This window comes from Podarcis liolepis, assembly GCF_965112155.1.
Source record: "Podarcis liolepis genome assembly, chromosome: 10".
NCBI classification, from domain to species: domain Eukaryota; kingdom Metazoa; phylum Chordata; class Lepidosauria; order Squamata; family Lacertidae; genus Podarcis; species Podarcis liolepis.
In genome coordinates, this window is record NC_139562.1 from 46,430,198 (window position 1) to 46,643,789 (window position 213,592).

The window sequence follows — 213,592 nt, forward strand, 5'->3', positions numbered from 1 at the left end:
GTGTCCAATTGAAAAGGATGCCCATATTTTTTACATTTGCTCCTGTTTAGAGTTTATTGCCTCCAGCTATCTTGTTTAAGTTGACATTTTCTTGGCTAAATCCAGACACAACAGCACACAAAATGTTATAGGAACAAAGATGTTGCATCAAAATTGTAAAATGACTTAAAAACATTTGTGTAACACAGTGCATAGTACTGATGTTTCAGGAGATATTTATGTTTCACTCCTCCATACTAAAACATGTAAGATATTTAGACCCCCACTTTCAGATATTTTTAACTTACTGCCTTTTTCCAGTCTGAATCTTGATAGATTGTATTTCCTGTGTCAATGTGTCCCAGAAGACAAAGCAAACATTTCCACAGATATTCTTTTGTCTTTGTCTGTTTAAATGTAAGAGACAGATATCCAACAGAAATACTGTTTCCTAGTTTCCACTATATTGCATGGAAGCCAGAAGGCATGTCGGAGCAAAGTATCTCAATGCAACTGGGAAGCCAAGGACCACTGAAAACATAATAAAAGTTAGAGATGTTTTGTATCTCAACAGCTAGATTGTTTACTAAACTCATAAACCTCTTATAATCCTCCCATCATGATTTAAGATACTATGTCCCATAATACCCTGAGAGACACATGTATCCTCATGTGTTGTTTATTCAATTAAGATCTTAATTCTTGGCTAGATCCATTCTCTACACTGTGAAAGCAGGATAACAGACTTGATGGGTCTTTAGTCTTATCTAGAAAAGGTGTCTTCTTATATTTTTAAATTCGTTATCTTAAATTAAAAATGAAATGTACAACTTAAAAAAAAACTTTTTCAGTGATAACTTAAAACACTGGATATCCCTTTGTTTTTTTTGCAGAATATTGGAAACACAAATGACTGGAATTTCTATGATGGAATTGGAGAGTTTAAAAATGTAGGTTGTGGCAACGTTCGTGCAGACTTGTTCCCAAGACTTGTTAAAGACAAATGTTGTCCCAGTCATATTGTAGCTGCGAGACTAAGATAAAGAACGAGTATCAGAAAATGGAATACAATTTGGCTGTTTTCTTTTCTAGGTCACTTCTGTGTTTTCTTCACTCCTTACTTTCCTCTGTGGCCCCCAAGTCTTGTGCCATGCCCCCCCCCATTTAAGTGATTTTCACCTGTGGAATATCCTGGGGTCCCTCAGGGAGCCACATGGTCCTCAGTTGAGGAATGTTGTCCTACCAGATGCATGGTTTTATTATTTGTGGTGACCTAAGCCGGTGGCGCTGTGGGTTAAACCACAGAGCCTAGGGCTTGCCGATCGGAAGGTTGAATCCCTGTGACGGGGCGAGCTCCCGTTGCCTGGTCCCTGCTCCTGCCAATCTAGCAGTTCGAAAGCACGTCAAGGTGCAAGTAGATAAATAGGTTCCGCTCTGGCAGGAAGGTAAACGGCGTTTCCGTGGACTGCTCTGGTTCGCCAGAAGCGGCTTGTCATGCTGGACACGACCCGGAAGCCATACACCGGCTCCCTCGGCCAATAAAGTGAGATGAGCGCTGCAACCCCAGAGTCAGCCACGGCTGGACCTAATGGTCAGGGGTCCCTTTACCTTTAAACCATATTTTAGTGTGGAGCCCTGGTTACATTGAAATTTCTCCCTTCATATTTGACCATTGTTGGTATGCACAGGAATGTCTGACTGGGCCATGCACCCAAAGAAAGCCCTAGACTGAATGGGATCTCATGCAATCCTGTAGAGGACACTCTCCTGAACGCAGGTGCATGATATGTGCTGGCACAAAGCAATATTGGAGTGGGCAACCCCAGTTCCTCCCACCCCCATATTTTGGCTATTGCTGATCTGCATAGTGTTTCATAGTGCCATATGCCAGCTCTAGGCCAGGTGAGATTTCAATGGCATCTTGTAGATAACATTTTCATGGTTGTGTCGGTATATGATTTGTGGTGGAAACAGCTGTATTTTGCAGTGGCCACCTCCAGTTACCTGTTGTTTTTTTAAAAATGGTTGCATGATGTAATCACACATTTATGAGGATTTTCTTAGATAAGGTGATTGATTTATTGCTCAGATTGGCGTCCGGCCCGCTTCGGCTGTGCACCCCCTCGGCTAGGCCTCGGACTTCAAAGGCCACATTCCGATGCTCTGAGCAAAAACGCAGAGTTAAGCAGCAGCAGCGGTTAGAGAAAGCTGTAAGCTTAAGTGCTTTCTTCAGTGTGCTAAATAAAGTCCACGCAGGATCTTGGCAGCTAAAAGCAGTTTTATTTACAGCAGACTAACCATTGTCGAACAGCATCGTGAAAACACGTCCACTCTCCTCAAAAGCGAAAGTAGAGAGAACAAAGACTTGAGAGACTCGGAAATGACGCAGTCTCCCTCCTCCCAACAGTAGGCAGGGCGTACACTCTGAGCTGTTTAACCCTGTAAGCTCAGGTTCTCTTCACACCCCCTCTCGTCCTGCGCTACTGTGGGGAAAGTATGTACAGAACTTACCCCCAACTCCAAACCACCACAAAACTCCCCATGACGCTGGAAGCTTAAAGGTTTGGTAAAGCCATCAGCCAAGTTATTGTGACTGGCACAATACTTCAGCCGTATCAAACCTGACTGAACACTCTGACACACATTTTGGAAACGTATGTCCAGATGCTTGGTTCTGGCCTTAAATTGCGCAGATTCAGCCAATTTCAAACAAGGTTGATTGTCTTCCAAAACCGTGATGGGCAAGCTACAATCCCCAAAGATCTCTTGCACCAAGCATCTATAGAACTCTAGTTCCCGGCACAAATCTGACAGTGCGCTGAATTCAGCCTCAGTAGAAGACAGCGCAATGAGACTTTGCTTCCGGGACTTCCACCCAATTAGTGACTTCCCAAACTTTACCACCAACCCAGACACAGACTTGCGGTCCTGCAAATTCGCCCAGTCACTGTCCGCATAGCATGTGAGCTTTGCCTCACCTTCAGCTGGCAGCTTAAGACAGAAGTCTTTGGTATGCTGCAGGTAGCGCAGTACCCGCTTGATACCGTGCCAAGCACTCACACTGGGCTTTGACGCTTCCCTACTTAGCAGGTTGGTAGCAAAGGCAATATCTGGTCTGCTCCATTGGGATAGATACAACAGACTACCTAGAGCTGACTGAAAGCGCTCAGCATTCTCGAACTCGGCACTATCTGCTTGCTGGCTCTCTTTCACGAAGTTCGTCTCCATGGGTGTCCGAACTCCTGCACAATCGGACATTCTGAACTTCTCAAGCAACTGCTCAATCTTGCCTTTCTGACTGAGCAAGAAGCTACCATCCTCAGTTCTCGCTATCTGGACACCTAGGTAGATCTTTACTGCACCCAGGTTTTTGAGCTGAAACTGTTTCCCAAGCTCTTTGGCAAACTTCTGCACCTGTTTGTCTGCCTTTCCAATGTGGATGATGTCATCAACATAAAACAAAACCAGTTCCTGTGAGTCTCCTGATCCTCTAAGGAACAGGCAACTGTCAGCAAGACTCTTCCTGAAACCTAGCTTCTCCAAAGCTTCATTCAGGCACAAGTTCCAATTCCTGGCCGACTGCTTCAGGCCGTAAATTGACTTGTGAAGTTTCCACACAGTACCTTGCTCATTGCCCTCAAACCCTGGAGGAGGAAGCATGTACAGATCCTCCTGGAGGTCTGAGTTCAAGTAAGCAACATCCACATCAAAGTGATGCACCAGCAACCCTCTTTGTGCAGCGATGGCCAAGAGCAAATGTAGAGATTCACTCCTACAGGTGGGAGCATAAACTTCCGTATAATGCAACCCCCTGCACTGCGTGAATCCTCTCGCCACTAATCTGGCCTTATACTGCGGTTCTCCTGTCGCTGTGGGCTTAAGACGGTAAACCCAGCGGCTACCCACTGCCTTTTTGCCCACCGGCAACTTCGTGAGGGAGAACACACCTAGTGACTCCATTGAGTTCATTTCCTTCTGCATCGCCTCATGCCATTTTCTGGCTTCTTCCTGAGGCAGTTTCTGAACATCCTCAAAACTCTCGGGTTCACACTGTGCCATTCCGACCCACACGCTAGTGACGGCAAACCTATCAGGAGGTTTCCCCTTGGTCGTCCGAGTTGATCGACGCAGCACTACTTCAGGAACCCCCTCTGACCCACTAGGGCCAGCCAGAACGTCCTTGGCATCAGAGAATTCCCCCTCTGACTTACTGCGCCTTCTGGACTTCTCAGCCGAACCTGTGGGGGAAGATGGAGCACTGCGTTGCTCAATCTTCACAGTCTTGGGAGAAGTTCTCCCCTCTGCCTGCACTGGGTCTGGACTCTGAGCCTCAGTAGCAGGTTCAACCTCTACCTCTTCTTCATTAGCAGAGTCAAGCAGACTCTCTGACAGGATGTCAGGATTCCCATGTATCCTTGCCCAGCCACTCTGCTCACAGAATTCAGCACTGTTGCTGAGCAGAATCCTGGACTGATTCCCTGACGGATACGCAAACCTCCACCCCTTGGTCCCTGGCTCATACCCACAAAAAATCATCTTCTGGGACTTGGGTTCACCTTTCTTGCGTTTGGCTTTTGGTATCAAAACCCACGCTTCAGAACCAAATACACGAAAGTAGTGTACTTTGGGTTTCTTTCCATGCAGCAAAAAGTACGGTGTGTCACCTACCACTGAATTGAACGACCTGTTCAAAACAAAGTTGGCCGTTCGCCAAGCCTCACCCCAAAAACGCTGTGGGAGCCCGGCATCAAACAAAAGAGCTGCGGACATCTCCCCTAGAGTCCTGTTCCGTCTTTCTGCAATCCCGTTCTGTTGGGGACTGTGCGGAGAAGTCAACCTGTGTTGAATCCCCTTTTTGCGGAAGAAACTTTGCAGTGCAGACCCGGTGAACTCCCCACCGCGATCGCTCTGAAAGTTTTGCACCCGTGTGGAAAACTGCAGTTCTACAGCCGCAATCCAGTCTTTGATTAGCGGTGCAGCTTCACTTTTGTGTCCGATCGTGAAGGTCCAGGAGTTGCGCGTATGGTCATCAATCAGAACCAGCGCATATTTGGCTCCTCCCATACTGGTCACAGACATCGGCCCACACAAATCTGCATGAATTAATTGAAAAGCCCTAGTGGTCACCCTCTCAGACCTTGGGTATGTGCACGTTTTCACCTTTGCGGACTTGCACGCTCTGCAATCTAGAAACTTAGCACATGATTTCATTTTGCACCCTTGCGTACACTCTGGGATCTTTTTCACTGACCCCCAGGACACGTGTGCCATGCGTCTGTGCCAGAGGTGAGCACACGCATCATGAACTGGAACGTTGGCACACTGTGCTTGAGCTTCCTTCGTGTCACCTGGACCTGCAAAAGAAGCATTCAATACAAACAACCTGTCTTTACATTCAACACTGACTAGGTGCTGTCCATTCTTAGAAATAGAGCACTTATTGTCTTCAAAACACACTCTGTAGTTCTCAGCAAGAAGTGCACTGACAGACAGCAATGCGCAGGACAGTCCTGGAACAACAAAAGCCTGGATTGAACCCTGTAAGAAAGAACAAAACAGTGAGCCAGTCTGCGTGAGTGGGTGTCGAGTCCCATCTGCTAAACAGTCTTCCCAGAAGTTACAGAGGTGCAGTTCTCTAGAAATCCTGCAGATGGCACGAGATGATGGGAAGCTCCACTGTCTATGACAAAAGCCAGCACAGCATCCTGTTGACAACTCTTGACTGTAGCCATAGACGCTGCCAAATGTTTATGTTCAGTGTCTCTGCCAGCTGCCTTCGGCTTGCCTTTCCCACGCTTTGAAGAAGAGCCCTTTATCTGGTTGCTACGGGAGACGGCCTTCGGCTGTTCCTGTGCCTCCACTGGACATTCTCTCACCAGATGGGAGGGGGAGCCACAGCGATAACAGCGACGCGTAGCAAAAGCTCTCACAGCTCCCTCTTCAGCCATTTCTGCGTTCCCAGCACCCCCACCTTTGGGTGCACAGCCTGGGCCTGCACGCTCCCCAACACTCTGGTTGTAGGCCTCAACATCACACGGCCCCTCGGAGACAAAGCAGCTACTCCCAGCTGTAACTTCAGGAACATGGCCAGCAGCCCCCTCTGGGCTCTCAGCTTCCTCCCTGCTCTCGGCTTTCTCCCGGCCCTGGGCTCCTGCTGAGCTTTCACACAGACTCCTCAGCACCTGCCAGGCGGCCTGGGCAGACTCAACGCCCTCCAGGTGGGGCAACAGCATAGCGTCCACGCTTGCTCTCAACATGCAGAGCTCTCTTTGCATTCTCTGCTCTCTATCTTCCAGCAAAGCAGCCTCCAGGTCTGCTGCGCCATCTTCAGCAGCAACAGGCATGGGTGGGGCCGGCTCCTTCTGGGCTATACTCCAGAGCCCTGTGGCCAAAAACCACCCCCTTACTCTTCTAACCCAGATTTCCCAGGACTGGGTTGTGAGTTTTTCAAATGGGACATCGTAAAAGTCCTGGAGCTCAGCCATCTCCTCCCCCAGTGCTCCCATTGGGGCTTTGAAGTACTCACGCGTACCAGCCAGCTTCAGAGGATAGGCCTCCGGCGTCCCTTTGCAGCACACAGCTTGCAGTCAGCCTCCCTGCGTTCTCCCAGGCAGAGCCTCAACGCAGGACGTTTTCCTCCGGCAGCAAAAAACAGCAGCTTCTCAACACACAGCACTTCAAAGCTTTCTCTAATTGCAGTAACTAACGTCCATAACCTCTTAGATAAGGTGATTGATTTATTGCTCAGATTGGCGTCCGGCCCGCTTCGGCTGTGCACCCCCTCGGCTAGGCCTCGGACTTCAAAGGCCACATTCCGATGCTCTGAGCAAAAACGCAGAGTTAAGCAGCAGCAGCGGTTAGAGAAAGCTGTAAGCTTAAGTGCTTTCTTCAGTGTGCTAAATAAAGTCCACGCAGGATCTTGGCAGCTAAAAGCAGTTTTATTTACAGCAGACTAACCATTGTCGAACAGCATCGTGAAAACACGTCCACTCTCCTCAAAAGCGAAAGTAGAGAGAACAAAGACTTGAGAGACTCGGAAATGACGCAGTCTCCCTCCTCCCAACAGTAGGCAGGGCGTACACTCTGAGCTGTTTAACCCTGTAAGCTCAGGTTCTCTTCACAGATTTCACAAGCATGATGTTGACTGAAGAAAATTACTGTTTGGCTCAAAGGAGAGAGTCCTCTGATCATGGAGATATATATCATGTAAAAGGTAAAGGTAAAGGGACCCGTGACTGTTAGGACCAGTCACGGACAACTCTGAGGCTGCGGTGCTCATCTCGCTTTATTGGCCGAGGGAGCCAGAGTACAGCTTCCGGGTCATGTGGCCAGCATGACTAAGCCGCTTCTGGCGAACCAGAGCAGCGCACAGAAATGCTGTTTACCTTCCCACTGGAGCGGTACCTATTTATCTACTTGCACTTTGACGTGCTTTCAAACTGCTAGGTTGGCAGGAGCAGGGACCGAGCAATGGGAGCTCGCCTCGTCGCGGGGATTTGAACCGCTGACCTTCTGATCAGCAAGCCCTGTGGTTTAGACCACAGCGCCACCTGCGTCCCTATATATCATGTAGGGTATCCCAAATATTATTTTGCAATTCAGGGACATACTTACTCGGAGTTCAGAACATATAAACTTTTCTTCTTTTTTCAGTGTTTCAACTTTCAACCAAATAAGGAACTGGGAACTAGCAACCAACTTCAGCATCCTGCTCATACCTTGTTTTTTTAAAAAAATATTTCTTTCAACCCATTATCTTCCACACACTCTTAACAATGTTCTGTAACACTGTGAGTATCCAGTCTTGAAGTCCAATGATGTACATTGCTTACGTACCAAGATCAGCAATTCATCATATCAAGGACAATGAATTAGAAGTGTGAAAAGAGATTTATTTCTCATGCTGCTGCCTAACTCGTGGTACATTGATTTGAAGAGAATTTTCGCAAGACCCACAGCCGGTGCCGATAGAATTACTATACAGACTAAGAATGGTAGAGTTCCCTCTACAAATTAATATGAAAACACAAGGCAAAATATTGAACACTACAAAAAAGCAAGCTGGTATATGTCATATTGTTTACAACTTATCTTAATAATTTACATGGAGGAAGGGGGAACAGGACCTTTTTTCTCTTGAGTGCTGCATACCCTGTAATGTAATCTGTTGGGGGCTGTAAGCAGGGGCAGAGACAAAAGCAATGTAGATTAATCCAGAATAGACTGTACTGCTTCAATTTTCACCATGGCTACCAACGGATTAGAATTCTCAGTCCTATAAAGGTGTTTCTTATTTTAGTGTGTCGTATGCACATAAACATAAATGATAGAAAGCTATCAATTTGTTCTTGGGCAGCTGGGAGGACACCCCCCCAAAAAAAAGCCCAGAAGAAAAGCTTTAAAAAAGTATTTTAATCAAATTAAACACTGCCCCTCCCCGTTATTCTGAAACTTCACAGAAAGATTAGCAAAATCCTTAAAAATAAAATAAAATGAAACTAATAGAAAGGAAGGAACTCTGAAGGGATGGGAGAATGTGGCAGAGGTGCCTTCAACAACATAAAAGGCTGTCATCCATGATTTACACTATTCGTTTAAAACTGGTTTCAGTATATGGAAGAAAAATCGACCCTTCTCCATTTCCTCCCTTCAAAAATTATGCTATAGAGTAAACACGATTATGCAAAATGATGATTCTGTAAAACAGAAAATGATAGCATAAAGTAAACACATTACAGAAATATAATCTCAGCATTTCAGAATAGACATTTACATACAATAAGGCAGCAAAATTTCACATAGATTTACTACCTATGATTTCAGTAGTCCTTCCAACCAGGTTATTGGAAACGTGGTAATGAAAATAAGAGCTGCAACAGTGAAATAATATTTCTTTATCCATTTGAGACTATGTAGAGACGGATGATTTTTATTTCTATTTTGGCATGTCAGAATGGAGGAGACAGAAGGCAGAGTTGATTAGAAATTTGATTAAAAGAAATGAAGTATCCTACGAAGGCCTCAAGCCACAGAAATCTAGAATAGTCTCAGATCAATTGGGTCTCTCCTAGAACTTATCCAGAATACTCTGGCTGAGAACAGCAGCCTTACTTTCTAGACAAGTTGGAAAATAAGTTCCACTAAAGTCAGTAAGACTGGATTAGATTGTTTTTGTATGTGTGCATGTATGTTGAATTAAAAACAAAACAAAACACAGTGTAAGGAAGCTAGCAGAAGCTCACTTCTCTACTACCTCCTCCCCATGATAGCTTATCAAATGCTGAACTAAATTTTGGACCTCTGTGCTGAATGAGGTTGATGAGCTGTAAGGAAGATTCCCCAAAACTGGGCCAAGGCACTTTCAGTGAGTGAGGAAAGTGCCACCTCTTCAGGGATCCCCTTTTCCAAGGCAACTGCATAAACACCTGTGCCAATGTTTTACCTCAGTGTCAAACGCTTCAGAATAGCTTTAATAAAAAAGGAAAGAATTCTCCTACTTTAGTAGAACTGACGAAGATTAGAAAGCAGTATATGGTCCACACCAGACTCAATGTTTAGCATGTAAGAAAGTAAATGCTACTTTTGAAATTGAATGTTGTTTGGTTTTTTTTAAAAAATGCCAGTAAGAATTAATTAACAAGGCTCATTGATTTTGAGACATGTTACAGCTTTTCCGTCACCTGCTGATTTAGCAAATAGAAGATTCAATTTATATGTGCTTTTAAATCTGGCAGATTATATATACTCAAACTGAACATGATTACAAACTCAAAAATATTTCCTTCACCATTAGTTAAGAGAGATACTTTTTCAAGAGGTAATCACACTTTTCCCTGTCTCTTTTTTTTGTACTTTGTAAGAGACATCTGCTCACAATGAAAGACAGCAGGAAACAATTTCAGAGGATCATAAACGAGGTACTGTGCATTCAGGTGACTTAAGGGGAAGCCCAATCTCCTTGACAAAAATGAAGTAGGGTTTTTCCAAGACCAGTTTCTCTAGCAACATTCACAAGTAAACAGGCAAGGACAGCATTTGAAGCAAATGCATTGCGTCAATGTGCTCACCACAATATGCAGCCGTCATTATTTCACACGGGGGAAAGTTCTGATGTTACTCCAAATGTTAAGACCACTTGTAACGTTACCAAAAGAAATATACTTTCTATTATATACATTATGTACATATTTACATGCTTTTATTAAATACTGAGGGGGAATGCCAAGTTCAGAAAACTCTTTCAATGGATATATGCTCTTTCTGTGCAAATTCAGATCCTGTCGTGGTAAATGTCCAGCTAAATACAATCCACATTCCTTGGGCCACCATCCATCGTCAAAGCACCAAACCTAAACAAAAAAACACAATCATAGCATTTAATGCTGTCTCTGGTACACAGTATGGAGTGATCGTGCTGCAGTGAAGTGGAATGAACTCATTCTGTTGGTTTCTATGGGATCAGAGTTCAACTGACTTGGCTGGATCAAGCCCACTGGCTTGAATCAAATGAGTCTTTAAGATGCACCACAAGGAGTGCATCTGGAAGAACACAAGGAGTTTAAAAAAAAAGGTAAAGGACCCCTGGACGGTTAAGTCCAGTCAAAGGCAACTATGGGGTTGTGGCGCTCATCTCACTTTCAGGCCGAGGGAGCCGGTGTTTGTCCACAGACAGCTTTCCAGGTCATGTGGCCAGCATGACTAAACTGCTTCTGGTGCAATGGAACACTGTGACAGAAACCAGAGTGCACGGAAACGCCGTTTACCTTCCTGCCACAGCAGTACCTATTTATCTACTTGCACTGGTGTGCTTTCGAACTGCTAGGTTGGCATGAGCTGGGACCAAGCAACGGGAGCTCACCCTGTCACGGGGATTCGAACCACCGACCTTCTGATTGGCAAACCCAAGAGGCTCAGTGGTTTAGACCACAGCACCACCCACGTGCCTTTCACCACAAGGAGCGCATTTCTGTGAGTACAGTGGAAGGGTCCACTGTGTTGGTCATTCCTAACTCTCTCCTTCCTGGTGGGATGGCAATTACATGGGAAACACTCAAGCGACCAGCATCTCTGCACAGAATTCACACGTGCGCCTCTGCAGGATGGGAAAGCACCATGTAGAAGTGGCTCCTTTGCTTCTAGTTGCACACAAGACGCCACTTTGAAGCATGGGTCTCCTGCAAGCCGTAGGCCAATCCTCTTCACGTGCACAAGAAATTCTCAAAAGAGATGCACAGCTACGTGTTTACCGAATATGCTTCCTGCCAAACAAAGTTCCTTAAAACGCCAACTTACCTTTCCAAAAGGTGATTATTCTCGGCTAATTCTTTAACGACACCTTCCATTTCTTCTTTCAGTTTCTTCATGCTGAAAGTTTAAAAGAAAGAAAGAAAAGGAATGCACTGTAACATGCTTAATTCTCAGTTAAAAATCTTTATAAAACTACTGGCTATTTCTTTAATCTGGAAGTGAAACAGATTTTTCTAAAAGACACCCAAACTGTGTATAATTACTATTTAAAGAGGACGACTATTTAAAGAGCAACTTTCAGCTAGGCTCATTAAATACTAGGCTCTTCCAGGGTTCTAAATCACATGAGGAGCCTACATGCAGGGAGGATAAAAATCAATGATTTTTTAAGTTGTTTTTTTTAAAAAATCTTTTTTTAAAATTTAAATTGGATTTTTAAAATAAATTGCTTTTGGAGGGAAAATCTTTCTAAAGATAGTTTTCTATTTAAGTTACATTATAGTCCAAAGGCTATTCATCAGGAAATAAGGATTTGTTTTAAGTTTTTAATGTGTGCTAAAACTCAGTCTGAGTTTTTTTTAAAATTGTTTAACGACATCAGTTAACAAACATGAATATATATGCTATAATGTTATTGTTATTAAGGAAATAATAATAATAATAATAATAATAATAATAATAATAATAATAATAATAATTTATTATTTATACCCCGCCCACTCTGCGCGGCTTCCAAAAGAATATTAAAATACATCAAACATTAAAAGCTTCCCTAAACAGGGCTGCCTTTCTCCTTCCAATAAAGTACAGCAGAAAAGTTGTCCAAATATAAACAGTTAACTTATTAAACCTCACAATAATTCCATAATTATCTGTCTATATGTATTTCTAATAGTATACCCAAATCAGTAATTTTTGATATAACTGTAAAAACTACTCTGGAAATTTATTATTACAAAATTAAAACCTTCATCTGGTTGTAAATATTAAAATCATACCAGCAAGAACGAGTCTTTCTGTTAAAAAAAAGATTTAAATCAAATGCACCCTGCCTGTTAGTATTTCATGCAACCGATGCTGCAGATGTGACTGATGTGAATCACACGCCTGTCTGAGAAGACTGTGGGAACGGAAGGCAGCCTTATCTCTCTTCCGCTGTATGTACTTTGTAATGTACTTTCATTTTTTCCATTCTCTTGGAACTGGAGAAGACAGATACCACTTGTAGTCTGTATATAGTATGTAAATAAATAGTAGATTAGATCTATGATGTCTCACTCTTCTTACTGTGTTATGCCAGAAGATTAGTGTGCATATATCAAGCTGATATATGTTGCTGGAGCACCCTGGAGAAGAAGGGAGATGCCTTTTCCAGTGCTGTACACATCAGAGGATGCTCTGTTCCGGGGGCTTGCAGGCGGCCCCAGGGAGTTTTCCAACACTGCCTACATGAGTAGAATAGACTCCCCAAGGCAGATGTTTGGAGAAGAGGGAGAGGAAGGAAACAACTGCCCTTGTCCCTACTCTCCTTTATGCGATTCTTACTCCATGAAGGATTTTTGAAAAAACACCAAACAGGGCTAGTGATGGCAGCACCATAAGAACAGCTGATACAAGAATAAGAAACACAAATGTTGCGTGGCTATACTGTTTCTAGAACCATGCCATCTTGGTCCTCCAGATGTTGCTTGGCCACTAGTACCTTCAGCCTCAGCCAGCATGTGCATGTTGAATGGTTTCTTTAAATGTGAAGGTTCATTATTGTTCCACAATAATGTTCCAATAACGAGACCCAGTTTTACAGCTGTGACACAGCATAGCAGGTGCTGCTAAGTTGTGTTAATTAAGCTGTGTCAGCAATTGGGAATAGTATATAAAGAGCAGCACCTAGCTCTCTCAGTACCCCGGGGGATGTGTTGGTGGTTGGGTCATGCTTGTTGATATATTTAATGTAAAAGGAGTTTTTGTTATTAAAACCTTGTTAAATTTATTTTTGAGTTCCTTGTAATGCGTTGTCTCCCCAGCAAGCTTTCTGCAGCGCAGCTAAACTGCAAATAGCCAACAGTGCAATGGTCAGGGATGATGGGAGTTGGACTACAACATCTGGAAGGGCACAGATTAGCCACCCCTGGGTTAAAAAAAACCTAATAAAGCTTGATGTCAACATTCAAATGTGACTATGCCCAGAGTGGCTGGGGAATCCAGTCATATGGGTGGGGTTCAAATAATAAAAAAATAACAACCTTAACAAAAGCTTGGCATTTAAAGTAGTTCTGTGAAAAGCAGGTTAAAAAGCATTGCATTCATCCAGGTGAGAAATTCTTACCCAAGAGTCATTTCTACCAAAGTGTTTGAACTTGGATAAACTGGGTTAATTGTATGTTTGATCCCACCGGAAGCCACAAACATCTTTTGGGGCAAATTTTCTTGTAACTGTAATAAAATACACAAAGCCCATCTTAATAAGAAAAAACAGGAGACGTATTTCTAATAAATACTCACTGGATTCGAGGGATGATATTTGGTACCCAAGAGTTGAAAAGAGCATCTGCTCTTGCTCCAAGAGATTTAAGAAGACCAACCGCGCCTCCCCCTTCACCCCCCCTTGACTAACAGTGCTACCCTGACAGCACTGCAGGACCCTCATCAGTCAATTCCTGAAGTCTGTAGTTGCATAACTCTATTTAGTAAGCTTTCCAGATGTACAGTAAGTCCAATGTTAACAAAACAGAATTTATGGAACTGTGAAGACTGCACTACAAAGGAGTTCTATTAGCTGGCTATCTAAACTGGGAAGGTATTTAGGCACAAATATAACATCTAATAAGGATTACCTATATATACAATGTTAATTTTCCTCTTGTTCTCGAAGCTTTTTTCGAGATCTAAAGAATTGGCAAGTTTTGGGCATTCTGGTTATCAAAGAGAGTGAATTGTTCTGGATTCTGCGGCAAATAAATCCTGTCTAGCTTTTCAATGCTCCTCTGGTGGACTTAATAAAAAGGGGGGGCAATGTTTTTTTTGGAAAGAGATCTTATATGTTAGGGATGGGAGGCCTGTGGCCCTAGGTCAGCCTTTCTCAACCTGTGGGTCCCCAGATGTTGTTGAACTACAACTCCCATCACCCCTAGCTAGCAAGGCCAGAGTTCAGGGATGATGGGAGTTGTAGTCCAACAACATCTGGGGACCCACAGGTTGAGAACCGCTGCCCTAGAGCCTAATTTCAATGAACTCCAAGCAATCTTCCCCCTGTCCACAGATGATCAAAGCTGGCAGCAGAAATTGCTTGGTACATCTGGAATGGAGTCAATGTTTTCTAAATTGAAATGTTTATGATAATTGTTCTCTTCCTTAATACATTTCTCACAGTAAGACAACCACTGAGCTCTAGTAATTTTATATTGCAATCCTAAGCACATTTACCTGGGAGCAAGCTCCACTGTACTCCATAGGGCTTATTTCTGAATAAGCATGCATAGGATTACAGTGTTAATGGAGCAATGTTGGGACAAAAAGGAAAAAAAATATGTGCAGGTTATTATGAATTTCTGCAAAGCACTTATTCCTCTTTTGACTATCCCTCTTTAAAATACTGACAAATTATACAGTCTTATCTTGGAAGTCAAACAGAATCCATTCTGGAAGTCCATTCAACTTCCAAAATGTTTGGAAACCAAAGTGCGGCTTCTGCAGCCAATCAGAAGCCACGTGAGACATTTGGCTTCCAAAAATAGTTTGCAAACAGGAAGTCACTTCTGGGTTTGCGGCGTTCGGGAGCCAAAACATTCGAGAACTAAACTGTTTGAAAACCAAGGTATGACTGTAATTAAGGAGAACACTTACTTCATTTACATAGTCCTGATATTTCGACACCTCTTCCTCAATATCAAAGCAGAGTTTTCTGAGATTCATTAACTGTTTTCTTAAAAGAAGCATCTTCCTGAAAAGGAAAACCAGTTTTAAAATCATGTTTTTGTGTCAATACGAGAGAGTTCAATGATACACGAAACAAAGAATCTTGCCTCATCCAGTCCTCTGCCTTGTCAAAGAAAACTTCGTACTTGGTGACGCATTCTTCCTTGAACAAGGTCATGGCTTTTGTAGCATGTAGAAAAAGCTTCTGCCTGCAGCACAGAAATAAGAACAATACTGTCATATTGCTCCCAAATATTCCATTCCTCTAACAACCCTGGACCTTAAAAACAGTATCTCTGCACACTGAAGAGGGACAACATGGTAGAAAGAGTATGCAGTAGAGCACACAATTCAAAGTGTTGGTGCTGACCTTTAAAGCCCTAAATGGCCTTGGTCCAGTGTACCTGAAGGAGTGTATCCACCCCCATTGTTCTGCCCAGACACTGAGGTCCAGCTCCGAGGGCCTTCTGGTGGTTCCCTCACTGCAAGAAATGAGGTTACAGGGAACCAGGCAGAGGGCCTTCTCGGTAGTGGCGCCCGCCCTGTGGAAAGCCCTCCCATCAGATGTCAAGGAAATAAACAACTATCTGACTTTTAGAAGACATTTGAAGGCAGCCCTGTTTAGGGAAATTTTCAATGTTTGATGTTGTATCGTGTTTTTAATATTCTGTTGGGAGCCGCCCAGAGTGGCTGGTGAAACCCAGCCAGATGGGCGGGAAGGAAGGAAGGAAGGAAGGAAGGAAGGAAGGAAGGAAGATATTGGTTTTTCATTTTGTTATTTTGTGTCCACTGTTGTGATGCTGAACCTCACCCAAAATATTTGTAGAATTTTTAAAAAAGACTTACTTGTCGAATTTGTGGATTTGTTCCTCGTTATATGGAAGTCCTAAGGAAAATAAATGAATAAAATGAAATTGGATAGCAAAAGTAATGCTCAGGGGGTCATGAAGTTTTTTGGGTCCTAGGGCACATGGGCAAACTCGAGAAGCTGTCTGTGTGTGGACACAAGGACCCCAATGAATTCTACTGCCTACAGAAGAATGATTATTTCAAGCCAATCGTCAGTGGGGGGGGGGGGGGGAGAAGACCCAGTGAGAACCAGGGAGGACCTGCATGGGAACAAATGGACCTCTGGGCAGCGCAATGGCAGATCAGAATTGCTTTCTCTACTCGCCGTTTGAAACACAAATTGATTTTATAATCAATGACCCCCCCCCCCATCAAGTCAAATACAGTCGTACCTTGGATTCCGAATGCCACAAATCTGGAAGTGAGTGTTCCGGTTTGCAAACATTCTTTGGAAGTCGAATGTCTGACGAGGCTCCTGCGGCTTCCGATTGGCTGCAGGAGCTTCCTGCAGCCAATTAGAAGCAGCGCTTTTGTTTCTGAACATTTTGGAAGTCAAACAGACTGCTGGGACGGATTCCGTTCGACTTCCAAGGTACGACTGTACAGTGGTACCTCGGGTTAAGTACTTAATTCATTCCAGACGTCCGTTCTTAACCTGAAACGGTTCTTAACCTGAAGCACCACTTTAGCTAATGGGGCCTCCTGCTGCTGCCGCGCCGCCAGAGCACGATTTCTGTTCTCATCCTGAAGCAAAGTTCTTAACCTGAAGCACTATTTCTGGGTTAGCGGAGTCTGTAACCTGAAGCGTATGTAACCTGAGGTACCACTGTACACATATACTTAGCCATGATCATTTTAACTTGGAACATTATTATTACCAGAGCTTTTTTCTAAAAAAATAAATAAATGTTTAAGGGTACTCTCATATTCCTACCCATATTGAAATACTGCCCCTCAATGAGGCCAAACTTAAGATTCACAAAATGTTTAGGGGTATGTGTACCCCGGCAGCCCCCCAGGAAAAAAGCACTGGTTATTACTATTATTTATTATTACTATCATTTTAATTTATTACCCACCCTTCACCCTAAACCTAAACTATGAGAATTGAAAATAAATGAAACATTAAAAACAGTTTACAATCACAACTTACAGTCACAAAAAATATGCACCTCAGGTGGTAAAGAGGCAAATCTGCAGTACCTCTTAACTCAACTAAAAATAAACTAAAATTACTTACGGCGTTCTGCTTTGTCTTTTTTGAACTGATAATAAATTTCTGTAATGGAACTCAGTAGGACTTGCAACCTTTCTGGGCTAGGAGAGAAAAAGTAAAGATATAAATCATTTAACACATGCCAGTATGCATGAACTTGAAAACGGAGCACAGTAAGAACTTTACGTGGAAATGCCACTCACTTTCTGTCTTTTGGGTGCGTGCCTTCCTGGTTGGTCCAGCCATCAGACAGCAGGCCATTCGGACAGAGTTTGCTTTTGATATCCTGAAGACTGCTCTCTATTGTTCCCCGCGAACTTGAAAGCTGAACGAATGCAAGAAATTCAGCTTTACCCAGCAAAAATTTGCTGAAAGCTGAGTTTTGGAACATATATAGAAAGAAACCTTTTTATCTTTTATAAATATAAGACAAAAGATTGTTTATGTATGCAACAACTGTGGCAAGAATTCTTTTAGCCCCAAAATGGAAACAACAAGAAGTACCAATGAAATAAAGAGTGGCAGATGAAGATGATGGACTTTGCAGAACTGGCAAAGCTGACAGGAAAAATCCGAAACCAGCATGATCAAGTATTCCAAAAGGACTGGAGTAAATTTATACGATTATTGCAAGCAATTAACATCACTAGCAGGGTTGTCTGAAGACTTGTAATGATAAATTTTCTACCTTTATTTATTTAAATTTTGAGTCATTTTGTAATGAGTGCAATTAGAACTGGAAAACGTACAAAATGCAATGATATAAAGGTTAATTTTGAAAGCCATGGGGCAGGAGGGAAGGAAGTCAATAGGCTCTAAAGAGCCAGGGCAGTAAAGTGGATGATGATGTGAATGTATATAAATGATGATGTGAATGTATATAATTAAATGGAAAATAAATAAAAATTATAGTGGAACCTTGGGTTGCGAACGTGATCCATGCGGGAGGCACGTTCGCAACCCGCAGCGCCGCGTCTGCACAAGCACATGATGCAATTTGGCGCTTCTGCACATGCGCAAAGAGCGATTTGGCACTTCTGCGCATGTGCAAGCACCAAAACCCGGAAGTTGTCCTGACCCACCCCCACAAGTTTACTATACTCAGTTATCAGAACTGCCAGAACGGCCAGATGTCACGCCCAATCAGATTAAGAGGCTAATCGCAAGCCAACTAGCTAATAAAGCTCCAGGAGAAGACATGATCCCAATGGAGATCTATAAGATAAGACCTGATTTCTGGTCACCCATTTTTGCAAAATTGTTTTCATACATTAACAGCTCAGGTCGCATACTTGAAGGGTGGAAGTTGAGTATAATTGCCCCAATATATAAAAAGGGTGATAAGAAAAACCCTACCAATTATAGACCCATTAGTTTGTTAGATGTAGCCTCCAAACTATATGCCAGGCTCCTTCTTGGGAGACTAGAAGAATGGGCAGATACAAATAAGGTGATATCTGAAGTCCAGGCAGGTTTCCAAAGAGGGAAATCCACATTGGACCAGTGCTTTGTGCTGAACTTTCTGCTATATAAAACCCGGAAGTAACCCGTTCTGGTACTTCTGGGATCGGCGCGTCCGTAACCCGAAAACGTGCAACCCACAGCGATCGCAACCTGAGGTATGACTGTATATATAGAAAGAAAGAAACCCTGGTTACTTTAGAATAGCTGAAAATGTCTCAATGATTGAAAATTGGCCAGAAACCTGCAACACCTCATAATAGCAGCAAGCCAAGCCACATTTCCTAGAATTTACAGACATCCACCTTAACATACTTTAAGCATCCTTGCATTGGAGGAAAGAGAGACTTTCTACTGGCTGCCAAGAATCTGTGCTTACAGGCAACATCCCTACATTGCTGTCACTGTAAATATACACAAAACACCACTGACACAAAAATAGAAAGTCATCTACATTGAAAGAGATCTTTTTATTTTTGCTTTTAGGGTGTGCAATAAACTTTACTGGAATATTTCACCAGCACATTAATGCTCAACACCTGTATTAGTTTGATCTCCCTGCAGTGCTGTTGTGAAACTGCTTCAGCATCACATTTGGGGGACGTGTTTCTTCATGCGAACATCCATGCATGTGAAAAAAGCATGGCTCGCTATTTTCCCCACAAGAATTCTGCCGTATGCCACTTCTACACACACACACACACAAATATCAAGCCACAAATTTGAGCGATTTCCCCACGCCTGTTCACATCTCTCCACATCCAAATTGGAAAGAAATAACACATACACTAAATAGATTCATATGAAGAAAATACCATCAGCTAATGAACATGCTCAACAAACATGCTAAAAAAAAGTGGTTTTCCTTTACAGGAAAACACTAAACATACCAGGAATTTGCAAGAAACACCCTCATTTCAAGTACTGTAATGCTGCAATGTTAATATGCTTACCCGTAACAGCTTGGAGTGTATGTCTGAAATTTCATCCACTTCTGACGGTGCCAGGTTGTTTTGATACATATTTTGATATCTGTTCGCCCAGAAGACAAGACACACAAAGTCAACCTACGTACAACGGCCCACAGATCTGTTTAGCATGATCAAATAATCGTTAACAATAAAAATAAAAAACCCTATTTGGTGATACGCCAAAATAAAATAAAAACAATTATTCTGGATCCAACAGAACAGTACATCCACAAACACCTGAAATAGGGTATACAATTGAGCACTAAATGTGCGTGGAGATATTTCTGCAGACCTTGAAAGCAGTTTTGCCGAAGGCTAGTTAAAAGTAGTTTATGTAGTTAACCTACATTTCAGGGTAACAAAAATTATTTTATTTATGTTTTATATTTATACCCCACCTTTCTTCCAAGGAGCTCAAGCTGGCATACATGCTTTGCCCACCCCCCGTATCCCTCCAACAACCTTGCGAGGTTAGATTAAGTGACTGTCCAAAATCAGCCAGTGAGCAGGGTGGAGGCATTCTGTAGCAAATGCCCATCACTGTTCAACAAGACTAAGACTGGATATTATCCAATGACATGAGAAATGCAGACCTTCACAGCCTGCAGCATTCGTTCTAAAAAAGAGCATTTATATACTCACATTTCCCCAGCTTTTTCTATGTTTCTGTTGCAAAATTCCAGCTTGATAACCACCTCAGTCTTTTTGTGTAACGTTTCATTGTAATCCTCTTTGATTATTTCGCTGGAATGAAGACCAACTGTGTCAGCACAGATATGAAAAATACCGGATATGCTAGCCGTGTGCTACAATAGAAAACGTCTGCTCTATATAAAAACTGACACACTCCCAACCCATGGAAAATAAATATGCATCGTTCAACTTCTTGTTGGTTGTCTTAATTGTTTTTATATGTTATTACAGTGGTACGTTTCGAATGCTGAAAACCGGGAAGTAAATGCTTCCATTTTCGAACGCACCTCGGAAGTCAAACGGCTTCCACTGAGTTTTTTTCAATTTTCTCTATTGAATTTGCAGGCTGCTCTTTGCGCCTCAGTTTTTGAACGTTTCGGAAGTCCAACGGTCTTCCAGAATGGATTACATTTGAAAACTGAGGTACCCCTGTATATTGTAAATCATTTCAGTATGCCTCATAGGAAATGATTCATAAATGAAGTAAGTGATAAGTAATGAACATCAACTTATTCCTGAAAATATACTATATTCTAAGAACAGGTGGTGACCATTTTTGGCACGATTTCCAACCTGCAGGTCCTTTTGGACCCAGGAGAGGGCAGAACGGAGACAGGATGGGGCATAATGGGGCAGGGCGTGGTCTGCTGGTACGCAGGGGAGCCGGGAACGGAACCTCCATGCAAAATGGCAGCTGCATGTAAACAAAGGCCACAATTCTAAGTACTTTTAATCGGGTGATAGTCCTCTTCTGAGTAAACAAGCTTAGAACGCCATCATCCTGCAAACAAGAATTGCGTTTGTAGATGGAATTTGATGATTAACAGAAACTTAAGTTAATAGTTTACTGCAAGGAACAGGAAAGCCTGTCACGCTGTAACTACCTCCTATGAAGCACCAAACGATACACCGTATTTTTCGCTCCATAAGACACACTTTTTTCCTCCTAAAAATAAGGGGAAATGTCTGTGCGTCTTATGGAGCGAATGTGTGGTCGATCGCTGGCTCCCTTTCTGGCCCTGCCCCCTTGCCCAGGACTCCATTGTTGAATGTTCTGTAGACAGAGGCTGTTTGTTTCCCCAGCAACACGTGACTGGCTGATTAGATTATCTGTCTGGAAACTGTAGAAACGGCTCCCTTTCCTTTCCTTGAACCCCATAAAAACAGGATTTTTTCCCATTGCAAAGTAAGCTCAACCACTTGGAGCTGATCCTCAAAAAAGGGGGATTTTCCCCTTTGCATAAGAAGCTGCACAACTGTGAGCTGATCCCCCCGAAAACAGGGCTTTCCCCCTATCCTCCTCTAAAAGCTAGGTGTGTCTTATGGTCAGGTGCATCTTATGCAGCAAAAAATACAGTAATTCTATTACAGCTCAGGTTTGTCTATAGCTGGATGTGCATGGCAGTTGTTGGGCAGAGATCTCTCTGGGGCTTTCCACCTTTGTAACTGGCACTTGGAACACCCGGGGTCAGTAAGTGCCAGAGAAATGATTCAGTCTGCCCGATCAAGCAAATCACAGCGCCACTTACATTAACCATCTGATTCCCTTCCGCATCAGTTCCTGGTACAGCAGTAAAGCATGGGCAACTCTGCAGGCGTAACAAACAACTCCTGTAACCGCCTGGAAGACCAAAGAAAGGTGTGAGCAGCATACACTACAGTTTGTCACAAGCAAACAGACTGTGATAAAACTGTAGGGAGTAAAAGAAGCATATTTTTAGGAAGCTAAATCATGAAAAGGTTGTACGTTGAGGCAAGTGGGAATACTGAGCAACATACTTATCACCAAGACAGAATTAAAGTTTGAGGTTTCTAAACTTTAGTTTTACAGTTTGGACTTCCTAGACATCTGTGAGGTGCAAAAGGAGCACATACTCTTTAGAGATTTTGGGATATTGGGCTGGGACAAAGGGTAACAAAGGCAGCAAGGAACTCAAGATACTACCTGGTAGGCAGGATACTGTATATTAAAGTTGGGGTAGAATATTTGGGCTGAAGGGGAGACTCCATCTAGAACAGGGGCTTATCGGGTGTTCTGCCATATCCAAGTTCAGTACCAATACATGTACCGTATTTTTTGCTCTATAAGACTCACTTTTTCCCTCCTAAAAGGTAAGGGGAAATGTGTGTGCGTCTTATGGAGCGAATGCAGGTGCGCAGCTATCCCAGAAGCCAGAACAGCAAGAGGGATTGCTGCTTTCACTGCGCAGCGATCCCTCTTGCTGTTCTGGCTTCTGAGATTCAGAATATTTTTTTTCTTGTTTTCCTCCTCCAAAAACTAGGTGCGTCTTGTGGTCTGGTGCGTCTTATAGAGTGAAAAATACGGTATTTCCCTTCTAGGAAATGGTTCCATGACACAATTATGAAGAGATACTCACTTTTGCCATGCTTGCATCAGTATCTAAGTCATAACGTTGATGGACCTTTGGAAGCAGAACTAGAACAGAAGTATTTTTTAAAAAATAAGCAAATAGTACTCAAACAAATTCAGAATATAAAAGAAAAATTATGATTAGGATTGCTTTATTTCTTACAATTTCCATTCCACCCTTCCTCACATGATTTTCCAGGACAGCAAACCAATTACTTGCTCACAGTTTTTAAAAAAGTAACTTATCTGGTCACATAGAGGGCTGATGTTCGAAACAGGATCCAACAAAGTAATGTGTTTAAAATAATAATAATAAAATCAAGTAATAACAATTCAGTTCAAATAAGTCGGCCATTAAAAAAGAAAAGAAAAAAAACAAGAGACTCCATCATACTTTCGTCATAGAGTAATCCTGTGATTTTCACAGGCTCCCTGCTCACGACGATTATGGGATTTTCTTCAGTGGTTCTGGGGAAAGATTGTGCCAATCTGCTGGGCTCTAGGACTAAACGCCGGCCTTCATATATCAGTTCTTGATTAACTGAAGCTATTTTTGTCTGTTTGTAGACCAAATCATGAAACATGGCAGCACTGTTTAAAAAGAAGAAAAAATACATTTTAAAAATGGCTCCTAATGCAGTCATAAAGACAGAGTGAAAGGAGAAAGAATTCAGAGTTAATAAGCAAAACTGTTCTATTCAGAGGTAACCTGATCCTATCAGTTTGAAATGTCACGTAAGAATAAAGATATGAAAATGCTGAAATACTTACTTATTATGGATGTGAATATAAATTTTGTGTGCAGTCATTTGTTGCAGAGAGAAAACATGAATAATTATTCGGTGGAGTATATCGCTAGTCTCTGCAAAAAACTGATCAAATCCCCAACACTTCTCTTGATCTGCTTCAAGAATATTTGCAAGAACGGGTGTGAGTAGTACTTGCAGGCCCCTAAAATAGAAAAATAAACACATTTGTTTTTAATTCTGAGTAAGTACGACATTCCTTCTTTTCCTTCTGCCCACTCTTGAATCTGCTGGTTTTTGTGTATGTATAACAGCACTGCCAACAGCATAAAACTCTCTAGGCTGCCTTGCCTAGGATCCGACTGGTCAATGATTACTCATATCCTCTATGAAGCAGGGAAGACATTACTCACTGAGATATTTCCTCAATGCTTGCTAGGTAAAGATCATCTAATTAATCAGTATTTTGTACAGTGCGAAGGGTGTCAACTATTTTCTGTTAGTGGTGGGACAGTTGGTGGCAGCAACAAGAGAGACGTTTGCTGAACACATGCCCATCACACTATATTATACTGCAGGATTCATGCATGAAATGCATTTGCATCTATACTGCAACAGAATATTCTTCACTTGGTTACATCATTTCTGGAATTTCTCATAGTAATTTAATAGGGGGGAGCAATGTATTGCAGAATATGCAGCGACAACCCAAAGGCAGAAAAGAAAAGGAAATCCACCAGCAGATTCTAATGTGAAAACAAACTATAATTCTAAGGCAGCAAACCTTAGGGCACTTATTTGAAAGCAAGTTCTATTGAAATTCATGGGTTTAGCTTCCAAATAAAACTCGACGTGGACCATACATTTTGCTTTCCTGGTTAAGTGTTGCAACTAAATAGCTGAACCATGGATGAGGATGGGCCACAAGCCAGGATGTGAAACTATGGTTTGCAAGCCACAGTTTATGCTGATTTAAGCATTTCATCTGTACCTTACAAGGCACAGATGGTTACAGCTGTTTCCCCAGCTCCTAAGCTAGAAAAAAGAGACTTCAGCTGTACAAACAGAACCTTGGCTTCACTAGTTAGGATCATAACCAGGATTAAAGCAATGAACCATGGTCACTGCCAGACATACTGAGTCTAACCATGCTCCAAGTTGGGGCAGTGATATATCATCAACAACTGAAGCATAATGAACAAAAAGCCCCAAAACCTTGGGTTTCCAAGAAGAAGTTGTTTCTTAGCCTCCTTAGCTGCAACATCAAAGAGAGATATGGTATCAGGATCATGAAGTTGAAAGAGTTATTGGAGGTGACCTAGTCTAAACCCCTTGCTCAGTGCTAGCATCTTCTTTGAAACCCCTTAGGGTAGTGATAAAGCTGGGTATCAAATCCAAACTCCTCTTCTTCTTTACATCTATGTTTCACCTACAACAATTTGTCTGAGCTCTAATGTTGTTGTTGTTTAGTCGTTTAGTCGTGTCCAACTCTTCGTGACCCCATGGACCAGAGCACGCCAGGCACTCCTGTCTTCCACTGCCTCCCACAGTTTGGTCAAGCTCATGTTGGTAGCTTCGAGAACACTATCCAACCATCTCATCCTCTGTCATCCCCTTCTCCTTGTGCCCTCCATCTTTCCCAACATCAGGGTCTTTTCCAGGGAGTCTTCTCTTCTCATGAGGTGGCCAAAGTATTGGAGCCTCAGCTTCAGGATCTGTCCTTCCAGTGAGCACTCAGGGCTGATTTCCTTAAGAATGGATAGGTTTGATCTTCTTGCAGTCCATGGGACTCTCAAGAGTCTCCTCCAGCACCATAATTCAAAAGCATCAGTTCTTTGGCGATCAGCCTTCTTTATGGTCCAGCTCTCATTTCCATACATCACTACTGGGAAAACCATAGCTTTAACTATACGGACCTTTGTTGGCAAGGTGATATCTCTGCTTTTTAAGACGCTGTCTAGGTTTGCCATCGCCTTTCTCCCAAGGAGCAGGCGTCTTTTAATTTCGTGACTGCTGTCACCATCTGTAGTGATCATGGTACCTTTCTAAATAACAACCTTGGGCAATAAAACAGTGGCAATAAAATAGCATGTGTGGGAAAGCAAACGTTATATATGCACAAAAATGGTTTCCAATACCAACACAAATGAAGTGAAATACGTCTGATATCAGCTAAGGAAAGCAGAGGGAGAAAATACACTCAGCATCCAGTTACTTAAGTGAGTCAGCAATTTGATGAACTTACTTTGAAAGACTGCAGGAAACAGGCATGTCACTACTCCATTCAATGGGGCCATTTTCTGCCTTTTGTACTCCAGATATTGCACCAGAAAGCTTTCCAGTTATGATTTTGTACCTTTGGGATATTAAAAGGTAAAGTGCAGTCATTTGAAAACATAAGAATTTCTTTAAAAGCTTAATCATAATCTTAATAGGAATTATCTGTTTGCGACCTTGGACCAGATTACTGCTCAGGGATAGGCCACACTGTGTTAATAGGCAAATTTCCAACACACAAGAGTTTTCCAGAATCCTTTCTCAGGAATGTGAAGTAACTTATGTTGTATAAAGATTTGAGACAAATTCATATTTTTTGGGGGGGATAGAACATGCCTCCAGAACCAGAACTATGAGTTATTAGAAACAGCAATCAGTCATTAGCATTTAAATAATAATAATGATACATGTTTATTGGACTAAGTATCTGTGTAAAACAAAAAGAAATATTTCATTAAAAACTGTGGATGAAGAAAGCTTTCCTGAGAAATTTTTGCAAGGTCCTTCTTCCCCAGGCAGTCCCTAATGACACCTCCCTCACTTTTCCAGAGAGCCCTCTAACCATTTGAAGCAGCTTATTGGGTGGTACATAAGGAAGGAAGACTCAGCAAGAAAAGCATACTCCAACAGGAGCATCCCTGAAGCCGAGTTCCCCGAAGCAGAACTCTGGATCCAATCCATTGGCTTGCTTTCTCTAACTTGCTAAAGCGAGCTGGAACTCAAAGCAGATCAATTCACAGGTATGGCTAATGATTTGCCATATTCTCTCTCATACTAAAAGGCACAATACAGTGGCACCTCGGGTTAAGTACTTAATTTGTTCCGGAGGTCCGTTCTTGACCTGAAACTGTTCTTAGCCTGAAGCACCACTTTAGCTAATGGGGCCTCCTGCTGCTGCTGCGCCGCCAGAGCACGATTTGTGTTCTACTTCTGGGTTAGTGGAGTGTGTAACCTGAAGCGTATGTAACCTGAAGCGTATGTAACCTGAAGCGTATGTAACCCAAGGTACCACTGTAATGTGTAATTCAGTGGCATGACTACTGCATAAATGTCACTCCCAAATTCTGAATGACAGCCACTGCGGATGTGAAAATCCTGCATGAGTTCAGGGCTTTAAATTATATTAAGGTTGCCAAGTGAGTTGCTGCCATGAGTGACACTTTTTGGAAGTTTTCATCTGGAAGCTGAATGTATGGGTTGGATCTAGGGGTGAAGGGAATGCCCAACCCACAAGTTGGTGGAAGATTATTACGGGACAAAAGAGAACTGAAATCCTTGGTGCGCTTATGTTTGCAACAAGGTCTAATATAGCATCTCAGGAGACACACTTGTGGTATGTCCATGTTTTACAAAGTCTCCTGCTGGCTCTTCTGCAACCAAGCCAGGAACTACTTCCACTTGGGATGCTACTAAGTGGATCTGCCCCAAGTTGCCTTCTTTTAATTGATGGCCACAACTTTGGAAACCAGGTAAGAATATAAGGAGAGCTTGCCTGCTGGATCAGGCCAATGGCCTATTCAGTCCAGCATCCTGTTCTCACAGTGGCCAACCAAATGCCTGTGGAAAACCGACAAGCAGGGCTGAAGCACAAGAGCACGCTCTATGTTGCCCATGTGGCTTCTAGCAAGTTATTTCCTGCAGGGTGTTAACACATATATTCCAAACACAGTTCTCATGCTTTGATGAAGATGCCAAATCAAATCTGCTCTCAACACAACTAGAATAAAAAAAAAAAAACCAGTTCTACATGCTTGCAAAAAAGCAAAGTAATTTGACAATAATTTAACAAATTCACTACAGCTGGTAAAGAATGAGGAAGTGGCAGTACATGTAAAACCAGTGTTAGGTATTCAAGAGTTTACCCAAATCACACAAGATTTTTATTCCCTCAATTCTTAGGTCTTCATTTTCTATTTTTATTTGATAGCACAATTTGTGGATAAAGCATTTCCTCTAAATTACCTACATCACTTCCTTGTTTCTACGAGGCCCTTCGAAAGGCCGAAAGGGTAAACTTCCAGTTGCAGCGTGGTAAAATGTCACCCCTATGCTCCACAAATCAACCGTTGCCCCGTATTTTTTCTGATGCTCTTTTCTCAATACTGCTCGTTCGTACATATCAGGATGCTAAAGGAGTAAGGGACAAAGAGAAGCAATATTAGAATAAATTGCTTCATCAGCAAGCGGCACAACGTACTACGTGTCCAAACTTTCCAATTGTTACATTCAATAAAGGCTGAAATTACCCTTGAATGTGCCTTTGAATGTGCGCCATGGACAAAACTGGCCTCTGTCCCTCTTTTGTTCCCTCCCTCCTCCGATGCCCACTCGCATCTCCATCACAATATGTTGCTGATCAATGAATTCACAACTCAGATTCTGCTAGCAGGCCATGCAGGCTGTTGCTAAGATGTTTGCCGCAAGTATCAACAGATTACACAAATAAGGCTAAGAAAAAAATAAAATGTGTGTAGGTTTACCAAGTATTCTTCTGTACCGTAGAGGGAGACAAATTGTTCATCATCATCCAGCTCCCTAGCAGCCCCAAAATCTGTCAGTTTATAAACAGATTGACCATCTTCACCTATAACTCGCATGATATTGCCTGGCTTGATGTCACGGTGCACTATTCCATTCTCACGAAGGTGGTTCATGCCAGCCACTTAAATGCACGGGAAAATGAAGAGAAATATATGTAAATTTTAAAAGACAGTTATATTTTTATTGGATTTATTCCCCTAAATCTGTATTTATAAGCACTGAAAGAAAGCATGCAAATATGACGGCTGAAATTCTAAATGAGTTTCCACTGAAAGGAGTGTTCCACTGAACAGAGTTCCACTTTTGACATTCGCTTCCCAGAAGCAGCAGGGGAGGAGACAGGGATTTCTTCTGATTCTCTTCCCATCTTTGCCCTGCAGTCCATTGGAAATCTGCCCCGTAAGGTTGGGGAAAGCTCGGGAACAGCATGAAGGGTGGCACATGGGGAAAAGAGAAATTAGCAAAAAATACCACCCTACTCCTCCTCTCCAGTGAGAGCTTCTGCTGCATCACAGCATGAATGGAAGGACCAAAAGTCAATGAAACAATTGCACCAATTGAATAGCAGGATCCTGATAGCTGGTTCTATAGTCAATGTTCTAACTGCCCCATTTGGACCAGCTTTAGATTCCAATCATGGATCAAAAGTACGTTTCCGAGCACAATTCAAAGTGTTGGTGCTGACCTTTAAAGCCCTAAACGGCCTTGGTCCAGTATACCTGAAAGAGCGTCTTCACCTTCATCGTTCTGCCCAGACACTGAGGTCCAGTGCCGTGGGCCTTCTGGCAGTTCCCTTGCTGTGAGAAGCCAAGTTACAGGGAACCAGGCAGAGGGCCTTCTCGGTAGTGGCACCCGCCCTGTGGAATGCCCTCCCACCAGATGTCAAAGAGAAAAACTACCAGACTTATAGAAGACATCTGAAGTCAGTGCTGTTTAGGGAAGCTTTTAATGTTTAATAGACTACTGTATTTTAATATTCTGCTGGAAGCCACCCAGAGTGGCTGGGGAAACCCAGCCAGATGGGCAGGGTATAAATAATAAAGTATTATTATTATTATTATTATTATTATTATTATTATTGAAAAAGAAGCTCCATGCAGAGTGCACTGCAGTAGCCCAGTCGTGATGTAACTAAGATATGTGTCACTGTGGTCCAGTCTGTTTTCTCCAAGAAGGATGCGACTGGCACACCAGCCTTCCTTAAGGGAAGGAATTGTGAGCACTCTTGGAGGACCACTGCCTGTTAGCTTATCCACTCCACAGTCTAATAGATGGGAGTGGCATGTGTACATTTAACAGCAAAAGTTACCCCTGTGTAGCTTAGTACACCTGCATGCGTCAAAACCAAACTTAAATGAGATTGCATCCATCCTATGATTCCATATCTGAATGCAAACACGTTCTAACTAGGCTAAACATTCGAAGACGTATTTTTCGCTCTGTAAGATGCACCAGACCAAAAGACGCACCTAGTTTTTGGGAGGAGGAAAACAAGAAAAAAAAATTCTGAATCCCAGAAGCCAGGACAGCAAGAGGGATCTGGCTTCTGGGATAGCCACGTGCAGCCTCTCCCGGGCAGCGGGAGGAAGGCTCCCCCACGAGCCATGCTCCCTTTAAAGAGCGCGCGGAGCGTGTGTGTGGCTCTTGGGGGCTTTTCTTGGGCGGCTCTTTAAAGGGAGTGTTGAGCAGAGCCTCCCGCCTGCATTCACTCCATAAGACGCACACACATTTCCCCTTACTTTTTAGGAGGGAGGAAAGTGTGTCTTATAGAGCGAAAAATACGGTAAGCCCATTATGTGACATTAAAGTACATAAGGAATCAACTTCCACCTACCAACATCTCTCAATACAATTAAGAATTCTGCTTCTGGCAACCCGTAGGCATTAGCTGGCTCTTCTAAAACTGTATATAAACTGCCACATGGGCAAAATTCCATAACAAGGACTTTATGTCTAGATGTTGTCTAGAAAAGAAAAACAAGAAAGGTTTGCAAGTTAACATGCAACAAGTCCAGGGCCAGAAAGAAAGCAAAAAAGCTTCACTGCCAAAAAGTTTAGCCAGACCCCCAGTTAGTCTAGAAGAACGATCTAAGTTCCTTTCCTATGGGTTAAGAAAGAAAAGCAAATAAAATTATCTTGAGCAGAGATAAAATCAATGTAATTTACAACTTATGGTCTTTAAAAATCAAGGTGAGAAGAAATCGAAAACTGCCTACAGTGGTGCCCCGCAAGACGAATGCCTCGCAAGACGGAAAACTTGATAGACGAAAGAGTTTTCCATTTTGGAGGTGCTTCGCAAAACGAATCTCCTATGGGCTTGCTTCGCAAGACGACAATGTCTTGCGAGTTCCTGCGGGGTTTTTTTCCTTTTCCTCCCCTTTTTCTAAGCCGCTAAGCCGCTTATCAGCTGATCCGATAAGCCGATAAGCCGCTAAAAGCCGCTAATAGCGCTAATCCGTCAATGGGCTTGCTTCGCAAGACGAAAAAACCGCTAGACGAAGAGAATCACAGAACGGATTCTTTTCGTCTTGCGAGGCACCACTGTACAAGGATTTTTGTCCATTCTTTTCTCCACCACTCTAAAGTTCAGTCTTTTCGGCTGCCCAGAATATACTTGATACCCCTTAGAAAGCAAATGAGACTATGCACATTTTTTGGAAGTTTTTCTGAAATTGATGTTAGTTATTGCCATCAGATATTAGGAATGACGAGCAATTTTAAGAAGGAAAGCTTCAAGGATGAATTCCTTTATGTGTGTCTGCCACACCATTATGTGGAAGCATTATTTGAAAGCAATTCTATTCTGTACTGAATGCAGTCGTTAAGGGAAGACTTTTAAAAAAGAAGGGCCATTATTAAAAATCAAACAGGTGTTTCATAATTATATACATCATATGCAATAATGCAATGCAACCTGTTCTAAGGCACATTCATCAATGTTCAAAAACATATCAGAAATCATACACTGTCCCCGTGAACCTCAAATCAAAGAAAAGGCATTCTGATCACTGGAACCCAAAATAAAATAACAAGACAATGCTCAGTAGGCTACCAGAGCAATAGAGTTTTTTAAAAATACCTCTTCTTCTATGGCAAATAATTTGACAATGTTCTTGTGATTCAATTTCTTCAACACTTCAAACTCTCTCATCTGAACATCCACGGGACGAAGGAAGCTAAAGTTATTGAACACTTTTACAGCATACAAGTCTCCTGTTTTCTGTAAAACAAATAGAGAGTATTTAAAAAAAGAAAGAAAAAGCATTTCATACAATTGACTAGGGAATAAAAACCTTGTTCCTGCATTCATTACAAAACTATAAAAAATATACTATGCATATGAATAAAATAAAAGAAAAACCCTCAACACAGTGGGATTTACTTCTGAATAAACATGGATGTGAGTTTGCTTTAAAAATAATGTGGGGAGGGGTTTACACTCAAGGCACACATGGAACAATTTCTGTGGCCACAATGGAACTTCTGTTCTCTTTCCTCAGGTAAAGGTAAAGGGACCCCTGACCATTAGGTCCAGTCGTGGCCGACTCTGGGGTTGCGGCGCTCATCTCGCTTTATTGGTCGAGGGAGCTGGCGTACAGCTTCTGGGTCATGTGGCCAGCATGACTAAGCCGCTTCTGGCAAACCAGAGCAGCGCACGGAAACGCCGTTTACCTTCCTGCCGGAGCGATACCTATTTATCTACTTGTACTTGACATGCTTTCGAACTGCTAGGTTGGCAGGAGCAGGGACCCAGCAACGGGAGCTCACCCCGTTGCGGGGATTTGAACCACTGACCTTCTGATTGGCAAGTCCTAGGCTCTGTGGTTTAACCCACAGCACCACCCGCATCCCCTTTCCTCAGGAGGATTGGGCAAAAACCCAGAGAAGATTTGGGGGGGGGGCATGTGGGAAGGGAAAAAGAGAGAGAAGTGGGGAAAGGAAGTTTGGTTGTGCTTGTTTTTAAATACTTGGTAACTATGAAAGATGAGAGAAAACTTCAAAATGCACGTGTTGAATCCAAGGGTGTCCATACATGAGCGAATAAAATTTCCACTTGCGGAATGGGATTTCCCTTCCCTATCCCCCAAAATCTGAAGGATTTGGGGCCCTTCCAGAGCAGACTTGGTAGTGCGGGGGTTTACAGTGGGAAGAAAGAAAATCCATTCATGCCATGTTGGATTAAACGCTGTTACTTCAATACCCAAACAAAAAAAGGAATACATGTCATTTTCTAAAGGTTCCAGTGTGAATAACTTGCTAATTACTAACTAGCACTTTACCTTCAGATTAAGGAGGGATATAATTTCAGTTATCTCCAGTAAGATTTTCTTGTACTCTACGGTATGATAAATCTTTTATATTTCATGAGCCAAGATGTTACATGTGAAAAGGGTATTATAATTAGACCCTCTTAGTCATGCCTCCTGTATTTCCAGTAATTTGCACTGCTCACTGTATATTCATTTCATAAGAGAAAAAAACCCATCCCATTTAATTTTACAATGACAACAGAGACTACTTTAGGATCGTATAAAAGCGTTTCCAGCAGACAGCTAGAACTTCTGTCTCTATACAAACCTTGTGTCGTCCACGAAAAACATTTGCAGTAGCTCCTTGTCCCAGAATGTCCGAGAGAAGCCAGAGATAATTCGAAGTGCTTTGCATTTTTGCTCCTGATTGGGCAATTCTTGTTTGACCTGAATAGGGAAATAGATACTCCGGAGTTAATCGCCACAGTGCATGTGACAGTAGACAAAAGTTTCATGTTTTATTCAAAACCTAAGGGAAGTACCCTAGGAAGATTAGCCTGAATAGTTTCAGAAATTCCTTTTCACTGAAATCCTGGAAACCACAGGATGAAGTAATTCTAGTTCAAACCTATTATTGGAAATGGAGTTTGAAAGGTTTATTTCTGACTTCTGAATATGGATGCAGAATAAAATGGAGGCCATAACAGAACTCTATGCGTTGTTTTCAGTCCCCATAGGATTTTTACCATTTTCTACATTTGTTTTCAAATTTAGTCAACTTTATCATTTTCTACACGTTTTCAAAATTAGTCAAGTTGTTCACATTTAAGTGTAAAGTCTGCAAAAAGATGATACAAGTGACCATGGAAATTATGTTACCAATGAGATCCACAATCCAAAACATTATCACAATATTGCTTCACAATATCAGTATTGATATTGTAACTGCCCATGTAAAATCCAAAGCAAGACTACATTCATATTAACTCCATTCTGATCCTTTCTTACCAGCTTAATTCATTTCCTATGATATATTCACAACTAGCCTTCCATGCTAGGGCTCCTTTTATTTCTATCTCTTTTGATTTTCTTTTCCAGCTTTCTGCCCATTTTGTCTTCTATGCGCCAAGAGCGGCACACCTATAATTATTTGCAAGGTGTCAAGTAGCAGACTGAGATGCTTATAGAGATTTAACACTTGCAGAAACCTATCAAAAGTGAGAATGGGGACAAGGCAATTCCAACATGGATCCTTCTCCCTGAATTAAGAAACACACGAGAGAATTGGCAATGGTTCTCCTTGCTTGCTGAAGCTAGCTAATCGAACAGTCACAGCCCATCCTGCCTCTGAAAGTCTTAAGAATGGTTACCACTGAATCAGCAATTGAGATAAGTCAGGGGTAGGCAACCTAAGGCCCAGGGGCCAGATGCGGCCCAATTGCCTTCTCAATCCGGCCCGTGGATGGTCCGGGAATCAGCGTGTTTTACATGAGTAGAATGTGTGCTTTTATTTAAAATGCATCTCTGGGTTATTTGTGGGGCATAGGAATTCATTCATTCCCCCCCCCCCAAATATAGTTCAGCCCACCACATGGTCTGAGGGGCGGTGGACTGGCCCCCGGCTGATAAAAGGTTGCTGACCCCTGAGATAAGACGTAGGAGAAGAACAGCAAAGCAGAGACTGAAGGAAAACAATCTACCCATGTTTGTGTAGATTGGCTTGCTTCTCCCCACCTGTCCTGTTTAGGTAGCTTAATGGTTCTCCTCCAAGTTTATTTACGTAATTCAAGTCAGTTGAAGTGTGAGCTAACATTTACCCTGAGTAATAAACTTTATGTTTTCTTAATCGCTTCAACCAAAGGTTTTACAAGAAGATTTCTTTCTGCAAGCATCCCGCAATATATTTACTAAACTCCAAGAGGGAAAAGAGGTGCAACAGGTAGAACTTTGATTGACTGCTCTTTCTATTCTCCTGTAAAAGCGGCCACAGACTTTTCGGCCCTTTCTTGATCTATAGCTTTGCATGCAATCTCCTGCTGGAGACAGGCAGGCCTTGTCCTTGCATCCATCTGTCTCTAGCAATGCAGCTTGCAGATTTCTTTTTTAAAAAGCATTTACAGAGATTTATAAATCCAAAAAGGTTTTTTTCCCCCTTCTTATATGGCTTCAATTTGAAATAGCTTAGCAGCAATTGCGGTTCATTATGATACGCCTCTTCCTCCTCCTCCTCCTTTTAAAAATGTATTTGATTGATTTTCAAGATGCACTTCCTTCTTCATCAAAGTTGACATAATAGAAGGGTTAGCATATTGTTACTATAAATAATCACCACTATACTACTGCCCACTTGCAAAGAACTTTACAATCTATATGGTGAAATTCTATGCAGATGTGCTCAGAAGCATGCCCCTTGACATCATAGATCCAGCTTGGTATAGAAGTTAAGAGTATCAGACCATCACTGAATACACCCCATACCTTCAAAGCACACTTTCTCCTTCAAAGAATTTCCAGCTGACAAGTTGCAATCTACCAACCTAGCCTACATCACAAGTGTTGGACAAATCTGTCCCAGGGATCTTTCCCAGAGGGATTCAAATTTCCCTCTGAAAGAAGGAGTCTACACCACGATCAAGCATAAGCAGATTTATTGTAGGCCGACACAGTACTGTGGGCAAAGAACTCCGCCCCCCCCCCAGCAGCTCCTGCTGGAAAGAGGGGATTGCACATTCCAGTTCACATCACAGATAATTTATACCCGAAGACCGTTCCATATCCCTAGTACAATTCCTATTGGTTAAGAAATTGCAGTTTACAGGCTTCCCGATCTGCCTACATCATGTCTGCTCCTAAATTGAACATGTAAAACATGTTCATATATCCCAATAACATATATCCCATTTCCATTCAAATTAGCAGGTTTTTACAATAGGGGTGTGTTTTATAATATTCATGAAGCATTTGAGCATGCGTACTAGTGCTTAAACTATCATCTGCTATTTCTCCTTGTTATCTTGGCTCACCTCTGAACAATAAATCTGTATGACATTTACAACTCAGGTTGTAAAACACGCTGATAAACAGTTCTGCAAAGAGCCCCCCCCCCCCTTGAACCTCTTTGTTCACAGAATCGGTCTTAAGGCAGGCATGGTCATCCTCACCATACCTTCCCTAAGAATAAAACTCATTTTCATTCATTTATCCCACAAGGAAGATAAAATGGGGCTTAGTGAACACACAATGTACATTACCTTGAGCTCCCCGAAGGAAAGATGAGAAAGAAATTTCACATAAACATGCATGCATGTATACATACATACATATGTACATTACTGCAGCCTTATTCTTCCTTCCCCATTCTGTAGCCAGCTGATGAAGCAAAGTCATCATATTTACCTTTTCATGGAACAGAAGCTAATTCTCATGACTACCCAATGAGCCTATCAGCACAATCATATGCATATTTATTTTGAACCTCAGGTGAATTCACATGGGGCTTACTCTCCAGTAAGGAGAAACAGGATTTAAATCTTTGACACCAGCCCCCTGCCATGGGGGGGGGGGACCTGCATCACTCCAGATGTTTTGTGATTTTATATTGCGAATTTACATTGTGAACCACACTGAGACCTGCAAGTATAGGCTGGTATACAAGCTGAATAAACAACAACAACTCTCACCAGTGCCAGACAATAATCTGGAACAATGGGAGTTAAGAGTCCTGCAGCAACACCAGGTTCTAGATTATTTCATTAAGATATACAAAAGAAAAGTTAACATTGAGTGGCCTAAGTCTATTTGTGAGAGGGTGAAAGCTGAATCTAAGGCAACAAACCCGTCATGGAACTATGTAACGCTGGCCACTGATTTGCAAATCACCCAATGCTCCACAGCTGAGCCCATAAATGATCTTTACTGCGAAAATGTTATGATTGCACTCGGGCAACAGGAAACTTCCGCTTCCATGCGCAATCAGAGAAAGCCGCTTCTCTGTACACAAGCTCTCCAATTAGAAATATGCAAATCACATACCTCACAGGTGAGCCCATAGGGGGATCTCCACTGTCAAATATTATGTTTGCATTCCAGAAAACAGAAAACCTTTCTGGTGATTGATCCATGGCGAATGCTGCTGCACACAAGCGATCCTGTTATAAATGTGTATCTGTGTGAATACACCCTAGTAAGTGCTAGGTCACGAGGGGCAGGAGGACAATATCTGGGGTGCTCGGTTAAGAGATGGAGGAAAGAATCACGGAATTGTAGAGTTGGAAGGGGTCCCAAGGGTCATCTAGCCCAACCCCCTGTGATGAAGGAATCATTCTTGCCCAACGTGGGGCTTAAACCCACCACCCTAAGAGTCTGATGCTCTACCGATTGAGCTACAATGTGACACCTGCCATCTAAAGAAAATGTCAGCGGGGTGGCGGGTGGAGGAGAACAAGCGGAAGGTTGCAGCAGTGCCACCAAGTCCCTGAGTAGTCAAGGAGGGCCGGCTCAATGCCCAACAGAGGCTCCTGGATCTTTTATTTATTGATTTATTTTAAATAATTTTTATTACATTTTCCATTTTAACAGTCCAATCCAATCACATTAAACATTGCAAATAAATATCATAGAGTCCGAATATTCTGCCAAATTATAAATTTTGGCTCCTGGATCTTTTAGATATGCACACACTTCGGGCCTCGCTCCTCGGTGGGCACGTCGAGAAGACTGCGCAGCTCAGAGGGCGAAATGTTTAGAAGGCAAAAGGAGCAAAGGCTCCGGGCAGCCTAGGATTCGAACCCGGCTCCCGGGTCGCTCTGCGTGCGGTGCACGGGGGTCGCCTCTGTTTAGAAGCGCCCCTCTCCGGAGGGTTGCACCAGAGCAGGGCAGTGCCGGGAAATCCCCGCTGCCGTCGGGCCTGCAGAAAGGCTGGCCGAAGCCTCGTCACTCGCTCGCCTGGGCGAAAACGAAAGCCAGGCAGCCACGTTCCCCGCCGGCTTCGCCTCTTTCCTGCGCGCGCCCCTCCCCTCCACCCGCGCCGGGCCCGCATCGCCTCACCTGGGTCCCCTCGACAGGCCCCTTCCGACGGCGAGCGCGGGAAGCAGCCCCCGGCCAAAGCAGCCCCGCTCTCCTCGCAATCGGCGCGGCCCGCCGAGCAGCCTCCCTCGTCCGGCTCCCGCTCGCCTGCTTCCGGCTTCCTGACGCTTCGGAGGCGGGGCAGCTCCGTGAGAAAGGACCCGGGCGAGGCGGGAAGGTCCCGGGGCTCACGCGCTTGCCTGCCTGCTTGCTTGCTGCCGGGCCAGGCAGGAAGCAGGTTTACTCGGGAGTAAGGCGCGCCCAGCCCTTGCTGCAGCCTTCGTGGAAATAGGACAGGCCCAAAGGGCTCAATGGGAGGCGGAGACATTTTCGCAACTGTTGTGCTGCTGAAGGCTCTCGGCGGTGCATCCTGGGGTCAGCCAACTTCAATTTAAAAAATGGGGTGGGGGCAGCCCTGCACAATCTTTTTAAAAAAATCTTTATTTATACATTTCACTGATTTTACCATCATTTTGACATTTCCAAACTTGACTTCCTTCCCCCTCTTTCTGTGGTTCCTTACATTTATTTTTAATAATCTTCTCCATATCCAAAATAACTCAATTTTCTCATTTATTCATCTTCTTTAAATATGTACTCTTATGAAGCTGCAGGTTATTACAATGTTCCTGCCAATGTTTTTATCTTGTTTACAATTTATCTGTAAATATTCAATACGTAAACTGTTTCCGTTCTTTTACAAAACGTTTCGTTATCTTGATTTCTTATTCTTCCAGTACGTTTTGCCATTTCTGCATATTTCTTAAGTTTTTGTATCCATTCTTCCTTTGCACAACTGATCGCAAGACATGGTGCACACAAACCATTTGAATGGCTATGCCCAACCACTTGGTGCCCCCCCAGCCCCCTCAAATATTTTTTTTTGGGGGGGGGGAGGAGTGAAGGGACTTCGGCCCCTACGAGTTGGCTCCCATGATCTCAGCCTTACCTACCTCATAGGGTTGTTGTGAGGATAAAGGAGGCCTCACGGACGCCTTGCTGAGTTCCTTGGAGGCTTAAGGGCAGGAGATAACAACTTAGATACACAATGAGGTGCAGGGTTCTTACCAAACAATGTCTCATATGGATAAGCCTGCTAGTTAGGCCTGCTGTTGCCATAGCTTGAACTGCAGGGCGCAGTTCAGAATGGAATTGCGTCTAAGGGAGAAATGGAAGGGGCTGGCCAGGGTGGAAGGACATAAAGTGCAGATGTTGTGAGCAAGTTTTGCAAAGACCAGATATATAGTTGGATGCAAGTGGCAGGCATTCACAAACAATATTTCCGATTGTTTTAACATGAAATAAACTGCCAGTAAATGAGCAGGAACAGAACTATTTACCCTTCTCGAAGAAGGCAATCGTAGATTTCAGCAAATTCACCTGCCTGACAATAACTTAGCAGGCAGCATCTGTGTGCATGTCAAATGAGCTCGCGAACTTGTTTTGTGGAAAGGCAAGCGATATGTAGAATCTATAGAATTGGAAAGGACCATGAGGGTCATCTTGTCCAACTCTCTGGAATGCAGGAATATTTTGCCCAACGTTTTAAATAGTGCTGAAATTAAACCTAGCACTGGAGTGCATTAATGCACTTGTCACTGCTGTTTCAAAGTTCTGAAACACGGGCAGTTACAACACAAAACATTGGAATCTCAGTTCAATGCTAACTACTGATAGGGTCTCAAAAGGGCAGCTCAATGATGAGGATACAAAAAGTGGGGACTTGTACTTTAGAAAGTGTGATGTCCATAACAACTTTATTTTGTAATCACCTATGACAGGGGTCAGCAAACTTTTTCAGCAGGGGACCGGTATATTTTTTGGGGGGAAATGAACAAATTCCTATGCCCCACAAATAACCCAGAGATGCATTTTAAATAAAAGCACACATTCTACTCATGTAAAAACACGCTGATTCCCGGACCATACGCGGGCTGGATTTAGAAGGTGATTGGGCCAGATCTGGCCCCCGGGCCTTAGTTTGCCTACCCATGACCTACTACGACATCACAAAGTGGCTTTTAGGCATGGTGACTATTATGGTACATCTGTTATCAGAGATGGTGTGCCTCTGAAGATCATGGCAACTCAAGGAGGAGAGGACTATTACACTCATATCCTGTGGTTTGTCCTCTAAGAATTACAAGATGGGATTTTATGGAGAGAAGCATGTGGCACATTGCAGTTCACCAGCCATCGCTTGACATTCTTATATACCTATCTCAGGTAGACCACTTCCCCCTAGAAGTTACTGCAGTGCCTATACTTGTGTGGTCAAGGGATTGTCAGGGATAATGGAAGAAAACTCAATTGAGCCCTATGCTGAGACTTCCCCAGGGGTACAAGAAACTTGTAAACAACACCAAAGATCTGCTCAGTTTTTTGGGGGGGGGGTGTAAGACCCCTCAAAAAGACCAGTCTATGTAGTGTGTATAGCACAGACACAGCCTTCCATTATTTAACCACAGATGCCAAGAAAACAACCAATGACTCATGAGAACTTGTGGATTTCATTGAATAAAATTTATTTTTCTGTATAAAAATGTAGAACCAGATCTTCTTGTAAATCTGATCCATTAATAACTGTTTTGTAGCATACACTTCAGCATTAAGACCGCTCCAATGAAACATCTATCTACAAAACCAAGTTTGATTGCTTTATTTTATATCACCGTGCATGAACAAATGAATTTCATTTCTAATATGCAAATATCTTACTCAGTATTTAAAAATGTACACAATTTATAACCATTCCTATGGGCTTGGAAGGAATTTATACATTTTTTAAAAAAATTTCAAAATAAAAAAGGATTTTTGTTTTTGCTGTACTAATTACAGCACACAATTATCAGAGTGTTTTTGAGTAGGCAGGCAGGCAAGACATGTTGCCCACGCGCCGCATGTGCATCAACCAACACAATGTAGGGCATTTCATTTGCACTTTTACACCAAAAGGCTAATACACATACTGATTGAAGCACAGAGCAATGTCTTCCAAAAGAAAAAGTAAGCCTGAATGGCACAGAAGTTTGCATTCATACAAATCAATATCTGGAGATCCTGATTAGGGGGAAACAGTCGAAGGTTTCAGTAGATCTCTTAGGGCTTTGCTCTTTGAAAGAATACCTGTTTTTAAAAGAAAGCAAATATCATTTTAGAGAATAAGAAAGCACAGAAGAACAGTACCACTAAGCTAAGAATAAAAAAAGTATGTTGCCAGTGGCAGAAATCAGGTTTAAATGGCACCATTTGCAGCTACCAAAGAGACTATCAAATCCCTGGGAGGAATTCAGCAAAGCACTACAGAAATGTGAAAGTATTGCAGCTTGCCAGACAGGGCCATCTCCCCCCTCCTTCCCACATGAACTGGGAGTTACCCCCAACCTCCCAGAACCATTTTGGGGGTATGTGGGGGGAGGAAAGCCCCATTGTGCTAGTGGAAGTCCTTGAGCAGGCTTCTGCTTATAGGACTCATTTCTTAGACACCATGAAGAGCAGTAAGTAAGTTGGCAATGGAGTCTCCCACCTGGACAGGAAATAGATACGATGCTTATGTTGTCTGCTATTTGCCTTAAGGGTGGTTTCAACCCTCCAAGATAAGTTGATAAAATGCCTCAGCAACTTCTCACGTGCTATTTTTAAGGCAAGTCATCAACATAGCTATCTTGGCCATAGTTAAATTGGAAAGTCATATAAAATACTGTAAGCTGCATATGAAATTGGTAATTTAACCAAAGCCACCTAAAATGTTATTTAATGAAACTTACATACTGCTTGACTAAGAAAACCTCTAAGCAAAAAGAAACATTAAAACTATCAATTGAAAACACACACCTAAAATATTCAAAAGATGAGTAAAATGGAAAGGGGTGAAAAGCTACAACCTCAGCCCAGATCTGTTCAAGGATGTGGCTCATTTCGCCTTACTCACGTGGATTCCCTTCACATTAACGCATGAAGGTGGTTTCTATGTTGGTATAATAATAGTTTCCTGTAGCAAGCAGTATTGTTCAGAGTTAACACTGGGCTGGAGAATCTATAGCTTCCCAGATGTTGGGACTCCCACCAGCCCCAGCCAGTCAGGTCAGAGAAGATGGGAACGGAAGAACATCTGGAGATCTGGAGGGCTGCAGCCCCCCCCCATTCAGAGTTTATGGTAAATGCAAGCAGATACATGCAAGACCTATTTAATCCATGACAAAATGCCTTCACCCGTGAAAGATGGAATACTGATGCAAATTTAACCTACCTTTAAGTAATTTTTAAAAACTTTAGCATCAGGCTGCTGAAGTGCTTGACAAAATTCCTACAAGAAAGGCACCAGAATAATGAGCAAATAGTTTGCACTGTTGCATTGAAGTAACATGGCTATTTTTTTCAGCAACTACGAATGTGTTCCTTTCAAAATAATAATAATAATGAAAGATCCAACAATAAAAATGCTGTATGTGGAAACTGTTTCCATTTGACCTGGAAATTGTTTCCAATCCTAATGAAAATGTAACCATTTAGAAATGGGATCTATCTATAGATCTGTGTGTGAGGAAGCAGGTGACTATGTGTGTTCCGGCTCCTGCATGCAATGATCTCTCTGTGCCTCAGTTAAAACCTGCTTGTAGCAAATAGCATTAGTCATCTGTTGGGAGGCAGAGAGGAAAGGCACCTGTATTCAGCCATGGTGATTAGGACAATGGCACTGACCCTTTGCTAGGGAATCACCACAAGGATAACTGTGTTATCTCTGTGAAACCTTAAATTCGGGTGGTGGGTTTGTTTCTCCCCGCATAAAACCTTCAACAAGCACAATTCTCATTTAGCAAAACAATGTATGCAGAAGTAACTTCTCTGGTGCATATAAAATACACCTTGCAGATACAAGTTAGTTCTCAGTCATCTTTTAGAAAGTAAATGACACTTACTGTTTAGAATAGACTAATGACAAGAACAGTCATGCGCTTTTACCTCAACTATTAGATGCGCTGTGCGCCTTGAGCACCAGATTAATAATCTGCTCCAGCAAAATCATCATCTAACACTCTTGCTATAACTTGCAATAATACTACAGTATGTTTTGTTTGAAAATAACAAATGTCGTTACACACTGGAAAACCCGAACTGGATTAGCTCCAAGGATTTTTGGGATCCCCACCTTTCACCTCAGCTTAGCATGCTACCCCATTCAACAGGATCCCACCGCCCTCAGGGGAACTGTGGAGCTGCCAGGAAGATGGGATATAATCTTCACTAGTCCTGTTAGATCCAATCTCATGCATCAGCCAAATAATAAGTTTTACCTGTATTATTTCGGGAGCTACCTGCAGCGAAGGTAGATATTCTTGTTGGAGATACTGAATACATTCAAGGCCCTACAAAAATGAACATCCAAGCAGTGTTTTTGCAGTTAGGTATTTTATCATCTGAACTTGTTCCACATTACAGGTTTTTATCCAGTTAATAAGATCATAGATTGGCTTTGGCCAGTGTAGCCAAAAACTGGAAGAGGGGGATCTTAAACCAAGTTGATTTAAGATCCTGACTTGTTCCAAAGCTGGGAACTATAGTTTTCTATTTCAGATTAAGCAGGAAACAATGACTAATTAGAAACTTCCTAGTGTAAACATGGCTTGAGCAAAGGGGCTGCATGTGAGGGCAAAAAGCTTGTTCATATCTCAGCTTATTAAATCAAAATATGATTGTCTGAAGTGGGCCAGTATCACTTCTACATTCAAAAAGGCACCACAAAGGCTAAAGAAAAGAAACATTTAAAAAAAAAATGTAACTCTGTGTAAGTTCCTATGTTAGCTAACACCACACCCCTCCTATCACTTTGCATATACAGACTGTATTAACTCTGACATATGACCATTTTGGAGGGGGGGAAACAGGCTGCAAGAATGGCAAAACATTTTTAACTAATCAGGAGGCTCAGTATTTTTGCAGCCAGAAGGAATGCAAACTCAGCTGAAATGTGCAAGGTCCCTGTTCCTGTGTCTTATTTTTAAAAGCAGCATTCAGGAAGTTTACTTGCAGAATTTTCTTCCTGGATTTCATACAGGAGTATGACCAAGCCAATAGAGACTAAGGGGAAAACTCAACCAAAACAGGAAATCCACCCTGCACAGAGCCTCCCTTCTGCAGCCTGCAAATTGTGAACTGAAACAGTGTTTTTGACAAGGTAAAAAAAGCCTATTAATAAAATAGTCACTATTTCCAAAAGCCTTACCCTTTTGAGATGAATTGTTTTTAGTGTCACTGCACACTCGGATAAAGCCTTATAAAAATGAAACAAAAATACTTCAGCACAAACATTTGAGTATTGGAATTTTGGTAGTTTGAATTACATGCTTCATTTACACTTTCTGGGGCTAATAGTTCATTGTAAAAGTAACCTTTGTTAGCAGCAGAAAGGCTTCAAAATAAAGCCAGGGCTTTGCACATTCTTCAAGAGAGCATTAAGCTTACTAGAGTGGCTAACTATTTCTACCGATGCCAGAATTCTAAGCCAGATGGAATCTGCTGCCAGATTTCAGGATTGCTGAATTTTCTTGTGGAGTTTATCAGGAGCTCTGAACAATCTACATTTGGCAGACTGAACCCAGTGGAGGCCCTGAATTCTACTACTTCTGTATGTCGGCATTCAGGGTACAAGCCATGGAGTCATGATTTACCAAGAAGCCACATGGCTCCAACTGCCTCTTATGTATAGGAGTTCTTTTAAAAAAGCCCCAAAGGTTTCCATATTCTGTGAACAGGCTTTCCAGATTCCCGTGAGCTCCTGCATCTTAGAAGACCCACCGCCCAATTTGGTGTGCCTACAGGACATTTAGCCATTCATTTCCCAATGTTGTCAGGCTTCGGAATACATACCAATACTGTCTGTGCATCTGCTAAGTCAAAGGTTTGCTTTGAAGGTGCTAAGAAACATGCAGGAACAATGTGTTTGTAGATAAAGTCAGCAAAACCCACAGGTCCATCTTTGCCTCCTAAAAAAGCCAAACCAGAATATTCAGACTTTTCTCAGGTTCTCATCACCAAGGGTAAGCACCACACAGTATGAAGAAAAGGACACATCCCCACAGTGACTACTGCAACACTTGAAGGTGGAACACAAAAAAATGAAAATCTTTTTTTTCATGGGTATCAAACTTAAGCCATTATGGTATGAAGGCAACCTTACCCCAGAGTTCCACTAATTTTGAAAGAATAATAAAGCATGTCTTCTGAGAAATAGGATCTGGGTAATCAACTGCTCCTTGGATGATGGTGAACAAGACATGTTCTACATTCTCTGCACCTAGAGGAAGGAAATCTCCATTAAATCTTATTCAAACCAATGAAGTGGCAATAAGTAACAAATTGTTCTGGTCTGTCAAGAGCAAAGTGTGAAGCTGGCCAATTCGTTTTCCATATATAAATCATGTGTTACGAAGCATTTCCCCTCCAAGGAAAACACACATAATAATTGTACAGGGTTATAGCTGACCTAAGGCGTACTCAGAAAAGATCTACTGAAATAAATGGTCTTGGTTAGATACAACCCATATGCATTTTATCTAAGCAACTCACTTTAAGAACCTTCTAGAACTGAACTTCTGAAATACAGAGTTCTTTCACTGCTAAAGAACCACACTTCCATACTAGAAGAATTATACGGATACAAAACCAGTCTCCCATCATGAGCCATGCCTTACCCTGATTGGCTATGACTTCGCTCATTCCACTACCAGTGACGGTTTGCAAAAAGGCAAAGTAACTCCTTCGTAACATCTGCTTTTCTAATGAAGCAGATTGGTCATTTTCTTCAGCTGGGCGGTGCAGGACTTCAAAAATAGCACGCAGCAGAGGCATAAACATTTGTTGGAGAAATGGGGAGACCTGGTTCTATTGGGACAGGGAATATATAAGTTGACAAAATTAAATTTATGGATGAGCAAGAGCAAAACATACCATAAACAAAAAGGCAATCAACTTGTCTTTATTTACAGTGGTGCCCCGCAAGACGAATGCCTCGCAAGACGGAAAACTCGCTAGACGAAAGAGTTTTCCGTTTTGGAGGTGCTTCGCAAAACGAATCTCCTATGGGCTTGCTTCGCAAGACGAAAATGTCTTGCGAGTTCCTGCGGGTTTTTTCCCCTCCCCCCTTTTTCTAAGCCGCTAAGCTGCTTATCAGCTGATCCGATAAGCCGCTAAGCCGCTATTAGCGCTAATCTGTCAATGGGCTTGCTTCGCAAGATGAAAAAACCGCTAGACGAAGAGAATCACAGAACGGATTCTTTTCGTCTTGCGAGGCACCACTGTATTATACTTCCATATTAAAGATGCAAAGTTCTAACGGTAAATCTATATATCTAAATGTACAATGGTTAACATTGCTTACTTCTCTCAACTCTAACTTATTAGATCAATGCAAACTTCCCAAGATAAGTCCAGATTTTGTGATAACAGGGAGCATCTACATTAAGAACTTCCTCTGCCTTTTTAGCAGGGATTCCTGGAGTTGAAATACAAAAACTGCACTATCACACAAAAGACATTCGGGGCTTGAATGGATTTCTGCTGTACACAGAGTGCTATTTTGGATGACACCGTGATGATGGCCAAACGATTCTCAAGTCTTAGTTTTAAGTTAGCTAATTTAGTTATAATTACCCATGTGGAATGGCACTTTCAGCCAGCCAAACAAGCCACACAAGATCATTTATTGCTTTATGTTCACAAGGCATTATATTAAATATAGTGTTGAAAAGCCTATGGAAACTGCTTTACATTCCTTCCCTTTCAACCATGCAACTAATTGGATGATGCAGATCTATTCCTCTTTTACAGAGAATTAACTGCAGCCAACCCATTGGGCTGCTCCGTTGAGAACCCCATCTCTTTCCTTCGATGGTTTGACTAAATTCATAGCTTGCTGTTGAAACCAAACTGGGTAATGTATGGTTTGCCCACAACCTGGGGACTAAAATATGATCTGAAATGGGCTTCAGTCCCCTATTTTGGAGCAAATTACAGTTTGCACAAGCAAGGGAGAGAATCTCATTATAAGAAGGAAGCAAGGTTTTTTAAAAAGTTGAAGGCTCAACTGCACAGCATCATTGACTGTAGCTATTATATTAGAATTCTGCATCTACCACTAACACTTGAATACTCTCACTTGAATACAGTCTCTTTTTCAAATTCCTTTTCCCAAAAAATCCACTTTCTAATAGAGGGATTAAAAATAAAATAAAATTGGGCTTTCCTGCAATTAGACATCCTGCTTTGGAAGGTATCTTTTTAAACGTCTTGTTTCTAAAAGGTAACTGGTGCCTGTCAATACAAAATATTTCCAGGGTAGCTTGCAAATACAACCGACAGGTAAAAAACAAATGACACTAAATGAAGGATAAATTCAGGCGCTAGACCGATAAAATTTGTTAAAGGCCTGGGGGGGGGAAAAGGGTATTTGGCACTGAAAACACGCTGAAGGAGGTGCCAGGCATTCCACAATTGGGGCACCATCACCAAGAAGGCCCTTCTGACTGCCACCATCCACCTAACTTCAAATGGTGAGAACACTCAGGGCAATGCCTCCGGTGATGATCTCACTTTGTAGGCCGGCTCAAGAGACACTTAGTTTAGTTCCTCACCTTTTCCATCAAGGGAGATGCCTACCTTGAACTTAGCTGTGATCTGGTTTATGAGAGGGATGAACTCTTGAAGGTCTTTTGCTTCACAATCCTTGAGCATGTGTTCAGAGGCTGAAGGGATAAACGGAAGAACTTCCTCCTCTAAGCAAATAATCATTCGGTGAAGGAAGGTGCGGACACCGCTTCGGAGAACTTCCTTCTGCAAGGGGCAGCTGAGAGCCGGTAAAAAGGTTTGCAGGCAGTCCAGATACACTTCAGAGCAGCCACATTGTTTTACTGTCTGCTTGTTGCTGAAAGCTTTGCTGGTACGGCTGTGCAAAAGAAGAAGAAGTCAAGGTTTTTGCCATATACCAGCAGGCAGATCCTTAGGATGAGCCATTTAAAAATATTTCAGCTATGCTATTCTCAAATCAGACCAATACTAAAAGCAAATCTGATGCAACAGCTAAAACAATTTTTATCATCATTGCCATGTTTTAGTTAAAACTTAACTGCACTTTGAATTTACAGGGACTGCTCTGAAGAAATTTTGTAAATCTATGCCCAATAGGCTCTTTGGGCTACATCCTACACTACTCAAAGGAACTGATATATAAATATTTATTAACAACATATTTAGTCATAAGTATTTTTTTTCCAGATTTGGAAACAACAGAATTCAGTTTCCACAAGGCCTTTTTATTTTTGTACCTCTCAGTATTTCTAGTCACAGAGGGATGCACTTTTAAGAGACTTCCTTCCACCACCAAATCAGATTCCCAAGCTTTATTCCCATAACAGGGTAGGAAAATATCTGGAGGGGGAACCCCCTCCCCAGCTTAGACTTTAGCAAACATGTGAACCTCTGCTAACATTGGAGTTTGCAAACAGCCGTCCGCACACCTCTTCTTTAAACTTATACCTCTGTATGCATGTTGAATAAACTATATATTGTTCCCACCTTGCAAAGCCAACAGCATGATTCAGACAATCAGCTAATGCCATTTGTCTATCCTCATCTTGTGCCATCATAAGTTTTTCTAACAGCACTTTAAACTTCTCCATTAGAGGAGTCAAAAGATTTCTCATTAATGCCTGCTTCCGTTCTGCAGAGTAGTCACTGTTCACTATTAGTACTCCAGCAGTCTCATAAATGAACAGTTGGTCATCACTGCTTAAAAAAGCCTGGTAGCCATTTTCCTGGAACCAGAAAACAAAGGAGAGCTTTATGTTCAGATATTTCCTATTAAATTCTACTTGCAGAAATTTAGAATAGCTTTTTTTAAAAACAAACAAACACAAAACAACCTATTTGTACAGCAACGCTCCACGCTACCTTACCCCAAACTGCTCAAATCTTTCATGAGGCTGAGTTACCACTATGGATGCTACTTATTTGGAAATAAATCACTTCTGATAGTATATTCCACCTACTTTGCATGCCACAACAATGTGAAGTTGATCTCAAAAGTCTCAAATGCCTATGGGGCTGTCTATGGGTCTGCAATGCAACATTCACTCTGGTCTGCACTGGAAGTTCCCAATGTAAGAGATACTACATGGGTCCAGGAACCAATGGATGATTTACATTCTGAAGGACTTCTTGTTAAATGAAGAAACAATTGTTTAGCTGGTCAAGTTCCATTGATTGCATATAAAATAGTGCTGAGTAATGATTCCCATCAGCGTAAGAATTTCCACTTGCACAATTGGACCCCCCCCCCCCAAAATCTGTTCTAGGGGTTGTCCCAACTTTCTGGAGCAGATATGGGAAAGGCTTGGGGTATGCCTAACGGGAGGGAAGGGGAGGTGTCCCACTGCGCAAGTGGAAATCTCTGCATGTTAGTTGAATAATGCACACTGTATCCTATTTAGGGAATCTGTCTCAAAACAATAAGCAGTTAGACATGTGAAGGCTGGGGGGGGGGGCAAAAAACTGGGGAAATGGAGGTGGGGAAATAGTCTCCATAGGTAAAGGGACCCCTGACCATTAGGTCCGGTCGTGGCCGACTCTGGGGATGTGGCGCTCATCTCGCCTTATTGGCCAAGGGAGCCAGCGTACAGCTTCCGGGTCATGTGGCCAGCATGACTAAGCCGCTTCTGGCGAACCAGAGCAGTGCACGGAAACGCCGTTTGCCTTCCCGCTGGAGTGGTACCTATTTATCTACTTGCACTTTCACGTGCTTTCGAACTGCTAGGTTGGCAGGAGCAGGGACTGAGAAACGGGAGCTCACCCCGTCGCAGGGATTCGAACTGCCGACTTTCTGATCAGCAAGTCCTAGGTTCTGTGGTTTAAGCCACAGCGCCACCCGCTACTCCATAGGTAGTACTATGCTATATGATAAGAAGGGTATTGGTAAACAAAGGATGGCTCAGAAGGTTTAAGCAGCTCCAGGGTTCTAGAAACCCTGGTCATGAACAACCATAACACCCAGTCTATAATCTGACATTGTATCTATGGAGTGCTCCAGGAAGTTTCCGACTTAGGTTTTTATCCTGCCATTTCTCCTCTAAAAAGCTTAGGGCAGTCAACATCATCAATACCACCCTTCCTTTATGTTTACAACCTCTGAAGGCTGGGAAATAACGACAAGCCAGGTTACCTAGTAAGCCTTGTGGTCAAATGGGAATTTGAAGAACGCTTCTGGCCAGTCCAAGACCACTAGCCTACGCTTAAGATGAGATACGGCACTTGCCACATGCCAAGATCATTTAAAGAACAACCCAAACGAGGCATACATTAGTAAGTTGCAGGCTATAAGCAACCTGACTACCTGACAATCATGCAAACAGCATGTGTACATTTGCATCACCTCCTATATTTTGACAGCAATTCAGAATGTATAATGTTTTCCTGCCTTCCTCCCCACTGTTATGGGCCCAGCCTCTTTGCCCTTTTCATTCAAGACAAAAGGAAATACTTACAGGTGGAGAAAGTTCTAGCAGATCTTGTATTCTGTTCAGTACATCTTCAATAAAAGGGTTCATTTGTTTGCTGAAACACAGGAGTGGAAGATGCTTACAACATTTTACAGTAATGGATGTGTTGAATTGTGACAGTCGAACAGTATTTTTAAAAGTATCAATTTAGAAGTTGTAACATCTTGTAATGCAAGAGTACAATGGGGAAAAATAAGTACCCTAATCTTCTCTATTTATTGGAATGAGTTGTTCATCAGTAAATGCAATCTTAAGCCAAAAACGCTTAATTTGTTTATTTAGAATTAAACTTGTAACCTAATAGAAACACATTTATGGAAAACACATAACAAGAATTTTGATGTCCTGGAGTAACAGTGAACTGATTTAGAAGAGGTGGGTTAACTACTGAACTTTTCCATAAGTCTCCAGACTCAAATTTTCAGTCGTGTACAGTATTTCTAACAACACATCAAGAAAACAAGAACCTGAATTCATGGCCTCAGTATTTGAAGATAAAAATCAAAGCTGAAGATCGGTAAACCTCATTTCTATTTTTGTTTAGAAAAGATCCTTCTGCAGTGTCCTCCAGACTCTGCACAAAGTGCCTAGCTTATTATGACTATTTATATTTTGTTGCGCCTTGGCATTGCTAGTGAATTAACTTATGTAAACTTTTTGATATTGTGAGCTGCCTTGAGCACGGCTGGCCATGGAAAAGTGGTTTGCAAATACAGTGGTACCTTGGTTTACGAACTTATTCCGTTCCGGAACTCCGTTCTTAAACCAAAACCGTTCTTAAACCGAGGCACGCTTTCCCTAATGAGGCCTCCCGCCGCCGGTGCCCTTCCACTGTTTGGATTCTATTCTTAGATCGAGGTAAAGTTCTCAAACCAAGACACTATTTCCAGTTTTGCAGAGTTTGGAAACCAAATCGTTCTTAAACCGGACTGTTCTTAAACCGAGGTACCACTGTAAAGAATGATGATGCTTATGCAGCTTCATTTTCCTGGGGGGCGGGAAATAGCTCTTTTATTCCTGAAAATATTCCCATTAAGTCTCTAGGTTTCAAGCAACTTACTTGAGGGATTTGACAAATCTGGAGAAAAGATAAGCTGCTCTGCTTCGCACTTTTGGATTACTATGGCGAAGACCTCTGTGATCCAAGAAGGCCATCTGCAATTAAAGATGGGAAGAGTTCAATCGCTTTAAGCCACACTGCATGATGGAAAAGGGTAATAAATTGGGAAAAGAGGTAAAACCGTTTCCCAAACTCCTTTTACAAAAAACTGCCTGGAGGGGGAGGGGGTGTAGAAGCATTACTGCTAAGCAACACACATTAAAAAAATTAAAGGAAGCAATTACTATGGACTTACTAAAACATTTGGAATGTGCTGAGGTTCAATGGAGAAAAACTTTTCATATCTGACCACAGTCTCAAAGAACTCCAGGGTTACTGATGTATGCTGATAGGTGCTAATACCCGATGTAACCAGCTGCAAGAGGGAGAAAAGGATGATTCATCTTGACTGAAGAAAGGCTTGCTGAAAAGGAAAAGTGTCTGGAGTTTGTTTTGTACTTACAGTCCGCATCATGTCCTGCAGAGCCCCGGCTTTTGTATCACCTGAAAAGTGAGCCCCGTGAGATACTGGAAGAGCTTCAGCCAGCATATACAGCAGCCTGATTGCGACTTCCACTTCCATAAAGGGCTTAGTTTGCCAATTCCTATAAAACAGAATAGAATAGGCCCAAGTAAGGCATATGCATACATATGCATACACACACAGGGGCGCCGACTTATAAAAAATATTGGGGGGGCCCATACCGGGGTCCATACTGGCGGCAGGATGGCAGTGGTGCTTTTGCATGCAAGAACCGGCCTGCCCTCCCCAGGCTTCGTGCCGGGAGGCGGCCACCCCCTCCTACCAACGTCACCTTAGCCGAACCCAGAAAAAAAGCCCCGCTCCGGCGGCGGGAACTCCCGTCCCCTCCATTCTCCCCTCACCCCGGTCCCTCGCCGGCGACGAATACGCCGTTCCTCGGCCCCGCGGCTCCATTCCTTTCTAAAGTCCCGCCGCTGGGGGTCTTCCTCTGATTGACCGACCTGCCCGCCCCTTCTCAGGAGCTCCCGGTCACTTTGGGAGGCGCGCGCCGGAGTCCCCTGCGCGGTTTTTGGCAAGGTGCCTAATAATTTTCTTAAATTATTGGGGGGGCAGAGCCCCCCCAAACAAATTTTTGAGGGGGCTCGGGCCCCCTCAGGCCCCATGGAGTCGGCGCCTATGTACACACACACACACACACACACACACATTTAAAAAGACCCCAAAATAGCCACAATCTTACAGTGAATGACTTATTCGTCCCACGCAGATTGGAACAGACTGATAGAAACACACAATGGCCAAATTAAGCACCAACGAATGAATCCTGACTTACCAGGTGTTAATAAGATTATATTGGATACCAGAGACTAGAAGCTCCAAAGGAGCATACAAAGATTCAAGTATTTTCTCTGTATCATTTAATATGGATAAGACAAGTAATCTCTGGGATTCTTAAATATCAACTTAATTTTTTGATGCTTAAAAAAAAAAAAGCAACAAATGACCACGATGGACTAGAAAAAAAACTTAACAAAGCTAACACAAAACTTACTGCAATGTAGTGTTAAAAACCCTCCGTACGGAAACCAGGAGTAATTCAGGCGAAACCTGTGCAAGTCTGTCCAACAACAGTTTAAGTTGCTTCCGATATTCTACAAACATCGCTTCATCTTCACCCTGTCAACGTGTGTATTGGCATGAACAGGACCAAAAGTGTTATTTTTTAAAATAAGAACAAATAAAACACAAACATACCGTATTTTTCGCTCTATAACACGCACCCGACCATAACACGCACGTAGTTTTTAGAGGAGGAAAATCCGTAGGCATGCCACCCGTAGGCATTTCCTCCATAACACGCACAGACATTTCCCCTTACTTTCTAGGAGGAAAAAAGTGAGTGTTATGGTGCAAAAAATACGGTACGTCTGATCATTTTGACTGCAGGGACGTAAAATTTCTTTGCGTAACAATGAAGTGTTTAGCTAACTAACTTGTGATAATATTCTCTCACACTGGCAAGAGTAATTCGTTCCTAATCATGGACGTTTGCAGATGAGTTAGTACTTTTGTCAGGCTGCACACACCACCGTCAAGTGGTCACATGGAAACTAACCAGAAGTTAAGTCTCTGAACCATTGCCCCGCTGCAAAATTCAAAGAGCCCTTATTTAGTTTCACGCTGCTTTTGGTCTTTGTGAAGACCACCAAGCTGAATGGGCCTTCTCAACATAAAGAAAGGAAAGGGGCAGTAGCTGTTTATCCTCAAGTTTCTTCAGGGGGTTAGCGTAGTATTAGGGGAAAGCATGGCTCCATAAAGGTAGGAGTTTCACTTCAACTGAATTTACTCAAAAAGGCATTTGTACAAAGAAAAGAGCTATGCCTTAGAATGGACAAAGGCCCTTCCTCACTGCTTTGGCTTCTTATGCCTGCCTGACACAAGGAGAAGAAGAACAAAAAGCTCACCCACTCATCATTTCTACCAGGGTTTGATAAAAATAAGATTTCTGCTTCACATGCAGATGAGGACGCATGCAGAGAGCTTCAAACACATGCATTTTAAGAACACACGTCCATGTTTGCTGCTTGGCGCTGTGGTCCCTAGAAACTAAAGTGTCCCCTTCTCCCTGTCCTATATGGAATGTTTATATTGGCACGTATTTGAATACTAAAACAATTCCTCAAGAGTTACCAAGACATTATTGAACCACTTCTCGAAAAGCTAAACCATGAAAAGCTAAAACCTGCCAAATGTGACAGCTAACCTCGTTTTCAAAGTTGTATTCTTCATCATAGGTTAGTTTCTTCATAACAGCCAACATAATTGCCTGTAGCAATGGAAAACAGTTGATCAGATAGCATCAAACTCTCGACTTAAAAAAAGAAGAAGTATGCATTGCACCATCTCTTTTAAAAAGAAAATAAGTCAATTCAAAGGGTTGTGTCCAACGAAGCAATCCCATTAATGCAAGGACTTCTTTCCACCTATGGAACAAAACTTCCTCTCCCTGTCTACTCTCTCCAAAATCTGCTTCACAGGGTATGGGGAATGTCCAGAACAGAAATATAGAGGGATACAAGGAGCCTGGTGGGGAGAGGAGGTGCTGTTGTGCAGGCAGAAGTCCTTGAAGCAACAGGATGACGTCACTGGATTGAGCCCAATACATTTTAGACATAATGAGGTTTTGGGGGATAAAGGACAGAAGAGATCTTTCTTTTCAGTTACAAGCTCTGGAGGGAAAATATTTTACTTACTCTTACCTCTACATTAGCTTTTTGCTGTTCTGAAAGCATAGGAAGCTGCAAAAAGAAAGAACAAACTTTACTTTTGAAGTGTCTCAAGCAATTTATTAATCATAACAACAACAACGGCTTCCAACAAAATATTAAAATACAATAGTCCTTCAGATATTAAAAGCTTCCCTAAACAGGGCTGCCTTCAGATGTCTTCTAAAAATCTGGTAGTTATTTCCTTGACATCTGGTGGGAGGGCGTTCCACAGGGCGGGTGCCACAACCGAGAAGCGCCCATGCCTGGTTCCCTGTAACTTCGCTTCTCGCAGTCAGGGAACCGCCACAAGGCCCTTGGCACTGGACCTCAGTTTCCGGGCTGAACAATGGGGATGGAGACGCTCCTTCAGGTATACTGGACTGAGGCCGTTTCTGCATATTAACACTGGTCATTGGTTTTAGAAACAAAGCATGGAGATCTGTTTGGTTTTTAACAATCAGTATTTCAGAGAACAAGATTTCACGAGGCTACATCTCCTCCAAAATGAAGCTTTACTGTTAGCCTTCATACAAGAAGAGCAATTTACCTGCTTCAGTATATGCAGATAGTCGTAACAAAACCCAATAATATTAGAAGAAATATCATCATCCTCATGAACCAGAAGCTGCAACATTAGGGCCACTTTTGCTTCAATAGCTTGCAGAGTATCCTGGGCATTCTTCATATCTCCAATTTTCACAAGTTTAGTCCAACTAGCTATCAGTGCTTGTCCCATCCCATTCACCAGTTTGGAGAACCTGGCTAGAAAGTCCACATCTTCTTCCTGTCGAGTTGGTTAATAAAATTATTATTAAAATTTTAGTTTACGTCACCAAAGCAACTAATCTACCTGAACCTCTAATGACATCAACCAAAATGGCATACACATGGATACGGTTATGATAGACTTATAATTGCATTTATTATATTTACTTATGCTGCAATCCTAAACACACTTCTAGAGAGCAAGCTCCATTGAGCTTAGTGGGATTTCTGAGCAATTATGTGCAGGGAAGCTATCAGAAAGTGCCAAAAATGTTTCCTGAGGATCAGAGGCAGAATATCCCTACTTGCCGGGGAACGATGGCATGAGACTATTGTCCTCACTTCCTGCTTGTGGACCTACCATAGACATCTTGGTGGCTGCTCTGGGAAACAGGATGCTAGGGAGGCCTTTGGTCTTGTCTAGCAGGGCTTTCCTTATGTTCCCATCAGATGGAAGAATCCTATTCAGCTCTACAACAGCTGGAGGTCAGCTAATGATGCAAGCAACAGTTTGCATGGAAGCCCTGAAACTACCAACCCAGTAGGACTTTCTCTCTCACCCTCTATGCACATTTGCTGACATATTTATATGACTGGCATTAAATATAATTGCCAATCTCTACATGAGTAGGACTAGGTACGATTGGGGTGGTGAGAATCAGTTCGGAAACAAGATAGCATTCAGACAGAAATAAGAGTTTGGGATGGGAGGGAAGAGTAGCAAATTATACTGGCATAAGGGGAAGAACCACCAGCAGCATACTAGATTTCTGATAGCATTGGCAAAGAAATATATGTTACCTATTTCTTACGCACACAGCAGCTGCCGACGCTACCACAACACAGGACTATCAGCACAAGCTTTTTCTCTCTCTTTGCGGAAGGCAACTCACCTGGTCAACACTGAAGAGGCCAGCCGACTGTAACACTTGACACAACGTCTCCACCAGTTTCGTTTTATCAATTGGGTCCATTCCTTTATTTACAATTTCAAACAAGCAGTCACATGCTTCTTCCCGTAGAACCTCTACAGACATGTGACCTAGCAGCATGTTTATAAATCTAAAAGGGATACACAAAAGTTTTACTCGGTAGATGCAAACATCTGAGTTACATTTACCAATTTGCTATTGCTTGTTTTGGACAGGAAATAATATAACCCGGCTATAATGCCCAAGGAACTTCAAGACTGTTGCTTCTGGAATTGTGTTTGGGTTTTTTAAACCAAATTTTATTTAAGAAATTGAGTTTAGTCTGTGCGTTCCTAATTCAAAAGAAACGTTACCTTTCATTGGCGATCAGGCTCAATTCTATCCAAGAGACGTAAGCTCCAACTACTTCAAGGCACTGACATGTCAACTCTGAATTTGTGTACTGGTACGTTTGTAAAATTTGGTACCATGATTCCACCAAACTTGGAATGCATTGCTCCCTCATAGCATCTTTTAATAAGGTATTTCGGCGGGCTTCCTGTAAATGTAATAAGTTTGTCAGTCTTGGAAGGGAAAATGCTGGTGCCAGTCTAGACACTAACATTTAAGATTTTAAAAAGGAATATCAAATGCCAACTTTGAGGGTAACACCCTCACTGCTTTCTTATACACCCAAAAATGGAGGTAGTGGCTGCAAGAATTCCAAAAGGTTGTTTTAAAAAAGTGTTAAGTGGAAAAGCTGGCTGGCAAAGAATCTCTGCTTTGAAATGTCTGTCTAAATAACACGGTTTTTAGAAGGTGTCTAAAAACAAGCAGCCATGACTTCTGCTTGAAAACTCTATTGGCGAGGCATTCCACAAGACCTGCCACACTGAAGGCTTGGCCCCTGGTAAAGGCCAGCTGGCCCTCAGGGGCATGTGGGACCACCAAAAGTGTCTCATCAGAAGGCCTCTGTGTTTGAAGAGGAGCAAAAGGAGTCAGGCCGTAGCTGGGGCTGTCCTATTGAACTCAATAGGACTTAATTCTGACTAGACGTGCGTAAGATTGCGCTGTAAGTTTACTTAAACTGCAGACAGAAACTTCAGAACAGAAAACACCATGAGAGCAGAAATCATTTTTTTTAGAAATGCTTTTCACAGGCAAGGCAAGTGAGGAAAACAGGACTTATAGAACAGTGTACATTTGAATTGCAAGAAGGGAACTTACCTCTGATGTATGAACAACATCCCTATCGACCAGTTCGGCATCGACTGCCATAAGGATTCTAAGGTACAAGTCCACACCTCGAGGATTGAGACCCACCACAGACAGGATATCAAAGAAAAACTTGGGCCATTTTGTGAGATATTCAGTGACAAACAGCAACGCAAACACTTGTGCAGCTTTGTTTCGTATAAATGTTTTCTCCGATTGAGAATTCACCATCTGAAAGGAACCAGCATTTTATAGTAACATTTCAAGATGCAGTAGGTTCAAAATATGCAAGAATATATTGGAAATTTTTGGGGAACAGCTGTAAGCAGATATTTGCATACAATATTAATAACCAAATTGTGTAGAAACCCACCTGGGCCTGTAGCCATGCTATGAGTGTTTCCCTAATTAGCTGATGTTGTACCTCAGTCAACTGGGAATACCTGAAACACAGGACAACACAACATTCAACTTGCATATGTATATTTTAAACCCTGGAACCTGCAGCCCATCAGCATCATCTGTGCCGTAACTTTGTGTGCTGGCTGATGTTCAGTTAGTGGGAGGTACCACGTGCTAAGAAACCACACAAGGGTTAATTTGCACCCTCCAAGAAAATATGCAGGCATCAGGAACCACCCCAATTGTCAGGGAGGAGCCCCAAAGGTTTTTCATCGAACCGTCCAGCACAAAACCTCAGTAGCGCTTTGGGTGGCACAGAGTGAACCTTTGGCCATTTCAGTGCAGCCAAATTAGACAACTGAGAGTGAAATAAATGCATTAAATCGGGGGTTTCAACATTCAAGGAAGAAAATAAATGACACACATGAACTACTAGAAACGTAAGCACTTGTAATTTCTCTACATTCGCTTTCCGTTTGCTGCAATTCTATAAATGTAAAGATCCCGCCTCACTTGTATTTAATTTGATGTTCCAGGACTTGAAAGCAGAAGAACTTGATGTGATCGTCGCTGAAACAAAGAAGAACGGTACCATCAATGCACAATCAAACAATGTACGTAATAGTCACTCAGCGTGAAAGGTGCATTCTGAAAACTGGATACAAGCACCAAGGTTTTGTGGGTAGATTCCATTTGGTATCGTGGCAGAAAACTAAACCCTTGGGGTGGGGACACAGTGATTCCAGTTTCAGTGGGCTGTGTATTCTAGGGCTACATTGAACAAACCTAAAATTCAGTATTTAGCATCCTGAGCACCTGCGCTTTCACTTACAAAATCATTCCTTTTTAGAGAGCTGCAAGTTGTATGAAGTCTAGGGGAGCTGGGCATGTGGAAACTGGAAGCTGCTACCTGATAGTTCTGCAGTTCTGCTGGCAGCTACCGGCTTATTTTGTGGTGGGTCTAGTTCCAGTCATTAAGCTGGAGCAACAAGCCACCCATCAAATTCATCTGGTCTAGTGACCTCCCTGAAATTGCTTGGTTCTTTAAACAGAGACATGTGCATCACCAATAAAATAAAATAAATCTTATGTCAAGGTGATATAACTTCAGAACATTCTCAGATTAAATGTAAAAAAACAAAACTATTTATTATCTACCTGTAGATTCTTTGGGCTAAAGCTTCAGCACACACTTGCCAAGCATCTGGAGAGATCTTCAGCTGTTCAAAATAGGCCAATGCCTAAAATGAATGAATGAATGAATGAATTCCTTTATACTGTAAAGTTTCCAGAAACTGTAAAGAAAGTTGCTAGAGTAGCCACTTGAGGAATCTTCTCCAAAATAATGTAAACATATGGGGTTGACTCAATGAAGTCTTCCCATTAGTGCATGGACTATAAGACACACTCTCTCTCTCTGCATCTTACCCAAATCTGGGATGGGAGAGTCCTCTGGAGCAGATGAAGTGTAATGCGGGGGGCATGTGAGGAGAGGAGAGGGAGAGAAGTCTTGTTGCACAGGTAATTCTGTGCACTAGGCACGGGACAACTTTCCTGGACACAACCCTGAATACAAAGTTCTCTGTAACTTTAAATCAAGCAAGGTGGGGTGTGGGGGAGGATAAAAATGATGTCGACATTATGCCAGTTTTGCAAGTACAGAGTTGCCTATGGAAAGGGAACAACTACTAAGAAAAAGGAATTGGAGGGAAGGATGAGAAGAGGAAGCCACTGAGAAAAATGAATTGGGGTGGGCAAGGCACAGGAGGTAGAGCAGGCACAGGCAAACTCAGCCCTCCAGATGTTTTGAGACTACAATTCCCATCGTCCCTGACCACTGGTCCTGTTAGCTAGGGATGATGGGAGTTGTAGGCCAAAAACATCTGAACAGAAAATAAGACTGGGGTCTACTAGCTGATCACTGGATGAACTGCATAGATTGGCAAGGGATTCTGAGTCCCAACAGCTTAATAACAGCAGCAACAAAAAGGTTACACACACACACAATTCGTCTGTTAGGATCCCTGGTTGGCTGTTAATGTGGATATGTATTTGTTCTTATATATGCAGGTTATCCCAGTGTATGGCTCATGAGGTGCAGCAGGCAGCTGATTCCATCTTCTGAACACCAATCTACATCTGGCTATATATCCCAGGTCACTATTTTGCACCCAAGCCCAGGTGGTGAACCTCAGATGTCTAGAACAAAGTGGATCCTAGACACCTGGAATCTGCCCACACCTGTGATAACATGGACAATGCTTCTCAAAAAAACCTAGGTATCAACAGAGGGTGGAAGCCTCAAAAAACATCTCATACACTTTCAAACCAGTGGAATCTTCGACTGCGGGTCTGGACTATTTACTCTAAGATGAAATCAACATCATGCTCATTTCCAGTGAGCTACCTGTTGTCACATAGATTATGAGAAAACAAGTATAATTCAACTTACTCGTTGCCTGAAGTCTAAGTCAGCATTCGGGTTTAATCCCAGAAGAGCTTGTTCATCCATTTCTGCTATGCTCCAGCTTCCCTATTTTTAACAGGATTATCCCATTCACCCACAGCAGAAGCTGCATACATCTGCAGAGAAAACAAATCAAGAAAACAAGGAGTCTAAATCACTGGTGCCGATCAATACAATTACTTATTTTCTCGTATCAGGTGCTGAAGCCTAACCATGTGAAATGCAACTGCCCTGTTTATTCGAACAGGGGAGAGGGACCTGTGGCTCTCCCGGTGCTGTTGAACACCAACTCTGATTAGTCCTCGCCAGGACGGCCGATGATGCAGGGCGATGGGAATTGAAATCCAGCAACATCCACAGGGTCACAGGATCCCCACTCCTGTTGTAGAACTTCTTGTATATAAACTCAACCACCAAATGAAAGCTTGAACTACAATGGGAGAGATGAAAGCTCTGGGGGCAAGGAGGACAGTTAGAGGTCATAAACACAGCAACTGTGTTCTGTATTAAATAATACAGTCGTACCTTGGAAGTTGAATGGAATCCATTCCGGAAGTCCGTTCAACTTCCAAACGTTTGAAAACCAAAGCGTGGCTTCTGATTGGCTGTCGGGAGTTCGGCTTCCAAAAATAGTTCGCAAACCAGAACAGTCACTTTCAGGAGTCAAAACATTTGGGAACTAAGCTGTTTGACTTCCAAGGTACGACTGTATGCAGTTTAGTCCAGAAAGAATAAAGAATGAAGACTTGCTGCCATAACGTTGCCACAGAAATCTTTAAAGGGTTACCAAACCTCCTTGTACAATTCTCTTCCTGAATAAAATAAAATAAAAATGAAGGTATGGCCTGGCTGCCAGGTTCAGATTTTTACTAAGGCAACAATAGGCTGTGTGGTTTGTCTGTGTAGTACATATAAACTGAAAGGTGCAGAGATGAAGAAAAGGTTTGTGTTATATGGGGAGCAGTTCATTGTTCCACTGCTGCAGGATCTTCAACCAACTCATCAGGTTTCCTAAAGGACACTCTGGTCCCAAGGCAGCAAGCCGAAGAACAATTGTTAGTCACACCCTTGCTTGGTGCTGGTTTACGGGCTTTGGAAAAGTTATATTTAGAGTGGGATGGCCTTTAATGTGCATTTGAAGTGTCACAGAGACGATCATTTAAAACAAGTCCTGCCACTTGCTAGGTCTGTGGCGTCCTGGGGCCAGATTCTTTGAGGCTCAAATGGGGAAGTATGGGAAGTCACCAGAGCTCAGAAGCTCAACTACAAGTGTGGAACTACAAGACTGGAACTGCAACCTGGTCTACATCAAGTGCTGCATGCAGATGAGATACTTCAGGATGCATATCAAAATTTGGGGTTGGGAATGTTTCCAAAAAGCGAAATCATTATATCAACCCATTTCAGCTTACAAAAACATATACTTCAATGTGCCAAAATCTGGATACCCATGTGAGCAAGACATTTTTTGCGCAGTTTTATTTGGAAGGTAACAAAGCAATCTAGTTGTTCACAATTTCATTAGACGTTTATACCACTGCATTAGAAACTACTCGTTGCTCCCCAATATAAAACACACTTGACCTACATCTTTTGGATTTTGTGACGTTGACAACTGTTTTAAATCCTTACATTGTGTGGGCCCCTGTCCATCAAGTACCAGTCAGTATGACCAGTGGTCAGGAATAATTGGACTTGTAATCCAACAGCATCAAAGAATTCCACAGGTTAGCCATCCGGAGATAAAGATTTATCACAAGAAAGCTTTCTGCCCTTCATAGCGATTCCACGAAATGAGCAGTGAGTTCCTCTACATGTTTATCCAGAAGTTTGATTCAGTTCAGCAAGTCAATGGGTATGGAGTTGCATTCCAAGTTGTTTTCATTTTACTTCCAATTTTTTAGAAGATATAGTGACCCAGTATCCTGTACTGGAGTTAGTATTTGATCTGATGGATTTCCACCCTCAAGAGCCGGGCTGGGAAACCTTTAGTCCTTCAGCTGCTAGCTACAATTCCTATCATCCCTATCCATTGGCTGTGCTATCTGGGACCGAAAGGAACCAGCAGTCTGGCATGACTAGTGAAAGAAGACACATTTTCATTTTAGTGCTAGAATGTTCCTTGAGTAAGCACACTGAAGTTGAATGGGGCACAAACTAGGCCTCCCCATGTTATTGTAGGAAAGAAGGAACACTGGTCTCTACCTCCTGGGGCATCTAATGTTTGCAAAAGACAGTATGACACTGTGCTGAAATTCTTGCAGCACACAGGATTTTGTGCAATATGTAATTTTACTCCCTCTACAGACTTAAGGGGAGGAAAGAGACCTACTCCTATACAAGGCCCTGGTAAAGACTACAAGACCTTAAAGGATTGAATAATTTGAACATGCACCTCAGTAGAAGTGTGAATTATCCACTTTATTTATACCAAATAGTTCAAAGATTTCTAGTGAAAAACAAGAAGGTTTTAACTCCTGGACTCATAAGTGACACCCCTTTTAGAAATACAGTACAAAATACATCCATTTTAGACAGACTCATGACACAGTCATTTTAATTCAGGAGCGAATCTGTGCAAACAACATCAAAAATATCTGTTCCCACACAGATAAATGAAGCGGGACACAAGACCTTCCATTAAAAGTGAGGATTGTCAACATGTGCCCACTGAGATCTTCCCAGTCACTTGAATGGTCCACTTCTCTCATTGGAATAAGGCTTGAAAGAAGCATTATACCCTAGCCAATAGAATAGGTTGCAATGTGTGCTTGGTTGGGGCGAGTGTGTGGTGTCTGTGTGGGTTTCTCCTAATTGCAGATGTACTCAAGGGCCCAAAACAGCTGTCACCCCCCTGCACTGAAGCAACTTTAACCGTCATACAGAAAGAGTCCCAAGCAACAAATTTTAATTTCCCCTTTATTTAAACTGACCTAGGGAAAACGAAACAGTGAACCAAAAGCCTAAAGGATTGTTCACAATCAGACTGACAGCACAATCCTGTACTTGTTTCCTTAGAAGTAATTCCAGATGGACGGGGTATAAATAATAAATTGTTATTATTATATTCCTCCTGTAGTCAATGGGGCTTACACAGTAGCAACTGTATTTGGGACTGGAGGGTGGGGGAAAGTGTCAGCCTACATCTGGTTGCTGCTTCCTGCTACATTATTAGTGTCTTTTGGGTCCTGTTTGCTGTTATTATCCAAACAACCAAACTCACAGCCTTTCCCTCTGCATTATTTATTTACAACATCATGGATTAGACTAGAAATGAATGAATCATTTAAAAAGTAAAAATGCTGTCATTCATTACTACAGTATTCAGTTTTCCCAAGGTTAAGGGATGGTGAATTAATGTCACGCATACTCCTATGTAATGTGACATCACTTTCAACACTTGATGGGGGGGTGTAGGTGTGAACTGTCACCACTATAAACTACTGAAGTCAAGGAGATATGGTGCTTCTATCTATGGTGACTTGTAAAGGTAAAGGTACCCCTGCCCGTACGGGCCAGTCTTGCCAGACTCTAGGGTTGTGCGCTCATCTCACTCTAGAGGCCGGGAGCCAGCAATGTCCGCAGACACTTCCGGGTCACGTGGCCAGCGTGACCAGCTGCATCTGGCGAGCCAGCGCAGCACACAGAACGCCGTTTACCTTCCCGCTGGTAAGCAGTCCCTATTTATCTACTTGTACCCGGGGGTGCTTTCGAACTGCTAGGTTGGCAGGCGCTGGGACCGAACGACAGGAGCGCACCCCGCCGCGGGGATTCGAACTGCCGACCATGCGATTGGCAAGTCCTAGGCGCTGAGGTTTTACCCCAGCGCCACCCGCGTCCCACATGGTGACTCTTACACATGCAAATATTACTAATTTAGGGCTATCAGAGAGCAAAGAGGCGTTTTAAGGGTGTGTTCAGAACACTAACAGGCTTATCTTAGGTGTGCTGTTCAGAGTACTGCAGTTTATTAATTTCAATCCGTTGCAGCCCACTTGACTGACTCCTATGCCTACGAGCACATTCACAGCTCAACTGCACCATCACGCAATGACTCGCACGTTATGATGCACAACAAAGGGGGGGAAAGTTTGGCGTCAGCTGAAGTATTGCTTTTGGATGGCTGTAAAGTGATGAAACATCAAGCGACGGATGGGCATGTGTGAACCAATTCTTAATGCAAATTAATTACCCCTTTTTAAAAAACAAAAAAACAAAAAACGATTCCTGCCCTTGATGCTTCTCACTAGCTACCAACCAGTCAATCGGGCTAAGAAACCGGCCCGAGCCCCACTCCGTACCAACCCAGCAGCTGCTGCGAAACGGGTTCATGTGCAAGAGGCCTTCAGGTGCAGAACTGCTTTTATTTCTTATTTAAACCATCCTCTTCCCCTTCACGATAAAAAGAGATTAGCCCACCCCACCCCCCGCAACACGTTCCCTAGTAGGCACGATCATTGGCCAAGTGGGGATTTGAGAGAGCCGGATCCCCCACCCCCACCCCCGAAGGCGAGGAGTGGGACCCACAGGGATCCCTCAAGCGGGGTCCCATCTACTGGGAAGAGCAGCGCAGCCCCCGAACCTGCCCGACGGGTCGACCCCACCACCGCCCCCCGAGGGGCCTGCCGGGGCCAAGCGCACCCCTTTGCTGGCCCGCCCCCCCACCCCAATAGGGCGCCCCCCCAGCCCCGCGCGCCCTGGGGGCCACCAGGTGGGCCACGCGGGAACGAGCACGCGCCCCCTTTCGTTACCTTCCCAGCTATTCCATCAGGGAGGGGTGGCGTCGTCGTCCCGCACTCCCGAGAGGCCGCCACAACCGCAGGGGAGCCGGGCAGAGGAAGAGCAGCCCGCTGCAGAGTGTGCGAGGTCCGCCGCCGCGGGGCCACTTGTGCGCCTTGGCTGGGTTGCGGGGAGACGCCGCGTAGCCCACCTCCCCCTTTCCGCCCGGGAAACTGCCACAAGCCCAGCGAGACTACAGCTCCCAGCCTGCCCCGCGGCAAACCCTTTGAACAGGCACGCGGTGCGCCCTGTAATAACCCAGAGCAAGGGAAAGCCCTGAACCCTGGAACAGGTTTTTCCCGACGCTTGCTTTGGCTCCTACCAATCAGGGCGGTAGGCCGGGGTGGGGCGGGGAATGCTTTCTCCGGGGCGCAGTGCATGCTGGGACTCGTAGTCATCTCGCAGAGATCGAGAGCGCCGCATGTCCTGTAGGTTTTAGGCTGGGTTTTTTTTTTTTTTGTCCGTAAAAGAGACAGTCATCGCCACAAATAACCTGAAGCTCCGACTGGGATCAGTGGCTATTTTGGTTTCATGTGTGAGATCCACAAGTCATTTAAACAGACTACCACCACTTAAGCCTGCCCGGTTGCATTACTTCCTCTCGACCGCATGCGAGCTGACAACCGAGGACGCTCTCGGGGTATGCCAGCGCTGCACACATTTCTGTTTAGCTATCATGGCTTCCCCCAAAGGGACGCTGGGAACTGTAGTTCTGTAAATGAGATTCATTTACTGTAATACATTCTGAAGATCCTCAGCTAAACACTGTGGAAGGAAAAACACAACAGTGCAGCCTATGTTTACGTAAAGAAGACCCACTGATTTCAACGGGGCTTTATTTCCAAACAAGAAGCTGCACTGTTTTAATCTTAAAACTAGTATAAAAGCTGATTCTTCTCTGAACTGTGGTTGGAAAGCAAGTGAATGAAAAGTTGGGGCAAATATTAATGGGGGAGTTCACTGCAGGGTAACCCAGAGGGTTTACTGTTGTTGTTACTGTTTCTGAGTCTCTGGGCTTCTGAAAGACATGCTGTCACATTGCTAATTCCTGTGTTGATCAATTACTTCTAATCCAAACAATGGACTAGGATCTAGTCGCTAGATTCTAGTTACATCATCAGTGGGTGGCAGGTTCCAAACACCCTCAAACTCCTTCCCCCCCCCCAAAATTAGTTGACAATTCTACCCATCCTTCCTAAACCCTCTAAATTGTGTGAGAAGCTGCCTTCTGGATGTGCTCCTTAATCTCTCTGTCTTCTCCAGCTGTGTTTAAAACTTTTACTTACTCAAAATATTTTTACTTACCTTTTACCCACCGCTTTTGGACTCTCTATGTATTTATGATGGCTGTTAATTCTTGGGCAGATTAAGCCTTAAAATGTAGAGAAGCATATTCATGGTAATACTTGCAAGCCATGCAGTTGCATTTTTGATAGCAGTGATTACCCTATGCTACCATCTTCCCAGTCAGTAGTGAAAATTCAGGAAAAGCGCCACAGATTTAAAGTCAAATCCAATTGGGCATATACATTTCAAATGAGGGCAGGTGGGAGGTGCAAAGTGCCTTGCAATGTGGTCTGCGTAGAGATTATAACATCTCTAATCCAGGAAAAGGGGAATTTATGCTTCAGTTGAGTTCTAGGTCAAGCAGAAGTATATTTCTCTGAATTTTGTTGCTGGAGGACTGAGAATGCATTTTCACTAGGCCAATCTCTAACGAGGTGGTGGTTGATTCCTGCTGGGTGCTGGATAATTTTCTGCTCCATCATGTGACGATCCTCAAAAGATCTCTGAGAATACAAGACTTATGGCATCTTCCTCTCCGAAACGTGTGAGAATAACTGTTGCTGGCTGGAGTGGAGGGGAAAGATGATCAGGCATCAGAATTGATGCTTTTCTCATGCCATCACTTACAGATTATGGCATGAGTGGCAGCTGCCCTGCCTTGAACACAGGCAACTGGCGGACTGTAAATTTGCTAAGCATAGCAACGCCATCATTTTATCCTTTCAGGTTGACAGAAGCACCCGAATTTAAACTTTCAGCTGCCTTATTTGCAGCGACGCGCCTTTGAGAGACCTACGCCATTCACGTAGATTTTGTCGCGCCGCGAACCACAAGCTATACCCCCCCTTTGAGGCCGTTCACGTCAATTCCGTTGGAAAACTGACCAATAAGCGACGTGGTCCGTCTCGAGACGGACGTTTCTCGCGCCCATTCAGAATGCCTTCCGCGTGAAACCAATAAGCGGGCGGCAGCTCCCCGGAAAGGCGGGGCGTCGCGTCGGGTTGGTGACGTGCGGGTGTTCGCGCATGCGGGCCTTCCTTTTCTGGGTGGCCGCGAGAGAGGCAGCACCATGAAGGCGTCGGGCACCGTAAGCGAAGCGCCGGTCTCGCGGGCTTGCGGGCGTGTCGGGCAGACGCTTCTAATAAGGCGAAGCGGGCGGGGGTGGGGGGGAAGCGGCAGAGGGTGGCGGCGACGGCGCAGGGAGGAGGCGGCTCTCCATGGGTCTTTCCTCGGCCTTGTCTGGCTCAGGCCACGAGCGAGCGCCCAATATGGCGGCCCTGGCGCCGTCAGCTCCTCGCAGCGTGGAGCCTCCGGGAGACGCGCTTGGCTGAGAAGCCCCGCCTAAGGCGGATGGTTCCCCCCCACTCCAAGGCCGTGGAATGGGGAGGCTTCCCCTTTATATCAGGCCTACTCCTCTCGCCTCCATTCCACCCTCATGGGAACATGCAGTTTCCAGTCGGGGCTGGTCTTCCTGCATCTTTTGAACTGGGGCAAACTACTGATCGTTGAAATATGCTTTTCCTGTATGTCAGGGATGGGCCAATGTGTGTGCGCACAATGTACAGAGCTCAGTATGATTAATGTCAAGATACCGTTGCACAGGTGGCGCTGTGAGTTAAACCACAGAGCCTAGGACTTGCTGATCTGAAGGTTGGCGGTTCGAATCTCCCCAATGGGGTGAGCTCTGGGGTGAGCTACCGTTGCTCGGTCCCTGCTCCTGCCAGCCTAGCAGTTATAAAGCACATCAATGTGCAAGTAGATACATAGGTACCACTCCAGCGGGAAGGTAAACGGTGTTTCCGTGCTGGCCACATGACCCGGAAGCTGTACGCCGGCTCCCTGGGCCAGTAAAGCGAGATGAGCGCTGCAACCCCAGAGTCGGTCACGACTGGAACTAATGGTCAGGGATCTCTTTACCTTTACCATTGCACAAGTAATTCATTTTTTACAATCATCTTGCAGGTAAAAACACCCTGGCTCTAAAAGCAGTATGGATTTTTCATGTTTGTTTTCTCTCTCTCTCTTTCTTTCAGCTGAGGGAGTACAAAGTTGTTGGGAGATGCCTCCCCACTCCTAAGTGCCCAACACCACCTCTCTATCGTATGCGCATCTTTGCTCCTAATCATGTTGTTGCAAAGTCCCGTTTCTGGTACTTTGTCTCTCAGCTGAAGAAGATGAAGAAATCTTCTGGGGAAATTGTGTACTGTGGACAGGTAAGACCATGAACAAACTTAAATCTTAAAGACCTGTTTAATTTTGTGGTTGGAATGCTTGCTTATTTGCTTAACCCAACATTCCCAGGTACCTAGCTTGTATATATCACCTGTGGGAAACTTCTGCCCCTCCAGATGTTGCTGCATTACAACTCTTACCATCCTTGTCAATTGGCCATGCTAGTTCAGCAGCATTTGGAGGGCCAAAGGTTCCACATACATATATTTGACCAATGCTTTATTAATAATTTTCAGAATGTCTGGTCTAGCTTTTTTGGCTTCGTCAAAAGTATTTAAGTGCTGTAGGTTGGCTCAAAAATTTTGCTCAGTATTTCGCTGCTCATTGTCAGTGCAATCCTAATCATGCTTACTCAGAAGTAACTCCTATTGAATGCAGTAGGGCTTCCAGGTAGGTGGGAGTTAGGATTGCAGCTTGAAATGCTTTCCCTCCATTTTGAAAACACTTTAAATTAATGTTACTGTGTTTCTCTGTAGCATGCTACTACTTCTTTGAAGAATCTAATTGGTGTAGCGTGTGGATTTGGCAGGATATTCTGTATTACTGTAATGTTTTGGGCATTTTACAGTTTTTAAAAGGGGTAGACATAGGACAAGGACGTAGAAAAATATTCCTTATAAACCTCCAAAGTAATCTCTTGATTTCAGCATAATTTACATAGGGTAGTCAAATCCCAGGTGGTATGGGATGATGGGAGTTGTTGTCCAACATCATCTGGGAACCCAAGGTTGAGAAAGCCTGGTCTAGAGATTGTTTCTCATTTAAAAGAATCCAAATTGGCCTGGAAGGGTTGAGATTGAAAATATAATATAAAATATATAAGATATAAAATTCTAATTCACATGGAGAGATTTCTTTCTTAAAATACTATAATTTGAGTTCACCCAGTAGAGCTTATTGGCAATAAGCTGGAGTCAAATGAAAGAAAGTGAAATTTAACACTTAATCTGCAGCTAATTTACCACCACAAGATGTGTTGATGGCCGCTAGCATAGTTGCATTAAATGGTTGATTACTAAATGAATCTTTCATGCTACAAGGCAGTATACTTCTGAAAATCAGATACTAACCTTCATATTTATATACTATTTTGAGCTTCTGAAAGCATCTTCTGGCATTCTGTCCACAGTTGTTTTTAGATTAATTCTGCAATCATAAGCACACTTACGATATAAGCCCTTTTGAATACAGTGGGGCTTCTGAAAAAACATGCATAGGATTATACCAGGATCTCTGAAACTGGTGTCATCTGGATTTCAGAACTGCATCTCTCATCAGCATTTGACAATGCTTGATAGGACTGATGAGAGATGGAGTCCATAGCAGTTGACGGGCCACAGATTAGTCTATCCTGCTGCAGATAGACATTGGTTTGCTGTACCAAGGAAATTTTACATTCTTACTAGTTTGTTTTGTGATGCCTGCATATTAGTTCCAGGAATGATCCAAATACAGTACTTAAAGCAGTACTTTGTACTCAGCAGCATTTTGTAGTAATGAAAGCCATATATACCATATAACAGAGATGAGTAATCTGTAGCCCTCCAGATGTTGCTGAAATAAAACTCCCATCATCCCGGTGTTAGAAACACAGATATGAAAACTAGGAGCTAAATGGCACCTTAAACCTTGGTTATGAGTACATCAACGGAATGTCTAGGCATGCTTCTTTAATAACAGTACAGTGCTGAAAATGAATGAACAGCTAAAATGTTATGTTCATTTTTCACATGGTCCTTCCCCTCCCACCACCTAATATTCTTAAGAGGGTCTCTTCTCCAATCTTCAGAGAGTACCTGGAAAATGGGAGTCAGAAAAATGTCCTCCTTTGCTTCCACTCTGCAGTTTTAATCTGAAATCTTAGGCGCCGTACTGCTCCCAGAGCTCAGAAACTGCTCAAACTAATGAAATTTCCTGCCACAAAATGTGCCTAGAACAATGGGATTTTTGAACAGTTTATCATCCTGGAACATTGGCCATGATGGCTGATGGGAGTTGTAGTCTAAAACATCTGGAAGTTAATAGGTTCCCTATTCCTGCCAAATAAATTTAACAGCAATGAAATCTCTCCATTCTGATCCATTTGTTGATTCGTTCACTTGTTATATAAAGCACTGCTAGTCTGTAATGTGATTTTTCTGACAATGTTATTAATGCAATCATAGGTTTTTGAGAAGTCTCCGTTGAAGGTGAAAAATTTCGGTATCTGGCTGCGCTATGATTCTCGTAGTGGAACTCATAACATGTACAGGGAGTACAGGGATTTGACAACTGCTGGAGCTGTTACACAGTGCTGTAAGTAGAGACCCTTTGGAATGTTTGGTTTCCTTTCGATACCACTATTGAAAGATAATGAAAAAGAGGAAATAATTCAAAGTTTTTATTGTGTCATCCATTGCATTTATTTTGATTAGTTATGCAACCTAAATTGACTAAGCATTTTATATGAAGCCAGGTTATAGTTGGCTGCAACCTATATTTCTGTGACTTACGAGTTGTGGTGGTAGTTTTGCTCCACCCATGCAGATTCTTTAACATTAAACGTTGTTTCCAAAAAATGCCCTACCACAGACTTATATGTGTGCAACAGAACTTTATCTGCTGACCCTCCCAGCACCTTCTGTTCCCTCAAAATTATCTCCTGATGGTTGGGGGACCCCCACTCAGAACTGATTTTTTTTTTTTTTTTTTGGGTGTGCACTGGGGGGGGAGAATAAACAAGTCCCGCACAAGTGGAATTTTGTTCATGCAGTGTTGGATACAACTCTTAAGGTTTTTTGAAAAATAAGTTGCAGCTTTGTGTGCTCTAGTCATAAAAAAGTTTGGGACTGATGCACATTCCATTGTTCTTGATGGGTCTTAGATATGGATAATGTGTCTGGCATTCTTTTCATTGACCTAGTTTGGGTCAACAAAAAAGGTTAGCATGGCTCAAAACCAACCTGCTGTTGTCGGACTACAACTCCCATCACCCCTAGCTCCAGGACCAGTGATCAGGGATGATGGGAGTTGTAGTCCAACAACAGCTGGGGACCAAAGTTTGAGAAATACTGTATAAACTGTACTCTGCCACCTAATTCATGTGATTTGTTGTGTGAGAATTACTTTTAACTTTTTTTTTGTCAACTGGGAACTTTGGCTGTCCTTTAGGACTATCCACATGTACAGATTACATGATGGAAGAGCCACAAATTGTTACTGGTGTTGAAATTTAAAACTGCATACAAACCCAAAGAGCATTGTTTATAATAAAATGTTCTTGCCGTGTGTGCAGATATTAAATGTACCTTGTCGCCTTTCAAGAGCTGCTGTGCCTTTGAAAGTGAAATTGAAGGTCCTACAAATAAATACAGAAAGATTGTATATTTGTGTATGTATAGATAGTTACAGGGCTCAACCTTGTTTATGCTATTAGAATAGTTCATAATTGTCTGGCATATTACAGATCGCGATATGGGAGCCCGTCATAGAGCTCGTGCTCACTCAATTCAGATCATGAAAGTTGAAGAGATCGCTGCTAACAAGTGCCGCAGACCAGCTGTCAAGCAGTTCCATGTAAGTAGATTAAATGCGTACTTTTGACATCTCTACAAAGTTGAGAATGGAACAGTCTTCATCAAAGTGATGTCAATAAAAAACTACAGTACTAAACCAAATCAAATTTCAATCATGTAAAATTGCCTATACTGGGTGTGCATGAGCAGATCTTCACTCAAGAGAATCCCCCATCCTCCTAGAGCAATTTCTGGGACAAGAGGGGGTGCAGATTGTAGATGAGGGAGGGAAAACGCATTATACTCATGCATGGACCCATTTTCTTTTACTGTAAAAAATACTTTTGTGTTCTATAACATGAAACAACATGCTTTTATTTAATAAGAGAAACCTATTTCTCCTCTTGCTGCTTAGTTTCAAATTTATAGTATTATGTATACACACAGCTTGTTTTGTTCTTTAAAATGTTCATTTGCAAAATGTCCTCTAAGGATTCAGTCTTTGTTTCTTCTTTGCTGATTAAAACATACAGATGTTTGGTTTTGGCTTATTATAAAAAAATCATATAATTTTAGTGCAGTGCAGTGTGTCCCCCAGCTGTTTTTTTATCACAATGCAGATTTCAGTGCAGATATGTAAGTGGTACCATGATATTACTGGGGAAAATGGATTTATATATTTTTGTAGTCCCATCAGAAAGGGTATGGAGCCTGAAACGTATCTGATATTGAAGGACACCTAAAAGACATTTTGCACTAGTGACTTTTTAGCAGCTTTGGGATGCTGCCTTTATTACATGTGCGTAGGGATTAGAAAGGTGCATCCCTGTTGCTATTAACATCCAAGATGTTAATTTATTTTTACTAACTCTATTTTTCTTGTGTAGTAATGTCAATTATTAAAACATAGTAGCCATGAATTAATTTTACTAGTTAGTGTCTAATGAACATTTACTAATGCTTTGTTTTCCTACAGGATTCCAAAATCAAGTTCCCTCTGCCACATAGAGTTCTGCGTTGTCAACATAAGCCGCGCTTCACCACCAAGAGACCAAACACATTCTTCTAAATGCAGATTTGGTTCATTTGCTCTGAGTTTCAATAAAGTTCTTTTTGAACTTCTGATTATTTTTGTTATGTCTGGAATATAATTGTCCCAACCTTGCAAATACAGTGTTGAGGGAAATTGCACTTCTGCCTGTCATCCTCTTCCCACCTCTCTGCTGTGCATCTGTGGAAGGACAAGGGAGCTGATGGATCTAGAGTATCATTCACAGAACAGGATGCTCTCTGATAGACCCATACACAGGCTGGCTTTGTCAGCTTATCAGAAAGAGCCTTGCTTTTAAGTTTTGAAGAGAGAAGAGCAAAGTTTCTGAGATTGCTGAGGAACAGGTAATTGTTATTGCTACAAGTAGCCATTTGCTACCTTAAATTGCTAGGCACACGTCTGTGGCAGATATAGAAACTACATATAGAAAGTTACATTTTGTACTTTTTATTATGCCTGTCACCTTCCTTAACATGTAAACAGACTCCAACTCAACAAAACTAGCAAAGAAGAACACACAGTACTTCCATTATGAACACAGGAAAATGCTAGGTTGGTGTAGCTTACACATATTTATTGCTCCAGTGTGCAAACTGTGTATAAAAAAGCAGTCTTGCCTTGTTCTTAGGAACAGCAGATGAGGTACAAAAGCTGGAGGGTACTAGTTGGCTGCAAGTAGGTGGGTTGAATGCCAGGCCTAGTGGATCCTGCCATGACATAGAGGCCTCCCCAAATTGCCCACTATGCCAGGTGCTGAAAGTGTCCCTGCATATTTGCACCAGAGTTTGTGTGGCCTATGACTGAGCTGAATATTTTGACGTGACAGACTCACTATAAAAATAGTTGAAAACATTGGGAAGGGTAATGTGAGGCACAAAAGTTGTGGCTATAGTGGGTGTGGAGAATCTTTGGCTGACGGCGTTTTCCCAAGCTATGCTACACAAAATGCCAGATACGGGGCTGGTGACGTTATAGCTGACTGTGCAACTATGGCACAGCCATCACTGCAGAAAGCAGGCACAACATCTGACAGGTGGTGACTTAAAAGGCTACTGGACAGATGCAATGCTGATACCATGATAGTCATCTTTCCCCTGATGTTGCTACTGTAAGTTTGGAAAATTTATCCAGAGATGAAAAAACAAAAACCTGGGGGGGGGCTTTATGTCTTTCCACTTAGTTCTTTCTCAGAATCCAAACGCAGGAAGCAAGGACAAATTGACCAATAATCTTGATTTTACCAGAAAAATATAGGGCGACTAAGAAAGCTGCAAAACAGACTGGTGGCATGTCTTTTGGTAAAGAACTGGGTGCTGAGTTGGAAGTACAGTGGTACCTCCGGTTAAGTACTTACGGTAATTCGTTCTGGAGGTCTGTTCTTAACCTGAAACTGTTCTTAACCTGAAGCACCACTTTAGCTAATGGGGCCTCCTGCTGCTGCTGCGCTGCCAGAGCACGATTTCTGTTCTCATACTGAAGCAAAGTTCTTAACCCGAGGTAATATTTCTGGGTTAGTGGAGTCTGTAACCTGAAGCGTATGTAACCTGAAGTGTATGTAACCTGAGGTACCACTATTGTGTAAGTGTGTAGCATAAAAAAGGAAGCCTGATACAGTCTTGGGCATGGGTGGCAAATCCCCAGCCTGACTGCGCCCCAAACCTGGCCATTATCAGTGGATGAGCAGAGAAGGAACGAGTTCCAACCCCACCGTCTATGTTCTTGTGAACATGCAGCTGTAGTACAAGGTTGGCCCATGCCAGGGGTCTGCAACCTTTAAGACAAAAAGAGCCACTTGGACCCGTTTCCGAAGGAAAAAAAAAACATGGGAGCCGCAAAACCATTGCGACATTTAAAGCATGCGCGCCGCTGCCCTCCGATCTGACAGCGGGCGGGAAGGTGACGTTGGGACGGTGCGTGACTAACGCACACACCGCCCCCATGCAACATCACAGCCAGTACAGCGCCCGCCACAGTGGGGAGTGTCAGGGCGCACAATGCGCCTCCTCCCCTCGCTAGTATCCGCCCCGGAGCCGCGGCAAAGGTGTAAAAGAGCCGCATGCGGCTCCGGAGCCGCAGGTTGCAGACCCCTGGCCCATGCCAAGGTTAGCCCATGCCGCTCTAGGACTTGAGCCCTTCTGTCCTCGCTGCGCTCCTTTGGAAACAAATTTGTCCCCGCCCCGCCGATTGTTGGATTCAATAAGCAATAGGATTCGTTCCCCTGATTCCTCGTCCCCGCCCCTCACCAGCCTCGCTCGGGTTCCCCCGCCCTTTGTCTTCCCTGATAGATCACGTGGCGCTGCCGCTTCCCTACAGCCCGATTGGCTCTTGAAAAGGGAAGGGGCGGGCGCGGGGGGGGGGTTATGATGGCCGCCCTCCGGCTCACGTGACTTGTCCTTTAGGTGTATATGTCTGCGGGAGCGCGCGCGTGTGTTTGTGGATGTCTCCGCGTTGGGGCGCGGGAGAGGTGGCTGCCGTGCGCGTGGCGGCGGGCGAATGGGGGAGTCTACCCCTCTGGGCGCGCCGGTGCCGGTGGAGCAGGCGGTGCTGGAGACCTTCTTCTCGCACCTGGGCATCTTCTCCTACGACAAGGCCAAGGACAATGTGGAGAAGGAGCGCGAGGCCAACAAGAGCGCGGGCGCCAGCTGGCTTTCGCTGCTGGCCGGCTTGGCCCACCTGGCCGCGGCCGAGAAGGCCTATCACAGCATGACCTTCCTGGGCCAGAAATTAGGTACCGACCGGGCCGCTGATGCTGCTTTGGGGCCACTTTTCTTCTCTCCTCCCCCCACCCCCGCCGCCCCATCCCACTGAGGCGCAGGTCTCCCCTTGACAGAGAAGGGCAGTTCTTCCTTGACGTGCGGAACTTCTCCTCAGGCCCGCCAGCAGTTGGTCCCCAGGTGTAGATGTTGAGTGAGGGGCAGGGGTGCCAACTTGAATAAAATATCGGGGTGGGGGGCAGGTATTATGTGAACTGCCCTGAAACCCCCGGGTATAAGTAAATGTAAAGGGACCCCTGACCATTAGGTCCAGTTGTGACTAAGCCGCTTCTGGCAGACCAGAGCAGCGCACGGAAACGCCGTTTACCTTCCCGCTGGAGCGGTACCTATTTAACTACTTGCACTTTGACGTGCTTTCGAACTGCTAAGTTGGCAGGAGCAGGGACCGAGCAACAGGAGCTCACCCCGTCGTGGGGATTCGAACCGCCGACCTTCTGATTGGCAAGTCCTAGGCTCTGTGGTTTAACCCATAAGAATAATAAGCCGCATCCCTGCCATAGCTGTCAACTTTCAGATTTGAGAATAAGGGATCACCAGCCTTGAAAATAAGGGATCAGCAGCTTCACCTGTCCTGGGGACAGTCTGCGGGATATCTAACAATCCGGGATAGCAGCGGGAAGCAGTGGGAAACGGTGCTGGAATAAGGGAATTTCCTGTAAAAAAAGGGAAGGTTGACAGCTATGATCCCCGCATAAACAAGGCGTGGCGCATGCACCTCATTTGAATGGCAATGCCCATAAACTTTGGCTGCCCCCCAGCTCACTCAGGTATTTTATTTGGGGGGGGGGCAAAGGGACCTAGGCCCCTAGGAGTTGGCTCCTATGCTGAGGGGTTGGGCCCATGTCATCCCCCTCCTGGACTTCACTCTCCCCCCCCCCTTTCTAGACACCCATATCCATGACAGCCTTGGGATGTTCAGCAGAACAAACAAAACCTAGGGACAGCTCAAAGGTATATTTGCAGGCAAAGGTGCACGTGTTTCATGGAAGAGTTTCTTAAGACTCCCAATGTTCATCACAAGCAATAAATCCTGTCATCCTGCCATTATAGTTCCCGTTTCTTACCCGGCATAAACTGAATTCAATAATAACAATATTGGGGCCCCCCTTTTTTAACAAAATACATCGGCTTTTTGTTCTGATATAGCCTGATAGTGAAAGCATGTGCTGGAGCAACTGCTTTGCGTGCAGTTAGATCTTAGGTTCAGTTGGAAACACTGGTGGAGAGATGTTGCCAGTTAATGTAGGCCAGTGGTGTCCAAACTTTTTTCTAAGAGGGCCAGATTTGATGAAGTGAAGGGCCGTGAGAGCCGGCCAAAGGACCAACCAAAGTTGTTGAGCTTTTTTAAGGCAATACTACTGAGCTAGCTAGAACAGAAATCTGATTTGTGCAAGGTGTGTGTGTGCAAGGCAGCTTTTTGTCCACTTGAAGGCAACAGCATTAGGTGGTCTGTGGCCGAATGGAAACTAATGGGCAGAAATCATTTTGGGTGCTGGAATGGTCATTTAAATGTGATAGAAAGAGTCCCAGTTAATAGACTTTGGAAGGAGAGGGTGGTGAATGGGTCCTTCATCGTACAGGCTGCAGATTAACTTTCAAATCATTGAGCAACTTGTTCAGATTTGTAAAGCTACTCTAAAACAGCATTCTTTGACAAGGCACTGGCAGTCCAGGTAATGTGCTGATATCAGTAACCTGTTAGGGTTTTCTGGTTCTTCTCATGTTTGCAGAACTAGGTTGTAGCATGGAACTGTCAGCAACACCAGTTTAATAAAATCACCCAATAGGCACTGTCCAAAACCAGAAAAGCATAAGTCCTTCCTGAAGTCTCATATTCTGAAAAAAGCCATGAGACAAAATGAGAGAAGAGTTGCAGAGGAATTTTGCACTTGCTGGAGTGGGAAAAATAAAAGCATGAAAAGAGTTAAAGAATCTTGTAGGGATTTTTAGTCCTTGCTTTCAAAATCACAGCTGGTTACAAATAAGAATTATATTACTCTCATGCACTATGTTCTTTGCATTTGATTACTTAACTCTGCTTCCTTCCCTTAATGGGTCTTGTGACTCTCTTGAGGTGTGATGTGGCTCTTGGGAAAATACATGCTTAAGCTTTCTTGATCTTAAATAATTTAAAATGTACTTGCTTGTGTGCTTTTAAGGACTAATGAGCAGGTCTTTGAGTTCATCTGTTCTCTTTGAATTCTGATTTGCAGTTAGAATGTTGGTATATTCATGACTGTACGTTTCACGTTTCAGGGTTTAAAAAACTTAAAAGTGTTTCGTGTTGTTTGGTCAAAAACACATTCAAAAGCAGCATGAGTTAATATTAATAGCAGCATGAGTTATTAACATTTAATGATGGCAATGCTGTGTAAAATCCCTAGAGAAGAGGTTACTTCTAGGTTGAGTATATTCTTCCTAGCAAACTTAGAAGTAATATCTAGACCTTTCTGAAAACAAGGCATGGACAGTGAAGCAATGTGGCAGAAGGCCCCTGATGAAAAATTAATTTGGAACAAGTAGAGGTTAAACTGGGACGCAGGTGGCGCTGTGGGTTAAACCACAGAGCCTAGGGCCTGCCAATCAAAAGGTCGGCGGTTTGAATCTCCGCGACGGAGTGAGCTCCCGTTGCTCGGTCCCTGTTCCTGCCAACCTAGCAGTTCAAAAGCACGTCAAAGTGCAAGTAAATAAATAGGTACCGCTCCAGCAGGAAGGTAAACGGCGTTTCCGTGCGCTGCTCTGGTTCACCAGAAGCGGCTTAGTCATGCTGGCCACATGACCCGGAAGCTGTACGCCGGCTCCCTCGGCCAATAAAGCGAGACGAGCGCCGCAACCTCAGAGTCATCCACGACTGGACCTAACAGTCAGGGGTCCCTTTACCTTTAGAGGTTAAACTTGCTAAAATGCAAACTTCTATTACGCAATAATGAAGTCTCTTACAAGTCATTGTTGCTGCTGAACATGCAATTGCTAATTAACTACGGAGGCATATTGTTTCGTCTTGTGCATTTTTCATCCATAGTATTGGTAATATATACTTCTTTTCAAAAAAAATACAGGTGGACAGTCTTTCTTCAGCCGAAAAGACTCTATACGAACCATATATACATCTCTGCATAATGAACTGAAGAAGGTGGTGGCAACGGGTCGGAATGCATTGGGGGGAACAGCCCCCCACCTAGAAGAACTGCTTTCTCACCTGTCTGAGCAGCTCTGTTATTTTGTTCAGGCTCGAATGGAAATTGCTGATTTCTATGAAAAAATGTATAGCCTTAGCACCCAAAAGTTTATCAACTCCGAGGAACTGGTAAACTTCTTGGAATCCATCCTTAAAAAGTACAGCTCAAGGTCAGTGTGTCCTTTTAATGTCATTGATGTTTTTATTTTAAGCAGAAGGATTGAAAATGTGCATTATAGCTTTGTCAGTGTAAAAGCAGTCCGGAATCCAAATGGTTTAGTCTTTATACCATTTTACATATTAGCAAAAAATGAGTTTAACATATATGAACAATGCCAACAAAGTGTCTGCACTTCCCCCCAACCCCGGTGTTTTATATGACCAGTTGTTGGAACAGGGATCTGGCACAGTTTCTATCATGTTTGCTATCCAACAATTTCATTAACTTTCATCTTCCCCTACCCCTTAATTATTATTATTTTTTTAAATGGGCTCAGGAAGCCTCGTACCTACGGGACCGCCTCTCCTGGTATGCCCCACAGAGAAACTTACGGTCTTCAAATAAAAACATCTTGAAGGTCCCAGGCCACAGAGAAGTTAGGCTGGCCTCAACTAGAGCCAGGGCTTTTTCGGCTGTGGCTCCGATCTGGTGGAACACTCTGTCACAAGAGACTAGGGCCCTGCGGGACTTGACATCTTTCCGCAGGGCCTGCAAGACAGAGTTGTTCCGCCAGGCCTTTGGCCAGGGCACAGCCTGACTCCCTCCCTCGGCAATCTTCGCGGAGCTCTGGCCCAATGGTTGCCAGTGGCCTGAATTAATTAATTTTACAATGAATGATCTTAGAGTGTTGTTTATGTTATACTTTTATACTGTTTTATTGTTGTTAGCTGCCCTGAGCCCGGCTTCGGCTGGGGAGGGCGGGATATAAATAAAATTTTTTATTATTATTATTATTATTCAAATTTATACATAGTGCCTAAATTTAAGAACATAATCACAGATTTAGGGTTGGTACAAAATTGAGAAGCATGAGATCCTTCCTTAAGCATATGAAACATAAGCACACCCTCTCAGCCTTATCATCATGATTTTTCTGAACTGCAACATCCACAAATTAATTTTAAATAGTTCCCCATAATTTAATTTTTAAAAAAATATGGTTTCATATCTGTATTTCTTAATTGCCAGTGTCAGGAGTAGACATTTTTGTGTGTGTAGAAAGCAGGTGTGGAAATGACTTTGTAATGGTGTCTGTGGTAAGGCTTTTAATTAGTACACATTTCTGAGACAGTGTAAGTTTTGTCATTCAGCCTTCTTCATCATCATTCAGTTGACAATTATCTGGAATTACAGTTTTTCACTAGATGTCCCCGACAAGGCTTGCATTCAGTTTAAATTCTGCTTCATTTAAACTTGGTTAGCTGAGAGTCTTATATGGTGGACTGAAGGCACATTGTCTCCAAGTAGGCAACATTTTTCCAGACACAATATCAGGAATGTTCCTCTCATTAGGAAACAATTTGAGCACTGGTCTGTGCTTTTTCTTCTTTATCTAGTTTGCAGTAACAATAAAATGGCTGTTGAACTGGTCGTTGGAACCAATTGGAGCTGAAATTTTGTAGAAATGAGTAGCGGGTCACTTTCAAGTGGATGTTTATATAATTTAATTAGTATAACTTATTCTGACCAAAGTTTTCTGCTGCATCCAAATGTGAAGTATTCTATGGTGAGTTGGAGGGTGGTTGTTTTTTGCAGAATTTGGGAGTAAATCATACATTATCCAACACTTGGAAGTACTGGCCCACTTCACATGTATGCTGTAATTAATGGTTTACCTTGAACATACATTTCTGGTCTGTTTATGTCCTCTCCACTACCGTGTGGAGGAAACAAACCATGATCTCTGGCTTAATGTTCTGACTCTGCTTTGTTTTGCTCCCAACAACCATAATCAGTAAGCCAAGAATAAACCTTGGCTAAGATTACGGTTTGTTAGGAGCGAAACATACCATGGTTCCTTGTTCAAATACAACACCAGCTGGGGATTATGGTTTGCTTTCTGCCAATGTGATCCAAGAGGATTGAAGCGGGCATGATTTACCATGGTTGATGGCTTCTTGTGATGTGTGAATGTGGCTGTTGTGCCCCTTGGAGACAAGCATAGAAAATTCTCAACTTTGATACATTGGTGAGTGGAACATGGGCGAACTGCTGATTCAGCATACCTGGTACATGATTGTAACATGCAGAGTTGCCAAGATGATCCTAAAATCCTGTTAGAAGTAGTGACAAAGCTCTTCAATTCTGTTTTGTTGTTTTGGTGTTGTTTCCGGGAAGGACAGCATTTGGGAAGCATGCTCTAGAACTGTACACTCTCTCTGGATTTCCGGCTGATTGAGAGAATAGCTTTTCTGTGCAATGCGTCTCATGCATCTCGAAATGTCTTCCCTTCTCTAGATTTCATCATCCAATCCTTAGTCCTCTGGAAAGTAGCTTCCAGTTAGAAGCGGATGTGCTTACCCACCTTTTGAAGGCTCAGGCACAGATCTCAGAGTGGAAATTCCTCCCATCCTTGGTCCATTTGCACAATGCTCACACAAAGCTGCAGACCTGGGGACAGATTTTCGAGAAGCAACGAGAAACCAAGAAACACCTGTTTGGCGGCCAGTCTCAGAAGGCTGTGCAACCGCCACACCTTTTCCTGTGGCTCATGAAACTCAGGAATATCCTCCTTGCCAAATTTAGCTTTTACTTTCACGAGGCACTTAGTCGGCAAACGACGCCATCTGAAATGAAGACATTGACTGCAAAAGCCAATCCTGATTATTTTGGGAAAATTTCCAGCTTTATCAGGAAATACGATGCTGTTAACGTTTCCTTAATCTTTGACAACCGTGGATCGGAGAGCTTTCAGGGACATGGTTACCATCATCCCCATTCCTACAGAGAAGCCCCCAAAGGTGTTGATCAGTATCCTGCAGTAGTATCTCTGCCCAGTGACAGGCCTGTTATGCACTGGCCCAATGTCATCATGATTATGTCTGACAAGGCTTCTGACCTCAACAGTTTGGAAAAGGTGGTCCATTTCTATGATGACAAAGTTCAAAGCACATACTTTTTGACTCGCCCCGAACCTCATTTTACCATTGTAGTTATTTTTGAATCCAAGAAGTCTGAGAGAGACTCTCATTTTATCTCTTTTCTCAATGAAACTTCCTATTCCCTTAAGAACTCAAAAGCATTTGCAAGTCTGAAGCCTGGATCCAAAGGATAAAAGGATTTGCTATTAAAATTGTTTATTGGACTGCAAGGAAACTGGCTTTTAAGGCTTCTAGAAATGCCTGTTTGTGTATGTTGGTCATTTTTTAAAAAAATAGAAGCTATTTTAATATTAAGTATTTAATGTTTAATATTAATATTCAGCATTTTTGGAATGAATAGCTTGAATGATATAAAATTGAATTGGAAGGTGGCAAACTCCTCAAATGTAGTGCACTAAAACTATCAGGATGGTGTTTTGCTCAACTGCTGTATTTTTTTTAAGTCTATATGACACTTGTTTGCCTTTACCTAAATGCACTTTATCTGCTGCTGGTCTGTCACTTAGCATTTGCTGGAAACAGATTTGAATAGGAATACGGAGTGTGAATCCTACCACCAAAAGCAATTGCTTATATTAAAAGTATTCTTTGGTCATATTCACTGGAAAATGTTGGAACTTGAAGCAAATAATTGCAATAAATTAAATGCATAATGGAAAAATACCTTTCTTTCTCAACTCTGTAAAACCTTGGTCTGGAATTCCATAACCCACATATAAGGCCCCATTTCATCATCTTGTGGTAGTGTCTTTACAGATCCCTTTCTCTCTAAGTCTTATGCTTAGTTATGCTATAAAGTTAAAGGTACCCCTGCCCGTACGGGCCAGTCTTGACAGACTCTAGGGTTGTGCGCTCATCTCACTCTAGAGGCCGGGAGCCAGCGCTGTCCGCAGACACTTCCGGGTCACGTGGCCAGCATGACAAAGCCGCATCAGCGCAGCACACGGAAACGCCGTTTACCTTCCCGCTATAAAGCAGTACCTATTTATCTACTTGCACTTTGACGTGCTTTCGAACTGCTAGGTTGGCAGGCGCTGGGACCGAACGACGGGAGCGCACCCCGCCGTGGGAATTCAAACTGCCGACCTTTCGATCGGCAAGTCCTAGGCGCTGAGGCTTTTACCCACAGCGCCACCCGCGTCTCTCTAAGTCTTTCTAAGTCTTTCTCTCTAAGTCTTGTGCTTAGTTATGCTATAGGAAGCTGTATATACTTGTTATTATTTATTTATTTTAAATTATATCCCATATCTTTCCTTGAAAGAGATCAAGGTGGCTAATAGTGAAAATAGCTCATGGTTTGTATCCAGTAGTGCCACCTACATCAGCTCTGGAAGGTTTGGGGGCTCCAGAGCAGGTTCAGGGAGAGTGCCAGGGCAGAGGAACACATTTCAAGGGGGGGAAAGAGGAAGAAGTCCTATTGTACTTGCAGAACTCAGCTTTTACAACCTTGGATCCAAACACAAATACAACAGTTTAAACCATCAAGCTAACACAGATACATGAAAGCATTAAAACGTCACCAGGAAGCAACAGCTCTGCAGTGAAATAAAAATTAATCAGCCTTGGGGCATTTAAGGATATGCAAATTTCTTAAACTTACTTTCTAAGTCAGCTTATGTATCTAACCAAGGACCTTAGCTTTTATAGAGGTATTGTTAACTGGTTTTTCTTTTCTGGCATGCTGCCACATGCTGCCATTCTTCAGCTACTATTCCACAATGTACTCAAAATGTTGTTTTTTCCCTTCTAGAAATGAAAAGATCCCAACATTTGCAAAAGATTCAGAATGGATCCTCAGTATTGTCATTTGTGTGGCACCACCCCCACTTTCTGGGTGGGGGCTTGTGTGGTGTGGTTTTGGAGATAGCTGCTCCATGCCACTCCCTCTGACCAGTGCAAGCTGTCAGTTTGCGAACTATTCACGGGATGGCAGCTAGTGAAGGGAGTTCAGGGATCAGCTGTAGCTCAGGCAGACACAGAGAGTTCCTCCTGTCTAACCTTTTATAATTTGTTAGAATTCCAGAATACAAGGTATTACAGTGGTACCTCGGGTTAAGTACTTAATTCGTTCCGGAGGTCCGTTCTTAACCTGAAACGGTTCTTAACCTGAAGCACCACTTTAGCCAATGGGGCCTCCCACTGCTGCCGCGTCGCCGGAGCACGATTTCTGTTCTCATCCTGAAGCAAAGTTCTTAACCTGAAGCACTATTTCTGGGTTAGCGGAGTCTGTAACCTGAAGCGTATGTAACCCAAGGTACCACTGTATATACCAAAAAATCCAAAGAAAACTTGCAAGTGCTATCTCCATGCACATGCTTAGAAATCCTACGTTTACTGGATGGCAGGACACAAGGGAAGGGAAGGTGAGGGGTGTGACTACAACCACAGAACTTTTCTCAGTTGGGTGCAATCTTCCATTAGTGTGGGAGGGGGGAAAAGACACTAGCTTTGTAATAACAGCAACCATGTGATGAAAGGTGTAGAATATCAGCTCCAAATGCACTTAAAAATGGATCCAGCCGCGGCTATATCACTATAAATGGCAAGTGTGGAAAACCCCTGACTAATGCATGGCTTTTTTATTTTCTTTTATTTGGAGAGGTTAGTCATACTTCTCTCTTGTGAAGACATAATTACACGGTGCAAACCACTAGCATGGCTCTGTTGGCCACTTTGGAATATTTGGGTATGGAGGGAGATTTTAGGAACAAGTTACTTTTCTTTTTTTCTTAGAAGATGAGCCATTTTGTATGGTTGGATGCTATCCAGACCCAGTCCTTTGCCAGTTTTAATGTCAGTAAGGCCTAGGAAGTTGTCTCTTGTCACCACCATTTGCCTGAGTTCCTCAAAACTCATTTTCTGTGAAAGGGACCTGCCTTACACCCTCTGCTGAGAAGACAAAAGCAATGCATTCAACTTCTCTGCAATCTCCTTTGGTTGAGATGGAAGTACATTCATTCATTTTTTGCAACACAACAGTGCCAGGAAAAGATAAATGTTCCAGTATGGGAAGAAAGAGCATATATCTTTCAGAGAAAATTAACAATAAAATAAAGACACGGTATGACTAGAGGGGGAATTTTGTTATTGATACCATGGGATCTATCGGTAGGTTTCTATGACACTCCTGCAACCACCGTCTACACACCACCTCAAATTGCAAAAGCCTCACTGGCTGTGGATTTAATTGCATTTTCCCAATGGTGATATATTGCAGCTGAGTGCTGCAATAATTCAATATCCTGAACAGAAGCCCTTTCTTGAAGGAAAGACAGTTGCGTCCTGCAGAACAAATGAACATCAGCTGTGCTACATTTGTTCTTTGAAAAACTGGTTGTCTGGGAAGATCCTTGGGGACCGGAGAATATAGTGTGCAGGTATTGTCAGGTGTGCGTGCAGGAGACAAGCCCAGTGACCAATAGGACTTTGCAGGACTGGGGCCTTCCTAAGTTTGTTCTGAACATGCAAGGCACGGCCACACAGGTGAGGCCGATTGGTAACTCACAGCACCTGGTGGCAAGAGCTGGGAAGGGATAGAAGGTCAGCATTTCCCTTCAGCTCTTTGCTGCAACACCACGCTTCCTGCCTTGCTGCATTTGACTTCTTGCTTCCTGATCCTTGAACCTCAGCATCTTGATTCCCTGCTTCTTGATGCTTGGACCCCTGACTTCGTGATTCCTTGCTTCCTGACCCTCAGACCCTTGGCTTCTTGACTCCCGGCTCTCTGACCCTCGGACTCTTGGCTCCCGACTCCTGGCTTCTGGACCCCTGTCCCTGCTCCCACCCTGCCATCTTGCCCCCGGTCCTGACGTCACCTGCCGGGACTTCGATCACCCGTGAACCGGACCGTGACAGGTATGGTTTAAGTGTTGTGGTCTCCAACTCTCTTTACTAGCCGTTACAGCTACGCATATTACACTGATGGCATTAGCAATAGCCTTTAGAACAATATAAATGGAAGGTTAAAGTAATAGACCTTGCACTGGCATTTAAAATCACTGTCCGTTTTCAAAAGAGCAGTTGAAAGTACACCTGTGTATACTTTCGGTATGGTATAAAAATTAAAATGGGTTTTAAAATAATTTTGGTTTGAGTGACCTGGGAGCTTCATTAAAAAGCATCACATACTTTTATTTACAACTTTACAACGGCAAAAGAACTGTGGTAACGTTTATTACCGAAAGAACTACTTTTGGTTGTGTCACTAGGTGCAATTCAGCTGCATTAATTGTATGCACTTTGATGTTGCTTTTGAGACGATTGCACCGACTGTCTCCAGTGCAGTTAAATGCACCATCAGGCATGCTCAGGGCTTTTTGTCAGCTGGAACTCTTCTGCACTTCTTGGCTGGCTCCAGAAGTGGGGGGTGGGTGGGTGAGACCTGACCAGCCTCAGCAAAGCCCTGCTACACATCCGGCTCATGACGGACTCTCCCCAAAGCCCAAAGTCTCTTCACAAGCTGGTTGCACAGTGGGGCTTTGCTGAGGCTGATCAGCCTCCCAGCTAATAGCTGACACAGAGGAAGGCTGCACCTCAACTGAGCAAGCTCCCAGCTGAGAGGTGTGCAGGTGTCAAGGCTCAGGGACTACTATCCCTCCCCCGGTGGCAGCCAAGAAAAAGCAGATAAGACAAAGAATCCTTATCACGTAATTTATTCAGTATTCACAGAGTACAGTGGTACCTCGGGTTAAGTACTTAATTCATTCCGGAGGTCTGTACTTAACCTGGAACTGTTCTTAACCTGAAGCACCACTTTAGCTGCTGCGCCAGAGCATGATTTCTGTTCTCAGCCTGAAGCAAAGTTCTTAACCTGAGGTACTATTTCTGGGTTAGCAGAATCAGATCCCGCAGGGCCCTGGTCTCATGAGACAGAGCGTTCCACCAGGCCGGAGCCAGTGTTGAAAAGGCCCTGGCTCTGGTTGAGGCTAATCTGACTTGCTTAGGGCCCGGCACCTCTAGGGTGTTGCTATTTATGGACCTTAAGATCCTCCGTGGGGCATACCAGAAGAGGCGGTCCCATAGGTATGAGGGTCCTAGGCCTTGAAGGGCTTTAAAGGTCAAAACCAGCACCTTAAATCTGACCCTGTACTCCACCGTATCTATGTATCTATCTAAACCTACCTATGTATCTACCCGGGTGTTGGTTTAATAAGGGAATTAGTCAATACATAGTGGGGGGGGGGGAAGAATTGACTTAGTCTGGAAAAAGTTCAGCCTTTGCAGTTTTTACATTCAAGAACCATTGCCCTCTGTATCACAGTCCCAGACTTTGGTGCCTCTCGTTAAAAATACCTGGGAGACAAGCTAGAGAAGCCCTCTAAAACTGATGATTCATTGATAGGATGGATCATTGGGCTGACAGGTCCAAGCCAGCTCCCTATATCTATATATAAAGCTCCGACCTGCTCTATAATCACTTCAGTTGCTCAGAATAGCAACCTAAAAGCTTTTCACATTTCAAATTCCATAATCTTGTCACTTTAGTTAAAGGCCTGCCTTCAAGATGGAGTAGATTTTTCTACCAGAAGTACACTTGCAACTCTTACATTTTTAATACTCTTCTCACTTTCAGCGTTTTCCCCTTAAAACACACACACACATCACTGCCCCAACTTTGAAAACATAAAGTTCTGAAAGTTGAGCAGCAAATATATGATACACAATGTGCTTTAGGAACATTTGTTAAGCATGCCGTGTTATAGGGTCACAGTCATGGCCCTCTGTTGAGATGAGTCTGAACCACATGCCACCACTATAATGAGGTACCTGGTGGAGGAAGAACTGGCTTTATGGCTTATAGTTAGACAATGCTTCAGTTGGCTAATTTGAAACTTGGCAGTTCGGGGAAGGTAGGTTGGAGGATGGCCCATGTTGAATTTGGAGTAGAAAGGATCAGAAATGGCTAATTTTACAAACGTTTGATGAGAGGCTTCAGCAAGTGGTGGGCACCAGGGCAACATCTAGTATGGGATGAAGAGCCTTGGGGGCCTTCCAGGACTCTCTCTGTGACAGGCGATGAGGCTCTTTGAAGATGTATTTCCAGCAAGCCTTCAAATAGGAGTTTCCTCCATATTTCATTTTAGCACTCTTGTTGATACAAACTACTTCCTGTTCCTGGAGCAAGACACACTCCTATCATCTGTCAGTGGGTGGCTGCCTTGCTGCAGCAAAGCAACGGGGAGCTCACTTTACGCTCCTGGTTGTTCCTTTGAACTCATGTCAGTACCTGCCCACACCTACTGTCAGGTGTGGAGCAGGTGGGCTTGGTTTTCCAGGCCAAACTGGAGCTTCAGCTGGGCCATATTTGACCCACAGGCCAGAAGTTCCTCACCCCTGACTTAGATTTCTATACAATGCAGTAAGCAAAACTACAGTCAGAGTGGATATCGAGTTGAACATGTGCGCTTTAATTTGAGAGCTGAGAACCTAATTTTAAGTGAATTGCTAATGAATCCTACATATATTTTGAAGGCCATGAAGCTTGAGCTAAGACTTACCTACAGTCCCCAACTGTAACCACTTTAAAATGGACCCAAGATTTTAGAAACAATTTTATTCAAACCTTAGCTAGGAAATCCTTGGTCCAACAACTAATTTTTTTCTGGCATTTTTTGGATCAGTTAGCTATTTTCTATCATTTAGGCTGAAACTATTTTGTCCCAAATTAGCATTTTGAAAGTGCAGCCTATCTGCACTTCTTCTGTGGCTCAGGGCTACAGAGATAAAATATTTAATGGTGCTAAATTTTTGACACTATGCTGAGTGCACCATTTGCTCATGAAGTACTGAGGATTTTCCATGCAGCATGAAAAATAACTGCACTGTTTACTGAAAAAAAGTCTATTAAATATTTGAGCTGTTTATGAGAAGTAGCAGATAAAAGTGACAGAATCATCTGACTTCATTACATAACCTACTAGCTAAATGTCAAAAGTGATAGGCAGGGGATGGAGAGCTCCAGTTCTTACTGCTTCCCTGTCAGACTTCATGGGCTTCAAGGGTTAATTCCAAAATGGATAGCCGCCTTTTCAGGTATATGGTTTTCAAAGTGTTTTATTATATTGAATCCTATGGCCCTCCAGATGTTGTTGGACTGAAAACCTTTGTTATCTATAACCACTGTGTGGGATAACCAGCCTCATATAACCAACATGCTTAAGTTTAATTAATGCATGAAGGGGTTAAGATCAGGCACCCCCAAACTTGACCCTCCAGATGTTTTTTGGGACTACAATTTCCATCATCCCTGCCCACTGGTCATGTTAGCTAGGGATGATGGGAGTTGTAGTCCCAAAACATCAGGAGGGCCGAGTTTGGGGGTGCCTGTCATAGAATAAGCTGTCCTGCCAGGTTTAACTCGTCTTGGGAAGGACTAGGTAATCAAGTCTTTGTTTTCCTCCAGTCTGTCTAAGAAGCTCAGTGTATGAAGAGGCTAAGCTTGTTGCTCCAGCATAACCCCATGGCTTTCACAAGCCGCTTGAGTTCCTGTACTAATAATTTAGGAACTTTCAGCACTGTAACTTAGCCAAGTTTTATTTCTTGTGCAGCTTTTTCTGAAGACTGCATGGAAAAACACATGAATCTAACTTAGCTGGAGAGTTTGTAAGTAAACCATTTGAAACTTATGAAACATGGATTCGCCAAAGCTGGGGGAAGAAGGGCTACTTTGGAACTTCCTTGAACATTTTTAATGTCTTAATCTATATTTCTATTCTTTCCTTTGCTGCATATTTTGCGATTTTAAACCTCTGCTGGGGTTCTCTCACCAAAGAGTAATTGTATTAAACCTGAATCTTGGCAGCCAGAGACTTCTCCTTTTTTACCTATTTTTTCCTTGCGACCAGCACATTGGCCATGCTGGCTAGAGCTAATGAAGCTCCACAACATTTGCAGCATCACAGGTTCTCTATCCTGGCAGAGAGCCTAAAATTCATGCCCTTTGATTGTCAATGGACTGTATTTTACTGGCAGCGGTTTCTGTGCTGCTACCCACAGGAGAGAGATTGATAAAGCAGATTGGAATCCTCTTGTTACTCGCTTTGCCTTACCAGTGTGGCACCTATGGGCACCAGTGTGCCTGCCAGTACCTCCTTTGGCACTCATGAAAGGTGGCATTAAACATCTGCTTTAAAAATCCACAATGCATAAAAGGCTGTCTCCTCTTCCTGCTCAGTTCTTTGAACTGGCTCAGCCTCGCTTACTTTGAAGCCATTATGCCACACCCCTGTGGCAGCCATTTTGTGATAGGCCACCCCCCACTGCCCTATATCAGAATTCCACATGTGCTCACTGGTCCCCAAAGCTTGGAGCCCCCTGCTTTACAGACGCTCTTCTAGAGCTGAATTCCTTAGATTGGATTATTTGTCCACCTACCCTGGTATTGTCTACTCTGTCCGTGAGTCGCTCTAGGGTCTCAGATGTGCTTTTCCCATTACCTGCTACCTGGTCCTTTTTTAAAGCTGGAGAGACCAAGTACCAAGGCTTTCTACAGGCAAATAATATGCTCTATCACATGGGTAGGCAAACTAAGGCCCGGGGGTTGGATCCGGCCCAATTGTCTTCAGAATCCTGCCCGCGTGGATTTTACATGAGTAGAATGGGTGCTTTTATTTAAAACGCATCTCTGGGTTATTTGTGGGGCATAAGAATTTGTTCATGTTTTATTTCCCCCCCAAAATATAGCCCCCCGCTCCAAGGTCTGAGGGACAGTGGACCAGCCCCCTGCTGAAAAAGTTTGCTGACCCCTGCCTATCATATTCAATGGCAAATTTCTTCACACCATGATCCCCTCCAGACATCATTTCAAAGGGCTTTTTTAGGGCTGATTATTTGTGCTCAGGGTGGTATCAGGGTGGTTATACATGATCCCACTTTCAATGTCATTTGTGTCTGCAGAAATTTTCCCCATTCACTTTCTCTATGGTAATGAGCTTAGGGTGGTGTACATTGTTTTCTGCCTCCCAATTTTATTGTTACAACACTTATGTTAGGCTGGGAGGCAATGGCATGCCCAAAGTCACCCAGTGAACTGGGATCTGAACTCAGGTCTTAAGTCCAACATTTTAACCACTGCAAACCTAATCTCCACTCATGCAGGTATCAGCATGCTTGCAGAAGTACCTTGGGGTGGGGGAAGCCTCAGGGTAATGTCCCCCTAAAAACAGAGTCCAGTAAGGACCAAGAATGGTGGGTGAGGGTTGGCGTGGGGAATGGAAAGCTGGCAGAGGGCAGAATGGAATGGAGAGACTGGAATCCTGGAGAACAACATTCTATGCTGCAACATTTTGTTGCTGGTACCTCTCGTTCCTCTCCTAATTCCAGTGTAGCTTTACTACTCCCAGGCTGCAGCTGTATGACTTTGTGTAAGGATTCCTGCATGTTCACCTGTGGAGCAGATTATTGGATCTGTGTTGGGGAGCCCCAGAGAATGTAGTTTAGGGCTGGATGGGACAAATCCCAGTGTGTATGTGTTTTAAAGAAAGCACAGCACTGGGCTGACTGTGTGAATGAAAGCAAGCCACTAGGGGGAGATTCTGGATTAGAAACCTTTAAAAAATCACAATGCATCCAGTTTTGAGGCACACTACACTTTCTATCTCTTGCTATAAAAGCCCAGAATGCAGTATGACACTGTCGTGACGGAGGCGCTTCTCATGAATAAGGTTGATCCATGTGATGGCACACATTGTCACTGCATGAAAGTATGCCTGGACTGATGGAGAAACTCTATAAATAGCTTTGGGGATGTACACAATGGATATAGTATTCCCCCCTCTCCATTTTTTAAGTAAGTAAAAGATTTAAAGGTGTGTGTGCGCGCACACACACACACACACACAGAGTGGATCTCATTCCCTCTCTTATACAGTGGTACCTCGGGTTACATATGCTTCAGGTTACATACGCTTCAGGTTACAGACTCCGCTAACCCAGAAATAGTGCTTCAGGTTAAGAACTTTGCTTCAGGATGAGAACAGAAATTGTGCTCCGTCGGCGCGGCGGCAGTGGGAGGCCCCATTAGCTAAAGTGGTGCTTCAGGTTAAGAACAGTTTCAGGGTAAGAACAGACCTCCGGAATGAATTAAGTACTTAACCCGAGGTACCACTGTAAAGCAACCTGGTGGGATGGAGGGAAGGAAAGTTAGATTCTGGTGCTGATCAGAGTAGAGGTGCTGGGAGAGGAGTCCTTAAGCCTCCTGTCTGTACTCTCTTCCTGATTGTCATTTCTGCACTCTGCTTTTAGCCCTGATGGGAATAATAATAAACAAAGGCAAGTTGCTGAACCAAGGTGTTTTTCCTCATGTGGGTGGAATTTAATAGTTACTTATGATAGGGGAGGGAATTGATTTACATCAGGGAAATTATATTGGAGCGTTAACCCACCAGACTGCTTCAAGAGAGCAAATCACAAGCCTCATAGGGCTATTTTAGCCCATTGTCATTTGTGTAAGCCCGGGCTGGGGAATTGGTGACAGGGTGGTAGTTGCTAAATACTATTGGGTCCAAGGTGGCTTTTTCCCCAGGCGTGGCCACACTGTCACCTCTTCCAAGGTGGTTAGAGCCACCCACTCATGCGAAGACTCATTCACCACACCCTGAACCCACCCCCCCAGTCTTGCTAAAGGTAGCTATGGCTACCTTTAATCAGCCATGAAGGTCGAGCATCCAAGCGCCATGTTATTGGGTGCAAATTCACAAATACTCTTGTCAATGCCACCCGGCTGCAGAGCTGAAGCTGATCCTACAAAGCATGGCTTGATGGGGCATTAGAAAGCTCACTTGAGACGGCATCGATCGTGGCATCTTGCTTGCGGTGGAGATGACTGATTTTTGTCCTCAAAGCGCCCAACTCTTCGAGGTTTCTGAGGTGTCTTGGTCTCCCTCCCTCAATGTAAGGCTTGACAGCTTATGGATCACGCTTAATAATTCCATGGGCCAATTAATCGAGGACAGAATGCAAACCGTGAAGCAGGTCCTCTTCTGTCAGCCTGGTCTTGACACAGGGATAGATCAAGAAAGCAATCTTCCTACTGAAGTGTTACTGTTGTTAATCAGAAATATTGGACCGTCGTAGTAAATGGGGAAATTATGAATGCTCACTTTCAGAGAGCTGGTCTGTTCAGGATTTTTTTCTTACAGTATCACTCAACCAGTACTTGCTGTAGAAGGTAATGATATTCAATTGGTTACTATGGTAATGATGCACTAGTTGCCATGGTGCGCAAGTACTGTATATATATCTATTTATCAATTTATTTGAAGGCAGCAAACGGCGGGCAATTTTTCAATGTAATCAAATATGCCATAGGTAGCCTAGGGATAAAATGTAGATATGTACCAATTGCACAAAGAAATGGAGGGACCCCAGAGATAAATTCAACACTTCTTGGCACTCCACATTTACAGAGTTGCTAAATATGGATGTGCCCCCCCCAACTTTGTGGAAATTCAACCCTTCCTCCCTGTCCCTTTGTCTAAAATATTCATTCAACTAGTGCCTGTTGCGACTGGGGTGGGGGCAGAAGTCAGCAGTAGATGGAGCAAACTAATTCTATTTTTTAAGATAAAAATTGTTTTTAAATTTGTTTTGTAAAAGAGTTTTAAATTGATTTTAATTTGTTTTGACATTATGTTTCCCCTTCCCGTCCCACTCCCCGGAGCACAGACTCCTATGAGAAATCGTTGTTCCAAAGTTTCAAATGTATCTAATGCTCCTGCTGCCTTGCAAGAGATCTTTGTGAGAAGCGAAGGCTAAGGAATATACCTTGGGGAGAGGAGTCCCCAAGGCGGCTGGATGGTGCCTTGTATGCCTCCTTCCAGTAACTCCTGCAGCCAAGCTCTAGTGCCAGATATATTGCTCTGCTTTCCTTTGGACCACATCAGCAAGGCAGAGAGGGAGGTCTTGTCGCCTGGGTAGCCTAGGACCTCCATACGCGCTGCAGAGCCTTGCATCCCTGAGAGGTCACTAGTGCAACCCCCCTGCAATGTAGGATTCTCAGTTAAAGCATCCATGACAGGTGGCCATCCAAGCTCTGCTTAAAAACCTCCAAGGAACTGTCAGTCTTTTTCCAAAAGTTTATTCGGGATCTCCTTTCTTGTAACTTGAAGCCATTGCTTCAAGTCCTACCATCCAGAGCAGGAGAAAACAAGCTTGCTACCTCTTCCACGTGACAGCCCTTAAGAACTGCGACAATTCTATGATTTTATGATCACTATGGAGAAACGCTTATCGTTTTTTTGTGGGCCAGCTTCTTGGCCAACAGGATTGTGGTACCCCAAGAAGGGAGAAGTAAGGTCAAAGCATCACTCCTCTCTCCCTTAACCAGGATTTGACCCCAGGTCATGGCAGTTATATGCTGAATCCTCACTACCTTAGACGACTGAACAAGCTTCTCAGGCCTCAGCTTATCATCTCCATAGAATGAGTCAGTTGGCATGTGCTGTGTTATTTGTGATGGCAAGATATCCCAAGCAGACTTTCCAAAGTTTGCTCCAAGTTAAGTAGATGTAAATCAGCTGAGCAGGGATATATTTTCCTTTAACAAAACCACTTCAGAGGGATTCCTTATTCATACCCTACCTAACATTTTCCTGACGCTGTTGCATCCATAATAAGGAACATTTGTATTAGTTAAATATTGAAGCAGGTTTCTTGTTAAGGTACAAAAAGGGATGTGATGGGGATAAAACAAGACAGGCAGGAGATAAAAGGGTTGTGTCTTTGCGACATCAAGATTTACCATTGAATAGTAGGATGGATATGCAGCTACCTCCCTTTGTAACTCTGTCGTGCTGAAGAGGTTATTTCTGGAGACACAGCTCCATGCAAAATGCATGATTCGGCATCAATGTTATATAAAAAGAAATGCAAAGAATGCAATGCAGTGCATTGAGTTTTCTCTTTTAGCATTCTGTATCTCCTTCATGCATAGGTTTTCCTGCATTATTTCCTTCCAGAAGATGCAAATAATTCAAACTTGGTATATCCCTGTTCATTTCTTATTGGCCCCTTCAAACTGGCGTTTTATTGCAGGTGCATTCTGCGACATGTTCTTGACACAATAATAGTGCTTTAGTTAGTGGTGGATTCATTCTGCTCGAGTTTGTACTGTGCTGCTTCTCCAATGATACCACATTATTGCTGTCCTGAGGGGCTATGGCTCAACCAAAGCGGGACAAAATAAACCAGGACATTTGTGCTATATATATAAAAAAAAAAGTTACGGGATTTCAGCATGAAGTTACAGGATATGCTGCGACTGACACAGCGGAACCACTCTAAAACTTGATGTCACAAGCAGTGTTGAAAGTGGGATTGTGTGTAACCACCCAATAGCATCATGAGCACAAATCATAATGAACACAGAATAAAAAGGATGTTTGCAGGTCCCCTAGAAGGTATGATTTTCCCTTTAATATTCCAGTGAAAGTCAGAATATTATTGGCTCATAGCTGTTTTGAAGGGAAAAATAACCTTCAAATTGGGATTTTTGTGGTTTGTTATTGTTTTATATTGCAGTTTTCCAGTTTCATTCTTTATTATAGTTCTTTGTTATTTTTGTGAACCAATCAGAAGTTGTGTTATTAAGCAGTATATAAGTAAATGAATCCACCGTACATTTTGGAAAATGGCTTGTCCATTTGTTCTCTATAGTTTTGGCTGCCTCTTTAGAGAGTGTTGCCAAGCTTGGCACAAGAGTTTCCATAGTGGAGGCGGCCATCTTTGGGAATTTTCGGGCTCTAGCTGCCCTTTAGAATCAAGATGGTGGACCAAAACATGACTCTGGTGTGACTTCACCTTTTTTTTTTTTGGCACAGTTTTGCCACCTATCGAAAATTGTCATCAAACAGGGGTTCCTGAGGTGGAGCAAATTTGATCACTGTTAGGATGCCAGGTGTCATTTTGAACGTCAGACATCACTTTGGTGTGACTTCACATGCTATTTGGCATGACAAGCCCTAACTCACAAATCACACTCTTTAGAAACCACAGTATATTTTGCTTTCTGAAAAATACCTGGGCAGTGCGAGACACTCTTCATTTAAGATAAATGTATATGGAGTCATCTGTGTTCTTTGTCTACCATTTCCACTATGCATCCTTGAATGTGTTACAGTTGCTTTCATGAGCTGGAATTGAAAGAGGAGAGTTTGTTTGATTTGAATCTGGACAAGGAATAAAATGAGTTCTGAGCCTTTTTTTAAATGGCTGGTAGAAATGGTCTTCGTACTTTGTGGCTGTCTGGGTTTGCTGTTGGCTTTGGGAACGGCACTACCTTCATGAATGACTGCTTGCTTACCTGTTCAGCTAGTACACTTGTAAATAAAGGAGATATTTCCAAGCACCATAAGACTCCCAGGCTGCCTCCACTAAAGGTAAATATCACCCTGTAAAGGTGTCTTGGAACTTAGGGAATTGGGCCTCATTAACACTGAGCCTAGAAAAGGCATATGCAAGGATACGCACACGCAGAAATATGTTGATAATTAGACATCATTAAAACAAAACAAACACAGACAAAACTACCCTTATTTATTATATAAAGTTACACTATGAGAAACAAATCTGAATGTATATTGAAGCCTGTAATGGTACATGCCAAAATGTACAGTACTATACATAAAAGTGCATTGTCACAACAGCTTAACAGTACGTTTTCTTCTTTTAAAACTGTGCAATTGTAACTCTCCTGTTGTCTGAGAATGGAAGGAATGCAATGGGAATGCAGCAGAACATGAAATGGAACTGCAACAATACAAGAGCAAAGTTAAAGCTCCTCTAAAAATGTAAAGGCACTTTCACATGTACATACTACAGATGTACATTGACACAATTAGGTAACAGTCAACAAGCAGGAAGCTACCAGCACTGCAATCTATCAAACTGACAGTCAAGGACAATACTGATTCGATTAGGTACACAGGCGGTTACCCTTTTACTATACAGCCTGTAGCTGTATCAGTCTTTCCTGTTAAATATCCATTCACTATACTTCAAATAGCTATAACAAACCATCAAACTACACACATTTAACTCGCGTGAATGTTCTAAGCAGAAGCAATCACTGGATGCACTGTTTCTAATATTTTTTCCCTTCTCCACTAAACAATCTCTAATATAAGCAGTATGGAGGCCGGTACAGTTATTCAGACGTACAGAGTTTCCCTATGCAATTTCATGATACAGGCACCCACCTTAAGTTTTGCCACACAACCTATTAATTAATAATACAAAGTCACTAGGCTATAATGCACTTAAAGGAACGTCAACGCTTCCGTTTGTCCCATAGGTCCTAGATTTGGGCTCGTTACAAAAATAATTCCTTGCAGGGGCCACGGCAACACTTCACTATGATTAGCATTAGCTAAAAACTCACTACAGAGTCCAGGATCTTAGTTAAGCTTCAGGGTGCAGTCTAGGGATATGGGATCGCGTTCCTTTCTAGATAGTGGCAGCTTTGGTGAATGTAACATTTCCTATGGTCTACTGTGGCAAACAAAATCATTATATATACTGTAGCGCCAAGTGAATTCTTTTTCATCTTGTTTTTCAGATTTATGAATTCCACCCAGATCTGGTTTCCAATTTAGGTTTGTAAATAGCCCCCAGTTTCATCAGCTGAGATGAAAATGTTTGTCTCTCCCCCATTTTGGGGCACAAATAACTAACAGAGATGTCAAAATAAAAAAATTCCTTCCAATAGCACCTTAAAGACCAACTAAGTTAGTTCTTAGTATTGGAAGGAATTTTTTTATTTTGACTATGGCAGACCAACACGGCTACCTATCTACTAACAGAGATGTGTGAGCAGGGCAGGCTCACAGATGTTCATGTGGGCAACTTCTTTGCAAAGCTACTTACGTCTTTGCCACGTCCATGCTACATGTGATTTGGCAATCCCATTCAGCTAAATATAATTAGTAAACAAACTGCAATGGGAGTAAATCAGTCCCAAACAACAATGGTAGCTACGATGTCCTTAGGCAATTCTTTCTGCCTAACAACTAGTCTCCTCCTGTTTGATTCCGCATAGTAGGAAGGACCCAAATGAAAACATTCATTTTGAAGAATGACAAGTTCCTAATGTGACACGTTCTATGACAAAAGAAACCCCTTATTTTGATCAAGTTTTGCATATGTAGACAAGTATCAGCTGAATCAATTCCTTCCCCCAACTCCAGCCTAGTACTCCCACGGTTTTTAGTTAAGTGTTTGCCTGATTAGTAACATACGATAAATTCTCCTGTGGAGTGAGGTGGTGACCTTGTAAAAACATTCACGGAAATGATATAGCTTACTGTTAAGTTTGTGCAAAACACTTGTTAGTTCATATGTAACAATAACAACAAAGATGAAGCACTATGCAGGTTGATAGCTTCACTCACACATAAACACACATGAAAAAAGTTAGTTGGGGGGGAGTGGTTCTGATAGATTTTATTCAGATTCTAGAGTAGAAAATGAGATCTTTGCCCTGTGAACAACCTCTCACCTCAAGAGGAGTTATTCCAGTTTAGAAATCAAAATTCACCTGAATAAATACACTCGAGAAACAGCACACTCTTTTGTGCACAGTAGCCCCTTTCGCTTGCCACAAGAAGCAATAAAACCATGGCTTACTATGAACGAGCCTTATACCAGTGCATGTTGTTCAATCTGTCCTACTCTTCTCGGAGCCAGGAGTAACACACCACAAAACTTGGCTTTGTCTTACTTATGAACTCGCACTGGTTTGTTTCTTGCAAACAAACAGCTAGTGGCAAGCTACAAACAAATTGCAAGAACTAACTACCACTTGTTCCTGGCTTACCGCGCATGGTTTGTTTCTTGCTCGAGTCAAGCCTTGTGGTTTGTTTCTTCCACCTCTAGAAGCTAGCACACTGCTTGTTCACGGAAAGCAATAAGCCATGTCTTACTGTGACGTGCAGGCCAATGTGTTTCATAATCATAAGGATACAGCAGCTTTAAAGTGTAGGTTTTCTAGGAATGTTTTGTTACAAATAATTTGATTAGCTAAGACTATCTGCAGAGACATCTAAACCATCGGCTCATAGGAATGTAAACATATTTTTTGTAGTGATTTGTTTGTGTGAACAGTTGTCTGAAAGAACTGGTGGCTAAAAATCTACCTTTATTGCAGTGCAGCAAGCCTGAGTGCAACCATTAGAAACTATTCTATATAGCATTTCTGACAACAGGCTTTAGCTTTGATTTAGAGAGCTGCCATCTACGTCGGTGTGAGATGCAAATACATTCTCCATATGCAGTACTAACCCTACCAACACACATACAAAGTATTTTGAAGGAAATGTCTTTCCTGATTCACTTCTTAATAATCCTCAAGATACAAACTTTTAGCCCATATAAAAAATCTGATCAATACTGGAGCCAATTACAATATAGAAGTAAACAAATCCATTAATTAATCCCTTTCAAATGACCACTCATAAGTCTAAAAACTAGAGTAAGTGTAACTTATTGAACCTCACGGGATGCTGGCTGTGACCTGTGAAGCTTTTATTAGAAAAGGTGCAGCGTGGAGTTTTCAAGTAAAAGCATGTATTCCTGTTGATTTAAAACGACACACAATTAACTGTCCAGTTTAAAAATTGGACCCATGTTAACGTAGGTAGCTTGGAGACATTACACTAAAAAAAACACATTTTTTAAAAAAAACACAAAACCTCTCCCGTTATAAATTAGAAACGAATGGTGTGATGGAACACAAGACATTGATGAGCGCTCCATCCTTTTGGTAGCTCACTCCACGCTTGCCACACAAACTGCTTGGTTTTCACATTGTGCAAGACTTGTCTGCTGGACCTTGGGAGGGAGAGGAAGGGCCCACGGTTGGGTTTGTTTTTGGAAGAACGATGGGCTTTGGCCTAAGGGCAGGCGGTTTCAGTTGCACCCCCATCCTGGGTGCCACCATGGGCTTGAAGGTACTCATAGTATCACTGGAAGAGCTGGTGCTACGCCGAATCTGAGGCTCGGTGCTTCTTAAGAGGACACTGTGGAGAGGGCTCAGGGATTCCGTGGAGGCCGTGCTGGAGGGGGAGTTTTTCATTTGTTCCAAGGTATCCAGCACTACATCTGGGGCATGTTTTGCAGAGCTTTGACGTTCCAGTTCCCGGAGTTCATTCAGAGCTGTGTTCATTGTTTCTTCAATATCCTGTTCCAAAGGAAGAAGCAAGTTTGCTAAAGATTAATGAAATACCGAACACCAAAGATGGCATGGGCCATTGCATTGCGCCTCCTCCCTACATCATGGTGGAAACTAAATCTCTTTCTCTCTCATGTGAGAGTAAACATATTAACCAAGCACCAGTATTATTGAGGCGCAGGAATGCCTCAATAACTAACTACATGTTTAGAAAATACCAAGAACACCATGTGTATAACTATTCATTCACAGCAAGGTGCAAGCAAGAACAATACCAGGTGTTTCCTGCTTATCTGAAGCACAATACCTATTTTTCAGATAATAGTAAAAAGTACTCATGTTTTTATCCTTAGCGCTATACTTGGGGCTAGATGAACGAGTGCTACAGTGCTTCTCCTGGGCAACAGAGAAGTGGACACGCTGCAAGAAATATGTGTCATTTGGGATTTGCTGTGCAGACTTGCTACTTTCCAAACTTTAAAAAGTAGTTTAAGAAGTACTGATATTATATAAATGCTCTTCGCCATGAAGGCAAACCGGTTGGAATTCAATGCTGGGCCTATTCATGAGTACACCCACTGAAGTTAATAAACATGAAAAACTTAGGTTCATTGGGTCTATTCCAAATAGGACTTAGCTGAATAGAATCCCCAAGGTTCAGAGGTGAGGCATCCCTTTTTGTGCACCTGCACACATTACCAAGCTGATATGAACACAACACAATCAAGGAACTAGAAATAAGCACTAATAGCACAGCCACCAGATTGAGGTTATAGGCTTATTTATCTCAAAAGTTCACACTAACATTCCCTGTAGTAGAGAAAGCAACTACTCCTATGTTAACTCACAAGACACACCTGAGCAATTGCCTCTGGGTCAAGTGGTTTGTGATCATTGAAAACTGGGTATTGGCCAGATGATGTTGATCTTCTAATGGGTGGGCTGTCAATTTTCTTCAGGGATTCATGCCTACTAATATTGGTGAGGCTGCCATGACCAGGCCTTCGTCTCCTTTCTGGACTATCCGTATTGAGGCTGCGGTTTTGAAGGGCAGCACGAGAAGCGCTGTGGCTTGTCATACTGGGGGAGCCCAACTCCAGCGATGAATTGGCAAGGCTGTGCGGTTGATGAACTGGACAGTGTCCATCGCTGGTTCTGCCAGGGCGTCTGCCGGGAAGCGAGAGTTCAGTTCTCTTGCGCTGCCTGCACAGAGAGGCAAAGTGAAGACACAGGAAATGAAACGAAGAACGTATGAATCATACCTGTCAATACATGTTGCCCAACAAAATGTGTTGGTGTGGTGTGAGCTGTGAAGGAAGTCCACCAGGTCAAATATTAACTCACCTATGAAGGTCTAGATCAGTGTTTCCCAGAGTGGGCGATACTGCCCCCTGGAGGGTGCTGGATCGATCTGGGGGGGCAGTAGTAGCCTCAGGTGCAATTGGGGTGCAGCGTTGAATAATAATAAAGGGGCAGTGGAAGCATAAAGAAAGAAGCTAATAAAATTTTGAAAAACTGTTTGTATAGGTTTCATCTGTTGTTTAATGACACTGGCCATTAGGTCAGGCACTGTTGTGGGATGACGGTAATGCCTCCCCCTGGATCTGGCGGTCGAGGTGGGGGGCTTTCCTGGGTTTGGGTGAACCCTTTTCAGCTGCACCCAGTCCCAGGAAGTGGATCACAGCTTGCCTACCTATTTGGCCAATGGCAGGTGGGCTGTGGCACCACCCCTGCCCCTGGGGCAGATTGCACTGAGCTGGCAGGGGGGCGCTGAGCAATTTTTTTTCTGAAAAGGGGGCAGTAGGCCAAATAAGTCTGGGAACCTGTGGTCTGGATGATCTTTGTCAAGACTCTATATTTTATGCCTCAAACCTCCATGAATGAAAAATCGACACAGTTGTTTCACGGATTGCCAAAATAACACATGTGGTGTGCTTTTAATATTCTCAAGTGCAATATAAACGCCACGTATTTAGCTAATGCTGAGTGCTCAGTTCAATTTACCTTCCGGAATATATTTCAGGTTGACGATCTGTGGGTGAGTTCATATCCTTGGAGGAAGACTTGTCCTCTGTTACTGGTCCACTGCTGGCTTCACTATCTGCTTTCTGGCTCAGTGTGTCTGAAAATGTATCATCCCTGAGCAGAAAAGACAGGTGACAATTCTTGAGAAACCAATATTATTGGGTGGAAAGAGTAAGAGTGGTTCATGATCTTCCCCCTCTCCATTTTCAGTCATCTCATTCTCGTTAATAACCACTATAACCATTATATTCAAAGGCATTAGGTAGATATATAATCAAATGTCGGCCAATAGCAGGAATGCAATTGAAAAATAAAGAAGCAATGCGGGGCCAGAATATCCCCAGCTGAGCTTCTCTAGCTTCAGCTTTGTAGATGCTCCTAAGTGACATTTTGCCTTCCAAATGGCAACTGAGAAGGTATCATAATAAGGAAGCAAGCAATGTATCTTCCAATTAGCCTAACAACAGTGTTGAGACTTTTAGGAGCTGGAAAGCATGCTTTCTCAAAGAGGGAGCTGTATTTTTATTCAAACAGAATTCTGAAAAGGCAGAGAAACAGGAAAAGTGCAATCATAGACAAAAAAACCTATGGGCTGCAAATGACATAGAATTTGATCTTGAAAAGTGAGGATGGTTTCAGTTAAAACTAAGAATTCTCACCATATTGGATTTAGCAGCCCTCTTCCATTATTACAGCTGCTGTAAGCAGTGTTTCTGCTTATTTAAGTTATTTCTATACTGCTCTTCGTATAAATATACTTCGCGATATTTAGTGCTTTTTGTGTGTGATGATATTCACCAGTAAGAGGGACAGTCATTCCTCTTTTTTTGCTGCCTGTGGCGGCCATTTTATGTAGCCAGCTACAGCACTTTGATTATGTTATGAATACTAGCAGTTCGAAAGCATGTCAAAGTGCAAGTAGATAAATAGGTACCGCTCCAGCGGGAAGGTAAACGGCATTTCTGTGTGCTGCTCTGGTTTGCCAGAAGTGGCTTAGTCATGCTGGCCACATGACCTGGAAGCTGTACGCCGGCTCCCTCGGCCAATAAAGCGAGATGAGTGCCGCAACCCCAGAGTCGGCCACGACCGGACCTAATGGTCAGGGGTCCCTTTACCTTTACCAGCAATAACAAAAAAGCACTGTCCAGGATGGTTCACAATAAGAAATTACAGTAAAATATATCACTATATGCTACCAGAGGGGAGAGGGAGAGAATGAGGAGATAAAGGAGGAAATGATGCTCAAACACTGATTGGCTCTTGGCAGCAGGAAATTGTCCTAGGGTCCCAGCTTCCACAAGCACTCCTGCCTGCTATCTGGAACCCCACTCCAGGGGCTCGACCCCACAGCTTTGGTTTATGGGGCCTGTATAAAGTCTACAAATCAACCATTGGTACTTGACTAGACCCGTCTGATTTGGCATATGACAACTTCTAGGATACTATGCACCACTTAGCTGTTCCTTACATATCTTGAACCACTATGTATTGGTGAGGTACAAGGCCATCAATTCCATTGTGTCTTCCTTCCCACCAGTCATCAGAAGCTCGATGATATAAGAGCAGGGAGGCCCCTTTTTTAAAAGACAGCTCTCGTGCAGATCTTCCAACATAGTCAAACTTGGCAATAGCTTCTATTGGTTCACATTCTGTGGAGAAAAGATGAAGCACAATGTATTAGACCGGGTGTGGGGGGGGGGGACAGTACTCGGGAGGAAGAATTTCTCATAAGGAACACATAATGGATGCAAGCAAAGCTGAAGAGAGAAAGACATCCAGAAATGACATACTGTTGATCAAGAAAATAAGCCCCAATAGAATCTAGCTCTTTTTCTTGCCCTTACAATATTTCAAGTGACAGGGACAAAGAGAAGACTTGGGATCTGCAAGAAACTTAAGATTTTTGGAATGGTCAGTCGCACAATGAACAAGTGCTATTTTCTATCAGTTTTTTACAATGACGCCAACAATCCTGCATGATACTTTTATGGGCTGCCTTCAGAGTTTTGATTCCCTGGAAGAATCAGTTTTAGAAAATAACTTCAGATCCAGATAATACTGTCATCAAGTTGCAGGATAATGATTCTATGATGAATCAGCCTCATGTAGCCGATACCCTTAACTCTAATTAAAGCATGAAGGGGTTAAGACCATAGAGTAAACTGTGTTTACAAAAAACACCAACACAAGTTACAAAACCCTTTTATAGAGATTTGATAAAATAGGTCTTGTGAGCTTCAGTCAGTGTGAATACAGTTAGACCAAGGAACAAAATAGTTCCACCTTTGCAGCTCCTTTGAAATTACAATGACAGAACTACTTCCTTGACCCGTTTTTTATTTCCTTCACCTATCTATAAATACAGAGGAGATAGCATAGTATTCCAACAAAAACATTGCATTTCTTTTGTGTGAATTCTACATCAGCCATGATCCATCTGTTTCGGGCTTCCTCAGGAAATTCACTCAGATTTCCTCTGGAAACGGATACTGTAAACTCTTCTATTTGATGCGAATTAGAGCAAAATAAATTCTACAATGCCTCAGATATTGCTGGTGAAATATATATTTATATCTAGTTCGGAGGCTGCCAGTATGGTGACTGTTAAGTGCTGATGTGTCTCCTCTCCCAACCCTTCCCTCTGCTGAAATAAGGCTTGAAAAAAGCACTCTTTTGCAGCTGATAGAATAAGCTAAATCTTGTGATGTGTGACTGGTGCCCACAACAGATTCTTGGGGGGGGGGTTGAGGGGAAAGAACCCTTTCCTGTCCACTGTGGTCCAGCTGACCCCCCCCCCTCCCAGCTGCTAATAAGCCAAAGCAAAATGCACAAATGGCACCTTCCTTCCCAGGACTAATACTAGCTCCCAAGGGGGAGTTTCAACAGCAACACACACGCCCCCCCCCCCCCCAGAATCTGAAGCCAGGCTTTCAATTGATGGCTCAAAAAGAGGTGAGTCCCTGACCAGAAAGACGACTTAGGGTAAACCCCACAGTAAAGCCAGTAAGGAAACTGAGGTGAAAAGAACCCTGACCAGAGGGAAGACTTCAAGTGAAGTTCTCTGTATGGCCTGTGAGTTAACTAAGATTAATGGTCTTTCTACTGGGATGTGGGTGGTGCTGTGGTTTAAACCACTGGGCTTGCCGATCAGAAGGTTGGCGGTTCGATGGGGTGAGCTCCCATTGTTCGGTCCCAGCTCCTGCCAACCTAGAAGTTTGAAAGCACGCCAGTGCAAGTAGATAAATAGGTACCACTGTGATGGGAAGGTAAACAGCATTTTCGTGCGCTGTTCTAGTTCGCCAGAAGCGGCTTAGTCATGCTGGCCACATGACCCAGAAAAACTCTGCAGACAAATGTCGGCTCCCTCGGCCAGTAAAGCGAGATGAGTGCAGCAACCCCAGAGTCATCTGCGACTGGACTTAACTGTCAGGGGTCTTTTACCTTTTTTAATGGTCTTTCTGTAAATAGTGGAGGGGCAGGAAGATGAGTGCGAAGGTCTGGGTCCATGAAACAATGGAGCAAGCCAAGCCCTGAGTGCTCATGCACACCTGGAGCCAGGTGCGCTAATGCCGGAGGAAACAGGCCTCTAGAGACCCAGCTGACTCCTCCCCCCCCCGCATTTACTTAAAAGCAGCAACGCAAACCACAGCACTGTGCAGAAAAGAGTTTAAAATGGCACTTAGAATGTGACAGCGAGCCAGAAATTTGTGCTGAAATGCAGAATTCTTTCACTTGACCTTCCTTCTAACTGTGTTACGCAGGAAAGAAGCAAGGAAACAGCTGGCCAATGACAGGCAGATCAGTGTTAACAACAAAAACAAGAAATACACAAAAAAAGAAAGGAGACACTGTGCCAGAGATTCTTCATTTAAAAGGAGAGGTGATGAGGAAAACAGCATTTCCTTCATCAATTACATATACATGGAAGGGGGAGGGGGGGAAAGGCAAAGAACACAAGGGGCCTACCATCTTCACTGGTGTGTGATCCTGTACCAGCATCTAAGTCCACTTCTTCTAAGGTACCATGTTCACTATAAGGACTATCACTGTTGAGACAATACCATATGGATTAATACCTTATGAATGGACACATTTATCACCAAAAAATCAATTAAGCTGCCGTATTATTAGCATCGTGCTCCTGCAAACACTACTTAACATATTCAGTTAAGACAAAGCACTCCTAGAATCTTAAAACACTTTTATTACCTCTTTTCTTTTTTAATCTAGATGTCAGATAATCTCCTTAGTATTATTTTTTTCCCTCTCTCTCTCTCAACATCATCATCTTCTTTTTAAATTGGATAGTGTTATATAACTTGTAAGGGACGCGGATGGCGCTGTGGGTTAAACCGCAGAGCCTAGAGCTTGCCGATCAGAGGGTCGGCGGTTCAAATCCCCGCGACGGGGTGAGCTCCCATTGCTCGGTCCCTGCTCCTGCCAACCTAGCAGTTCGAAAGCACGTCAAAGTGCAAGTAGATAAATAGGTAGCGCTCTGGCGGGAAGGTAAACGGTGTTTCTGTGCGCTGCTCTGGTTCGCCAGAAGCGGCTTAGTCATGCTGGCCTCATGACCTGGAAGCTGTATGCCAGCTCCCTCGGCCAATAAAGCGAGATGAGCACCGCAACCCCAGAGTTGGTCAGGGGTTCCTTTACCTTTTATATAACCTGGATAATGTTTTACTCATATGAAGGGGGGAGGGTCAAAAGGTTGCCTTAATGGAATGCTGCCTAAAGAGACAAACTAGAAGTCCTAGTTACAGGCAAACCTGTGTAATAGTCTGGGTTTAAAATCCAAAAGCAGTCTCCAAAGAAGGCAACTGGGAGCAGAAAAGAGGTTGTAGGGAAAGGAGGAAGCAAAGAGATCTTTAATCCATTCCCTGATGGTCATTTTCCTACTCCAAAACAGCTGTTTCTGAACTCTCCTTCCTCAAGATACTATAATTTTTTTTTTAAAAGAAAAGACTGTCAAGATAATGTTACAAGCATCTGTGTGTAACATCTAGTTTGACCCCGAATACTGGCGCCTGGTGTCCTGATCTCAACACTCTTCAGTGACAGAAAATCACAATGGAAAAAGAATCAATTTTCCTCTGTGGCATCAATTTCATGTTCAAACCCACAAGGGATGAACTGATGACACTTTAAAAATGTGTAAGGCCAACTGCACCAGAAAAAGCTCCAATATGGAAATGGTATGGGTCACAAAGTATTGCTCTTATTTGATGTATTTTCAGCTATTCTCATTTTAAAGCCCACCACCTTGTTTTAAGTGACAGGTCTTTAAGCGACAGGGATAGGGGTTAGCTGTCTGAATTTATCAGGAAAAGAATGAATTGATGATGTTTTGCCATTTCAGAGATTGCTTCTTGAAAACGAAGTACCCTAAAAACTTACTAATTGTTTTCAGATAGATGGGAGAAATTTTATTTTAACTATCACTAGATAGGCCAACTGGGAGTAGCTGATGTTCAATAAAACCAGCCAAAAGATCTTATTTATTTTTAATGCAAATAACAATCATGCTAAATCTGTTCAGCCCTAAAGGACAATTTGTAACAAATTGGTCCTCAATGCAGCTTGCAATAAAATAATTAAAGACAGAATAACAGCAGCATAAGCACTAATTTTTTAAAAATAATGAAATGGTGCTAAAACTAAGGAAGAGATAACAAGGCAGTTTGCTTCAAAATGACTTCCTGGAACGCACAAAACCTGACCAAACTGGCATGCTTTTACTAAAGGCACAAACATCTGCTTTTATGTAACATGGCCATTTATGCTGAACCATTTCCCTGTCAAGTAGACCTTAATCAACTGGCTTTTAAAACCACTAAAATGGTATTAGGCATAATTTCACGTAGCTGTCAGACTGGAAAACACGTGGGCCACAAGCAGACCTGCTCAACCTGACAAGTTTTATTTTAGAGAAAAAACAGCTGTGGGTCGTCAAGTCAGAATATGTTTTAGGTCTGGACCCCAATGCCAGTTTTCTGCTGAAAAATACGGTTTATTTTTATTTAAACCATTTAAAAAAAATTATTTATTTATTTCATAAAATTTATATACTGCCTGGTTGTCAAAAGCCTCCACGCAGTTCACAAAAACCGCTTACTTTTAAGATAGCTTACTATCAAGAGATCTTGAATTCGTTTCCACGTAAAAAAGTAAATAATATACAAGCATGCAAATATCTGATAACTGTGTTGTATATTTATGTACTTGGATTTCCTTTTTACCATAAATATACAACGCAGCACAATATCCATTTGAGCAACAAAAATCCTATCCGGATAAAATTCTTAAAAAGTAAAAGAAAAGCACATTATCACTTGTTTCCTCCTGACTGCTTGTTGCCCCTGGAAGTACAGTGGTACTTTGGGTTACATACGCTTCAGGTTACACACTCCACTAAGCCAGAAATAGTGCTTCAGGTTAAGAACTTTGCTTCAGGATGAGAACAGAAATCGGGCTCTGGCGGCGCGGCGGCAGCAGGAGGCCTCATTAGCTAAAGAGGTGCTTAAGGTTAAGAACAGTTTCAGGTTAAGTACGGACCTCCAGAACGAATTAAGTACTTAACCCGAGGTACCACTGTACTGTTTACTGCAAAAAGGAGGAATCTGGAGCCAGGCAGGGGGCAAATTTCAGTAAAAGACTGGTGTGAGTTACAGGCATCTATAGCTTTTTTAAAATAATGGTAAACAGGGGTGAAACTTTTCACAAACTAAAAGTCATTCATACCAAACTGAAGCAATCCGACCTGGGCAAAAGAATGAAGAGCTTACCAGTATTCATCACCAGCCATACATTTCTCATAAACGGGACCATCCAGCTCCTTAGAATCTGGAAAAATGGTTTCGTGGTGAATGATGATAGTTTTGATTATTTCGTTCACGTGAGCCTGACACGACACTTGCTCTTGAATGTCTGGAACAGGCATCAACGTTGGGCCAAAACAAATGGCCAGGTTATACGGATCCATCATATTTTCATCGCTGTACTGCGAAAGGCTGTTTTAAAAAAAGGGGAAAGAAGAAGAAGAGGAGGGTTCTGGGATCGTTATGTGACCTTCTGAAACAAAAACGCATGCTTAAGCTGCATACACAATATTACTCAACCCACCCGCCACAAGCGGCTTGCTTAATCTTGCACTGGAACGCCGTAAGAGCAATTTAATTAAAAGAGCTTTTTGTGATGGGCTGACATGAAGATATATGGGTTACTTGAATGACTGAGAATAATTGGTGAGAAGATGAATGGGTAACACTACACTGGGGCAGCCGATCTAAAGCCGAGATCGTCAGGTGGGATGCCCAATGTTGAGAGGTGATAGGAGCTGCAACTCAACAGTATCTGAACAGTTACAGCTCGAAGACAAAACTTGCAGAAATGTAACAGGCGCAACAGGTTTTCTAGCCTTGAAAACCTTGCACCTGGTGCTGCCAAGGACACAGGAGTTGAACCAAAACTGCATTGAAACCAAACTACATTTTGTTCATGTAAATATAGCCTGACACTCTCAAGGGCTGTTTCAAACTTTCAGTTTTCAATCTCCTTTCTATAGTGATGGAAATGAGAATTCATATATTGCTATATCATCCTAAAGCAGCTGTTGAGGATAACTTGAGCGTTTATTACAACTGAAGCTTCAAATAATTAGTCTTCTTCTTCTCAATTATGCAAATATTTTGGGCAATCCATTTTACATTTGCACAACTGCTGCATTCAAGTCATTCCTATTACAGCGAGATCTCTCAGTTCAGCGTAAAAGTTATTCCAGTTTGTTTGGAAATCGTGGCTTTGCTGCCAACTGAAATATTCTCCTCTGTTAAAATGAAGGAGAATTAAAGATCAATAGAGTGCTTCTGATCGGAAGTTAATGTACTTACTGATTGAGGAAAGCAAAAAGATATCTTAGCACTATAAGGACTGATCTGGGCAAAGTCAGGAGGAGTTTTCGTATGTGAAGAGCTCTCTCATAGAGATTTTCTATTCCTGCAACATACAAGTAGACAACATACAAGTAAAATCATTGGCTATGTGACGGTACAGTATACAGCACTATGAAGAAGAAGAAGAAGAAGAAGAAGAAGAAGAAGAAGAAGAAGAAGAGGAGGAGGAGGAGGAGGAGGAGGAGGAGTTTGGATTTGATATCCCATTTTATCACTACCCTAAGGAGTCTCAAAGCGGCTCACAATCTCCTTTCCCTTCCTCCCCCACAACAAACACTCTGTGAGGTAAATGAGGCTGAGAGACTTCAGAGAAGTGTGACTGGCCCAAGGTCACCCAGAGGCTGCTTGTGGAGGAGTGGAGACGCGAACCCGGTTCCCCAGATTACGAGACTACCGCTCTTAACCACTACACCACACTGGCTCATTTCTAGGGCATCATTTCTAACATTTCCTATTAGTGGTACCTCTGGTTATGTACTTAATTCGTTCCGGAGGTCCGTTCTTAACCTGAAACTGTTCTTAACCTGAAGCACCACTTTAGCTAATGGGGCCTCCAACTGCTGCCGCGCTGCCGGAGCACAATTTCTGTTCTCATCCTGAAGCAAAGTTCTTAACCCAAAGTACTATTTCCGGGTTAGTGGAGTCTGTAACCTGAAGCATATATAACCTGAATCGTATGTAACCCAATGTACCACTGTAATATTGCTGATCTCATCAAGCTCCAGCTGGTAGCAAATGGCCAATTAAACTCTTTAGCATATTTTGCCCATATCTGGAATAAGTCTAAACTGGGGGAATAAACTTTGCTTCCCTTCTGACCAGAACATCTTGTCACTCAAAGGAACCGTCATTCTCTTTTTCTGCAGGTACATAGGATTCTCAAACACCTTGGCTATGGCCACAAGCCTGTTAAGATGATTTATTCACCTTAAATCTGGTCCAGTTCCTACCCTCACATGCCCTCCATTGGCTTGTGGGGGAGTCAGGATGCATGCAGGGGGAGACAAGGGGAAATTTTTCCATTGGGCAAGCGGAAAAAGTTGCACAAACAAAACGTTTGTAGAAGGGCAGCACTGAATTTCACTATATCTCCTGTGTTCTGGAAAGGCAGTGTGCCTGCTACAACAAGGTCAACAGTACATTGAGAGCAGATTCAGAAATATGTATGAATACACATATATTAACTGCAGAGGATAGCAAACTGTCTTACGGAAATTGGTTGGCGGGACATCTGAGGTGCTAGTGCATTTATTAGTAAGTAACTTTACAAGCTGTTAAAACAAATTTAACTTACTGACACAAGAAATAAGATCATTAAATCTTTCCTTAGGAAAGACAGGGTTCTCCAGCCCTCGGAAATAGAGCTTCAGTACTCCAGCAACTGAGTTAATGTCATGATTACTTTGGTCATCTGCCAAAGGATTTTCACCTGCAAAAATAAATCAAGTTAAATACTTAATATAGGCATTCTAGCTGAACAGCATTTTACTACCTAGTAGGATCCTGAGCTGTATTAAATAAATAATAACTGGTTTAGTTAAGTCCAATCTTCGATTAAAGTGAATGAAAGAGAGTAAAATAAACATTCCTCTTAATTGCATAGGCTAGGCATGCCTTGAGTCATCAGCTGAGAAAAAAAGTTTATTGGGTCAGACATGCAATACTCAATCCATATGGTCTGTTTATGGACTATTGCACCTACTCAAAACTAGTCCTACTGAAATAAAGATCTAATAAACTTGAGAAAAATGGTATGAGGATTGCAGAATGCGTCAAGTAAGTCTTTACAACCATTTGTTCATCAAGTCACATACCAAGCAAATATAGATGTCTTCAAGGTGCACATCTTTCTTAGCGCCGAAAAAAGTAATTAAAGGGATTTCAAGAACATGCGGACTGCTGTGTATTGTGATGAGAAAAATGGATTCTAAATGCCATCCCCCAGTGGAAAAGATCGAGATTTCAGACCGTAAAATGTGTTTAAAAGAGGGATGCTAGTAGTTGAAAGGTTGTTGGCTGGGTAACTGTTTTCAGTTTAGATAGTTTTAAAAGCTAAAGCAAGATGCTTAGCACTTCACTGCAGCTGATATTTGAGAAAGTCAACAATTTATATTGATTTAATACCTAGACTTTTTTTTTTAAGCGACAAACACTGTAATATTTCCTCATAGGTACTTAGTTAGGTGCCTTATGTGTATTCTTTGAGGCACCTGCTAAAAACTGTTCTGTTTCAGCAAGCCTGCCCCAGATATGTAAATAAAGTTGACAAATATTTTAAGCTGTAATTTCAATCTATTATGTGTATTTTTAAACCACTGTTTTTTCATATTTTAATTTTGTTTTTTATTGACAATTTAGAGCCAACGTACATTTTGTATTATCTGCAAATCACATAGCGGTTTTATTTCTTGGTTAAGCGGCATATGCATTTCACTAGAGTAAACATCTAAAGTTTTGTTCGATTAAATAAATAAAAACACGTAAGCTCCTCCACTCCCTTGATCTTTTTTGTTGCTCCTTTTCTGTATCTTTTTGAGCTCTACAATATATACTTTTGAGGCAAGGCAACAGGAATTAAACATAGTTTCTCCAAGAGTGGTTGCAATGCTATGACACGAGCAGTTTTGTTTCTGATCTCTTTCCTAAGGTAAAGGGACACCTGACCATTAGGTCCAGTCGTGACCGACTCTGAGGTTGCGGCGCTCATCTCGCTTTATTGGCCGAGGGAGCAGGCGTACAGCTTCCGGGTCATGTGGCCAGCATGACTAAGCTGCTTCTGGCGAACCAGAGCAGCGCACGTAAACACTGTTTACCTTCCCAGCAGAGCGGTACCTATTTATCTACTTGCACTTTGACATGCTTTCGAACTGCTAGGTTGGCAGGAGCAGGGACCCAGCAATGGGAGCTCACCCCATCGCAAGGATTCAAACCACCAACCTTCTGATCAGCAAGTCCTAGGCTCTGTGGTTTAACCCACAGCACCACCCGCGTCCCTGATCTCTTTCCTAATGATCCTTTTAACACAGAATGTTTCAGTGGGAACTGTTCGAATGAGAAACGAAGGCGGTCACTTGCTTTGGCTGGGGGGGGGGGAGTAGCTGCCTTAAGTGAGCAGATGAGTGCATGACCTGAAGCTTCAGCAGTGAAAAAGAGGCATACGTGCATGAAAGGAGAGAGTAGCTAGAAGTGAAAAGAATAAAGTGGTATTAATATTAATGTGCAAAAGAAGAACTGTGTAGGAAAGAAGTGGCATGGAAGCTACAACACAAGTAAGGTTTTGTGGGTGACAATTTTACAGAAATTTACCCATGCCGCTTAACATGTAAGGTACTGGAAGCAATTATTACTAAAGTCTTTGGCTGCTCACATGACACAGTAATAATTTAAAATGTACAGTTTGTACAAGGACTTCCACTTGCACGATGGAATCCTCCCTCCCTCCCTCTATATTTCCTGAATCTGTTCGGGGAGTCTGAAGAAAGTTTTGGGGAATGGAGAGAGGAAGGCGAGGCAGTTTAAGTTCCACTGAAAAAGCGGGAAGTCCTTGTGCAAGTGGGACAACTTCATTTCATATAACCCTTAATAATAAGGACGGCTTAGCCAAATTCATTAATTTTAAAAAATGGTTGCGCAAAAACAATCCACAAATAAGTGTTTCAGCATGATTTGATTCTTGTGTATTCCTGATTTGGAGAACTGAACTGATTCCCCACCCCCCTCATTTTATTTAAAGGACTGACTTTTCTCCATGGATCTATTTGAATGAAAAAAACAATCTGTAAATGTCTGGCTGTAAATTAAAATGTGGGCAGCCATATCCCCAAAGAGGGCACACGTTATTATACTTTTAAGTAACTTTCACAGTTCTATCAGTATCTAAGATAATTGCTGGAGCCCAAAGGTTCAAATCCTGATGTGGTCTCACACTTAAATTTCCATGTTGACTTTCACAATCGATATTATCATTTCAGTATGCATACATATGGGAGATAAAACGCCTGAAGCCCTTCTCGCTATTGTTGAAAGCTCCTTGTTGCTGAAAAGCTGGAAAGGTTCTAGCTAAGTCCTGGGACGAGTGTACCATATGCTGAATTTATGAATGGGATCTTTTTTTATTCTAGTAAAAGTCATGTCTTGGAAAGTCACTTTGTGGGACTTGACCCTAGTCCTAAGCAGAGTGTGAAAGACATTAAGAGAAAGTCCATACCTTGCCCATGGCTGGCTTTGGATCTCCTGAACCAGTACACTAAACTGCTGCCACCTGAATGTGTTGCACCCATGAATTGCTTACACTCCTTCTGCAGTAATCTGCACGTTACCCTAAGGTATTACAGCATCCGTATTGCTGAAACAGCCCCCCACAAGGACAGAGATGCAGAATCTGTCAAACGGGCCGCCGTCCGGTATATTTGCTTATCAGGACACACCACTGTGTGCATTAACGATTAAGTTTCAAGGAACGGAAGCATTTCTGTGTGGTTAAAAGGTTTAGAACGCTGGCTCTCACGTTACCGAAATGGAACAAAATACAATTATGTATGCATGGCAGAAAATATAATTACCTCTCTCAAATGAATTTTTAATATCATTGACTTCCACCTGGGAGCCAGATACTCTGAAAATGCCCTGGTGCTGGAGACCTGAAAAACAAGAGCAAGGAAGAAATATGCGTCATTAAATTGGGTACCAAGTTATTTCAAATCAGGAGGAAATACTGACTTGTTACTGATTTATTAGACATATAACCTGTTTTGTTTCTTGTTTTTTTTTTTTAAAAAAAGCAGTTTACACCATTTTGAAACACAATTCTGACTTCTAATGCCACAATTCTCACCATGTCTACTGAGAAGTAAGTCCTATTGAATTCAGTAAGTGGAGTTAGGACTGCAGCCGTACCCTCCTCCTCTCTCTCAACTTCCTCTCTTAGCTTGCTCCTGACCCTTTCCCCCTGCCCATTCTTTGCTTCTGCCATTATACTGTGTACATTCTATTCATAATTCCATTCTTTTTGCTGCCTTTCCACAGCCTCACTGTCCCTGTTGTTTTATGAATGTGTTGTTCCACACTAGGCTTTATTCTAGAGCTCCTCACATTGCCATACTGTGAGCCTCCTTAACGCTGGATTAAAGCTTTACGACCTTCTCTGGCTGTAATTAGAAAGTGACTTAAACATCGGGAAAAACCATAATTATTAATAAGCACAATATTCTGAAGAAACACCAACTAGGATTAAGTAAAATTGAATTTTGGAACTCACCATACAAGTTGATAAACCGGATGCAGCTTTCTACAATGAGGGGGATTACTTGCCCAGAGTCCTATGAAGGAAGAAAAATCACCCAAAATATACCACAAATAATATAAGAGAGATTATCTCTGCAAATAGGAATTATCACTATTAGGAATCAGCCTCAAACTCATAATGATCTGTAAACACAAACCTCACTTAGAACCATACTTGTTCCAGTAATGCATTTGAGAATCAAAGGCTTTATCTTAAAAAAATAAAATCTTTCCAAACTGAATTATCTTCCTCAGTTTGTCAGGAGCAGAAAGTAATGCACAGCCTTTATAAGTATGCATTCTGTATGTTTTTCTTGAAGGCAGCTGACCAAATGTGATAGCAAGTACCTTAAAAAAACTGGCCTCTTTGCTAACACTGACAAGGAAACCACATTGGAAATAGAGAATCTTGACTTGGGAGCATGAAGAGTTGTCAGCATCTTTTTCAGAACTCCAGTTCAGATGTAACAACCTTGATCTAATAAATCTTACCAAGAATTAATGTGCTTCTGTGTTCCCCACTTTTTCTTTCTTCTTTTGCTTGTGTATTTCTAGGGTTTCTTAAACCACAGTTTAAGAACCACAGTTTCCTGTTACACCTGAGCTGGGAAACTGTAGCTTGATCTCTGTTTATTAATCAGAATATAAAACCAGGAGCAAGAAAGATGTACAGAATCTTCAAAGATGAAGAGTATGCAGACACTACACTCAGCCTAATACAGTCGTACCTTGGAAGCTGAACGGAATCTGTTCTGGAAGTCTGTTTGACTTCCAAAACGTTTGGAAACCAAAGCATGGCTTCTGATTGGCTGCAGGAAGCTCTAGCAGCCAATCAGAAGCCGCAGAAGCCCCATCGGACATTCAGGTTCCAAAGAACGTTCACCAGCCGGAACACTCACTTCCGGGTTTGCAGCGTTTGGGAGCCAAAACGTCCGAATACCAAGGCATTTGGAATCCAAGGTACGACTGTAAACCATAGTTTATTAGGTTATTACACTTGAACTCGTCCTATGTATTAGATTACAAATGTAGTGCCTTATGCCTTGTATTAGTTTTATGCCTTAATATAATTTATGATGATGCTATACTGCTATGACATATGACCCAAATAAATAATAACAGAAAAATTTACTCGTAATTAGTTAAGCAACTGCTTTGGCCACTGGGCCCCTGTAGCCTAGGGCTGCCATCGCTTCAACATCCTTGCAGTCCTAAGAGCATCTTCATTAAGCTATTCAAGGGAAATAAACAGCAATGCTATAGTTTTACAAAATTAATAAATGCATATATATAGAGAGAGAGAGGGGGGGAGGGAGAGAGGAAATTTATATAAACCACATTCACCTTTGCAAAGCTGAAATATGCAAGGAATGTAAAGCAACCCCAAGGGTATTGTTTGCAGTAAGAAATTTCAAGATTAAAATGAATGTATCGTTAAATGTATTTCCCTAGCATTATGAAATGGTTTGCTAAAAATTCACATTTACCTAATTCAATGCAATCACAAAAGCTGTCATAGATTTTTTCAGTCCCTTTACAGGAAATAACTACAAGAAGGAATCCATTACTCAAGGTTACTATGGGATGACATGAACTGAAATAATGCATTTACCATTTTGTTAATGAGAAAAATGTTCTCACAGGTGATCCCTGGGGTTTTTCCACCACCCCTGGAATGCCCAGTGTGCTTTTTTAATGGGCAAATGCCAGGAAGTACTAAGCACCACCCCCTTCCCCAATCACTATGAGTTCACCCCAAATTTCAGCCTCCCACAGCCAATTTTGTTATCCAAGCAAAGAAGCAAACAAGATGCAGGAGGGTCTGCCCAGACATAATTTGGCCTCAATTTGTCAGAGTATTACTACAGCTGTTCTCCTGCCGCTGCTATGAAAACTACATAGTTAGTATTCTGAAGGCATATCTGTGTTCTGTCACTAGCTCTATGGGGGAAAGCAATTATCCTCTCTCTTTTTCTGATTAATAGTTTTCGCATCCATTGTCTCCTAATGTTTCTTACAATGTTTGGATTTTGACTTTAGTGCAAGAAGGCCAGGATAATTTTACCTCCTGGGTATTAGAGACTAGTCATATGCCTGCTATTATGCTTTGGTTGAAATTCCTGCATTGGGGGGGTTTGGACTAGATGACCCTCAGGATCTCTTCCAATTCTATGATTCTGATGGCTAGCATGTTGATAGAGTGCCTGTACCTTGTACGGACCCCAAAGGGAGCAGACAATGAATCTCTGTGTGAAAAGAAGCCCTGCACATTAATCCTAGGGTCTTTGTAAACAGAGGCCAAATCAGAGTAATTAATGAACACAGGCTCATTTCCTTTACTACAGACACTTCCAGGTGCTACAACTAGCAGATAAATAGGACCAAACTGGAAATAAGAGAAGTGACACTAGGAAGGAGCAAACTACTTTGGAGTTGCCATCACAAGTTTTTGCATGATGCCTTCTGATCCTGCCAGCTTGTTTGGACTAGCATTACAGTGGTGCCCCGCAAGACGAATGCCTCGCAAGACGGAAAACCCGCTAGACGAAAGGGTTTTCCGTTTTTGAGCTGCTTTGCAAGACGATTTTCCCTATGGGCTTGCTTTGCAAGACGAAAACGTCTTGCGAGTGTTCCGATTTTTTTTTTTGCTCCCCCCTTTTTTCTAAGCCGCTAATAGCCTTTTAGCCGCTAATCCGCTAAGCCTTTAATAGCCGCTAAGCCGCTAATAGCGCTAAGGCGCTAATAGGGTTGCTTCGCAAGACGAAAAAAACGCTAGACGAAGAGACTCGCAGAACGGATTAATTTCGTCTTCCGAGGCACCACTGTAGTTGGTTAAGAAATCAGTACAGTCCCTGTGTGAATGGCAGGTGTATGTGGCATGCTGATGAGCCACAAAGCTGATTGGAAGAATGGCTACGGTCAAGTTCAGCACCTACTGAGAGCAATGGATCTTAAAAGTTCAACAGGGTACGCATTTATTTCAAAAGGATCCCATATTATTTGGAAAGATGACCTCCCATTTGTCCATCATGCTGCCATGACAAAGGGATAAAAAGAACACATGGGCCAGAAAGCACATAGTAAATGCATACCCTGGATCCAATCGCAGCTGTGAATGATGTATGATGAAAAATAAGTAGCTTATTTTATAAACTGCGAGAAGATCCATATACAAAGCATAGCCTTTGTTTGCTTATTCTAAGTAGCAGTACTTTATGGGTTACTACAAGCTGTTTGTAAGTCTTTACAGTGGTGCCTCGCAAGACGAAAAGAATCCGTTCTGTGATTCTCTTCGTCTAGCGGTTTTTTCGTCTTGCAAAGCAAGCCCATTGACGGATTAGCGGATTAGCGCTATTAGCGGCTTATCTCCTGTTCGGATCAGCTGATAAGCGGCTTAGCGGCTTAGAAAAAAAGGGGGGGAAACCAGCAGGAACTCGCAAGACATCTTGCGAAGCAAGCCCATAGGAGATTCGTTTTGCGAAGCACCTCCAAAACGGAAAACTCTTTTGTCTAGCGAGTTTTCCGTCTTGTGAGGCATTCGTCTTGCGGAGCACCACTGTACTGGGTTCAAAAAGCAAGTCACCGTGCTGTGCTGGGAGGACAGGTAGGCAGGTCTGGCATTTAGGAAATGGTAACAAAAGCCAGCCTGCATCTGTCAACTTCCTGCACACCTGCAAAAGAGGTACTATGGATCTGGGAGGTTTCACCTTTTATTGCATAAAGTGGATTCCATGAAGACATTAGGGATAGCGAATTTCTCTAATTTAGAGACCCACTAGAAAAACACCAGGAAAGTGTGACATGCCCCTCTCATTTCTTAATGCAGACAGTCCCCAATAATCAAGAGATGGTAAATGTTCGATTTAATAGACTTATACCTGATGCCTTGTGTGGGAGTTCCTTCGCCCTCGGCTATAAGCGTTATCAGAACAGGGGGGGAAACACAGGATGAAGATTTAAATACAGCAGTCAAAAAATAAACAGAACAGTACTTTAAGTAGCATAAGGAATTACTGAAAACAATACAAGCATTGGGTTTTCCAAACCAGCATGTTGTAACATAGTCTTTTGAGTCAATCTGAGCAACACGTTTATCAGAAAATGTTGCATACCGGCAAAAAATTTTTACCTTCTTTTAATAGACTGAAAATGCTAATCATCCTCAGAATTCTGGCATTCCTTCATCACTGTGTGTATATTGTGGGTATATTTGTCCTGAGCAGCTAGGAAATAAGACCCCCAGGCCATGTCTGCCTCAGCATAGTATAACAGACCTTGGCCATTATGGCAAGGTGTTGAAATGAGTTGCTTGGGGATCAAGGTGAACGATTCCAAATCACCATTAAACAAATTGTATTTCTGAGATTTAGAAGGAAGACTAGTGGTCTGAGAGAAGGGAATAGATTTATTAAGCAAAAGATAAATAGTAACAAAGCACAAAATCTGAGAGGATGTTAAGGAATTCAATAAGATTTGCGTATTAATATTCATGGTGGGTGTAACAAGAATGCAAGAAAGGTGCTAACATTAATAGTGCATATTTACTTTTTGAAAACATATGGAACGACATTGCACTCATCATCCACAACATTTATTTCCTCTGCTTGTGAACGTTATTATCATTACAGCTTTTTGTAATACAAACCACATAAAAAAGTTTCACTGTCTTACCTTGTAGTCATATATTCTGCTCTATGACCTAAAAGATAAGGGAACAATAATCTGAAAACGAATGGAACTAAAAGTGGATTTTCTATGAAACTATACATATACCATCTAGTTCCTCTTCAATCTTCAATTATTTTTAACTGCGCAAGAGTTATACTTGCATGCCAAGGGAACTGTTTTCCCACTTCCAGCGTTAAAATGTTCGAAAAGCAAAGTACAGTGAAGCTGCTGTACTAAAGCTTCTGTCTTATGGGAGTAAAGAGTTTGCTTGCTTGCTTGCTTGCAAGTAAAACGAAACAAAATTTCAAGCAATCTTGAAGGCTTGCATATTTTAATGAGCTATTCAAAGTTTACATAAAGAGAAAGGGCTGGCAAGGCTGGAAGGCATATTGCCAAAGGCCGTAGAGTTTTAAAATGCATCGTCCTTAGATGTAGATGTAGTTATGAGAGTAAATATTTAAATGCGTGCTGCATAAGAATGCTTAACTGCATATTACGTAATATAAACACCTGGTGCACATCTGCCCAACACGGCTACTATGCACCCTTCATGCATTTCAGGGGGCGCAGCACAGCAGTTCCACAGCACTGCCACTCATGAAACAAAGAGGATGCACAGCAGCAGAAACTGTTGGCTTTCACCCTAGGACAGGACGTTCAATCACACATGCATAAAACAGATCTGTAGTTCAATGCGTTCTCGTTTACCAAACAGATGCTAGTTCTATATTATTCTAAACAAGCACAATCAAGGCACGTGGGTGGCAGAACATTTAAAGTATAAATTTTCACTCTTGCATTTGCTGCAGTTTCTGCCAGAAAAAGTTTAGCACATGTGTTATGAAACGGTTATTTGAAAACAGAAATCTAACTGTGCTTTTGAGGGATGGGATGGTTCTAGTTGCACTAAAACTCAACTCGACCCACTTTTGAAATAAAGGCTTCCATTAGCGTGCAAAGTTGCTAATTGGGCTCAGAAACAACTATCCAGACTGTTTCATAACATTTATGATTTCACATAAAGGGAAATGTCACCACTTTCTCATAAGCGCAGTATTATCTGCAAGGGGGTGGGAGAGGAAAATAAAGCACAGAACCAAGCAAAGGGGTTGGCCTTAAAAGCTGCTAATATATATTTGTGATTCTTACAGCCTGATCCTGAGCTCTGCTACGGAGAAAGCCAGAGGATATGACTATGCAGAGGGCAGAAAATATAGGCAGGCACGTATTACATTCTGTGGGTAGCAGATATTTATAAACTTGTTTTTGCAAGCCTGCAACAGCCCGATTATTAATCCCACTGAAAAGTATGAAAGAGAGATTTTCTGTGATTCATGATAATACAGGAAATCCCACTGTTACAAGAATTACTCTACAAGGAGCACGTTTTAAAATGCAAGGCACATTTTCTCAATAATATAATGAACAAACTGATAATACCATGCTGGTGCATAGAAGGTTTATAATGCATTCTGTTCATAATGAGGCACTATTTCAGCCTACAGGGAAGTAGTTAATAAATTCGGCAGCAGAAGATGCAAGGTAATGCTATTAAGAGACAGAGATACCCAGACTCCTAGGAGTTATAATTTAGAATGTTTCGCACACAAAATAGGTCACATATGACCTTGCACAGTGGGCTGTCTAATTCTGCCAAAGAAAGATTTCTCCATTTTCTGTTCTATTCACCCTGCCTGGGGTTTTGTTTTTTTTTTGAAACAGTGCCATGTACTCCCCCAACCCACCAAAAATACAAGCCAAATTGAGACAATCCAGTACGTAAAATAAACTGGCTTTCAGGTCTCTGTCTGGGGTTTTATATTTTGCTTTGCTTTTGTTTACTGGAAAAGGAACCTGGATATTTCCTAACAGAAGTATAGATTCTGTGATTAATCTACTATGGTTTCAGGAAAAGCCAGGTTCTGAAACCATCGTTTGATTCTGGCTTGTTTATACTAACTGTAGTTTAAACAAGTCATAGTTTCCTGAGTTTAGATATCATGGGCACCTGTCGTTAGTTTCAAAAAAGGAAGCGGACGCATTCAATCTCTTTCCCATATTTGCTAAAGAGGAAGAAAGGCAGGGAGTATGTGAGCCTCATGATCATTCACATAGCTTAAAATCATGGCTTCTGGCTACATCTGAACCATGGGTTTAAATATACGCATTGTAAATATTTTAGCAGATTTATTCTGAGGTTTATTCCGATTCATTTACCTTCTCCAAGTGTTCGCTGCAGTAAATCATGCTTTGCTTGGAGCTTTGTGATGAGATTACTTCCCTCCAGATACTCTCTGAATTTCTGCAAAGACACAGATCAATGCATTTCGCATCTGAAGAAGTGCTATCTACATTTCAAGAACGTTGGGGGTGGGGGTGGGGAGAGCGTATCACATGGAAAGCAGGCAACACACCATGAAATAGAACTGTTCCGTCTCCTGCTGGTTCGCTCTTCTCTTCGCAATGCTAGGCTTGCTCAAGTAGGTCTCAGAAACTGTTGACTTCACAGACTCTGTTGAACGACTGTGCTGGAAACATTCAGAAACGTCATAGTCCTCAATGGTGACCATATCTTGTATTGTCTGTAAAGTAGCTTCAGTTGTCTTCTTAACCTGGAGTTAAAAAGGGGCACTTCATAGTATCAAGCAGAAAAACAGACCAATTATGTTCCACCATCAGTAGGAAGAAGGGAGCTGCTGAGTGTACTTGTTATAGGTGCTACATAATACTTGTTTTGAATTAGTAAGAAATCCATATTTTACTATGGCAGTGCCAAAACATGGAATGCCTATCGACACCAGGCAGCCCCCTTCACTTCACTGTTCAGGCAAGCCCACCCGGAGATTTAGATTGCCGACATGTGTTTTATTCTCCTTTTTAGCTTATCGTCCATTTTAATTATTTTTATTGAGTGTTTTAAACAGCTGCTTTCAACTGTTTTTATTGATAATGTTATTGTGTTGGGATTTTTTCATGACGCTTTTTCCCCTTGCAATCAAGTAGTTAAATGCATTTTATGAGATAAGTGCAAAAAATAAACAAACTAGTTCCTGACAGCCTATATATGCCTGTGCTCAGTGGGCCCTGGGCAATTTACCCTTTGAGACTCCCCAAACCACCCTGGCAGCACCTCCTCCGTAGGTCTCCCTGGTGGTCTGGCCCTCCCTGCCCCGTGAGCTTTCTGGGAAGGCTGCTGAAGGAAGATGCAGAAGAAGAAGCCTACTATGGAGCTGCCAAGCGCTGCTCCTTTTTGCTCTGGGTCCTATGAAAAGGAGGGAAGGGAAACAGCGCTGGTCCACCACCCCCCCTTTTTAAAAACTGGCCCTGAAAGAAGTGCAGGGCCAGGTGTTTCTGAAGGGCCCAACTAGGCCTGCTAGGCAATCTGGCCTCTCTCAGGGCCACAACAGTCTCCCTCTGAGTATTCTGGGTGGCAGGGCAAGCAGCAATCTGCTGAAACAGAAGCTGATCCAGAGCCACCTGATCCAGCGCATCCCCTTTCAGGGCTGCTTCCTTGAAAGAAAAAGGTCATGTCAGCCTGGGCAGTACCCTTGCCTAAGTGAGTGTTACTTTATTCCCCCTGTGGTGAAGGGGACATGCCACCTGCATCTTCTTTCCTCCAATGGCATCTGGCCCCCAACAAAGCATGTTTTGAGCACGGCACTAAAGTCGCTTCAACCTTCCATGCTGGTTTTTGTTTTGTTTCCCCCTGGGCTCAAAGGACAAACATCCACTTTGCACGCGGAAGATCTCAGGTTCGATCCTGGCAGCTCCAGGTAAGGCTGGGGAGGTCCCTTGCCTGAAACCCTGGAGAGCCACTGCCAGCCAGAGCAGGCAGTACTGAGCTATATGGAACAACGGTCTGCCTCTCTATAGATGTTCTCCTTCTCAGTGCCAAATATAATATTTTCAAAAATCTTGGGAGTCATTGCTAGTAGGCCTTGATATTTGTCAGACACTATGTGGAGGGTCAATGCTCTGCCTGACGAATTGCAGTCCATCTTACCTCCTCATTTTCAATTTTCAATGTGGCCAGTCGTGACTGAAGCTGCTGATACCTAAGCATGAGTTCCCCTTGGACTGGCTGCTGGACACTGACCTGAGAAACCTGAATATGAAATATCAAACAAAGAGATTAGGTAAAAATTTGGGGGTGGGGAGTTCACCAACACATGTATCTATGATTCTGCTTGTATTCAATGGATCACTTCAGCAATTGTCAGGACAAAGGATAAAATAAGTGATGCAAATTATGCTGCCTTACTTAAAGGCAATAAATATTCAAACCAAACTAATGGAACCTGCAACATAATGTTGCAGTGTGAAGTTCTCCCTGTTCAGGGAGCCACTGCATTCCACTTCCCACCTGGTGTTTCTTTACTCCCTCAGCAGTTAGTCATCACTGAACATGCTTAGTCTTCACTGGGTGGTTCTGTCCAGTCAGTGGTTTTGTTCCATGTATTATAATTAGTTGTTATTATTTACTGAATTTATATACTGCCCTGTACCTGGAGGTCTCAGGGAGGTTCACAGAATAAAATCAAAATATAAAACCACAAAATACATAATCAAAAGAAATCCAACAACCCAATAACACCCCCCCAAAAAACCCGCACATTTTAAAAGGGCATAGGATGTCAATCAAATCAACCAAACACCTGGTTAAAAAGCAATGTTTTTGCTTGGTACCTAAAGGTGTATAATGAAGGTGCCAGGTGAACTTCCCTTGGGAGAGCATTCTGTAGACGGGGAGCCATTACAGAGAAGGCCCTTTCTCGTGTTGCTACCCTCCAGACCTCTTGAGGAGGAGGCACACGAATAAGGGCCTCAGAAGTTGATCTCAGAGTCTGGGTAGGTTCATATGGAAGGAGGCGGTCCTTGAGGTATTGCAGTCCTGAGCCGCTTAAGGCTTTATAGGTCAAAACTAGCACTTTGAATTAGGCCCTGACATGAATTGGTAGCCAGTGTTTGTCGGACCAGGATAGGTGTAATATGCTCAAACCGTCTTGCTCCGGTGAGCAACCTGGCCCCTGAATTCAGCACCAGCTGAAGTTTCTGAACCATCTCCAGAGGCAGCCCTACGTGTAACGCATTGCAGTAATCTAACCTTGAGGTTACCAGAGCATAGAAAACAGTAGTCAGGCTATCCCTGTCAAGATAGGGGTGTAGCTGGCCAAAGCTGATGGAAGGAACTCTGGGCCACTGAGGCCACCCGAGCCTTGAGCGACAGCAAAGGATCCAGGAGGACCCCCAAGTGATAAACCTGCTCCTTCAGAGGAAATGTAACTCATCAAGAGCAGGCGATCTCCCACCCATCCGGTCTAGGGAACCACCCATGAACAGTGCCTCAGTCTTATCTGGATTGAGTTTCAGTTTGTTGGCTCTCATCCAGTCCATTACTGAGGCAAGACACTGGTCCAGCACTTCCACTGTCTCGCCTGCAGATGTAAAGGAGAAATATAGCTACGTGTCATCAGCATACTGTAGACAACGTACTCCAAACCTCCAGATAACCCCACCCAGAGGTTTCATGTAGATGTTAAACAAAATAGGGTATAGGATTGAGCCCTGTGGAACCCCACATTGAATGTCCATGGGGCTGAAAAGTATTCCCCAAGCAACACCCTCTGGGAACAACAATCCAAGTAGAACTGGAACCACTGCAAAGCAGTGCCAACCACCCCTAGTTCAGACAGTTGCTCCAGAAGGATACCATTGTTGATGGTATCAAAGCTGCTGAGGCGTTGCGAAGAATTAACAGGGACATGTTTCCCTTGTCTCTCTCTCAACAGAGGTCATCATACAGGGTAACCAAAGCAGTTTCTGTGCCAAAACTGGGCCTAAACCCCAACTGAAATGGATCTAGAAAATCAGATTCTTCCAAAAGCACCTGGATCTGGTCTGCGACCACTCACTCCAGAACCTTGCTCAGGAAAGGGAGATTAGCAACTGATCAGTAGGTAGTTAGGTTATCCAAATCCAGGGAAGGTTTCTTAAAGAGCGGTTTTGCCACTGCCTCTTTCAAACAGGCAGGGACCACCCCCTCTTGTAAAGAGGTATTGATCACCTCCCAGGCCCAGCCAGCTGTTCTCTCCCTGCTGGTTTTTATCAGCTAAGAGTGGCAAGGATCTAGAGCACAAGTGAAGAGTGGCAAGGATCTAGAGCACAAGTGGTCGCCCTGAGGGATTCAAGCACCTTGTCCACATCCTCGAGCCTTACCAACTGAAACTCATCCAACACAACAGGACCAGACTGTGCTCTGGACACCCCATGAGATTCATCTGCTATAACAGCAGAGTCAAGGTCTTGGTGGATGCAAGCAATTTTATCCTCAAAATGCTCTGCAAACAAGTCACAGCAAGCTACCGTTGGTTCTACCACCTCCTTTGGGCCAGCCTGTAAAAGGCCCCGTACAACCCGGAAAAGCTCTGCTGGATGAGGAGGCAATGGAGGCAGCAAAGTATGCCCTCAGACTCTCAGCAGAGTGGCTCCTGCTGGGATGTATGGTTGTTACTGTATGTTTATGTGTTAAGTTTGTAAATATGTTTATGAGAAATCCATATAAGAAAAAGAAATAGCGGGAAGGACGGCAATCACATGGATGTGTAAAATGGAACTGTTTTAGGCATGTGTATTTGAGGCACAGATGGGGAGTTTACAGTAATAATCACCATGGACACATAGGCAACACCCAACAGAGCCACATATTCACACATCTTTAACAGAAATCAGGATAAAGCTGTGGATATTGGTTTCATCTTTTCCCCAGCATCGCTTGACGCAGCATGGAAATTTGCAGGTATAGAGTCTGACTAAAGGCCATGGGAAGACACAAAAAATGGACATGTGTACTGTAGGAAGATGGTTCTAATACCATCTCCAAGTTTCTGAAAAGTTGTATGTTAATAGGCAGTGTCTCACCATACTTTTGAAGATGCTCAGAGATGCTCTAGAGAAACATGAGCAGCATAAGAGTGCTATAAAAACAACTTTCCTTTTGCTCTGTTTGTATGCCGAAAGCTACTTGGCCAAGCTGCAGAGAGTTTACCCATGTTGTGGCAGATTTCAATGCGCAGTAATGAAGGGTTCATTTGGCATGGGATTTGTTTAGAGCAGCTGGCAAATTAAGTTCTACACAAAACATTCTCTTGGTGTAGTTTGTTTGCTGATCTTCTTGCGTCTGTATGAATAACGTTGGCTCTCGTTTTACCCTAACTAGACCCTTTGTTTGAGTGGATAAATGCTGGACACTAACAAAAAGGAAATCATAGCTCACAACAGAGGGAAGTGCTCATCCAGGCAAAAACAAAAATTTTGTTTGGATTTTTATCCTTTTCTGTCTATGGAAAGTCAACAGCTACTGACCTCGTCACCCATATGGGGCTGGAACTCAAATCTCATTGGAGGGCAAAAGGCTGTCGGATACATCTCCATGAATCTCTGCTTGTCACTTCGTGGTTCCAAATTGTCAACAGCATTTTCAATGATGTCCAGACCCTCGTGTCGAGAGGTTTCAAGGTTATACTCTGCAGAGAGATATGTTCTTAAGGCTCTGTTCAGGCTTGCATGATATCCAAGATCGCAACACTAACAGAATATGAAGGAGAAGAAGTTGTGTTTTTTAAAAAAGCAGAAAGCAAATTTCAGCAGTAGTATCTAATGAACAAACAAGCACTTAATAAGAGAAACTATCCATAGTAAAATTCTTTATCTTTCAATGGGGCTTGACAAATGTTATTTAATCTTTACCACAGTACAATTTATTATACCATTTTGAAGACAGAAAAGTTGGATCACATGGAACTGTGCACTACAATTGATCATTATGTTATTCCAACTTTATCTTATGCTTCTAAACAGTTTTTTTATTTTAAAAAACGTAATTCTTGTATAAGGAATCAGGATATTTAATGAAAATGGGCTACCCATCGTATAATGCATGCCTATTATCACAAGAAACACTTTAGGAGATATGGTCAACCTAATCATAACAGTGAGTTAGCATATAGACCTGCAGTGCCTGTGCATAAGGGAAACACTGTGTGTTTCCCACACAAATGGTAATATTCATTGAATATAATAATAACAATAATTTATTATTTATAACCCACCTATCTGGCTGGGTTTCCCCAGCCATTCTGGGCGGCTCCCAACAGAATATTAAAAAACACGATAAAAAACCAAACATTAAAAACTCTCCTAAACGGGGCTGCCTTCAGATGTCTTCTAAATGTCAAATAGTTGTTTATTTCCTTGACATCTGATGGAAGAGCGTTCCACAGGGCGGGCACCACTGCCGAGAAGACCCTCTGCCTAGTTCCCTATAACCTCACCACTCGCAGGGAGGGAACCGCCAGAAGGCCTTCGGAGCTGGACCTCAGTGTCCAGGCTGAATGGTGGTGGTGGAGACGCTCCTTCAGGTATACTGGTCCAAGGCCGTTTAGGGCTTTAAAGGTCAGCACCAACACTCTGACTTGTGCTCGGAAACGTACTGGGAGCCAATGTAGGTCTTCATAATAATCTAATGGAACTTTAGTTCCTCCACTGGTCACTTCACTCTCTTCTAGATAAGTCTTGCCCCAGAGGGACAGAAAAAGAGAAAGTACATGCACACACACGCACACAGCTGTTTTCAAGGGATCTGTGTTCAAGTTAGATCCAGCAGAATTAATGTGAGCTTTGTCAAGGGAGAAAAGGGAAACCACCCTAACCATGTCAAGGCCAAGGGGGCAGTGAGTAGGGGGCTCAGAGGCTTTGTGACCCCTTCCTGTAAGAATTGCATGAATACCAACTACTTACATCAATCAGATCTGAAAGGTCATGAATGTAATACTTGAACACAGTGCCATTTGTTGCTTCAAGGGTTAGCAGATATTCATTTCTGGCTTTAATGGATTTCAGCTTGTTTTCAGAATATTTTGCTTGACGCTGAGGGGAAAGAATAGCATTAAAATATGGTAAAAACGCACCAGTTATCTCACTTAGCAAATTCTAAATGAATGAGTGTTGTTCAAAAAGTAACAGCAAATTGACTACATGGTCAGTATGTATTAAATTGCTGCTGCTTTCCAAAATATGCCTGTATGTTGCTATTTTCAAGTCTCCACTGTGTACGCTTAGCTTCATTCTGCCTTAGATTTAAGATCTAATCATAATATAAAACAACAAAAGCAGTCATGGGAGTTCCAATCCCCTTTCAAGTCCACCTCCTGTTGACTGGCCATCCTTACAACAGATCTATGCCCCCATCTCAGAAGAATATTAGAACTACAATTCACTAACTTCAAATGATTAAGTGGTATTAATGGATAAATGTACTTTTTCCTTCATCTTTTCAATTTTCTTCACAGAGCTGCGCCTCTGGTGTCTGTCCTCCATCCGAATGTGAAACACAGGATCTCCCGCCCTGCCAATTTGCTTCTCTTCCTGTTTTTCAGCTTCCTTTAGTTTGCTTTCTGCACTGATGCTTTCTGTATGATACATATGGTAGGTTTTCATGACCTATGACAGAAGAAGTTAAAGGTGAGCTTAGAGAAAATGAATTATTACCTGTATTAGTCTTTGGACTCTGGGCAGGCTATAGATTTTTTAAAAAAAAATCCAAGTGATAAATAAAACCTCTAAATGGGCACCAGCTCAAACACCTGAGCAGCTTATGAGGAAATAACCTAATAATGGTGGGGCTCAGAGAATAATTCCCTATGTATCTTCACTATCTACCTTGATCAGCAGGGCATACATGGTTGATCGCAAGAACTGCATAGCTATGACCAGGTTAACAGAGATGAGTTACATGCCATTCGCTTCTGTTACTCTGAAGCTAGTATTTTTCTAAGTTTACGTTTTCCCTCCCCTCCTGAACATTATGTTGTTCCCTTCTAGTAGAGAATCATTACCCCAGACTGCTTAAATAAGAAGGACACTTTGCCCCTTAATTCAAAATGCCCAAACAAGTATAATAACCCTTACAAAATTACACTTATGAAAATTGCCTCTGGGAGCTTTTTGGCTGAAGAGAGAGAGAAAACTGTAAATAAGTAAAATAAGGCAGCTGGTAGAGACATCATTAAAAAAAACACCTGACAGATAAGGAGCATAGTGAAATGAAATGAAAGTACCTGCTATATTTAATTTGTTAATTATACAATAAAACTCAATATTTTATCCTTTTCAGAAAATGTTTTGAAATCTTAAAAGAAGGAATGGCTACATCAAATGCGTGGAAATGCAAGGCCTTACTTTAAAAGATAAAAAGAAAGTCCATAAAATACACTCCAGTACATTTATGGGCATGATTTATTCAGGAAAAACAGTCCCATCGTTTCCAGACCTTGGGTGATAAATACAATTTCAACAAATGAGACTTCCAAGAAAATCCTGCAGGGGCTCCATACCTCCTAGCAGGAGTGTTCTTGTTGAGGGTTTCTGCAACCACATATGCCCACCTGCAAGTATTGTAAGCAAAAGGAGCTCAACTACAAAATTCCAACATCTCTTTCCATTGCCCTCCAGTTATCTGTTTTTCTTTTCCAATTAACAGTCAACCATTCTGTAGCTACTCAGCATGTTCAATCCACATTGGGCAGGGTTTTTTTGTGCATGTTCTGCCACATTAATAGTAGTAGTAGTAGTAGTAGTAGTAGTAGTAGTTCTGCATATCTTGGAAGTCTCCTAAGTATGTCGATATATCCCTATTATTTTTGCAGTGGTCCCATCCTGGCTCCATTTTCTGTCTGCTCCCAACACATGAGTTTGCTCCTAGAGGAAGCCATGGCTGCTTTCTGGATTGTTTTCCCCATCCCGAAAAAACCACACGGCCTTTTGTGTAACTGCTACAGGCCAGGCTTATTTGCTGCTGTTTGTTCGCTGTCTCAAGCCTGATCGTAGGTCAAAGCAGTGAAACTAAATGCATTTAAATGAAAATAAAATCCACTGAAATACATCTTGCCTAGTTACTATGCACTGTGCTTGGCTTCATGTTGTAGCTCTGCTTTCACAAGTTCAAATAAAGCCCCCAAACTGAAGTGTTTTCCTATTGAATGAATAAGCAAGACGACAGTGAGAGGATGGACTTGAAGAACATGCATATCAGAGTGTATGCTTGAACACAGATATAAACAAAGTAGCCTTTCAAATAAATTGTGTCAAGGGACACACTTCACTTTTTAGAATACTAAAATCCTGCAAAAGGCCTGTGAGCCTAAGAATATTTTTAAAATATTCTTAGGAAGAGGTGGATTTTGGAGATACTTTTCATTCCAGTTGCATGCTTCACATGCTATTTAGCTTTTTACTTTTGTACTGAACATGCTGCAAGATCACTTTGTAGTCCATCTCAAAGGATGGGATTTTTGAGCTTCAGAAAGACGCAAGACTTTCAACTGCGTAAAGAACCCTTCAGCAAAAGGAGATATTTTTCAAAATCAAAAAGGCTTTTCATGCTCCAAGACCATGTTGGCAGGAGGTGGGAAGCACAATAGACTCCAGCGACCTCTTCTCCTTTAACCTGTTCTTTTTTCCTTAAACATATGACATCCATTATTTACTGATTGCAAGTGTGTGACTAAATTCTCATGTCAGTGATATGACAATTCATTGTCTAATAATGAGGTGGTTAAAATGAGCTGCTGGCATGGGGAAGTAGTCAACGCATGACCCATTAAAATGGCTTTTCTTCAACTTTCAGTCTGCACTGGGGCAAGGAGAACTATTAGGCAACTATCAGGATCACCATTGTGAGAGAGCATGGATCTCACTGTCACATGTGAAGTTGTGCCAATGTCTGGGAAACAAGTAATTACAGAAATCAGTATACTTACAGGTAAGAATGTGATCCTGGACACTACACTATGTATTTTGTCTATTACTGATAAAGGCACTGCAGTTAATCGTATATATTCTAGAAGTTACTTGATTAGCAATCACTCAGGGCTGAAAAGAATCTTCATACTATACCTTACACCAGTGTTTCCCAACCTTTTTCTGACTGTGATCCCCTTCTGACATTGTTTCCTTCCTGTGGCGCCCCCCCATGGGTGTAGCCAAGGGGGGCAGATGCCCCCCAGTAAGTAAAAGTCAATACAAATATGAGGTTCTGACCCCCCCCCCCAACAAAAGCCTGCTGTCCTAACAAAAATCCTGGCTATGTCCATACGCCCCTTTCTACCAGCAGAATGGTAGCTATTTAAATGTTTTGTTTTTAAATGGAACATGTTTTATCTATAACTTATACAATTTATACAAAATACAAATACATAAAATAATAGGTGCATAATGAAATATTGTTGAATCAGAGGAACACAGAATCACAGAGCTGGAATGGACCCGGAGGGTTATTTTTCTAGTGCAACCCCCTGCAATGTAGGAAACTCAGCTAAAGCATCTGTGACAGATGGTCATTCAGCCTCTGCTTAAAAACCTCCGAGGAAGGAGAGTCTAGAACCTCCCAAGGGAGCTCCATCTTCCATGTATTATAAAAAGTAAACAACACTTATTTGACCCCAGTTATCTGATGCAGAGGGGGAAAGCTACAGAAACAGTCCAAAAAGTGCACAGGGAGTTCTGTATATATGTGAGAATTTTAAAAAGCAAGCGGTCCTTATTGACCTGGTCCTCTTGTCACCCAGAGGACTCCTGGCTGCCTAGATTAAACACTATAGCCCCACACATCCTTACCTGGGAGTAAGGCCCACTGAACTCAGTGCAGTTTTCTTATGAGTAGATACTTAGTTATTTACCATATTTTTCGCCTTATAGGATGCAATTTTTTCCCCTCCAAAAATGAAGGGGAAATCTGTGTGCGTCCTATGGGGCAAATGCAGGCTTTCGCTGAAGCCTGGAGAGCGAGAGGGGTCGGTGCCCTCCGGAGGGCGACCCGTGCTTCGCGCGAGTGTCTGCAAGCCTTGCGCACCCGGCGGAGTTGCCGTCGGGCTCGCAAGGCTTGCGGATAGCAGCCTGTTCTGGGGGCTGGGGTCGCGGAAAGCTCGGGCTTCCCCTGCCCCAGCCCTGCGGGGGGGGGGGAATAATTTTTTTTTATACATTTCCCCCCCAAAAAACGAGGTGCGTCCTATGGGCCAGTGCGCCCTATAGGGCGAAAAATACGGTACTAGATGCAAGTCAGCAGCACCAGATGACCCCACTCGGCTAGGCCTGGGATGGATTTCATTCCATGCCTTGCAGAGCTGGGCCAATGCTGCCAATGGGCCCTGTGACCCATTTGGGCTCCCCATTTACGTGATTTTCACCCGTGGCCTCCTTGGAATATACGGGGGCCACCCAAGGGCCCACATGGCCCCCGGTTGGGAAACTCTGCCTTAGATAACTGGTTCAAGAAAGTTATGTTCATTGCTCTCGCAGAGAAACTGACACGTAATCTTTGTGTGGTAATCTTTGTGTGGTAATAAGTAAGGCTGAACCTTCCAATTTCATTCCTGTTTAGGAGTTACTTATTAAATATACGACAATGCAGTCACACAGGTAGCAAATCCCTTCGAAGTATGCTGTTATTTGGAGGCATCTGAAAACAGGCAAGACCATTTTCTTTCCCTCTATTTCCTTCATTGTATAATGTAAGCTGTGATTTTATACTCCTTTTATAACATCATAATTTTATATAGTTAATTTGCTCCTGATTTTTTATCTTTCTTATCACCAAAAGCTCCTTGTGTTGTATTTATATTATTTTGTTGTTAATGCCGGCTTTTCTTTTTGTGTGTATTGTTTGCTTTTGTTTTGAATTTTTTAGAAAGCCTTATACACAGTTTAAAAATCACGGTTTAACCCCATTTACCAAATGGTAAAAGTCTTACAAATTTAATAATATTGCCTATTGGCTTTTTTTTTTGGTGGGGTGGATGGAAGCTTTTGCTTGATTTATAAATTCTGAAGTCATATTGTTAGCTATGTTCTCATATTCCACAGATGGACAAATGGACTGGTTCACACATGTCACTAAGCCATGGTTTGTTCATCAAGCTACTATGAGTTGTTGTCCCACAGACAAACTAACCAACTATGGCTTGATTCTCAAAAGTTTGATTTGTTTTCCAGCTGCCTCTGCCTTGTGTCTTTGAAAATGGGAAAAAAAAACACCTGGCACAAAGGGAAATGCACAGTCTAAAGAACACAGTGCAATTTTTAAAGCAGTGAGTTGTTAATAGTCCAAATAGCAACAACAAGTGGAGCAAGAAGCAATTAGTACCACTTGCAATATAACACTGTGCCACAAATTAACAGGATTCGAATGAGCTGCACTAAATACTAAAAGGTAGATCTCTATAGGTAGTAGTGAAATTCACCAAAACTAGTAAGTATTAGACTGAAATATGGACACTGCTTGTGTTTAAGCTGAAATCCACCCAATATGCATCTATCTGAGAGAATCCATTTTGCTAATTTGGTCCCCTTTAAATAATTCAACCAAGACTCTTACAAGCTATTTTATCTGCACGCTGGCCTGACTTCTCTTCAGATTTTAAGTCCCCTTGTAATTTGCTTTCCAAATGGTGGTGCATAATGGTGTCTGCTGCCCCTGGGCAGAAGAAATTTGCTGCTTCCATTTGTCTACTCCTTCTTCCAGATCCCAGCTCTTCAGAATGTGCAGGGTCTCTTGACTTAACCCCAACCACACACACTGTTAAGTCACAGTGGACTCCACAGGGCTGCCTGGAAAGAAAGGAGGGTGGGCGTGACTTGTGCCCAAGCAACCACCAAGCAGGAGGTGGAGGAAGTGACAGCATACCCAGGATGCCAATCATGCCAGCAGGCTTGTGGCCACAAGAGGTCAGTCAGTGCTGATTTTTGATGCTCTGCCACCCACTCCCCAGGCTCCCTCCTCTCTCTCTTGGTAAGGCCACTGAATAGGCAACAAACAGACCTCAAGGTGATGGCATGGCCGCCCATCGTTGTCCTGTTCTGAAGCTCCAGAAGAGTCCATGCAGCTCTGATGCATTGGCATGGTTGAGCCAGGAGAACAATAATGGCCGAGGTGCAATTCTGGGTTGAGTGATGCTAAGGCTTGGAAGCCTTTATCCCCTGCTCCTGGTTGTGTGAAGAGGGAACCCCCAGCCACAGATGTACTGTATTTAGGCAAATCTAATGTGCCATCAAATCTAATGCACACCCTAATGTTTGCGATGTAATTTGGCCAAAAAAGGTGCGCATTACATTTGAGTAAATATGGTATTTATGTGATGGCAAATCAGCTTGTTCCCTCCTCAAATTTGCCATTCTGGGCAACTGCCCCAGTTTGCCCTCCCATAAATATATTCCTATTTCCAACTGGTATATTCTTCTATCTACTTGCAAGTGGAGTAACTTTTTAATGTCATAGAAATGCTTACTTTTACAGATACCTTTGAACAAAATAATCCACTTTACTGTGGCAGCACTGAGATTAAAAATCTCTCCTCCTCACTCTGTTGCAGTAGATTTAAAACTTTAATCCTTTTTTTCCACCAAGTGACTCCACAGTTCTATGGCACACCTGAATGCTAATCAGGAACCAGTCATTTAAATTTTAAAATAGGTCCTTTTGGGAACTGTTCATTTCATCAAACAAGTACAAGAAACTGGGCAAACCACTGGGGCCACGTACTGCAGAAACAGATATTCACCTTTCATTTACTTGAAACAAATTTCTATTACTACGAAGGCACTGTGCCAACAGGGCTCTGAGTATTTTCTGGCTTTTGTTACCAATATCCATGGGCTGTAGCCAATGCTAGGCATACTCGAGAGTAGACCCACTGGAATTAATGGATGTGACTTAGGTTCATTCACTTCAATGTGTCTAGTCCAAGTAGAACTTAGTTGGATACAACCCTTTATCAACAACAGACACTGCTTGGTAGGACATATGCCTACATAGAATGTCTCAAAACGCACGAATTAATAGCTGCTGGAGTTTTATTTTACTATTCATTTTAGCTTTACATCAATTTGCCTCCAAATGTTCAGGCAAGGTAAAACATATTTACGTATTTAAAGTATAGTAAAACCAGTTAAAAATAAAATGCATTGTCAAAAGGATCCCATCTCTGGGCTCCAAAACTTAAATTTCTAGGCGAAGGAAGAGTGGTGTTTTAGGCATGGGTGTTCTAGAAGCACCCACTTGTTGTTTTGCTGTTTTGGACCACTGATGGAATAGCAAACTCTGCTGCCCTACCTGGTAGACAGGTGGGCAGTCTCCTTTACTTGCCCCAAATGGTGGTGGTGGCAAAACTTGAAGCACATCAGACCTACCTACTTAGAGGTTTATGTTAGGGCAAATATAGAATTTTAGTCTGCAAATAGTTAATCTTTTTCTCTGTTTTACTCAGCTGAGAATAATGGCAGGCTTTTATTTCGACTTGTAGTTCATTACACCTGTAACCCACAAACCACAGAAGCCACTCTAAATTACACAGCTAACCTTGATTTTGCACTGTTTACAAACATTCTTATTTACATTATAAAAACAATAAAAAGGGGAGTCAATACTAAATTATCAAAAGGAATTACTCCGAACTCTACTAAAGGGATAATATAATATGCTTTATGGAACAAAACATTAAATTATCTTTTCCTGCTGAAATAACACAATTTTATTTATAAACTGTTTACAACTTTTCTTTTGAACTATTTAAGGGGGGGGGTTGCTATGAGACATGGGGTGGCCCATAGCTCAGAGGTAGAGCTCCTGCCTTGAATGCAGATGGCTCCAGGTTCAAATCTCAGCATCTCCAGAGAACCTGGAGAGCCATGGCCAGGCAAGGTAGACAATCCTGAGCTAGATGGGCCCAAAAAAAGGTCTGACTCTGTATAAGGCAGCTTCCTAAGTCTGGAGTGAGCAAGGCTTAGGACAGCGAGCATCTATGAGACCACAAGTGAAGCAGCACCCCCCAACAATGGCATGCGTTTTATTTTTTTCATTTGTTGAACATGGGTTTTGCTCAGAATTTTCATACAGATTCATGTACTACATTTACTGTAAAATGCAATATAACAATTAGGAGCCAGTGAGCAAGAGTACAGCAACCTCAGAGGCTTAAGCTTAGCTCTTCATATCAAAAAGTCCCCTCTCAAGAGTAGTAACTGGGGTGAGGGCAATAAAGGAATTTGCTCGCATGCAAGGAGGATAGAGGCAACCATATTATGAATCCATGTATGTCAGTGAAAAGCTCTGACTGACATAGCAATGTTTCAGGTGAGAGGAGACGAGAGGTTACGTCCAGGAACACTCAGAAACCATGGTTCATGACATTGATGGAAAGGTGAAATTACAATGAACCACCTAAGTGTACTAAGCATACCTAGGGAACTCAAGACACCATCCAAAGTCCAGTTAAGCATATTCGAGATTTCAAAGGAACAGCGAATCTTGAAGATGATTAGAATCCCATAAGAATGTCTCTTTTGAGACCACCTCAACAGCCTTATTTGTCAAGATGTCACCAAATGAAACACACCGTATTCTTCTACGACGTGTCAGCTCAATTAAAAACATTCAAACATGTTACAATGGATTTTCGATGAACAATTCTTTCAAGCAAAGCCAAATCAATATGCTTACCGTATAAAGCTCATTAAGAACCCTCATTAAATCCTCATGAAGCTGGAATGCAATCTCTTTGCTCTGTAATTAAAAATAAATTATTAGGAAGAATCACTTAAAACTAGAACCAAATCAAGAGGGTTGGGGAGGTACTTTTTTTTACTGAAGTTTTGCAGGGAACAAAATTTGAGCAAACACACACACACACACAACCTTTTATGCCTCCTTGAGAAAGGAAGCGAAGTTGTTCTTCAGGCAGGTGTAAGGGAAGAGAATACATACCGGCTAGAAAGACAAGTGAGCCAACAGTCCTCCATTTTGCTACTCTGAAGCAAATAAATCTACTGCATACAGCCCTGCAAAACAGCCCAGTGTTGGCAGCACTGGCTCAACAATGGGCTGCCGTTTTCTTTTTCCTGAAGCTGATTCAGGGTGAAGGCCTTGAGGCTTTGTTTGGCCCCTGGTGACATCACCCTGTAGGCTAAACCTGATTGCCTATGTGGCACTGTGATACCATTACATCTCTAAGCAATCTCTAAAAAGGCTGCAATCGCTCAGGGGAGCCAGGACCACTGGAGAAAAAACTAAGCAGCAGCCCAGAGAGGAATCAGTAGCTGAGAAGAGCTGTCAGCAGTCATAGCAAGGGAGAAGATGCTGCCCCCCCCCCAAAAAAATGTATTTTTAAATTTTTGTTGGAAATGTTTCAGGATGAAAATGTGGTGCAGACAGGGCTTTTCCCCCAGGGCAGGGGTCTGCAACCTTTAAGACAAAAACTGGGAGCCGCAAATCCATTGCGACATTTAAAACAAATATCTCTCCGGAGCCGCGATCTGACAGCGGGCAGGAACGTGACGTCGGGACGGTGCGTGACTAACGCATGCACCGCCCCCATGCGACATCACAGCCAGTACAGCGCCCACCACAGTGGGGAGTGTCGGGGCACACAATGCGCCTCCTCCCCTCGCTAGTATCCGCCCCGGAGCCGCAGCAAAGGTGTAAAAGAGCCACATGCGGCTCTGGAGCTGCGGGTTGCAGACCCCTGCCCCAGGGGTTACTCAAGTATGGCACTGACGTCGTTGTGAGTACCGACACCTTACTAGAAAAAAAGCACTGGGTGCAGCCATACTTCAAACCCAACCAAAATTTGCTGTTGTGCCTTTTTATACCATTCACTCATATTATCTGAAGGGCTGTGCAGTGGAGAGCTTGGCATTTTCTCTTGACAGCATTTCACTATTCCAAATATTAATGATTCAGTGATGCACTGGCAGACAACAGCTGGAGCAAAAATGCTCTCACACAGCTGAACAGCATAATTAGAAGACAGGGGCCAAACAGAAGGGCTAAAGTTCAGGATGTAATAAGCCTTTTGAAAATTAAAAATATGCTGTATTAGACAGAATGATTGTGCATCTAACAGATTCACAGGTGATGCCATTTTATATTCAAACCTGCTTTTATCTATGAGTAGTACTAAATGTTAGCCAATGGAACTCACACACTATCTACTAAGACGGTAGTGGGCTCACTGCAGTTTTGTGTGAGCTACTTAAAATAAGGGCAAAACCTAGACTGCTTGTGTTCCATCAGCCTCAGAATCTCTTCTCAGTCAGAATTAACCATTCTGTGTTATGTGATCCTGAGAAGTCACTCTTGCCTAAGAACACAGAGATACCTTGATGGACCAGACCAAGGCCTACCAAGCCTGGCATCTTTAACAAGACTCTCAGAGTTGTGTAGTCAACTAGAAACTGGCCAGTGCTCCACTAGTGGACCCTGGTCTACTTTCTAACCATCTTCATATTAAGGTAAAGGACCCCTGGACGGTTAAGTCCAGTCAAAGGTGACTATGGGGTTGCGGCGCTCATCTCGCTTTCAGGCTGAGGGAACTGGCCTTTGTCCACAGACAGCTTTCCAGGTCATATGGCCAGCATGACTAAACCGCTTCTGGCGCAACAGAACACCGTGACGGAAACCAGAGCACACAGAAACGCTATTTACTTTCCCGTCGCAGTGGTATCTGTTTATCTACTTGCACTGGGGTGCCTTCGAACTGCTAGGTTGGCAGAAGCTGGGACAGAGCAATGGGAGCTCACCCCGTCGCGGGGATTTGAACCGCCGACCTTCTCATTGGCAAGCCCAAGAAGCTCAGTGGTTTAGACCACAGTGCCACCCGCGTCCCATCTTCATATTAAGGCCTAAAGCAATACATGTAATGCTTTCAAGAACGTAATGTTATTTATGATAAACATGTGCAGCCTTGCATACTTGAGGTTTTTGACATGTGGGTGGCAGCAGGGGCACATATGCACGCACTGCCCCCAACATCCCTGTGCACAGAATACTCCCCATAGTCTCTGTGTTGCTCAAGGAAGACCTACAGGCAGCTGCTATTTGCATCTGCTGGAAAACACAAATAAAGCCAGGTCCCTGAGCACACAGGGGAGTCTACCTGCATTCAGGTGAAGGCAAATGGAAGTCCCCTGCAGATTTTCACTGTGCTACGTAGCATGACATTCACAAGGATGTTGGGGGTGATGCTTACATGTGCAATCCTGCCCCTGTCCACACACAAAGCATTTATGTGTTCAGGCAAACGCCTGAAAATTTAAACAAACTTGCTGATGACTTCTGGTTTAGCAGGTTGCACAAAGTGCTTAAGTTCTTTCGCCGAAGAATGCTGACTTTCAGGTCAGCAGCAGAGTGTTCTGAGAGTGTCCTGGAATCAGTGGAAGGGCATTTAAATCTCCTAGGACACTCTGCTGCTGCCTGAAAATACACCATTCTTCAACATTGTTCCTAAACCTGGCTCTCCATGATCTTAGAAATTAGCTGCTTTACAATCCTCTCACACTCCACTCTCTAGTCTTGTTGCTGTGCCCCTCCACCACACTGCATAGAACTGCTTTTCCATCCGTACAGGCAGTTTCAAGTCAATTCAACATGGAGGGACTAGCTTATAAACACTACATTTTTTGTGCTATTAATTGGAGACCCACATGTCACCTTATAAAGAATTAAACAATTTCTCACTCTCATTATCTCCACTTAATCTTTTGGAAACAAGCAATTCTCATTTGCATGTGCAATCAAATTAATGATTACATCTTTGATTGTGTGGGTTTCTCTATTTGCAGACTTGCAGCATGTACAAAGGTTATAAAGGTTGCTGAGAAGCCTGGCTTGAAACCAGTGCCAAAGCATACAAAGAGGCGGCCAAAAGAAGCCTTCTGCATTATCCTGACTTTCAGTGTAATTCTCTCATTTTTTTAGCTTTCATTACTTTTTGCCCTAACTTTGCGTTTTTGTACCTGTACCCCCGAAACCCGAACCTATACCTTTTAGTACTTCCCACAGGAAGGCCAATTGATTTTACATTAAACTTGGTCCTGGTTTTTTTAAACAGAAATGAGCAGTATCCAATTATTAAATGGTTCCATTGTGCATGTGTGGAGAACACCCAGCCCTCTGACATTTTTGTTCAAGGCCACTAAAAGTCTGCTGATCAAAATAGTTCAAACACCACAAAAAGAGCTTAGTAGATGAATGCATACTTGTAGGAACTATGACGATGTACATTTGTGCTGAAATTGTAGGATTTGGTGTTATATTTTATTGGTGTGCCATAGTCCATAGGGCTGTTGGCTACAGCTCCCTGCAGGATGTGTGCATGTAAGGAAATGACTGTTTTCCTTTGGCAAATATGTGACAAGACTCTATGAGGTACTCAGTCTGTTTTTAGAAAGAAAGAAAAACCTTGCTGATATAGAATGCCTACTTGTATTGATAATTTCACTAATGAATACATTTAAGGATTTAACAGAGATGACTCATATTAAAACTTCATTGAAGGAGATTAAACCAATCTTCTTGTATTAAATTAAGGCCACTATATTCTTCCTAATTAATTTTCCCAGAGTTTATACTATTTTATTAATCTGTTTGCATTGTATTTCTTTTTAAAAATATCTAGTAATAAAAAAATACACATTTTCTGTCAAAACAGTAACTGGCTTCATTTATTAATGCACTGAGGAGTCTGAGTGCAAACTGATACTTGGTAAATTAAGTGGAATGACATTGCTTCTTAATCATGTCTACTCAGAAGTAAGTCCTATTAAAATTCAGCAGGTAAGTGGGGTTAAGATTGCAGTCTAAGATCTTCTGTCATTATAATACTAGAATGACCAGCTGGCACATTTCAGGGATGGGTGGAGCCTGATGGAGCTGGTCTTTCAGCAAATCAGATGGAGGGAGCCCTGCTTCCCATCTCTCCTACGGAAGTAGTCTGATGAAATGGCTGTCCCCAGCTTGGATGTGAGAAGAGAGGAAGCCCGAGATGCAAAGTAATGTTTATGTGCACCTTTCTGATGCTCTGCCTCCCTGCCTCTTTCGAATGAGGGCACCAGGCGGCAGCCATGCCACCTGCACAGTGACCCACTCCCAGTGTCTTCCAACACCCTGGCCACCCTCAGTGAGCAAAGCAAGTGGTAGCAGCTAGGACCATATTGTGCCCCCCAATTCACTAGCTGTTGCTGAATATATCAAAACCCTGGAGAGTCACTTCAATTCAAAGGCACTAGTACAGCAAAATGGGAAATCTGGGAATCCAGGTGCCTAATATTGGAAGCCTTTCTCTTGTCTGACAGTGGGGGAAAAGACTACACATAGTGGATTTCTAGGCCACTGTGACCTAAACCAGGCATAGGCAAACTCGGCCCTCCAGATGTTTTGAGACTAGAAGAGTTTGGATTTGATATCCCGCTTTATCACTACCCTAAGGAGTCTCAAAGCAGCTAACATTTTCCTTTACCTTCCTCCCCCACAACAAACACTCTGTGAGGTGAGTGAGGCTGAAAGACTGGTCCTGTTAGCTAGAGATAATGGGAGTTGTAGTCCCAAAACATCTGGAGGGCCGAGTTGGCCTATGCCTGACCTAAACAGTAAAAGCTATTCTTGGGTGTTTTTTACAGCATCTTCAATACAGATACAAGTTCTCTGAATACAACTCTGAACAGCACCTGACTATCTTTAAGCTTGGCATATCAAAAGATGCACCACTGATCCTGTGCCCTGCTGACAAGACAGTTTTAACTCTGAGCATCATCTACCCTTTTCCTTCTCTGCTTTTCTTTTTGCAGGTGTATTTCAATTCTAACCAATGAAAGCAAGTTCCTGGGCCCAGTAATCTCAAACACTACCAACAGCAGAGATTCAAAAGATCACATGCATTGTACTGTAACACTGCCTTTGAGTTAAGATATCCTTGAGCTTGTACATGACCTAAAAGCTGAAGGAGAAATTGAGTTTAAAAAAAAAGTTTTATTGACTTTTAGATGGCCTAAAAAGCTTTCACAAATACCTACTTGGCATTCATGATGAAAAACAAAGGCCAGTGTTTCCAGCTAACTGGATCCAATAGCCACTGTACACCTCACAGAATTCCTGGCAAGACAGCAAATGGAACGAACGTCTCTTCCCCCTGATCCTAATCAGAGAGTAGAGACAGATTTAATCTAATTAATCCTTTAAAAAAGAGAGAGAGAGAGAGAGAGAGAGAGAGAAATGTTTATCACTGACATAGAATTAATAGTGCAACTGTGGTAAACATCTTAATTGAAAGGAGAGCTTATTCTAATTAAATTAAATGTGAAGTGATTATATAGCTGTTTTATCTCCCATGCCAAGGAACAACATTAGATGCCTTAACAGGCAAATAAGCAGCATTAAGTGTGAACTAAAAGCTATTCTGCAGTGTAACTTTTTGTCTGATTTATACCACAATCCTATGCATGCTTACTCAGAAGTAAATCCTGCTGAGTGCCCTGATGTTTAATGCATAGTACGGCAGCCCTTGACATGTAAATATTATTTTGCATTGGATTATATATTCCAAATGCTGTTAGGAAACCGTAATCAGGAAGGCAAGAAACGTGGAGTACAGACAGATGGTGCATGCAATGTAAGTCTGACTTTCAGCTATGGAGTAATTTACATGTAGCTGAAGGGAGAAGCAGGGTGGATTTTTAAAAGGCTGATCTTCTGACAGCTGGAAAGCCCACTGAAAATGCCCAATCAGTGCTTGCTCTGCCATCTCTTCTGTATAAAAATGGAAAGCCAAAAATATCTTCAAAAACTAGGCTATAGTTATATGGCTGATGGACATGCCATCATCTAAAAATACTTCTTTAGTTTGCAGAGAAAACAGAATAATATAAAAGGCAACATGCTGGAAGGCATCTAAGCTTGTGATATGGCAGAGGTTCCTCTGACCTTGCTGCAAGTTTTGCAAAAAACACAATTAATAGCTAACTACCGTATCTCCTAATTATAACACAGAAATAAAATAAAATAAAATGCCCCAATTCAGAGAGGCTAGGCACATATGTTTCTTCTTCTTTCTTTGGAATACAAAGAAGAGTGTTGTACTTCGCTATGTTGTGTAGCTGCAATGGAGCACAGAACTGAAGATCCCCATTTTAGAGCAATTCATTCTCTTTGCCTCAGGCATTTCACTCTGCCACATAATTTTATTATATTTTTATCCCTCTTTTCAGACTAGTATTGTCTCCCAATGTGGCTCTCGGCAATGAGGGAGGGGGTACATCTTCAAGCAGCAGGATTATGTTGATTTAAGAGAGACTTCACACCCATCCACCACATGGTCCATTTAGTGAAAAATGGGCACACACACCCTCAACCCATTTTATAATCAAATCAGAAAATGTGTATTTACCATCTGGTCTGGTCTGGCCCTGAGGACAACATATACAGACTGTAGAAAACCCATAATAGTTTAATATATTGTCATCTGGACAAGAAAGAGCAGCTGAAGCTTGTAGTAGTAGTAGTAAGGTAAGGTAAAGGGACCCCTGACCATTAGGTCCAGTCGTGACTGACTCTGGGGTTGTGGCGCTAATCTCATTTTATTGGCCAAGGGAACCGACGTACAGCTTCCAGGTCATGTGGCCAGCATGACTAAGCCGCTTCTGGCGAACCAGAGCAGCGCACGGAAACGCCGTTTACCTTCCTGCCGGAGTGGTACCTATTTATCTACTTGCACTTTGACGTGCTTTCGAACTGCTAGGTTGGCAGGAGCAGGGACTGAGCAAGGGGAGCTCACCCCGTCGCGGGGATTCAAACTGCTGACCTTCTGATCGGCAAGTTCTAGGCTCTGTGATTTAACCCACAGCGCCACCCGCGTACCTAGTAGTAGTAGTAGTAGTAGTAGTAATAATAATAATAATAATAATAATAATAATAATAATAATTCGCACCCTGCCCATCTGACTGGGCTGCCCCAGCCAGTAAGCTTATAGCACAGAATGGAGGTTTCTTGCTTCAACCAGTTTTTTCTCAATTCTCTACAAATGGAATCTCTTTCAAGTAGTTTAAGAAGAATAGAGTATTATTCTACTTTGGTAGGTTGAATCTATGAACTTCCCTCCCTATTGTGAAGACGACAAATACCTTCTCTTAATAACAAAGCGTAGGGCTTATTTTTAACCCTTCCTGTATTTAAGAAAAACCTTCACCACGAAAAGCACTTTATGGTCTACATTTACAGTAAGAAATGCTGTCAGTGAGACAGTAATATCATAATGGAGGATATTACATCCTCCTGCACAGTATTCATTGAAAAATTATGTATTTTAGGCTGCAATCCCACACATGCTTACCTAGGATTAAGTCTCACTCAACTCAGAAGGGCTTACATCTGAGGAAACATGTATAGAATTGCTTTAGGGCACAGCACTCTTAAAACTGGGGGGAAGAGTGAAGTGGTGGATGGTTTCCTAAGCCCTGTCAGCTAACACCAGTCACACATTTCTTTTTTAGACAGTACGTTTTGCATATCTTTTTGCAGTCGGTTTTTTAAAAAAAATTATGGTAGATTCAGGTTGGGCTTTGCAGGGAACGAAGGAGGTTTGGATAAGCTAATAGCAGTAGATAGCTCGTAAGACAGAGTTGTTCCGCCTGGCCTTTGGCTTGGAATCAACTTGATCCCTTCCCCTCTTTCCTTTTTCCTTTCTCCTTCTGCGATGGAACTCCTATTTGGGGACTTCCCTGGCTTTTTTCTGGCCCACGTAGGACCAGTCTGGATAGTTGGCCTTGGTGAAGATTTGACGTTTTCATCCCCAAATAGTTTTTGATTTCAGTTTCTACTGAAATGAGGCTGCATTTTAATGTTGTACTTAATCTTGTTTTTAAGTTGTATTTTAATCAATTGGTTTTACCTGGTGTTAGCCGCCCTGAGCCCGGTCTTGGCTGGGGAGGGCGGGGTATTAATAAAATATTATTATTATTATTGATCTGTGCCTGTGGAGCTTTCTTTCCATGGGTGTAAATGTGGCCTCTAGAATAGAAGCACCCAGCTACTCACAGGCTCCAACCCCATGCTGATTCCCTCCAGCTGGGATCTAGGGGCCAGGATTGCTCTCATAAACTACCTGGATAGCTCAGTTGGTTACAGCGTGGTGCTGACAACACCAAGACAAAACCCGAGCGATCAAAATACAATACCTTCTTGAACATCCTTGTGGAATCTTCACTTATCTGCATAAATCGCATGATGACATTGTTCAGGTAGATATCACTCAAGGTTGCATGATCTTTGCTTTCCCGTCTCACTTGGTTGAGGAGCAAATACCAGCAATTTACTGGAGACAGCAGATTCTGGTCTTTCCTGTTGAGTACAGATATTTTACATCATTTGTATTTACTACCAGTATCAATAAGAACATTACAACCATTTATCTGTATAAGTACATTAAGGAATGGGTAACTTAAGGAAACATATCCAGAATTGTATTACTATATGCAGTAATAATTTCTTAACGCTCTTTAAGCAACCACTGACAGTGAACATCAGGGCGACTGCAGGATTGCAAAAGGGATTATTACAATGCATTATTTAAGGGTGGTGGAGATTCTAATCTTTCATGGTTGTCCTCAACCAGGAAATGTTAAGAATCTCAGATTTACTTGACAGGGGTTGTCTATTACATTAGTAATAAAACAAAAGTACTGTACTTTTCGTACCATAGGACGCACTGGACAATAGGACGCACCTTGTTTTAGAGGGGGGAGAAAAAGAGAAAAAAAATCTCCCCCTCTCTGCCCAGCGCCCCTTCAGCGAAGCGGCAGGAGGCGCTGCGCAGAGAGGGGGAGAATTTCCCCCCTCTTGTTTTCCCCCTCTAAAACAAGGTGCCATTTAATGTGCATTCAGTCGCCTTCAGGCGGCTTCAGGTTCCTTTCGACCTGTTCTTTGGGGCTGGCGGGGGGAAGCCCACCACCAGCCCCAAAGAGCAGGTCGGGGAGCAGCAGAAAGCTTCTATGGCTTCTTTAGCCCCGCGCGCACTCTCCCGGCTGGAGAGGTGGCGCGCGGCTAAAGAGGCTCCTGCCATAGCCGCACTTCACCTTTCCAGCAGGGAGAGGGTTGTGGGGCTATGGCGTCTTCGCTCCATAGGACGCACACACATTTCCCCTTCATTTTTGAAGGGGAAAAGGTGCGTCCTATAGACCGAAAAATACGGTATGTATTTTTAAAGATATAACCATTTAAATGACACTCCATTTGCCAGCATCATTCATATTCATGCAGAAAGTCACCACACAACAAAGTACGATGCTTCCAGTTGAACGTTGTAGCGTGCAACTGGAAACAAGGACATATCTCGGGGACAGGATGTCACCACGCTTCTTTGTGGAAAGCAGGTCACATCAGGTGGAAAGACTAATAGTATGAATGAAAAGGAGCACAAAAAGACACACAATTGTTTCATGCTTCTGCTTTCTACACTCTGATTTCATGGAGGGAACTAATGGTCCCATTCACTACACCACTTCCCAACAACCTGGCTATAGAATTACTGCAGAAATAGTGCTTTGGTTAATGGAAATGTTGTAAATTTATGTACTACCTAAATTACAGCCAGCAGATACAGCTAGCACAGTCAATTAGATGGTGTTTAGGATGCAATCTAAACTTAACCCCATGACACCCACCAGGGCTTTATGAGAGTGACAGGGCCACTGCCACATTTGCCGAAGTAGAAGCAGTAACATAGCTGCCCCGGCCTTGAGCTGCTGCCGTGATCAGGCCCAGATTGGCCATCATGCCAATGAATAATGGCAGCGTGACTGACTTGAGAGCCAACCATCCCAGACCAGATCAGTTCCACCTGTGAAACACCCTATTTCGGCACCTTCCACTGACTATTGCTGTCAGGCATCCTGCTGATGGCACTCCTGCCCTGCCCACATGTTTGATGGTGGAAAGATGTGTGTGATGAAGTGGATGTTTGCATTACTGCATTGGTGGTAGTCAGCTGTCTTACTCAGCTGAGCTGCCCAATCTACCCACTTGCCCGGCTTAGTGCAAGAGATGGTTGGGTGGATCTGGCTGACAGGAACCTTGGGGATTCAGTATTTGGATCATTGTTTAGTGATCAATAAACTCACAGAACGGCATCAGTCACTATCTTTCTACCTCATATCTCCTTCTCTCAAATGACAATCACAGATACCTCCCAGAGTTATCAGGAGGACCAACCAATTCTATGGTAATCACACACATTAAAAATCAGAATACAAATAAATGCATACTGCTGTTTTAATACTATATAAAACTGACTCCTCCCTCCAACAAAAAACAACTGATCCCCAAGTAATTTCATTTTAAGAAAAAAGCACTTAAACGACATTGAAATATCATGGTCTTGATCCAATTGGACTAAGCATAGGTCACATGCCTGCACACTTCCTCCTTGCCTGCCTGGTTTTACCCAATAGATTGTGGTTTCTTTAACCGGTTTCCTGTGACACTGGTTTAAAGTCTCCCTCCAAACTAGGATATGTAACCAGAATACAGTCTTCATTTCACAGTGGAAGGAGCCCTTAAAACAGTTTCCTCATTTCGGGATTCCAGCTAAACATTAAGAAGAACTTTTTCACAGCAAGAGCTGTTTGGTAATAGAACAAACAACTACCTCTCCTTCACTTAAGGTTTTTAAACAGAGGTTAGATGGCCGTCTGTCAGAGACTATTTAGTTATGATTCCTGCTTTGCAAGGGGCTGGACTAGAGGATTCTCTGGGTCCCCTCCAACTCTACAATTCTATGACATCATAAGAAACTGATTTATTTTTTTAAAGGAAACCAGGATATATTTGCCAAAGCCAGGTGGGCAGGAAGGTGGGCAGGCACATAGCTCGTGCCCACTCCAATGAACCACGGCTTATCAGACTTTACAATAGCTGAACTGGGCTATTGAGTGTATAAGGTTTCTTGGCTCACTTGTATTGTTGATGGTCCTTAGTACTTCTTGTTTTCGCCATGAACCTTTCTGCTAATTTTTCTAAATTGCGAGAATATTCAGTCTCTATTTCCGCTTTTTTGCGAAAGAAATCTTGCAGGTCTTGAAGAAGTTGCACCCTCATCTCCGTCTGCTGCTCCAGACATTTCTGTTGCTCTATCAGCTGAGCTCGGATCTCTGGAAAGAAACACACAGAAGGTGACAAATTAAGTATAAATGCAGCAACCCTCCCTGCAAATAATATTTTATAAAATCATGAAGGCACTGCATTATACTTTTACCACACTGTACACTACACCACTGAGCAAGAATCACATTATAATATGCTAGCACACTCAGAATATGGCCTCAAGGGGAAAAAAGTTCACTGGGGCTGGTCATAGGAAACACGTTGCATTTGTGTTAGAAAGACCTCACTGGTTCCCAGTTAGTTCCCAGGCGTGATTAAAAGTGCTGGTTTTAAACTTTAAGGAACATCTTTTAAATGAACATAAATTCCCTTAGACTGGAAAGAGAAGCTGCTGAATTGCAACTCATTACCAAACTTAAAACCATGGAGAGACCTGGTCTGAACAAAGACATTGGATTCTTATCTCATTATACATGACTAAGCCATTTCTCACCTTCTCACCCCTTGCCTTTTCCTGTAAGACCTATTGCAGTCGTCAACAGGCTCATCTCAGCTATCTGCCAATCTCCCATTCCCACCACCCTTCTGACTAATACCCCTCCCCACCTTCTCACTATATAGAAGGATCTGGCAACTTCTGTTTCAGTGTATCTGAAGAAGTGTGCATGCACACGAAAGCTCATACCAAGAACTAACTTAGTTGGTCTTTAAGGTGCTACTGGAAGGAATTTTTTTATAAATTCCCTTGTGTGTTCTGGTCATCCCCCAAAGTCCTGTTTTGAGTACCATAGCCAATGAAGTTTGTTTGGTGGCTATGGGGAATAGAATTTGTTCTCCCAATTTGTGGAGAGCCCTCCCAGAGGATTTTGTTGAACTTACTCTTATTTTTATCCCGCAGGAGTCAGGACTGGTTTCATTCTAGAATGGTTTCCAGTGAGTTCACTTCTCAAGCTTTATTCATGTTTTAATAGGTCTGGAAATCTCTTACTTTTGATGGGGGGATTATGGTTGTTATTTTTATTTTTTCTTTGTCAGCTTTCAAAGGAAATTTCAGATTCTGTTTTATGTAGTTTTTAGTGCTTTTGAGCTATACCTTTTGAGTCCTATCATGGAAAAAAGGCTAGGTTAAAATGATAATAAACAAATGGTGAGTGGTTTATGGTCTTAAGAAAAATGGGTTGGTACTGAAGAAGTGCAAGTGCCAACTAGATGTTTTAAGAGACACAGAGCTCCACATCTCTTCTTCCTCACTTCTTTATAACATCTAACACAAACAACATGTGACATGCCATTGCACTGCATGGTTCCTTTCCTCATATCATTTGCAGAGGAGGGCAGAGGAATGCATAGTGCAATGAATGTCACACGCTGTTTGTAATTACAGTGGTACCTCGGGTTACATATGCTTCAGGTTACATACACTTCAGGTTACAGACTCCACTGACCCAGAAATAGTACCTCAGGTTAAGAACGTTGCTTCAGGATGAGAATAAAAATTGTGCTCCAGCGGCGCGGTGGCAGCAGGAGGCCCAATTAGCTAAAGTGGTGCTTCAGGTTAAGAACAGTTTCAGGTTAAGAACGGACCCTCTGGAACGAATGAAGTACTTAACCCATGGTACCACTGTACGTACAAGGAAGCAAGAGAAACGAGACACGAAACGGGTGGCAGCTCCAATCTAGTTTGGCCTGGAAGTGCATGAAATACATCTAGTAGGAGAACGTGGTGGATTTATCCCCTTCATACAGACTGGAAAGGGGGAAAAACAAACACGTGCTTTGCATTTCCCACTACAGTTTCATCCTGAAATCTGGCACACAAACACACATTAGCATCTGGAAACCTTTATTTGGCACTCATATTTCTGTAGCAACCGAGTGCTAAGTATGTCTTTGATTACACGAGACCACCTAAAATTAAACCATTAGGAATGCTGTTGCCATTAAAACATATTTTATTTTTCATTTCTTTTCAAACACAATTGAAACACCCAACAGGGTAGAGGAGAAATTATAAAACTAAAGACTCAAATTATTTTCCTCCATCTCTTCCCCCCCCCACACACACACTCTACTGTTGTCAAGCTCTGTGGATACTGGCCTCATTGGTCCAAACTTAATTATATGTGTATAATATATATACACAAACGAGACTGAAGGTACCTTCTACCACCTTTGGTGGACATGCCCGAAGATTAAGGCCTTCTGGGAAACGATCTATAATGAAATGAAAAAGGTACTTAAATGTACTTTTCCTAAAAAACCAGAGGCCTTTCTCTTGGGCATTGTCGGCCAACTGGTGACAAAGAAGGATAGAACTTTTTTTATGTACGCTACAACAGCAGCAAGAATACTCATCGCAAAGTATTGGAAGACACAAGATTTACCCACTCTGGAAGAATGGCAGATGAAAGTGATGGACTATATGACATTGGCCGAGATGACAGGCAGAATCCGTGACCAACGAAAAGAGACGGTGGAAGAAGAATGGAGAAAATTTAAAAGTTATCTTAAGGACTACTATAAACTTAATGAATGTTAAAATGTTGTGGTTTTCAGAAACAAAGGGGTACAGTGATATAAGGTCAGAACACAAAGAGGACTAAGATGACAGAGGTTGGAAAGTAACAATTGGGAGTTGCTACGAGATTATGGACATTGGGATGCAGAAAGGGGGGGTATGGGGAAGTCCAAGAAAAGAGGTTTATGAAAATATGTTTGAAACTATACGTGTATGTTTGTCTTTTTAAGTGTTTGTTTGTTTTTTGTTTTTAAAAAAACTCTGTAAAACCAATAAAATTTTTATAAAAAAAAAAAATAATATATATACACAAACACATACCCCGCCCATCTGGCTGGGTTTCCCCAGCCACTCTGGGCAGCTCCCAGCAGAATATTAAAAACACGATAAAACATCGAACATTAAAAACTTCCCTAAACAGGACTGCCCAGATGTCTTCTAAAAGTCAGATAGTTGTTTTATTTCCTTGACATCTGAAGGGAGGGTGTTCCATAGGGTGGGCACCACTACCAAGAAGGCCCTCTGCCTGGTTCCCTGTAACCTCACTTCTCGCAGTGAGAGAACCGCCAGAAGGCCCTCAGTGAATTGAGTGAACTGGGATTAGAGTGAATTGAGATGTGCATGTTGCAATGACTGAAACACCAAGCAGTCACACTTCCAGGAGCAAAGCAGCTCGTAGTTCCAAAGTCTAGAGAGCTTTCCCATATCACCTGCCATCACCTGAAGCACAATATTTCTCTGTGGAGGCAGCTGACACAATTCAGCTGTAAGTCACTTAGTGATGAAACACAGAGTAACACTCATTAATGTATTAATCAACAGCGTGCACAGAAACAGATCCAGCTCCTCCCCTGCTTATCCCTAGCTTGGCACCTGCCCTTGATACTTCTGCCTACTCTCAGCTTTCAACACTGCATGCCTGTCTTGCGTGTCTCCCGTGCATCCTTATTGTTCTGATTTATCTTTGGCTTTCTGAATCTTAAGTCAGAATTTCGCTCAGGCAGCTCCTTCAGCACTCTCGTTTTAGGTTATTTGAGCAGACTGGTTGCTCAGCAGGTGCTGAAAGCATTGTTTATAACCTGCAGGGCACCTGGAGAAAGACATTCCTATGGGAGTATTACAGAATTCCCTTGGTTTCTCTTCTCTTATATCCCCTATTGCACTAGGAACTGGGAGACCAGTGTCCAAAAATCCCCATTCTGCCATGAAGTTCACAGGGTGGCAGCCAACTAAGTTTTACTTAGACCTACTGAATTTAACAGAGCTAACTTAGCCATGCACATTAATTTCAAGGGGTGTACTCTTGAGTGAAATTATTTGGAGACCACTCACTGTCTCTCCACCTAACCTACCTCACAGGGTTGTTGTGAGGATAAAACGAGGAAGGAAATAACCATGTACTGCATGCCACCTTCAGGTCCTTGCAGGGAAGATGGAGTATAAATGTAATCAAATAAAAATAAATAATCGAAATGGTTGCAGAATGTTAAGCTAGCTTACAAAAACATATACCAGCTGAAATAAGGTGGTTGTTTTGGGGTGGGGTGGGGTCTGACAACCTGTTTTTCTTTAAATGCTGACACAACAAAAAGCAAACTGCAGAGCCCTGTCATTACTAACGGTAAACACCAAATTACTGCTAATTACTATGGGGATTTTATGGACCCAGAATTATGTTTAACTCCACCAAGACGACTGTATTCCCATCAACCAGTCCACTTACCAGCAAAACAAAATCCTATGAGTATTCCTACCCTCTAAGAGCCTGAAAGCAACAGCAGCTTGCTGTGAGTGGTTGTTTACATAGTAATTATCATCTATGACTAGGTGCTCCTCAAGAGCTGTGTGATGCACCTGAATCTCCTTTTACTGTGCGGATCTGTCAAAAGATTTTGTAATAGCAGAGTCATTTGGCATCTGGTAAGCAGCAGTAAAGTGTGCTCGCTCATTCATCGTACATACAAGCTCAAACCAGTCTAGTCTGACACACATTCTGCCTCTAGGACCTTAATATTTATGCTGCAACCCTATACACGCTTATAGACACTTATCTGGGAGTGATACTGAACACAACGGGCATCACTTCTGAGTAAACATGAACAGAAATGCATGTTTGGTTTGTGTGTGTAGATTAAATTCTGTCACATTCATTTGCCAGATTGTCTCATGTGGTGGCAAAAACTAAAACTTATTAGCTGAATATTAGCTTACACGTCTATTTAAATACAAGTGGCTTCAGTCCTGCAATGAATCACACATATGGAATAGGGACTGCCGGAAGTCAATCAGACTTGGTAATTCTGAGGCAAAGATAGTTATCATGTTTGATGGTCTGAAAGCAGTCAGCACACAAACTAGGCATGGAGTATTCTAGGCATTGAGTTTCCCAACCTGGTGCCCTCCAGATGTTTTAGCACCAGATTGTTAGCTCCTAAACATCTACTGTAGAAGATACCAGTTTGAGGAAGGCTGAACCACTTTCTTGCTGGTACTGGTTGTTTGAAGACCTACTTTGTCTCTAGGACTGTTGTGGCCTACATCTTCAGGCCGCAGCTAGGAGTGGTAGTGGTATTCACCAACTTCACCTTGTGGCAAAGATTCAAATTCTTGTCCTGGATTTGGATCCAGCAACCATCAAACTTGCCTTTATAATAAATGGTCCAGGAAACCTCAGGGCCTGTAAGCACTAACAAGTCAGACACCATTTCTGAGGGGCTGCGTAAGGATTATTGGTGGCTTTCTCGCTTCAAAAGGTTTCTCAGCTGAATGTGGTACACCTACTGTATTTAGTACTCCTGAAACAAAGACTGCTACATTATCTTTCTAATTTTGATAACTTGGTTTTCAACCCATATGTACACTGGCCTAATAAGGCCACAAAAGTTACTAGCCTGCAAAAAAGAAAAAGCAGGGCAGGAGGAAGAAGTATTGTCCTGCTGGAGGCTGCAAAATAAGGAATGGACAACTTCATTGCTCAATGCAGCAGCTCCTTGAATTTCTATTCTGGGCATGGTGAGGGCTTCCCTCCTCTGGTAGCCCACTTGGTTTCTATGCTGTGCCCAGAGGCGGAACAGAGTGATCAATCCCTCCTCTGCCAGCTCACTCACTCACCTGCATGCAGTTTCTTGTCGCCTTGGACTACCAGGTGTGTGCTGAAATATGAGGTTCAGTTATATATACTATACCACCATACACATACTTATCTTCTCAACCCATTTCATCCATCTATTATGTAGAGTTGGCCATGGAAAGGACTTGCCCAAGTAAACCAGTCAGTCGCTGGAGGTCCACAGAACTACTTTTATTTTTGTTGCTGCAGACAAATGCAGCTACTCTTCTGAACTAAATATGGATCTTGTATCCCACAAAACCAAATGGATCCTGGCATGCAAAATCCAAAACGGTTGCTTAGACTATATTAAGATGCTACTCACTAAGGTATATTAGGAGTGCCAAAATGCTCCATGTAGCTGCAGGAACCTTTGGGGTTTTTTATTGTTGTTGTTCTTGGCTATTCATAATTACAGCTGATAGTCATTTGGCTGCCTACACCCAGAGGCATCTGAATTGATGGCACTCTGCCTGCCCACAAGTTGGTAGGTCTGAAACATCACAGCGGCTATGCTGAGTTACAATTTGGGAACCATCCCCCCTGCAGAAACTGGCCATCTGTGCCAGCAATTAAGTGCTGGCATTACATCTGTCCTTCATGTTGATCACACAGAAAAGTCTGTATTCTGCTCTCTGGCTGGTGGGGTCTGGGAACCTGAGGTCAAATCAAGGGAAGGAACAGAATCTTCTCTTGCACTGTCTTGATTTCAAAGGGTCACTGCCCAAACAATGCAGAGATGCATTCTAATATCCTTTCATATTTATCTTAAAATTCTCAGCTTGAGGCAAGAGCCTGGGTATCAATAAAGAGCAACGTTTTTGCTCTCTCGCATTCACACTGGAAATGAAACTGGAGTAGGTAAGATGATGCTTTGAGAAGGAATAATGCTACAGGGAGGGACCCTTTCACAGTCACTGCTTCCATGCCGGTTAACAAACTCTGTTCCCTCCTTAATCTCACAATGGTTGCACTGCACTCAGGTAGGTTTGATATAATGCACTATCAGCAGTGTTCAGAGACATAGTGGACTAGAATGTAGCCTCCTATTTTGTCTAGTGAATATATACTTTTGGATATGACGAACGCATAAGAGCACAATCCTCCAGAGATATCTTAGGCTCCCGTCAAGGTCAGAACTATCAGAACTCTTGACAACTGTTGGAAGGAAAGCTGAAAAAGCAGAGCTACTACAGTATTATAATCAAGTCCCTGTAGAAACCTCTGCCTACAGCTAACTTGGCTGAATTGCAATAGATGCCTTGCAAACACAGGAGAGCAGTCAAAATGTACTTGACAATCTGCTTTCAGTTGTGAGGTGCTTTAGAATTAATATCTATCTATCTATCTATCTATCACCCCTCTTATGCTCTGAGAGTTCTAAAAGCAGGAGAGAAAATTACTTCAATAACTCTCCTTCAAATGACTCTCCCCCCCTCCTTTTTTTTGTAGCACTGTTAAAAATACCAAGCACTTGGAAATCTTTTGACAAGAGCATTTTGGAGGACAATCTTCCACTCCTCTGCAGTGGTGTGCTGTAAGATTGATTTACATTTATTAAAATATTTAACATATTTTGCTGGTGGTTCTATTCTCTCCAAGGGATAGATACTAAATCCTCTGCATTTGAGGCACACTGCCAAAGACAATTAAAATAAAAAGGGTAAATAATGGCAAAGAGATAAGACAAACCATACTGCATAAAGCAGTCTTAATGACAGAGCAATGACACTAGGTATAAAATAAATTATCAGGGAAGCTAAGAAATTATTAAAGTCACTATAAAGCACTAGTGAGACCAAATTTGCAAAACTTCCCTAAGCACTTCAGTCAGGGTTGTTTTAATCAGTGCTTGAGGTGGCAAGCCTAGGCAGCCTTAAAGCCCAATTAAACACAGTGGGACTTGCACCTCGTGTTGGATTATCAGACTGCAACCTTTAACTACAACCTGTGGGACCAGCTTCCAAGTAAAATGTGTTTAGGGTCATGATCTTTTTTTTAATCAGGAGCCTAAGGCTGCAATACTAAGCATGCTTACCTGGGATGAATGCCAATCAATTCTATGAGCGAGCTGCTCTGAGGCTTTACAATATGGGGGGGCAGTTCCAAATGCCTCCCCCTACCTGCATGGAGTGCCTCCACCACATCCCATAGTATTCTAGAGGGTCTCCAAGAGTGGCTTTGGAGGGGGTATAGGGCCAGTGTTAGAAATTAGCTATAAGGCCAGCCTAACTGGTATCTGAAACATGGTGCTGTTATCATCAGATTTCTTTAAGCTCAGCATGGAATTTCAACCTATTTGCTAGAAAAGCTACTCTTTGTGGACCGTAATGCAGAATAATGTATCGGGTTTTGTTCACACTAGTAGCTTGGAACTCTGCAAGGTGGTGGGTTTCCCAGTTGCTTTTTCTCCTGCCACATCATAACAGGAGCAGAGATGCCTTCACCCAGTGATTTCTTCTGAGTAAAGCTTTCGTCTGCACATGCGCTGTTCACCACAACAGAATCACGGCTTCCATTTTCAAATTAGATGGAAGCTGGTTTGAGGGGAAGTGTGTCAAAGAGGAGTATTTCTTGAAAAGCCACAGGATACAGAGGGACATTCTCCCTTGAGGGAAAAGCCTTCTCTGGCAAGAAACAATATCTAAGGTGCAGAAGAATGAGGATCCATCAACAGTCCTAGGTATTTTTGAGGTTTTGTGAATCCTTTGATATGAAAGAAGCAAGACAGCTCTTGAACATGATGCAGGATTGCTTCATTGCCAGGATTTGGGACAGAGATGAAGGTAGACATCTGATGTATCATATGGGAAACATTGTATTAATTTGTTTGTTTCTGTTGCTACAGCCTAAGGTCCCAGTGTGGGGTGCAGCATTAAAACACAACATTAAGATAAACAAAACAAAACAATTCAATGCACCATCTCTATCTCATTAATCCAAAAGTATAGCTTTTGCATTGGGTTGGACTTGTGCATCTTATCTCCCTCCCTGATTCCTTCTTGTTCAAATTATGTTTTTCCCAGGACATGGGACTTGGACTAAACTTTCAAATATGCAGAAGTGCATACTGAACTCCATGCACACATGGATGGGTATGTTGGATTAAAGGTTTCTTTTATCATGGGATGACAATCTCCTAGCCTAAAGGACTTGCAAATGGTTCTGCCAAACACACTGTTACAGACCTCCCCCTATGATTATCTTACAGACACAAAGCCAACATCAGAAGCAGCAATATTCAAAAACTAGTAGGGCAGCATTTCAACCACCCAGGATGCTCTGCTAGTGACCGTAAGATGGACATCCCAGAACAAAGGAACTTCAAAGGGAGACTGCATTGTGAAACTGCTGATTTACAATTTATCATGAAGTTTAATTCTACTGACTGTGGTTTGAATCAGGAGAACAGTTTTTTTACTCACTACATGTGATAATTAGTTTACCAACGTCTGTGAATGGTCACTGTCAAGCTCTAATGTAATTGTCTCTGTACTTTTTTTCACTTTTTTTGCTGACTCTACTGCTTACAGTTCCCCCACATGCCCACCCATGCGCAAACATACCTGCCACTTAGGGTAACACTCCATGCATCTGATGAAGTGGACTTCAGCCCATAAACGTTTGTGCCACAAGAAATTTGTTGGGTCTTCGATGTGCCACAAAACTCTCTTGTTGTTTTCAAACACACACTTAACTTTTATTGATGTAAGAAATGAGAACTGGGGGGCTCAGACATTGAGCTGACCTCATTATAGTTGTGCATACCTCCAGCTTTGAAGAAGAAGAAGAAGAAGAAGAAGAAGAAGAAGAAGAAGAAGAAGAGGAGTTTGGATTTGATATCCCGCTTTATCACTACCTGAAGGAGTCTCAAAGCGGCTAACATTCTCCTTTCCCTTCCTCCCCCCACAACAAACACTCTGTGAGGTGAGTGGGGCTGAGAGACTTCAGAGAAGTGTGACTGGCCCAAGGTCACCCAGCAGCTGCATGTGGAGGAGCGGGGAATTGAACCCGGTTCCCCAGATTACGAGTCTACCGCTCTTAACCACTACACCACACTGGCTCTCTGGCAGAGCAGCGGCAGAGCAGGCTGATCGGGCACCTGGGGTGGCGTGTGTGCCCTGCAACCAGGGGCAGGGCCAGCCGGGGCAGGACGCTCCGCGAGGCCTCTGAGGAGTCTGCCTGCCTCCTCCTACTCAGCCGCCCTGGGGCAGTGTGGAGCCTGCGGGCGCTCAAGCCACTGCGTCACTCCCAGGAGAGACGCATGGCTCGGGCACACTGCAGGCCCTGCGGTGAGTGCCACCTGGCATTTTGTCACCCCCCTCAGTGGTGACACCCGGGGAGACCTGCCCCCAACCGCACCCCACTTCCTCCACCCCTGGGCAGGAGAACAATTAATATCGTCTCATGGAAGAAATCAGAATCTTTTAGAAATGTTGTTTTGAGGACTGGAGATATGTACAGTGGTACCTCAGGCTACATAGGGACGCGGGTGGCGCTGTGGGTAAAAGCCTCAGCGCCTAGGGCTTGCCGATCGAAAGGTCGGCGGTTCGAATCCCCGCGGCGGGGTGCGCTCCCATTGTTCGGTCCCAGCGCCTGCCAACCTAGCAGTTCGAAAGCACCCTCGGGTGCAAGTAGATAAATAGGGACCGCTTACTAGCGGGAAGGTAAACGGCGTTTCCGTGTGCGGCTCTGGCTCGCCAGAGCAGCGATGTCACGCTGGCCACGTGACCCGGAAGTGTCTCCGGACAGCGCTGGCCCCCGGCCTCTTGAGTGAGATGGGCGCACAACCCTAGAGTCTGTCAAGACTGGCCCGTACGGGCAGGGGTACCTTTACCTTTACCTCAGGCTACATACGCTTCAGGTTACAGACTCCGCTAACCCAGAAATAGTGCTTCAGGTTAAGAACTTTGCTTCAGGATGAGAACAGAAATTGTGCTCCGGCAGCGCGGTGGCAGCAGGAGGCCCCATTAGCTAAAGTGGTGCTTCAGGTTAAGAACAGTTTCAGGTTAAGAACAGAGCTCTGGAACAAATTAAGTACTTAACCCGAGGCACCACTGTAACCAAGTTAAAATAAAACAAAGCACCACAATGTAACTGCTTCCTTGGAAACTAATAATAAGTTCTGCCCCAACAAAGCAGAAAGCTGTACACAGTTTGGATAATACAGTACAAGTTTAGGAGCCACGTTACAGCAGAAACTAGTGGCTTCTAGATGTTCATTGCTGTTTATGAGAACTGTAGTGTTGTTTTTAAAGAATAAAAAACCCTGTAATATTGCAGTTTGCTTGCTAAGTTTGAAAGCACAACTGAACTGTAGCACACATTTAGAAGGCAATAACAAGCAATTGAGACGTATTTTATTTTAAACTTCCTCACAAATCCCTTCCTCAGAAATCCCAGGAACTGTAGTGAGATTTGCTTAGGAAGAAATCAGCATAAAACCATGCCCTTCTCTAATTATTTTTAATATTTAGGGCTGACAAATCTGCCATGCTTTCAGAATTATAAAATACTGTGCTGTATTATTAACTTAATAAAGATGTTGCAAAACTTGAGTGGTTTCTGAGTCAGAAAGCCAGGTTCTGAACTCATTTAGAGTCTAAAATGAAACATGAAGGGTAGGTTTGGACAGTCCAAAAAAGGCTGCTGAGAGGATAAAGGAGCTGGTGAGAGGATGAAACACTTTTGATTATTGTTGGGAAGGTGCTTAATTCTAGCTTCCCACTGCTAGGGAGCTTAAATTGGATTGAGGAGCCTATTTAATTAAATGTAGCTTTCATTGTTATAAAGGAAGGAGAGGATGTCCCCTTGGGTGCTGGAGTTAATGGCATACACAGGAAAAGAAAGAATTAGTATCCAGAACTTGAGTTTTTATGACACTGAACGCCCAAAGTAGAGGTCAACAGGCTGCCCCCTTCTTCTCTCATACCAGTGACCTAAATAAGGTATTGTTCATGTGCAGTTTGCAATAATATTTTTTTAAAGAATAAACTAAAAGATGTTAAACGTCAATGCAAAACTAATGGAATATTAAGAGGAGTAAACTGAACCTCAATCATCTCACACACATCACATCTTTTTCTTCAAAGAGGCATACTGCACTAACCGTCCAACACTCTTTCCTAGGTAGGTAATTGCCAACCTGAATTCTTTTCTTGAAATGGCAGCCGTGTTCAGCCTCTGTACGAAAGGATACAGCGCAGAATATATGAAAGCACGGAGTCCAAGTTGGAACAATATAAATCACTCCTGTCCCTGTTAACATATGACACTGTGATGAATTTTTTTTAAACATAAGGTGCTACATAGTGACATTCTTCGTTTTGCTTTATTAAAACATTTTAAATTTGTTTTATACCTAGAAAGAAATACAAAAGTCACCATTTGCAACCTAAGGCACAATAAAACAATGCAGAAATGAATAGAAAAGCAGTAGCACACTTGGTTTTATTTGCATGTGCAACTCGCTGGAGTGCCATTCCTCCCACATATGCAACAACTGGATTATTCAAGCAAGAGACATCATATTCGACAAAGAATCGGACATGGGAAAGGTTAACACACTCTCACCCTGCATTAGAAGCCAGATTGATAAAAGGACAACATACTTCCCTGTCTGTCTGGTGCTGAATGAAAGCAAGCCTTGTCATATGCAATACTCCTTAATCAAAGGCAAGTTTATCATAAAATTGTATCACCTCAGATGCTTGTATGAATGGGCCCTTAGCCACACCACACACTCTTTATTCTTTATTAAATGACTGTTAAATTTCCAAGTCACCTTCCTCAAGACTGATGCAATCGATGTGAATTCTGATTTGCAGGCACCCTGCATTTATAATTAAAGTGCACCTATGAGCATGTATGAACTGAAACAGGCATCTTTATTGAAGGTGTCCTTGGTATTCTGACTACTCCCGGAGAGATCACCTAGCCAGAAGGATCGTTCTGCTCCCTGTCATTTCCAACCTTGCATAGCACAGACATATTTTGTGATGCAGACTCTGTTTCAGGTTACGTGCAACTCATATCCTCATAAATTATTGGAAACCTGCACAGCTAAAATTCTTCTACTGAATGTTAAAAATAAAACGTGCCTTTGAAGGAGATTTAGATTATCCAAGCGTAAAATGCAATGAACATTGACTGCATACACCTTTCTTTAAGACAGGGATAGATGGACAATGAGATGAGAAAAGAAGAATATATTTGTGTCCTGCTAATATGTCAGCTTTTCCACTGACAAGAGAGAAAGCATCAAAGATTCAAAGGAGGGCTAAGCGTGTGCGTACACACACACACACACACACACACACAAAAGAAAATGTGTGGGAAAGCAGCAAGAAGCCATATGACCCCATCTCCAACACCTGTGCATTTAGCATTAGACTGAAAGGGTCCTACAGAAGTAGTTGTGCGTTGTTGTTCAGTCGTTTAGTCGTGTCCGACTCTTCATGACCCGATGGACCAGAGCACGCCAGGCACTCCTGTCTTCCACTGCCTCCCGCAGTTTGGTCAAACTCATGCTGGTAGCTTCGAGAACACTGTCCAACCATCTCGTCCTCTGTCGTCCCCTTCTCCTTGTGCCCTCCATCTTTCCCAACACCAGGGTCTTTTTCAGGGAGTCTTCTCTTCTCATGAGGTAGCCAAAGTATTGGAGCCTCAGCTTCAGGATCTGTCCTTCCAGTGAGCACTTGTTGGGTTCCTCCAATTGGACATGTATGCATGTATGTAGTAGGTCCCTTTTACACGGATACTAAAATGTGGAGATGTAATATGTGTGGCCCACTTCCCCCTCCATACATTCAGTGAGCATGTGGGAGTTCAGAAATGTATGCAGTTCTAAAGTTTGCCCTTGTATATGAGGAAGGGGACGTTGCCCACTCCAAGCAGCAGGTTTCAGAGAACAATTAAAAGTGGGGGGTTGTGAATCAGTTTGCTTATTGCCATGTCTTTACTCTCATGCGGTCACCATTTAGACATCTTCAGCAGCATGTTCCAAGAAACACACTGAATCAACTCTGGGATAAAAACCCACATTAGCCAGTGTGATTGGTTCACCAATGAAAAATCACGATTTTACACATTTTTTAAACCATGGATTTTATTGAATCTGTTGCAAATAATTTCCCAAACCACTAACAGTCTTTACTACCTAGCTGCTGGGGGGGGGACCAGTACCCTCATAAAATATCCTCACAATATCACCCATTTTGAAATACTTTAATTTTAACAGACTAAAATAATCAGCAATTACTTAGAAAAGCACTTAGACTGGCTGATTGCCCAATATAGACCTCGTTGAATTTTCATTATCTAAAATTCAATGCTACAAACAGCAAGCCAAAGACATGTAACTATTAAGCCGAGTGAGGAGACCTCCTTAAAGAGGCAGTCATTTTAGTGCTCGGTGCAGAGAGTACTTATAAACCTGTCACTGCTCCTAGGCATTTCTTGATCTTTTCCATCTGCATTTTTTTTAAGTCGAATGATTTGTTTCACAGAACGAAGGAAACCACCCCCTTGTTTTTCGAACTGTCATTCACCCTGTGTTTAATCATTCCAAAGTGCTCTGCCATATCTCAGGCACTAAAGCCCGAGTATTTGCACTTGCTCTTCCTTTTAAGTGTGAGAGAGAGAACACAGCTTGGCAGCTGCTTAGTTAGAATGCCAAATTTCTGTTCACTTGCTGGTTGTAATTCACTCACGGTCACGTTTCATCTGGATTACCGTAAGAGCCATTTGCTTAGGTAATGTACTTATTTAAAATGCCACAAAGCGATAAGGGGCATGTATTACATTATTCAGGCTGAAAGCCAAGGCCCGCAGTACATGAGGGCCCAAAGATTCTTGGGGGGGGGGCACCAAACCCAGAAAGCTTTTTAAAACAATCATATACAATATTTTACTTGTATGCAACAGTTCTATGACAATTCCAGTTTGCTTCTATTTTTCTGTCACAGAAATGTACCAGAGAGGCCCACAGTGGGAATTTGTAATATTCAAATTTAACTTTGTCATTTCAATTAATATTATGTATAAAGATGCGTGTTTCTTCTTCTCAAAATCATCTTTCACATCCAATCAGAAAATATGTACAGTGGTACCTCTGGATACGAACGGGATCAGTTCCGGAGCCCCGTTTGTATCTAGAAGCAAACGTAACTAGTGATGGCACGTCTGTGCACGTCATTTTTCACCACTTCTGCGCATGACGTCATTTTGAGCGTCTGCGCATGCGCAAGCAGCAAAACCCAGAAGTAGCGCGCTCCGTTACTTCCGGGTTGCCGTGAAGCGCAACTCGAACACGCTCAACCCGAAGCGCATTCAACCCGAGGTATGACTGTAACTGGTTACTTGGTGTATAATCAAAATAAACTGGGACATATCCCCCCCCCCCCCGCAAAACAGGTGGAAGGGAAGGAAAGGAGGACATTGGCCAGTATTGCCCATGGCACCCTTGACTATCATTCAAGACACCGCAGGGTGCCAGCATTGTAAAACAAGCTTTATACATGTGATATTTGAAGATGGCTGGGGCTTGGTCGCTGGGTGAACAGAAAAGTCAAGCCACAGTGGTCACCCGAATTGCTGCTGATCTCAATGTTTCTTCACTTGAACAATCTTCCTGTTTCCCCTTCCAGTTCTCTTTCCTACCGAACTTTCAACAGGGCTCCATACTTCAGTGGTAGAGCATCTGTTTGGCATGATGAAGGTCCCATGTTTAATCTTCAAGTGGGACTGGGAATGTCCAAAACCCTGGAGAGCTGGGGCCAGTCAGCATAGACAATATTAAGCGAGATGGACCAGTGGTCTGACTCAGCACAAGGCAGTTTCCTATGTTCCTATGAACTACCAGGTGCCTCTTAATATGATTTCCCTGCACCACCCAACCAGATTTCCCTGAGAGGCAGATCCTACCACACTCCTTGCCAACTTCCATAACTCCCTGCAGAGACAACATCTTCATGTAGCTGCCTTAGAAAGAGAACGTTTCAGCCAGCACAGAACCCTTGGAACCGTCCAAGGTTCTGCTCTTGTCTGCCCTCTGACTGTGACCTGCCTTGGCTTCATTGGACACTAAGCCTTAAGCCCTCATGGAACTGCATAGCTTACGCAGCTAGGCTTCCTCCTTCCTAAAAAACACACCAAAAAAACTCTCATAAAAACGCTGTATCTTTTAATATCCATGCAACAGTATTGGTTTCCCTAGCCGAACTTGAACTCTCGTAGGTTCTCCATGCAGCCTGTCTCTCAATAGTGTAGGGCTACAGGAACAACAGTTCTTCCTATCCTTTGTGCTTGCCAGTCATATGCTTTCTTCTGGTTATGCTCCCCAGAAAATTAAATCCCTGTCTGTTAGGGACTGGGAGTTGTCAGCTGTGGGCTCTTGCGGACTCTGCCATTGTCATACGTACTTGTAGTACCTTTGTGCCTACTAGGTTGTGTTTTGTTTGCGTACGGCGTTGGATTACATCACAGGGCTGTTTTGTTTTTCGTTAAGTCTCTCCATGCACAACACTGTAATTGAGCATTTGTCAGTGTCTGTGTCAATATGTCATTTCTTCTTTAAAAAGGTTTCATTTTGCCACCTGCTTTGTGGCTGGGAGTATGCAGGATGTAGCCAACGAGACACATGCCGGATGTGCCAGTTGTTAAAAACTACAGCTTCCATGCCCAGTGTCCACGCTGGCCAAGGTCAATGTATGGAGGGTACCGCTTTGAATACTGTCCTGATCCAGCCCATATTCAGCAGAGCACAGCAGCTGCCTCGTATCATGGGACCATAATACTGCCTTGCCCAAGTGTGATATTTTTATCTGTAGCTTCAAAATGAATTGCTATGGATTGGACAATAAACGGTTAAGACAGAAACCTGCTGTTCTTGGAGGCTAATAGGATGGCTGGTTGGGGTAGGAAAGAGAGGAAGAATAATAGAATTGTAGAGTTGGAAGGGACCACAAGGATCATCTAGTCCAGGCATCCCCAACCTTCAGCCCTCCAGATGTTTTGGGCTACAATTCCCATCATCCCTAACCACTGGTCCTGTTAGCTAGGGATCATGGGAGTTGTAGGCCAAAACATCTGGAGGGTCGCAGGTTGGGGATGCCTGATCTAGTCCAATCCCCTGCAATGCAGGAATCTTTTGCCCGATGTGGGGCTTGAACCCACAGCCTTGAGATTATGAGTCTCATGCTCTACTGACTGAAGACGGCACTAAGCAGGTTCTGTAGAGCTGAAATTGGAGTTCCAATGCCCTGAATCTCACTAAAATTGGAGTTAAAGTGAATGCTGCACAGTAAAATGAAACGATTCATTGTCACAATAGGTATCAGATCCTGATTGTGCAGAGTCTCTTTGTGTTGCTCAATTTTCTACAGAACAAACTTTCCCACTTTTATTTTCAGTGGTATGTGGCTGAGCTAGCTGTCAGGCAGCGTATGTGCCTCCTGTATCGATTTTTTTTTTTAAGGTGCAAAGAAATAAGCGTCTCTGTAAAAAATGTTTTGTCTTGTGCTGCTAGAAAACAACCCGCAGAGAGGCCCAGCAGCTGTCATTGGGATTAAGTACTGAGGAAAAGCACAATCATATGAAAAAAAAAGCTGTAAAAAGCAAAAGCAAAAAACCCCAGCACCACTGTAAGGAAGGAAGAGGCATGGTCACATTTGATTTCTCTCTTCTTGTGTTAGGAAGAGGAGTATATAATAGTAATCCACTGAATTATGAGTCATTGAGGAAAAAGGTTTTTTTTAAAAAAAAAGTGTCTAATTTACAACAAAATATAATAGGGAAGCAAAAGCAATAGGGAATCAAACTAGGCATTCATAGGCAGAAATAAATGAAGCGTGAAATATGTATTAATATGTTTGGGCAAAACCCAACCAAAGTTATGCACTTTGAAGACCTATTTGTTTCAATGAGTATTAAGCACAAACTAAATTCTGTCTCTATTCATATATAACGCCAAACCACTGCTTCTGCATTGCTTTCTGCCTAGCTTCCTGTTTAGCAGAAACCACTGTCTTTACTCTTGAACAGGCAAATTATGGTCACCAACCCAGAACTAGAAAACACATTTTGATTTGTGGTTTCCAGTTGTGGCTAAAAGGGCAAACCACTTTTTCCTAATTCAGATGCAATAGAAAACTATGGCTTGCACTGCATAGTAAATCAGGGAGAAACTCAAAGCACATATAAGGGATAAGGGAATGAGAGGAAAACTGAGTGTTCAGACTGTCTCACTCAAGTAAGAGACCCCTGACCATTAGGGGTTGCGTGCTCATCTTGCTCTATAGGCCGAGTGAGCCGGCGTTTGTCCGCAGACAGCTTCCAGGTCATGTGGCCAGCATGACTAAGCTGCTTCTGGCGAACCAGAGCAGCACACGGAAACGCCATTTACCTTCCCGCCAGAGCGGTACCTATTTATCTACTTGCACCTTGACACGCTTTCGAACTGCTAGGTGGGCAGGAGCAGGGACCGAGCAACGGGAGCTCACCCCGTCACGGGGATTCGAACTGCTGACCTTCTGATTGGCAAGCCCTAAGCTCTGTGGTTTAGACCACAGCGTCACCCACGTCCTGTCTCACTCAAGTACTCAGATTAAATGTCACGGCTAAAAGTTGGCCACTGTTTCTTTAATGCTAAAGGAACTAAGTCAGCACAAGTCAGCAGCCTACAATGATTCATGCAACCTTTCACCTAATTGTACCTGTATATATAGAGTGATCAATGTTGGTGTGGTGGTGAGTTGGTTGGTTGGTTAGTGAAAGCTGGTAGTGTTGATGTGTGTACAGTTGGTCGGTCGTTTTGCAGATAAAGACTTTTAAGAATAAAAGAAGAAAGTACTCTGCAAGGACACTCTTCTCGTGGACTCTTTTATGCTGACATGGGTCCGAGGACCAGGCTGAGGAGACAAAGGAAGTCAGAACCTTTTCTTTTTCAAACACTGACATTAAATGTGAACAGAGTCTCTGCCACTGAAATCTAGGGTACAAAGAGGTGCTTAACTTCAGCTAGGTCACGGCCTGCCTTCTTTCTAAAAATGGTATTTGTGAGAAGAACCAACTACATAGGCATCCATGACATGCCCTTGTTTTGGAGAAGTATTGATTTGAATGCCCTTTAGATACCACCCAGGGTTGAAGATTGAGTAGATGCCCATTTACTGGATACCTCCTCAAAAGCAACATGCCCTCTTACATATTTTTTAACACATACATTCCAAAATAAAGAAGTCACAAGAAATAATACTACTGATTGAGCCATAGTTCAATTCTTAGAAAACAAAAGATACGGTAAATGATCCGCAAAACACATTTTCAAGTGCTTCTACTGTTCTACAAACACATTTGCAAGATCTAGCGTTACCTGTTTACATTGTTCTTCTCTTTCAAGAGTGAACACGGGAAGCCTTTCCCCTTATGCACTCAAATTGACTGTCACAGGGACAGATGAAAACTGTCCTAGATGCTTCCTTTAGTTTAACAAACAACAAACATCTCCTGCGCTTGAAAGCTGCGTTGTCTAAACTTGAAAAGGCAGGAGTTTCTGGCAGCTGTCTACACCTGCACACTCAGAAACTGCACTCTCAACAACGGAGATGATGTGATGGAACTAAGGTTATTACACAGAACAAGAGTGTGTGTTGTGAACAGAAATAAAGAAAGGCTGCTTTAAATATCAAAAGTGTCATTCTGGACACATGTACAGTGGTACCTCGGGTTAAGTACTTAATTCGTTCCGGAGGTCCGTACTTAACCTGAAACTGTTCTTAACCTGAAGCACCACTTTAGCTAATGGGGCCTCCTGCTGCCGCCGTGCCACCACCGCACGAGTTCTGTTCTCATCCTGAAGCAAAGTTCTTAACCTGAAGCACTATTTCTGGGTTAGTGGAGTCTGTAACCTGAAGCGTATGTAACCTGAAGCATATGTAACCCGAGGTACCACTGTATAGGGTTGCATCCATCATGTCCTTCTTGGAGCAGACCCACCGAAATTAATGTACCTAAGTTAGTAAGGTTCATTCACTGCAATGGGTCTACTTTGAGTACAACTAATGTTGGATAGTCTGTAAAATGATTTTGTTGCTTGTTTGAAAATAAAACAACTCAATAAAATATGTATCGGCTCATTTTAAGAACTGTCTACAGCTGTTTTTTATTTGTAAATAACATTTGTTCCCCAAATTGTCACCCAGAGATCTCGATTTTAAAAATCTATTTGTGATTATTATATCAAGATGCTGAATTATTTCCACATAACTTTGCATTTTCAATGTTACTGACTCCAAGCCAGAAACAGTGGTTTCTAACCTGATAAAGAGTTGATGTTTATCCTGTAACACAAGACGGAAGTGAATGCAGTGCTAACAAGGCTTGAATTGGGTGCTTTATGACTCTCCATATGTTGTTGGACTCTTAATTCTCATCCGCCCATTCCAGCATGACCAATGGTCAGGTATGGTGGCAACTGTTGTCTAGGAACATCTGGAAGGCCACATGTTACTTTCCTTCCTTTGTAGCCAGATGTGCATCTCAATGCAAACACCTTTTTAACCTAGTTAAAGATGTTCTCCACAAATTTGGTCAAAATGTTTGGGGCTTTCAAAGGCTGATAGGTATTCAAAATGCTACGGAATCATGTATGGCTGGACTTAACAGCTGGACTTGCCACCAACTTCTAAACACACATTAGGACAAAGGTGAGAAAAGGCTGTGCAATTGTAAGCCCTATATTTATGACAGGAAATCCTGTGGAGGAAGAAGCCGGGGACAGCCATGATCTTGCTGCCCTTCCACATGATGACTAAATACTTGGAAAAGAATGACAGCATAGAGCTTCTGATCCCCATCTGCATCTGATATGCATATGTGCATTCTCATCCTGAAAAACAAACTGCAGAGGGGTCTGTTTCCCCTTATTTATTCACCTTGCACAGGAAAGCTTCTTGATAGATTGTGTACAGGCTTTTAAATCCTACGGAATATTCAAGTTAACTACCTTTTTATCACATTCCGGCGCATTTTCACAAATCCTCATCTGCTTCATCAGATGGCTGTGTTTGCCTCATATCTCAGGTCAACACTAATTCCCATAATGATTACGGCTCCCCTCCCACCCCCCAAAAAACCCTCCAGTCAACAGAAATACCCAACACTATTTGCCTTTGTACATGTGCGTGACTTCATTCCAAAAATCATACTAATCTGAGCTACTACGAATCTGCACCAAATTTGATTTGTGCTGACACAGATGCTACCCAATTCTGGTTGTTCTTGTTGGAACATTTTGAACGGTTTGCAGAAAACTTTTCCTTTTCCCCAGTCGCCTTTTATTTCCAAGTGCCATATTCAACATGTGAAAAGTGTGATGCTATAAAAGAATTCGCTTTGTGGATCTGCACAAGGAAGTCCTTAGGCAGCAAAGGGGAAAGCAGAGAGCTTTGGAAGTGAAAATCTCAATGCTGAATGCAGAGCAGAATTGCTAAAAGTCAGGCACCTGGTGTGACAATCACATATTTGATGGCCTGTCCAACTCACCCCACATCAGAAACTTGTATATCTCAAACTGCAGCAGAGGAAACAGCACTCATTCCTTCAAGTCACCACTGTCCTTGCATACGTTTACTGTATAAAACGTAACCGCTGAGACAAACAGAAGTACAGTGGTACCTCGGGTTGCATACACTTCAGGTTACAGACTCCGCTAACCCAGAATTAGTACCTCGGGTTAAGAACTTTGCTTCAGGACGAGAACAGAAATCGTGCTCCGGCGGTGCGGCAGCAGCAGGAGGCCCCATTAGCTAAAGGGGTGCTTCAGGTTAAGAACAGTTTCAGGTTAAGAACGGACCTCCAGAACGAATTAAGTACTTAACCCAAGGTACCACTGTAGCTGCAATGACCTATGCTTTGAACATGGACAAGCAGAACTGACTACTCAACCAATCATTGTTTGGTAACTGGACCTATATTCATACGAATGAATACAATGGTGTTTGGGCTCAAAACATTTTTGGGATTAATAATTATTCATATACTTTTCATATATTCTATCTTTCCCCATTCCTTATTTGCTTCCAGTTCCTCAGAGTTCAGCAATAAGAATAGCCATATTAATAGAAAGAGAAAACCCTCTAAACTGGAATACAATTGGGAATTTTAGTATTAATTCAACGCTGAAAATATTCTTATCTTCTTCCACAGTGTCACATTAGGAAAACCCACCATCTTCCAACACACTCTCAGGACTATAGAGGTATTTCAGAAGCTCAGCTGCACTAGAATTCCAGAACTAATTTTAAAACAATAAATAAAACAAAAACAATTAAACTGGGTAAATGAGTTGTTGCATTTAATAACAAACACAAGAATGCACACATTACAAATATGTAATCACCCATTATGAAATGAACAATGTAAACTATTATTCTCCAGGGCTATAAAACCTACTCCATAAACAAACTTATTCCAGTATTTCAGGATTACAGATAAACAAACATTTTATTAAAAAGTGAAAACTTGATTTAAGAACATTTAGTTCTTCATTTAAAAAGGCCATTCCTAACAATAATCAGCAAATGAAAACTTGCATGATTAAAAGCTCCCCATCTGGATTGCAGTTTTAGTTAGATTATAACTATAGGCTTTAACACAGATTGAAAATAACCCCCCCCCCAAAAAAATCAGGAAAACAATACAACAAAAAATATTTTTAACACTGCAACTTTAAAAAATGCAATGTTTAATCTTCAAAAAGCGCATCCCAACCGTTTCATGAACTGTGCTCAAAGCTAAAGGATATTAAAAAAACACTACCTAATCTTTCAGACATTAAATATTCATATGAAATGTTAGCTATGCATTTGGAGGCTACCTTCAGTCTTGATCTATGGCGAAGCTTCTTTATCTAGACATGTAAAAGCAATATATAACTACTGCTATGATAACAGGTCTAATCATTCCCTCCATACTCTTGCTATTCACCATATGCCGAATGTGCATAATTCATAGGTTACACCAGATGCTGTCTTAAGGAAGCAGCCTTTAAAAACATTCGCTGCGCTACTAAAGACACGCCACTGTTAATTACATGCCACAAAAATACGATTCCACAAAACTGCAGTCTCCCAAATACTACACAGATGTACTGATCCTCAAGTTATACTATCAAGTCACCCATGTAGGCCATTGAGCTAATACACCAGCAGTCCAATTTGCCTATTGGATGCATTCGGTTTTATTTATTTTTAAAAAGGTAAATCAAGTCATCTCTAAAGTTAAGGAGGCCAGTTCGAAAGCACAATGGAGGCTTGAGGAGACTTTGAACAAAGTATGAGCTAATAAGAAAGGGCGCTCAGGAGTAGCCACACAGAAATTAAGGTTTGGTCTGGAAGATCTGTTGGATGCTAGAGGTAGACAAGAATACTGAGCTACAGATGGGCCAATGGTCTGACTCACTAGAAGTCAGATTCCTATGTTCTATTATCGCTCTCTGCTCACTAGACTGTTCTACCAAACAATTATGTCCATTACTCTGCTCTGCATAAACAAATGGATTGGGGGGGGGGGTAAGTGCCTACATTTCAATGTGCTAAAGCAAGCTTAACTTAAGTGTTAGATTTAGGCCAGGGTATTTTGCAACTGAAAACAAAATGGTCCATGAGTCAAAAGGAAACAGCATTGCCCTTAATGAAAAAACAAGCTTGTGTACCATCAGGAAGGATAATGAAAGGGGATGGGGTAAGACGGGGGGTAGCAAAATAAGAATATAACATATTGCAAACTTCATTTTTATTCTCTTATGTGTTCATTATGAAGTATTAGACAAGAGTCGACAATCAGACATCATGATAAACCATTATGGGGATGAGAATGAGACTGTGGGAGTCTTGGGCTTGCACGCTCCCCCTTCCTTTCCCTCCTTCATTGCAAACATGAAGATTGGAAGCTTTCATTTCCATTTTTTTTATTAACCACATTTAGCATTACATACAAGCACCAAACGGTGGCTTGTTGAAACATTGCAGCTTCATAACAGCCCAGTTCACACATCACAGTATAATAAAAAAAATAAGGTCTTATATATATATATATTATAATGTTCATAAATGTACCAACCAAGCACGTACATAGATATGTGGACCACATGTCTAGAGCAGCACAGGAAGACCGTTCTGAAACTATTTTGACTCCCAAACTGACCAAATGTTTTCTCTGCAAGGAGGGAGTGGGTGAGGGAACCTTCCCAGTGTCTCAGGAATTGGTTAATCACCATCTCAAAGGAATGGTCAGACTACCAGGAAAGGCAATCAGATAAGGCATTATCAGATAACCTGGCAGACAGGAAAAACAACATTCAAATTTCTGTTGTAGACTGCCTTTTCTGTGATGCAGGTATGATGTTTGTGGGGGGTGGTCTTGGGTTACACCCCTTCTGTGATGTATGTATGATGTATGAAGGGGTGGCCTTGAGCTCCAGGGCAGGGAATTTAAAATGTCTATATAAGGGCAAGCAACACCTTTGTTCTGGGTCCTCCTCTGTCCTCCTGCGTGTGAGGGGAGCACCCTGTTGTAACAGCTTTAATAAAGATCAGGCATACTAGCTGCTTTGCTTCTCAATATTCTATGGTTGGCCTCTGTTATTTTCTCCTACCGATAGGGAACCCACTTAAGGACTCTATACGGGCTCTTGGATACCCCATAAGGGAAGTAGGACAGATATTGTTTACAACAACAGCAAATCAGAATTCCATAGTGTTTTATACATTAAACAAGCCAATCTGGGTTCTCTTGCTCTTGGGTCTGCTAAAGCATGAAAGAAAGAAACCATGATCCCTGGCAGTGTGTTATGGCCAAACGAGGGTATGTGATTTCTTTTGTCTAACAAACCATAACCAGTAATCCAGGAACAAACCTTGGCTACAGACTGTGGTGTTGGGAGTGAAGCAATTCACCACTCCCTGTTCGGACACAATCCTAAAGCAAGTGATTGTACTTTGTTTCCATTTCATGCTAACAGGGAGGAGCAAAATGGCCAAGACTGATGCACTCATGGTAAACCTCTCAAACTTAAGGTTAACTGCAGTTTATCATGATGGGCCAACAATATCAATCCATGGTTTTAGGTTTCATTATTTGAAACAAATCATAGTTAAGACTGGCAACAGTTTAGAAGGTTCTGATCACACAACAAGCCACAGTTGATAAAAAAATGAAAGTGAAAATTGCTTTTCACAGCAACATCAGTAAAGACAGAGGTGGGCATTCATCTTCAAATACTGACTTGAGGTCAATGAATAATATATTCATTTTATTTTTCCAATTTAGTGCCTGAAAAACTGGGAATATTAGAAGTAAAACTGCATAACTGCAAATAAATCCATTATCACCTGGAACTCTTTTCACCATGCTTTGCAACTCACAGCTGGTAAGTTTCTGATTTTGGGAATCTCTGCCCTCAAGAGCACTGCAGTGGAACCTCCCCCCCCCCCCCAGATTATACAAATTGTTTCAGGTTAACAAACAAAAAGCCAAAAAAAAAAGAGAGCTTTCATCTTTCTGAGCGTAGCCCACTTGCAAGTCTTAGCTTTTCACACACACAGTTCGCTACCATACAGAGATAAGCTTATAAGAAATGGCAGACCGTATCTATCTTTAACCAACACACATTTTACAGTACCCATAGACAACAGCTGTGGGGCTACTTTTAGCTAGTGAAAGCTTCATGCAAAGAAAAGAGCAAAATTAATGGCAAAGCCACCCTGAGTTGCAATAACTTCCGTGCTCTAGGCAAAGTATAGCCCCAGATAACCTTAATTCTATTCCTCCGTTAATCAGAGGAATAATTTACACTTCTGTAACCTAACTTCCTGTTTGGATTTTCCTCTCACTCTTTAAACTGCTATGCCAATATCGTTTCAATGTTATTATCAACTCATTACTTGATGCCTTGGTGACTCACCGGCGGTACAATCCAAGTTGTATGATTGCCTCATTAAATTCCTGTCTCACTTCCATTAGCATTTTATAAGTTCCATGGGATTTTGGTACGCTGTAGTCCAGCTCCAGCTCCATGTGGTTAAAGTTTTCTTTTCCTTGAATGGCTTATTTTAATGATTACTTATGTCCTTTTATTGGAAATGGTAGAAACAGTTTGCTCTAAGAGGTATGTCATTAACGAAGCTAAAAGAAGATTGCTTCTTGCCTTTGGACATAAATTTGTAATACAAGCTTGATCCTTTTAGCCATAAAACACACACTATGTGTTTTCGTATTGCTGAAGCTCATAATGTGTTATGAGTCCCAGTGTGATGTTGCATCAGGCCTCTGGAGGAATATAGCTGAATAGATATATATTAGTTCCAGAAGATATATGTAACTGTCTCCGAAGACAAAACACATATGAGCACAATTCTTCACTTAGGAAGGCTTCTCTGTTCACATCAGCTGATAAGGCAGCTTGTTTATGACCTCTGGTAAAATAGACCTCTACAGATGTTACTGGTGCTCCTTCATCTACGAAATACAATACTCTGGTCAGACAGAGGCTTCATCCCATATGCATGTTCTTTTACATGTCTGCAACATGTGTAGATGCTCTGCAGATGTGTTTAGGAATCAACACACAGTAGGGTTCAGAACCTGCCACTATGATAGCAGAATCTGCTCAGTGTGTATTGTTTGCATATATTATGCAGAACTGGGTGTGGCAGACTTGAGGAAGTAAAATTCAGATGCATACCACCACATGCTGCAGGTAAGATGTCATACATGCAATGCCCCCATGAATCCTTTTAACATAAAAAGGCACCCCTGACCTGAAGACTAAAATAGGGCACACAAGAATTCTACCCACCTGCTTCTGCATGGAAACTCTAAAACAAAGGTCAATTGGTTGCTTAAAAGACAAGAATATGGTCTTCTGTATATAGAAAGGAAGCAAAACTATTGGGTAACAGGAATTAATTTTCATGTATGCATTATTCAAAGCACAACCACAGAATAAGCCACATTGTGGATGTGGTTTATAATACACTTTACCCACGAGATCATAACAAAAATAGGTATGTTTCCTGCTGCATTGTGGATAACTGGCTAAAATTGTAATTGTCTTAAAACGGTTGTGCAATGTGTTAAGTGTTTGGGGACTAGGTATGGAATGAAATATGGGACTTGGTTAAGCTTAAACTTTAAGGTAAGTTAAAGCTAAACTGCCACATTCTCTGAAATAGTATGATGGGAAGTAATAGAAGTCATTCGAGTGTTCTTGAAGCTACCAACATGAGTTTGACCAAACTGCGGGAGGCAGTGGAAGACAGGAGTGCCTGGCATGCTCTGGTCCAGGGGGTCACAAAGAGTCGGACATAACTAAACGACTAAACAACAACAACAATAGAAGTCATTATAGAGTCACAGAATTCTAGAGTTTGGCCCTGAGGATCATCTATTCCAGCTCCCTGAAATGCAGGAATATGCATCCCTCCCATTTGGGGATCAAACCTGCAAACTTGGCATTATCAGCACCATGTTCTAACCCACTGAGCCATCCATCATTGTTATCAAGTTATTATGTTCAACAGACCAGAATAAAGACCAAAGCTGTATCATGATTATAAGAAGTACAGGGCAAAGTAAAAAAGCAAGGTATCAACATAAATGCCTTTGGCTTAAGTCGACATAGATGCAAGATAGCAAATGCCCCTAAGGAGCTTCCCAAAATGATCCTTCCAGTTTGAGATGCTTAACTGCCTCCTTGTTCTCACTTCCACTGATAAAATTTGGCTGCTACTAATGACACCCATGGGATTTTATCTCCCAGCAAATATTTAACATACGAGGAAGAGGACCTTTGTGGTAGCTTGGCTAAGGGGCAATCATTTGCTGACAAGCTGTAGTGTAAAGAATTACAAAACAAATGAACATATCCCACAGATTCCAGTTCCTGGAGTTACAAGGACAGGCCCTCAAGGAAACAGGAACACCAGCATTATCTATGCCAAAGAAATGGTGAGAAGGCAACACATTAAATCTGGACTGAGTAAAAGCCCTGTGATACATGCAAATTTGTAAAATAAGCAGCTAACTTAAAAGGATTATCATAAGAACAAGGTGAGGTAATGGAAGCCTTTCTACATAACATTTCCTGGCAAATAAAAATTGATAAATGACATGATACGAAGTCTTTAAACATGCCACAAATCCTATAAATTTAGGAGAAGAACAATAATCCAATGAGTCATAATGCTATAGAACTCAAGTCTAGAATACCAAATGAGTATCAGCCTTCACAAGGACACTGGGTTGGCAAAGGCTGACTTAGTTGGAGCAAAAGCGCTTGCAAATTAAGCTCCAATATTTTATTCTAAAGAAACAGCTCAATAGTAGCATGTTTTATAAAAAAATATAATGGGACAACTATGACCATCCTCTTAATACACTGATGCAGAAATCCAAATCAGGTCATATAATGGTGCAGGTATATCTAAATGGGTATGGCTACGCCAGCTGTGGCAGATGTGCACATTTCTAAAAGACAGGTACCTACCCATGTTGAGACTCAGGAAAGCACCCGTGATAATGAGGGTAAGGAAAACGAGAGGAAGTCAATGTGACTTAAACGTAAGATTTATAATCATACAATTGTAGAGTTGGAAGGGACCCCAATGGGTGATCTAGTCCAATCCCCTGCAATGCAGGAATCTCAACTAAAGCATCCATGACAGATGGCCATCCAACTTCTGCATGTGAAGCTCACCGAATGACCTTGAGCCAGTCACTAAGCTCAACCTACCATGCTTTGGTTCTTTTGAGGATAAAGGGTGGTAGGTATAAGAAACTCAGTGGTGAAAGAATGGCATAATGGTTAGTGTGTAGGTCTAGGACCCGAGAAAGCAGAGTTCAAGTCCTCAGCTGTGAAGCTCACTGGGCGATTTTGGGCCAGTGACCATCTCTTAGCCTAACTTGCCTCTCCAAGTTGTTGTGAGAATGAAATGGGGGTAAAGAACCATATACAGCACCTTGAGATCTTTGGAAGATAAAAGTGGTATATAAATGTAATAGCTAAATAAATAATAAAGTATATGTTACACAATTTATACCAGGCATAGGCAAACTCGGCCCTCCGGATGTTTTGAGACTACAACTCCCATCATCCCTGACCACTGGTCCTGTTAGCTAGGGATGATGGGAGTTGTAGTCCCAGAACATCTGGAGGGCCGAGTTTGCCTATGCCTGATTTATGCCATGCTGTTTCCTTCTAGGACTTTTCTCATGGCACACATATATGCCAGCCATCCCTAATCAGGAGCTGCTCTCCCTGGCCCCAAATAACTTCGCTACCTCTAAGGCAGGGATGAATGGTAGCTCTGCAGACATGTGGCTGGACTTCATCAGGCCCAGTCCACATGACCATTCATCAGAGATGATGTCACAAGTTCCCCATCTCTGTCTTAAAAGGAAGTAAGTGTGTCCATGGACCTGAACCTCTCTCTGGCTCACTCTTATTTAGAAGTCCAGAAACTAGCAGAACACCTACAGCAGCAGCAGCAGCATTCAAAGCTAACCTGAGCACTGTGACTGACACACTTTTCATCCCCCCCCCTTAAAAAAGCAACATCCCTAACACATCACGCTATTATTCCAATGCTAAAGATGACTGAAGAGGAGAGCAGGCGCTGTGCACGAATTCTGTTGGAATGACATCGGGGTGACAGAAAGGCCGAAGATATTGTGCTTTTTGCAGACTCAGTGGAGAAATGAGAGAAGAGGGCCGGGCTATTTCTGCCAGAGCCAAGGCAATAGGGCTATGGGTGGGCAGTCAAAGGAGATTATCAAAAGCGCAAGAATGGAAAGATTTGTTAGACATGCCAGTCGCAGCATGAGAACCGTGGGAGGATTTGATAGCCTGCAATCAGCTAAACATTAAGATTTAAGAATTCACAAGCATTTATTTTTATAGCATCTGCCACATAACCAAGGTCAAATGAAAGAGCTGTGAACATTCATCTGTTTGTATTGTTTATTTTGATTTATTTTGACTGACTAATTAGCATGCTAACTCAGCAGTACTATGCAAAGTCCTCATCTTGTCTGGTATGTAAAATAATAATCTCCAACATAATTCCATACATGCATTATATGAATGCTGCACTTGATAGTTCAATTTAGTAAAGAAAACGGGACCCTGACCTATTATAATAGATGGTACGTAACTTTATTAAGGGGCTTAAATATTCAGGAAAAGCATATGCACTGATCATCTTTTGTCTACAAAGAAACAAAACTGTATAAAACATTTTCCAATTGTTGAAATTATGTTTATATACAGTGGTACCTTGGTTTACAACCATAATCCGTTCTGGAGGTCTGTTTGTAAACCAAAACAGATTGTAACCCAAGGTGCGCTTTCAACCAATGGGGCCTCCCCAAAAAAATTGTTCGTAATCCAAAAAAGGGGGGGGGGGTTGTAATCCCAAAAAAGGTTGCAAACCGGGAAACGTACTTCCGGGTTTTATGTGTTTGTAATCCAAAACATAAGCAAGCCAAGACGTATGCAAACCAAGGTACCACTGTATTTAAACCTAACTTAATTTCTTGCTTTGAAGGCAGACACCCGGTTTTCAATTTTTGTAGGAATTATTCTGAGGATGCACAACCCTATACTTGCATTATGCCGTATCTGAAGAAGCCCCACTGCTATCTCAGTGGGATGCCAACCAAATTCAACATGTGCTCAGCTCAGGAAAATGGACTCACCAAAGGGCAGAGAAATGAGAGGCGCACTCAAAACATCCCTGCAAACACTTCCACAGCACACCAATCAGAGTCTGAACTAGTGATGCCACCCCCAAATACCACCCCCACGCGGAGGCAACCAATCAACTCATGATACAGCAGGTCCTTGCATTACGACACACACAATAATGCCAGAGAACCACAACCCTGTCAGCTGCCCTGGCTAAGCCAGGCATCAGGAATTCCTCCAAAGGGTTCAAGTGCCATGATACCACACCTCAAGGGAAGGAATGGGAAGACACACAACACAACACCCACATTGTTTCCTGGGCACAGTGTTCACACGCAGCCCTATGGGGGGGGGGGAGATGGATGACAAGGTTAAAGACTGACCCTGGAAGAAAAATATATTTTTGCCAAACGGCCAAGGGAGGGGGCAACCAGGACAAGAAACAAGGGTGGCCAGAGAGAGAGAGAGAGAGAGAGAGAGTAGCAGCAGCAGACTCCATTGGCTCAAGGCAGCTGTGGACTATAGTCTTTCAAATTTCAGTGGTGCACACACCAGAGTTGCAATGCCCCGCTGCAACCCACTCGGCTTGTCACCCAGTGCGGGGGAACCAGTTGTGCTGCCTAACTCTGCATCTATTCAAGCCACACAGCACATGGTTGCAAAGTAGGGAATGGATGTTCACGCCTCACAAGGGCAAAGGGTAGAGAGAAATTTAGCCACACAAACCTTTTCCAAAAGAGAGGGAGCTCCTCGAACGCAAACCCCACATTGAAAGGTCCCTGGCCAGCCAACCACAGAAGCAGACAGCTATCGGACACATCATGGGCCTTTCCCCATGAGGTACTCATGAATGCCAGCAGCACCGGAAGGAGCCCTAGCCAAGTAAACAGGCCATGTTTCACATGCAGGGGGACCCTGGTCAGAATAAAAGGTAAAGGTACTCCTGCCCGTACGGGCCAGTCATGTCCGACTCTGGGGTTGCGCGCCCATCTCGCTTAAGAGGCCGGGGGCCAGCGCTGTCCGGAGACACTTCCGGGTCACGTGGCCAGCGTGACGAAACTGCTCTGGCGAGCCAGCACCAGCGCAGCACACGGAAACGCCGTTTACCTTCCCACTATAAAGCGGTACCTATTTATCTACTTGCACTTAAGGGTGCTTTCGAACTGTTAGGTGGGCAGGAGCTGGGACCGAATGACGGGAGCTCACCCTGCCGCGGGGATTCGAACCACCGACCATGCGATCGGCAAGTCCTAGGTGCTGAGGTTTTACCCACAGCAGAGTAGAAAATCCCATCAGAGAGAAGGCCCCGGTTACGCAGGTATATCTGGGCCAATAAAGAGGAGTACTGCATGGACAATTTGCTTGCTTCCTGCATGGACCAGCCAGTGCTTTGGGCTCACAGCTTCCCTTGGCAAACCTCTCAAGCTTCCCAATAGGCCAGCGCTGCCAAGAAGCACCCCAACAGACCTAAACGACTGTCCTATGCCTCTTTGTCCCTCCTTCTCCCCCCTCACGTCAACCAACTGCCTCATTCTCTATGACAGCAGCACCCATGCCTCTTGAATACCCAGAGAGGCCTGCACCCTTCAACATCCTGGGGACCTAAGCAAGGAGAGAGGAGAGGCCACTGCCCCAGAGCCCATCAAATCTCCCCATTTGGTCTACCAACTACATTCACTGGCAGGAAGGGGTCCACCAGTGGAGTCTTGCAGAATATGCTGTGGGACTTCCACGGCTGCATCTAGCTCAGTTGGTAAGAGCATGGTGCTGATAATGCCAAGGTTGCAGGTTCAATCCCCGTATGGGACAGCTGCATATTCCCGCATTGCAGGGGGTTGGACTAGATGATCCTCAGGGTCCCCTCCAACCCTACACTTCTATGGCCTGTCATGCCAGCTGCATATCTCAAGTTCCATTGGCATTACCAGAACCAAGACTCTCGGTCAGCAAATCTTTTCTACGAGGATTGTGCCCTATTTCAGCAATCCTGTCCTGAAAAGACTGATAGATCTTGAGGCAATACAAAGAAGACGGAATCTCTCTCATTGTTCTTGCCAGGCCTTTGCATTTTTGCAGTCTCATTTGTTTCCCTGGCAATAGTTGCTAAGATCACTTTCAGTGCTCAGAAGGTAGCTGTCCTGCAAGACAACCGCAAGCCTCATCCCCTACAATGCTGCTGTCTGGAAAATAAATCACATAATTCTTGTGTTTTTCATTAGATTTTGCACCAGGAAGCTGAATTTGTGCCAGTATTTCAACATGGCTGTTAAAACTCTTATTTGTTTCGAATGCATTCTGTAAAAACATTCTGATTTACTGTCTGGTTTATAGGTCTGATTCATCATATACAGCCACCTTGCACTGCTGAAACTGAAGGCGTTTACACAAGCTCGGGATTAGTTTGTGTGCTTGTCAAGACTACCCATCAAAATTCCTGATCTTAATCCCATAGAACCCGATGGGATTATTTATTTCAGTTAACTTGTTGAAACTAGTTCCATACCAACATCAGCCTCTTGAACCTTCATTGTTCTCAGGGCAGATTCTCAAACATGTGGGACAGGAGTTGTTCAAGTGATAAGTGATCATCACGTAGATAAAATAGTTTCTCCATTGATAGTCACATTTGGATACCTATTCGAGATAGGTATCTGTGATAGCTATTTCACACAATCAAGCTTTTGTGTGAAAGTTGCAGTTATCACTTGATAAATATCACCCCTCAGAAACTGAAGCACTGATATGTAGAATTTGTTTGACTTTAGTTTGGTTTTTCAAAGACCTGATGCCTTATAACTATTGACCATTAACTATTAGGAGGGTTGAAATATACTAAATAAAAGTATATACCTATTGGTAAACAGAAGCAACAGCTGCCAATGCCTGAGAGTTTGGAACCCGAAACACCTAAAAAGGGGGAAGGGACTGTACTTTCAAAAGGGGGACACTATTATTATTTTTAAATACAGGAAGGCTCAGCAAGGAAACAAGCATTTTGTCCAAAATAAATAGTACAGCCCAATCCTAAAATTCGGGTGCAAGTCCTGTTTATTTTAACGGGACTGACCCCCAAACAAGTGTTCATAAAACCACATTCAAAATTTAAATTGAATTTCAGATGGACATGCAGGTAGCAAAAAACAAAAAACTCAATTTTGTCAAAGTTAGCCAGTTTTGTCTCTCAAATGACATCTGAAATGAAAGCATTCATTCGGAACACAAACATAGCTTGGGTTTTCACAGATTTTTCACGGAACTGCAATAAAGAGTCTAAACAGACAACCATTTGTGTGTCAAGCTGTCGATGCTCATATGTTTGTATCTGGATTAAGGAATTTCCCTTGATTGAAACAGACTAAGTGCTAGGGAAAGTTGAATTACTCTGTGGTTATTTGAATAGGATCAGCAAGCCAAAGGCTGCACAGGGCAAAAGAGGTAAAGGAATACTAAGCTCTGTCATTCCACACTGTAACCTTCTTTTTTTAACCTCCTGAAAAACAGGGCTTGAAAGGATGCCAGGTGATACTGAATTTATGAGAAACAAAAATGTAGCTTTAATTTAAATGTTGCTTTACTATCATGTAAAGCCCCCAAATGTGTGTGGGGGGGTTAAGATTATAGACTAGGCAGTACACAAACCTCTTACTACAGACCATGCAAGGGAGTCAGAGGGGGAAATGAATTCCCCATTTCACTAGAATAAAGGATTCCAACCTCCACCCAAGCCCTCCCTGTTTATGCCAAGATCTGTTTCCCTAAGAACACAGGAAGAGGCATGGGGAAAATACCCAGAGACTTAATTAAACTATAGCAGGGCTTGTAATAAATACAGTAGTGTCGGAGAAGAACCAAACCATGTCATTTTCCCATTTTTGACAAGGCAGATGAGTCGTAAAGTTTGTTCAAGGATATCATTCTTATACCTCGATAGAAAACAGTCTTCGCCCTCTTGCCTGTCTTTCATATTAGCTGCCAAACAGGGAAAGAAATGCTTAAGTTTCCTTTAAGGAATCTTTTGTGCTTCCTCTACCACTCGTTTCAAAGTGTTTCTTTCACTATTTGCTGCACAGAAAGCATCTCCATAACTAATGTGATTTTCCTATTTTTAAAGAAGCCTATAAAGGGGAATAAACAAAGGCTACTAGGTCTCCTTCCCCCTTTGGTGCTAAGCAAATCATTTCTTTCTATTGCTTTCAAAACAAGTAAACACTAGGCAGTCGTCCCCCCGTCCCCCCCGAATTAATTATTAAGGAAAAGGTCAGCGAGAAAACAGTGAATGAATAATTGCTTTGTTTAAAAGCACATCCTTAAGAAGTACCACACAAGTATCCCCAAACCATCTAGGAAACATCACCCAACAAAGCATCACTGGGGTCGGCGAGGAATATACTTTCACAGCTACTAAAAGGTAAAGGACCCCTGGACGGTTAAGTCCAGTCAAAGGCGACTGTGCGGTTGTGGCGCTCAACTCGCTTTCAGGCTGAGGGAGCCAGCATTTGTTCACAGACAACTTTCCACTACTGGCACAACAAAACACCGTGACGCAAACCAGAGCACACGGAAACGCAGTTTACCTTCCTGCCACAGTGGTACCTATTTATCTACTTGCACTGCCGTGCTTTCAAACGGCTAGGTTGGCAGGAGCTGGGACAGAGCAATGAGAGCTCACCACGTCACAGAGGTTTGAACCACCGAACCAAGAGACTCAGTGGTTTAGAGCCAGCGTGGTGTAGTGGTTAAGAGTGGTGGACTTGTAACATGGTGAACCAGGTTCGCTTCCCCACTCCTCCACATGCAGCTGCTGGGTGACCTTGGGCCAGTCATACTTCTCTGTAGTCTCTCAGCCTCACTCACCTCAGAGTGTTTGTTGTGGGGGAGGAAGGGAAAGGAGATTGTTAGCCGCTTTGAGACTTCTTAAGGGGAGTGAAAGGCGAGATACCAAGTCCAAACCCCTCCTCCTCTTCTTCTTCTTTAGACCACAGCGCCACAGCTACTACACCCAGCCAGTGACTGTGTCTTATGGAGCTGCAGTGGGAAACCCCTGAAATTAGACAGAGAGATCTTACACCACCAGAGTGTAATATCCCTCCCTACAACAGTCAGGTAATCCCCACTCCCATGGCAGCCCCATAGGACACAACCTACAAGGTTTTCTGGCCCAAAGGCATGGAAAGCTGCAGATGGGGAGGAGAGCACAGAAAAGACTTTTTGTGCAAGCTGCCTTCCACTTGAGAGCTGGGGGATGTGTTGTATCTCAGTGGAAGAACATCTCCAGCATCTCTAAGTTGGACTGGCAATGTCCCTTCTAAAACCCAAGAGAGCCACTGAGCTGGATGGACCAATGGTCTGACTCAGTAGAAAGCAGATTCCCATGCTATATGTGGACAGCTGTTCAAGTCCTTGTTAAATCTCTAAGGCAGTAGGATCCAACACAGGAGTGAAAAATAAAAGGACATGCCTATGAATGAAACAGAAAGGCGGAAGGGATGGAGGCAGGACACAACAAATAGGAAAGGGAACAGACAAACGCCAGAGCAGGCCCTCCAGCTGTTTTGGGACTACAACTCCCATGATCCCTAGCTAACAGGATCGGGTCAGGGATGATGGGAACTGTAGTCCTAAAACAGCTGGAGGGCCAGGTTTGGGGATGCCTGCACCAAAGAGAGAGGCTAGGAAGTCCACGTTAATTGGAGTCCCCCTTCTAGGTCAGGGTGGATTGGTGTCGAGTTGCAGCTCGGCATCCAGAGAAAAATCAGTCTCACACCAAGATAGGTTCCGAATTATGGCTGCTCCTAGGGAAACATGGCAGCTCCTAGGGCTAATGCAGCACAGCTTTTATTGTGTGAAAATCAGAAAGATACAAGCCAAGTAAGGATACAAAAAATACAAGTCAAGCAATTTGTTCTAGCCAGCAGATAAAGACCTTGGTACTAGACCATGCGAGCGATCAGGCCATGCTACGTTAGCCAATCATATGGGACAGCACGAGCTGTTCACGCGCTATTCATGCTCCAAGGATGCTTCTAGCTATGAGATCACCCTGCAACAATAAGAACTTTGCTCATGCTCTCATGTACAAGCAATCATTTTCCCACATGTCCTCTTTTCTTATTTATATTGTTAGAGGAAAAGAGGGACCATTAGTACACTTCATTGCCTAAGCGTCTACACTTTGCAACATAAATTCCTCTTGTAACCCCTGTGGTGGGCCGTGGTCGGTACCACCATGCAGTGCATTGGGAAATCAAAGAGGGTATGCATTGAATGCAACAACACACCACGACGAATCCAGCAACACATGCAATTACAATCAATAATACTTTTCTTAACCATAATCCATTAGGTAACCAAGAAGACAACCACTCCCATGGATCAAAACCTTCAGGTGGATTCAAAGGATTATGAGCTATCATCTGTTCCATATAATCAATAGTAGCAGAGATATTGGTCGATTGATCAGTTATATACATGCAGCAATGAGAATGAATTAAGGCACAAATTCCACCTTTAGAAGCAAGGATCACATCTAAAGCATAATGATGTTGAAGAACTACATTTCTTATTTCTGATATTTCTTTGTTAATCATTTTTAAAGCCAAAATGGTGGAATTAAACAAATTTTCTGTCCAGTTTGCCAATTTATGCAAATCACGGTAATTCATGGCTACACCTAAAGAAGGCAGAAGGGACCTAGAGATGGCTGTCCCTGTTAAACTTATACGATTGTCCTTCATATTATTGCTAATCTTAAATGAAGCATTTACTGGAATGCTAGAATACCACCATCAAAAAAAAAAAACCTCAAAGCTTCAAGAAGCTTTTAAAAATCATTTTTCTCAGGAGCTAAAAAAAGGCACTAGCCAAGCATATTTCGCTTCAAGCATATTCCACTTGCTGTAACTAAAAAGATTGCAACAAGGTCGAGAACAGAGCCCATTGTCTCCGCGGGCCTTGCTAAAGAACCACATTGCAACTTGCTTTCTGTCCGGGAACCATGCCAAAGCACAAAAATGAAACAACTGGAACACACTAAAATCCCTTCACCCCCTCCCTTGCCAAGAGTCCACAATAGTTCCAAGACAGCCCTCTGTACATGCTCAGGGGAACACATCATAGGGCAGGACTCCTGAGGGAGGAGAAAAAAAGATCTGGGGGGTAAACTCCAAGCGATGCCAATAAGGATGAGAATGGTAAATTAGTCCAATGGCCACTTCCGAGCAACCTGTGTGATATTTCATGGCTCGATTATTGGCATGTAAAAACCACAATCCAGAAGAAGTCACACAACCATTTCTGCAGATACAGGAGCCCATTTGCTGTAAATAAGTCTGATGTATTGCTCCTTGTACTGCTGAGTCAAAAGTCCAAGCCCAATGAAGCGTGATGACACAGATGGGATGGTTGCTATTAGGAGGCAGCAAAACTATAATGATGTTTGGTGGTTGAAGTGGCTTCCCAGGGAAAAGGGGGGCCAATGCAGTAGGGATGAAGATGGCCTTTCAGCATGCCAGGAAACACTGGAACAGCTGTGGAAGAGCCTCTTCCATTGCAGAGGTGATTGTGATCTTGTCTGCTGGATCCTTATGTACTTTAAGGGCAGAAAATAGTGGAGACAGAGTGGAGGTGGGCAGGTCCAAATAACTCTTTATCCAATTCAGCTGTCCAAGAATTTGTTGTAAATCCACCAGTTTAAGATCAGGAAACTGTAGTTGAGGCGTGACTGGAATGGCTGCAGATGCTGGCAGCTTGTGTCCCAGGCACGTAATAGGTAAAGGTCCGCTGGATTTTCTCCTTAGCCACTGTCAATCCAACAGGTTGTTTCCTTTGCAGGATTTTGGGACACGGCGGAGGATAAGGCCGTGGCTAGCAGGCCGTGGCTAGCAGTGCCCACTGACTGGCAGGCTTTAAGCATATCAGCAATGGCTATATTTGATGTTGCCATTAGAAGGCGCAGCGCTTGCTTAGAGTCCTCAAGCTGGCGTACAGTCAGTTCTTGTGCTGCCAGGTCCTGAACTTGCCGCTTGAAGGTATTATACAAGCGATCAACAAATTGTCCATAGGGCTTTGCAGGACCCTGTCTGATGCTCCTCCATCGGCCATCGCGCTCATTCTTGTCATCAGGGACAGAGGCCAGAGCCTCTTGGGCTGAGGCTGTGGTGGCTGCCCAATACATAGGATCAAGGGCCAACTGTTGGGCAATAGGAAGAAAATTGCCTCCTCCCGTTAACCCATCGAGGACATCAGCTTGGGTTAACATGACGGGGGCTGGGGGTGGGGCGGCACCAGCAGCCAAAGCAGCCAAAGCAGCCTGATGATTAGCCAATGCAACATTATTAAGATTATTCCGAATCCCATCAACACGACGTTGGCAGGCCCAGTGCCAAGCTTGTATAAACAAAATCATTTGATGAGGCTGCATTACAGTGCGGGCCAACAGCTTAACATCCTCTGGTATCAAATTTTGTTGAAAAATAGTGCCAAACAAGCCCAGGGTGTAAGGAGATTGTAAACCATTGTCCTTGACAGAGGAATGCAGTTCCTTTATGAATCTCAAATCAAACTGTTCGTGCCGGGCTGGGCCTCCCCCTGGCGCGGCAGGAGCAATCACAGGGAAGAGATTAGGAGTTGTACAATCAAAACCCAACAATGGGGCAGCGGCACGGAGAGATTCTTGGAGAGGCGTAGTAGGAGCGGTGCCAAATGCCTTGGGCGGAGGAGGTGGAAGAGCAGGGGGTGCTGCAGAATTTGAAGAATGCAGGGGAGTGACAGGAGGAGGCGGCGGTTTAGGAGGTAGGTTTGAGGCAGGCAAAGCGGGAACCGGGGGGGCGTTTGAAGAAGCTGTTCCAGCAGCCAGAAGAATGTTTGAAGGAGTTAAGCACGACATAGCTTTGTAGACGTTACTCCAGGCATGCAAAACCTTTACATCAATCTGCGGATGATTTTGAAAGAAGTGTCCAATTTTTTTCCAATCGTCTAACTCCCAGTTTCCGTCCTGGGGGAACCACGGACAGTGAGTGTCCAGGGCTTTTATAAGGGACTTAAGGTCAGCTTTCCGAACAGCAAGGTTGTTACTGGCCAAAAGGAATTTAAGGTCTTTTAAAAAAATTTTCTGTGGTGCAGAGAGAGATTTTCCCATGATTGCAAGAGTTGCAAAAAGAGCAGGGAGCACTTACCGAGGGATCCGTAGGAGGATGAGGGAGAGGCGCCTTTTGCCCTGTCCGGGCGGAGATAAGTGCTGATAAGTCCGTAACGTAGTCCAGAATCACATTCACACGGGAGCTCTCACCGGGGATCCACTACGTGGATGAACGACGCGTCTGCAGCCCTTGCGGGGCGAGGTGAGAGCTGAACGTTGTACACACGGGAGCACTCACCAGGGATCCACTACGTGGATGAACGACGTGTAGGTGAGTGCTGAATAATGAAAAACAAACAGTCACACGGGAGCACTCACCAGGGATCCACTACGTGGATGAACGACGTATTGGTGAGTGCTGAAAAACAACGTGAAGTTCGAAGGCAGTCACACGGGGCACCAATTGTCGAGTTGCAGCTCGGCATCCAGAGAAAAATCAGTCTCACACCAAGATAGGTTCCGAATTATGGCTGCTCCTAGGGAAACATGGCAGCTCCTAGGGCTAATGCAGCACAGCTTTTATTGTGTGAAAATCAGAAAGATACAAGCCAAGTAAGGATACAAAAAATACAAGTCAAGCAATTTGTTCTAGCCAGCAGATAAAGACCTTGGTACTAGACCATGCGAGCGATCAGGCCATGCTACGTTAGCCAATCATATGGGACAGCACGAGCTGTTCACGCGCTATTCATGCTCCAAGGATGCTTCTAGCTATGAGATCACCCTGCAACAATAAGAACTTTGCTCATGCTCTCATGTACAAGCAATCATTTTCCCACAGATTGGAAGGTCGCAAAGGGACCAGAGACTGGTATACAGTTAGGATTCCTAATCTCTCTCAAGTTCACCATTGACTTGCTACGGCTAGTGCTACTAAATAATGCTAGGATGAAAGATAGAACGGAAATCTTCTACCAAGCCAGGAAAATAATTTAATCTGTGAAGGCTCTTAGTTATTTGCTTTTAAAACTGTGCCCATATGGCTATAAAGCACTTTCTCTTGTTCTTCCAAGTTAGATGGACTGCCAAAGTATGAAAAAGTTGCAGATTACAGTAGTCTTCCACACACAAAATTAATCATGCTTGCCTAATAAAAAAATGGTTCCCTTAATTTAATTCAAATTTACTACCCTTTCATGATATAAAATCACAGTTTGGGGTATTGCTATTCCCTGCTGTTGAGCAGAGAAAGGACAGTGATCTTGTTAACAGTGTGGAATGCATCTCTCTCTGTTTGTGATACAGGGGAAAGGGTGTGTGTGTTTTTGTTTGTGCAGCCCCGACCCACCAATGTATGTGCTCTGTCTCTCCAAAAAGGTTACCCAGCCCTGCTATAAATGTTAGGAGGAGGAAGTCACAAATGATTTTTACTTTCCAGGCAGTATCAAGGATTCAGCTCTGTAGCACTGCATGCAAGACATGTAGAAATCTATACGGCTTTTGATACACAATAGGGTGTTTGTTTCTTTGCTGACCACAGGTGCACCCTGAACGAACACACCCAAGATTTGCATTACAAATGGCATTTCTGCGCAGCCTTTTCCACAGGACAGACATGAAGCAACACAGCTGAACAAATCTTACAAGTTATCTACCTCTATTCATCTACAGAATATATTTACAGTCCTCAGCCCAACAGAGAGTATTCCTTTACAAAAAGTTTTGGGTTTGGTTCTTTTAGAAAAGCAGTAATGATGCAAATTGGAGCAGCTCTATTATATAAAGATACACACACACACACACACACAGAGAGAGAGAGATACTGGTATATAACAATACTCTCTTGCAATCCTGCTGGTGTCACATTGCATCTATTAGCAATTGATGAATTAAGCTTTTAGTAGCAACAGTAGCAACATCCATTCATGCTGCTGACCTCTGCTTTTCTGAATGAATTAAGAGGAGGAAAAGAAAAATGTGACTTCCACAAAGCTTCCCTTCCAACACAGGAAATCCTGTGTAGTTAGACACAGTATGTGTCATGCACCGGGTTTTCATTCTATTCCCCTTTAAATGCCCACATTAGTAGCATGTCACAGGAAATTATTCCTTATTTTCAGTAGTTCCAGAACAGGGCTTCTTTGGATACAAGGTCAGCATGAATACATCACTGCCTCCTTATCATTGCAAAGCAGCTGTGCAGAGGATGCAAGACACAATATAGCCTCACGTTGCTGAATACCTCTTTTCATAGAGCTTAGGCACCAGTTTTGGGGTGCCTTTGTGTCTTCTGAATCCCCCCTTCCCGTCAAGCCATATCCAGAAAAAACCATTAAAACAGAGTAGTCAATGGTATGCAGAAGAAGGATCCAAATCTAAGACACAGTAGCATTTAGAAAGAAATAGTGACAGGCAGTCATCAATGAGCTCAAAAACAGGAAGGGAAATTTACAAACACAGTGAAAATAAGGTTCAATCTCTGTGGGAAAATATGTCTTCCTTCTCCTGGAAAGAGAAGGCCTGAACAAAAATTCTGTAGCCACTGAAGCCCTTCCACCTTGTACTGCAGCATGCTTATTTCCAAAAAGTCGCAGATGAAGCCTCCTGTGCAGATAAACTAAAACAATATTTTGGCACTGTTTTGTTTATGGCTACCGTCAGAAGAGCTTTTGTCCAAGTGCAGAGAAAACTGAAAATGCATTTGTTGAAAGAAAATGACCCTCTACCTCACTTGGTATCCAGTTAGCACCAAAAAAACAACAACCCCATAGTCATTGGAAGCTTTACTTAAGTAAACAGTGAAAGAAAATTATCAAAACGCTACAGAAACAGCACACTGGCTACTGCCCAAACCACTTACAGTACTTGCAAATATCTGGCAGATTGACTTTGCGAGATGTCAGTCTTGAACTTGGAAACCTGTAATAAGGATTAGTACTGAAGGAATTGTTTCTATCACAGCCTCTCTCTGTTGTGATGGTTAGCTACTCTGGATGCCTTTGCCATTCATAAAACCAGTTCACATATGCATGTTCACCACTTGAATTGCATGTGTGAATGAGTCATCACAAGTCAAAGGCCGCTAACAGAACATTCATATTCTCTCACCTCACTTAAAAAAAACAATGGTTTTTGGTTCAATCAGCTTTCACATCCAGCCAAAACCAACGCATGTGCAAATCAGCCTTCACGGGGTCCACACCAGCATATATCCCAGTTACAGATTCTTTACTGACTTGCATGTAGCCATTTTGGGGTACAGCTGTTTTAAAATACAGTGGACGCTTGGGTTGTGAACGTGATCCGTGCAGGATGCACGTTCGCAACCCGCGTCTGCGCACACGCGGGTTGCAATTTGGCATTTCTGCACATGCGCAAAGCATGATTTAGCACTTCTGTGCATGAGTGACTGCCAAAAGCCGGAAGTAACCCATTCCGGTACTTCCAGGTTTTGGCAGTCTGCAACCCAAAAAAACAAAACCTGAAGCGGATGCAACATGAGGTGTGACTGTACTTTGGTTTTATGCTGTTAATTTTGGTGCTGTTAATGTACTAACTCTCCTGAGCCCACACAATATCATGTAAGGCTTCATTAAATGCCAATAAAAAAATACATAATGATGCAAGTTTAGTCACCATTTGAAATAATCATTCAAATAACAAGACGTGATGACAAAGAACCCGAAAAACTGTAAATGCATATCTCATGAAAAATTTTCCTTTGATGAGTTTTCAAGAACAGATATACATTCTGTTTTTAGCTATGAAAGAAACATATCTTAGCCAGACATATCTTAGTATAACAGTCATCTCCGCTCTGAATGAAAAAGACTGCCACACAGCCACTGCACACTTAGTCAGAAAGTATTATTCACCTCAGGAGGAACTCTGCATTTAGAAATAAGCACACATTTGTCAAAAAGCCATTTTTCCCAGGCACAAAGTCTTTAACAATGTTGGCTACACGGCAAATAGACTTATTCCAATTTTAGGTCAAATAAATATCCTTTCCTGTCATAGGTTTTGTTTTACTTGAATGGCAGTTTTGGTAGCAAGCTGGGTGGGGGGACAATTGCTGTGACCATCTGTGACTCCAGAATATATTCTTGCAGCTTCTATAATAAATTTGAATTCAATGCCACCACATTCTTTCCTGCTGAGACTTTCAGGCCCTTTGAAAATGTAAAGAAAACAGATATATTCAGGACATGAAAGAGAGAGGGGGCTCATCAAGCCTGACCCTGAATTGAAGCAACAGCAGACATCATTGTAACAGCATGGCAGATGTTGGTCTTTACTAACTTTCATCTCCAGACAGATTTGTACAATCTCTGGTTCCATCCTGTTTGCCTGTCTCACATGTGCAAGTCTTAACAGAATATACAAAAGGTTCAACTTTTATTTATGCTACCAGATTACAGAAAATTGTATAATTTTTATGCAGAGCATTTCATTATAGATTTGATTGTGAACAAACTAGCCTACGGAATCTTTTGAATTCCCAAACTTTGCAAAGTCGGTATCTTTAGTTACTCTTTTAGAGTGACAGCCTTAGGATGGAGAGTTATACTTTAAACAGTTAAATGTCATATTAAATATTTATTTATTCAAGTAAAAGATTCATACCCAGCCTTTATATTTCAATACTGCAAAAAAAGAAAAGAAACACAACCCACCAAATAATAAAGTAAAAAAAAAAATACAACCGCACAAAAGCGACAGATACAGAGTTTTTTTTTAAAAAAAATATATCGTGGAATATAGTTCAAGTTTAGTGTTCATTTCTGTGTTATTTGCTTCCAGAAAAATTCTGTTGATATGACTCTTAAATGAAAATGACTCTTAAATGTGCACGATATTCCACTGTATTTCTGGAAGGGGTTTTTATGACATGTGAAAGCTCAAATATAATGCAAAGATTAACGGCTAGGGAAACCTCAGGAAAACAGAATAAACTGCTGAGTGAATTTAGCCTACGTCTGCTGGCATTACAGTGGTACCTAGGGTTATATACGCTTCAGGTTACATTCGCTTCAAGTTACAGATTCTGCTAACCCAGAAATAGTACCTCGGGTTAAGAACATTGCTTCAGGGTGAGAACAGAAATCGTGCTCCAGCGGCGCGGCAGCAGCAAGAGGCCCCATTAGCTAAAGTGGTGCTTCAGGTTAAGAGCAGTTTCAGGTTAAGAATGGACCTCCAGAACGAATTAAGTACTTAACCTGAGGTACCACTGTATACATTTAGTTTAGACAACCAATCTCATGGAAAAAAACCTTATTTTAAGTTACAGATTCTTGTGCATGTTTCACCATAATAAAATCTAGCAAAGTAACTACAGTGGTATCTTGGTTCTCAAACGGCTTAGTTGTCGAACAAATCGGCTCCCGAATGTTGCAAACCTGGAAGTAAGTGTTCCGGTTTGCCAACGTTTTTTGGAAGCCAAATGTACGACGCGGCTTCTGCTTGAGTGCTGGAAGCTCCTGCAGCCAATCAGAAGCTGCGGCTTGATTTCTGAACTTTTTCGGGAGTCAAACGGACTTCCGAAATGGATTAAGTTTGAGAACCAAGGTACCACTGTATTCAAGTTTGCAGACTTCCTGTACAGTGGTACCTCGGGTTAAGTACTTAATTCGTTCTGGAGGTCCATTCTTAACCTGAAACTGTTCTTAACCTGAAGCACCACTTTAGCTAATGGGGCCTCCTGCTGCCGCTGGAGCACGATTTCTGTTCTCATCCTGTTCTCATCCTGAAGCAAAGTTCTTAACCTGAGGTACTAATTCTGGGTTAGCGAAGTCTGTAACCTGAAGCGTATGTAACCTGAGGTACCACTGTACTTGTCTGGGCTTCTAAAATATTCATTTTAAAATAAATCAGAACCCAGCTACTGCAGAAGCTGATCCCATGCATGTTTAGTCATAAAGGGGCTCACTCATCTCCTTTCACTTGCTGACGTGCATCATCTCATGACGACACACCAGTGCTCTTTTAACCCTAAACCTGATGCCCTCTGAAGAAGGAGCTCCCAAACTGTGGTCCATGAACCAGCAGTGGTCCGTGAGCTTTATTCAGGTGGTTCGTGGTATGTCTGCATTAAATATTCCATATTGCCACTTAATTGTATTTTTATTGCTTCCTTATTTCTTAAACTGCATGGAATGCGAACTACAATTCAATAATAAAATATAATAAATAATAGAAGCAATAAAAATATACTTTAAAATCATGGCACAGCACATTACAATTGCTACGACAGGCAGAAAAATCATTAGGTGGTCTGTGAAGACCCTTAGTCAAGTGGGGGAAAATTTTGGGAACCATTTCTCCATGGAGCTACCAATCTTGACTCTATCCCAATATCATTGCTAATCCAAAGCAGAGGATGGCCACTTTCTCAATAGTGTCCTGAGCTTTCAAGGTGGAAAAATATTGGGGCTGAAAGGCCAAGGAAGTGTGGGAGCATGGAGATTATGTTGTAAGTGAGAAAATAGAGCAATTTAAGAATATGCTTGCTGCTAACATAAAATGAAAGTTAAGTTTGGCTATCTTACAATTTCCATACTTTTTAGTGCATGAGTGAATTTGCAATTCTAAGTGCCTTAACTCTTTCTGTAAGCCAAATATGTTTTCTACTTCTTTGAATATTAAAGAAGCAGAAGGAAATGAAGTAATGTACTCTTCAAGGCTGTCAATCTGTACTAAACCTCTGGCTATAATGCCCAAACAAGAGAAATACAGTGATGGAAAAGTTACATCCCCTGCACGTAAAAAAAAGAATTGATGTTTACAGTATACTTGTTACCCATCTCAGGTAAATGACATTAAAACCAGTGCCATTAACATCAGGAAAACTGAATGGAAAGGGTTGTTGAATTCATTAGCTGGTTATTTATGAAATTTCTACAGTGGAGAAAAATGTACCAATGGGTTGCTGGCTTTTGGGAAAGTGAAAACCACAATTCCCAACCTTTAGACAAAATGCAAGCATTTTGCAGGACATGATCAAGACTTTCCTGAGGCAAGAAAAGGCTAACTAAACTTCTGTTGTTTAGTTGACACAGTAATCTATAAGCTAAATACATTTTATCAAAGAGCTCATTGCTGACTTCCTTGCCAAAATGAAACATTTCTAGCATTGTGAAAGCTAACCTGTCTCTTATCACCATATTTCCAAATTACGTCACTATACCAACAATACCCAAGGAATTATGGCATCAAAGACAGATAGCCCACTTCAAGGGGTTAAGATTGAGTATCAAATATGTGGAAACAGAACAGATTCCAAATCTTATGTACAGAGAATGAGACCATGGGTCCGGGGTTTCCCAAACATGGATCTCCAGCTGTTTTTGAACTACAATTCTGATCAACCCTGACCACTGGTCCTGCTAGCTAGAACTCATAGGAGCCAACTCCTAGGGGATGTTGGGGCCAAGGCTCCCACAATAAAATATTTGAGGGGGCTGGGCCCCACAAAGTTTGTGGGCATTCCCATTCAAATGATGTGTGTGCACTGTGTCATGTGATCGATTATGCAGGGTGGGGCTTACCAGGGCCCCCACAATATTTTATTCAAGATGGCAACCCTGCTAGGAATGATGGGAGTTGTAGTCCAAAAACAGCTAGAGACGAACGTTTGCGCAACCCTGATCTAACCCAATACTGTCTACACTGGCTGGTAGCAGCTCTCAAGGGTTTCAGATAGGAGTTTTTGGGTTTTTTCAGTCCTACTGAGAAATGCTGAGAATTGAATGAGGGATATTCTGCCTGCATAGCAGTTCCTCCACCACTGAGCTACAGCCCTTCCCCAAATATACACCACCATGGACTGTTTTGACAATATCTGCAGTCATATAATGCACCGGTTAGCTATATGAAGTCACTGATATATTTCCATTAATGAGCACGACATATTTTTAAATTTCCTTATTTGTCCTTTTTGTTTCATAAAACTTTTCTGCATCACATTCATTGTTGCACATTTTTGTTCTGGCCGTATTGACATTTCATGTGTTAATGGAGCCATAAGCATTCCGATTATGCAATAAAGACAGTCAACGCAGCTGACAGAATGTTGTTAACATTTGCAGACAGCAGCTGGAAAGGAATGGCCATGTGTTTGTTTATGTAATAGACCACTACGCTCCATGCAGTTTAAGCTTTTATCTGTAACCATTTTATAGCGCTGTTCTTGAAGCAGTGAAAAACCTTCCAGTAAATGCAAAAGTAGGTCTCTTGATGTTACATAGGTTTTAAAAGATTAAAATGTCAAGATGTCAGCCTTTTTTGGTTGGTTCGTAGGTTTGCATTTTATACGAACAGTTATGTGCAGATAAGCAAAACGGTTTTCCCACGTTTCATCTTCCTTACTGTAGTTCAGCTTAAAAACTTGTGTGGCTAGGCCTGTCACAGAAATCTTTTGCTCTATTTAGTATTTCATTAAAAGTCACAAAATGTAACGTGACACATTTCAAAGGAACACCATGCTTCAGCCAATATGGAAATAATACAATTGCTTTGTAGTGTTTCACTACAGGAGGCTGAATGGGATTTCCATGGCTAGGGGGGAAAGAACAGCACTGGTTGGTGTGGGTAGGTACAACCATGTTTCTTGAGAAGGAAAGAAAGCAGGAAAAGCAAAGCTGGATCTTGAGGCAAACGGCCTGGTGTGGGAAACCCAACCAGATGGCATTGGTGGTAGGCGAGCAGAGGGTTGTGAGGCAGAACGTGAACACTGGGAAGCCTGTGTGGCCCCAAGGTCCCTGGACCTGCGCAAAAAGTCTTCTTCAGCCTCCTTCTGAGGTCAGGAAGGCTGGGTTATAAAGGACAACGCATATTCTGTGCCTTATATAACTTGTGTAGAATCACATGAAATATGCAACTGAAATTTGCAATTGATTCCCCTTGTCAAGAGGATGAGCACAAAAACCCAAAAAATTATGTAAGGAATTATACTCTACATAGGTGCATGTATGGAATTAAGGCAATGAAGTTTACTGGGGTGGCAAGCAGCAAATTTAAATGTCTCCTCTTAAACGAAGAAGCAGGCACAAGGCAGATTCCATCTGGATGTTGTAGTCAGAGAGGGTGCGGATATCTTCCAGCATCTTGCCAACAGAGATCAGCCTGTTTGGTCATGGGGAATGCCTTCTTTATCTTCAAGGTCTTGGCCTTGATGTTCTCAGTGGTGTCACCTCCTTCCACTGGAAGACTGCTTACGCCACTTCATGAGGAAACATCTGTAAACTTTCAGGCATATACACACACACACACACACACACACACACACATATATGCAAGTATGATGTAGTTGGGGATGACAGCAAAACAGTTTGGCTTCTTGCCCACGGCAGCTGTTTGGAATGAAGTCCAGGTGTTGAAGGGGGGTGGGGGGTGGAAGAATATAGAGACACGGGAGGGGCTGTTTATATGCAGCAAAGAAATCACTAGGCAAACTGAAGAGAGAAGAAAGGATTAACGAAGTTAAGAGTGTGAGAATGGTTAACAGGTGTTTAGAAGGGATAAAGGTAAAGGTAAAGGTAAAGGGACCCCTGACCATTAGGTCCAGTCGTGACCAACTCTGGGGTTGCGGCGCTCATCTCGCAGGGATAGGCTGTGCTCAATCCTACCTGATGAGTTGTGGTTCTTAGGCCCAAGAGCAGAGACCACAGGTGGCTGAGAACAGGCTGACAGATGTGATCTTGTGAAGAACATAGTAGCAAGCCTACGGACTAGAAACTTGTTTACACACACATATGGAAGTAGAATGCCCATACCTGTATGCTGAAATAGCAGCAGAACTGAGACATAACCCACAATCTCTTATGGGTGCAAAATGGCAAAAGAGAACAGACTGTAGGACTGAGCAGGGCCTTTGCCTCCGCATGAAAGTAAATGCTGTTTAAATATTGTGAAAACAGGTCTATGGGAACAGATTATGCAATATTCTGGAAGATTCAGCGAGATGTTGTTTAGCATCTCTATGAAGCCACTGAGTAATCTGAAGCATTGAGTGAAATGTCATCAGAGTCCGGATGAAACTTGCTTCTGTGCTTTTCATTAAATAAGCATTCAGGAGCAAATGACAAATCTAGATCAGCGGATGAAGTTAAACTGAAATTGGATCATTAAGATGGAGGCAACGCTGATGGGCAATTCCAATGCTCAGAAAGAAAATATTATTGTCTAGTGTCTGAAATGAGGTGGTAGTAATCTCCCCATCTGACTATAGTGTGGAATTTGGGGGTGGCTCCTGAATTCTGCTCAGATCAGAGTGGCTATGGTTTTGGGGCACCTTTTACCACTTGCATTTGTGTTACCAGCAGAGATCTTGACACACTGATCTTATCCATGCTACTGTAACATCAAGGACCGAATACAGCAATATTCTTGACATGAGGTTCCCCTTGAAGATGACGTACAATCTCCAGGTGGTACAGAATGCTAAATCTCACATACTGGAAGGAGATTATTTATTCTGTCACTTGTGTAGCAGCTGCACTAGTTGCCTGTGATGTGAACTTCTGGGCCCAATTCAAGGTGCATGTTTTTACCCTTTTAAAGCAATCCATAGCCTGCATACAACATTCCTTAGATACAATCTCTCCCGACACATTATGATAATTTGATGAGGATATGCTCTGTATATCTTTGTTACAGGAGTTTAAATAAGTCTGCTTTTAGGGGCCAGGCCTCGACTGCAATTGCCTCAAGCCTCTGGAATAATTGCCCAATCGCTGCGAGTAAGAGCTATAAATCCCACTTAATTCATGGGTGGCTTTTTGGCAAGGTAATTGTTCTGATTAATTTAATGTAAGAACCAGGACTTGTTAACCACCAGCTATTCACAGTTCTCTTAACTGCCAGGCATGAGCCATGGGCAGTAGCCTAGGTGAGTCAAGAACCATGAGACAGCTCAGAACCGAAAAGCAAATCTGATTAGAAGGAGCAATGGAAACCACAGGTCTATAGAAGGAAGATGCACTTACCACACCCATCAGCTGATGGGCTGCAGAAGCATGCCTTACTCTAGCAACCAGGAGCTTTCCTTTGTAGCCACATTGGTACCTGCCTCATACCTGACATCACATATGGTATCAAGTGTGGGGCAGCTGTGTGTGATTTAGGGAAAATAGCCTGGTGGGACAAATGGGGAGACATGGTAGGCCCAGCTTGACCCATGCAGCAGAGGTTCCTCACCCTTCACTGGAGCTTGAGCAAGGCTCAGTTGAAAGAAGAAAGTACTTGTGTTTTCCTGCCTGCCCAGAAACAGTCAGGTCATGATCCAAATGTTCTTTCCTGATAACTTTCCCACGTGGAGCAATAGTCGGTAGTTCATGACACCTACATTCAAATAACGTATAAAAATAAGTGTGTTTTGAGATTAGCATTTAAACATGTCTCCCAGAACAGCTTATTTTAACTATTTTTCTTAATCACAGGAATAGGACAGAACAGACTTAAGAAGAAAATATGCAGAAGTGATAATGACTGATCAATCCATTTCTAACCATAAGCCAGTCTTTGCTGTCCCATCTTTGTATCTGGAACACAAATTTGCAGATGTATCTACAAACAGAAGCCCATTATCCACTTGGTTCATAAGCCTTCTGTTCTCAATATACTTGCTTTGCAAGTATATACATGAATGCATAACCCTCTCTACTCATCCAGCCGGAGGGATTGATCATTATTCTACCATGTACATATGGGCACTGTGAACGATAAAAACTTGCCTGGGATACTGGAGCGCAGAAAGAGACGACTATGAAAGCCAATGCAAAACCATAAACCTGTAAAATGCAACTGTGAAATCCTGTGATACAGTGAGCCTCTGATCTATTACCGACCTAAGCAAGACTCTAGTTGGCAGCCTTTAGCCTATATATTCCATGTCCCGTCACTAATCTCCCCCAAGCCGTTCTGGAACTATCTTATTAGCATTCTGCTTCACAGTCCATAAGGGAATTAAAGATTTAGAGAATTCTCGTTTACCAAATGTTTCACTGACTTTAACCTTCTGACCCACTGTGGCTACACTGACCCATTAACATTATTAAAATCAATTGCAAGGGCAAAAGGTCTCGCAGAGCAAGTTCCCTCTTTGTACAGGGCAGAAACTACCCTACTCTGGGTAGCTGAAGTCAGGACACTCAGCTACGCACATGCTGTGCTAGATAACCAGCTCTTTAATTAGCAGAACAGCTGTGCTAAAAAAAATGGTGTTTGAACTGTGGTAGCTTTCTGTAAGCTATGCAATACATAAATACAAATGTGATCAGCTTGAAAGAGTATGTAAACACATTTCTTGATGAGCTGCAGGAACTTAATATATAATAAAGACACTGGTAAGTGAAAGGGAATTTAAGCTTGTTAATTCACAGGCTTTCAGGCTAATAATCATTCATGATGAAACGTCAGCATGCACTGGCTCAGCCAGTTTCTGCTAGGCAGAAATTCTAAACTATTGCCACACAAGAAATATATATTTATATGTGTGTGTGTGCGCTGCTCCACTGGGAGACACTCTGGGTTCGAAATGTATCATTTCTTTATCATCTCTAATGCTCTTGCTCACATAGCATAAAAATATAAGCTTTCTTGATCTGTTAAACCACAAGTGTGTGACAGCAGTCTTTTGAAAGTGTGTCAAATCTCAAATTAAGAAGGAAACAGAGGAAAAATGCGAAAACACAAGACAATTTTAGTATAGGCTCTAGAGTGCCCATTATCTACATTCTGAAACACTCGAATGCTGCTATAGTTCAGCTAGCTGCGCATCTCCTGTGGAGCCTGATGTTCCTATAACTCTTTCCCAAACAAGCTGCCATTATAATCCTACAGTATTTCTAATGCTCTGGTATATGTATCTAGACATGACTTCCCACAATGCACTGGCTGAGGCTGGAAGGAGTCACAGTCCAAAAGAAGCCTTTTGAGGGCACCAGGTTGGTAAAGCCTATTCTATCTTATACCCTTTCTAACAATGTGTTTTTAAGAAGGGTTGCAGATTCCATGAAGGAGTCAGTGTGGTGTAGTGGTTAAGAGTGGTGGACTCATAATCTGGTGAACCGGGTTCGCTTCCCTGCTCCTCCACATGCAGCTGTTGGGTGACCTTGGGCTAGTCACACTTCTTTGAAGTCTCTCAGCCCCACTCACCTCACAGAGTCTTTGTTGTGGGGGAGGAAGGGAAAGGAGAATGTTAGCCGCTTTGAGACTCCTTCGGGTAGTGATAAAGAGGGATATCAAATCCAAACTCTTCCTCTTCTTTACATGCATAACCATATACATGAAGGTGTCCGTGGTACATATGCTTGCATTGTATGTCCAAATACCAAGGAAGGAGCCTGCAATGTCCATACTCAGGGATACTCACAGATGTCAAGGAAGGAATGCACAACAACAGGGGTGGGGCTGTTCATGAACCTGCGTCGCTCGACATGGGAGCAAAGACTGCTGAAACAGGGTTGAGGTGTATGAAACGCAAGTTCCAAGAGAAACTTATTTGGAAATGTTTACATAGTAGGCGCATAGGCAGGGCTTACTCTATTGTTTTGTGCAATGCTTACAATATAGAACCTGCATTATTAAATTACAAGAGTAATTTATAGTGAAGGTAATAGATAAACTTCTAAAGCATTGTGTTTAGGATCCAGGTATGAGAGACAGAACATAATAAATATGTATTAAGCCAGTATATATGGCATTATCTTTGGTGAACAGTGATTTGGAAGCATATATACATGCTGTCAAAGTAGCAAGACTCCCAACTCAATGCTCTCTGCTAATAGATATTATATGCAGTGCTTTAGAAGAAAGACTACATCTGCTTAAGAGCCCGGAGACACAATATTCATGGATCTACTGTACTCCCGTTATTTCCCCACTGTGGCCAAATGTAAAGAGTTACAATTATTACTTCATGGAAATCATCTTCTGGCAAATCCGACGGTGTTTGTAGTAATTCCAAACATGGTTTACAAGAACTGCCACATCATAAAGAGTTCAATTACAGCACTCTTCTTGTAAACTACTACTTCTGCCTTCCCTGCAACAATTTTATAGAGGGCATCTTTAAATTCTCTTTTAATCACTGAGCTCAGTAACACCACTTCTTCTCTATCCACCCACAACATAAAGTGCATGCAATTGCAGTTAGCAATGTTTGTGGGCAAAAGCAAAGGATCCTGCCAGCTAGAAACAGGAATAGCATGCATCATAACTTAGTTCCAAAATTCTCATTAATACGTCTATAGTGTGACGTGTGTCAGCTATAGTGAGGAAATAGAGGCCCAATTCAGATTTAATGGGGAAACATGACTTCCTACCTTCTGAATAAACTATGGCAAGACTTGGGTGCTCAAACCTCCCATCTTCTCTTGCACACCCAGTATGGAAGCATCCACTTTCTGTTTTAAAGTTAGGAAACTGCACTTTAAGTGCTGTCCAAGAACAGTTCAGGATATGGAATCATTGATTCAGATACTGGCTTGTTCTCAAATGGTAGTTTACACAGTTTCCCAAGCCTGGGTGTTGCAGGGGACCTGCTGCTTCTGAAAGAGGAAGAGAGTGGAAGGTTGAACATGTGAGCCTTGGCGCACTGTGACTTGTTCACAAGGAAATATTTCCAATTTGAAACCTCTGAACTGGAACCAAGCGCTCTTTTTATACTCCAAACTGGCCACATTCTACATGTAGATGGCAGTTCAACTGCTTATAGCGAAACATGATGGATCAGTATGGCTGGGTGATAGCAGCATCACCCAGGTTTTTCCAGAGCTGCACAGCATATCCACTGCTTCCCCAGTATTTCTCAACCATATGACACTATTATATCCACTAAGTGTGAATATAATAACATTTTCCCACTCTCTTTCACTATGGCATGAATAACTAGGAGACATGTAATGTGTGGGTCTACTGTGGTTTATGTGGCAAAATGCTAGTATGATAGCCAAATGCTAATTTTATCTTGGGGTGCTCCAGAAGGTAAAATAATTACCTTCCCTTCCAAAAAAAGGGGAAGATTATTAAAATGTAAGTTTTGCTTAATCATGTTTGAAGATGCCATTCATTTTCATCTTACAAACAGTTAAGGAAAGATTTGTCCTCATTCGTATTTCTTGCCACCCACAGAATCGAGTTGGTTATTTTTGGTTACAATTTTGTGCCAAACAAAAACTGTCACCTAGAGATCCTAAATATCTTGGGACAAATTTGTCTGAAAACATAAAGCACAATTTTATTGCTGCAAAAAAGCCAGAGACCCTGGACGTCTGAGACAGCAGCTGTGTCTCTCACCCAAACACAGCCATAAAGAAATTCACAGCTCTCCCTTTCACACTTCTGCAATAAGTGTTAGCAAATGTTCTCCCTACAATATGTGTTTACTTCTGAGAAGCAAGCTTAAGAAGTATAACATAAAGCAAGTGTGAAATATCAGCACTGCCTTTTAAACAATCAAAAGTAAGAATAGGGAAAGATAGCTTCAGTGTTTGATGTCTGACCAGTGGCTGTGGCTACACACAACACTAAATAATTGTACAGTGGTACCTTGGTTCTTGAACGGCTTAGTTGTCTTTACAAATCAACTCCCAAACGCCACAAACCCGGAAGTAAGTGTTCTGGTTTGCAAACGTTTTTTGGAAGCCGAACATCTGACACAGCTTCCGCTTGAGTGCAGGAAGCTTCTGCAGCCAATCTGAAGCCGTGCCTTGGTTTTCAAACAGTTTTGGGAGTTGAACATACTCCCAGAACGGATTAAGTTCAGGAACCAAGGTACCACTGTATAGTGTAACCTGCATGAGCAGAACGGACCCTAAGCAAAAATTCAGGCTTTCCTTCCCGTTCCCACCTCAGTGTCTTCAGCTACACAGCCAGGAGGAGGACTTTGCTCACATTTAATTTCACTTTCCACAAATTCTGGCTTGGTGTGTCCTATGAATCACAGATCATTGTTTAAAACTGACTCAGAACAATGGGTTACATGGCTTGCTTTGCTTAACTAACTAGTTTGGTTTAAACCATGATTTCAAAATCTTATAGCACAACAGCCATGGAAGCTAAAAACTGGTGATGTCCTTCTGCTGGCCACATGGGGGTTGTAAGGAGGAGTATGCAGACCCAAGGCTTTGGTTAGGCTTCTTCTTAGTCATGCATGTAGGGTCAAACCATGGTTTAGCATCACAGAAGAACAAGGCCAGTGTGCTATTTTGAAATGCGGCACACAAACCTCTTCTGGAGCCTAAATGAACGGGCACATTACTTAATACAATTCAGAGGGACAAGCAGAGCCAAACTCCTGCACCTCATTGAATAGAGAAAATTTGCAGGTTTTCTCAAGGTTGCATGTGAAACTGTCCATTGCAAACTTAAGTGGATTTTTTCTGCCTTCTCACACGATACATTTGACCAAATTTAACTGTACCACAATTGTATTTTCTTCCCTGAAAAAATGATAGCTCTCTTCTAGTTTAAACAAATTTTCATCTACTTTGAGATTCTTGGAAAAAGACAGTTACATAGCATGGATTTTGTATACTTTGTTCTGCTAAAACTTCTTTCCTAAACAGCTGCAGCTAATACAAAATCTTTTTAAAAGTAGGGCACGGAAGATTCAAGTAAATATTAATTATTACACTGAGGCTTAGGCAAATACTAAACGTTCCAAGATCAGAAAAAGCAATATACTTTAATGTCACTTCCATAATTTTCAGAATTGTGCAATGCAGCTTTTGGACGTTATAATTTAGACGTAGATGTTTTGTGTTTGAGAGAAATATCATGGTGCAATGACTAGAATATTAGGTTTGTATATAGAAGCTCAAGTCCGTTCAGATAATCAATGGCCAGTAATTCATCAGGTGACAAAATGGGCAAATCACTATCTCTCTTGTTTCACAACACTATATCATGAAGTGGCCTGGCAATGATGACACAATTACAAGCAACTTATCTGGAGAAAATCCAGAAAAAGAAACATCTGCACCGTATACCTCTGACCAAAGAACCTGGCCATTGTTGTTAGACAAACTCCAGCTATTTAAACAAATTCATTCAATGGTGCATATGATAATGTGCATTATTTCTTGGGCTCCATGATCATTGCAGATGGTGACAGCAGTCACGAAATTAAAAGACGCCTGCTTCTTGGGAGAAAAGCAATGACAAACCTAAACAACATCTTAAAAAGCAGAGACATCACCTTGCCAACAAAGACCCATATAGTTAAAGCTATGGTTTTCCCAGTGGTGATGTATGTAAGTGAGAGCTGGACCATAAAGGAGGCTGATCGCTGAAGAATTGATGCTTTTGAATTATGGTGCTGGAGGAGACTCTTGAGAGTCTGATGGACTGCAAGAAGATCAAACCTCTCCATTCTTAAGGAAATCAGCCCTGAGTGCTCACTAGAAGGACAGATCCTGAAGCTGAGACTCCAATACTTTGGCCACCTCATGAAAAGAGAAGACTCCCTGGAAAAGACCCTGATGTTGGGAAAGATGGAGGGCACAAGGAGAAGGGGACGACAGAGCACAAGATGGTTGGACAGTGTTCTCAAAGCTACCAACATGAGTCTGACCAAACTGCGGGAGGCAGTGGAAGACAGGAGTGCCTGGCGTGCTCTGGTCCATGGGGTCACGAAGAGTCGGACATGACTAAACAACAACAACAATGATGATGATGATAATGCTCCATCCCTCCCGGCCCATGTTGTGTTGAGTCTACACTGCCTCCTGTACCATCTGCACTGTGACTGGAATGGATACCGGATGGGTTACAATGGCAAGTACGGACTGCATGGTCAGAAAAGTATTTCTAAACTACACTGCTGCTGTTTCTTCCAGATAATTCCTGTTTCTTCAGGAAGTACAGGAAACTGCTATGCAGAAGCAGTATTATAATATTGGGATGTTTTGTACATTATATGGTCACCCACACCGATACTGCCTTGAACAGCAGCTACCAAATGTGAAGTACAGCGTTTCACCATGTAGACTTAACAATATTCACTACAAACCTTTCTTTTTCAGGAAGTTTGCAGTGACCTGGAGAAGACTGCCAAATCAGCACCTCGAATTACTGAATAAATAGAGCTTGTTATATGCCAACAGCTGCCACATGGAGTAATCTGAAACGTCTTTCAAATGGCAGCTGTAATGCATAAATTGGCCTTCAGAAGTATAATTGCTGGGTTCCTGTAAAGATTAATAGATAAAAGTTTGTACTCCATAGGTTAGGCTAGGCCTCGGTCTGCAGTTAAAACCTAAGATTTTTTTAAAAAATACTAATAAAACACCAGTGACCTATGGCATTTCCTTGTACTCAGTCCTCCAACTGAAACTTCTCACTAAATTATCCAACTAGTTTTAATGAAATGCAAGGCACATTCTCTCAACGTGTCATGCTAATTATTTTGGTGTTTCTTCAATAAGTCAAAATACAAGACTTGAACGAAGTCAAGCTCTAGCAGCCCCTGTAGAACACTGTGGAACACAGGTAATCTTTTACATATTCTAATACTAGTAGATATCATCCACAATGACTGACTTTGAACTCTGTTTATATATTAAGGTTAAATATCATTAAATTGTTACATGTTAACAATGGTTCCATGCTGTTCTTCTTGAAGTATTCTTTTCAAGTTTTACCAGGAAAAACACAGATGACTGACTTGAAGCAGAGTGGCAAAATGCACTTGGTAAACTACCAGTCTGACCGCCCATTCGGACGCAGAGTTCAGCATGCCATACCTAATTCTGCATACAACGGCAGCCTTGTATACTTTGGCTTAGACCCAGCTACAGTCATGCACATCTAGCCAAAGACAATCAACAGCTTCAGGATGTGGGCATCCATCCCCAAAGCACACCCCTACATATCCAACTGGTCCAACAGGGGCTAGCACAACCATGGATCAAGATACCCATTTCCACCTGCCTTAGTTGAAGGCACAGAAAAATATCCCTGTACACATCTCACTTGCCAGCTATGGCATTTATCATCATAGTTCTTTATTAACAAAGGCTATTTCTGCAAACTGAACACTTCATTTTGTCTACTCACTTCTTGTGGCCAAATAGAAGAAAAAGTAAACTAGACTGCCATGTTGACATGCTACAGCCATGTGAGTGGAGCTTACTCTTCATGTGTTTTGTAAGGAAAATAACTGAGGAAAAATAGGATAATTATTTCCACTGGGATAAACTACACATTTGAGACTGTTGTTGTTTATTAAAAGTGTACTGCAAAGAACAGCCCCAGCAACCACTTAATTGGCCCAATTTATTTACCACGTTTGTTCTTATTCCTGAATTCAACGATATAACTAGTTATCTAAAAACATGACAGCCCAAATCCTCTTCCTTGTATGGTTATTTTATTATTATTTATTCCTACTTTGGGAGGAAGGTTGGTATATTAATGTATTAAATATATACATACATTCCTAGACCACTCTTTGGCCCAAAGCAATATTTCCAATAAAATTCATAACATATTAAAACCATTCTAATACAAAATTGTAAACCACAGACCAACAGCCCTTGGGTCAAACTCTCCCCACAAGCCTTCAGGGGAAGAAATGTCTTCTTCTGACTTCACAAGCCTGGAAGTGATGACACAACTGTACCTTCAATGGAAAGGAGTTCCACAATAAGAGTTCCACAACAGAGAAGGCCCAGTTTCTCGTCATCATAAACAAATCATGGCCATTGATGGGAGCACAGATAGGGCTCCCCTGCAGGTCTTAGGAGCTCAGACTAGCAGATGCTGGGAGAGGTGCTGTATCAAGTACTTGGGACCCAAGTTGTGTAGGATTTTATGTGCCAAGTCAACATCAAGTCTGGTATTGCTCATAACAGAATATTTTCTTTTTAAAAATTGCCCAATGATCTGTTCAATCTAGTATGCTCACAGAATCCACAAGCCAAAAATCATTTGGTGGTTTAGGTAGTTTGATGTTATTAGTTGTCAGAGAATTTAGTACCTCTGTAGCGTTTTCTTCTTTCCCATATTTATCAAATGCAAAAACAAAACCCATTAAACTGTAACATAAGTTTGTTTCATCTGAATAACGTATACTTTTCCCACTAAAGTTTTAATTTGTTTTCAATGCAATACACACAACCATTTAAATTATTTCTATTCTAGTACTGCTACTTTGTATCTGTGTTCTGATAGGTGTCCCATATATCCCTGCCGAGCAACTGAATTCCTCAGTACTATGGTACACTGCTGAGAGTATAGTTATGTCCCAGAGGTGCACTTGGCTTGTACAAGAACTCCCAGGCAGTTTGTGTTACGGAGTTCCCTAGGAAAAGAGATTGATGGTTAAACCACTCGGTAAGGGGTAAAACAGTATCCTAACAACTCTGAGCATCCTTAAACTACAGTACCACAGTTCTTTGGGGGAAAGGCACAACTGTTGAAGCAATAGAATAGTGTTTTAAATACAGTGGTACCCCGCAAGACGAACGCCTCGCAAGACGGAAAACCCGCTAGACGAAAGGGTTTTCCGTTTTGGAGGCGCTTCGCAAAACGAATTTCCCTATGGGCTTGCTTCGCAAGACGAAAGCCCATAGGGAAATCTCTGGGACAGCGGGGAAGCGCAGCGCATTTAGAAGCGCTCGGGGAAAGCAGCGCACTTCGCTTCTTTCCCCGGAGTGCTTTTAAATGCGGGCGGCTGGGAGGGAATCCCTTGGCCCCCCGCCGGACTTCCCGAAGCTCTTTTGAAGTCCAGCGGGGGGCCAAGGGATTCCCTCACCGCCGCCCGCATTTAGAAGCGCTCGGGGAAAGCAGCGCACTTCGCAGCTTTCCCCGGAGTGCTTTTAAATGCGGGCGGCTGGGAGGGAATCCCTTGGCCCCCCGCTGGACTTCCCGAAGCTCTTTTGAAGTCCAGCGGGGGGCCAAGGGATTCCCTCACCGCCGCCTGCATTTAGAAGCGCTCGTGGAAAGCTGCGAAGTGCGCTGCTTTCCCCGAGCGCTTCTAAATGCGGGCGGCGGTGAGGGAACCCCTTGGCCCCCCGCTGGACTTCCCGAAGCTCTTTTGAAGTCCAGCGGGGGGCCAAGGGATTCCCTCACCGCCGCCTGCATTTAGAAGCGCTCGTGGAAAGCTGCGAAGTGCGCTGCTTTCCCCGAGCGCTTCTAAATGCGGGCGGCGGTGAGGGAACCCCTTGGCCCCCCGCTGGACTTCCCGAAGCTCTTTTGAAGTCCAGCGGGGGGCCAAGGGATTCCCTCACCGCCGCCTGCATTTAGAAGCGCTCGTGGAAAGCTGAGAAGTGCGCTGCTTTCCCCGAGCGCTTCTAAATGCGGGCGGCGGTGAGGGAACCCCTTGGCCCCCCGCTGGACTTCCCGAAGCTCTTTTGAAGTCCAGCGGGGGGGCCAAGGGCCAAGCGAATGCCTGCAAGCCTCGCGCACCCGGCAGGAGGTCCCGCCGGGCGCGCGAGGCTCGGGGCGGCAGCCTGTCACCCGAAGCATGGGGAGCCCTTCGGAGAGCTCCCCTTGCTTCGGGCGAATGCCTGCAAGCCTCGCGCACCCGGCAGGAGGTCCCGCCGGGCACGCGAGGCTCGGGGCGGCAGCCTGTCACCCGAAGCATGGGGAGCCCTTCGGAGAGCTCCCCTTGCTTCGGGCGAATGCCTGCAAGCCTCGCGCACCCGGCAGGAGGTCCCGCCGGGCGCGCGAGGCTCGGGGCGGCAGCCTGTCACCCGAAGCATGGGGAGCCCTTCGGAGAGCTCCCCTTGCTTCGGGCGAATGCCTGCAAGCCTCGCGCACCCGGCAGGAGGTCCCGCCGGGCGCGCGAGGCTCGGGGCGGCAGCCTGTCACCCGAAGCACGGCCGCCCGGAGCTTGCGGGGCGGGAGGTGGGAAGAAGGGCCTCCCCTCCCACCGCCAGCCCTCAGAACAGCCTTCTGAAGGCTGGCAGTGTAAAGAAAAGCCCCTGTCCCCCCCCCCAGCCTTCAGAAGAGGTCGGGGGACAGACTGTCCCCGGACGTGGTCTGAAGGTGGTTTCCCTAGGAACGCATTAATTGATTTTCAATGCATTCCTATGGGAAACCGTGCATCGCAAGACGAAAAAACCGCAAGACGAAGAGAATTGCGGAACGAATTAATTTCGTCTTGCGAGGCACCACTGTACATAGTGTGGAAGTGGCCTGGATTAAATTACCAGCTGAAACTAGATAAGCTCCTAGTGTTGCGATATTAAGCCACCTATTGAAACTTTTTGTTTAAGGCGGCTTTCCTTCAAGATCTGATTCAGTAATCTGTGCAGCAATTGCATATCTGAAGAAAGTGGGGTTTTCATACCCCCATACTCTGGAGGCGCCAGCTAGGCACTCATCCTTCAAGCTGAACACAGTCACGTAAGATTCTGAGACAGTTCTGGCAAAGAATTGGAAGGCCAGGCATACATTTCAAAGCCACGTGTGACTGTACAGTAGACAATGCATGCCTGGTCTTTTTCTGGCTGTTACGCCACATTAAAAAGCTAGTAGGGTGGAACTATAGCATAGGTACACAATTGCTTGTCTGGGAACCCTTAGTGTAGAGATCAAGGTTTCCCAAACTTGGGTCTCCAGCTGTTTTTGGACTACAACTCCCACCATCCCAAGCTAGCAGGACCTGTGGTCAGGGATGATGGGAACTGTAGTCCAAAAACAGCTGGAGACCCTTTTGGGAAACCCTGGTGTAGATGAACAGAGTTCTACCAAAGCCAACAGAACACTATGTGAAACGGAGTTCCTGATGACATCACATGTTGGATTTGCATATACAAAGGGTATTTCATTACTATGGGCAAACTCAAAATTGCAATATAAACTTTTATTATGTACGCACGCCGGAGCAAATTAATCTGTATGCTCCAATATAGCCCACATTAGTTTTCAACCAATGAAGTGAAGACCTTAAATCAGCACGGAACATGAACTAGCATATTTCTAGAAGGAAGATCTTGTTTGTTTCCAAGAGACATTTTATTCAAAAGCTGCCAAGTGCTAGAAAACAGAAGCTGCAGATATAATGAAGCTACAGAACAGGAAAGTGAAACTCTTAAAATATTATGTATGATTGTATAAACACAGTCTTCCGCTGTGACATTAAAATAAAAAAGCAATCACGGAGAAACAGAACTGATGTACAATTTAGGCAGGGAGGATGTTGTAGCATTGCTTCTACTGTTAAAAGACTGCTTTTTAAAAGGCTACCGAACATTTGTAACTGATTAAACAGAAGGTGCATGGTCTAAGCCAGCCATTCCAGATACATGGGAGCTGTCAATCAGTTACAACCCTCCCTTTGCCAAATCAAAGGGCATCCTGGAAGTAAATTAAGTGTAGCAATTGCAATCTACGCTGTTAAAACTGTGCAATCAAGCAGTATTTTTAAAAAGAAAAAAAGAAAAGAGTCCTCACTTCCAGTTTAACTGTGGCTGGGAAAGAGGGGCTGGAGAAGGCTATTCAAATCCCAGCTTCCCTCTTGCTGTGCAAGCCCATTTCCCTTTCCACACTGGATACTGTGACTCTATTAACCAGATGACTCTGTGATGAGTCTTCAGCTGGAACACTTATCACCTAAAATGGTTTAAGCTTATCCCCCATGACACACACTCGCCTACCAATTTATCACACTCTCAAATCAGCGAGTGGCCTGAGCAGTACAAAGGTGGACTTTCCCCCACCCTTTCAATTGGGGCGTGGGGGGATCGGATTTAGCCAGGATTATAACCCCCGTTATAATCTGAGGATGCCAGTTTTTTTTGGGGGGGGGCAATTACTCGGAATGGAAAGATGTGCGCTCGCCTCCTTGAACTGGAGTTAAGGCAGGGTAAAAACCAAGATGAGAGTCAGAAACGAGGAGGAGGCTTCCCTGTCCCACCCCGACGGCCACCTCGGACTTCTTACCTTTCACTTGACTTTCATATTCAGCCACGATCTCCTTGTCCTTCTTGAATCTGCTCGGGGTTGACATGTTATCCGCTCGGTTCTTCTTTCAGGGTAGGGAAACACTTGGCAGAGTTTCGCGCGGCTCAATTTGTAATTGCGGCGCTTACAGCAGAGATCTTCCTCGCGGTGGGAAGGACTTCGCGGCGCGTCCCAAGCTAGATCTACCGGCGATCGTAGCTGGAAAGGCGAGAGAGAGAAGGGGGGGGGACTTTTAGGCTAATCCCGGAGCAGGCACCATCTCCGGGGCGCGGCAGCAGCAGCAGAAACCAAAGGCTGGGCGTCGAAGCGGCCGGGACCAGCCCTTCCCCTCGAGGCTCGGCAAACCCCTCGCTCTTTTCTTCCTGCGGCCGCTGCCCTTCACTCAGTCCGCGCCAGAGCCTGGACGGCAGCTCGCAGCATCGCGGGACCGAGGCGGCGAAATTTCGCTTGTGGGCCAGCAGTTTCGCCTGCGGCTGCAAGCGCGGCGAGAGCCAAGCAGGCGGGACTCGAGCAGGGGGCGCCTCAGAGCTCCGAAACAAAAGTTCTCGCTCCCCCCTAATGGCTTCTCCGCCTTCCCGCTCTCTCCGGAGCCAAGCCCCTTGCGCCGCCGCAGCCGCTGCTGCTACCACGCCTTCGCCGCCTCAGCCGCCCTCTCCGCCTCTTATCCGCAGCTGCTGGCCTGGGAATGCAGGCGAAGGTGCGGAGCCCACCCGAAGCCGCCGCGCGCAGGCAAGAGACTAAGCCGCCAGCCCGGGAGCTTCCAAGCGCCTCGCGGGTTCTCCTTCTGCCGCCCCTCCCCTGCGCCGAGCCGACACCCCTCGCGGCCAATGGGGGCCGCGCCGCCTCGGCCGCTGCCCAATGACAGGAGGGCGGAGGGCGGGGCTTAGCGGGCCAGGCTGCCCGGATGCCTCCCGGGGTGAGCGAGGAGCGGACCCAGCCCAGGCTCGCGCCTAAAGCGCCCGCTTTGCCGGGCGAGATGCCGCTAGGAAGGAGAAGGGAGGGTTATTGCTAGCAGCTGCAAAAGGGGAAGC

The 213,592-nt window shown here is 42.9% G+C and overlaps 5 protein-coding genes and 1 long non-coding RNA gene across 10 annotated transcripts; 3 read left to right on the forward strand and 3 right to left on the reverse strand.

Annotated features, from left to right (window-relative positions):
- Positions 1-7,850: 7,850 nt before the first annotated feature.
- TBK1 (TANK binding kinase 1) lies at positions 7,851-37,953 on the reverse strand. The gene is made up of 21 exons (XM_083463439.1): positions 37,563-37,953; positions 32,845-32,963; positions 31,346-31,486; positions 30,101-30,230; positions 28,206-28,387; positions 27,692-27,852; positions 25,694-25,804; positions 23,474-23,653; positions 23,097-23,293; positions 22,710-22,768; positions 21,861-21,952; positions 20,281-20,382; positions 19,621-19,699; positions 17,410-17,531; positions 17,231-17,307; positions 15,988-16,027; positions 15,249-15,350; positions 15,070-15,166; positions 13,553-13,659; positions 11,272-11,343; positions 7,851-10,328 (listed from the first exon to the last, which is right to left on the reverse strand). Exons 1-21 carry the CDS (start codon positions 37,906-37,908, stop codon positions 10,277-10,279), a joined length of 2,568 nt encoding a protein of 855 aa, XP_083319565.1. The 5' UTR covers positions 37,909-37,953; the 3' UTR covers positions 7,851-10,276.
- A 2,134-nt stretch (positions 37,954-40,087) lies between these two features.
- Positions 40,088-67,207, reverse strand: XPOT (exportin for tRNA). 3 transcript variants are annotated; one of them, XR_014516586.1, is made up of 25 exons: positions 64,991-65,284; positions 60,225-60,355; positions 58,931-59,013; positions 58,286-58,342; positions 57,744-57,813; positions 57,383-57,601; positions 56,530-56,714; positions 56,138-56,306; positions 55,027-55,263; positions 54,471-54,509; positions 53,975-54,037; positions 52,763-52,887; positions 51,691-51,832; positions 51,484-51,603; positions 51,189-51,283; positions 50,114-50,183; positions 48,150-48,388; positions 47,235-47,520; positions 45,272-45,461; positions 44,758-44,874; positions 44,448-44,563; positions 43,804-43,851; positions 42,300-42,946; positions 41,830-42,177; positions 40,088-40,706 (listed from the first exon to the last, which is right to left on the reverse strand). XR_014516586.1 is itself a non-coding variant. In XM_083463413.1 (25 exons), the coding sequence occupies exons 2-25, from the start codon at positions 60,282-60,284 to the stop codon at positions 40,680-40,682; spliced, it is 2,886 nt and encodes a 961-aa protein (XP_083319539.1). In that variant the 5' UTR covers positions 60,285-60,355; positions 66,324-67,207; the 3' UTR covers positions 40,088-40,679. The 3 variants fall into 3 exon arrangements, 2 of the variants coding, with proteins under 2 accessions (XP_083319539.1, XP_083319538.1); XM_083463413.1 differs by lacking the exon at positions 64,991-65,284 and adding an exon at positions 66,324-67,207 and having other exon boundaries at positions 41,830-41,886; positions 42,875-42,946; XM_083463412.1 differs by having other exon boundaries at positions 41,830-41,886; positions 42,875-42,946; positions 64,991-65,662.
- Positions 67,208-67,233: 26 nt separating this feature from the next.
- Positions 67,234-73,156, forward strand: RPL18A (ribosomal protein L18a). Its single transcript, XM_083463812.1, has 5 exons — positions 67,234-67,392; positions 68,339-68,518; positions 70,703-70,832; positions 71,983-72,092; positions 73,008-73,156. The coding sequence occupies exons 1-5, from the start codon at positions 67,375-67,377 to the stop codon at positions 73,098-73,100; spliced, it is 531 nt and encodes a 176-aa protein (XP_083319938.1). The 5' UTR covers positions 67,234-67,374; the 3' UTR covers positions 73,101-73,156.
- A 2,263-nt stretch (positions 73,157-75,419) lies between these two features.
- On the forward strand, positions 75,420-82,797 carry KICS2 (KICSTOR subunit 2). Its single transcript, XM_083462478.1, has 3 exons — positions 75,420-75,810; positions 78,916-79,204; positions 81,493-82,797. The coding sequence occupies exons 1-3, from the start codon at positions 75,576-75,578 to the stop codon at positions 82,307-82,309; spliced, it is 1,341 nt and encodes a 446-aa protein (XP_083318604.1). The 5' UTR covers positions 75,420-75,575; the 3' UTR covers positions 82,310-82,797.
- A 13,850-nt stretch (positions 82,798-96,647) lies between these two features.
- SRGAP1 (SLIT-ROBO Rho GTPase activating protein 1) lies at positions 96,648-213,364 on the reverse strand. 3 transcript variants are annotated; one of them, XM_083463391.1, is made up of 24 exons: positions 213,272-213,346; positions 212,541-212,759; positions 149,052-149,247; positions 146,278-146,440; positions 137,773-137,835; positions 129,540-129,722; positions 129,021-129,149; positions 127,587-127,808; positions 124,228-124,329; positions 122,639-122,836; positions 122,442-122,526; positions 120,228-120,255; positions 119,435-119,468; positions 115,531-115,591; positions 114,836-114,913; positions 111,568-111,702; positions 110,211-110,316; positions 109,107-109,331; positions 106,291-106,370; positions 103,793-103,973; positions 102,304-102,438; positions 101,157-101,502; positions 97,928-100,308; positions 96,648-97,800 (listed from the first exon to the last, which is right to left on the reverse strand). In XM_083463391.1, exons 2-23 carry the CDS (start codon positions 212,605-212,607, stop codon positions 99,931-99,933), a joined length of 3,195 nt encoding a protein of 1,064 aa, XP_083319517.1. In that variant the 5' UTR covers positions 212,608-212,759; positions 213,272-213,346; the 3' UTR covers positions 96,648-97,800; positions 97,928-99,930. The 3 variants fall into 3 exon arrangements, with proteins under 3 accessions (XP_083319517.1, XP_083319516.1, XP_083319518.1); XM_083463390.1 differs by having other exon boundaries at positions 212,541-213,364; XM_083463392.1 differs by having other exon boundaries at positions 102,304-103,212; positions 103,446-103,973; positions 212,541-213,354.
- On the forward strand, positions 124,243-131,895 carry LOC310687959. The gene is made up of 3 exons (XR_014516680.1): positions 124,243-124,360; positions 129,572-129,707; positions 130,928-131,895. It is a non-coding gene; the product is annotated as an uncharacterized lncRNA (long non-coding RNA).
- Positions 213,365-213,592: the final 228 nt, after the last annotated feature.

Excerpts from the sequence above, each read along its gene's own strand:
- TBK1 (XM_083463439.1), bottom strand. The coding sequence starts at position 37,908 with ATGTCTCCGCCTCCCATTGAGCCCTTTGGGCCTGTCCTATTTCCACGA. Across the intron at positions 32,964-37,562 it reads GGCCTGTCGAGGGGACCCAG|GTCAAACAAGAATTGCCCAA; the intron begins GTGAGGCGATGC and ends TTCCCTATTCAG. Across the intron at positions 15,167-15,248 it reads AAGGCAGAGGACTGGATGAG|GAAGATGCTTCTTTTAAGAA; the intron begins GCAAGATTCTTT and ends TTTCCTTTTCAG.
- XPOT (XM_083463413.1), bottom strand. The coding sequence starts at position 60,284 with ATGGATGAACAAGCTCTTCTGGGATTAAACCCGAATGCTGACTTAGAC. Across the intron at positions 57,814-58,285 it reads GAACATCAAATTAAATACAA|GTATTCCCAGTTGACTGAGG; the intron begins GTGAGGCGGGAT and ends CCTGTGTTTCAG. Across the intron at positions 52,888-53,974 it reads AATACAACTTTGAAAACGAG|GGTGAAGATGAAGCGATGTT; the intron begins GTTAGCTGTCAC and ends ACACGTTGACAG.
- RPL18A (XM_083463812.1), top strand. Across the intron at positions 70,833-71,982 it reads TGGAGCTGTTACACAGTGCT|ATCGCGATATGGGAGCCCGT; the intron begins GTAAGTAGAGAC and ends GGCATATTACAG. Across the intron at positions 72,093-73,007 it reads CAGCTGTCAAGCAGTTCCAT|GATTCCAAAATCAAGTTCCC; the intron begins GTAAGTAGATTA and ends GTTTTCCTACAG.
- KICS2 (XM_083462478.1), top strand. The coding sequence starts at position 75,576 with ATGGGGGAGTCTACCCCTCTGGGCGCGCCGGTGCCGGTGGAGCAGGCG. Across the intron at positions 75,811-78,915 it reads CTTCCTGGGCCAGAAATTAG|GTGGACAGTCTTTCTTCAGC; the intron begins GTACCGACCGGG and ends AAAAAAATACAG. Across the intron at positions 79,205-81,492 it reads CTTAAAAAGTACAGCTCAAG|ATTTCATCATCCAATCCTTA; the intron begins GTCAGTGTGTCC and ends TCCCTTCTCTAG.
- SRGAP1 (XM_083463390.1), bottom strand. The coding sequence starts at position 212,607 with ATGTCAACCCCGAGCAGATTCAAGAAGGACAAGGAGATCGTGGCTGAA. Across the intron at positions 129,150-129,539 it reads TTGAAAAGATGAAGGAAAAA|CGTCAAGCAAAATATTCTGA; the intron begins GTACATTTATCC and ends CTTTCCCCTCAG. Across the intron at positions 102,439-103,792 it reads TACATAGTGGTTCAAGATAT|GGATGATACATTTTCAGACA; the intron begins GTAAGGAACAGC and ends TTTTCTGCTCAG.